The sequence below is a fragment of the Trachypithecus francoisi genome, unplaced genomic scaffold (assembly GCF_009764315.1).
Source record: "Trachypithecus francoisi isolate TF-2019V2 unplaced genomic scaffold, Tfra_2.0 Lachesis_group9, whole genome shotgun sequence".
NCBI lineage: Eukaryota > Metazoa > Chordata > Mammalia > Primates > Cercopithecidae > Trachypithecus > Trachypithecus francoisi.
The window spans coordinates 42,041,119-42,260,929 of NW_022681474.1; the positions used below are offsets into that span (position 1 = coordinate 42,041,119).

Genomic DNA, 219,811 nt, shown 5'->3' on the forward strand with positions numbered 1-219,811 from the left:
TATCATTTCTTTGTATTGGGAATATTCACTATCCTCCCTCTAGCTATTTGAAACTATATATTGTTATTAACTATAATCTTCCCACAGTGGTATAGAAGGCTGTAACTTTTTAAAAAATTACCTTTTGTGTATTTTTAATTGAGATAAAATATACATATATAATTTACCATCTGTACCATTTTTAAATGTACAGTTTAGTGGAAATGAAGACATTTATTTATTTATTCCCCCTCCTTCCTCCCCTTCCCAGCCTCTGGTAACCACCAATCTACTGTCTATGAGGTGAAGAGGAAAGGTGTAAGACAGTTTGCACGTTTTCTTCCATTCTACAGGTTGTCTCTTCACTTTGTTGATTGTTTTCCTTGCTGTGCAGAAGATTTTTAGTTTGATGTAATCCAAAGTATCATTTTGGAGGCCAGGCATGGTGGCTCACACCTGTAATCCCAGCAATTTGGGCGGCTGAGGCGGGCAGATCACATGAGGCCAGGAGTTCAAGACCAGCCTGGCCAATATGGCGAAACCCCATCTCTACTAAAAATACAAAAATTAGCCGGCTGTGGTGGTGCGCACTTGTAATCCCAGCTACTTGGAAGGCTGAGGCACGAGAATCACTTGAACTGGGGAGGCAGAGGTTGCAGTAACCTGAGATTGCACCACTACACTTGGGTCTGGGTGACACAGTGAGACTGTGTCTCCAAAACAAAAACAAAAACAAAAAAAGGCTGGGTACTGTGGTTCACACCTGTAATCCCAGCACTTTGAGAGGCTGAAGTAGGCAGATCACCTGAGATCAGGAGTTTGAGACCAGCCTGGCCAACATGGTGAAATCCCATCTCTACCAAAAATACAAAAATTAGCCAGGTGTAATGACAGATGCTTGTAATCCCAGCTACTTTGGAGACTGAGGCAGGAGAATCGTTTGAACTCAGGAGGTGAAGGTTGCAGTGAGCCGAGATCATGCCTTTGCACCCCAACCTGGGCAACAAGAGCGAAACTCCACTGAAAAAAAACAATAATTTTTGCTTTGGTTGCCTCTGCTTTTTATGCCTCACAGAAAAAAAATCTTTGCTCAGGCCAATGTCCTGGAGCATTTTCCCAATGTTTTCTTCTAGTAGCTTTGTAGTTTCAGGTCTTGGATTTAAGTCTCTAATCCATTTTGATTTGATTTTTGTGTATAGTGAGAGACAGGGGCCTAGTTTCATTCTTTCCAGGCCCATCCCCAGGAGATTTGGTAAGGACTGGGGCCTGGGACTCAGCATTTAAAACAAATATCCTAAATGATTCTGATTCAGGTGTCCTGTGACCACACTTTGGAAAACTTGCCCTGGGTGAAGTTTGGCATTAGATTTCTTCCCTGGATCAGAATCAGGCCATGTATGACCATCTGGTAGGGATCCTGAGATGCCCCCAAGCCTAGCATTTCCAATATAGGGCTGGAGGTGACATTAGAGCCATTGATGACCACAGAGTGTGATGTGGAAGATCACAAATGGATCAGAGAAAAGATACTTGGGTTTTAGTCTCAGCCTAGAAGACTCTGACCAAGCCTTGCCTTGCTTCTGTAAAATATAGTTAAACAGTCATCGCCCCGTCAACCTCAGCAAGCAGGTGAGCACCAACTGAAAGTTCCTGAATAACTGTCATGGGCAGTTGGGAGGCTCAGCCCCACCCATGTTGCCAGGGAAACCAGACCTCCTGAGCTGAGACCAGACTCTCAAACTCAGTGGCCAGTGTGACTGGATCCAGTGAAGAGAGGAAACCTGGAAAAGGATCTACCGAAGAAGCCTGCAAGGGTGCTGCTCCTGGCCCTGAGGCTGGAGAGAGGCTTGAAGATGAGGAGAAAAGGAGAAGGGTAGTCCCTTTAGGGCTTAGGGAAACAGGCCCTAACAGAAGTCCAGTAAATGCAGGTCTTTTTGAAGACCTGAAGCTGTCTTTCAGAAACTGGGTCTGAAGGAGCCTCACAGCTGTTGCCAGGCCTGGGAGAGCTGCCATCAGAGGCCGCTGCGAGGCAGAAAGGCCTTCTGCTCTGTCCTGAAGGAGAGAAGGCCATGTCACCATAGGTCTCCCGCTGAGAGGTGGGCCAGGATTCTCAGCAAGTGGGTAGAAATGACCAGGGCAATGACGAAATGGGGATTCACACTGACCTGTGTAAATATATCAAGATATAGTCGGACCAAAGCTTGTTAACACAGAATAAAACAGGGAAACCAAAAAGTAGCGGAGAGAGAATAGAGAAATACAATCCCAAAGAAACTGCCTCCAAACGCTGGAGTAACCGTACACAAAATGTAGCTCTGAGCTGGGCAGCCAAAACAGAGGCTTCAGCATTCATAGCAAAGGGACATCTTACCCCAGAGGGAGGCTAGTGAGGGACACCAAATCAAAGAAGACAAGAGTCTATTTAGGTCAGAAGGAAGAACAAGGCTGCAAAGCTAATGACGCTTGGCTTCAGGATTGCACAGTTGCAGGTCCTTCCCTCACATTCTCTCCCCTTTCTCCATCCACCAGGGCAAACTGGTTTTCGCTTTCGTTGACTTTACAAACTCAATTCATGGGTACAGATGGGGATTTAAAAACAAAACAAGGACCTGGAGCAGTGGCTCATATGCCTATGAGTACTTTGGGAGCTGAGGCAGGAGGATGACTGGAGGCCAGGAGTTCGAGACCAGCCTGGGCAACATAGTAAAATTTCATCTCTACAAAAATTTAAAAAATAATAATAACCAGGCATGGTGGCACATGCCTGTAGTCCCTACTCAGGAGGCTGAGGCAGGAGGAGGGTTTGAGCCAAAGAGGTTGATGTTGCAGTGTGCTATGATTGTGCCACTGCAGTCTAGTCTAAGGTGACAGAGCAAGACTTTGCTGTTAAAAAATGTTCAAACACACACAAAGTGAAAGCTGTAAGTGCTCTTCTAAAAGCATTGCATGTTGGAAAATTAGACTAGGAGGCACTTTGACACCTTTTTAGACCACAGATTTCTGAGGAAGCCAGAAAGGAGCTGGGGTGGCAAAACTAGGAGCACAAGGAATGCCTCATTAGCTGCGCTGGGGGGCCAAGGGTGTGGAGAATAAGCCAGGCACCAGGAAAAGGCAGCTGCCGTTCTCTCGCATAGCCGGCACACCTTGCTGGGATGTTGGGATACCATGGGTAAAATGCCAAACCTAGCATCATCTCTTCTTTAACCCCCTACAGTACTTTGTTTGTACTTTTCTTAGGGTACTCATGTTGCCTATCTCCCTTTATAAATGCTTGTATTTAATCCTTCCAAAAACATGTGCCCTGATGCCAAGGGCAAGATCTTTCCCGCCTCTGCATCCAGGAGCTCTGAAGTCTACACGAATGGAAATATATATTCAAAATACATATTTAACATACCCTTGGGGATTTGATCCAAATGGAAATCAAATAAATAGGAGACTCAGTGTGAGCTCTGAGCATGTTTCCAGGCTTACTCAATAAGACACTGCATGTAGCTCTAACCCTGCAGATCAGTTAAACTGCAGCTGAGAGTTGCAGATGATCAGAAGGGGGGGTACAAGTTTATGTGGGGCTGAAGTTCATAATATTGAAAGAACTTATTTAAAATATATATATAGTTACAAATATAAAACAAGGTCCAAGGCTTGGGGGTGTGAGGCCCTGAAGTTGAAACTTCAAGAACTTCAAGGATAAATAGGTTGTGGTCTTTGCAAGTGGCTGGTGAAGGTGTCAAAGAGAAGGGACTCGCCCTTGACTGAGCCTCGAAGACTGGGCAGAATTTGGAAAGACCACATAAAAAGGGCCATGTGGCAGGATAAACAAGGACATTTAATATTGCCAGAGGCCTGGTTGGGGAGCCCGTGAGCAAACCAGTCCAACTGGACAGAAACGTTGCAAAGTCCAGGTGGAAAGAGGAAGGCTGGAAAGTCAGCTGAAGTCAGTTGTGGGGTGGTGGCGGTGGCCTTGAGTGTAGGCTGACATCTGAATTATATTTCACTAGTTATAGGAGCCATGGATGTTTATTTTTTAAACGCAGTTCATTTACTTGAAGAAAACAATGTTTTAGGAAGATTAGCCTGGTTTTATTGTATTGTTCAAGGCAATGAAGAAGGATGCACTTACAAAAGTCCAGGCTTGGGTGATAAGGGCCTAAACTTAGGCTGTTGACGAAACCCAGGTTGTAGCTATGCGAACGAAAAGGAAATACCTAATTCAATGGATTTTGGTGATTTTTAGGGACCAAGAAGAGAAGGATTCCAAGATGATTGAGGTTTCTGCTGAGTATTAGAGAATAATAACTGTATCATTAAGAGATATGAGAAGGTTGAGAGGGTCAGATTTGAAGCAGAAAATAGTGGAGGATTTTAGATATTTCAGACTAGAGATGATAGGAGAACTATGAATTTTGAGATGGTCATAGGGAATTGAGGGCTGGAGACTGATTTGGTAATCAGAAGTACCCATTTATTCATTCATGCCATAAGAATTTGGCTGGTAACCTCTGGAAAAAACCAGCCCTGTGTTGCATGTCAAAAAGGATGTAAAAGATGAAGTGGTCCCTCCCTTCAGTGAATTAAATGTAGGATCTCAAGAGGGCAGAGATGGAGGTGAGATGAGTGAAGCAAGGCAGGGTCTGTTGTGTACAAGAATGAGCGACCTAAATGTGGGGAAAGAGTTGACTGTGGCATCCATCACCTACTGGTTTCCAAAGAGTATTAGACTCAGCTGACTCACCATGTGGTATCCCCCATCCACTGTGTCCCTCCCCAAATGGTAGGCTTGTCTGAAGAGAACAATGTCCATAGAGGTTACAACTGTCCTCTGCTCCCTGAGTAAAATGAGTTGTGCAGACAATAAATATGATGCCGTTCATGAAATGGAGAGACAGTTGGAGGAAAACTCCTAGATCCTGGAGGAGGGAGAACTGGATGTGACGCCGAGATGACTGAGCAGTTTGCATGAGTAAGTGGAGGGGGGTAGAGGAAGCTGCCTTCCAAAAATGGCAGCTACAGAAAAATAGGGAGGATGTTTCCTAGGAGGTGGAGGAGATGTAATCCCATGGGAAACCCAACTGACTTTTCTCATGCTGTTCCCTCTGTTGAGAATGACTGAAGCCAAGAAGCCAGTGTCAGAAACTAAAGGAAGGGAAACAACAAGAGGCGAGGTGGAGGATAAGGGTACAGGATTGAGAGAGGAATGGGTGACAACTCCACGATTTTCAAGTGAAGCTGAACCCCCAACTTCCAACTTCTTGTTTACGTAGCAGTGAACTGCCTAGAGCTGTTTTTTTGCAGAATCTTATAGAGTTGACCTCATGTATGTTTGTTTAACTTCAATCACTGAAGTGTGTTTCAATTTCTTTGTTTCATGATACTCTTTCTTAAGCTTACATGAATATGCGTAATACATTTTAAAATGTGACATATGTTAATTTTAGGCATATCAGAATAAAACAGTCACTATCAAGGGAAATCTGAAATCTGCAGGGTTTGATTTTCCTCTCAATGCTTTGACATCAAACAGTATGTCCCATACTTTTAAGAAAAAACTGTGGTATACCCGCAAACCATGGGAGATCATACGTGTTCCAAAGTTGCTGTTTCTGAAACTACATTACTCTCAAACTCCTTGGCTGCCTTTTTTTGTTTGCTTGTTTTGCCTTTAATAGGAGTTTTCTTTACTTACCTGAATAAAGTGAAGACAGGGAGGACCAGAATAAAGAAAGCAGTCACAGTCAAATTAATTTTGCTACTTATTCCTACTTGGCCACCAAGACACAAAAGATGTTGAGGCTGTGAGTAGGATGAGGGTTTGTAATCATTTCCATAAATGGTCACACCCCATATTAATGGACAGATGGCCCATGTGGCAAGAGAGCTGGTTGGTCAATGGAACAGGACTTGCTGTGCCCAGTGCTGAATAAGCTCACCAGCATCCAGCCCAAGATGTGTGGGGGAAGTCCGGGAGGCTTTGTCTGTCACTTGCAATTACCCAAGATCAACCAAGGTAAGCTTCTTGTCCTGACTGCTGAAGCCTCACCCCAAAGAATCCTACCTTCCCCGATGCAAGATGGAAACTTGCTCAAACACTTAAAGCTATTCTCAATGAGAAACAAAAACAAGGACCATAGATACAAAGTAGGATCCTTTTGTTTATTAGAAACTATTTCCACAAACTGAACAATCTGGAGACTGAGCACCCATACACTGTGTATGAAGCTCTAGCAAATCCTATTTTACTCTCCTAGCTCAGATTCCTTTGTAAAAAGTCAGATGCTGCTGATGTTCACGAGGCTTCTTCTCTGGCACCAGGGTAGACAAGACAACCTGAAGGGCTTATCTGCAACAAAATGCCTAGAAAATGTTGGGTACAATTTACAAAACATAATTTTAATATGTAGCTGAGCTTGCAGGAAGGTAATGGAAACCCCCAGGAGTCAGAACGCCAAGGGGACAGAACTCTGGAGAATGAAGCATAAGTGACTGCCGTAGCTGCCTTGAAGGTGGAAGGGTATGGATGGACGGGGCTGTTTTAGGAAACATGGCTTTGAATGCCCGCACAGGGAAAAGTGGCAGAAACCTTTGGCCTTGCCTACGAGTTGTTGGAACTAAGAAACCCCTCACACAGATACATAAATTGGGGATTATCTAGGAGCAACATAGTACCTTGGGAGATTGAGGTGGGAGGACTGCTTGAGGCCAGGAGCTTAAGACCAGCCTGGGCAACATAGCAAAACCCTATCTCTACAAAAGTTTTTTTAAAAAATTAGCCAGGCATGGTGTCACATGATACTTGAGTAGTTTCAGTTACTCAAGAGGTTGAGCTGGGAGGATTAACCAATGTCTAGGACTCACAGGGGTTTTGAAGTTTAAATATACACTACCCTTCTGTTTTGGAAACTCAGAAAATTGTCTCCAAGCCTATACTATCCCTACGGGACCTTGCATAAGCAAATCACAAATGTCTACAGGACCCATCCACAAGCCAGGCCTCACAGGAGTCCCACAGATACAGCCCTGCTAAAGCTTGAGCGCACAGTCCAAGAATTAATCCATTTAAACAATCTACCCCTTGGCCTACATTTTCTCCCCGCTCTTTCCAGTTACAAGTTACCCCGCCCTGTGATACAAACTGTTCCTCTCATGCAGCAGAATTAGACCTGAAGTACTGTTTTCCCTTCCTGTATCCTATTCCTTGCCTCCTTGACAGCAGTTCCTAAGTTCCTTATAGCTCCCCTGCATTGTTTATACTTAAAATACACTGTGTGCTCCCACAAATAATACGTGTTGGTTTGCAACCTCAGGCTCACAGGTGATGGGAATAATGCCCACGATGAAAGCCTGTGAGCCAGCTCACGTCAGAATCAAGATGAGGGTACAAGTCCTCGGGCTCCTGGCTCCTGCTCTTTCCACTTCACTATTTTGCTTCTCTCTATCTTGCAGCCAGTATTGGCAATAGTAAAGTGAGTCTCACTTCTCCAATAACTCACCAACCACGTTGGAGAGAAAGTATCTGAGAAGTCAGTTGAAACAACCACCACAACAAAAACTAATTCCCAAGACAGATGATCCTTGAATGGATAATTGCCACTTGATTGTTTATTAGAGCCATGGCTCTTGTACGGGACTGGTGAGGGCGGGTGTCGGGATTACCTTTCAAAGGGCCATTCAGAGAGGAAAAGCTCCCTGTGCTCAAAAACAACCAATGAGAGTCTCTTGAATCACCAGGAAGCTGAAAAGCCCAGAGAGGGTGGGCACGGTGAAAGGTTGGGGCAGTGGGGCCAATGACATAAATAAAGGACTCTGTGTTTTAGGACTCTAGGAGCTCATCACCTAACAAAGTGCATACTCCACATTCCCTGCAGAGGCTGTGTTGCCGTCTGCTGTGTGCATGAAGGTGACAGCCCATCCTGCTAGCATCAGCACCACCAGATTGCTGTCAGCATCTCGAGGGCAAGGCCCATGTCTGATTCAATAACCTGTATTCTGAGCACTCAGAAGAGAGCTCGGTACACTACACTGTCAGTGCTCCCTAAAGAAGTTAAATGGATGCTGCATAACCAGGGCAGCCCAGCAGCATCGGTCCAGAGACAAGGGAGTGACACCTGCTCCCCAACGCAGTATATCCCATACACCACAGCTCTGAATGTCCATGTTCAACTCACGCAGTGGTGAGGAGGAGACGAGAGACACCTGAGATGGGGCGCCTCTGAATGATCCCCCCACAGCCCCCTAGGAGACCCTGGAATGGACTCGCTAACAGCAGCCACCTATCTCATGGCTCACACATCCCTGCCCTTCAGCTTATGTTGCCTCCCTGCTCTTTCCTGCTAAAGTGGCCCCTGCTGAATGCCGCCAGCCACAGGGTCAGGGTCATGCAGCTTTCCTCCTGAGCCTGATCCACTGAGGTTTCCACATGCATACTCATGGGTTTTGCTATGATCGAGTTGCGGATGCCTTCTTCCCTTTGAGACCAGAAAGAGCCCACTGGAGCCAACGTGCAGATGGGCAGTGCTGGCTCTTCCCTGTCAATGTGCGGATGGCAGAGGCACAGTCCTGGCTGGTACCTGCTGGGCCTAGGGGGTCACCACAGACCCGTCTCTTCTGTGGTTATCGTGCTTTGCCTGCCGCTGAGTCTCTCTGAGGTGATGCACCTCCTGTCGTTGGCTTGGCCCTCCAACCCAGACCGAATACTGTGGCCTCTCAAAGCAATGTCTACTGATACTCAGGCCAGAAAGAGAAGGGAGGAGAGTGGGGAGGAGAGTGGGGAGGAGACGGGTGGAGGTGATAGCAGAGCTTCATTCCAGAATCTCTATATTCTTCTGTGTTGTTTGAACACAACAATCATATACCATCTCTGTGATTTAAATTCAAATTTCAATGAGAATTAAAAGTTGAAGCTCAGGCCACACTGCTGTGCGTTTTTTAGCGAGATATGTTTGACTCAAAGTATATCAAGGGGCAGGAAGAATTTTTTGCTGGGCAGTATAACCTAGGGAGAGAAAGGTTTTTGTTTCTTAAAAATACTTTCCATGTTATTAAAAAAAAAAAAAAAAAAAGGCCAGGAGTCGAAACTAGACCCTCCTTCAGCCCCATGGACCTAGCCAGTTGAGCAGGGGTCCCAGCCCCTCATGCCATGAGGTGCTGGGGAGAGGCAAGGGAGCACTGGTGCTGCTGCCATGCTCCCCAGCTGAATGCAGGACCCAGGAGGAAGGAAGGCCCAGTCCCAGTCGGGGTGAAGCAGCTGCAGACAGACCCTACTCTTCATGGTCAGACCACACTCTGAGACACAGCTCAACCTCTGGACAACTTTCCCTATGAGCCCAACTCAACCCATCCCAGTCCGGCCCAAGAGGTATCATCATCATCACACTGAGGGCCAGCTGCCCCATCACAGGACAAGCAGCCCCGACCCAGGAGGTAACCAGAAGCAGCTTTGCTCCTCTAGAAACAGACTCCACGTGAGGCTCATTGCCCTCCTAAGGGGTCTCCATGTGGTCCCTTCCCCCGTCCCAAGGGAAAGTCTCCAAGCCTTGTCTTTACAGAAGGGAATATTGAGACCCAAAGAACCGGGTTGACTCTGTCCAGGTCACAGAGGCACAGCCAGAACCCTTTCAACACCAACCCCTTTGAAAAGACATTTCTGGAACCTAGAAGGGATTTCTGTGCTCAGAGCCATAACTTCACTCTTCATACAAGAAAGAAATTTCAGTTTACTCAGTACGCACACCCGAAGTGAGGTCAGAATTCCCCGATTTCATACCAGTAGTTTATAAAGGAAGCCAGGCCACCAGCTGTCATTCTGAGGCTCTCAAGAAGGCAGCCTCAGGTAGAAATGCCCCAATCCTTTTCACTGATGTTTCTCCTGCTTTTCAGTAGCCTCATTAAGAAATGAAAATTAATTAGGACCTTATTAAGAAGTCCTTTTAGTTGTCGTGGTTAAGAAGAAGGTGCTCATCAGCTATCCTAGGTGGAGTCCTCAGCCTCCTCCCAGAAGAACTTGTCTTCATGGACCCAAACATACATTCCCAGCAGCCAATGAAGAGAACTTGAACTCTGCCTTCTCCTGGGTTCCCTTCCCAGGAAGGAGTCTTGCCCTGGGGTGGGGCAGGGGTGGGGGCAGCAGGACTGCAAGGCAAAAAAGAGTAGGGGAAGGATCTCACATCCAGGGTGAGGGGCTATCTACCTCGAAAGAGCCAGCAAGGAACATCTGGGGAAGGAGAACAGAGGCTCTTTGTGACTCTCCCAGATTATTTCTGTGTGTAGGTGGAGCTCTAACCTGAAAACCCAGTAAGGAATTGGACTGGGGTCAGGGAGGCAGTGGCAGGGAACTGTGGCCCAGCCAATTCATGGACCAGCCTTACCCAGCCTGGGGTCTGCTTGCACCACGGAATGTGTGCAGTGGCAGGGAAGCTGTTCTCCATACTGATCAGAAATCTGCCTCCTGGAATGTCTTTCCTTGGGCCTGCTTCTGAAGGCCGTCCAGATACGTAGGGTCCAGCCCTACAGGGCTTAGCGGATATTCTCCCCGTGTGCGGAGATGAGAGATTGTAATAAATAAAGGCACATGACAAAGAGATAAAGAGAAAGCAGCTGGGCCTGGGGGACCACTACCATCAAGACGCAGAGATCGTAGTGGCCCGGAACATCTGGGCTCACCGATATTTATTGCATACAAGACCAGGGGGCGGGGTAAGGAGGGTGAATCTGCTAAGTGATTGACAAGGTGATGCAAGTCACGTGATTACAGGATAGTGGGCCCTTCCCTTTTAAGTAGCCGAAGCAGAGAAGTCAGCATATGACAGTGTTTTCTTTTCTGCACTTACAAGAAAGATCAAAGACTTTAAGACTTTCACTATTTCTTCCACCGCTATCTACTACAAACTTCAAAGAGGAACCAGGAGTACGGGAGGAGCATGAAAGTGGACAAGGAATGTGACCACTGAAGCACAGCACCACAGGGAGGGGTTTAGGCCTCCGGATGACTGCGGGCAGGCCTGGATAATATCCAGTCTTCCACGAGAAGCTGGTGGAGCAGAGCGTTCCCTGACTCCTCCAAGGAAAGGAGACTGTCTTTCGCAGTCTGCTAAGTAACAGACACCGGCATTACCGCTTGACCAAGAAGCCCTCAAGCGGCCCTTATGCGGGTGTGACAGAAGGCTCACCCCTCTTGCCTTCTAGGTCACTTTTCACAATGTCCCTTCAGCACCTGACCCTATACCCACCGGTTATTCCTAGGTTATATTAGTAATGCAACAAAGAGTAATATTAAAAGCTAATTATTAATAATGTTTATAATAGTGATTGATAATTTTTTATGATCATCTCTATATCTAATTTGTATTATGACTATTCTTATTCTAACAATTTTCTTTATTATACTGAAACAGTTTGTGCCTTCAGTCTCTTGCCTCAGCACCTAGGTAATCCTCCACCCACACAGATATTTGAAGCCAGTGACACTGTCCCCCTAAAATATCTCTGGATTTGCCATCAGGGTTTGCCGTAGTCTGAGTTTTGTAACTTAACCTGTGATCTGTCCTCCAAAGACAGCCTCAGGAACATGGGGAATCTGATCGCCTGTATCCTACCTCTGTGAGCAGAGGAGCTGCTTTTTGTGGTCAGGGTGATAATGCATTTTCTATTTCATTTAAATTGACTCTCGGCCTTCTTTCCAGATTAGTAGCAGGCCCAGTGTCTCTCCTGGGAACACCCTAGTCCCCTTGGGTTGTCCCAAGAATCGCTAGAAGTGGCTCAGTCCTGTTTCCTCTGGGGAAAGTCCAAACCTCTCCATTCTCTTGGTGAGAGTTAAGAACCAGCCACAATTGTAAGCTGCCATTGCTTCTGCTGCTTCCATAGGGTGTTGCTGCCAACCCACTGATCCCAAACAAGAACAGACATTCTTGCCCACAAATAAGATGGTGTCTTGATGGTTCAGATCCCCACTAAGGTCATGGACACACACTGAGCTGCTCTAATCTCGTCTTTTAGGCTCATCTATGGGGCCAGCCAGAGCCCTCGCGGTCATGTCATCTCCCTGGATAACCTTTCTTTGCAGTGGCCCTCGGCTGCAAAAGCCTAAGAACAAATCCAGAGGAAGCTGGCCTCCCAGGAGGAATGCACATGGAACCACCCTGTATCCTGGGAGCTTGGAGTTTTAGTTTTGTCCAAGCTCACAGGGCAAGGCTGCCCACTCATCTTGCAGAGGGACACAGCTAAGAGGGGCTTCTCTGGAGGTTCTCCTCCAAGCAAAGATCCTGGTTTGGGCTCCGATCTACACACATAAGTAGCAGGACCCTGCAGCTTTGTTGATAAAACATTTGAAAAATGCACCCATGTCACTAGGCCACCTGTCTGTTTCTAGCAATCACTTCTGGTTGAATTCTTTAAAAAAAAAAATTCTTGAAAATAAGCCCTTAAAAGGATGTTTAAGAAGTCTACCTCTCTCACAGTCAACAGTACCCACTTAGGAAATGGATCATCTCCCCTTCCTAACTGCCCTGGGAGATGAGGGTAAGGGATGATAGGGCCCCTTGTGAGACGGTATTTGAAATATTTGTGTCGTTGTCCTAACAGAACAGATGCCTCTCTGTCTGCAGGACACTTACTGGGCCATAGTCACTCATGCATGCATTCACAGTATGGTACATGCACACACCCTGTCTGGCCCTTCCCTAATGGCTGCTGCAACCCTGCCAGCCTGCTGGAAGTGGCATTGGCCAGGCTGGCTATCTCAGGCCTCTAGCCATGGCATTAGCCAGTCAGCACAGACACAACTCCAAGGGTCCACATGTCCAGGCAGACACAAGGGGGCTGGAAAGGCAGCTGCCCCTGCCTTGAGAACTGTTAGTCCAAACTGCACCATTCTGTAAACACACCCACCATATCCCTGCATTTCACAGATCTTGGTTAAAGTAAAACATTCCATGGGGGTTTGGACCATGAGAAACAGCCTGATCAACCACCTGACCTTCTTACATTCTGCCGTAAAAAAGTATAAAGAACATCACATTCGGCCAGAACAAGGGCCAAACCACCTCAACGTGGGAACACGTTATCAACATTTTCCCAGGTAACATGCCCCCCAAGATCCCTCCCACCCAGGGCTATAATTGCCCCAGCCTGTAAGCAGCGGTGAACACTGGCATTAAGCTGGTCCCCCACCTCTGCAGGTCTTATGCTGAACGTAGAACCTGCATTTCTGTAGAGCCAACTCCCTCTCTTTCTTTAACCCTTGCCTTCCCTTGAAAAAACCTAATGAGGATGTCTCACAGCTAAACCTTAGAAACCACGACCTTCACTGAAACTGGCTGAGTTTAAGCAGAGGCTCTTAGTCATGGTCAGTCTCCCCTCTATTTTCTTTATTATACTGAAACATTTAATAAAACTGTTTCACCTTCCTTGGCCATGCTATGTCCTTTGGGGGATGAGCACACCTGGCTGCTTCTCCAGACACTAGTCCCCTCCCATTACCAGCTCTGGGGTGGGCTGACCACCTTCTTAACCCTCCTGGTCAGCATCCTAGGTTCTATCTCTTACAGCAAGCAACCACCCTATTTCCTTGAATGTCTCCTTCACTGTTTCTTTGAGGCTAGAGTAATATAATGCTTTTAACAGTAGAAAGACTACAAAAAATGAAGTTATCAATACTCAATAAGTGAGTACATTCTCCCAAATAAATACTATGTGTGTTGCCATAAAAAAGAATGTGGCAGATCCACACATTCTGATGTAGGAAAATTTCCATGGCATTGGGTAGGGAAAAAATCTAGTAAGTGGATTATAATTATGTTTAGGAAAAAATATGAAAGGGGAATATAAGACTATTTTTTGCTCATACAGACATTAAACTGCAACAGTAGTTAATAAGTAGAATTTAAGATAGAGCACAAAAGACTCCTCTCTAAACATGATTATAAAAAGTACAAACATAGACTAGTCTGTTTTTCTGTCATGAAAACCCATGTACTCACCACTTACATCTAAAACTACATTTTGCCATACTGTATTATAAATTTTTTTTTACTGAACCATTTCAGAGGAAATTACTTCAGATGCTGCATCTTTAAAATGTTGAGTTTGCATTGCCTCAACATATTCCCCTACAAGATGCCATTAACACCCTAACACAGTAAGTGATTCCCCAATACTATATAATTGAGTCCATATAAAAATCTCAATTGTTTCCCAAATGTTGTTGCTGATCACCAGGGGCTTGGTCTAGGTCCTGTTGCTCACCACACAGAAAGCCAATCACTGTGGCAACAAGTATTGCCAGGGAAGAAGATTTTATTTGAGTGATGTCAGCTGAAGAAAAGGGAGACCAGCCTCAAATATGTCCCTTCCCACCAACTAAAGTTAAGGGTTTATATAGTGGGGAGGGAAAACAAGAGGGGCAGGGACGAGGAGTTGGTCAATAAGGCAGCAGGTGGTAGTATAAGGGGGTCCAGCATCTCATTGTAACCACATGGAGGAAAACAGGAATGAGGCAGGGATAAGAAGTTGGTCAAGAAGCAGCAGGTGCACCTCATTGTCCAGTGGCAGTGATCTGGAAAATCAGTTCCTGGTATCATTCAGGAGGCCCAATGAAAGACAAATGTTAAGTTTTCCAAGCTTCAAGGTTTTTGTTTCTGTTTTTTTTAAATACGGAACCCTTCACCAATTTGCATGTCATCCTTACAGGGGCCATGCTAATCTTCTCCGTATCGCTCCAATTTTAGTATATGTGCTGCTGAAGCGAGCACTTTTCTTTTTCTTTTTTTTTTTTTTTTGTGAGACAAGAGTGTCACTCTTTAACCCAGGCTGGAGTGAAGTGGCGCCATCTTGGCTCACTGCACACTTCACCTCCTGGGTTCAAGCGATTCTCCTGCCTCAGCCTCCCAAGCAGCTGGGATTACAGGCGTATGCCACCATGCCTAGCTAATTTTTGTATTTTTAGTAGAGACGGGGTTTTGCCATGTGGGCCAGGCTGGTCTCAAACTCCTGACTTCAGGTGATCCACCCACCTTGGCCTGTAAGTGCTAGAATTACAGGCGTGAGCCACTGCTCCCAGCCCAAGCTTCAGTTTTATGAGAAAATTGGGCCAGTTTCAATGTTTATTTTATTGGGTTATTCAAGTCTCTTAACATTCTTTTAATCTAAAACAGTCCTCCCACCAGCCCTCGTTCCCCAGCCCTTTTTAAACTCATAGCACTGAAGAGACCAGGTCATTGTCTTACAGAATATCCTTCATTTTAGATTTGCCTGATTGTGGCTTCATTCCCTAAGCTTCCTATAAACCAGTAGTTGGATTTAAAGCCTTGATAAGACCCAGGTGGAGGATTTTTGGCAAGAACACATTCCAGTTGACACTATGTACTTACTTACTTCATGCTGTAACTCATATCTGGCAGTTTCATTATGGGATCTACTAGAATATACAGACAATGGGAAGATCATATACAAAAACAGAACTCTGACCCACAGTCTGCAGCAACCAGTCCAGGAAGCCAAACAACCCCGGTAGCTTTTGGTTCCAAATGGCCAGGACTTGATCAATACCTGCCAGCTTCCCTAATTCTTGCCTCTGCTTTGAAAATCCTTTAGTAGGACCAACCAGAGAAGGCCAAATATGCTTCCCTAACCAATCACATAGGATACCCTGCTTCTAGTTAGCTCACCCACAGCCTCCAGATGCCAACAGCCTTTGATCAGGGCTCACCCGAAGCCTCCCCTTTTCCTACCATAAAGCTTTCTCACTCCCCTGACTGCCTTTGAGTGTCTGCAATGGCAAATGACCATGGCTGACTCTCTGGGGATATATCAAGCTGAAAATAAGTAGCTGTTGCTCATTCCCGTTTGGGTGGTCTACAATTATTACAGAAGTGAAGCGTGATCACAGTTAAGGTAGTAATAGACCGTTTACACTGTCAATGAACTTCAAACTTTTTACTTCATGCCCCGCTTATACTGCTTGGATGTTTTCCATGTACCTATATTAATATTTACAATAAAAGCAGGATTTAGATTTTCATGTAGAATTTATCTTAAATAAAGGCATCAAATATGCAATTTTAAGTCAAGTTTTGCATATTTGGCTCAATATATCAAAATAATGTTCTGTGGTTTTAAAATAACAAGGTTTGTTGCTCTTTATATTAGACATGTAGTTAATTACATTGATCTCATAAAAATAAGTTTAATTTTAATTTAAATAAAAGAATGCCACAATGAAATACCATTAAAAAAAAAAAGAATAAAGGACCTTAACCCTGGGCAAACATATAAAAGCATATGAAAGTCACCCAGTATAATGTCTGACACACAGTAGGCATTTTGCAAATACTAGAGCCCTTTCCCATGGTGGTGCACACTGCACAAGACCACAGAGGTCCAGACCTTTTATCTTTCTGGTCCCATCCAGTCATCACCCATAGTGAATCCCGAAGGCAGCATCTCCACCCACAGTGCTGGAGGACCACCGACTCCTCCTAGTCCTCAGGGGAAACCTCCCTGCCATCTTCTTCTTGGTGGCAGCCAATATACATTTCTTTCTTCACTTCCCAGGACGTTTGAAGTACTTGGTGTCCCTTCCGCCAAGCTCCTCCCTTCCCTTCAGGTCTCATCCAACACTTCAAGCTCAAAATATTACATAAGCATCAAGGGGGTGAGCCCAGACAGGCACTCTTCCTTGTCCACTTTTGGGAGAAGATCTCTATTCCTTGTGACCCCAGGATATACAATGGCTGTTCTACACTCAGGAATCACTACATGTGATTCCCAGGGCAGGGGCTGCAACTCTTCTGCTAAGAGCCCACATAGCCCCAGGGCTCCCCCACCCCCACCCCATACACACACAGTCTTCTCTGTCTTTTTCGAGGGCTCGTTAGCGTTTTGGTAGTACCTTTGCCAGTGAAGCAGGCTCCCCGGGATGCACTTGGAACCTTACCCTACTGACATGGACTTGTGTTCTCCTATCTTTAGGCTCCTCGCCTGGCAGTTCTGCATTTTCAGACTCCCCTCCTCTGACGAGTCCATTTGCCACCACAGCAGTGACTGCAATAGGGTCACGACACCTGTTTTATGTGTTATGTGGAAAAAAATTATAAGATACTGAACATTTATGTATGCTACCTTCTGGGTGTGAAGGAGGGAGCATGAATTCACATTTGATTTAGCTGGTATCTGCAGAACGCAGCAGTAGGGATTAAGAAATGGATAAAAATAGTGTTACTGTTTGGGATGAAGAGTGGCATGAGACTGATAGCTATATATATATATCTATACATAGATATAGATATTTGGAGGCGTTGAAACCTACTTGATTTATTCTGATTATTTAATACACACTGATGCAACTGTGATCCCAAAGTGTACAAAGTTAAAGCCTTCAACTGCAGCTGAGGAGAGGGCAGGAATTGTACACTTGGGGACGGTGGTGAGTCAGGAATGACAGGCAGGTGGTCATGACCAGGGCAGCCTCCTCCCCAGGGCCAGTGACAGGGGAGTGGCCTGAGGAGCACGACCCAAGGGTAGCCCAGCGTACTTGGTCTAGGTCAGGAGCTCAGAAGTGCCACATGGCTGAGGGGGCAGCGGCCCTGGAAGGGCCAGAGGCAGGGCCAGGAGAGCACCATTTCCTGGGGGGCTAGGGGCACAGAGGTGTCCTATAGGAGAAGCCAGGAGGGGCTGCCTGCCCCTGGGGTGGGGGCCAGGCTGGAGGAGGCTGCAGCAGGCTGCAGCAAGAAAGACCTGGGGCAGGTGCAGGGCCTGAGAGTCCAGCTGGCCGGGCTGGGGGTGCTCCCAGGGCAGCCTGGCCCAGGGAGCAGTCCTGACTCTGCAGGGGATGCCGAGCAAGAGGCCGCAGATCCCTCAGGACCTCCGCTCCTCTCTCCCTAGAAAGGAGCTGGGGAACCTGTAGTGCAAATCTGTGGATCACTCAGTGATGGAGGGAGACTGTGCCCGAAGGTGGACACTGGGGTGCACCCCCTCCACTCCACCACTTCAGCTTCCACTGCTGTCCTCAGTATAGCTGCTTCTCGTAAGAGTGCAGGCCATGGACACCACCCTCAATCTGGAATGACATGGTCCGCTTCTCAAACTTGAGGTGTCCTGAGTACATCAGGCTGTGGGCCCCGATATCCTGGCAGCCATGCTGGATGCCCACTATGAGACAGGGCTCGAACTTCTGAATGGACCCTTTGTCCTTGATGGAGCCCAAGACACTCTGTGCGATCTTTACCTTATCCCCCTTGCTGAAGTATTGTTTCTGGCTGCTGCTGCTCTTCTCCATGGCATCCAGTGAGCCCATGCCCTGGTACTTCTTGAGCTGCACCCCGTCTGAGAAGTACTCGCCGGGTGCCTCCATGGTGGTGGCCAGCAGGGAGCCCATGATAACTGTGGAGGCTCCAAGGGCCAGGGCTTTGACCACATGCCCCATGGTCAAGATGCCACCATCGGCTATGATGGGCACACCAAAGCACTGGGCATACTCGGCCACCTTGTACACAGCAGTGCCCTGGGGCCAACTGCAGGCCATCACTTCCTGGGTGATGCAGATGGAGCTGTAGCCCATGCCCAGGCACAGCCCATCCATACCAGCATCAATCAGGTTCTTGGCCTGGGCTGCTGTCACCACGTTCCCCCTAATCACCTGGAAGTGGGGGTACTTCTGTTTGATGTAATGCACCATGGTGATCTGATACACTGAGTTCCCTTGGGACGAGTCCAAGACTATGACGTTGATGCCCGCTTGGGTGAGCAGGTCCAGGCAGTATTTGTCATCCTCACGGGTGTCCACAGCTGCCCCCCACAGCAGCAGCTTGTGGGAATCCTTGGAGGTCAGAGGGTAGTCTCGATTCTTCTTCAGGTCGGTGCGGGCAATGATGGCCACCAGCTCATCACGATCACTGACGATAGGCAGCTTCCCTTTCTTGCTACACTGCAGGATCTCATTTGCCTCTTTCAACATCATGCCTTCTGGAGCCACCACCAGTTTCATCCTTGGCGTCATTACCTCACTGAGGAAGGTGGTGTGGTCCCTCTCAGCAAGATGTCCCTCGACATCTTGGGAGGTGACGATGCCCACCAGCTTGCTGCCCATGGTGCCCGTCTCAGTGAGGAGGATACCAGAGAAGCCATGCTGCATCTTGGCCTCCAGCACATAACCCACGGTGTGCAAGGGGCTCAGCATCACGGGGTCTGCGATGAAGCCCTGTTCAAACTTCTTGACCTTCCGCACCTCATTGGCCTGGAACTCTGGGGTGCAGTTGTGGTGAATGATACCAATACCTTCCATCAGAGCCATCCTGATTGCCATGTCAGCCTCTGTCAGTGTCCACAGGGAAGGAGATCAGCGGCGTCTTCAGCCCTTGTGGGTCAGGGCTGAGGTCAGGTCCACCTCATCAGCTATGAAGTCTATGACTCCTAGGAGAATCAGGAAGTTGTTGTAGGTGAGGCCGTTGGCGCTGGTGAAGAGCTGCTGCACGGTGAGCCCGTCCTTGGCCATGCAGCCGGTGCCACTGCTGATCAGGCAGTCTGCCAGGCTGCCGCGAGACCGGCAACGGACATAAACACCCGAGTAGCCACTTGCACAGCCACGCTGCCACCACAGGCCAGGCAGGCCAGGCGGGCCGAGGGCAAGGGCTCTCATGTATATATTTTTTATATCCCTTCTATTTTTGGGAAAAAAAAAAAAATGCCCCAGGAAGGTCTGATCACCAAATCCTTCCAGAGAGCGGTCTTCCAAGCCAAGGAGGTTTTCAGTCCTACCCACTGAAATCATCCAGTCCTTCATTCACCTATGTCAACCCAGCTCGGAGGTGTGGCCTGCGAGATCCTTCATACAATCAAGAAGTCAGGCCTCCACCTGGTCCTGGGGGTCATCTGAGGCCTGCAGTTTTGGAAGAGGAACTGGCTCCCCACTGTGGGGACATGTACCATGCCCACTGTGGGCCTCTGTTTTTCATCCCTGAATTCACCCCCCACAGAATGGTTCTATCTAGTTGTCTATCTAGTTGTTGTCCTATCTAGCTATCTAATAGATAGTTGTCCTATCTAGCTATCTAATAAGCTTGAGGGCACTGTGTCCCCTACGGGATGTCCCCATGTCACAGCCCACATGCTTGAACCATGCAGGCTGATGCAGTGACAAGCACAAAGTATTGTGATTATAGTTCCTGCCCTCCTTTCCAGGGCTTTGAGCCCAGCACATGATGTTGTGTGTTTCTTGTTCCACCAACTGGCTGCTGTGGAATGACTAGGAAACCTCTTGGCTGAGGGTGGCATCTGGGCACAGGTCAAACTTTCTGTGAGTCTTTTTAACCTCTCACTGCAGCCAGGAATGGCTGGATCTCTGCTGCTGCTTGCAGGGACTGTCCCATCCATACATGGGTCTGTGTTGGCTTTTGTCACCTGGACATGTACGGCCACCATCTTGACTGCTCAGCTAGTTCCATCCCTGGGTTCTAGAATGATGTCATAATGATGCCCATGATGACAGATCAGCCCAAGGCCGCACACTGACCTAATCAATAAACAGGTGGGGCAGAGCTGTGATTAAGAAACTGAGTCAGTCAATTCCCACTTGTGAATAGACAGCATGAAGGCTTTAAACCTCTCTGAACCTGATCAGCATTGGCAATGACCTTCTGCAGATCCAACAACAGCACAGGAGAACGTATCATCAGGAACACATTTGGATATTGACACAATCTCATCCGCAGTCGGCTTGTCATCCTGAGCTCCCTTCCCAGGCAGCGTGGATATTGCACTGGATTTTGCTGACTAGGGAGTTGGGTTATAAGTGGTAACTCTAACCTCTTAATACTAGCAACATTGACAGTACCATATAATCCATCTATTACACCACACAGGAAAATCAAGCCCAGCGGTACAGGACAGAAGAACTGACTCCAGCCAGGATCAAGCATTGCTTTGGCATTGTTCTCCAATACCTGGGCCTTTCTTCTCCAATTGTTGGGGTAACTGGAGTGAGGAGGCTGAGGGGACTCAAAGATGTTCTCCTGGTAGGATTCCCCGCCATAGTCTTCCACATTTGTAGACATTTTGATTGGTTCCATTTCTAAAAGCCAATTATCTGTGCTTTAACGTGAAATAAGGAACCTGCCTTCTGATCTTCAGGAATATGTACATGGACACACAAGTTTCAGATTCAACTCTGAGATTTTTGGTTTTAAACAAACAATTGTGTTCATCACAAACGAAGATTCCCTCAAGCAGCAGCCTCCTGGAATCACCTGCTGAGTCCAAATCTTGTAGCCCTCAAAAATACATTTTTACTAAGTAATAAGTATTTAGGGTGTTATGAAAAATGCAATTTGAAAAAAGTACATTGGTTTTTAAGAACAAGAGGAACTATTTAGAAATTATACAATATATTAACAAAAGTAAATATTTAATATATCTCAAACACAAAAATGTAAAAACCGGTTACCAAACATCAAGAAAAACTTAAACTTGTAAAATGCAAAGGTTAAATGTATTTTATCTTCATTCTATTATTAGCAGATAATCTTAATAAAAATGAGCTGTTATTTACAGCAAAATATCATGTAATTTTAGATTTATCACTTTTTATTTCTATGGAAAAGCGACACCAGCATGCATTGTTGCTGAAAGTGAAGCAGTTTTTTGATTCTGTTCTGTTCCACTCTGTGTTCTGAGATGTGTATCAGACACTGGCTACACACCCTAGATGTGCTCGGGGCAGAGCCTGGCCCCACACAGCACTCTAGTCTGCAGGTGGGCACTTAAGGCCCTGCCATTCCCACTTCTTATTGTCATATTATTTATCAGCACCTCTATCCATCTTTAAATGACTTAAGTGAGAGTACATTAAAGTAGCTTAGATGTTCCTAAGCTTCCACAGAGCACGTTGTATCTGTGACAGCAATTCAGAAAAAGAACTTTCTTTTATTCTTAATGGTACACAGCATAAGAGAACAGCTTAGGCAGTTTACTGTAACTGATGGCCCTGATGTCCTTATCTATAAACTAAAAACTCCCCACAGAAGCTTCTGTAAGTATAATGTTAATTAAGTCTGTAAACACAAATAACAAGAATGTAATCCAAATGCTCAGTTATAAGAAACTGGTGAAGAAAGTTACTGGTAAACCCACTGTGATGATGATGATGTGTGTGTGTGTGTACGTGTCAACTTGACTCAGTGACAGTCCTTAGTTATTTAAGCTAGGTGCTGCTGTGAAGGTATTTTGCAGATGTGATGGATATTAAGAGAGTATCCTAGGCTGGGCGCGGTGGCTCACGCCTGTAATCCCAGCACTTTGGGGGACCAAGGCGGGTGGATCACGAGGTCAGGAGATCGAGACTATCCTGGCTAACATGGTGAAACCCTGTCTCTACTGAAAAATACAAAAAATTAGCCAGGCGTGGTGGCGGGCGCCTGTAGGCCCAGCTACTTGGGAGGCTGAGGCAGGAGAATGGCGTGAACCCAGGAGGCGGAGCTTGCAGTGAGCCAAGATTGCGCCTTTGCACTCCACCCTGGGTGACACAGTGAGACTAGGTCTCAAAAAAAAAAAGAGTATCCTGAAAGATCTGGCTGAGCCAGATGTAATCAGTTGAAAAGTTTTAAAAGCAGAAGCCTAAAAAGCCCTTAAAAGCTGAAGCTTCCAAAAGAAAAGAAATTCCACCCATGGGCAGTGGCGTCTGCCGTACTTGTGCCTGCGGTGTTCCATTCTGCTCATTCTCTTCCCTCCTGACTGCCCATAGACAATAGCTGTGGTCTGTGCCCATGACCTCCCTGATTCTGGACTTGCTTAGCCAGCACCCACAATCTTATAAGCCAAATCCTTTAACAAATTTGTGTATATATGAAAAATACTGGTTCTTCCTCTCTAATTAAAGCTTGGCCAACACACCCCAAAATTAGGATGCTGCTGTTAGAAGGAATAAGGTACACATTTTAGGCCTTTCAAGACTCAGACTCCAATAAATGATAGTAAAATAATAGCAAAGAAAAACCTTACTTTGGGGTTAAAAAATCACAGATTGATACATAAACTTAATTTTGCTCCCCTATTAAAATCCTATTATAAAACAGTAAAAAGAATTTCTTTTAAAAGGACACTAATTTAAGAAATACAGAGAAGCCGGGCGCGGTGGCTCAAACCTGTAATCCCAGCACTTTGGGAGGCCGAGACGGGAGGATCACAAGGTCAGGAGATCGAGACCATCCTGGCTAACACGGTGAAACCCCGTCTCTACTAAAAAATACAAAAAGCTAGCCGGGCGAGGTGGCAGCGCCTGTAGTCCCAGTTACTCGGGAGGCTGAGGCAGGAGAATGGTGGGAACCCGGGAGGCGGAGCTTGCAGTGAGCTGAGATGCGGCCACTGCACTCCAGCCCAGGGGACAGAGCGAGACTCCGTCTCAAAAAAAAAAAAAGAAATACAGAGAAAACAGAGGGGCAACAACCACAAAATCATTTTAGAAGTTGAAAAGCAGAGACCAGTGGCAAATTCCTTAACAGAACTGATACTACCACATCCAAAACCAGCAGAAGAAAATGCTAAGAATCTTTAAATACACAGAACTGTGGCATTGTTACCCCACAGAAGTTGGGGTGGAGAGGAGGCTTAAGTACGGAATGGGTAAAAGCTGGGTGAGAAACCGATTCCTAGTTTCCAAGCCACCGAGCTACAGCCTTTTCCTCGACATGGCTGAAGCTAGGAGGTTTATTCTCTAGAGAGTATAAGAGAGGTGGCCGGGCGCGGTGGCTCAAGCCTGTAATCCCAGCACCTTGGGAGGCCGAGACGGGTGGATCACGAGGTCAGGAGATCGAGACCATCCTGGCTAACATGGTGAAACCCCGCCTCTACTAAAAAAAAAATACAAAAACTAGCCAGGTGAGGCGGCAGGCGTCTGTAGTTCCAGCTACTCGGGAGGCTGAGGCAGAAGAATGGCGTAAAACCCGGGAGGCGGAGCTTGCAGTGAGCTGAGATAGTGCCACTGCACTCCAGCCTGGGCGACAGAGCGAGACTCCGTCTCAAAAAAAAAAAAAAAAAGAGTGTAAGAGAGGTTTGCAACTAGGGGATGCCAGCACGGATCCAGAGAATGGCCACCACACTGAAAACAAAAGGATGAAGTGACCACATGCTGTCATGCTGAATGCTGAGTGCGAGGAGTCCCAGCCTTCTTCCCCTACTGGGCTCAAAGATGCGGCCAGGCCGATCCTTCCTGTCACATAGGAAGGGGCCCCTTGGGGTAATCTGGCAAATCTCTGAAGACCTAAAGAGACCACTGCTGCGCTTCCCCAGTGAATAGCCCAGCTAGACCATCCGACAGTGGAACTAAAAAGACTCAAAAGACCGCACTCTCACCCATTTGATCTAGACTTTTACATTTCCCAGGCTTCATCATTAGTCAATACCCAGTGATTACCTGACACCTGAGGTTAAAGCCTCTCATGTGCAAAACCAAGACCAAGGCAAAAAACAAAACAAAACAAAACAAAAACTTAGAGGAATTGGAATTATGTGGGATGAAGAAAAAAATACTATCCTCAGATAAGATATTGTATCCATGAAACAAGTACAGGAAGATATAAAAGAGTTCTTGGAAATTAAAAACATGTCAGCAAAACTGAAAAACTCAATAGAAGGGACTGAAGGATGAAAGTTGAGTGCATCTCCACAAAATAAGAGTAAAATGACAAAATGACACTGGAGCAACCAAAAAATGAGGGAGCTGGCCAGACCCAGGGGCTCACACCTGTAATCCCAACACTTTGGGAGGCCAAGGTGGGAGAATCATGAGGCCAGGAGTTTGAGACCAGCCTGGACAACATAGTGAGACTCGTTTCTATAAAAAATTTAAAAACTGGCTGGGCGTGGTGGCGTGTACCTGTAGTCCTAGTTCCTTGGGAGGCTGAGGCGGGAGACTCGCTTGAGCCCAGGAGTTGCAGGCTACAGTGAGCTATGATCGCACCACTGCACTTCAGCCTGGGTGACAGAATAAGATCCTGTCTTAAAAAAAAAAAGAAAAGAAAACGAGGGAACTGTCCCGGATCCCCAGCACGTAAATAACTGAAGCTCCAGAAAGAAGAGGGAAGCGGTCCGCGGCAGATGCCCACAGCTCTTGCTGTTTTGGCTTTCAGGGTCTGCGTGGCCACCCCAGCCTCTGGCCTCCCAACCCAGACATACCAATCCACACACCAGGATGAACAGACTTTGCTAGTTTTTTGTTTGTTTGCTTTTTTGAGATGGAGTCTTGCTCTGTCACCCAGGCTGGAGTGCAGTAGCACCATCTCAGCTCACTGCAAGCTCTGCCTCCTGGGTTCACTCCATTCTCCTGCGTCAGCCTCCTGAGTAGCTGGAACTACAGGCGCCTGCCACCACACCCAGCTAATTTTTTGTATTTTTAGTAGAGACAGGCTTTCATCGTGTTAGCCAGGACAGTCTCGATCTCCTGACCTCGTGATCTGCCTGCCTCGGCCCCTCAAAGTGCTGGGATTACAGGCGTGAGCCACCGCGCCCAGCCACACTTCACTAGTTTTTGCTTCGTCCAGCCCTGTTCAAGAAGAAGATGCATAGGAGAAGATAAACCCAGGGACCCTCCTGTGGAGAAAGAATTCAGATCCGTGGCTAAGCCTTTCTCCTCAAGTGTTTCCTCACAGGAAACAGGTTCATCGAAGGAGAGGAGGACAGGAAAATCAAAAGAAGTAGTCAACATTCCCAGGAGATTCTCAGCAAAATAGAGAAGAGGTGTCAAGATGAGAGCTGGCACCAGACCCCGAGGCTAGTGATTCTGGTCTGGAGCAAGGATTCAGGACAGACACGTCAGGAGCCACCGGCACCAAGATCCCTGCGGGCTTCCCGCAGCTCAGCTGAAGACAGGTTGCCCAGGTGATCCCATCCACATTCTTTCTACTTGGCTTATCTTGACATGATGGAAAAGCTTCCCGCCCTCCAGATCAGCTGCAGTCCTCAATCCATCCCACAGCAGTGCTCGGCTTTGACTTCCTCCTGAAATCGAAAGGTCAGCTGTGGGGACTGCAAAAACAGAACTCAGCAGCCAGCACCCTCCATTCACGTTCTTGCCAGATGATCAGGATCTGGTCCATGGATAGGGCGGCCCTGACGGTGGCAGCCCTGCTACACCCAGGACTCATTCAAGCCTTGCTGCTCCCTGGCTTCCCCAGAAGGGCCCCTTGTAAATTCTTGGGGAAGCTGAGGTCCACTCTGACCTTGAGATCACATTACGTTCTCCAGCGGACTTCATTCAACTTTGGAAACGCTGTGCTTTCCCCACACAGCTAATCTGTGCTTCATGCTCAATGTTTTTAAAACTGAACAATATGTGAAGAGCAAGGAAATTATTAACTACAGGTCAGGCTAGCGCTTACTTTGGTGGAGAGCGTGGGGCATTCAACTGGGTGAAGGCATACGAGTGCTTCTAAGGTAGTGGTAGTGTTCTGCTCCTTAAAGATGGAAACACTATCCATTTTTCTCTTTAAACTATACATTTATGACCAGGCACAGTGGCTCATGCCTGTAATCCCAGCACTTGGGGAGGCTAAGGTGGGAGAATTGCTTGAGCCCAGGAGTTCAAGACCAGCCTGGGCAACATAGCAAGATCCCATCTCTACTTAAAAGCAAAACTATACACTTAAATATTGGATATGCTCTTCTCTAGGTATGACATCTTTCACAGTTGGGGGGGAAAAAGATAAAAACACATAGTAATAGGGAGAACTAAAGGGGAACCATCAGGACTCCAGAGACTATATTCTACAAAGGGAGAGCAAATGAAAGAGTATGGACAGACAAGAGAAGGCTGAGGGATCCCACAGGCCAGAAAAGTAGCAGAAGGGGGCAGGACAGAAGCCCCACCTGCCCTGGAGACCCCATCCGCTGAGAGGTTCACCATTCACACACCAGCATGTGCGCCCTTGTCTGCAGTTTATGTTCACTCTGCATCCCTTCCTGTACTTCAGGTTTCTCTTCATCCTTGACATCATGACTCTTGTGGCCCTGTGTCTCACCAACCCCACAGGAGGCGGCAGCTCAGCTTCCTGGAGCAAGGCTCTGGTTAGTCCACTGCTGTTGAGCCTGAAAGCTTTGTCTCTGCTGGGAAGAAAGGCCTGAGGCTTCTGGCTGGTGCTCGACTTCTCCTCCAGAGCCGCTCAGGGTCCACACCTAAGCATGAGGTCTCCTCCTGCCTTGAAGCTGGGGTTTCCCATAACCTCTGCTAGGCCAGGAGCAAAGTCAAACTCCATTTGATTCCTGTTGCCCACTCGTATCACAGAATCATAGCTGTTAGCATGGGAAGGGGCCGCAGAGGTCATCTCATATTCAATTTCTTGGCCTTATGGCTGGAGTTGAAAATCTGCTCTGCTTTTCCAGAACAATCTGAGCCAGTGTGAGACAGACACCACCTCCAGGAGGCCCATTTGGCTGTGCCCACAATCCTGCCCCCGAGCATGGTCTCCATGTGGTGTAAATAAGCCTCTAACCCATCAGGGTACAAATCCTCTCAGGGCTGCTTGACAGCATGTCTTGGGGCTGCCCTGCAAGGCCCGTGTGTCCAGAAAGAGCAATCTTAACTGTTGCTTAAGAGTTAAGAGTTAATCTTAAGAGTGACTTAACTGCCTTCCATTTGAAAAAGACAAAGGATTTTCCCCTCTTGTAATAATAAAAGAAAACCAATGTGCCTGTAGAAAATCTGGAAATTACAGAAAAATCTGAAGAAAATAAAACCACAGTGGCAGAAGTGCAACTGTGAAGGTTTGGCATCACATCTGAGCTAGAAACCAGCCCTAAAACCACTAGCCACTGCCCCAACCCCCACACCCCCATCTGCCCAGCCAGTGACTTAAAATCGACGGTGTTAGGCCAGGAGCGGTGGCTCACGCCTGTAATCCCAGCACTTTGGGAGGCCAAGGCGGGCAGATCACCTGAGGTCAGGAGTTCAAGACCAGCCTGACCAACATGGAGAAACCCTGTCTCTACTAAAAATACAAAATTAGCCGGGCGTGGTGGCACATGCCTGTATTCCCAGCTACTCGGGAGGCTAAGGCAGGAGAATCACTTGAACCCGGGAGGCAGAGGCTGCGGTGAGCCGAGAGCACGCCATTGCACTCCAGCCTGGGCAACAAGAGCGAAACTCCGTCTCAAAAAAAATAAAAAAAAGATCGATGGCGCTGCTGCCCACTCTGAGGATGGCGCTGGGTGTGGGCTGTCAAGGAGGCACAGGCAGGCCTTGTCCCTACAGACACAAGGGCCCACTCCAACTACCAGAGCCCTGCACAGCTCTGTGACACCCCTTACCCACAGGTGAGATCAAGACTGCAGGGCCATGGTGGAACTTTACCCAGCAGGAAATGATGAGGGAGGCATCCATACCAGTCTGCCCCCACCAGCCTGGCCACCAGTGCAGTGTGAGTGAGGCTTCTGGAGAACATTCTGCCCCCAAGTCCCTCCAAGAAAAAGGATCAGAGAAGGAGGGCTCTGCTCTGCCCCAGACCTCAGACCTGGCTTCCTGCAGCTAAAGGCCCAGGCTGCAACACGGAGTTCAGGCCCACGTGGCCTGTTCTGGGAGTCTGGCAATGCTGGGTGATCTCCCAATGTGATGCTGTCAGGTGCCACAAAGCAGCCCCCATGCAGGTGGGGCCGTTCCCAGCCAGGGGCCCCAGACAAGGCCCTGACTGAGAATGCTGCCCAGAGCACTCAGCTCACTCCCTTTTGCTTTTCCCAAGTCTGCAGAATTGAATGTGAGGGCCAGAGGGCAGGCTCTGGGTCTCACACAGATGGGCAGCCTGGCTGCAGTCACCAGCTCATGCCACACTGGACTGATGGGTGGCAGGGAAGGGGAGGAAGGAGTGTGAGAGAGGCTGACGCAGCAGGTAGCAGGGACCACGGATTGTCATGTGAGCCAAAAAGAAACTACATATCAGCCAACTCCAGCTACATGCTGCAGAGGAGAGCAGCTGTCTCAAGTTTAGAAATACAGGAAAGCTGACCGACTAGGAAGATTAAAAACTCGCATCTTCAAACACAACCTTACAGAAATTGACCTTTATTTGTTGTACTAAAGCTTGTTTAACTTTTGATACAAAGTAACATTTTAGTACAGAAAATCCCAGTCTGTCAGCTCAGTACCTGTCTGTGCACACTGTACCATCTCAGTCCCACTCTGTCTGCAACTTGGAAAACAGCCCCTACCCCCAGAGGGTCTGTGAGTTAATACCTTGAGAATAATCTACAGTTTTTCATAGTTTGTCTGAGCTAGAAAACTTGTACCTGTAAAACAAAGGACAGTATTGAGGACTGAAACTTGTCTCTTTTTTGAACAACTGTGCAAGAAAATATATCCCTTTTTAAAAAACATCAGTTATGGCTAAACTACAAGCTAGTGTCTAGAATTACAAAGAATAAAATGAAATCAAAGATTTCTCACTAGTAAAATGAAATGTTAGGAACAGTATTAAAATATAGGTCCTACCCCAATGACACTTACATAGAGCCCAGTACAGTACCTATTATTAACAGGACGCACAGCTTAAGGAGGAACCACATCAAATCTTCAGCCAGACATACCAGCCTCAGAAGTGCAAAAAAAAAAAAAAAAAAAGCCCAAACGAAGACACCCACATTGAGTAAGGTGCATGCCGTGAGTGCTGTAACCAAGATTAAAAAGACCTCAGTTTTTCTTTTAGACTGTTGATAGTGACAACAATAACCATTATGCTTCCCCTAAAAGCTCTCAATTCAATGTCTGAAACATGAATGCTTTCATATTAAAAGGAACTGATGTACCTGCCACCCTCTAAAAGGTTTAAGAATTACCCTGCAAACATTGCACTGATGAAGGCTGTCACGACTTACAGAGCCTAAGGAGGACCCAATGGCAGGCATCAGCACAGCTGAACACCACCTGGACCCCACCACGGCCCTGCCCACGCAGCTCTCACAGAGCAGACACAGTGCTCAAGTAATAAGCACAGATGGAGGAGAAACGAGAGGCTGTGGAAGGCAGGAGAGAAAGGCCGAGAGATGAGTTTGTAAGAACACCAAAGTCACCTTCCCCAGTGTGGGAGGAAAATGCCAAAGGCACTGGTTCTGCTGCCAGAGGCAGTCTGAGCACCTGCAGTTATGATGTCCTTCCAGGAGAGGTGCCACCAAGGAGCAGGAGCTTTGTCAAAGCTCTGGTCCCACCAAGAACCTCCCAAAGCAAAGCAGCCCCCATTGAGGTTCCAAGGTCGTTTTGCTGAAGACGGGAACGAAACCAACACCAAAGCGACAGGGGTTGACAGAGGGGGCGGGGCTGGGCACCAGCAACATGGAGCCGTTCAAGTAAACATAAACCACCAAATACTTAGAAAAGGTTTGTAAACGAGTGATCCAAAAGGTTCTCTTTGCAGCATCTCTGATCAGCTGGCTAAAGAAAGGTGGGTGCTGAACCCGTCTTTAGTGTTATCTGTTTTGTGTTAAAGAACACGTGTGACAGGGCAGAGGGCGCGGGCCTGGGCCTGGATCGCACGCAGCTGTGGCCCTCTGTCTACAAAGGAGGTGCTTCTGAGTCCTGGTTCCGGATCCTTCCCCTGCATGTTCATAGACAGACAGACTTCTACTTTCAGTCGCTAGAAAAGAGCTGAGCCTGGCGTCCCCTCAGGCGGCCAGCTGCAGTCATCCACAGCACAGCATTCTCCTAGAGCGGGCAGGCTGGAATCCACAGGACTTTATTTTGTTCTTGATTGACCATTGCCAAGATCTGAGTGCAAATGCTTGACAGGGCTCCTCCCTGGATGACCCCTGCAAAAGAGACCCCCAGACACATGTCACTCAGCTCAGAGTAAGACCCCAGGTTTGAGGCAAGGCAGTACAGTTTGCACTCTTTCTACTGTGTGGCTGTCTGCTTTGAGCTACTTGGCACTCTGCTCCATCCCCACCTGACTCTCCTTCACCAACAAGAAACTGGGAAAGAAAATTGCCCCTCATGAATTGATCACTCACATGTAAACTGCCCACCCCACTGCAGTAATACCCTGGGTTGGGTTTGTGATGGTTGGGGGAATCCCAGGACATCAGAAAGAAGTTTGGAGGACATGTAGCAGTGGTCTAATCGTTAGCAGGATTCTGCAGGAAACGACCAGTTTAAGGAGCCAGACAGCTCATGGCCAAGAGGAGAGTCACAGCACGATGATGACTCCAACTCGGGCCAGCTCTGTACTATAGGAGTTTGACGCCGGGGTCTATAGACAGCAGGCCAGGGGAACTCCAGTGTGCTCCACAGAACAGCACCTGGACACAAACCAAGCCCCGACTGCAACAAGCCACGCTCAGAAATTGACAGTGAGTGTTTAGAAATGGGACGTTTCTAACGGAGTGCTATGGACACGGGACGTCGTAATTTTGTCTGTTGAATCTAACAAGAAAAAAATGGAGCTTACCTTTTCCAAGTTTTAGAGTTGTAAAATTTTCATATCTCTAGGAATTGTCAGTGTATTTGGCTAAATACCAGTCTGTGAGGAATTGGAAATGAAAGTACACATATGCACACACACACACACACAGGCATGCACACCTGCACATGCACATACCTACACACACACGGGCACCAAGTCCAGGTCCCTGGACTAGATCATAACACTCTCCACAATGCAATTAGAATCCCTGTCCCATCCTCTGTGACTGCAAATGCTAATGCCCTGCAAATGACAGACTTTCCTCAAGAGGCTGAAGGCCGGAAGGTGAAATAGAACCACACTTCATTGAGTTTTTTTCACTCTGAAGACCAGAGATGGTAAGGGGGCAGCATTGTTTTTTGGTGGTTTTTCTTTTTTTTTTTTGCCAAATCCCACTGCAAAACTGGCCTGGCCTGGAGGGTGCTAGGGACAGATGGGCCCCCTAGCCACTGCTGGCACACCGGGGGCTGCTGCAGTCCCCGCCATGCCTGGGGACACTGTGGCTGCACTAAACGGCACCTGTGCTGCGAGACAGACCCACCACTGCACATGTGAAAACGAGTGGGCAAGCCAGGCAGGACCTGAGGCCAAGATCAGTGAGCTTGACATTCAACCCGTGAGAATCCTGACACTGGCCAGGGACTGCAATCTGAACACCTGACTTGTCAGCAACATGCTCATGACAGCACTTGGGAGCATGTAGGCAGCGTGGGCTTCTCCACCGCTAAGAAAACTGTCTTGAGAAGCCTCTGCTTCCTTCCCTGCTGCCTGCTCCCCGCTCCAGGCCCACGCACACCTACCTGTGAAGTACCTGCTGTACTCCTGCTCAACCTTCTGCGCCGCCTCAAACTGCTCTTTGGAATGCCTCTGAGTCACCTTGTCCCTCAGGTAGATGGGGTCTCTCTGCTCCCTGTGGGAACAGTCCGACACCAGGCTGAGCACTGAGCCTCCTCCAGGCCCTCTTTCCTTCCTCTGTCCAGGCTAACAGGGGCCCCATCGAGGCAGGGGTAGGCTGTGGGGGGAGGCCCCACGTGCTCCCCACATAAAGCACAGCAACAGTCTGCAGGCTGCGGGGGAGCTCTGGGCAGAGGGCGGAAGGAGGGCACCCCAGTGCATGCACTTGGAGCAGACGCACCAGCAGTCCCAGCACAGGTCCCAGAAGCTCAGCAGCACAGAAAGCCAAAATGGAGCAGGGTCTTGGTGAGCCCTTGGCCCAAGCAGCAAAGGAGCCGAAGCTCAGCGAAGGCAACAGCTCCTGAGTCATGAGCCAGCTCGGGGCTGAGTGGGACTCTGCCCAGGCCACCAGTTCCCCTGCTCCTAAGCAGCACGTAGAGAGGAAAGGGGGCTGGGGCAGGAGGGGAGCTGCACAGACCAAGCTGGCCATGCCCAAGGAACAGTGGCAGCACCCAAATGGCAGATGGGCATGGGGAAGCGGCTGCGCTTGGCTGACACCACCTCTGAGTGGGGGACAGGGCCAAGAGGGAAGGGTCATTTTCTACATGTGCTACCTATTTCAAGACCCATAGGCCCATCTCTCATTCCTCAACCCCCCCACCCCAACACACCCTGCTCCCCACTTGGGCTCCCAGCCATAGCTGTGACAAGGCCCCAGCAGAGCCCAGGGGCCAGTCACCTACTTGACGTGCTTGGCGCTCTTGTAGTGGATGAAGATGACAATGGGGTAGATGTGCATGTGGTGCAGCCGCTCGATGGCGTGGGGAGCGATGTCCAGGAGGCAGTGTCGGTTCTGGGGGTAGGGGGTGCAGAGTGAGCCCTGGGGGGCAGGGAGGGGCAGCCAGCCCCCTGTCCTGCCACCAGCAGGACCCACCTCACCTCACAGAGCTCTACCCACAAACAAGGCAGTAAAGCCACACGGTGCACTGTGGGGAAACCATACCCAGGAAACTCCCAACAAACCCCTCGCTGTGATGAAGGCCATCCTGGGCCCGGTGAGGGGTGGCCAGCCCAACTCCAAACTTCCTTTCCTGCCTTTGCCCAGATACAGGGACCTTCTGAAAGCCCTGCCCCACCCTGGCCTCTGAAGCATTATTTTTGCCAGACTGAGCAAATGAAGAGCCAGAGTCTGGTGAGCCTTTATGTGGCTGGGACTGAAGTACGTCTGTCGTCCCAGGCCTCCAGGTGGAGTGCAGGCCTGTGCATTCCCCACCCCCAGATGCTCCACCAGGGCGTTCCCCCAACTAGAGCTCGCCCACTTTCAGCAGTGAGAAGTCAACACTTTCATCTCAGAGAAGGAAAGCAAAGCCCAGTGAGCAAGCTGAGCAGCCTGGAGAAATGCAGCCCAAGGAGCGGCCATGCCCTCGGACTCCAAGTGTTTGCCCCGCCAGCACTCCCCACAGATGTCCCCGCCCTCATGCTGCCTAGGATGTTCGAAGGCACCAAGAGACATAGCCCTTTTAGGGGCAGGGACCCTGAGGGAAGGTACGTTCCTGTCCCCAGAAGGTGCATGTGAAATTGTTCGGCACATGCATTTGGGGACCCCATTCTGGAATGCCCTGCAAGAGGCCTTTCTGCAGAGCTCAATACTCTCATCAGAGATGAGACTCCCCACCACCCGCCAGAGAGGGAGACAGGCAGCACGCACACAGGGCAGCTCCTCCACCCCCGCCAAGGGATGTGCCTGCAGAAACACACAGCAGCCGTGAGGGCAAGCCCAGGTGCAGGTGAACTCAGACTAACACAACACGGTGGGCTTACTTAAGGTCTGAGAGCCGCTGGGGCAGAGGATCACGGACCAGGGGCCCAGACCTGTGCACAGGGGGTCTAATACTGGATACCCAACCCTCAGACTGAAGCCCTGGGTACCTTTTCTGTGATCTCCTTTATTGACGCCACAGTGGTCACATCGAAATGGCCGCTTCTCCGCTTATAGTCGACAAACAGGCAATCTTTGACACCCCGCTCAATGGCCTGCTGGGAGGCCTTCATCACCTCTGCAAAACACAGACAGGAATCAGGGAGCCCCAGGCCCTGCTGAGCCCCAGCAAAGGAAGCAGGGGAAGAATACTGCTCAGCAGCTGTCAGTATCCAGTCCTGCCGTGCATGAATCTGACCCACGTCAGGAGGCTTCTGAAATACTGCGAAATCCGCCACCCAGTGCTGCTGCCCGCTGTGCACAGCTGGGCAGGCAGGCGGACAGGGACGTAGAGACCAAGAACCCAGTAGGCATAGAGGGTGCCCCGTGTCCCTTACCAAGGGGACATCTGCAGAACTTGCCAGGCGCCTCATTCACCAGCATCTCCTTCACCACGTCCAGCAAAGGCCCCAGAATCAGGACGGGCCTCAGAGCGGCAGAGTCCACCTTCTGGACCCGCTGATAGGCCAGGCTCACCGAATCTGAGGGAGAGAGAACAGCAGCGTCACAGACCCAGTTTGGGGTGGAGGACGTGAGTGGGGCTGGGGTACCCCGCTCCCTGACCTTGCCCACTCTGGTTTGCCTGGGACTCCCCCAGCTTCAGCACTGAAAATCTCATGTCCCAGGTACACCTGGGCATCGTCACCTGTGGAGTCCAGCATGAGCACCCCCAGCGCCCTCTGTGAACACCAGAGGCAGCTGGTCTCAACCACTCATCCCAGAGCTTCCTTCTGCTCTGATTTTTCCTCGTGGGTCCACGCCTGCTTCCCCTGCCCCATCTCCATTCTCCTCTGCTCTCTGGCAAGGCAGCCTCTGGGGTTTGGCAGGAGAGCTCCCACTCCCCAGGAAGGTGTGGTCAGTGTAACCCAGACCTGCCCAGTGACAGAGGTGAGGCCTCCCCCATCTGCACGGCTAGAACGGGTGAGTGCTGTGAGCCAGCTCTGGCCATGCAGTTGAGGATAACCCTTAAGAAATGGAAAAGTCACAAGATGGGACCTGGGTCCTGGATGATTCTCAGAACACAACTGCCTCTCCCACATCACCCACAGCTCAGGCTTGTACATGACAGAGAAATAAAATGCCCATCATGCTTAAGCCACTGTTGTTTGGTTTCAGTTAAAGCAGTCAAACTAATATCCTAGTTGATACATGCAGTAAACCTCCCCTTGCACCAAATGAATAAAGTCCTTGCAGGGAGAACACGGTCTAAAACCCAGCAAGCATCTTCCTGGCATCTCCCTGGTATAAGTCACTGTGCTGGCATGTCAGAAACATAATAAAGAATAGAACACAGAGTTCCTGCCCTTAAAAAGGGCACGCTTTAACTAGAGTCACAACAGAGCAACACATGAACAGCAAGACAGCACGCAAGAGCTGCCTGGCAATTCCAGGAGTGACAGGCTTCAGTAGACACTGTGGCTGGATGACAGGGTGAAGAGACCACTTGGGCAGGCCCAGGAGGCAAGTGGGATGAGAGCGGTGTCTCCAGAAAGAGCAGGGCAAGAGGGTAAGTATGGAGGTGACGGGAAGGGCAGAGCACAAGATGGCAGCAGGCTTGGGAGGAAGGGTCCATGAGAGGCTCGGCCTGGAGGGATCTGTACGCATATACAGAGCAAGGAGCAACTGCAGAGCAGGCACAGGGACCAGGAGGCAGAAGTCTCAGGAGAACACAAGCACAGTGCCAGCTGCAGCAGCAGGCTCCATGAAGACCAACCTGTGGGCAAACTCAGGGGGAGTAAGTCAAGTCTCTCCTCTTCCCTTGCCCTGTCCCCGCATGTGTTTTTAGAAGTGATCTCTGCTGGGCGTGGTGGCTCACGTCGGTAATCCCAGCACTTTGGGAGGCTGAGGCATGTGGATCGCTTGAGGTCAGGAGTTTGAGACCAGCCTGGTCAATATGGCAAGACCCCATCTCTACTAAAAATACAAAAATTGGCAGGGCGCAGTGGCTCAAGCCTGTAATCCCAGCACTTTGGGAGGCTGAGGCATGTGGATCGCTTGAGGTCAGGAGTTTGAGACCAGCCTGGTCAATATGGCAAGACCCCATCTCTACTAAAAATACAAAAATTGGCAGGGCGCAGTGGCTCAAGCCTGTAATCCAGCACTTTGGGAGGCTGAGGCATGTGGATCGCTTGAGGTCAGGAGTTTGAGACCAGCTGGTCAATATGGCAAGACCCCATCTCTACTAAAAATACAAAAATGGCAGGGCGCAGTGGCTCAAGCCTGTAATCCCAGCACTTGGGAGGCTGAGGCATGTGGATCGCTTGAGGTCAGGAGTTTGAGACCAGCTGGTCAATATGGCAAGACCCCATCTCTACTAAAAATACAAAAATTGGCAGGGCGCAGTGGCTCAAGCCTGTAATCCCAGCACTTTGGGAGGCTGAGGCATGTGGATCGCTTGAGGTCAGGAGTTTGAGACCAGCCTGGTCAATATGGCAAGACCCCATCTCTACTAAAAATACAAAAATTGGCAGGGCGCAGTGGCTCAAGCCTGTAATCCCAGCACTTTGGGAGGCTGAGGCATGTGGATCGCTTGAGGTCAGGAGTTTGAGACCAGCCTGGTCAATATGGCAAGACCCCATCTCTACTAAAAATACAAAAATTGGCAGGGCGCAGTGGCTCAAGCCTGTAATCCCAGCACTTTGGGAGGCCGAGACGGGCGGATCACGAGGTCAGGAGATCGAGACCATCCTGGCTAACACGGTGAAACCCCGTCTCTACTAAAAATACAAAAAACTAGCCAGGCGAGGTGGCGGGTGCCTGTAGTCCCAGCTACTCCGGAGGCTGAGGCAGGAGAATGGTGTAAACCTGGGAGGCGGAGCTTGCAGTGAGCTGAGATCCGGACACTGCACTCCAGCCTGGGAGACAGAGCCAGACTCCGTCTCAAAAAAAAAAAAAAAAAAAAAATTAGCTAGGTATGGTGGCATGCGGCTGTAGTCCCAGCCACTTGGGAGGCTGAAGCACCACAATCACTTGAACCCAGGAGGCGGAGGTTGCAGTGAGCTGAGACTGTACCACTGTACTCCAGCCTGGGCAACAGAGCAAGACTAGAGCTCAATAAAAATAAATAATAAATTAAAAACCTGATCATTATCCACATACATCCATACAGTCTTTTACACAGCCTTGCCTAACCTGGTGACCAGCAGCTCTGTTGTTTAAAACTAGAGGGTTTGGTGGTCACATTCACCACCTTGGAACCCCATGTGGTTCTGAGTGAAGGCTCCGAGGAGGAGTCAGGGGACAAAGAACTTCCTCTGAGAGGAGTTTACATAAACAAATCCTTTCTGTAACTAATCCGAACCTCACGGACAAGGCCAGCAACTCCTCTCTGATACCCCTTCCCCAACCCCCGTCCCCCCCGGCCCCCTTGAAGGTAACCACTATTATAAGCTGGAAGTGTACCCTAGTTCTCATAAACTGACTTTTATATGCTAAAGGAAACCTGAAACATACATTGTTTAAGTGTGTCTGTGGATATTTTGTAACTCGCTCCTTGTCTGGGGCTGTGTTTCTGGGAGGCATCCCTGGTGATTCATGGTGGGCCTCTCTACTTCTTTTGGGCATGCCATGAACACTTCCTCTGCATCGACTTATCCACTTCCTTGCTGATGTACACTATATCACCGTTCCCTCCATTTACTGGTATAAGAATCATATTCTCAAATTATGGCACAGTCGCTGTAGGGCAGAATTCAATAGAGTGCTTAAAAGAATGGTTTGGAAGAACATTACTGATATGGGAAGATGCTAACAATATGATAGTGGAAATATCTGGATGAAAATGGTATAATGCAGTGTAATCTCAGTTTTGTGTATTAAGTAAAAAACTGGAAAGAAATACATTAAAATGTTAATGGTTAAAAAAATCATATTCTCCCTTAATGACTATTAACATTCCACATTGTGGGGTACCAATTTAGGAGATTCCTGTTCCTCCCTGACAATCTTCTTTGCCAGAGGTCCTCACAATTGCAGAATCATAAGACTAGACAGCATCTTATGAGTCACTGACTCCAACTGGAGAAGAAAACCAGCGTATCCAAGGTTACAGCTGATCAGGGCACAGCAAAGGCATGGTCTTGGGGGTTCCAACCTTAGACCATACTGCAATGGCTTTCTTCAAAAGGTGCTGTGGACTGAACTGTGTCCCCTCAACATTTATATGCTGAAGCCGTAAGTCCCAAAGTGACTACATTTGGAGGCGGAGTCTTCAGGAGGTAAGTTAAATGAGGTCAGAAGAGTAGGGCCCTAATCTGATGGAACTGTGGCTTTTTAAGAGGAAGAGACACCAGAGATCAATCTCTCTGTCTCCAACATGTGAGGACACAGCAAGGAGGCAGCCGCATACAAGGCGGGACGACAGCCCTCACCAGAACCAACCACACTGGCACCCAGGTCTCGGATTTCCAACCTCGAAAACTGGGAGAAAATGAATTCTTGTGATTTAAGTCACCTAGTCTGTGGTATTGGTTTTTTGGGTGTTTTTTTTGTTTTTGAGATATGATCTTGCTTTGTTGCCAGGCTGAAGTGGGTGGCACAATCACAGCTCATTGCAGCACTGAACTCCTGGGCTTAGGTCATCCTCCAGCCCCAGCCTCCTGAGCAGCTGGGACTACAGGCACACGCCACCACACTTGATTAGTTTTTTAAAGTTTTTGTAGAGATAGGAGTCTTGCCATGTTGCCCAGGCTGGTCTCGAACTACTGGCCTCAAACAATCCTCTTGCCTCAACCTCCCAAAGTGCTGGGATTACAGGTGTGAGCCATCATGCCCGGCCTGTGGTATTTGGTTATGGCAGCCCTAGCAGACTAAGATAAAAGGAAAACCAGTCCTCCATATATTCCTGAGACACTCCCGCACAAGCCCCTAAAGGGGCAAGCATAAAGACACGCAGTGTCCTCTGGGTGGCAGACAGTTGAGTCCACTCAGGAGACCATTGTGGGTGGGTGCACAATCAGCGGGGTGGGGGGTACCAGGGATGCTATGTGGCAGTTGGAAGCAATAAACTACAGCAGGAATTCAAAACCCACTGTGCATTAGAATTACCTGGGGTAACTTTTAAACTACTACATAGGTATTACTACTCCCGGGTATAATGGAACAGCTTGCATCATCCCTTGGAGAACAACTAGAAAATCTGGGTAAAAAATGAGAAATATCTTTCTGAAGGCATCGTAGAGTGGCAGAGACAGACAGGATTTGAGACGCCAAGATCCTGGAGAGAAGGAAATTGGAGTAGTAGAAGCTGACATTCTGCAGGCCTTTCCCCCTTCAGAGCAACTAGAGACTTCTGAAGTGAAAGTGAGGGGGAGAGAACACAGGCAGAGGGCCGCTGCTGAGGGCTGAGAACCCAGGCAGAGGGCCGCTGCTGAGGGCTGAGAACCCGGGCAGAGGGCCACTGCTGAGGGCTGAGAACCCGGGCAGTGGGCCGCTAAGGACTGAGAACCCACGAAAAGTTTCTGAATATCTCCAAAGCAGGTGAGATCGAAACGGAGTTCAGGGCCGCCAGGACCTGATGGGTCATGATTCCAGAGGAAGGGAAGGGCAAAGAACTAAGTCTGATATCAGAGGTTTTCCCTTAAAACCATTTGCCAAATTCTTAAGCTGTGAAAAGCAAGAAGCTAAGCATCTAAGAAAGTCACTAAGACACTGAGCAGAGTAAAGCGTTCCATGGCCTCCCAGTGCTGAAGAGCGAGAAACTGGAAGTCAAGGCTCCCTAGTGAGGAGTGGCACTAGGGAACACCCCAGGCTGGGACCACCAGTGGGCCGCCCCCTAGGGTCAGGGTGAACCACCAGCTACACAAAAGCTGCAACCCATCCTGAGGTCAGCTGAGCCTGTGGCTGGATTGAGGTGATCTGCGAGCAGCGGCTATCTCCAGAGCAGAGGGCAGACCCTCTCCGGAGGCCAGCAACATCACTCAGAGCCCCGAAAATCCCCTAAACATCACTTCTGACATCTCAATAAACAATAACCAGGCATATCATGGGGCAGGACCAAGAAAAACAAAGACCACAGAAAGAGACTCAGGGATGACCACACATGACAGTTACCAAACACGGTCTTTAAAAAAATATGACTAAAATATTTAAGAGGACAGATGACAAGAGGAAAAGTCTCAGCAGAGAATTAAAGCCTGGTAAAAAAGAACCAAGTAGAAACTCTAGAGTGAAAAATAAAATACAATTTCTGAAAGTAAGAGCATAATGGATGCAACAGAAGATTGGAATAATGAACATGAAAAAAGGTGACTAGAAAACAACCAGGCTGGCTGAATCATGGAGAGAAAGAAAGAAGTGGAAAATACAGGAGAAAAAGAGCCCAGAAGATAGGAGACAGACATGGTATGGTCGAAGACTGAAAACCCCGAGGAGAGGCGAGGTCAGCACAGAAGCAGTATGAAAGAAACTGCAGCCAGGAATCTCCAAAACCGACCACACCACCAAGCTATAGAGGTAAAAATCGCTAAGAACCTCCTGAGCAGGATAAACACAAAGAAAACCACACGGGGGAAGCATGGTATGGTAAGAGATTAAGAAATTTCTTTCTGAGAAAGAAAGGCAGAGAAAACCCTACCCACACATGGTGGTGGACGGGTGGTGGCACTGCCTTCAGCACTGAGCCTGCAAGGATGACTTCTCACCTGCAATGAGCATGGCAGGCTGACAAGTGTCCCCCAAAGACTGATTCATGTCCTACGCCCCAGATCCCATGAGCATTACCTTATGCAACAAAAGAAGCGATGATTCAGTTAAAGGCCTTGGGAGGAGGGGCTTTTCCTGGAGTATTTGGGTAGGTGGGTCCTAAATAAAACCCCATGGGTCCTCTGAGAGGCAGAGGGAGTTGAGAGAGAGACCCACGTGGAACAGGAGGTGACGTGAAGACGGAAGAGATGAAATTTGAAGGTGACAGTGATGTGGCCACAGCAAAGGCTTGGTGGCAGCCACCAGAAGCTGGCAGGGGCAAGGAACAGGCTCTCTCCTCAAGCCCCAAGGGAGCGAAGGCTGGCCAACAATTTGACTGACCCAGTGGTCCTGAGTGTGGACTTCTGGCCTCCGGAACTGGGAGGATAAACCCGTGTGTCTGAAGCCACATACAGTCTGCGGTAATTGGGTACAGCAGCCACGGGAAACTACTACACAAAGAGAGCCAGGGACCAGGAAGGGTATCTTTAAAGCACCCAAGTAAAACATCCACCAATCTAAAATTCTATATCCAGTGAAAATCTCCAAAAACAATATTAAAATTGACATTTTCAGATGCAAACACTGACAGGATGTGTCACTAACAAACCTGCATTATAAGAAAAACATTTCTGCAAGTTGTTTAGCACAAAGAAAACAAAATAAGAAAGAAGCACAAAACTGCAGGAAGGAATGAGGAGCAATGGAAATGTGAAAGGCAAAAACTGATGAATAACTGATGTGCAAATGGATAGACTGAGTCGGAGTTAAAGTAGCTGTAGAATTAAAATGAGAAAAGTATGGCCGGGCACAGTGCCTTGTGCCTATAATCCCAGCACTTTGGGAGGCTGAGGTGGGCGGCTCACTGAGGTCAGGAGTTTCAAGACCAGCCTGTCAACATGGTGAAACCCCATCTTTACTAAAAATACAAAAATTAACCACATGTGGTGACAGGTGCCTGTAATCCCAGCCACTTGGCAGGCTGAGGCAGGAAAATTGCTTGAGCCTGGGAGGCGGAGGTTGCAGTGAGCCGAGATCTCACCACTGCACTCCAGCCTGGGTGACAGAGCAAGATTCTGCCTCAAAAACTAAAATAATAATAAAATAAAATGAGAATAGTATCAAAGTTAGAAAAGAGACAAATGGAGTTAGTGGTTTGCTGTTTTACAGTTATCAGGGAAGTGGTCAAAGCAACGATTTCTCCTAGCAGTAAGTCAAAAGTACATGCTGTGACATCTAGTTTAACCCCCAAAAGAATAAAACAGAAACAACACTAGTAGATGTGAGAGGATAACAGTAGATGGTATAGGGGCAGAATGAAACAAACACATGATTCATTTTTAAAAAGCAAGAAGGAAGGGACAAACATAAATGAGGTAGAATGAATAGAAAACAAACAGTAAGATGGCAAATGTCTACTTTATGTAATAGGGTAAATACTCTTGATGAAACAAACAAGACTGTCACAAGGGTGTTCAGATTGTGGAAATTCCTCACGCTGCTCACTTTTCTGTAAATGAATGTGCGCATTGCTGTATGTATGTTACACTGGGATAAAATTTTTAAAAAGACAGATTGCCACAGTGGATTTAAAAAGTCCCACATGCTGCTTACAAGGGATATTTAAATATAAAGTGACAGAAAAGTTTGAAGTAAAAGAAAAAGATAAACTGTGCCAAAGATAACCACAAGAAAACTGGTAATGTCAATAAAAATGTCACATAAAATAGACTTTCAGCAAGAAACATTCCTGGAGATCAAGAAGGGCATTTTATAATGATAAAAAGGTCAATTTACCAAGAAGGTATAACAACGCAAAACGTGTATGTACCTCACGACAACTTCAAGATCTGTACTGAAAAAGACCTGAAGAGCTAAAAGGAAGAATAGACAAAGGCCTATTTTTCAAAGACGCTAACACCACTGGACAAATGCCAAATATACCGGAAATGGCGCCTGCAGAGAAAGGAGCAGAGAGCACAAGAGTGGAGACCAGAGAGTGAAGGAAAACCAAAAAGCAAAATAAGAGAGAAATCTTGCCTTGATTAGCAGGTTGGCAATTTTTATTTGTTTATTTATTATTTTTATTTATTTTATTTTATTTTTGAGACAGAGTCTCACTCTGTCACTGCAGCTTTGACCTCCCAGGCTGAAGCAATCTTCCTGCCTCAGCCTCTTCAGTAGCTGGAACTACAGGCATAAGCCACCACACCAGGCTAATTTTTGTATTTTTTTAGTAGAGATGGGGTTTCACCATGTTGGCCAGGCTGGTCTTGAACTCCCTGCCTCAAGTGATCCACCCACCTCGGCCTCCCAAAGTGCTGGGATAACAGGTGTGTGCCACCATGCCTGGCCTAAACTTTTTCTATAAGGGGCAAGATAGTAAATACTTTAGGCTTTGAAGGCAAAACAGCAAAATTAAGCAACTGTTATCAGCAAAGGGCTAACAGATTTTTTACATCTTACATTTTAAAAAGTGTAAAAACCCATGTTTAGCTCACAGACCACTTAAAAATAGGCAGTGTTCCAGACTCAGTCCATGGCCGATAGTTTGCCAACTCTTGTCCCAGCTGATAGTGACAGTGGGCCATGAACTACAGTGTGATCCACTCAACTCCCTAGGCCTCAGGTCTTCATTGTGAAAAGGGAAGGGAGGGAGGGAGGCAGCCAGCTGCCCTACACTCTGCTGCTCACTGCCACCCCCATACCTGATTGCCAGGGAGGGTATGTTCTAGGACAGTAGACACACAGCAGGGCCCTGGGTGCCACGTTCCTAAGGACCTCTTGCTTTAAAGGACAAATGCATCCTTTCCACAAGGACTGTTTACCAGGGGATGTCTGATATCTGTTACTCAACTCCAGCCTAGGACTAGCATCTTGCCCCAGAAGTATCATATAAGAGTTGTTAATGAACAGAGGTCTGAGGCCAGAAATGCGGACGTTCTGCAGAAACCGATGGCTCTTGGTCACTACCAAGCAGCCTGTAATAACCTAAAAACAAATGGCAAGCAAGGCACTCAGCAGATTGCTTTTTGCCTACCCAATAGCCATTCCTCCATTCTTCCTTAGTAACTGAACCTCGTACTGAGGCCAGCAATGCACCCAACTAAAACATGCCTTTTCTTTTTGTTTTAATTATTATTTTTTGAGACAGGATCTTGCTCTGTCACCCAGGCTGGAGTACAATGGAGCGATCTTGGCTCACTGCAACCTCTGCATCCTGGGTTCAGGTGATTTTCCTGCCTCAGCCTCCCAAGTAGCTGGGATTACAGGCACATGTCACCACACCTGGCTAATTTTTGTATTTTTAGTAGAGAAAGGGTTTCACCATGTTGGCCAGGCTGGTCTCGAACTCCTGACCTCAGGTGATCCACCCACCTCGGCCTCCCGAAGTGCTGGGATTAAAGGTGTGAGTTACTGCGCCTGGCTAAAACATGCCTTTTTGACCTCTCTTGCACATTCAAGTGGACAATGAGATGTAAGTCGAAGTCACAGGTTAGGGCTTCCAGATAGCTGCTGCAAGAGGCACACTCAGCTGAGGCACACTTCTGCCTTACCCCTTCCTTCCTCCTGCTGCCTGAAACAGGGATGTGCTGGTTGCACTAACAGGTGGTGACCGGGAGGATGGAAGCCACACCCCATAGATATGGCTCTGAAGATGGCAGCACCCCCCGACCAAGCCGGACACACACCTTCAGACTTGTGCACAAAGCAAAGTAAGCCTCTCTTTTCTTTAAGTCCCAGTCGTGGAGCTCGTGGATCCACAGCAAACCCCATCTGGAGAGCCCAATGGAAAAGAGCTCGGCCACTTGCCTTCAAAGAGTGGAATGGAGTCATTGGAAAAGGCATCCAAGGAGAGCAGGTCTTTCCCATCCTTGGATCCGCTGCGTTTGTGCTTGTGTTTCCTCCGAAAAAAGGACCGGCGTGCAGCTGCCGACAGTGTCTTTGTGGCGCTATTGTCATCTTTGACTTCAGACATGCTGAGCCTCCTGGAGAATTCTTGGTCCATCCTGTGGCACAGGGGACAATGCTGGGCAAGGCTATCGAGACCCTGCTGCCCCACCCTACCCGACCTTCCTGGTGAGAAAAGCAAGGGTAGGCCAGGCACCGGGCTGCCCCCACACTCCTTGGCAGGTCTCAAGGCTACAGCTCCTCCCACGCCCCTGGGACCCCTTGGTACATGCTGTGGGGCGACACGAACACCAGCATCAGGGCAAGCTCTCAGAGTAGGTGATTTTTTCTACTACAGCATATTCAGCTCAGTGTCAAAAGGAACTGCTAGGACAGCCTTCACTTGGTGACGAGTTACACTTCCTGCCATAGAAGGGAAATGACGCAGGAATACAGGCTGCCTTGAAAACATGCTCAGTGACAGGAGCCAGACGAAAGGCCACACTATGCAATCCCATCCACACAGGAGTCCAGACAGGGAGACCCGTGGGTATCAGGAAGTGAAGCAGTGGCTGCCTAGGGCTGAGGGCTGGGTGGGAGGACAGTAGGATAAGGGGCTGACAGCTAATGGGTCTGGGGTTTGTTTGAGGTGATGGAAATGCTCTAAAATTAACTGTGGTGGCGGCTGCACACACCTATGAATATGCTGAAAACCACTGAATGGTACACTTTGAGGGAGCGGCAAGGTGTTAAGTATCTCCATAAATCCATTTTTCTAAAACAAGTAACGCCTCCTGACCCACAACTGTGCTCTATGCAGCACTGACTCACACTAGGAGCAGCTTTTTAGACCAGCACTTTTGTCAAAATGTAGAGAGCAGAAGCTAAGATGAGAAGCAGAATCCCTCCTCCTGCAGCCCAGGCCCCAGCCCCCTCCCGTGGGACAGCTCCATGGCTGGTGGCCCTCGGTGACCCCTGCCCCACCCCGCCCCAGGCCCAGAGAACACTTACACATATTTGCTGGGAATCTGCCCACGCTGGATCTTCTGGGCATTCTCGTCCAGCTGCCAAGCCATCCAGGACCCGAACGTGCCCTGGGGCAAGGTGTCATCCACGTAGAGGATGTCGTCCTTCTTAAAGCTCAGCTCATGCTCCACATCTGCCAGCCGGTCGTATAGGGCCCTGGACCACAGCACAGAGGGAACATGATCAGGTGGCTCTGGCCACCGAGGACAAACAAGGTGCCTTCTGTGGCCAGGCCCCTAAGGCTGATATTCTGCTTTGAGCTATCTCCAAACTCGATCAGGAACCGCCGAGGGTGGTGATTCTCAAAGTGGGGAGCCCGGTGTTTTACATAAAGGGACAAAGACTGCCTTTGCTCCCCTAACACTGAGGGCGCATCCCCATCAGAGAAAGAACTCGCCAAGATCTGAGGCCATAACTTCCCTTTCCAGGTGGCCTTTTCCCAGTTGCCTCCCTCCTCGAAGCCCAGGCCCCTGGTTCCTACAGACTGGAATCTCTCTAGGATGAAAACATGCCATCTCCTACCCTAGAGACAGGGAGTTGTACCGCATCAGTGTTCTCACGCTTTCTGTGGTCTCGGATCTTAGGAAATGAGAAGAAAGCTCTGAGCTCCTCCTAGAAAGCCTGCTGCCATCCCTAAATGCCCACAGCATTTCATACAGTAGTAAGGGCACTGAAGATGCCTGGGAAGTCCACACACACTGCAGAGGGATCTGCAAACCTGGCTTGGGGGACACCAGAAAAAGAGGAGCACAGCACACAGGAAAATGGGGCTTGACTGCCTCCAAATTCTCCAGGCCTTAAGCCCTAAAGGAGCCCACCTGGTTCTTAAAGCCCTAAAGGCTGTTCTAAGTCACAATCATCTCACCATAAATAAGTGTGCAGATTTGAGTGTCAAGGAATGATGATCATGGCCCCAGCCTTGGGGGGTAAGAAACAGCCATTCACCAGGAAGAGAATCTCCAATGAAAGCCTCTCCTCTGGCCCCAAATCTCCCACTGATTCCCCAGCCACTGGTACCTGATGTAGAAGCTGTCACCAGGCAGGCCCTTGGCCTTCGTGAACTCCTCGGGGCGGTACTGCACCTTCAGGCGGACACCATCCTTGGGCTTCAGCATTTCCACATAGACCTCCTCCACTGTCTTATTCCGCACGTCCAGGCTGCCATACTGCCAGGGATGCGGGTGGATATGTCAGAAGGCAGAAGCCAGGGGACAGCATGGGCACTCGAAAGGGGCCAGTGCTGACCATATGGCAGAAATCCAACATCCCTCCTTAACTGAGACTCTGCCTGCTCCCCTCTGCAGGAGGGGCTGAGTCTTCACAGTCTCCCCAGCCTCCAGCTCCCGTGCCTGCTCCCTGGACACCAGGTCCTCTGACAAGTGGCTGCTCTGCCCTTGTCAGCTTATCCAGGAAAAACCCTGTTCTGGTGAGCAGCAAGTCTGGGCTTTTCAGAATAGGGCCCTTCCTCTTGCTGATGCTACCTGTGCTTTTATTTATTTATTTTTTGAAACAGGGTCTCCCCTCTGTCACATAGACTGAGTGCAGTAGTGCAATCACAGCTCGCTGTAGCCTAGACCTTCAAAGCTCAAGTGATCCTCCCACCTCAGCCTCCAGAGTAGCTGGGACTATAGGGATACTCCACCATGCCTGGCTAAATTTTGTTTTGTTTTCTGTGAAGATAGGGTCTCACTATGTTGCCCAGGCTGGTCTTGAACTCCTGGGCTCAAGCAATTCTCCCACCTTGGCCTCCTAAAGTTCTGGGATTACAGGTGTGAGTCACCAAGCCCAGCTCAACTTGTGCCTTTATATTCTCACAAACCATCTCCCCCATGAGGCAGGAGACCACAGAGAAAAACCATCCTCTCTCATCAGAACAGAGTCCTGCGGCTACACCACCTGAGAGCAAGCACCTCCTGGTGCCCAGGGCCTGAGCCAAGGCTCTGCCCTCAGGTTCCCTCGATGGCCTGCCTGGCTTCACAGGGACCTGCTCAAAGGGGCTTGGCAGGATTCTGGGTTTACAGGGGTTAAAAATCAACCCTGGCCAGGCACAGTGGCTCACGCCTGTAATCCCTGTACTTTGGGAGGCCGAGGCGGATGGATCACCTGAGGTCAGGAGTTTGAGACCAGCCTGTCCAATGTGATGAAACCCCATCTCTACTAAAAATACAAAACAAAATTAGCTGGGCGTGTTGGCGTGCACCTGTAATCTCAGCTACTCAGGTGGGTGAGGCAGGAGAATCGCTTGAACCTGGGAGGCAGAAGTTGCAGTGAACCGAGATTGTGCCACTGTACTCCAGCCTGGGCAACAAGAGCAAAACTCCATCTCAAAAAAATAAAAATCAACCCTGAGGCTGGGCACGGTAGCTCATGCTTGTCAACATAGCACCTTGGAAGGCCAAGGTGGGCAGATCACTTGAGGTCAGGAGTTTGAGATCAGCCTGGGCAACATGGTGAAATCTGGTCTCTACTAAAAATATAAAAATTAGCTTGGTATCATGGCACACGCCTGTAGTCCCAGCTACTCGGAAGGCTGAGGGAGAAGAATCACTTGAACCTGGGAAGCGAAGGTTGCAGTGAGCCGAGATTATGCCAGTGCACTCCAGCCTGAGCAACAGAGCAAGACTCTGCCTCAACAACAACAGAAGTCAGCCCTGACTGGCTCACCAGATGAGAGGCTGTACTCCTGTGTCTTTGGTGCCACCTGAGATGGCAGCAAGCCACCTGTGGTAGGTAGATGGAGGCCTGGCCTACTCAGCAGCTCAGAACTCACCTCCAGGATGAGGTCCCCTGGCACGAGGCCGTCAGGACCCTTGGCAGGACTGTCATCCTCCACTTCAGCCACAAACACCCCATGCAGGTTCCCACCACACAAGTGCACCCCAAGCTCCAGCTGGGACTTTTTGATGAAGACAACACGTGGCTCCAGGGTTTTCTTGTTGGTATCTCCCGCAATCCTTTCAGGAAACAAAACAAAGTTCCTCAACTGTGCACAAGGAGGGAGGAGGCACAAAAATACAAAGCAGTGACCAGTGTCTTAATCGCTTTATGCCTGCTTCCTGGGTTCTCAGAACCACAGGGAGCTGAGAGGTGGCCACCAGTTCTACTGGCTCGGCGTTCAGGGCAGGATACTGAGGTGCACTGGAGATGAAGGTAAGACCCCAGGTCCAAAGTCAATTGAGTGGGGAGTCAAAACCCAGGCTCCCGGGCCTGGCTATCAATCTCATGCCTTAGAGATCAGGATGGCCTCCCTCTCATGGGGATCACACCCATTTTCCTTAGTTCTTCCTAAGGAAAGGTCAAGTTGGCCTCACTGTCCAGAGCACAGCAACGCATTCAGCAAATGTCTACCAAGCAACTTCTATAGACCAGGAACTGCTAACTCATGAAGAGGGGCCCCTTGCCATCAAGGCCCTTACAATCAAGGGAGGGAAGCTCAAAGTAAGCTGCTGAACACATCGAGGGAGAGAGATGGGACAGCGATGGAAACAGATAAAGAGGGCTTCAGGGGAGACGCCAGCCTGGGAGGAAAACCTTGCAGCAGGTAAGTTCCAATGTGACAAACTCTGGTATAGAGAATGCAGAGCTGGCCTCATTCTGTGAGATGCTGCCCAGTGCTTAGTGAAGGCCTCTCAGTGCTGGAGACACAGCTACTCCAGGACTGCAGAGTGATCATGTTGCACCCTGGCCTGGATGGCCCTCCCCACAGCCCCAGGCCAGGCTGGACGCTGTGCAGCTCCCACGGGGCTCCTTCCTCCTCCTGAACTCTGCTGCTCCCTCGGCCTGGACTTCCCTTTATGCCCACCCCTGGCTCTTGCCTGTCCTGAACATTTTAATCCAGCTGCCGCCTCCCCTGCCACACTCCAGTGATCTTCCTGCCTGCTCTGTGGTGGCCAGCAGTTTTGACTGTGTTGCACACGCCTGGCACTGGTCTGCCACCTGGTTGAGGGAAGCACTGCTGTGGGTGGCCAGAGCCCAGGGCCTGGCTGGGTGACGACTGTGGGAATGTGTCCAAAGACAAACTCAGAAAGCGAGTGAATGAGAAAAGGAGAAGAGAAAGAGAAGATGCAGGGGAAAGAACAAGTCAACTAGAAAACAAGAGAAAAAGAGAAAGGAAAAGAGAGCAGGAAGGGAAAAAAGGAATGCTATGCTCCCAGCCCAAGTCCTGAAGACCTGGTGTGTGGCCTGCAGCATATGAGGCCAGCTGCCCAGTGCCCACGCCACTTGGAGAATGTGCTCAGCCCCACCCAGCCAAAGTGGACACAGGGAAGGCTCACAGCACACATCTGCTGACCTGGAGCTGCTCTGCTTGGCTGGGGGGGTGCTAGGCCCCTCGTCCTGCTCCATCAGTGGGTCAATGACAGAGGGATGCTCCGGGGTGGTGGTGCCGCTGCCCTGGAGAGTGGAGTGGGTACTGGCAGGGTCCAGGTGTGAGCTGGAGACGGAGGACAGGAGGGATAAGGAGCAGTATGAAGACACCCAGAGCCACCCCTGCTCCTGTGGCAACTAGGTCTGAGCTATAAATGGGGACTGGGTCACACAGCCCCGCACCCTGTGCCCTGAGCAGAGCAGACACATTAGAAGCCTGGACCCATGACATCCACCCCAAAGGATCCACCTGTCCTCTCCCCTCCACCTGTCCTCAGCTCAGGGGCCCTCTCCAAAGGCATCTGGCCTCGGGGAGCTGTGCGCGTCCTGTCCCTTTTCCTCTGCCTGTGCATCCCATCTCTCCTGCTGAGCTTGTGGCGCAGCACTGCCGGGTGTGCCTCCCCTTCTTTTCTGCCGTTCCACCCACAGATCAGGGGCAGATACAGGCAGGTGTACAGCATCTGCTCCTGGACAGGGAGCCAAACACTTTGAGTGAGAATCCACCCCCAGGGCCACAGCTGCTGGCTACCACAGGCCCCTGCTGTTCAGGCAACCATAGCCATCTGTTTTCACACCCCATTTCAGGAGAAAACAGCCTCTCTCTATATGCCCCTTTTCCAAAATCCAGGGCTGGTCAACTCTCTCTTTAGCAGCAGTAGGATTCTCAGAACTTGTGGCTGTCACCCTGAGTCTCCCTGCAATGAGAGGAGTGCTGCCGCACCCACCTCTCCACCCCCAGCCCAGACGGCCTGGGGAGGCCCGCGCTCACCTGGACCGGGAGTGGCTGCTGAGCTGGTGCACGTGGGGGTTGTACTGGGCCAGGATGGTGATGGTATCACACTGCTGCCCGATGATGAGCCGCGCCTGCTGCTCTGTGGCGCTCCGCAGGTTTATGCCATTGAACTGGGGAAACATTAGGAGGGGCTCAGTGATGGGGTCGGGGCTGTGGACAGGGAGGTGGCCCCAGGGACTCGGGAGCACTGCAGTTCTCTAGGAGGAGGAGGGGGGAAGAAGGGCAGGTTTCCATGGGCGCCATGCAGGAGGGCAGCTCCCTCTCACCTCCAGTAACTGATCCCCGTACTCCAGGCCAGCCTGGTGAGCGATGCTCCCCACGGTCACCTTGGAGACATAGATGCCACCCTTCTCTCCACTCACGATGGAGATGCCCAGTGGCTCCGAACCCTTCTGCACCTTCACGTGGCGTGGCTCCTCCACATAAGGCCTAAGGAAAAGTCAAAAGTTTCGGGGACTCAGGGTCAAACAAAAGGGTTGGGGAGAGCCTGAGTTCTCCAATCAGGCAGTGCAGAAAGGGCCCCAAGCCTGGATGCTCCCATTGTGACACAGCTACATGGGGACACAGTGGGTCCACTCCTGTGTGACAAAGGACCACATTCCCACAGCCTCACGCAACACGAGCCAGCACACCCAGACACGCAACCACCCAGACCAAAGACACAGAGAACGATCCGTGTCAACTATCAACACTGATACACACGGATTTTCATTACAGGAGAGGAGCTGCCCCACAATATGCAATTACAAACTCCGGGGGGCTCGAGATGCCCTCTGAGGAAAAGGGATGGCTCCTGGGATGACATTCCATCCTGAGGGGGCAACAGAAAATAGTCCATTTTTATGTGTACTGGCTACACAGAGTGATGCAAACTGGTCATGGAAATTAAGCCGCTGCAGACCCAAGCCTTTGTAAAAGGAGGAGGCAGCTAGAAGCAAGGCTGCAGTCATGCAATTGCTGTCCTGGGGCTGTCCAGTGTACCCAAGGGCACTGGGGCAGGGGCTCGGTGAGGAACCTCTGGGCAAGCCAACCGCATGGTGGAAGGCCTGGGCCTGGTGGCCACGGGCAACCTCAGAAGAGATCTGTGGTGGCAGAGACATCTGGAAGGTGACAAAGGTTAGAAAGAAGGGACGCTCAGAGGAGAAAGACAATCAGAGACACCTGGAATATAACAGAAAAGACAGTCGAGTGATGCAGAGCCTCCCGTCGGGACTTCACGCCGCCCAGGGCCTCATTCCTCCAGGGTGTGGACACCTGAGCTTTTCCTCACAGGATAAAACCATATAGCCAAAGGCTGAGGGGGCCAGTCCAGGTCCCCTCTACAGCACATGGTCGGGATAGATTCTAGCGGGGAGGCACCTAAACCACCCCATCCCAGCCACCTGGAGGCAGAGCAGCTTCCCGATTGGCACTCTCAGCCTGCGGCCCTGTGGCCCAGCCCTCTTGGGAAGAGGAGATTAAAATTATTCTTGAGTTGTCCCTGCTCTCTCCCACCCTCCAAAGTGTTCCCACTTCCCAAACTTGCCCACTCTAGAAGTCCTCCCTTGACCCTCCAGCTCAGACAGATCCACCCCAGCCTACACCCACAGTCCCTTTCGATGCAACACGGATTAGAGCCCTGTGCTGTGGACAGCTGCAGAGCCCTCAGCACACAGCCACCCCCAGATCACCCTCTTGCTCCAGCCTTAGATGATGAAACAGAGACCCAGAGCAGAAAGAGGTCCACCTCCATACAACAGGTGTATCACAATAAAGGAGCAAGTGACTAAGTCACAGCAATAGCCACACGACAGAACGACGATCTGAAGCGGGTTCTCAGGTTCCAGCGACATGCAAAGATGTAAGGGACGCACCACGGGGTGGGGAGGCCCGATCGGCATCATTTCACTCATATTTATCTGCATCTGCACACACAAGTATGCGTGGATTTATGCACAAGGAGGCTTCTTACGCAGGACATTACCAAGTGTTAACAATGGTGTCTCCAGGTGAGGGGATCCGAGATAATCTTTTTTTTCTTTCTTTTTTTTTTTTTTGGAGACGGATTCTTGCTCTGTCACCCAGGCTGGAGTGCAGTGGCATGATCTCAGCTCACTGCAACCTCCACCTCCCAGATTCCAACAATTCTCCTGCCTCAGCCTCCCAAGTAGCTGGGATTACAGGTGTGCACCATCATGCCCAGCTAATTTTTGTTTTCAGTAGAGACGGGGTTTCACCATGTTGGCCAGGCTGGTCTCACACTCCTGACCTCAGGTGATACGCCCATCTCAACCACCCAAAATGTTGGGATTACAGGCATAAGCTATCTCGCCCAGCCAGAGATAATCTTTACTTTTTAGTCTTCTGAATGATTTGAATTGTTTATAATATGCAAAGTTTTCTCTAAACAATAGCTGCTTCTCAAAAGAAGTTTATAAAGTATACTTAAACTATTATAAATAGCTAAAAACATAACATTAAGGGAGATGTAATTATGTACATAAATACATATACATATATATTTCCAAAGGGTAAAGGCAATTGAATCTCTTGTTGAAGAGATTATCTGTGACATTTTTCTTCTCTCTACTTGTCTGTTTTTTATTTTTTGAGACGGAGTCTTACTCTGTCACTCAGGCTGGAGTGCAGTGGCGCAATCTCAGCTCACTACAACCTCCGCCTCCCGGGTTCAAGCAATTCTCCTGCCTCAGCCTCCCGAGTAGCTGGGACTACAGGCGCCCGCCACCATACCTGGCTAATTTTTGTATTTTTAGTAGAGATGGGGTTTCACCATGTTGGCCAGGCTGGTCTCGAATTCCTGACCTCAGGTGATCCACCTGCCTCAGCCTCCCAAAGTGCTGGGATTACAGGCATGAACCACCGCACTCGGCCTTCTTCCTACTTTTCTATGTCCCCGATTTTCCATAACAAGCATAAAATACTATACTTCAGAATCTGGGAAACGGGGCTATTTTTAAAAGAAAGCTGTTGCTCAGTCAGGTCACACATGTCAAATTTCATCTCCAATTGGATCCTAACCACCATGAAGGCAGAAGTCACTCACATTTTTCTCCCTTCTGGAGCAGGTCCTGGCTCTCCATGCCCTGCAAGGAGCTAAGGGAATGCCTGACGGTGGGTGGCAAGGCCCTTTCCACAAATGAAGAACCCACTTCACTTGGGGAAAGTCCTGTCCTCTCCGTGGCCAGGGCCGGGGCTGAGTAAAACAGGCCAGCATGCTCCTGCACGTGCCACATGGTAAGAGTTCTGTCAGCACTTCCTATGAGCTGCACCCAATTCCCCTATTGGGGCCAGGCCTCTGTGTTTTGGTGTCCTTCCGTTACCCCTCAGGTTCTCTGGTTTGTTGCCTTTTAAGTTCAGATTTTCAAGTCAAATAAAAGATTTTCTCTGGCTGGGCGCGGCGGCTCACGTCTGTAATCCCAACATTTTGGGAGGCCAAGGCCCACGGATCACCTGAGGTCAGGAGTTCAAGACCAGCTTGACCAACACGGTGAAACCCCGTCTCCATCAAAAATACAAAAATTAGCCAGGCGTGGTGGTGGGCGCCTGTAATCCCAGCCACTCGGGAGGCTGAGGCAAGAGAATCACTTGAACTGGGGAGGCGGAGATTGCAGTGAGCCAAGATTGCACCACTGCACTCCAGCCTGGGGGACAAGAGCAAAACTGTCTCAACAACAACAACAACAAAAAAGATTTTCTTAATATAGGGCCCACCCATGCTGAGGCTCCTAGCTACAGAGGCCTCAGCTTTCTGGATTCAAATGAACGAGAGTAGCTGTGTTTCTTTTGGTGATTAAATAAAGTTTAATTTTAATCAGAGCTCTTTAAGATCTACAATCTGGACAGAAGCTGTTAAATATAAACACAATCTAGTAAGTTCCATCTAGGGGAACAATAGAGAGGGATGTGTGTGCATAGTACGCAGTGGGGACGGACTCCACAGAGGAGGTGCCTCTGGACAGACAGCAAGCCTACAGTCAACCTGAAACCTAAGATGGACCTGCATTCTAAAATGAACCAGTAAAAAGCTAGGCTGCACATTTATGCTTTATACACTTTCTTCCTGTGTATATTTTATTTCACAACAGAAAGCTTCGAGTGAGAGGGAAAAACAAAGGGTAAGAATGAGTCCCGGTGCCAGCTGCTAACCACGTGGCCACAGGTCTGTCACTCCAACGTCTGGATCCAGTTTCCTCAACTGTGAAACAGGATAACAATAATAACGACACTGACAGGGTCCCTGGAAGAATCTCGTGACTTAGCCACATGTAAAGTGCTTGAACAAGGGCCCAGGACGGTGTAAACGGTGCCACGATGGCACAATCACCGTTAGGTCGTTTCCAGCATCATCTACTATGAGCCCACTTGGCTCCCTGCCTTGCCATCCACACATGCCCCACCTCCCTGCATCCAGTGCCCCATGGCATTTACTGGTGATACCGGCAAATGCTGGGACACCCAAGCTACTCCTGCTGCTTCTACTAAGCCCCTTCCCTGCAGAGCCCGTGCCCGCCGCAAGGGTGCACACTGTCCACTGGTTTACCCACGTCACCGATGACTGGCCACACTCACCTGTCCTTTCTCCGCTCCCCGAGGGAGGCGGGGTTGACAGCGATTCTGGGCAATGTGGAGGCTGAGGTCTGGGACTGGCTACAAGAGGACAGGGTGTCGATGTTCAGGGGTGACTGCGGAGGAGTGCTGCATTCAGAATGTGACACTGAACCTGCAGAGAGGAGCAGGTAATGCCGTTGTGAACTCCCATCTCACTTCCCCAACAGCCAAGATCAAGGGGCAGCCTATCCCCACTGCATTGCATAGTCTGGAGTTCGATGCTGGGCTCTGCGTTGCCCCCTACCTCCCACATCACCAGGCCTACTGCTGGGTTCAGTGAATTTTTACTGACTGACTGAGATGACTATGAAGTTCTCAGCTAAGCCCAGAGACTCCATCAAGAGGAATCAGATCACAGGAAAAGAGGACAGATGGGAGTGTCCAGAAATCCTTACCTCTGTCAGAGCCCACGACAGACCGCGGATATCTTGGTGTCGATGGGATTTTAATGCGTTCCGCCTTGAATTGCAAGTTACTCGAAGAACCTATTGTTCCATATGGGAACAAAACTTCAGGCCTTGTGGTCAAACACCACCCTGTCCTCCCTCTCCACCAGCCTACCAGTCAGGATGATAAATGCAAAGCTGGGCCCTGCTGTTTACTCCCAAGGGAGCCTTGATGTGGAACAGTCAGGAAAAGCAGACATTTAACATTTATCTCAATAAACTATGCAGGCACAGACTGCTCCACAACAGAGGCACACAAGTCTCACTTTCAGCCACGGAACAGCAGCCTAAGTGACACAGCGGCGGCTCCATCTGCTCCCCCAAGATCGCCAAGGGCTACCTCTGTCTGACTCTCCTCTGGGGTTCACTTTCCATACAAAAATGTATGAAGAGCCATATAAAACAGTCCAGAATGAGGCCAACAACCTCAGGGACAGGGAGCAAGGCTCCTAGCTGAGCGGTCACCTAAATGACCATTAGGGCCCCACAGAAAGCAGAAGGCGAAAACAACGGCTCTGACAGCAGCATGGGCACCGCTGGCTCGTGAAGGAAGCAGCCCTTCCCAGTAGGGAAATAAGCTCAGTCCCAGGAGGTGACAGGAGCTCGTGTGGGGAGCCCACCCGCAGATCTGGACATTAGGATGCAGGCAGAGATGAAAAGCTTGACACTCGCAGCAGCACAAAGTCCAAGTGGTGCAGTTACCGAGGCGGGCGCTGGAGGGCAGTGAGTTGGACCCGTGGGTGGCTCTCATCTCGGAGTAGTCGCTGCAGGCCCTGTGGCTCAGGTCCAGGCTTAGGCGTCCCTGGTGCTGGACGCTGCGTAAAAACAAGAGGTGAGGAGTTCCGGAGGAGAAACAGCAACAGATGTGGCCACTGGGGAGAAACACACAGACCAGCCAAGGCTTCCCAAGCGGGCAGAAGGGAGGCCCAGGAGCCACTGATGATCGGCCGAGGATAGCCTTCAAGCAGTGGAAAAGGCCACACACATGGGGCGGCCAGTGTCATACCCACTCCAGCCATAGGGTCAGGATAAGGCTCACTAGGAGGAAGCGATAAAAAACAGAGGCTCTGGAACCTGGGTGGGCCCGGGGAGGGGGAACCTATTCTCCCAGGAAGTGGGTAAGGAGGGACAAGATGGGCACAGAGGACTTTGGGGAGGGGACCTGTGTGCCTCACTCGGGACAGTGTGCCTAGGAAACTGGAGGGCAGAGCAGGGATCGCCCACGTCCTGCCCTGAGGCCAGGCCTCAATGGCGTCTTTTTCGGGCTATGCAATGAGACGACATCTCTTTCCTGCTTAAACTCTCCAGTGGTCTCCACTGTCCTTAGAATAAAATCCAAACTTTTTATCATGGCTGCAGGTCCCTGTGACCTCAAACCTCTTCCTGACTCACTGTCCCTTTGCCAAGCTCCCACCACTGTGCCCGGGTACCCTGGCCTTGGCACTGACGGCCCATCTCCCTGGAGGCTCCAGTCCAGGTCTTGTGCAGCTGGCCTCTTTCCTCATTTGGGTCACAGCAGCATCCCCTCTGCCCATAGGGCCCTTTCTGACCACCCACTCTAACTTGCCACCCTCTTCCAAGTCACAGCCCAGCCCGTCACCCTGTTTGACCACCTTCATAGCCTCTCGGCACCATCTGATATCACTTTGTTCATTTTTTTTCTGTCTGCCTCCCACATTTGTAAAACCACACCACATGAGCTGGAAACTAATCTGTTTAGTTCAGCATTGTATTCTCTTATAATTAGGATAGACCAAGGCATGCAGTAGGTGCTCAAAAAAAGTCTGGCAAATGAATGAGTAACAGTGGCCTGGAGCCAGCCCACCCTCTTCTGAAGTATCAGTTTCCTCATCTTGAAGACAGAGACAGTAACAGGACTTAACCCATGAAGTTGCTGTTGATTTGGTGAAATGATATTCATAAAGGTCTGGGCACAGTGGCTGGGACATAAGCACTCAAATATCAGTTGCTATCACTATCGTGTTCTTCCGGTACCTTTTGAAACCTTGTGCTGATTAATTCAGAAAGCAGCCCTAAGGCTCCTTTCCCTGTGCTGCTCTAGCCAGCCCCTCCCAGCCAGGCAAGGACGTTTCTCCACCAGTGAGCCTCTTTATGCACCAGTGGTTCCATGTCCAGGCGGGCTTGGGCAGCTGGGGTACAGAGAAGCGTAGTGTGCCTTCACATACCTGGGATGCAAACCCTGGGGGCCAGCATCTCGGGCCGCAGGTGGAGAGCTGCAGGGGCCGACCCTGTGGCTACGCACAGTGTAGATGGGGTTCCGCAGGATGGAGCTCACGGTGGTGCTGGGGGTCAAACTCCGGGGAACAGTGCCTAGAAATGCGCTTGGTGAGAAGAGTCGCCCCAAAGGACCCAGCCAGCCCTGGACTTAAACAAGCCCTTTCCCTGTATCCCAGGACACAGCCACAGTCTTTTGGGAAAAGGACTTGGGAGATGAGTTTTAACCACCAATTCACAATGTGGCTGTGGCTCCTGGCCTGTCTCCATCTGTAAAAAGTGGGGAAGTCTCTTTCATGCTTCCTATTTCCCAGGGGAGAAAGCATTTTGACAAGCTTAGACATGTCATGGCTACAAGACAAACCATCCCAGACAGGGCAGCATTTCCCAGTTCTCTGGACCTCAGGGCTGAAAAGTCATGGTAGCTCTCTGAAATGCTGCCTCCCCTCTCCCCGGAGACTAGGCATCCCGAGTTTACACCGACCCTTAGCCCCAGCCCCTGGCTGGCTGACTCACCCATAGACTGCCTGCTAGGGTATAGCGGGGGGTTGCTATGCCGGCTGGAATGCCCAGGTGAGTAAGGTGCCCACTCCTGGAGCTCCGGGGAGAGTTCTCCACTGGCTGGGACACACTTCTGTTCCTGCAGATTCAAGGGCAAGAGTGTCTGCTAGAAAGAGTGGAGCGTGGCTGGGCACTGTGGCTCACACCTGTAATCCCAGCACTTTGGGAGGCCGAGGCAGGCGGATCACCTGAGGTCAGGAGTTTGAGACCACCCTGGCCAACATGGCGAAACCCCATCTTTACTAAAAATACAAAAATTACCTGGGCATGGTAGTGGGTGCCTGTAATCCCAGCTACTTGGGAGGCTGAGGCAGGAGAATCGCTTGAACTCAGGGGGCAGAAGTTGCAGTGAGCCAGGACTGCACCACTGCACTCAGGCCTGGGTGACAGAGCGAGACTCCATTTTGGGGAAAAACACGAAAACATTGGCCGGGCGCGGTGGCTCAAGCCTGTAATCCCAGCACTTTGGGAGGCCGAGGCGGGCGGATCACGAGGTCAGGAGATCGAGACCATCCTGGCTAACACGGTGAAACCCCGTCTCTACTAAAAAAATACAAAAAACTAGCCGGGCGAAGTGGCAGCGTCTGTAGTCCCAGCTACTCGGGAGGCTGAGGCAGGAGAATGGCGGGAACCCGGGAGGCGGAGCTTGCAGTGAGCTGAGATCCGGCCACTGCACTCCAGCCTGGGAGACACAGCGAGACTCCATCTCAAAAAAAAAAAAAAAAAAAAAAAACACGAAAACAGTGGAGCGCTTGGGCAGCTCTGCAAGCCAGTTTCTGTCCCCAGGAACCAGCTCCTCCCACTGGGGCCCAGGAGGGGACAGCTGGAGAGAAGTGTTGCCCATTCATGTTGCCTTACACATCTGCAAGGTAGCAGCTTTACTTCAGAAGAAAACCACAGAGAATGAATCTTTCACATAGAGATCATGTAAAAGGTGAGAATGCACACGTGTATCAGGCATGTACAACTCTGTCTGATGTGCAGGGCTGTGGGAAGAAGCTCTCTGTCCCCAGTGAGCAGTGTGGACTGGTGCCTGAGATGCTTTCCACAGTCCCCAGCAATCTCACCCTCTGGAAACTATGACAGCACACACAATCAGGCCGTCCTGCTGCCCACTCAGCCTCACACGTGCCACCTCATCTCCCTAGCCCTTCAAGACAAGTCCATGCCCTAGGTTTTATTGTTTAAGTTCAAAAGCTTCTTATTAAAAAAGCAAACCAAATGCTATGCCCAAGAAGGTGTTCCCCTCTTGTGTCACACTCCCACTACCACGCATTTCCACTCCACTTACCTACCTCCTAGCTGGGCCACTTCCCACTTGAGTCCAACAGCAAAGGCAAAGGTACCAGCCTAAACAGGCGCCTGGAACACTGGTGTAGGGCCACTCAGCAGCCCTCCTTTGGCCAATTGCCCCCCCAGGCCTCCCCTCCCTGCACCCTGGGACTCAGCACTACCTCCAGGAACTGAGCAGGAATCACTACTGGAGCAAGCTTAGGCCGAAAACTGGGAGCAGATTTTGGCCGGCGACGCTTCTGCCCCAGCTCGTCCACCTTCTGGGAGGTAAGGTCCTCATCACAGGATTTCTTGGCCGGCAGGTAGGAGGAGTCCCCATCTCCTTCAGGGTAGTAGCTGGAAGCGATGCGGACCCTGGCCTTGCGAGGGGGTGATGCATGCATGGGCTCCCCGGGGTCCACATCGGGGGGCAGGGCACTTGGGGGACTAGTGGATGGGGAGCTGCCCACCAGAGTGGCCTCTGACTCGGAGCTAGTCTCCAGCCTGTGCTGGAACTTAATGGAGTCGCTCCTTCTGGGAGGTTTTGGGGGTGTCAGAGGCCCCGCCCTCTTGGAGGGCTGGGGAGAGTGAGCAGGCCCAGGACCTGGCAGCAGGTAATCTATTTTGGGGGGTGTCTGGGGGCGTTTGAAAGTGTTAGGGTCAAAGATGGACTTTCTTTGCTTTGGCTTCTTATAAACGGAGAGCTTCTCAGGCGCTGCCGTGGAGCTGAGCACGGCCTTGGGCCAGGTCCCGCCGCTGTTGGAGCCTTCAGAGTCCACCTTGTCCAGGGGGGCCTCCCCAACCCCACAGGCGCCCACCTCCGTCTCAAAGGGCAGCAGTGGCCGCCGGCTACGCACGTCCACCAGCCCAAAGCCACGGTCCCCAGAGGCATCTGAGCGGAAGGAGCTCAGGCTACGCTCAGAGGCACTGGGACAGGCCTGGGGGCAGACCTGCAAGGGTCCCCCAGGGAATGGCTTGTGCAGAAAGGAGCTGCTGCCTCCTGGGGGGCCTGGCTCCTTCCTGTCTTCCAGCCTGTCCGTGTAGAAGATATCTGTCTGCGTGGAGTTATTGTGCTGTATCAAATTCCGTTTGTTATGAGCCTGGACCTCCGGGCCATGGGCTCGAAAACTCAGCATCTTATCAGAGTCTTTGATATTTTCAAAAATGTTCTGGCCACTCCACGAGGAGCTCTGAGGGAACACCTAGGCAGGGATTGCAGAGGAGTGAGAGAGAAAGTGAGATGGCAGGACTTGGAGCTGCCACTGAAAACCGTCCCCACAGGTAAAGCAATGGTCAGGAATGGGCCACCTGCCCCTTAAAAAAGAGACAGACAGACAGAGACGCACATACACACAAACACATATGCTTCTTCCTAATAGAGAAGTTTTCTCATGGCCCTGGTCACTCTGAACTCAAAGAAGAGTCAAAGTTTTATTAACTTTGAACACTTTCTCAAATCACCTGGGCCAGGCACGGTGGCTCATGCGGGTAATCTCAGCACTTTGGGAGGCCGAGGCAGGCAGGTCATGAGGTCAGGAGTTCAAGACCAGTCTGACCAATATGGTGAAACCCCGTCTCTACTAAAATTACAAAAATAAGCCAGGCACAGTGGCATGCACCAGTAGTCCCAGCTACTTGGGAGGCTGAGGCAGGAGAATCACTTGAACCCGGGAGATGGAGATTGCAGTGAAGTGAGATCACACCACTGTGCTCCAGCCTGGGTGACAGAGCAAGGCTCTGTCTCAAAAAAAAAAAAAAAAAAAAAGGAAATCACCTGCATAATGTCTTGAGTATTTTTTTTAATATTAAACATAAAAGTAAAAATTCATTGTTAAAAATGTATCTCTTGTGGTACACCCAGACAACAGAATATTAATTAGCACTAAAAAGAACTGAAATGACGTGGAGGAACCTTAAGTGTATATTAGCAAGTTAAGAAGCCATTCTATACACTCTGTGATTCCAACTCTATGGCATTCTGGAAAACACACAAGCATGGAGGCAGTAAAAGGATCAGTTGTTGCCAGGGGCTTGGATAAATATGGGGAGCATAGGGAATTTTTAGAGCAGTGAAACTACTGTGTATGATATTATAATGGTGGTACATGTCATTACCTGCATCAAAACTCACAGAAAATACACCACCAAGACTGAACCTTAATGTAAACTATGCATTATAGTTAATACTAATGCATCCACATTGGCTCGCTAATTGTAACACATGTACTAACTACACTAATGCAAAATGCCAAAATTGGGGAAACTTAGGGACAGGAGTGGGGATGGTCGTGGTGGGGTGGTTGAGAGAGTACTAAGAATTCTGTATCCGCCCAACTTTTCCGTAAACATAAAACTGTTTCCAAAAACAAGTCAATTAATTTGAAAATAGTTAATTTAGAAAACATCTCTTAATAGAAGTTAGAAAAAACAGGCCCAGCCATTTCATTAAGAGATGTTTTCTAAATTGGGCCTATTTTTTCTAACTTTCTATTATTAAACTTTTCAAATATGTAGAAAAGTATAATAAATGTCCATAAATGTACCATGTAGATTCAACAATATTTCACTAAATTGTCTTTTTGTCTATATCTATAATGATACTACAGAACATTGGAAAGCAAGTTACGAATATCATGACATGTCACTTCCCTTCGAACTTTTTCTCCCTTTTTTTTTTTTTGAGATGGAGTTCTGCTCTTGTTTCCCAGGCTGGAGTGCAAAGGCATGATCTCAGCTCACTGCAACCTCTACCTCCTGGGTTCAAGCGATTCTCTTGCCCCAGGCTCCTGAGTAGCTGAGATTACAGGAATGCGCCACCACGTCTGGCTATTTTTGTATTTTTAGTAGAGATGGGGTTTCTCCATGTTGGTCAGGCTGGTCTTGAACTCCCGACCTCAGGTGATCCACCCGCCTCCCAAAGTGTTGGGATTACAGGCATGAGCCATCACGCCCAGTCCCTTCCTTTCATTTTTGAGACAGGGTCTCACTTTGTCACCCAGGCTGGAGTGCAGTGGCACAATCACGGCTCACTGCCACCTCGACCTCCTGGGCTTTTTGTATCTTCTGTAGAGGCAAGGTCTTGCTGTGTTGCTGGGCTCAAGTGATTCGACTGTCTTGGCCTCCCAAAGTGTTGGGATTACAGGCATGAGCCACCACGCCCGGCCATGACATATCACTTCTAACAACTTTAGTTTGTACCTCCCCCACATAAGGCCATTCTCCTTGTATAACAACCCCAGTGTCATCATCATACCTAGGAAAATTGGCAGCAATTCCTTATGGTCATCTAATTATCAGGTCCAGATTCAAATGTACCCAACTGTGCCCAACATGGCCTTGACTGCAGTTTTTTTATTGCAGGCCAGTGTCCAGTCAGGGTTCCTGCCCCCACTGCACTTGGTAAATCCCCACCCTGTTCTCAAGGATTCTGTGAGCCTGAGGAGTAGCGTGGCTGTGTGGAGTCAGGGCTTTGCCCATACTCCTGACCATGAGAGCAGAGCCACGTCCAGCCCTTACCTTCAGGAGGGACAGGGTCAGGGAGTCCTGGCAGCTCCGCAGCAGAGATTCACATTCATTCAGAGACTTGTTGTCCAGTGCAATGCCATTGATCTAGAGCAGGACAGAGAGCACGTCAGGCCACAGGCAGAGCGGCCTCAGGCCCACCAAGTTGGGATCTCTGCCCACCTAACCTCCTGTGCTAGACAGTCACCAAATGCAAGGTGCCAAAGTCAGGAGTTGGCAAAGGATAGAGGTCCTCCTGATGAGGCTCAAGGAGTCCAGCTAAGGGGTTTCTGAGGTAGAGAAACACAAAAGCCTTCACAGCAGGCTGGGGGAGGAACGTGTCCTTCTGGGATCAGAACACCAAGGACCTGGAGGGAACATCTTGGCATGGCTGTGCCCTGCCACGTGGCACGGGACCTCGGCTCAGAACTTCCCAGCCTCTTGCCTCCACAGAGGAAATGGAAGATAAATGCATGCATGTGGCTCGGGAAAGCAGGGGGACTAAAAACAAGACCATGGATAGGAAAGGTCTTGTAGAGAAAGTACCACATGAAATGGGGCCCTGTGAGTGTTCACAAAGAACCTCTCAACCCTGCTCCCGGAATCTCTGCCCACATCCCTCACAGCTATGTGCAGACCTTCTTAAGAAGTGTATGTGCAACAGGTGAATGACTAAACTGTGATACACCCACATTGCAGAGCACTGCTCAGCAATGATAAGGAACAAGCGGCCAGCACACGTAGCCTCTTGGGTGGATCTTGCCAGCACGGTGCGGAATGCAAACAGCCCAGCTCCAAAGGTCACATACTATATGATTCCATGTCTGTAACATTCTCAAAAGGACATCACAGAGATGGAGAACAAATCAGCTGCCGGGGGCAGGGATGGGAGGGAGCAGGGGGTGTTACTACAAATGGGCAGTGGGAGGGAGACCTCAGTGCTGATGGAACAGCTATGCATCTTCATTACGGTGGTAGTTACACAGAACAACATGTGTTAAACCACACACAACCACACACACACACACAGTACCAATGTCAATATGCTAGCTCTGATATTATACTCATGCAATGTGCAACCATGAGGGGAAGCAGAGAGAAGAGTACATAGGACCCCCCTGTACTATCTCTGCAGCTTCCTATGAATCTATAATCATTTCAAAGTCAAGTTTTCTTTTTTTCTTTCTTTTTTATTTTGAGATGGAGTCTCGCTCTGTCCCTCAGGCTGAAGTGCAGAGGCATGATCTCAGCTCACTGCAACCTCTGCCTCCCAGGTTCAAGCAATTCTCCTATCTCAGCCTCCCGAGTAACTGGGATTGCAGACGCATGCCTCCATGCCCGGCTAATTTTTTTGTATTTTAGTAGAGACAGGGTTTCACTGTGTTGCCCAGGCTGGTCTTGAACTCCTGAACTCAGGCAATCCACCCACCTCGGCCTCCCAAAGTGCTAGGATTACAGGCGTGAGCCACCACGCCTGGCCAAAGTCAAGTTTTCTTTTTAAAATATCTGCAGAATGATTATCTTGAAGTAGTAAATTAATTTGTGGTTTTTTTCCTTATAACATATCCACATTTAAAAATTTTTCATAATGGCCATATAGCTTTTATACTCTGGCTCCCCCAAAAATCTGAAAAACATTGGCAAAGATGTGAGGCAATGAGTTCCCCCACACACTGCAGGGAGGACTGAAAAAGTCATGACCTTTTTGGGGCAAAGGGGAAAGATCTCACTGGATGTTAAACATTCATGCCCTCTGACCCAGCAAACCCTCACCCCAGGAATGTACCCCAGGGCACACTCCTGGGTCCCTATGAAGTGGCACGCCAGCGGCCATGCAGCACGATACAGATGTAAGTAAAGGCAGACCAGACTATCCCTTGGGAGGGACTGATCAACAGCTTAGGCTGCTGTCACTAAGGAATGACACGCAGTTATGGAAATAACCAAGGCAGATCTAAAGACGTGAATATGGGCTGGGCATGGTGGTTCACACCTGTAACCCCAGCACTTTGGGAGGCTAAGGGCAGATCATTTGAGGTCAGGAGTTCAAGACCAGCCTGGGCAACATGGTGAAACCCCCATCTCTACCAAAAATACAAAAAACTTAGCAGGGCTTGGTGGCACAGGTCTGTAATCCCAGCTGCTTAGGTGGCTGAGGCAGGAGAATCACTTGGACCTGGGAGGCAGAGGTTGCAGTGAGCCAAGATCATGCCACTGCACTCCAGTCTGGGCAATAGAGTGAGACTATCTCAAACAAAAATAAAAATAAAAAGATATGAATATGGAGGGACCTCCAAGGCATGCTGCTAAAATCTGGCTAGGTGTGGTGGCTCACATCTGTAATCCCAGCACTTGGAAAGGCCAAGGCAGGAGGATCACCTGAGGTCAAGAGTTCGAGACCAGCCTGGCCAACATGGCGAAACCCTGTCTTTACTAAAAATACAAAAATTAGCTGGGTGTGGTGGCATGTGCCTGTAACCCCAGTTACTTGGGAGGCTGAAGCAGGATAATCACTTGAACCTGGGAGGCGGAGGCTACAGTCAGCCCAGATCACACCATTGTACTCCAGCCTGGGCAACAGAGTGACACTCCATCTTAAAAAATAATAAAAATAATAAAAATAAAAACAAAAAGCAAGATGAGCAATTGAGTATATTATAATCCCATCCAGGTTACCCTAACCCCCCAAAAATGTGTGAGATGTACATATTTTGAAAGTTTCTGGGACATAATAAATTGTTAACAGTGATTGCCATCGGGGTGGGAAGTAGTACACAAGAGGTCTAGCCAGAGGAAGAGTTGTTGTCACTATTTGCCTTTTGTACTATTGGAATTTTGTATGTATGCCATGAAAAAGTGTATGGCATTTTCAGTTTTTATTTTTTATTTATTAGAGATAGGAGTCTTGCTCTGTCACCCAGGCTAGAGGGCAGAGGTGTGATCTCAGCTCACTGCAACCTCTGCCTCCCAGGTTCAAGTGATTCTCCTGCCTCAGCCTCCCTAGTAGCTGGGATGACAGGCACCCACCACCAAGCCCGGCTAATTTTTGTATTTTTAGTAAAGACAGGATTTCACCATGTTGCCCAGGCTGGTCCTGAACTCCCGACCTCAGGTGATCCACCCGCCTCAGCCTCCCAAAGTGCTGGGATTACAGGAGTGAGCCACTGCACACTGCTGGCATTTTCAATTTTAAAAGGTTAGTTAGAAGTAGTAAATTTGCATGTCCTATGACTCAGCAATCTCACGGCATTTGTAGCTCAGTCTCAGAGATACCATTAGGTGTCTCCAGAGGGTCTGTGCACACAGGTAAAGTTAAATGCAGGACTGTTTGCAATTGCAGACCCTGCAAACAACTTCTACGTCCATCAGGAGGGGGATAATTTATACTACATATAATCAAACAACAGAATACCATAAGGTGGGTAACATTAGCCAGGCTAGACTTGGAAAGATATCCAAGGTAGGATGCAAATTGCAGATCCCATTATTGTACATAAATAGCAAAACCAAACCAAGAAATCTATCTAGGTATATATAGATTTGTAGGGGCACTTATGTGGGCTGGGTACTTATCTTCCAAATGGTGGCAGGGACAATCTCTAGGAGCAGGATTAAAGGGGGAAGGGACTGCCACTTTTCATTTTACATATTTTTGTATTGCTTGGCTGTTTTACAACAAATAGGACTTACTTTGGTAACAAAAAAATTTAAAAATAGGTTTTACATTTAGTTTTTTTAAAAAAGGGTGGTGTTTAAAAGTCACAACACAATGATGTCAATTTTTTAAACTGTCCTTGATAAACATTCATGAGAATGTTAAATGTAGAGAACTACATTTAAAATGTTAATAAAGCTAGGCGCTGTGGCCCATACCTGTAATCCCAGCACTCTGGGAAGCCAAAGCGCGCAGATCACCTGAGGTCAGAAATTCAAGACCAGCCTGGCCATCATAGTGAAACCCCATCTCTATAAATGTACAAAAATTAGCCAGGCACGGTGGCACACGCCTGTAATCCCAGCTACTCAGGAGGCTGAGGGCAGGAGAATCACTTGAACACAAGAGTCGGAGGTTGCAGTGAGCCAGGATTGCGCCACTGCACTCCAACCTGGGCAACAGAGCAAGACTCCATATCAAAAAAAAAAAAAAAAGAAAAGAAAAAAAGTTAATAAAGGTTATCTACAGGTGGTACGAAAGCAAATGGTTCTTATTTCCCTCTTAGGCCTTTGGAGGTTGCAGTGAGCTGCGACTGTATCACTGCACTCCAGCCTGAGCAACAAAGAGAGATGGAGAAAGGTTATCTACACATGGTAGCAACGCAATTGATTCTTATTTCCCTCCTAGACCTTTTATTTCCTAATTTTCTACAGTAAATAGAAATATACCATCAAGAAACCTATGTTTAAATGTTCACATAGTACAATGCCCAGAACAAGGAAAATATAAAATCTTTGCTCATTACTTCTTGCTCAAACCTCCCAAATGTAACCTGTCTATGCACGGCAGATGACCCTGGCTCCAGCCTTGAGACTTACCGCAACAATCCTGTCTCCCACAGCAAGGGACCCTTCTTTGGCGGCAGGGCTTCCAGGCAGCACGGCGGCAGCATACACTCCATTCTCCAGACTGATGCCGCTGTCTGCAAGCCACAGGAGGTCACTGGGTAGCCCCTGGCCTCGCTGCCCAGCCCCAGTCACCCTACCTCATCTTTGTTACCATCTTCCTACAAAAGAGGATGTCAGCAGGCTGCACCCTCTCTACCCCTGCACCCTGCCCCAGTCCCACCAATTGGGGGCTCAGTTACATCTGCCCTTACATCTGCCCGGGTAAATCAAACGCTCAGAAAGCAAGACTCAGGGCCCAGACAACCTCCTGCCAGGAAAGCACATGGGCTACATTTAAATGGCATCGGCCCCTCATCCCTGTGAATGAGGTACTCTAAGGGGCACCCCTGGCACCTGTCCACAAAAAAGGGCCCCAGCCACCTGAGGCACTCTGCCATGTCCACAGGCCTGCTACCTTTCTGTCCACTGAGGTTGATGTGCAGCGGCGTAACCACCTTCCCACCCAGGGACTTCCTCCGCCGCACGACCATGTTGATGGCCCCCTCCCCATTGAGGAGCGCCTTGATGGCCTGCTTCTTGTCCTTATTGATGAGGTCCACATCGTTGATTCTCAGCAGCCAGTCGTTGACCCTGAGAAGGTGCACAGCCAGTTCAGCACCCACACAGGCTGTGGGACCAGCAGTTAGCCGCCCACCACTACCATTCAGGGGGCTGGCTGCCAAGGAGTGGGTGCCTCACATACACGTTCAGAAAATCTCCTCTTGCAGGAGTGCACATTGGTGAAATTTGCAGATGCTGAGGTTAGACAGCCTGGGTTTAAATCCTGGCCGTACCACTTACTAGTTGTATGACCCAGCCCCTCCAGGTCTCAGTGTCCTCATATGTAAAATGGGGGCAATAATCACGCCTACCTTGTAGGGTTGTAAAGACTAATCAATTAATTTCTATAAAGTATTTAAACCAGTACTCAGCAAACAGTCAGCACTGTAATAGTGTTAGCTATTTTATCATCATGACTATTTCCATGAATGAGCATGCCATGTATGTCCTGGGCTCTCACACATACCCCCTGAGCACTTTTCCACCCAAAGGAGCAAAAGACAGCACCTGGTAACTAAAGAATAATCAGATTCAGAGGCAACTGAGAAGCACTGTTTCTTTTTGGAGCAGTATCAGGCCTTGGACAGATCTCAGGCTGGGAAATGTTCACCTAAGTGCTACCTGGCTCTCTTCGGGTCCTCTGCACTGAGGAGAAGGGCCCCAACTTGCCTCCAGGTCCTGGGCCTCAACTCTTACCTTAAGCGCCCATCAGCAATGCTTCCTTTGTCCACCTTAGTGACAAATATGCCACAGTCCCCCGGGAAACAAGGCTCATTCACACCTTCTGCCATATCAAACCCCAGTGCCTTCAAGTCAATATCCTCCTGCAAAAACAGCAGCAACAGCAACGCATTTCACAAAGCAGTGACAGGAACATTTGGCTCTTAAGCCCCCAAGCTGCTCACTCCAATGTGGGGGACTGTCCCTTCACTTCATCTGATGAGACACTCCATGGAAACCTATGAGTACCTGCAACCTGCCCCTTCTGGCCACTGCAGACAGACATGCCTGTCAGCGTCCCCCCAGGACCCTGCCCTTCCCCAGCTGCAACCCAGCCTGCACAGCTGCTGGGAAAGGATGCTGTCACACTCCTGGGAGGAAAAGGAGAACCTCCAAACTTGGAGTGGTGAAACTGGGAGATACTACAAGAGGGTCACCTTCTCCTCCCTCATCCATCAGAGAAGGAGAGAAGAACCATCAGAAGCAGCTTACCGTCTCCCTCTCAAACTCTACAACTTCCGTTTCCCACTCCATGGAATCCGTGTCAATGGCCGAGTCGTGGGAGCTGTGGGCCATCAGCTGCCGGAACCGGGCCTCCTTTTCCAACTGGGATTCCATCTGTTCCCTATGAAGAGAGAGGGCCGTGGTGAAAGCCCCTTGGGAGGTAAAACATCCCACCGCATAACGGCTCTGAACCTCATGAGGCAGGCAGTTCATGAGAGCTAAAATGGGCTCCTTTCCCCCTTGTTTCCCATAACTCGGAGAGTCAGGTCAAGGCTTCTGGGGTATCTGTGAGTTTTCACAGTGGTTTTTTTAAAAAAGACAAATTCTCCCCAAATTTATCTAGAGGTTTAACACAATTAAAATCAAAATGCCAGCTGGGCACGGTGGTCCATACCTGTAATCCCAGCACTTTGGGAGGCCGAGATGGGCAGATCACCTGAAGTCAGGAGTTCAAGACCAGCCTGACTGACATGGTGAAACCTCGTCTCCACTAAAAACACAAAAGTTAGCCGGGCATGGTGGCATGTGCCTGTAATCTCAGCTACTCGGGAGGCAGGAGAATTACTTGAATCAGGGAGGTAGAGGCTGCAGGGAGTAGAGGTCACACCACTGCACTCCAGCCTGGCGACAGAGTGAGACTCCATCTCAAAAAAAATAAAATTTAATTTAAAAAATAAAATCAAAATGCCAACAAGATTTTTTGTAGATACAGACAGCTATTCTAAAATGTATACAACAAGGCATCAGAATTGCTAAAACTATTTTGAAAATGACTAAGTGGGAGGAAACTCTCTACCCAATTTAAGATTTAGTATACAGCTACAGCAATCAAGACTGTGCTGCTGTCAGGGAGACAGACACACAGGTCTGCAGAACAGAATAAGGAACCTAGGAATGCCCCAAGTTACCAAAGGTGCATACATTAACAGAGGAAGGACAGCCTCCAATTAATGATGCTGGAGTGACTACACATCCATGGCCAAAGAAATGAATCTCAACCTAAATCCCTTAACCTCAGATAAAAGTTAACACCAATATATCACAAATTGAAATGAAAACTGACAGAAGAAGCAACAGAAATACCACTTAAATAGTTATATTAGGATGAAGACGTAGTTCTTAACATTTCCTTTAATGCCATTGTTACACTTTTAAAAAATGTTCACTGATGGCCAGGCGTGGTGGCTCATGCCTGTAATCCCAACACTTCAGGAGGCCGAGGTGGGTGGATCACTTGAGGCCAGGAGTTCAAGACTAGCCTGGCCAACATGGTGAAATCCCGTCTCTACTAAAAACACAGAAGTTAGGCAGGTGTGGTGACGTGCACCTGTAATCCCAGCTACTCGGGAGGCTGAGGCACAAGAATCACTTGAATCCGGGAAGCAGAGGTTGCAGTGAGCAAAGACTATACCACTGCACTCCAGCCTGGGCAACAGAGTGAAACTGCATCTTAAAAAAAAAAAGATAGGTTTGACTTAATCAAAATTTAAAATATTAGTTCTGAGAAAGACCCAGTAACGAGGATGTGAAAGAGAGACTCAGAAGCCTCGTTATATCCTCAGGTGACTGGCCTGTGACGCCCTCCCTGAAATCTGGGTCCAGGCTGCCTTGCCAGCTCATGAAAGCTGCCCACTGGGCTCCTGACCTACTTGTGTTTCCCGCTCCAGCAGACAAGCTCCAGGGCCGCACCTCAGCCAGCTCTAGAATGCAACTCAGCCTCCAGGGCAGAGCTCCAATGCCTTCCAATGCTGCCCCAACCCCTCCCCAGGCCAATGCAGCCGAGCTCAGCATTCAATGCTCACCTATACCTGTCTCATCTAGAATTACCAGGGAGTGCCTGAGGCTTCCCAGGCAGCAACACAGACCCCCTCACCCACATCCTGCCAGTTAGAGAACTTAGCAGACAGGAAGCACAAACGCAAACATGCTGAATGAACACACAAGCTGAATGCACAAGCTTCAGGCAACTCTGGCCCAAAAGAGAGGCAAAACATCCCATGTTCATGCCCCAGAGGTTCTCGGCTTTCCCTTCAAAGAGAACTCCCTGATTCCATCACATTGCTAGACCCAAGATGGTCCCTGTGAAGAGTCCTGCCTTGCCTCTTAACTCCTAAAATATTCCTGAGAGCACCCAAGCTCCAGAGAGTCTGGGTTTTTACAGAATAAATGGAGCTCTTTGTTTCATTAGGAGTTTTACTGAATGGAAAAGAAGAGAAGCTGTCACTCCCTTCTGAAGGGCATCGCTTGAGTGTGCAAGGTTTGCACACTTGTACTCACACATGAGCTTCTCACTGCCCCCTCACCACACTAACAGCTAGGGAAATGTCACATAATGGATGGAGAGCCACTGCTTTCCAACTAGATTTGGGTTTTAGACCACGGCCTATTGGGCTCTGCCAATTTCTATGCTTAAACCCTGATCTTTGTATTTCAATGCACTACTAAAGGCCACTGAGTGTTTAAATGACACCCTAGGAGGCTGCTGTAACCAAGGGGAGGATGTCTGACACCCCAAACAGTCTTCCAAATGGGCATCCAAATAACACAGGCAGAACAGACTGCTGGATGGGGATTGCAATTGCCTTTAAAACTCTAAATCACAATCTGTCGTCATTTTACTCGTTGATGTACTTGTCTCTTAGATGGACCCGATCTTGATCTGTGTCTCTTCCTGTGCACTGTGAGCCCATGAGGAAAGGGACTTGATATGCTTGTCAGTGCCATTTCTCCAGTGCCTCTAATGGAGGCTGGCCCATACAGAGCAGGTACTTGAAAAATCTCAGCGAGTGAGTGAGTAGGGGAATGAATGAATGGATAACACATGCATGCCTGCCCCAAATGGACTGCTTGGGAACAGGGCCCTCCCTTCCTAGTGCCTCGGCACACGGTGCCTGCCCTGTGTCTAAGAATTTCTGGCCTAGGAATTTCTAATTAACCCAACATGGAGATAACATTCAAACCCATTCTACAGACTGACAGAGCAAGACAGAGTGAAGTGAAGGGACAAACAGCCAGGTCGACACAGAAGGATGAGGCCCTGGCCAATGCACTCAGCATTGCCTTGCCCGGAAGGAAGAGGGGCCCTGGGCTCCCAGATGTGAGCCCAGCCAGCCTACTTGAGCTCCTTCAGCTCACGGCTGACGTCATTCTTCTGCTTGCGGGTGTCATCCAGGCTGCGCAGGGCCTCGGCCAGCTCACTCACCGCACGGTCCCGCTCCCGCCTCAGGTTGTCACACAGTGTCCTGGTGGAAGGAACAGCAGACAAGGTCACCTGAAGGGGCACGGGGAAGGGGGCTCCCGGTCTGCAGCAGATGGCCTGGCTGCCTCACTCCAAATACCTGCCGGCACGTGCCCCATCCCCAGATGCACAGGAGTGCTTGGGAATGTGGGGGTAAGACCACCTAGGCCAGCCCCAGTGCCTGACAGAGGGAACGTGAAGGACCTGTGCAGGGAAGATATACCCACCCAGTCACCCCGCAACAAGTGTCAGGTTCCCAATGCCCCGTTTCACCTTCAATGTGCCTGGGGTTAAGGACCACCCTCTGCACACACTCACTGTTCTAAGGTCAACTTGGGGGGCCGGGAGGGGCTCTTCTCTATATGAAGCACCCCCACCTGCTTGGCAGGCCTGTGCTCCAGCACTACCCCATGTCTCATATCTACCCACAGGCAGAGCTTTCTAGAGCTATCCCTGTACCCTGCAACTGGGATGGGAGACCCTTCGGATAGCAGCCGGTCCTCATGTATCTCTGTCTCTCTTAGCTCTGTGCAGGTGCAAAGTACAAGCTTGGCGAGACTCTACGAAAGAGGGCCCTAAGGAGGTAGAGACAGATGACCTGGCTGTGGAGGGGCCTGGGCTCTGTGCAACCTCCATAAATGGATATACCCAGAGGACTGTGGTTCCTACCTCTCCACAGCCTCAAATCTCCCCAAACCTCAGTCAGAGCCTGGCTGAGGACTGCCCCCTAGAGACACCCGTGGAAGGGGTCCAGGCAGAAGCAGACAGGGAGCAGCCCCTGGGCCTCCCTCCCCTTGCACTGGGCACCTAGCTGTGCTCTCCACTGGCAGGGCCTCACCACCTAGCCATCCTCATCTCCTGACCAGCCCCTAGAGACACTGGTCTCTCCCCTGACCAACCACAAGGAATCTTTTGGAAACCTCCCAAATACCAAGACATTATCTCTCCCCACCCCAAACATCATCACGACCACAGCCTCTCCTGGATCCTCCCCAGCCAGGATCAAGTCCACACTGCTTGGCTTCCCTTTCAAGGCCTCTACACCTGCCCCTGGGAATCTCGCCAGCCTGCCCTCCCCATGACTCACCCATGTCCCTGCCCTGAGCACACTCCACAGGTCCCCTCCGTCTGCAATGCCCTTCCCCCTTTTCCACCTGGAAAAACCCCACTCATGCTTCCAGTTCTAGCTTGAATGCCATGCTCTCTGGGGAGACTTCCCCACACCCCAGGGAGCCCTGCATGCCCCCCACAGCCCTCAGTCACGCATCTTCCTCCCTCACTGCCCTGCCCAACCAAGCCTCTCCCAAAGTCTCTTTGCTCCAGGGATCTAAGACCCTGGCACATAGTAGGCGCCTGGGGAATACTGCTGAAAGGACACATTTCGGATGTGCTCTTCTCATCAGAAGCCCTCAAATAAAAGAGGTCGGCCTCATGCCCCTTCACAGGTGTCTCATGTGGACGTAGTACATACTCAGGACATATAGGGCTGAGTGACACGGGAGGGAGAAACAATGGAAAATTCTAAAACTAAGAGGCAAGGCTGGGGCATCAACTAAGGGTGAGAAAGGAGGAGCCCAGGTCCCTCCCACCTTACCTGGACACACAGCAAACGATTCGGACCCTCCCAACAGACCCTAGCAGGTCCCCGCATCCTGGGGAGATGTGAGCCCACACCAGCTCGAAGGCACCCCGTACCGGATGCTGTCACGCTCTGCTACGATCTTGTCTCGCTCCTGGAAGGCCCAGTCCCGCCGGCACTTGGCCACATCCGCCTCCTGAAGGGCTTCCTTCAGCTCCTGGCACAGAGCCTTGCACTGCTTTCGAAGGATTTCAACCTCCTTGTTGGCTCTCCCAGCGTCCATTGTCACCGTGTCTTTGATCTGGTGGGAGTAAGGGGCAGGGAGAGGGAGAGGTTGCTGAGCCTCATGGACCAGGAGCGCCTCCCACCAGTGCAGGGGTCAAGGCTGAGGCTCTAGGGAGCTGCATGAAAACACGGAGCCCATCGCAGCACACCCCCTCCACCCATACCCCCACTGACTACACCCCACAGCCACTGTCCTATTAACCAGCTCCCCCCAGCCCCCACCGTGTCTGTGATCCTGGTTTTTATAATCTGGCAAGCTGAGTTATTTTTAAAGACAAAAATACACCGGTATTCCTGCTGGTGAAGTGCTGTGTGTCTCAGTTCGTCTAAAAAGCTGAAATCCGAAGCATTTGTATCTTGGCACATCCCTAGAGAGTTATATGCTCCACTAAAATTTCAAGTCAAATTCTTAGAAGTACTCATATGAAAAGCCCCCTCCACACCTCTATAATCCTTAGAAAACACGGGGTAATGATGGATGACAAAGTGAGTGTTTACTGCAAGAATAACTCCTCCCCTGGCTCAAAGGCTTTCCAAACACGCAAAACAGAAGCATGACAACAGAGGCGGTGATGACACTGGTGTCCCCGCCCCGAGACTCTCCACCCTCAAGTGCTAGGACACAGGAAGACACACACGCACAGGAAGAAAGCTTCCGTTCCCTCTACAGATCATTCTCCAGAGAACAGGAGATGGCAGCCTCTGCAAAAACATGTTCAGAAAGATCTCAGATATAGAAAACAAGAGAAGAGAATGAAGTTGACAAGAAAACACCTAGAGTCAGTTGATAAATCCCCCCATCTCTCAAAACAGAGGCAGAGGAGCTGAAAAACAATTTGCACAAAAAGGACCATCAAAACTCGAGGGTGCCAGTGCAGTGGCTGGCTTTGCTCAGACCTCACAGTTCCTGGGAGTCATTCAAATCATTTCAGTTTTGATTATTTTTTCAGCTTTACATGGTATGCCGTGTTTGTTTAGTTTGCTATTTTCAAAAAAAAAATCCTCCTTAAATTTTCATTTTAAAAAGAATTATTTGGGGGCAGGGTACAGTGGCTCACACCTGTAATCCCAGCACTTTGGGAGGCCAAGGCAGGCAGATCACATGAGATCAGGAGTTCAAGACCAGCCTGGCCAACATGGTGAAACCCCATTTCTACTAAAACTACAAAAATTAGCCAGACATGGTGGCATGTGCCTGTGGTCCCAGCTCCACAGGAGACTGAGGCAGGAGAATTGCTTGAACTTGGGAGACAGAGGTCGCAGTGAGCCCAGATGGCGCCAACTCACTCCAGCCTGGACAACAGAGCGAGACTCGGTCTAAAAAAAAAAGAAAGAAAGAAAAAAAGTGTATTATTTTAGTCAAGAATTTACGATAAACAATACTTTTCAAAATTTACATTATACTCACTGTTTTACAATATATTTATGGATAGTTTTAGAGCTGACACGTTACCACGTGGATTCCCTGAAAGGTTTCTCCATGGTGCTCTGGATGAGCATCTAGGGAGGTCCCAGGTGCAGACAAGACGAGAGGCAGCGTAGGAGGTGGGCAGCATCCCCAGCCCACAGCTCCCTTCCTTCCCCTGGGCCCCACGCCATTGCTGGTCTCCAAAATGAATTCATCCCCAAATACTGCTTCCTTATAAGGAATACAAGAAGTACTATACTTAGTTTTAGTGAAGGGGGAAGAGGGGAAAGGGGTACCTTTAAAAAAATGGTTTGGAAGCCCAGCAGACCCCAGTGACCGACTGATTCTGATCACACTGGTGAGGAACCACAGGATCTAGAGGTGACTCGCCAGGGCTCCCCCATCCTGCAGAGCTGACTCATGATCAGTACCGGCTCCTCTACCCCAGGCACATTCGGCATCAGATGTCAGTCTGAGTCTGCTCTAAAAGCGCCACCTGCAGTCTCTTTCTTCCAGTGCTGGGTGAGCAAAGGCGTGGGAAGAGATGGGCCAGTCTTCACAAGACACTTGCCAGACCCAGGCACGAGGCTGGTGAGAAAGGCCCATGGGCTGCAACCCAGCACCAGAGAGCCAGAGCCCACTCGAGGGTCCCAGGGGAGGATGGGGCCCAAGTGTGGAATAGTGCCCCTGAACAGACAGCTCTCAGGTAAGGGCACCTCCCTCTGCTTCCTGGGCAGCTTCTCTTGCTACAATAGCCCTCTGCATCTAAGTTCCGGAAAGGCCAGTGCTGCCTCACCTTGTCCCCTGGCACTGTCCAGTCTGTCCACCACAGCTGAGCTCAGCTCCTCAAGCAGGACCTGTAGCTGGACATGAAAATGCATTCAGGGCAGCAGATGGCAGGAGCGTGGGGGGCTGCCCTTCTACAGACAGGGTTCGGTGAGCAGGGCCCGTCTGGGAAAGTGCGTTGGAACCTGGGAGATCTCTGCAATAGGCAGCAGTGACCTACGGCTTCCAGTGGTGCCAACCTCAACTCCCCAGGCAGTTCCTCCCACCTCCTGGGAGCAACGAGCCTTCGCTGGACAAGGTCAGCTACTGGCCTGAGGCAGGAGGGTGGCCTTGGGGGAGCTCCCGAGGATATCTCCCCTCTGGGAGCTGGTAAGGAGGTGAGGGCATAGCCAACCTGTCAAAGACCCTGACAGGCCCCTGGCCTCCCGGTGCTCTTTGCCTCAGCCCACTCAGAAGAACACAGAAGGGAGAGAGGGCATGGAGAAGGAAAAGGGAAAATGGAGCAAGAGGTGCAGATAGAAGACAGGGGCATGCAAGCACGACACCAGAAACTGAAGCCCAGCCCTCGGGCTGAGCAGGATGAAGACGGCTCTGCGGTGAGGGAGCTAGACCTGCCAGAAGGCCCCCCACAGCTGACCCCGACAGGCAGCAGCCAGTGGGGTGGCGGGGCCAATCCCCCGGGGGCCTCACTGCCCACCCCTCCTGGCCTGCTCTTGCCGGTGGAGAGTGCTCTTATTCATGAAGCCAGACCAACTTGAGAAGGAGCTCTTAGAGCTGACGGGGCAGCAGCGGGGGCTATCTCCTGCCTGCTGACTCGGAACGGGGCCTGGAAAAGATCCCTGTCTCAGCTGACAGCTGCACTTGATGCCCAGCCAATACCCCCTGTGGAGGCTGGAGGCAGGCTCCAGGCTGAAGGGCTCGCCTGAGTGCTGGGAAGGCGACGGCTGCCCCAAGGACATCAGGCCTGGTGGTCTCATTGCTGGATGCCAGCACCGCGGGGAACTCAGGTGTTCTCTGTACATCTCTGTGCTTTCTACATTTCTACAAAGAGTCTTCACCATTAACTTCGAAGATCTCAAAATTTGGCCAAGCTCAGTGGCTCAGGCCTGTAATCCTAGCATGCTGGGAGGCCAAGGCGGGTGGATCACCTGAGGTCAGGAGTTCGAGACCAGCCTGGCCAACATGGCGAAACCCCGTCTCTACTAAAAATACAAAAATTAGCTGGGCGTACTGGCAGGTGTCTATAATCCCAGCTACTCAGGAGGCTGAGACAGGAGGATCGCTGGAATCCAGCAGGTGGAGGTTATAGTGAGTTGAGATCATGCCACTTCACTCCAGCCTGGGCAAAAGAGGGAAACTACATCAGGAAGGAAGGAAGGAAGGAAGGAAGGAAGGAAGGAGGAAGGAGGGAAGGAGGGAAGGAGGGAGGGAGGAGGGAGGGAGGGAGGGAAGGAAGGAAGGAAGGAAGGAAGGAAGGAAGGAAGGAAGGAAGGGAGAAAGAAAGAAAGAAAGAAGGAAAGAAAGAAGAAAGAGAGAGAGAGAGAAAGAAAGAAAGAGAGAGAGAGAGAGAGAGAGAGAGAGAGAAAGAAAATCTCAAAACTCCATCCGCACGGGCTCACTGTCATTACCCAGGCATGTGTCTGACATTCTGTGACATTTCACACAGCAGTTACTGACTGGGTCATTTTCCAAGTTTCCATCTTCATCATTTTGTTTTCCTTATTTGATATTGATATTTTCCCCCAACAATTATGTGCTCAGATACCAGGATGTGAACATGAGTTCATGGTTTTTCTAGGATGATTACCAAGTTCTAATGCATTATCTTCACTTATTAAAAATGTATTCTAATAGACTTTTCAAAAATTTCATTGCAGTAAATATTCATCTTCACACTGGCTTTTGCCTCAAGGGTCAGCAGAAGTCTTGATGGTTCCTTGTACGAAATTCCCATTACTTGGTTGGCCCATTTTTACCCAAAGGAACAGTTTAATGAGGTTCACCCTAATCCTAACAGAGTAGTAAGATTCAGATGGGCATAATAATGAATGCCCATCTCAACTCACTATTGCTTTGTGCAGGCATGATGATGTATTTTCTATATTGAATCATTTGTTCATCACAACCACCATTCCATTGTGCAGATGAAGGAACTGAGGCTGGCTGGGTGCAGGGGCTCACGCCTGTAATCCCAGCACTTTGGAAGGCCAAGGCAGGAGGATCGCTTGAGCCCAGGAGTTTGAGACCAGCCTGGGCAACAAAGTGAGACCGCATCACTACAAAAAAATTAAGAATTAGCTGGGTGTGGTGGTGCTTGCCTATAGTCCCAGCTACTTGGGGGGCTGAGGTGGGAGGATCACTTGAGCCCAAGAGGTCGAGATTACAGTGAGCTATGATTGTGCCACCGCACTCCAGCCTGGGGAACAGACAGACTGTCTCAATAAAAAAGTAAATTAAAAATAGAAACTGAGGCCCAGAGGCCAGGCACAGTGGCTCACTGGGCGGTGAAATTACGCTTGTAATCCCAGTACTTTGGGAGGCTGGGGCGGAAGGATTGCTTGAGTCCAGGAGTTCAAGACCAGCCTGGCCAACATGGCAAAGCCACATCTCTACTAAAAATACAAAAAATTAGCCAGGCGTGGTGGCACACGCCTGTAACCCCAGCTACTTGGGAAGCTGAGGCATGAGAATTGCTTGAACCCGGGAGGTAGAGGTTGCAGTGAGCCAAGATTGTGCCACTGTACTTCAGCTTGGGCAACAGAACAAGACTCGGTCTCATAAAAAAAAAAGAAACAGAGGCCTAGAGAGGTTTGAGACCACATGACTGAGGAAGGCCATCTCTCAGCAAGGGGCCTGTGTCTCATGCATTCCCCACATCCCCTACCACTGCCCGGGCATGAAGAGGAGTTGTGTCAGTTGAAAGACATGCTGGTCACCCATCAGGCATCACCTGCCTCACACTTGGTATGGCAGGACCGGGTAGTAATGATCCAATGCAAACCACCCCTGCCAATCTGCCTGACCTTTAACACCTTGCTTTTTGCTTCTCATAAACCACCTTTGAAAGCTGCATTCTAACTGACCTGCACAGAAAGGCAGAAGAATAGAGGGACGTGAATATCTGAGAACTATTCTGATACGAAAAAAAATCTGCTGTGATCAAGTCTAGAAGCTCTAATCAGAGCCACACACAACACAGACTGAAGGGAATTTCCATGGGCCCATCCAAGCCCCAGCAGGGCTCAGCTAGACCTAGGGCAAGGAGCTCCGCAATGAGGAGAGGTTGACAGGTAGGAAGGAGGCAGAAAATCCACACTGGCCACCCAGGAGTTGAGCTAGGTGGCCCAATCCAATGCTATCAAACATCCCAGCCCCCCAACCCTGGAGGTGTGGCCCCCAGACAGCAAGGCTTCAGGAGAAGAACTAGTAGGCTCAGCCTACTAGCACATCTTCCCAGCAGGAGCCTGAAATACTTTTTCAAGAGCAGACTCGATCAGATGCACACTGCTGGTAGAGAAGGGCCCCTGAGGGTACTCTTCCAGATGCAAGAGGCCTATGGCTTTGGGAACTTGGCCTTGGTATCTTGCTTCATAATAAGCAAGTCCTTGAGATATCACTGACTTTCAGCATGAGACTGATCTGCAATTATGTAGCAATGGGTTTGGGTGTGAGAGTAGCGGTGCGCGTCATCTGACTCTTCCTGGTGTGTAAGCTCCAGGTATCCACGACTATGTCTGGGCCTCCCTCCCCACTTGTCCCCTGTAATCCAGACTAGAGCTGGGCATTGAGCATGAGCTCAGGAGTTACCTGGGTGATGTCTGATAACCCAGCTTGCACTTAGGCCTCCTATCAGAAGCCCTTTACTCCAATGGGAAGGAGGCTTCTAATCCAGACACCATGCACTCTGCAGCCCCTCTTCCCGGGACGCTGTAGGAGAGGCTGAAAGCCAGCCACCGGGCCACCCACCTACCTACCTGCCGCAGAGCCTCCATCTCCTCACTGGCCGCCTTCTTCTCAGATGTGCTGCTCTTGAGCTTGGACTCGGCCAGTTCCACCTCGGTCTGCAGCTTGTCCAGCTCAGAGATGACCTGGTCGCGCTCACTCATGATGAGCTTGTACTCGCTGTACACAGCATCCCGCTCCTCCCTGTATTTCTCCGACTCCTTCGCTGTCTTCACCTGCGTGGTTCTCAGCTCGGTCAGCTCTGACTGCAGCAGCTCCATCTCCCACTGCAGGTCCTTGTTCTGCGCTGTGGCCTTGTTCAGCTCATGGTGGATCGCCTCAAACCTGGGGAGAGAGGCGGCGAGACGTGGGAGGGGCGGGGGCCCTGCCCGGTCAGTGGCCGGCTGCGCTGCTGCCTCCCGCCAGCTCTGCTGTGCTGGACAGTCAAGCGTGAAGTTTCAAGTGAAATCACTCTCTCCACCCCCAAGAGAGAAAAGTCACGGAGTACCAGTGCCCCCAGACCTGGAATTTTTCTCAGCCCTTTACAAATGCCAGGAGTTGAACTGAGGACATCATGCCCTCCGCTCCACTAGAAACAACAGCGTATTTCTCCCACAGTCAAGCCACATTAATTTTAAAAAACAATAAAAACAAAACAATGCCAGGATAACAGCACAAAGAGGCCTTAACGATCATTTAGTCAAACCGCCTCATTTCACAGATACGAACAGTACAGCCCTGTGACAAGGTCATCAAGTTCACTCGAAGAGCACAGCTCGGTCCTTCCAGGCCGGGGGGCATCTTCCACACAGGCAGCCTGCAAATCAGAGCCCATGGCTCCAGACCAGCAATTCTCAGTATGGTCCATAGACGCCGGGTCTGCATGGAGCTCCATTACCCAAAAAAAAGTATATTATCTGATGATTTATGTTTGGGAAACTCTGCATCTTGGCTGCCTCTTGGAGAGTCTATCTACTGCACACCACCACACTGAAGGCTCTGAGAAGTCCTGCCGCAGAGACATCTGTCTGGGTTCAACCTGGCAATGCTCAAACCTATTTATCGCCAGAGAGCACTTTTCATGTGAAACTGATAAATGCTCCAGAGAACTGGTGATTCACAGGCACATACTCTACAAAACACTGTTTGAGGGCATATATCACATCTCTAAAGATAACAGAAGACACACGCCCCAGATAATTAACTTTCCTATTTGCTAGGTGGGTGACTGCCACAGAGGGGAGAGGCACATGGCAGGGACCAAAGAAACAGGATGCTCAGAACACACCAGTATTTATTAAGCATTGTGTAGCGCAGTTAATACAGCAGACCTGAAATTTCTACATCCTCAGAAAGGCCCGCTTGCAAGGCTAACCACTGAATGGTGTCTGTGAACCTGAAGGTAAACAGGGATGTTCAGATGGGAGGAGGGAGCCATGATTCCCACGACAGATTCGATGTCAAAAAAAAAAAAAGTTTCCTGGTCAGAAGCATTTTTTGATTGAAAAAGCACAGTAACTCATGCTGTTCTCATCACCTGGAGGTGGCTGGGAATCTTACAGGACCCATTTGCCCCCAGCCCCCCGTGGCCCTAGCCCTACCTCCTCAGGGAGAGGGCACACTGGTGCTGTAGCTGGATGGCCGTGTCCCTCTGCTGGGTCAGCATCTCCGTCTGCTTCAGCAGCCGCTGGTTCTCCTCCCCAAGCTGCTCCAGGCGGCTCAGGTCTGCATTGTGGATGGCGACTTTCTCACTGTACCTCTTCCGCAGGGCGTCATAGTCCTTCTTGACCACCTCCAACTTATCCATGGCCGTGTCATACAGCTTGTTGAGAATCTCAGATGACCCGTTGTGCTTCAACACCTGGAGACCAGAGAGTCCCACTTACCAAAGGTCTGGGGGAGGTGGTGGAGGAGACCTCCCACTCTCACTTTTGTCTGTCTGAGGGTGGGACTGATGACAAGGGGGGGTCACCCTAGGGCTTTTGAGAGTCTTGAGGTCCAATTCTCCAGGCCTTGCAGTCACACTGGGCGGATTCATTTAGATTCACTCAGTCACAAGTATTTACTAAGTATTGTGCAGAACAGTTAACACAGCTAACCTGAGATTTCTATATCCTTAGAAAGACCTGCTTGCAAGGTTGACCCTACTGAATGGCGTCTAGGAATCCAAACAGTAAACAGTTCTCTAGGCTGATGTAAAACTTTCTTCCAGTGATATAAGCAGCTCTGGTACTGAGCCTGTACAAACAAAGTGGCTTATGCTGAACACCTGCTTTCTTCTGGGAGTACAGAATCTGGGTACATGCTAGGCAGAGGTACCCACATGACCAGCCCCCAGTAAGACACTTGGGCACTGAGTGTCTAACAGGCCTCTGTGGAGGCCAGCACTTCTCGTGTGTTGTTGGGATTCCATTCTGGAGGAATTCAGTGCATCTGGTGAAACTCCACCAGGAAAGCACTCCTGGAAACTCAGGCCCAGTTTCCTCTGGACTTTGCCTCACACGCCTTTCCCCTTTGCCGACTTTGCTCTGTGTATGTTTGTTGTAATAAATGTCAGCCATTGAGTATAATTACATACTGAATCTTGTGAGTCCTCCCAGAAAGTCACATAGCCCAGAATCAGGTTTTGTAAATCGGACCTAAAGACTCTCAAAAGCCCTAGGGTGACCCTCCATGGTGTGGGTGACCCTCCATGGTGTAGGGTACCCTCGCATCCCATGCAAATACCTAATATGTCTAGCACTGTTCTAGGTGCTGGTGATGCCAGACAGGACAGAAAGAGGCTGTGACCTGTGGGCCTTTTATCCTAATTTGGAGGGTGTGGACACACAGATAGGCCAAATAAAGTAACTTCAGAGCAAGGTAAGAACTATCAAGAAAATAAAAATAAAACAGTATAATGGGCTGGAGAGAGCCATCTGAGTAGCAGAGCGGAGGACTGTGAGGGAGGCTAAGGCTGAAGAGGCTTCTTGAAGAAGGTGACTTCAGAATTTAGAGGCAAATGAAGAAGAGCACACCGGGCAGAGGGGAGGGCAGGGGCAAAGGCCCAGAGGCAGGGCCTGCAGGCGTGTTCCAGAGATAAAGAGAGGGGAGGGGCAAGGCGGAGTAGCAAGAGCCCAGTGCACAGCAGCAGGTGGATTCAAAGGGGACCTGGAGAAGTGGGCATGGGCATGGGGGTGGCCATGGCTGCAGGGCTCACAGTGAAGACGGTCTCCTGAGTGAGACAGGAAGCTGTGGAGGGTTTTAAGCTAGACAGCATTCTACTCTGAATGACAGGCACTAAAGTTCATTTGGGGTGCTGTTATAGAGAAAAAACCAAACCAAGAAGATGAGTTCTAAGCACCTAATGGGATCTGAGCCCTGGGGTGAGTCACTCCACCTCTCTGGGTTTCAACTTCCAGATTCCTCAAATGCCAAGGCTAGACCAGGTGAGTTTGTCTGGCCCTTCCAGCTCCAACAGCTGAGGAATTCCCTGGTTCATTCAGTGGGGACCTGGGTTATCAAGTGTTTGCAGCCTAGAGAACCAGAACCTGGGATGATGGAATATCCCCTTTGGAGTTAGGGTCAGCCCTCAAAAAACATGAAAAACACAAAAAGCAAAAGAGGGCTCAATTTAAAAGTCAGAACCATAGCAACAAGAAAGTAAGCTCCTTCCTCTAAGGCCTAAGCATTAGATCCTAGGACTGTTGACTCTTAAAGAGGAAGTCAAGGAAGAGGGAGAAATGGAGGGATGGAGGGAGGGATGGAGGGAGGGAGGGAGGGATGGATGGAGGGAGGGAGGGAGGGAGGGAAGAGGGGAAGGAAGGAAGGGGAGGAGAAAGAGAGAAACAGAGGGAAGGAAAGAAGGAAGGGAAGAAGGGAGGAAGGAAGGAAGGGAGGGAGGGAGGAGGGAGGGAGGGAGGGAGGATTGGTTCATTTCAGGTTCATTCTTTTTCCTTTATTTATTTTTAAAGCGGAACATTTTCTTTCAAGGTAAATCTCACTAGGACACCAAAATATAGAATTTATTTTAAAAAGCAGTACACAGGTGTTTCAGGTGGTCAAAATCTTCACTGTTTTGTAAAATGGCATCACTGTTGCAAAACAGGAATGCACACTGAGAACCAGAACCTCACTGACAGTGCCCGCTCTACATCTAAAATCTTTAAAAAAAAAAAAAAAAAAGCCGGGCCAGGCACAGTGGCTCATGCCTATAATCCCAGAACTTTGAGAGGCCGAGGTGGGCGGATCACCTGAGATCAGGAGGTTCAGAACAGCCCGACCAACATGGTGAAACCTTGTCTCTACTAAACATACAAAAATTAGCTGGATGTGGTGGCAGGCACCTGCAATCCTAGCTACTCGGGAGGCTGAGGCAGGAGAATCGCTTGAACCCAGGAGGCAGGGATTGCAGTGAGTCCAGATCACACCACTGCACTCCAGCCTGGGTGACGAGTGCGAGACTTCATCTCAAAAAAAAAAAAAAAGGAATGGGCTCAACCCATGACCATAATCCGGTCAATAAACTCCTGAAATCTGGTCAACCAACGCCTTCCACCCACGTCTGGAAAGGTCCAGCATCTAAACTGGATTGCCCTGATTGGTGAGCATTACCTCAAAAATGCCAATTAAAAATTACTTCAGGCCGGGCGCGGTGGCTCACGCCTGTAATCCTAGCACTTTGGGAGGCCAAGGTGGGCAGATCACAAGGTTGGGAGTTCGAGACCAGCCTGGCTAACATGGTGACACCCTCTCTACGAAAAATACAAAAATTAGCTGGGCGTGGTGGCGGGCACCTGGAATCCCTGCTACTCAGGAGGCTGAGGCAGGAAAATTGCTTGAACCCAGGAGGCGTAGGTTGCACTGAGCCAAGACTGTGCCACTGTACCCCAGCCTGGGTGACAGAGCAATACTGTCTCAAAAAAAAAAAAAAAAATTACCTCAAATGTTTTACTCTCTAAATATCCCCTAAGCCAAGTGAGAACCCCATTGGCTCCAAATAAGTCTGGTTTGCTGGGGAACAAAGGCGGCTGCCATTGCCTGAGTTCCCCCACAAGGTGGCAGCCGCGCGGAGACGAGCCAATGCTCTCCTGCAGCGGCTTCCCGCCTTCCCAGCTCAGAAACAAACTCGTTCCAAAGGCAGCCTTGAAATGATACAAAGCCGGGTTCTGGGCAATAGCCCAGCAGAGCCCACCTCCACCAGTGCATGGCAGAATCAGGAGTCTATACCATGGTTCGCCCTCTTTGCAGTCCCCTGAACGGCTAACCTCGAGGGGCCTGGATCCAGGCCTGTGTGACAATCCAAGGACGATTCAGGACCGTGGGAATCAGGCTGCCAGAAAGGGCCATGAGAGTGGGCCACGAATTCCCAGTGCGACAGGGTGGGTCAGGGAAATCCCAGTGCAGACCTCGAGGTCCTTTCTGCTGCTCCCCCCAGCCTTCATAACATGATAGGATAATCGGGTCAGAAGACCGAGACAGAGCACGATCAGGCTCCATACTGCTTCCACCACGATAACCGCCACCCTTAGCCTGTTCCACAGGTGAAAGCTCCTTGGGAAAAGGGTGGTGCTCAACACAAGCTACTCCGCCTCCCTGCAACTCCTAACCTCCGGTTCTCACTCTAGCCTTGGAGTCAAACAGAATAAACTGTTCCCACAGGGCAGCAACCAGATACTCAAAGAGGCTCGCAGGCCTCCAAACACTTCTCACCCTTTCTCTACAAGCAGGACTCAGTGCCAGGCCTGTGCTACGTAACCAACAGGCTCTGAACAAAGCTGGGGAACCAGGTCACGGTTAACTCAGGAGAATCCGAAAAACTAAATCTATTGGTCTAGAATATTTCCCTCTCAACATTAGAGGATTATGTGCTTGGTAGGTATTTCCACATGTACATGCACACACACGCGCACACACACACACCTCTAACTACAGTCAAATGTTTAGCTTCCCAGCAAAGGCTAATGAAAGAGAAAACATTTAAATTTGGCCCAGAATTCTAAAATTAAAGTGATCACAGTTCACTGCAACCTCAACCTCCCAGGCTCAAGTGAGCCTCCTGCCTCAGCCTCCCAAGTAGCTGGGATCACAGGCACGCCCCACCACACCTGGCTAATTTTTTATTTTTTGTAGAGATGGGGGGGGTCTCACCATGTTGCCCAGGCTGGTCTTGAGCTCCTAGACTCAAGTGATGCACCGGCTTCGGCCTCCCAAAGTGCTAAGATTACAGGTGTGAGCCCCTGAGCCTGGCCTGAGAGTCAACTTCTCCCCTCAGGCAGGCAGCAGTCTTTAGAGATGATGCCCCACGGGCCTGAGCACAGGATAGTTGGCCTGTGAGTTTAAGGAGAAGGGGGTGGAAGTTACACTGGGGAGGCACAAAGACGGCCATAGTCTGGGCTGCTCCCTGCAGGGAGGCCAGGAAGAGACCAACCCTCCTACCTGTACCCCACACCGGTCAGAACACTCCTCTGCGGGCTTCTCTGTAAGGGATGCCCTTCAGCAACCAGGAAACCCCTCTCCTCCCTTCTTTCAGGCCCATCAAAGGGCATTCATTCAGGATACCTGGGACAAGAAAATCGACTTTCATGAATTACAAGAGAAAGTGTATTTTAAAGACAGGGGAAAGGGCAAGGAGGAGGAGACAGAAGACTCTTGGGGACTGAGAGGTTTCCCAAATAGATTGGCAGGACCTAGGAGAACATGTGCACTGCCCTGGTCTCAGGAATTCTACCTGTAAGGCTCAAACTTCACAACGTGTGTCCACTGAGACACGGTTTGTAACATGGGAAGATGCTGACCACCAAGACGCTCCACACAGAATTTGATTAACACCTGACAGACAACAAAACAAGCAAGGACCTTTTTGGATGTGCAAATTCACAGAAAATGTAAGGAAATCCATGATACATTGTAGGATATTTGTTTTGAAAGCAGGTTTCAGGGAACAAAAAACAAAACTATATGAGTATTAAATGTGACATTAAAAAAAAAAATCTACAAGGATCCACATCCATCCCAATGGTTTACACAGAGGATGGTCATTTCCACAAAGCTAGGCTGGGTCTGAGGAGGTGGGTGGCTGACTTCCACATTGGTTGAAGACTTTTTTCTATTTTAACCAAAGAATATGCACTATTTTAGTAAAGAAAAAAGATGCAAAAACACCCTCTACTTCGATTCCCCAACCAAGCCTTGTCAGGATCTCCTGGGCATTCTTGACACAGCCTAGAAGAATGCCCAAACCCAGAGATGGGGACGCCAGGCAGAGGCCCTCCCCAGCAAAACACACATACGGACAAAACACCTGTCTGCTGCTCTCAACCACGGCACCCCCTCCCCCAGGGCTGCCTCATTTCCTCTGAGATAAATCATGCAGAGGGCCGGGAAGCCCCACAAATCCCTCAAGCAAACACGCAAGTCAAACAGCACCATTTACCCTGCAAGGGCCTCTTCAAGTTTACAAGGCGTGGGAGGAACCCAGCAACAAAACTGCCCTTGTCCAGCGAGGTTGACCTTTGCCCTCGGGCCCAGCAGGGAGCAAGCCTGTGGCCATCCCCGTGTCCTCACTTCCTCTGCTGCTGGCCTACTGCCACCTGGGCATCCACCCCGCGCCTGACGAAGGCAAGAGGGCCCGGGATGCCGGGATAGAGGGCTGGCCGCCCAGCAGCTCTCAGATGCTCCCAGCCCTGCTCCCTGTGGCAGCCAGGCCTCTTCTCCTGGTGGGGTCTGGAGGTGGTGTTTGCTGAGAGGCACTGGTCCAGCTGAACTGACCTGCGGGACCCCAATGACCAGGATGCATCCCCACCCCCACCCCTACTGCCAAGGACCACAGCGGTAGGAAAAGGAGAGCAGGGAATGGGCTGCGGGGTTGGGAAGGAAGACCCTCCCCTGTTAGGCAGATAGGAAAGGGAGAGGGGGATGGGGGTGGGAGGGATGTCTCAGTCTGAATGTCTGTAAAGCTGAGCAGGTGCTCAAGAAAGTCAGAGAACAGGAGACAAGGAAACTTTATTGTTCTTGAGGGCAGAGTGCTCTTTCTAAAAAATAATTTTTTTAATTAAACAATGTTTTGTACAGATAGAGTCTCTCTCTGTTGCCCAGGCTGATCTCGGACTCCTTGACCCAAGGGATCCTCCTGCTCCTTCCAAAGTGCTGGGATTACAGGCGTGAGCCACTGTAGCCAGCCTGGATTTCTCTACTTATGACAAGGTGAAATTCTGAGTCTTTTTTTTTCCTCTCTGAGTTATAATTTACATACCACACAAAGTGTGCAATTCAGTGTTTAATATATTCACGAGGTTATGAATCCACAAAGTTGTGAAGCCACTACCACTATCTAATTCCACAACATTTTTATCACCCCCAAAATAAACCAGTACCCATCAGCAGTCACTTCCCAAACCCCAAGCCCAAGACAACCACAAGTCTGCTTTGTGTCCACAGATTTCCCTGTTGTGGACATTTCATGTACGTGGAATCATAGTTTGTGGTCTTTTGTGGCTGGTTTCTTTCATCGGCTGTCATGTTTTTAAAGTTCATCCACATTATAGCATGGATCAGTACTGCATTCCTTGTTATGCTGAATAATATTCCATTGTACGGATAGATCACATTTTATTTATCTATTCATCAGTCAGTGGACCTTTGGGTTGTTACCAGTTTTGGGCTGCTATGAATATTCACACCTCAAGTTTCTGTGCGGACATATATTTTCAGTTCTCCTGGGTGCACACCTAGGCGTGTCGCTGGGAGGTCACCTGTTAGCTCTGTTTAGTTTTTTGAGGAATCACTAGGCTGCCTTTCACAGTGGCTGTATCATTTCTTCCCACCCACAATGTATGCAGGTTCCAATTTCTACACATCCTGGATGAGGCAGATTTAAACCCAGACTTGACAGGATTAGAATAATATCATTAATGACCACAACACTGACTGAGCGCCTCATACACATGGGCACACGGCACCAGTGCCTTTCACGCAGTGTCTTCGTGACAGCCATATAGGACAATTCTGCTACACTGAGATGCTCCAACCTCACACTTTCTAGCAAGGCTGTGGGGCTTCCCGTGGACCGACGTGGAGTCACATACACTTCTGAAATGATGACTCTCTCAAGGAAGAACAGAATCCAAACTAAACCCCAAGGCAAAAGGTTACCTCAGCCAAGTGTAGACCAAGAAGAACAAACTGCTGGCAAAAGAGCAAGAAAACAAAGCACACAGCAGGGTGCAGGTGAAGGCTGGGAGGGGCCGCCTGCCCTCAGGTGGGGGAAGTTACCACACACCCCAGGGCAGAGAAGGGGCTCAAACCCTTAGAGGGCCATCCCCTCAGGCAGCTTCCATCCCCTCGGGCAGCTTCCCGGGAGCTTTGTTTCGACACAGCACCGCCATCCTTACCTGCTTCGCACGCAAGTTTTCTCTAAAGGATTTCTTTTGAGGTTAAAAATATTTTTGCCTTTTTAGAAACTGAAAACCTACAGTCTTTAAATCTGTTTGCTCTAGGAAGCTCCACTGACATGCACAAGGAAGGGTCCCTGCAGGGGGAATGGGTTGTGGGCAGTACTAACCAGAGCTAGCAAGGCACCTTCTACTCTCATTTCATCCTTAGAGAAATGCTCCAAGAGCACCACCCCCAACTCCTGATCCTATAAAGGGTGGAAAGGGTGTTGTCGCAGCCTCTCTGTGCGAGAAGGACCATCTTCCTGTTGCCGGCTTTCCATTACCAAGGCTCAGTCAAGACCTATGGGCTAAACACCAACCTCTGCCCCAGCCACTGGGCCTGACCTCACACAACCAATTCCCCTAATCAGACGGCACACAAAAAATACTCTAATAGCTCCAAGTATATCCATCTTAGGGTCCCTTGCTGAGCCTGCCCTGGTTACTCCACATAAAACCTCAATCAATACCGGAGAAAAGAAAATAAACAGCAAGTTTTTCAATGGAATACAGTTTCATTGGAATATGGAATATTCCTTTTTTCTAAACAATTAAACCTTAAAGCCATTAGGCAAAGTAGAGCAAGACAGGGATCTACCCTGGGGCAGGTGGCCCCAGAGGGGATATCACAGCTGGCACGGAATGAGGAGGGGGTCCTGGCATCGCATGAGGAGACCAGGCCTAGCAGAGAGAAGGCATGGGGTGGGAGAGCCCACAAAGGGTCCAGAGGGGATGGGAACGGGATGGGGGACTGCAGAGGGCATGGGAGGCAGCTACACATGGGGGATTGACCAAGTAAACAAATTAAGAATAACAGGAATCGGCAGGGCGCGGTGGCTCACACCTGCAATCCCAGCACTTTGGGAGGCCAAGGTGGGTGGATCATGAGGTCAGGAGATCAAGACCATCCTGGCCAACATGGTGAACCCCGTCTCTACTAAAAACACAAAAATTAGCCAGGTGTGGTGGCAGGCGCCTATAGTCCCAGCTACTCAGGAGATTGAGGCAGAAGAATTGCTTGAACCCGGGAGGCAGAGGTTGCAGTGAGCCAAAATCATACCACTGCACTCCAGCCTGGGCGACAGAGCAAGACTCCGTCTCAAAAACAAAAAAACAAAAACAAAAACACAGGAATTACGTTTGTCACTGTTTGTTTTTTGTTTGATTGGATTTTTTTTTTTTGAGGCGGAGTCTCGCTCTGTCACCCAGACTGGAATGCAGTGGTGCAATCTTGGCTCACTGCACGCTCTGTCTCCCAGGTTCACGCCATTCTCCTGCCTCAGCCTCCCGAGTAGCTGGGACTACAGGCGCCCACCACCACGCCCGGCTAATTTTTTGTATTTTTACTAGAGAAGGGGTTTCACCATGTTAGTCAGGATGGTCTCGATCTCCTGACCTCATGATCTGCCCACCTCAGCCTCCCAAAGTGCTGGGATTACAGGTGTGAGCCACTGCACCCAGCCTTGTCACTGATGTTTTTAAAGGAAGTTACACAAACAAAAAAGGTAGAAACCACAATGAACCTGTGGTCTTGGATTAGAATTGAAAGTGTCAATGTGAACTCATGGCTTTCAATCTACATGTCTGATACAGAAATACAGATATACATATGTGTATGTATGTATGTGTATGGCCTTTGTGTATGTGTACACTTAGCTACTTCCTACTTCCACTGAGAGGGCCGGGAAACAGTGCTAACCCAAGCTACAAGCACATCCAGCACTTGGTTGGCTATGTTTTTTTTTTAGAGACAAGGTCTCACTCCATCGCCCAGACTGGGGTGCAGTGGCATGATCATAGCTCACTAGAACCTCAGACTCCTAGGTTCCAACAATCCTCCTGCCTCAACCTCCTGAGTAGCTAGGACTACAGGTGCGCCACCATGTCCAGCTAATTTTTCTTTTTTTGTAGCGATGGGGTCTTGCCATGTTGCCCAGGCTCATCTCAAGCAATCTCTCACTTTGGTCTCCCAAAGCGCTGCGATCACAGATGTGGGCCAATGTGCCTGACCTGGCATTTACTTCTCAATATTATTCTCCATTAAAAGGAATGAGGACTACTTGGGAGAAATAGCCAGTCTGCAGGGGCTGGACCTACCTGCTGCTGCTGGGCACGGAGGTCACCGATCTCCTTCTGGTCCTCCTCGTGGAGCCGCTTCATGTCCTCCCACGACTGCTGCAACAGGTTTCGCTCCCGCAGCAGCTGCCCATTCTCCCGCCTCAGCATGTCCACATCATCCTTCAGCCGAGTCTGGTCACTCAGGAGCCGGCTGTGGAGTGTGCTGAAACACCCAGTACATGCTCAGTGAGCCCCAGCCAGCCCCTCACACCCTGCCCCACCCCAGGCCATCACCAGCCTCAGGTCCCAACACTTCCCATAGATACAGCGGACAGGAGCCAATGGCAGCTAGGTCTGCAGCACTCAGAGGCAAGCCAAAACCTGCTAACAGCCCAATTCCAGAAACATCCAAATCACCACTTACAAACCTGACACCAAAAAGGGCTCATGTATCTCCAGGGAAGGGAGACAGGCCCCTCTAGTACAGACCTAGTGCCTCCAAATACTGGGGCCTGGGCAGATATCAGCAGGTGGGCAGGCAAAGACTCTCAGAGGGGTACTGGGAGACCAAAGGGAAACACCCCTTGGGCCTATCCTACAGGAAGAAGCTGCAGTACGGCCCCTGGACAGAGACCCAGAGACCTGCCTGACTCCTGCTGCATGTTCTGAATCACTTTCCTGCCCGCCAGGTCTCTGAAGCTGGCAATAAGATGTGAGGGATTAACAGCCTTGTTTTACACTTAGGAAAACTGGGGGCCAAAGGCACAAATACAACTGCTGTAGGCAGACTGCTTGCTGCTTGCACAGGGACAGGACTAGAACCAGAACCCCTGGCTACCAAGTCCACAGAAAAGAAGGGCAAAAGCAGCTATCTGTGGATGTTGGGGGCCCTGGCCAAGCAGGCCTCACTCACTGGTAGAAGTCAGTCTCCTTGGCCACCTCCTCACACCTCTTCAAGGCGTTGGTGTGCTGGTTCTGCAGGCTCTGCAGGTCCGACATGGCTCGCACGCACTGGATCTTTAGCCTCTCGTAGTCAGGATTCAGCCTGTGGTAGGGCCTGGCCCAGAGAGCAAACGGCCCCATGAACACAGGCCCCAGGATTCACACGGACAGGGGAGCCAGGTCCTGGATTAGGCCAGCCCAGTGGTTCCCAAATACTGGTCCCCTATGCACCACACACACCTAAGTGTTTGTTAAACTCAGGTATCCTGGCCTCACTCAGATCCACAGAATCAGAATCCCCAGGATGGAGGGAGCCGTGGTTGCCTGAGCTCCCTGCATGGGCCTGGAGAGCTGAGACGGTGCCAACTTGTTCTGTAGGAGGTCCCAAGAGTCTGTGCAACAGTTCTGAGTCCAAAAGAAACCTGTGATGAAATGTCTCTTCTCTGTAGGCCGGGTGTGGTGGCTCACGCCTGTAATCCCAGCACTTTGGGAGGCCGAGGCGGGTGGATCACTTGAAGCCAGGGGTTTGAGACCAGCCTGAGCAACATGGTGAAACCCCGCCTCTACAAAAAAAATTTAAAAAATTAGCCTGGTGTGGTGGCATGTGCCGGTAGTCCCAGCTATTCAGGAGGCTAAGGTGGGAGGATCACTTGAGCCTAGAAGGTTGAGGATGCAGTGAGTCAAGATCACACCACTGCATTCCAGCCTGGGCAACAGAGAGGATCCTGTCTCAAAAATAATTTAAAAATAAAATAAAATAAAATATTAAATAAAAGAAATCTCTCCTCTCTTTAGAACAGTGACTGTCAATCTTGGGTACACATTAAAATACCAATGCCCAGATCAATTACATTAGCATCTCTGAGGATAAGACCCAAACATGAGAATTTTTAAAAACTCCCCAGGGATTCCAATGTGCAACCAAGGTTAAGAACACTGGCCACCAGCAATGATCTCAGAGTAGGGTTCCCAGACTTGCAGCACAGTATCACCTGGGAACTTGTCACAAATAGACATTCTCAGGCCTAGCCCCAGCCCCAGTCCTCCTGAGTCAGGTGTTCTGAAGGGAGGGAAAGAGAGGCAATGATCTGTGCATTAACAAGCTCTGTGGGTGATTCTGGTGCATGCTCAAGTTTGAGGACCCTTTTTCTAGAGCAGAGGTCAGCAAACTTTTTTTGCGAAAGGCCACATAGTAAATACTTAAGGCTTTGCACACTACATGGTTTCTGTTGCAACCACTCAACTCTGTCTTTGTAGCAGGAAAGCAGTCATAGACACTTTGTAACCAATGAGCATGGCTGTGTTCCAATAAAACTTCATTTATAAAACAGGCAGTGGGCTGGTGGGCCACAGTGAGCCAACTCTCATGTGCTAGCACATCCACGTATTCACTCATCCTGCCTTTGAGCCAAATGACTGAGGGGCAGATCCTCACGAATATAAGCTCAAGGATCAGGCTCTGCAGCCCTGGCATAATCCCAGAGGCACAGAGTGCAGAGGCATAGACCCTTGCTCCTGAAGGAAAGAGGTGAAATTGAAGTGTTTACACCAAGCCCTCTTCCCTCCAGACCTCTACCAGCATGGGAGCTAAAGGATAAACCACTCTCTGGCCCTCCTCCTTCCCAGAAAGTCCTCTTAGATCATACAGGTAGATAAAGCCTCTCTCTCTGCCCCACCCTATGGGCCACCCTTCCCTGGTATCTACCTCTAAATCACAATAAAAGAAGCAAAAATTTTCTTCAAAGCAACAAAGACACCAGGTAGAATGTGGTCTGTTTAAAACACATCATGTGGGGCCAGACGCTGTGGTTCACGCCTGTAATTCCAGCACTCTGGGAGGCCAAGGCAGGAGGATCACTGGAGCCTAGAAGCTCAAAACCAGCCTGGGCAACAACAAAAGACCCTGCTGTAGCAAAAAAATTAAATTAAAAAAAAAATAGTTGGGCGTAGTGGCACACACCTATAGTCCCAGCTACTCGGAAGGCTAAGGTGGGAGGTTCACTTGAGCTGGGGAGGTTAAAACAGCATTGAACCATGATTGTGCCACTGCATTCTAGCCCAGGCAACAAAGCAAGACTCCGTCTCAAAAAACAAAACACGTATGTGGCAGGGAACAATTAATATGTTTACCAAGCACATAAAGCTTCACTCAACTTAGGCAGGTCTAGGAGACATTGGTAGGAACACACACACACACACACACACACACACACACACACACAGGAGCCGACTTTGCACACAAGCACGCCACTACTAAGGGGCCTCGCCACATGTGGGATGGAGACCTGCCCCAGAAGCCTGCGGGTCCTGCCCCTGGGAAGCATTTCTGGACGTGAAGTGGGGAAAAGGGGACACTCAGGCAGTGCAGCCTGGACCCTCAGGTGCTAGGGGTGTCTGGGGGTGACAGCACCAGCATCGGGGTAGTAACCCCAACCATGGGGCCTGGGCAAGGGGAGACAGCATGATTACTACCTCTTGTCGAAGGCCGTGCCATGAGTGGCAAAGGCCAGGCGCTTGCGGAGCTCGTTCCTCTCCCTGGTCATCAGCCGCAGCTGGATGGAGAGGTTCTCCACCTTCTCGTTCACTTGCCGGTCAGTGAGGAGGGGTGGTGGGGACGGCGCCTTCCCGGTAGTGCCTGTGGAAGGGGAATAATAAAGTGAACTTGCATTCATCTGGCATTCATAAGGCGTCCGGTGCTGTTTGGAGCTGTTGTCTTGTGTCAGCTGTTCATGACACCCCAACAAGTGGGTCCTCTTACCATTGCCCTTTCACAGATGAGAACACTGAGCCAGAGAGGGTAGCAGGTAGAACTGAAAGTGAGTGCAGGGCATCTGGCTCCAGCATCCAAGCACTCAACAACCCCAGTAACCACCCCAGCAAGGCACATGGAACAGGACAGACCAAACTGTGCCCTGAGGAGAGTGAAAGGCACAGCTCGAGGAGGAAAGCACACCTGAAATCCAGTGACGCTACTAAGGACCAGGGCAGCTGGGGCCCAAGGGCCATGTCCCCGCCCTCTTCGACCAGGGCTGGACACTGCACGGCTCCCTTTTTGCAAGCCGTCCACCCACCTGACAGACCTGCCCAACCAGCCCAGGCGTGCAGGCTAAGAGGAGGGCTGCTGGCTCCCAGCTTAGGTCAGTGTGACGCCATTCAAGTTGGTCCTGATGCCTCCAGGCTACTTAACCCTCACCAGCCCTCATCACCCACCCTAGGACTGAGTGTCCTGCAGGGAGCCCCACACCTTATGCTCCTAGCAGGCAACAGCCACCGCTGCCACCACCACCTCTGACAAGATCCAAATCCATTTCTAGGAAGAAAGCACCTCATCCCAGGAGAAGAGACTAATCCATGGTGCTTTTATATTGAACCCTGTCAATATGTCTACCTGATATCTCAACCAACCCTAGAGACCCTTGGTGAGGTCAGAGGAGCTCACAGCAAACATCCAATTTGTGGATGGGATCTGGCAGGCTGACTCGTGTCAGGGGACACAGTGTTCTGCAGTGGACCCACAATGCACAAAGGGCATAGGACATGACAGGCCTTCTGACTCTCTGTGCCGTCCTGACCACCCATGTCCCACTGATCCTTGTTGGCCAAATGTTCATGCAAACCAAGAGTCCCCCAAGACAAAAGCAGTAGCTTGGGGCCTTCCAGAAGGGCCAGGGAGGACAGGGAGCTCAGCGCCAGGCATGACAAGCCAGACCACAGTGGGAGGGGGAGCCTCAACTCCCAGCGCTGCACTTGTCAGTGTTTTTCGGTTGTGGAACCCCAATCACCTGACTCCAGCATCCCCTGAAATGCAGGACAGTCATGTGCCAAATAACGACGTTTCAGTCAATGATGGACCACATATAGGACAGTGGTCCCATAAGATTATAATAGAGTTAGAAACAAAAGAAATAAGTATTTTTTTAAAAAAAAAAAAAGATTAAACCACATCTCTACAAAAAATACAAAAATCTTAGCCAAGAGTGGTGGCTCACGCCTGTAATCCAAGCACTTTGAGAGGCCAAGGCAGGTGGATCCCTTGAGCTCAGGAGTTTGAGACTAGCCTGGGCAACATGGCGAAACCCCGTCTCTAACAAAAAATACAAAAAAATTAGCTGGGTGTGGTGGCACGTGCCTAGAGTCACAGCTACTTGGGAAGCTGAGGTGGGAGAATCGCCTGAGCCCAGGAGGTCAAGGCTGCAGTGAGCCGAGATCACTCTACTGCATTCCAGCCTGGGTGACAGAGCAAGAACTTGTCTCTAAAAAAATAAATTAAAAGATTACGATAGAGGTGAAAAATTCCTGTCACCTAATGACGTCTTGCTGATTCTGATCCTCTGTAGCCCTAGGCTAATATATTAATGTATTTGTGTCTTAGTTTTTAACAAAAAAAGTTTTAAAAGTACAAAAATAATTAAAAATTTTTAAAATAGAAAAAGCCTATAAAATAAGGATATAAAGAAAGAAAATATTCAGCTGTACAATGTGTTTGTGTGTATTCTTTTTTTTTTGAGACAGGGTCTTGTCGTCACCCAGGCTGGAATACAGTGGCACAATCTCGGCTTACTGCAACCTCTGCCTCCTGGGCTCAAGCAATCCTCCCACTTCAGCCTCCCAAGTAGCCGGGACTACAGGCATGTGCCACCATGCCCAGCTAATTTTTTTGTACAGACAGGGTTTTGCCATGTTGCCCAGGCTGGTCTCAAACTTCTGAGCTCAAGGGATCCGCCTGCCTCAGGCTCCCAAAGTGCTTGGATTATAGGCGTGAGCCACCACATCTGGCCCAATGTGTTTGTGTTTTAAGCTAAGTGTTATTACAAAACAGTCAAAAAGTTAAAAATATATATAAAGTTTATAAAGTAAAAAAGTTACAGTAGGTTATAATTTACTATTGAAGAAGGAAAAATATTTTCTGTAAGTCGAATATAGCCTAAGTGTACAGTGTTTACAAAGCTTATAGCAGTGTACAGTCATGTCCTATGCCCTCACATTCTCTCCCCACTCACTCACTGACTCACCCAGAACAACTTCAGGTCCTGCAAGCTCCATTCATGTAAGTGCCCTGTACAGCTGGACCATTTTTTATCTTTTATTCTGTACTTTTGCTGCACCTTTTCTTTTCTATGTATAGACACACAAATACTTACCATTGTGTTACAACTGCCTACCGTAGCCAATACAGTACCATGCTGCACAGGTTTGCAGCCTAGGAACAACAGGCCATATCATGTAACCTAGGTATGGGGTAGATACCATCTAAGTTTGTGTAAGCACACTCATGTTTACACAATGACTAAATTACCAAATGACAACACATTTCTCAGAATGTGTCCCTGTCATTAAGCAACACAGACTGTGTTTAAAAGCCACCAGTACCATGACAACCAGGATTTCTGTGCCCCAGGCCACACCTTTGTGGTCAAAATATTCTTTGGAGGTGAGGCCAGGGGTCAGCATCTCCTCTCCCCAAAGGGGTCTCCTCTACAGCTTCAGAAGCCTTCCCACACCTTTCTGCCAAGAGACCCTCAGCTTCACTGCTGCCCCCAGCAGTTTTGAGGGTCAGGTGGGTGATGGTGCTGAGTCACCTGACTGACCATAACTTACCTGACTCTCCAACAAGTGGCGCTTCCTTTCAACGTGCCTGCTACTCAACCTCTAATCAAGCCCAGGGGGAGGTTATGTTCCAAGCATTGATTTCACCGTCGCAACAACCTCACAGGTGTGTACTGATAACATCATCCCCATTTCACAGGTGAGAAACTGAGGCCCAGCAAGGTTAGGTCGTTGACTCAAGTGCCCAGGCAGTCTGGATTCGAAGCACATGTGCTTCACCCACATGCCTTTCTGCCTCCCAAATAACAACCGTCAGTAACATGCACTTCAAGCCTGGCAGGTTTTGTTTTTTTGTTGTTGTTGTTTTGTTTTTGTTTTTTTGAGACAGAGTTTCACTCCTGTTGCCCAGGCTAGAGTGCAGTGGTACAATCTTGGCTCACTGCAACCTCCACCTCCTGGGTTCAAGCGATTCTCCTGCCTCAGCCTCCAGAGTAGCTGGGATTACAGGCGTGTGCCACCATGCCCGGCTGATTTTTTGTATTTAGTAGAGATGGAGTTTCACCATGTTGGCCAGGCTGGTCTCAAACTCCTGACTTCAGGTGATCCACCCACCTCAGCCTCCCAAAGTGCTGGGATTACAGTGAGGCACCGCACCTGGCCATGCCTGGCAGTTTTTGAAATGCTTTTCATACATTATCCCGTTCAATTCTCATAAGGTAGATATCACTGTCATCCTCATTTTGCACATCGGGAAACACAGCCTTACCAAGGTTAAATAGTGTGTCCAGGTCACAGAGGTATGGAATATGGACCTCCAAATGATCCTAGAAACCAAGGTATTAACCTCAAAGCTTGCACATTTTTGGATCTTAGGACCGCTATACTTATCTGACACTCCAAAGAGCTTTTGTTCATAGACGTTATGTCTAATAAAATTTACAAGATTAGAAATTAAAACCAAGAAGAATTTTTAAATATTTACTTATTTTTTAAAAAGTCAAAACTCCATTGTATATTCACATAAGATTTTTTATGGGACATTAACCACCCTTTCCATTACAAAACAAAACAATGCGGCAGGAAGAGTGTCATTGCTTTGCATTTTGTTACACAGGCTGTTTAACATCCAGCTTCACAGAGACAGCTGGAGTCTCATCTCTGTGTAATGTCATACACTCAGGATGGAACCTTTTGAAAACTGGACTCTACATTCACGTGAGGATGAGAACATAAAAGACCAGTGACATCCTAGTATCATTATGAAAACAGTCTCACCTCACGAGCCCTCTGAAAGGACCTCAGGGACATTAGGCCACACTTTCAGAATGGCTATTATATGCTATAATCAAGTTCAAGAAATAGTAGAGAAACATCAAATGTCCAGTTTCACAACAGAAAAGCACCATCAGGCCCAGTAACCTGCCTTTGGGATGATAAGAAATGTTGAATTTCATCCCCATTTTGTAAATGAGGCAACAGAAAGACACAGCCCTGACTTTCGAGGAAGCTGGAGAGAGGAGAGGAGGCGGCAGGACAGAAGGAAGGGCTCAGAATCATCCCAGTGCTTCCCGTCTCTGTCTCCAGACATCTCAGTCTACAGCCATGATGACCTGGGGGTGGCTGGCCACAGAGATAAAGTAGCAATGACATGTGCCAAGCACTGCCCAAGAACTGGGTTCTGTGCTAAAGACACTCCACTTTCCACTCATTAATCTCCGCAGCTCCCTACTGGTGTTGTGCTAGGATCGCTCCTTGAGAATCACGTCCAGAAAGACTACATGGCTAGGAAAATGGGATTCCCATGCAGACTCAGATCTGACATCAGAGCCAACACCTCAACCACCCCCACAATACTGCCTCCTAATAGGAAAGGATTCCTGTTCCATTTCTCTTGGCCCAAAGGCTTGAGCATACAGGACATATACAGAAAGTAAGGTCAACCAGACCCGAGATCCATTACACAGCAGGCTCTCTGACCCAGCAGAAAGTGTAGCCCATGCCTCTGGCCTTTTGTAGTTGGGAGCTGGGGAGGGCCAAGGAGGGCCACAGGGGACCTCATGACCAATCTCAAGATGTGCTATACCCAGAAGTTCCAAAAGAACAGCAAGGGTTGCAGAAAATCCTCTCAATCTCCATTCAACTGAAGTTTTTGTCTTTTTACTTGCATCTAGGGGTTGACAGATATTCTGAAAATGATGCAGCCCTACCATACAAATGGTTGTCAGGATCCCTCAAATGGCCACTAAGACCAAATTCCACAGTGAAGGAGCTCACTACTTCCCAGCAGCACCCATCTTATCTCTCCCCCTAAAATTATGCCCTCTACTGAGTTAATCTGTCTCTGGATATCCCCTCCACTGACCCTTGATCTAACCCCTAAGGGCCACAGGGAACAACTGGATTTCTTGTAGGCAATAGACCTGTAAGCATTTGAAGACAACCATGAAGTTCCTTTACCACCATATGCCTATCAGAATGGCTAAAATAAAAAGCAATGCCACCAAATGCTGGCAAGGATACAGCTGGATTCTCAAAACTGGAATTCTCAAACACTGCTGATGGGAATACAAAGTCATGCACCCACTTCAGAAAACAGTTTGACAGTTTCTTATACAGCTAAACATGCAATTGCCATACCACCCAGCAATCCCATGCTTAGATATTTTACCCAGGAGAAAGGAGAATTTGTGTGCATACAAAAACCAGCACACAGCTGTTTAGAGCAGCTAGGGAATGAATAAACAACTGTGTTATGTCCTTATGATGGAGTATTACTCAGCAATGAAAAGGGATGAATGATACAACTGCGGATGCACACAGGGTGTCGGGGAAGCTGGAGTGCCCTGCGTTAAGCAAAAGAAGCCCAACTCTAAAAGGTACAGACTACACGACCACCGATATGACATTCTGGGAAGGGCAACACTCCAGGGACAAAAAAGAGATGAGTGGCGGCCAGGGACTGAGGGTGGGGAAAAGGGCAGACTGCAAAGGTGCAGAGGGAATTTTTAAGATACAGAAGGAAGTGTTCTGCATCTTAGAAGTAGCAATGGTTGCATGACTACTTGTCAAAACTTGAACTGTATACTTTTAAAAAATACACTTTAGTGTATGTAAATTGTATCTCAATGAACATAACTTTAGCAAAAAAAAATTTTTTTTGAGACAGGGTCTTGCTCTGTCACCCAGGTTGGAGTGCAGTGGCACAATCATGACTCACTGCAACCTTGACCTCCTGGGCTCAAGCAATCCTCCCACCTCAGCCTCCCAAGCAGCTGGAACTACAGGGGTGTGCTACCATGCCTGGCTAATTTTTTTTTTTTTTTTTTTTTTTTTTACTTTTTGTAGCAACAGGGCCCCACTATGTTGCCCAGGCTGGTCCCAAACTCCTGGGCTCAAGCCATCCTCCTACCTTGGCCTCCTGAAGTGCTGGGATTATAGCTGTGAGCAACCACACCTAGCCTCACAACATTTTTTTTTTTTTAAGAAAACCAAACTGTGATGCCCTGAATGAAGCCATCATCCCACGAGTGATGTTGACAGGTAAAGAGATGAGGACCAATCTCCTCTGCTGTCACTATGGTTATTTACAGTAAACTTTTTTAAAATAGGCAAAACAAAAACTAACATCAAGCCGGGTTGTCAATAAAAGCCTCCAAAGTAGCTGTCAACAAAAGCTTCCAATGCAGTTCTAACCTTGTGCAGTTGTTCTTCTGGACTCAAAAGCAAAGCTGTCAACTCTCCCATGACCTCAGGCTTTCCTTACCCAAGTCTGGCAACCACTGGAGAAGGAGGCAGATTTTCCTTTTCCTCTTGTGTTCAGGATCAGATTTCAGAGGTAAAGGATTTGGTTTGGACTAAAATGGCCCAAAACAGGAAGACACCAGACCAGGAGCAGGCTCTGGATGGTGGACAAAGAGCAGCCACCCCTGGGCTACTCTTTTCACCCCCATTTTATAAAGGAGGCAACAGCAAGACGCAGCCCTGGCTTAGGAGGAAGCTGGAGAGAGGAGAGAAGGAAACAGGACAGAAGGAAGGGGCTCAGAGCCATGCCAACACAACCCATCACAGTCTCCAGCTATGAAGACCTCGGGACAGCCAGCCTCCTTCTGACCTGGGTGTAAGAAGGAGGACAGAAGGGAGTGTTCCCATCACAGGAATCCTCAGCTCCTTGTGTCAGTTGCCCTGGCTGCTACTGTCACTACCACCGAGGCTCAGCAAATGGACTGGCGGCTAGGTGGATTTCTCAGCCACCACCATTTGTCCTGGGCTCCCTCACTGTCATGCTCCCACTGACCCTGGAGGCACCTCCTTGGTCTTACAGCTGGGCAGGTCTCATCTTTGCTTCTAGGCCCTGTAGGCCTGTGCTTCCAGGAGCCAGAGAGATGTCCAAGTAAACTTCCTAGCCACTTCCAGGCCCTGGCTACCAGGGAGAGGCAAAGCAGTGGCAGAGCACAGTCATCAGAGCACCAAGTTATCCTCACCTACAACTCAGGACACCCACAGCCGTCCAGGAAGAGGCCCTGTCTGGGGTGAACGAGTGCTTCTTAAAGCACCTAAGCTTCACTAGAGAACCTGCTAGGCAAAATTTCAGGTCCCACCTGGACCCACTGAATCAGAAACCCTGGCAGTAAGTCCCTGCAGTACTCCGTGTTGTAAAAGCCCTCCGGGAGATTCTGATGCCTGGTACAGTTTGACAACCTCTGTTCCCAACGAAAGTTGCATTTGCTGGCCAGAATGGACTTATTTCTCCCTTGTTTTACTGGGTATCCAGCAGCCACTGCCTTTAAAGGAATCCCCCGTTGATGTCATCAACAATGAAGGCCAAAGGGGGACACCCCGCCTTAGTCAATGAGTATGTGACTCCAGATCAGTGTTTCCCCAGCCTGGAGGGAAAGGAGGTTAGATTCCAATGCTGCAAGTCCAGGCCCCAGATCTCCAGCCAGATCAAAGACTTGCTTTCGAACCCTTGACTCAGGGTCTGCTTTTCAGAACCCAAACCACCATAAGCAGCCATGGCCAACTACCTCCCAGCTGCGTCTGAGTCCAGAGCACCTTTCCTAGAAGGCCCAATTCAAGGGCCACTTCCTCCAGGAAACTTTCTCTGATTCACCTCATCAGAACTAACTGCTTCTTACCCTGAGTTACTTCTTTCTTTCTGCTCTACACAGAGCAGAACAGCCAGTTGTGCCAGACAGTACCTGTCTCCCTGGCAGTGTGATAACATTAGGGGCCATGCTCACTGCGATCCCTATGAGTATCAAACACCTGCCCCACGAGGAGGAGGCATTCCCATCTCTGATAAATTGGCTTTGCAAACGGTTATCCCTGATCCAAAAGTCTGGGTCAGGAATGAAGGATCAGAGGTCATAGGGTGTCAGTGGGCAGCCCCCACTTCCCTGATGGCTCACCCCACCTTCCCCTGTCAACCAGAAGAAGCACTTTCAAGGAATCTTCCCTGGGATACGAGGGAAGCCCTCCAGCTCTTTGTCCTGCCAATAAGCCTGGAGACCTCTCCACTTAATAAGAAATCTCCTGCTATTTCAATCTTCATGGAATTTAAGGCTCGCTTTACAAGAGATGCCCAAGAATGTCTCTTCTCCTCCTTAAAACCTCCCCAGTTTTCCAAGATGAGAAATAAAAGGCTACTGAGAAATTAGGTCAGGATGAATGGGGAGGAAAAAAGTATTGATTGCCTGAAACTAGTGCGCAGTCCCCGGCAGATCCACAGGATAGGGTCGGGGGTAGGTCACAACAGGCGCAGGAGGCGGGGGAGGAGGGCCTCAGGGAAGCTGTGTGTGCTTAGCTGATGAAAACCCATGAAAACTGCCCGAGGAGGCCTTGGCACAAAGACCTGCCGCCCTTAAGGCTGTTGGCAAAGGTGAGTCGTGAGTAGGGCCAGGATGGAGATCTGAGACCAGACAGACTGCCTGAGAGAATGCTGTCTACACGCCCAAGGCTTCAGCCTCCGATTTCCTCTCATGCTGAATACAACCTGCCATTCTTTTCCCAGCCATTTCCATTTAGGGAGATGTAAATGGGAAAGTGGAGGTGATTTTTTTAATAAAGATCTTGCTCTTGCCTTTCCTCAGGTTCCTAAGATCACCATGTGACCTTACCAGTGGCCCCTCCTGCCAGGGCAATGTGTGCTTGTAGACTTCTGCGTCTCATCAGGTGTGGCTGAGCCAGCAGGAACTCCCTGGCAGGTGCTGGAGTGCTCCCAGGGCCAGCCCCACCAGGCATTCCACCCCGAGGGACTGGTGCAAGCCTGGTACAGACATTCTGGTTCCCTTCCCAGGGATGAGGTTGGGCCAGTCCATCTCAAACTGGAGGGTTAGTAAGCTGTAGAAACCCTCAGAGTTTCTGATGCAGCAGGGATGGGAGGAAGCTCAGACCTGCATCTCTAATGCGTGTCCCCGTGGTCCAGGGACCAGGCTTTGTGAGCCACTGGTTTCGGCACAAACAAGCAGCCAACTGTGGTCCCTGAGAGGAGGCCATACTGAGGGACTCTGGAACAGGTTCCTTTGCTCATAAAAACCCCACCTTCTTCTGCCACTCACCGCAGATGGCTACAGAGCACTTGGAATGTGGTGGATTTGCCTGAGAAACTAGAAATTTAAATTTCATTTTAATTCATTTAAATTTAAGTAGCCACTTGTGGTTAGTGGAGCCCATACTGGACACTGCAGACCTGGACACTGTCAGGTCTGGATGTGATGGCTGGAGTTGCTGCTACAGACACCCCGCCATGTCTGTGGGAAGACAATGCACAGAGGAGGACAGAGTTGCATCCCCCGGTACTGGCTGACCTCAGCACAGCCTCATATGGGAGCTCATACATTTCCTGATTGGTTAAGGTGGTATGAGTGGGTGTTCCCTGATGCCTGCACCCAAAGGACAACAGCAACCTCAAGCAGAAAAGCAAGAGAAGCAAAACTCGATTCCCTGTGAACTCAAGAGGCTCTGCCCAGAAGGGATGCAACCACTTATTTCAGCATTAAATATCCAGACACAGACAATACAGACCCAGCCTGCTCCAAGAAACACATCAGAGCACTGCCCTCTGCCTGCCTGTGATGGCCAGAAAGAGCATGGGCATACTGTTGACTGCTCCATCGCAAGGACTGAGCCAGCTTGGGGTGAGTGCAGAACCAACTGGTGGGTCACGGCCATGACGCTTCTTCCAGAGTATGCTGGGGTCCAGCTGCCCAAGAAATATCTTCCTACTCAGGCTGGGAATTCCGCCATCAGCAGGAATTGCTATGGGTTAGGCAATACCCCTCTCTAGAATTCCCTTTTAGAATGCACATGTGCCTAGGAAAGGTAACGATTTAACCCTTGAAATACCGATGGGAATGAGTTTGCTGATCGCAATCTGTCAGACAGATACTGGTGAAGGGTGAAAAACTAGACAGGTCAGAGGAGTATGCTCAGGGCTTACCCAGTCCACCTTAAAAAGCCTCACCTTCCCCATCTACTGATCCTGACTGTCCCACTCCATGCACTTCCTGAAGGGTGAGTCCTACCTTCCAAATTCCAACAATCTCATCATTCCGTTGATGTGTCTCCAGGCACCAAAAGCAGGCAGAACAAAGTAATAGGATACCGTTAGGAGCTTTGAATTGCAGTCCCAGAAGGGCCCGCGCTGAGTCCTAAACAGGATGAGGGTTATGGGGGGAACTGTGTTTTTATGGGTGGAATTGTGGCCCCCCAAAAGATGCTAAAGTCCCAATCCAGTAAATGTGAATGTGAACCTTATTTGGAAAGGTCAAAGCATTACCTTTCCGAGGCACATCTGCATTCTAAAAGGGGAGTCCTGAGAGGCGTGCTGCTCAGCCCATGGCAGTTATTGCTGATGGTGAAACAGTCTTTACAGATTATCAATTTAAGATGAGGTCTTGCTGCCGGTAAGGCAGGCTCCTAGGCCAATCTGACCAGTATCCTTATTAAAAGGGGAAATTTGGAGACAGACACACACGGAGGGAGAATATCATGTGAACACAAAGGCAGAGATCAGTGTGATGTTGGCAAACCAAGGAGCACCAAGGATTACCAGCAAGCCACACAAAGCGAGGAGAGAGGCCCAGGACAGATCCCTCCCTAGCACCTTCAGCCCGCGTGGCCTCACTAACACTTTAATCTTGGGCTTCTGTCCTCCAAAACTGTGAGACAATCAATTTCTGCTGTGTAAGCCACCTGGTCTGTGGCACTTTATTACAGCAGTCCTAGAAAACTAAGATGGAACTCCCCCGCTGGTCACTGTCTTCCCTCTCTTCACACTGCCTTCCCTTACTGTGGCTACTTATTTAACAGTTTCCCACCAAAAGACCCTAACATCCAGGAGTGTGGGGCCCACATCTGCCTAATTTGCCACTACAGCCCAAGCCCACCTCTGGCACACTGGAGGTGTTCAGGATGTGAACTGACATATGAAAGAACCGTCCTGACTAGTCCTAGAATCTCAGGCATGTGACTTCCCCTCCCAGAATGTCAGTTTCCCCATCTCTCTGCAGGGGGAAAAGAAAATAGTCGGAGTAGATGACTTCTGTGAGTCCTTCAGGCTCAAAAGACGCTGGAACTCCCCACTGAAGGTGTCTGCATCCATCATGGTCAGATCAGGCCATGAGAAACCCCACTACAGGTGCCAAAACAGAGGGAATGGGTCACAGAGGTGTGGGAAGGCTGAGACTACTGCGGCCTTCCTGCTGGACTTCAGTGAACTCAGAAAAGGACTGGCCTCATTTTATGGGCTTTCTGAAACCCATTTTCAGAGAAACATACCCAATTCAGCGTGGACTGGCAATGCCTATCCCCAAGGAAACTCCAAAACGGGTGAGTCTCCTGGGCAGTGGTCACTGAGTTACTACGAGGCCTTTAGGGTGGAGGTGGAGATAGTGGGACAACAGGCTCCCCTAGAAGCTCTGTGCCCAAAGTGAACAATGGCAAAACATGTGCCTCCCAGCACTCACCTCCCCACCTCCCTTCTAACATCAGAAATGGGTTTTTGCTGATGGAGAAAATGTAAATGAAATCAACAGAAGATGATCCTGTGAGTAATCTGACAAGGGAGAACCAGCTTCCTCTCCCATGAACCCCGGCTGTCCCGGCTTCCACCCAGACCCCTGGCCTACCCGGTGTCCTCCCCAGAAGGCAGTACTCACCCACACTGCTGAGGGAGCTGCTGCTTTCTGAGTCTGAAGGCATGGTGGACAGGACGCTGTAGGTAGAACCTGGGGAAAGAGGGGAGACCGTGTTACTAATCCCAAGGGGTCACTCGTCTTCACCCCAAGCCACTGTCAGACCAGTTGATCATCAGTCAATGCCAGGCCATGAGAGTCACATGCACCAGGCACTAGAAATACACATCCAGGGGCCAAGCAGAGGAGGCACGCTCAGCAGATCTGGACTTCGGTGTTTCTGCCAGGCCTCCCACCTCACTTTATACGCCCCTCCTGCTCTGGGCAGGTGGGCAGAGAGGAACTTGGAGTCAGTCAGCTGGCTTCTTGTTGGGACATCTGGGGAAAGGTTTAGCAAGGCAGTGACATGCCCCAGGTAAACATGGGGTGTGAGGGTTTCCTACAGATCTCTATCAATATGATTCTGGCTTCATGCAGGGGGTAACAGAGCAGAAATTACACAACTGAACTATCTGTTCTTTCTCTGACTGCTCTGCTCTTAGGTTCTAACTGTATTCAAGCTCAGTTCTTAAGAAGTCAGTTAGCATCTGCCCCCTTATTAAAAGTTACTCCTAAAATGATAAGCAATTATACCATCACCAAAGTCAGAGGGTAGCACTTTTTTTTGTCCACACTTAATGTTAATTCCTGGTTGTGGACACACAACCACTGTGGTTTGGTTTGAATTCAAATATTTTCAAAACCAGATGTTACCCTCCCAGCACCAGGAAGCCCAGTTTCTGAACCTATCTCTATGTAGGTGCCCATAGCTGGGTCGTGCTGAGCAAGTAGCTTTTGTTTTCTGGAACTCTGTTTCCTGGTCTGCAAAATGAAGGAGTTCAACCAGATGGCTTATAAGGTCCCTCTCCCATCCCATTTCAGCAATTACATTTCCATGATTAACAGAAACAGAAGGTACGCTTTGCTCATCAAGACTATGGATGACATAAAATTAAAAGGGAGGGCAAACTGACTCAGAGACTAAATTGGGAGTGGACAAAGCATAACACACAGAGATGGCAGGTCAAATAAAACAAGGACGAATCCAGTGTTTTGTTCTTGGAGCCAAAAGAACTATACAATGAAGAGCAGTATGTACCAGGCCAAGTGGGTGAGTTGGAGACGGAATTTTTGCAATAAGGGCTTTGAACAAGCCTTAGGGCACTAGCGTCAGAAAGCTGCCAAGAACTAATGAGATCCTGGGCTCCACAACCAGAAATGTGGGGACCAAATTTAAGGGCTCCCAGTCGGGCGCAGTGGCTCACGCCTATAATCCCAGTGCTTTGGGAGGCCAAGGTAGGCAGATTGCTTCAGCTCAGGAGTTTGAGACCAGCCTGGGCAACATGGTGAAACTCCATCTCTACAAAAAATACAAAAAATTAGCTGGGCGTGGCAGCACTCACCTCTAGTCCCAGCTACCTGGGAGTCTGAGGTGGGAGGATCACCTGAGCCCAGGGAGGTCAAGGCTGCAGTGGGCCATGATCATGCCACTCACTTCAGCCTGGGCAACGAAGTGAGATCCCATCTCAAAAAAAAAAAAAAAAAAAACACTCTTCCACTGCAATTCTTGACTACCCACCCTACACGCTTCTTTGAATGGGAAAGAGGAGAAATGAAGAAATGGGGGTAAACAGGAGCAGGGGGAGGGAGATGCACGGTAGGTGGGAGGCCCCTGGGGACAGGAGAGACCTTGAGGGGAAAGCAGGGAGACTTTGCTGGGGAGGTGAGGACCATGCAGGAGGGCAGAGAGACAGACTGCAGGCAGGTGAGCTAGCAGGTATGTCCATCAGAAAAGGAGATGAAGTGGGAGAGAAAAAAAGAGACAACCAAGCAAAAAGCAACTTTGGTAATGGCAAGCACTAGGACAGGCGTGACTCGCAATGACCAGTAGCCTCATTATCACATTTTCAGAGACTCTCTGAAGAATCTGAAGGCGCTGAACATGGGCTGAAGAGGATGACTGGGGAGTGGGTAGATGTCTTGTCCCTCAATACAACTGTCAGAAGGGATTAAATTTGTTCTTGATGGCCTCCTGCAGCCAAACCAGGAGCAGCAGGTGGATGCTGGAGAAAGCTGCATCTCCACACAGGTCTGGATGGCCACAGTCAGCACTGCCAGGTATGAAAAGCCTGGGGGTGAAGGGGTAAGGGAGTGAGGGAGGCCCAGCACTCAAGTGGCATGGATGTCATGGGGAAGTCTGCACATCTGAAGGGAGATGAAACCAGAAAACCCAGTTCAGTCTTGAAATTCTATCATCCTGCTAAAAAATGAATAACCCGTGCTCCACCTCCCATATTTGAAGTCCAACCCACACTATTAGTTTTGCTGTACAATCAATATCTCTGCATTTTTGTCTCAACAAAACAATAAGCATCACACCCTTTTTTTTTTTTTTTGAGACGGAGTCTTGCACTGTCGCCCGGGCTGGAGTACAATGGCGTGATCTCGGCTCACTGTAACCTCCACCTCCTGGGTTCAAGCAATTCTCCTGCCCCAGCCTCCTGAGTAGCTGGGATTACAGGCGTCCACCACCACGCCCGCCCAATTTCTTCTATTTTTAGTAGAGTGGGGTTTTGCTATGTTGGCCAGGCTGATCTCGAACTCCTGATCTCAGGATCCACCAGGCCTCAGCCTCCCAAAGTGCTAGGATTTACAGGCATGAGCCACCACATCTGGCCTGCATCACACGTTTGTTTAACCCATCTCTCTTTCTGTATCATACACTTTACACATTGCTTCAATATCTGTGAAATAAAGTCAAATGCAATTTGGGCAATCCATTGATATCTTCAAAGAACAAGAACCCAACACAATGTCTATTTTCTAAACTCAACTGCCATTTTTTAAATAGTATTTTTTCTTTATGGGGGCAAGGAAGGCTAACCACTGGCAGGTTGGTAGATTGTTTCTGGAAGACGTCTACTCAGGAAAGCAGGCACAAATAAATTCCCCCACTCTCACCTCCAGAAATCTCTATGCTAAACCCATCCCGGCTTATGACACTGGCAGCCTGCACTCCGGATGCCGCTGCTGGAATGCTCCCCTTTCTTACTGTTGGCATCGGCAGCGCCCCATCTTCCAGTAAACTGCCCCTCCTCTTCAAATCGTCTCTCTCCTCCCCCGTGGCGAGTTTCCACTGTTAATTAAGCTTGGCAGACACCCTTCCCTCTCTCCGCCCACCTACCTCCCTGGCTGGGGGAGTCCGCGGGCCAAGCAACACGTTCTGTTCCTCTTCCCTGTCCCTGCAGCCCTGACTGGCCTCTGGGGCCTAACCAGGGCAGCGTGACATCTTTATGTGCATCTCTGGGCATCACTCCCACCCCCATCCCAGGGAGCTGGCAGGGCTCCTAGGAGCTGGTGGGGGGAGTGGTTAAAATTGGACAGGACCCAGTTTTTACAATGTTCCCAGAGCCTTGGACGTCATTAAGGGGGAAAAAAGGCCCAAAGACGACATTGTCTCAGTCATGCTTTGTCTCTGCGGTTATTGTTGTCCTAAAGGCCTGCGTGGTCAGAACTGTCAGGAAAAGGCAAAAGAAGCCACTATCCCCCAAAGTCACACAGTGTCCTTTCAAGGCCAGTTGCTTCCACGGGGCTGAGGGGCAAGTGTCGGCGTCATCTACCTCTGGGGTTTCGCCATCAAATTTGGAGTCAACAGGAGTCCCATCTAGGCCAAGCACACTTTGGTGTTCCTCATCTTCTGCCACAGCCCAATCCAGGAGGTGACAATTTCCCCAGGTTCTCCTGAAGGCACCTCCACCCAACCTGCTCTGAAAGCTAGGATGGGCTGCTGTGGCAGGAGAAACTGTGGAGGGACATTCTCTACCTCGCAGAGTGCCCAGAGCTAAGGGGAACTGTAGGATCAGCCTCCTGTTGTGTGTGTGTGTGTGTGTGTACACGCGCACGTACGCACACACACACGAGAGGAGGGCACCGACCACAAACTCATGCAAGCTACCAAGTACCGTGCAGAGGTGCTGATGAGACCCAGGGAGAGTTGGATGATATGGAAACATTTCCAGAAAAGCGGAGCTTGAGGCCAAGTTTAGATGTGGACATGTGGACCAGAGCATGATATAAGGAGATTCTTTACTATCAAAGGAACTATCTGGGCAATGTAAGCACTTATTCAGCAGACGAGGGTGGGTTTCAGAATGCATTTCTCAGAAGCCCCTAGGGCACATGCTCTACACACTGGCCCAGAGCTGGAGTCCACAGGTGGGATGCACATGGAAGCTGCAGCCAAAACCCTGGGAGAGGTGGAAGAAAGCCACTGGGAGGAAGCCAGCCCGGTGACCCTCTGGGATTGGCCCACAGGCACTGTCTGTGTCCTTTCCAAGAGCCCGGCCCCTGCTAATTCTGTTTACCCTGTGACTCAGCACCACTGGGTCACAAAGACCACTTCAAAAGAACTTCCAGTAAAAATCACCCGAACAATAATGGAATGCACCAGCCCTCCCAGGCCCCCTCCCACAGCCCATGGGGCCCAAGAGAGATGGAAGCGCACCCCCAACACACCCCTTCCATTCACCTGGAGCTTGTAAAGGCCCTGGTGACTCACGCTTCCTCTTCGTGAAGCTCACAGTGGCTGAAGGAACTTGTTCCAGCCTTGAACCAGCACACAGAGTTCTCCCTGTCCTCCAGAAGGGCCCAGGCAGGAAGGCAGAGAGCTGACAGCTTGCGGTCACGGGGAGGCCAGCACCCCCTACCTCAATCCCCAGGGAAAGGGGAGGGAGAAAGCAAGCTGCTACTCTCTGGACTCTGGGGTCCCTGAAGACAGAGCAGGAAGTGCTGACTGGGCCCCAGGAGGACAGTCACTTTCAGGGCACCTGCCACATCCTGCCACCCTCCTCCAGTTCACACTGAGGAACCACAGCCTACAGCAGAATGACCGAAGGTGCCCAATCGCTCCCGGACTCGCATGTGTCAGCCAGGTTTCTAACACGTGCCCCCAGCCTAGCATGGCACTGGGCCAGGTTCGGGAGAAAGAATGGCAAGCCAGAGGCTCAAGAGCGTGGAGGCTACTCATCTGCTGTAAGTAACCTTCAGAAGAAGGCCCTTCTCTCTGAGCCAAACAGTAATGACTGCAACACAGCTGGGGCCAACCTGCCTGGAGTCAGCTCCCAGCCCAGCCCCTTATTAGCTGTGTGCCATTAGGGAAGTCACTCTGCCTCTCTGTGCTTCCACATACTTATCAGTAAAATGGGATGATAGAAGTGCTTATCTCTTAGAGCTGTTTGAGGATAAACTGATTTAATGCAGGCTGAGTATCCCTAATCCAAAAATCTGAAATCCAAAAATCTCCAAAATCTGAAACTTTTGGAGTACTAACATGACACCACTGCAGAAAATTCCACACCTGACCTCATGTGATGGGCCAGTCAAAATGCAGGCACAGGATACAGTTTATTCTGCTTCCTCAAAGGAAAAACAAAATTACCTTCACACTGTGTGTATATAAGGTGTATATGAAACGCGAATACATTTCCCATCTCGACTTGGGTCCCACTCCCAAGATATCTCATTATGTATATGCAAATATTCCAAAATCTGGAGAAATCCAAGACCCAAAAACACTTCTGGTTCCAAGGATTTCAGATAAGGGATATTCTACCTGTTTGTGAAAAGTGATTGAAACAGCACCTCAAATAGCTGGTACTCTTAAGTGTTAGCTGCTGTTATTATGGTCAGTCCAGACCTGCAGAGGGCCCTTCCAATTCTGCTGTTCAATTCCTCAATTACCTACATAGAAAGCTGTACTAGAGTGATAAGTCACACAATCCACAAGCAAACCACTGCACTGTATATGGCACTCTCAAGAAAAATAATAGCAGCTAATAGGTACTAAGCACTACTAAATGCTGGGACTGTGCTAAGCACTTTGCATGTATTGCCTCCACTAATTTCCATAACAACCCAGAGGTTGTCATTAGTCCCATTTCACAGAGGAAGAAACTAAGAGTTAGAAAAATTAATTTGCTTAAGGTCGTGCTAGGACTACTAAGAACGCAAACAGGATACAAACCCAGGCAGTCTACTCCAGCGCCTGTGCTCTCAAATCCTACACACAATACTGCTGCCTGGCTCCACAGGGAAGAGCAGTCAGAGAGGACTTCATGGAGGCAGGGGCCTGGAGCTGGCCCTGGAAGGTGGTGGCCTTGGATAAGCACATGAGAAGCCGGATTGGCTTGCAGGAGACAAAAGACAGAACCCATTTCTCTGGAAGGGTAAGAAGTCTCAGAGCAGGGCTGGCTTGGGCCAAGGCTTCCCAGCCTCTATTCCCTGGGAATGGGCTCATCTCCTCCCTGCCTACCTCCCCACACCAAGACAGCACTCAACAGGCATTCTGAGCTGAGCCACCTCCACCCAAGTGGGAAGAAAGAGAAGGAGCTGTGGCTTCATAGACCCCATTCCATACCCATGCCTGTGCTGGCTGCAGAGGGAAGTCGCAGGGTGTGGGCAAGCCTGCACTCGAGAGCCACTCAATTCTGTGAACTGCAGAGATGAGGAAGGAGGTGACAGCGTGAAAGTTGCAGAGTGCTATCACCTTTGGCAGAGCCCACCTTCTCTGTTTTAAAGACCTCCTGGGATGCTGGGGGAACAGAGGGCTCAGATCCTACTAGTGGGCTACTAGGAAGCCCGCTTACAGAACCATGCTCACTTCTCAGGTGGGAAGAAAGGTGGCAGAAAACAAAAAACAAAAAACTACATTCAGGGCAGCCCTAGCCCTCCCTAGGGGCTCAGCCTCCTACGCTTTAAAAGCATGGCCCAAGGCTGCAGACACTGAAACCCAAACTTGGAAGCAGACAAGGCCCAGTATTTTAGGGAGCTATAGGGTGACCATGGTCCTGGAATGGAGCAGCCACAGACACTGGCATGTCATCAAGGAAGTCCTGCTCATGTGTCTTATATGCCACCCGAGGGTGGGAAAACCCCACTCTCGGTTTGGAAGTTAAGATTTAATATTTGTTTTCCTCAACTGAGATAACGCTACAGTATTCTCCACCAAGTTTTAGAACAAGCAGCATCACTGTGCTAAAAAAAAAAAAAAAATTATAGTAATGATGTGGATTCCTCCTATTTCTGTTCATTATAAGAACTGCTCATCCATCTTTAAAACGTAAAGATGGCCAGGTGAGGTGGCTCTTTGCCTGTAATCCCAGCACTTTGGGAGGCTGAAGTGGAAGGATCACTTAGGTCAGGAGTTCAAGACCACCCTGGGCAATATAGCAAGACCCCCATCTTTTTTTTTTTTTTTTTTTTTTAAACAGAGTCTTGCTCTGTCGCCCAGGCTGGAGTGGAGTGGCGCAATCTCAGCTCACTGTAACCTCTACCTCCCAGGTTCATGCTATTATCGAGCCTCAGCCTCCTGAGTAGCTGGGACTACAGGCACGCACCACCTTGCCTGGCTATTTTGTATTTTTTAGCAGAGACGAGGCTTCACCATGTTGGCCAGGCTGGTCTCGAACTCCTGACCTCAACTGATCCACCTGAAAATGTTGGAATTATAGGCATGAGCCACCACACCAGCCGACCCCATATTTTTTTCAGAAAGAGGGAGGGAGGGAGGGAGGGAGGGAGGGAGGGAGGGAGGGAGGAAGGAAGGAAGGAAGGAAGGAAGGAAGGAAGGAAGGAAAATAGAGAAAAAAAAAAGGTAAAGGGGAGGGGGCATTGCCCAGACAATTGGAGATTTAACCTCAGGTATGCAGTGAGATCTGTGTGGAGTGGCAGGAAGGAAGATGATGCTTGCCGAGCTCTCTGTCCATTCTTTTTTTTTTTTTTTCCAACTTTATATTTTAAAATAAATAGAGAGAGGGTCTCTCTTTGTTGCCCAGGCTGGTCTTGAACTTCTGGGCTCAAGCACTCCGCTCGCCTCAGCCTCCCAAAGTGCTGGGATGAAGGTTTGCGCCACTGCACCTGGCTTTTGTGTCTATTCCTTAACACATTCCCTAACCCCTTCCCACTGGACTTTTGAGGCCATTTATAAAATAATGAACTAAATTGCCTGAACCTGAGAAAACTCGCACATCAGTTTTGCCATCTGTGACTCCCCTCCCTTCCCCACCCAAAATGCCCCAAGGCAAAAATATGAAAAGAGGAAAAACAAAACATGTGCACCCAGAATTAATCATTCAGTATCATGCAAGACCCCTCGCTCGCTAACTACTGGACTGGTTTTGGTCTTTTTCTGTACTTTTTTTTTTTTTTCCTCTTTTAAGTGGCAAGTGACAGGGATTTAAAAAAAAAAAAAAAAAAAAAACTGGCACATGAAGGAAAGTTTGTTAAATTTCGAGGGATGAAAAGAGTCCACAGTCGGATAGCCTGCTTGTCCTCATCAGCAAAGCAAAGGCTCCTAGAGGCTTTGGGATGAGCACAAAGCCTGTGTCTGATGAAAGCCACCCTCTTTGTTCTGCCTCCCTTCAGAGCTGCTGGGCTGCAGGCTGGGGATGGGAGCAGGTAGGGAGGGAAAGCAGTGGGGAGACCTAAGACCATCAAACCTGACACCAGGTGGGAACACCTCTCGGTTCTTCCTTTCCATCACCAAAACCAAGCCCTGCTCCCTGCTGTCACTCCTGGCCAGGCTGAGACAGTTCTGCACCAAAAAGGCACAGGATGAGGCCCAAAGAGGGTCTGATGAACTCGGCAGGAGGAGGACGGGGCCATCGTGCTATGCCCTGGAAGGTGTGGGTGGAGGGGAGACAATGAACATAGCCAAGCCTGACAGCACCCGCAAGGCGAGGAGCACAGCTGAAGGAGTGGAGCAGGGCCGGTCACAGTGCCTCTGCCCCACCACCCTGACAGCACATGCCACACCAAACCCAGACACGAAATCTGAGCAGCACGGGCACCCAAGGGGCAGCCAAGCCTCCATTATGCTCCAGCCGGACATCCCCCGGGGGCCATGTCTGCCCTGGAATAAACTTCCAATAAGCCCCAGAAGTCACGACAGGCAGGAAGCAGCTCTCTGAAAGGCACCAGGCACCCCCGGCTCCCTCCTGCTCTGGCCCGGCACTCAGTTTCCAGTAGTCAGTAAATGGAGAAGAGGCTGCCTGCCTCCCACACTGGATGGAGCGCATACCTTGCAGAATACACTGCCCTCCACCCTCTCAGGGCAACTGTACCAAGGCAGGCTCTGCGTCGGACCGGCTGGCTCAGGCCTGCCACTCACCAGTTATGTGACCTCAAATAAGTTGCTTCTACTTTCTGTGCATCTCCTCATTTATAAACACAGGAAGAATAATAGGTGATGAGAACAGAATGAGCAAAGAGAGGGAAAGCCCTTAGAACAGAGCCAGGCACACAGCAAGCGATCCACAAACACCAGCTCTCATTACTGTTATTCTCTCGCAGGCTCCTAAGGAAGGCAGGGCATAGGGTGGCCTCTGCAGTGTACACAGACGGCAGATGCTATGGATGGGACCTGGAGGATAGTCACCCAGCCTTCCCTTGACAGAGCCAGGTGCGCAGCAAGCAATCCACAAACACAAGCTCTCGTTACTGTTATCCTCTCGCAGGCTCCTAAGGAAGGCAGGGCATAGGGTGGCCTCTGCAGTGTACACAGACGACAGATGCTATGGACGGGTCCTGGAGGACAGTCACCCAGCCTTCCCTTGACTTCTGGAATGTTTTGCTCGTAGAAGCTCTGCACTGAGTACTCTGTGTACCTCCCATAACCATCTCCCTCAAGAGCTAATACCTCCCCCTCTCGCCAGCCATGAGTGTCACCTCTCAATACCTGAATACAGCCCTATCTATGCCTGTGGATAAGGAGGCTTCCTCTCCCCTCCCACCATTCCACGTGGCCATGGCAATTTCAAGCCACCCCCAGTATGCCTTGTGATTTCCGGTTCTCGGGTTCACAAAGAAGAAACCAGAATGCTCACAGTGTGCCTGGAATCACACCAGGCTTGTACCTCCACTCATCCAGTCCTGGCTCCCACCACCCACACACAGACATCAGTCAGTGCCCTGTAAAAGATGCTACTCATTGGTGGGCATGTCTGTCCCCGGAAACACAAGGCCCATTCATTCACCAAACGCTGGGTGAATGCTGGGCGAAGTACTGGGATGCAGCAGGAAGCAAGATGGACAAATCCCTGCCCTCATGGAGCTCACATGAACAGGGTGACAGGGGTGGGGGAGAAATAAACAAATATAAACTGTATTGGGTAGTAAGCGCTATGAAGAAAACTGTGGCAGAGTTAAATGGTAGGTGGTGGGGGTGGAGAGGAGATGTGGCTATTGTACAGTGATGGCAGGGGTCTCTCTGGGCAGGTCATCTTTCCCCAGAGACCTAGAGGAAGTGTAGAGTGCTAGAGGAAGGAATAGCAAGTGCAAAGGCCCTGGGGCCACCCATGTGGGGAGACCTGTCTGCTGCAGGTGGAGGGACCTGCAGGAAGATGCAGATGAGGTCAGAGGGGCAACGGGACAGCTCCAGGCAGGACCTTATGGGCCACAGAGAGGAAGCAGGGCTTTACTCAGAGTAAGATGGGAAACCTCTGGAAGATTCTGAGTAGAGGAAAGCCATGATCTGACTTACATCTACCTAGGCTCATTAGATGCTTTGTTGAATGTTGTCCATAAGCAGGGAAGCATAGAAACAACTCAGACAGCAACTCACACGTCCAGGGGAGCAATGCTGGGGGCTTGGACCAGGGTGACAAGAATGGTGTTGGTGACAAGTAGCTGGATTTGAGGGATATTGTGGAGCTTTTCTTTCTTTCCTACTCCACATTTGGCTTGGAGCAGAGCTGAAAGGATCTGCTCACAGGCCCAATGTGGAATCGGAAAGAAAGAAAAGTCAAGGATGACTCCAGGATTCTTGGCCTGGAAACTGGAAGAATGAAGTTGGTCCTTGCTGAAAGGGGGAAGCCTGCAAGAGGAACTGATGGGGAGGGAGTTGGGGAATCACGAGTTCCCGCCGGGCCTGGTCACGCATGAGGTGCCTACAGACACACAAGGGAGGCGTCAGGAAGGCAGATGGATGTACAGGCCTCAAGTTCAGTGACAAGGTCATGACTAGAGATATAATCTGAGAATTGTCAGCATATGCTTAGTATTTCAAGTGATGGGCCTTGATAAAATCACCCAAGGAAGAAGTACGGACAGGAAGGGCAGTGGAGAGGTCCAAGGAATGAACCTGAGCATCCAGGGGCTAAGTGATGAGAAGAGAAATCAACCAAGAAGACAGAGGAGAAGTGGGTAGTAGTGAGGTGGGAGAGTCGACCACACAAGTAAAGAAACTCAACACAGCCGTGTGCAGTGGCTCACGCCTGTAATCCCAGCACTTTGGGAGGCCAAGGTGGGCGGATCACCTGCGGTCAGGGTTTCAGGACCAGCCTGGTCAACATGGTAAAACTCCGCCTCTACTAAAAATACAAAAATTAGCCGGGCATGGTGGTGCATGCCTGTAATCCCAGCTACTCGGGAGGCTGGAGCAGGAGAACTGCTTGAACCCAGGAGGCGGAGGTTGCAGTAAGCCGAGATTGCACCACTGCACTCCAACGTGGGCGACAGAACGAGACTCCATCTCAAAAAACAAATAAAAATAAATAAACAAACAAACTGAACACAACTGCATGTGGTCAGGGCTCAGAGAGGTGCTCAGATATGCCCATGTTGCTTAATGGTGAAGGTAAGAGAGAGACACAATCCTCCCGACTCCTGATCAAGCTGAATCTGCACTCCACCTACCCCCTGAACTTCCCCAGTTATCAAGAAGGCTGATGGAAATGAGGCAGAGCATTATGGAGAGCCTTCAGTGTGTACCAGGCATCCTACATGTCACAGCCCATGTTTTTGTTGAATGTACCAGTACACTCTACTCAAATCAGGTAACGTTCATTGAGCACTTGTTGCAGGAAAGGCACTATTTGTATGGATTATTTCATTTAATTCTCCTAGCAATCCTACAAGATGGGCCACTATCAACTCACCTTCTAGATGAAATGTAGGCTCAGAGAAGCCAAGTAACTTGCCCAAGGCCACAAAGCTAGTAAGCAGAGGGTCCCAACTCAAGCAGGACTCTCATCCACTAACCCTAGACCTCCTTTTTTGTTGTTGTTTTTTGTTTTTTGAGACAGGGTCTCGCTCTGTCACCCAGGCTGGAGTGCATGATTTCGGCTCACTGCAACCTTCATCTCCCGGGTTCAAGTGATTCTCCTGCCTCAGCCTCCTGAGTAGCTGGGGTTACAGGCATGTGCCTCTGTGACTGGCTAATTTTTGTATTTTAGTAGAGATGGGATTTCACCATGTTGGTCAGGCTAGTCTTGAACTCCTGACCAGACCTCGTCCTTTCTGACAAGATCAGAAAAAATGATACTCACTAGTTCCTTGTCCCACTGGATAGAAAAAGATGCAAGCAGGCATCCCTCGCCCAGTGTCAACACTCAGGGAACAGGAGGTACCTAGTAATCGCTACTGGCAGGTCAGTAACTCTTCTCCAAGCAGGCGTGCTATCTCGTGGCCAGCATTCAGCACTGTGGCCAAGGCCATCTTTCCAACAAAAGGAAAAAAGGGAAGCATGAGAAAGAAGGGTTCCAGTCGCCTCTGTCACAGCTCAGCTGCCAGCCTTGTCCTCTGGTCCTGGCTTCAACCTCTCTGGTCTTGTCACTCCTCTGGCTATGGACTTCTCTGATCCCCTCAGAAGAGACCAGTACTGCCTCTGAAACAAGCTAGGTAAGTATCTCCATCCTGGGTCTTTAGAAGGCAGCAGGAAATGGAGTGGGCCAATGGAGTTTCAGGAAGCTGTTTATGATTCTGATGCTTAGACTAAATGCAAAAGAACTGTAAAGGTGTCCCTCCCCCACTGTCCCTTAGTGCCACACCATCCCACAATGGCATGTTCCATTAATCTCAGTTCAAGGTAAGCTGAGTCATCAGCCAGAGAAAATGATGGCTCTGGGAACTGCCCAAGTCTCATGGCACGAACTGGGCATTAGGCAAGGACATGGCATCCCAGGCTTCACAGGTCAGGGACACTCTGTCCACAAAGGCCAAAGAGGGCAACTACAAAGGAAAGGTCTTACCTAAGACATCAACAAACGGGTGCTGTTTCTGCCCCCTCTTTCTTCAATGCCATCTACACTGCCCTCCTCATCTACTTTGTGGGCTGCTTTGAGAATCACTGACCACCAAGGCAACTCAGCCTGGGTCTGTAGTAGCAGCATCTAGGGCTCTGAGGTCATGGAGAACCCCTTGCCCACCACAATATTCCTGCTGAGTTTGAACTCGTCAAGACCCCTGGCATAGCGTGGGAGGCACAAAGCGACCCCATACTGTGGAAAGGACACAGGATCAGGAGCTGGATGGACATAGGCTCCCTCTGCTTTGGCCACCTCCTAATCAGTGACCAGGAGCAAATACTTTTTCTGAGCCTCAGTGTCATTTGTACACTGAGGCTAAAAGTCTTTATATAGTCAGCATTTCACAGGCTGTTTTGCAGAGCAAATGAAGTACTGGATGCTGAAAGCGCTTTGTAACTATAAAGGAAATGCTAATAAATGATCCGTTTTTCGCCGCCTCAGGAGGCTCAGGTCCATCTCTGTCCCCAACTCCACTGCAAATCTTTCCCAGTCTTCCTTCATGCTTCTCTCTACTCTCTGCTGTCAACCTCTTCTCTTCCAGAAACTCCTTCTTCCTTCTACTCTTATTCAAAACACAAACAACAAAAACAACAAACATGCATACAAAAGGAAAAGGAATTAAAAAGCAAGAAGGCCAGGTGCAGTGGCTCACGCCTGTAATCCCAGCACTCTGGGAGGCTGAGGCAGGTGGATCACTTGAGGCCAGGAGTTGGAGACCAGCCTGGCCAACATGGTGAAACCTCCTCTCTATTTAAAAAAAAAAAAAAAAAAAAAATCAGCCAGGTGTGGTGGTACACACCTGTAATCCCAGCTACTTGGGAGGGTGATGAGAACCTGGGATGCAGAGATTGCAGTGAGCCAAGATCAGGAGATCACGCCACTACACTCCAGCCTGGGTGCATTCCAGTGAAACAATGCGTTAAAAAAAAAAAAAAAAAAAAAAAAAAAACACACACACACACCCAAGAGCTTCACCTCCATTTCTCTCCATTAGAGGTGTCCAAAATCTCTGGGCCCTCACTAGTTTCACACAATTGCTACTCTGACTTTCATTACTATGGGTGAAAGCTCCAGCTTCTGGGCCTTGGAGTATAAGAATGCTCAGGGTTTTTGAACACAGGAATCAGCAAGCAGGTATGAGCTTCAGGAACCTATCTCCAGCAACTGTGAACCGGAAGAATGGAAGCAGGGAGAGCCTGAAAGCAGAGAGAACAATTACAATGTTCCCACAAGAGCTGCCCTTAACTACTGGTCATGGGGTATGGGTGGGGAGAGGGCCCAAGATCACGGGTAGGGAAGAATGGAGGATGGTGCTGAGGTTTGTGGTTGGGGCATCCTAGAAGGTAACACAGTTAACAGAGGCAGAGGATTGAAGAAAGAGGAATGAGATCGTTGAAATCCATCAGGTGGAATGCACGAAAGAAAATACCTGTGAAGACAGCCTGCTGACACTCAGAAACTGGAATGTGGCACCACGGAGAAAGTTTCAGGCTAACACAGTCCACTCCAGAGTCACACCATTGAGCCTGCAGGATGTGAGTGACAAGCCCAGAGTCACTAATTGGTAATGGGAAGCCTTTGGGTTAGAAAAAACATAAGACTCAATTTGAACAATGTCACTGGGAAAGAAAAAGAAAAAACAGAGGAGAGGCCTAGATCTATGGACCTCCTAAACAGTGACTATGAAGTAACATTGTTCTTTTTTTTTTCTTTGAGAAGGAGTCTCCCTCTGTTGCCCAGGCTTGAGTGCAGTGGTGCAATCGCAGCTCACTGCAACCTCCGCCTTCTGGGTTCAAGCGATTCTCCTGACTCAGCCTCTCAAGTAACTGAGATTACAGGTGCCTGCCACCAGGAGCAGCTAATTTTTTGTATTTTTAGGAGAGACAGTGTTTTGCCATGTAGGCCAGGCTGGTCTCAAACTCCTGACCTCAGGGGATCCACCCACCTCAGCCTCCCAAAGTTCAGGGATTACAGGCATAAGCCACCACGCCTGGCCTGAAGTTACATTGTTCTAAGTGTATACAGTTCAGAATCTGGGGAAATACTTCCTGTGAAGACAGGAGAAAAAAATGAGTTTCTGGAAAAGACACAGAAAGATCACTCGGAGTAGGGGTAGGAGGAGCAAGAGAATGATGCATCCTAGAAGGCAATGGGGTGGAGGGAGCCTGGAGGGGCTGGTCTGCCACACCAAATGCTAGGGAGGACTCGGAAGCAAAGAAACATCTGATCTGGTCATTTGGAGGTCAAAGATGCTATGCATGGAGTCAGCTAAGTAGGCAACTGATTGGCCCTGTTTCTCCATCTGAGAATTGAAGGGCTTGGATAAGACCAGAAAAGGCATAAGGTGCATCTTGAAAGAGCAGCCATGCATCGCACCCTCTGCCTGAGTACTATGCCTAAAGCCATACCTCAGCTCATTGGGAAAGGAGCCACAATGGATTAGCAACTTCTGCCTTGGGCAAGTCAGGCAAGAGTACCTCATCCCTGGAGCGCAAGGTTTCTACAGGCCGGTCCACCACCAGAGACATGGTTCACAGTGGTCGGCGCTTAGCAGGCTTCCTGTAATTAATTACTGATTGGAATTAAACTCTGCAATCTAATCTGTATCTCTGACATCCTTTAAATGACTGTGATTCAAAGAGCACTCGGGGAAAAATAAAAGGGCAATTATCTTTTTTCCATCGACTTCTTTTGAGGCCCCGAGAAACAGAAAGTCTTAGAGTTTGGCTATCAGAGGCTCTCTGGGAGGCCCTGCCTGAAGCAGATGATCCTCCAATCCAAGATGGGCCCTCAGATGTTCCAAACATGCTTCCTCTCCGATAAAGAAACACCGTCCAGGAGGGTTCACCCTCATTTTCACAGTACTTGGTGTGGATTTTGGAAATGGTGGCCTTCAGAAGTCCATTGCTGAAACTGCTAGGACTCTTTATAATGTTTTACAGAAAGGACGCTGCACACACTCACGTGCAGACATCCACTGAGGTATCCAAGGTTCACCTTTGTCACACCCAGAGCAGGAATGAGGAGCTTTTAAATAAGACTTTGGGTACTAATACACTCAGGCTGTCACCTCCTATCCCCCCGCAAATAAAGATAAAACAGCACAAGCATTCTTCACCCTAAAACCCCACAGCAAAGCTTTCATCACGACCCATTCCACACCTGTCATCTCAGTACATTCAAGTGCTCACATGGGCCTTCAGCTTGAGCACGAACCCATTCTTAGCTACCTGTGCTCAGAAAACAGGCCCATGCTACTCTTTGTTTAAATGCAGAAACAAGAGCTCCCCCTAAAACACTCCAAGCAAAATCTGGACACACAACGCCTTCAAATTGCCCCAAGTCAACCACAGAAAATGGAAGAGGAGATCACAGAAGCATTTCAAATGCACAAAAGGATGTAGATTATCTTTCACACATGGGTAGCCCTCAGAAAAGTTGATCTTGAGTCACAAGGGAAAATATTTCATTCACTATCTTGTGCAAAGAGAAAAAAACCAAAATCCACATCCATGACTCCGGAACGGAGTACAGCAAATGGAATCAAAGTGTGCCAGCCCCCAAAGATTTCAGCCTCCTGCAGCTCCTGACCCTCTGGCCATTTGCAGGGAGCTCTGCAGGCAGTCTCATCTCAATGGACTGGGACCCTCCAGCCTGCACCACTATGCCTGCTCTGCTCTACCTACCCGCTGAGCAAGGCAAATGCTTACTGAAAGTGTGAAGAGTAAGAGTGGAATCTGCATTTTCTAGTCAGACTTCAGCCCTCTCATAGTTTAAGAGGTATCCCCTCTACTGTCCAGCGCTGACATCCTACAGGTGTTCAGAGGGGGCCTGACTGAGTCAGGTCACACAGCAAGCTGATGCCAGTGCCAGGAGTGAAACAAGCTGACAACTCTGATGAGCAGGATGAGAGGAGGAAGCAAATGAAGGAAGTGCCCTCCAGCGAAGGCAAGAGCGCTGGAATCCCCAGGTAAAGAAAGGTTCCCCCAAAACAAGCACCTGGACACCCTGTGCGGGCTGTGAGAGCCACAGGGAGGGACAGTCAGTCAATGGAGCTTCTGGCCAATGGCTCCCAGTCTGGCTGTTCATCAGAATGATCCAAGCTGCTCTTTAAAAATGCTGGAAAAAATAAAAATAAAAACTAAAAATGTCTCAGGACCCCTTCCTACCCCCAAGAATCAGCACCTCCAGCATTCCAGGCTTTTAAGACGCTGCTCAGAGTCTCTGATGAGTGGCTCAGTTGGGGAATACCACCAGGGTCTGCACACGCACCCTGGGCATCCTGCCCTCTGAGCTTCCTGAACCCTGCCACTGACCCTCAGCCAGAAATAGGCACCGTCGTCACTAGAGAACAGTGTAAGAGTAGTAATGTTGCCTTTTTTTTTTTTTGAGATGGAGTCTCGCTCTGTCACCCAGGCTAGATCTCAGCTCACTGCATCCTCCACCTCCCAGGTTCACCTCAACCTCCCGAGTAGCTGGGATTACAGGTGCATGCCACCAGGCCTGGATAATTTTTTGTAATTTTAGTAGAGACGGGGTTTCACTATGTTGGTCAGTCTGGTCTTGAACTCCCTCAAGTGACCTCAAGTGATCTGCTTGCTTCGGCCTCTCAAAGTGCTGGGATTACAGGCATGAGCCACCGCACCCTGACAGTAATGTTGCTCTTATGGGCTGAAGTGTATTCCCCCAAGATCCATATGTTGAAGCCCTAACCCCTTCTGCAGTTCCTCAACATATGACTGTATTGGAAGATAAAGTCTTTAAAGATGTAATGAAGTCAAAATGAGGCCATGAGGGTGGGTTAATCCAAAATGATTGGCATCCTTATAACAAGAGATCAGGACACAGACATGCACAGAAGGAGAACTGCATGAAGAACTGCATGGAGAACATGGCCATCTGCAAGCTAAGGAAAGAAGCTTCAGAAGAAACCTGCCCATCTGACACCTTGACCTTGGACTTCCAGTCTCTAGAACTGTGAGATAATCCATGTCTGTTGTTTAAGCCACCTGGTCTATGATACTCTGTATGGCAGCCTTAGCAAACTAAGACAGTTGCAACCATTTACCCATGCTCTGTGCAGCCCCTTCCAGTACAGACATCACCCACATACACTATCTCACTTAAAACTTCAGCACCCCGGACAAATGTATTGCTGTTAGCCCCATTTTACAGACAAGAACCCTGAGGATCTCCAAGATCAAGGAACTAACCTAAGATCATTCAGCTAGAAAGTAAATGACCAGATGCACCCACCTCCCAGCCCGGTGCCTGTAACTGCTCCTGAGCTGCCTGAGTCCTCAGTCCTCTCTGCCATCCGTCCTGGGTCCACTCAACAGCTGCAGGCCTACCCCACCTGGATGAACACTGTCTGAGCCCACTGTGCCTTCTTTCCCAGCCTCAAGCCCCCAGCAGACACTTCAGGGGAACACTGGCTTGCTATCATCTGTAGTTTTTGAAACTTTTTCTTTCTTTTATTTTTTAAATAAGCACTGTTGCTCCGGTAGTCAGAAAATAAAATTAATATTAAGGAGAAGAAAGCTAACATGGTTAAGAGATTCTATTGAATCTGTAGCCTCTGTGGAAAGAAAGAAGTGATCAAAAGGAATATATTTGGAAAGACTACTAAGAATAAAAAGGAAAAATAATACAAGCTGCCCTTGCCAATGTCCCATCAGTTGAGATGAGATAAGAGACTCATGGGGCAGAAGTAAGGCTGCTGAGGCCAGAGATCCCAGCCAGGCCATCTCCAGAAAATATCTATTTTTAAAGTCACGTTCCATTTCATCACATTTCAGAAAAACAAAGAGGAGACCTTGAGGGACAGACAAACAGGCTCCAGAGCCACACGCCGTTGAGTGTGCTCATGGCAGCAGCAGTCATGCCTACAGCCAGCCGGCGACTTTCAGCTGAAAAACTCAGATCTCTCATGGCAGACAGAGTTCCACCCCAAGCTGCCATCATCATGCAGCCCAACAAAGCGGCAATTTTCATATTTCCTAGGGCCTGCTGGGCTCCCAACTTCTTAGTTTAAATGGAAACTGTCAGATAGGATTTTGTGCAAACATGCGTTTTCCTCGGGGGCAAACATTCTGAGCCTACAACTTGTTCTTTCATTTTGATAGCTTTTTGTCCATGGTGACTACATCAAAGATGAGAGAGGCGGGTGGGAAGGGCTGTCAGGGAGCACCAGAGAACAGAGCAAATGCAAAGTGCAGGGAGAGCAGAATGAGTAAGGAGGCAAAGTACAGCAGGAACCTATGTGCCTCGCCTCCTCCTTGGGCAGCAACCTCAGAAGAAAGACCTTGGCAGGTTCCACTCCGCACCTCTCCTGCAGCCCCTGCATAGACAGCCCAGTCTGTGTCAGCACCTCTTCCCTTGGGTGACCTGCAAGGTCCTGGGAAGGAAAATGGTAGCAAAGAATGTGCAAAAAACCATGACGACAGAGGACAGCAGAATTCTCATATGAATATGATTAGGTAAGAAGGGGTTAAATGTATTAGTATTCATCAGGGGGAGCTTTGCGACATAATTTTAGGTAATGGTACTGACTCTTCTGGAATCATTTTAAAGGGCCACTCGCTTTTTCATTCTAAGTCCATTCACTGGAGCCTCTTAAGATAGTCTCAAAAGACAGATAGGAATGCGCCCAAATCCACCTGCACACCAACACCGTGTGCCAAGCAAATGGAATTCTCAGGCAAGGACACCCGTAAGGACCATCCCAGCCCCCATTAATAAGTACATGTTCCTCTCAAGCTTTATACATTAAACCTCATTAAACCAAGTCAACTAACATTTTCCAAGCTCTTTTAAGACATGTGGTCTTTTATATGTGGGGTGTGTGTGTGTTTGAGGGGGAGTGACGAAGATACCCCCATCAAGATAACTGAAGAAGAACTGCCCAAACTGAAACATTCAAATCTCCAAATATCTCCATTCCCCTTAGGTGTTTGCATTTCAATGGATAAGATGAACACCTGGCCGTGAAGCCCACAGGTAACCTCCCAGGCCTGTGCCAAGCAGAACCAGCGGAGTCTGTCGACACAAGTCACTAAAAAAAAAGTCTCTGCAACTCTGTGCTCCCCATTATCAGAGAAAATGAGGTCTGTTCCAGGCCTCCCAGCTCTGAGCTGGCTGCCCTGGGTGCAGCCTACCCCAGAAACTCTGGGTATCCAGCCCTCACCCATGCTGACAGCGCACTCTGTCCACCAGCTCACCACAAAGGCCACTTGTTTCCCATGAGTGTCCAGAACAGTGGCTGAACCAGTCAGCCCAGTCGGGGACTGTGGTCCTGCTGGATGGGCAGTGACAAGAGCTTACTGTGACCTCAGCAGACAATTACCAAGGCGGTGTTGAGTTACTGAGTTCCAGCAGGTCACTTGCTAGGCTGGGAGAATGGGCAGAATGTGGGTTCTAGACCCAAAAAGGGGTTAAGCAGGGATCGCGGGCTACTTCATCTGCCTCTGTATCTTTATGCTAAGCACTGCACCCTCTGCCAATGGAGGACAAGAAAAGAAAAGGAGTTACAAGGAGGAGGCTAGAACCTGTCCCAGGAGTAACCTGAGGATTCAGCCAGTGGTTGACAACCATCCTAGGGAGTTTTTGGAAATGTGTGGAGACATGGTGCGGTGCACACAATGATAGGCAGGGGCACTATGGGTGGGAGCCAGAGATGGTGAGCATCCCCAAAGTGCAGAAGATCCCAAAGCCAAGAGCATCCACTGACATATACTGAAGTCAGTTGCATCTATCCCAGCTGCTCTGACCATACCTGAACCACTGTACTCAGCACAAAGCCACAACAAATGTGGAAGGCAGGGAAGACACCCCCATCAAGATAACTGAAGAAGAACTGCCCAAACTGAAACATTCAAATCTCCAAATATCTCCATTCCCCTTAGGTGTTTGCATTTCAGTGGATAAGATGAACACCTGGCCGTGAAGCCCACAGGTAACCTCCCAGGCCTGTGCCAAGCAGAACCAATGGAGTCTGTTGACACAAGTCAACTGACTGGTTCAGCCACTGTTCTGGACACTCATGGGAAACAAGTGGCCTTCGTGGTGAGCTGGTGGACAGAGTGAGCTGTCAGCATGGGTGAGGGCTGGATACTCAGAGTTGCAAGAAGAAAAAAAATACAACATGCCCAAAGGGTGGTGATGAGAAAAAGGAGGAACTTAGGGGCAGATTGGGGCAAAAACCTATAGACAACAGCTAGCAGGATTTACCAATGAGAACGGCAAGCAGCTTCTCAAAGAGGGATATCCCTGCCAGCACTAATGCTGAGCTGCAGCAGGAGTCTTCAGCTGGAGGGAGCTCTTGAGCCCATCAGCAGGCAAGGTCTACCTGTCCTACTGCCAAGCCTCTTGTGCTGGTCACTTCCTCTCCACTGCCACGATGTGGCCACACCTCTCACAGCTCAACTATCTCATCCACCCCACGATTCACCTTGGGTTTCTAGGGTCTCAGCTTTGCCATTTAGCACCACGGGCAAGGTACATAATACCTCTCTGCACCTCTGCTTCCTCCTCTATAATGGCACACAGAGGATGAGGTCAATAATTACACTTTATGGCCAGGCGTGATAGTTCACGCCTGTAATCCCAACACTCTGGAAGGCCGAGGCATGTGGACCACCTGAGGTCGGGAGTTCGAGACCAGCCTGACCAACATGGAGAAACCCTGTCTCTACTAAAAAGACAAAATTAGCCAGACATAGTGGCACATACCTGTAAATAATTATGCTTTACACTTGGGCGTCTCAAGGTAGCTCTGGAGTAGTTATTCTGAGCTACTGGAATATCAGCAGGTACCACCTCCAAAGAGAGCTTCCCAGAGCCCGTCCTGCACAATCTCTGAGCTTCTAGGAGTCCTCAGCTCTTCTCTGTAGCCTCAGAATAAAACCTGCCCAGAAGCTGGCACTGGAGGGTCTCCATGGGCCCAGCCTAACCTGTCCATGCCCTCCCAGGGCTCCCCCTTCTACCACCCATACCTCTGGCCAGACTATAGTGCCATGTGCTCATCACACCCAGCCCATTCCCCGGTATTCCCATTCGGTTTTCTGATTCCACCATCACTACTGCCTCTACCAACATCCCAGCCGACCCTTCAAGCCTAGCTCAAATGAGACCTCTCCAAGGAGTTTCCCAGATCCCCCTACTCAGGAATGACCTGCTCCTCTATCTCCCTATGCATGCCTCTCTATGGTTCTAGCTGATGTCTACTAGACCTGGCTTCACCTATGAGGCTGGGACCAGGGTGGTTTCATGGATGTGTGACCTTGTGCAGTCTCACAAGGCCCACAATTGGCTTCACACTCTGCTGCTGCCATCGTGAAATCCTCAATGATTTATGTGGAGAAAGGAGCTCCCAATTTTCATTTTGCGCTGGGCCTGCAAACTGCAGATGCGGTCCTGCTGAGGACTTCTCAAGGATGAGGCTTTGGTTTATCTCTGCATCTCACAGCCTGCAACAGTGATTGGGGCACAGTAAGGACTTAACAAAGGAGGGAAGGTGGTGAGTCTCCATGTCTCTTTGTTCTGTGAGCAGCTGTCACCTCACACAGCTCATTATTCATAGGCTAGTGAGCTCACCTCTGTCCAACACACACACACACACACACACACACACACACACACACACACACGAGAAGAAAGCAACAATTCAGCTCAGCTCATTCCCAAAAGCCACATTCCCTCCCACCCCGCTACACATCATTCCCACAGGACATCACAAAAAAGGTCCCTGGATCCTACTGAAAATGCAGCCCCTCGGCATTTCATCTCAAACACTTTCTCCCAGGGCAGGTGGCTGAGGGCTGGTGTGCTGAAAAGCTCACGTTCTGCACGCGGGAACACTAACTCTGGAGTCATCCGGCTCTGCTGCTTGCTGGCTGTATAATCTTGAATGAGTCCCCTAGCACGAGGCCCAGAAAGGGGGAACCCTCAGTGATCTGGCTGTCCCCAGCCCTGCCCCCTCTCAGACTCAACCCTGCCTCTTTCTGCAGGTTGGCTCGGAGACATCTGCCCTCATCATCTGCATTTATGGTCCCCAAAAGTCCCACACTCGGGAGGATGGACACACCTACAGGCCAAACGAGGCATTAGGAACCAGGGATAGCACAGCTTCCTGGGATACCCCAGCTAACAGAATCGCAGCCAGTCTGGCTCTGATTGCAGTAGCACATCTGACACGTGCCCTCAATCCCTCCCTACCTCGTGAGCCATAAGCAGCCCGCTGGCATGGGCACACGGCCATTAGCCAAGCAACCTGTGAGAAAAACACTGCCTGGTCGTGCAAAACAAATGTAGGTGGCCCATCAGAAAGTGAGGACTTGTTTGTGAAAAGGGAAATGTATGGAATGCAACAGGCTCCTCCCTCTGCATCTGACTTGGGAGCACTTTCATCATAAAATTTTGGTTGACACTAGATGTGTTCTTACTTGTAAGAGAGCACTGTTATCAGGTAGAGTCACAAAATGTCAACAGAAGGGACCCCAAAGATAAAGTAGTCCAGTACACCATTTGACAGATGGGTAAACTGAGGCCTCTGTGTTCCCAGAGCCCCAGCCTGCTCCCCTTGGACACTGCACCTGTACACATATTGCCACTGACTGTTGACAAGCCACCTCGCACACCAGACGGTGAGTTCCTGGAGGCCATGGTGGTACCTTCATCTCTGCTGCCCTAGCCTCTCTCACAGAGCCAGGCAGCCAGGAGGCACCCAATAAAGGATTGCTGAATTTCAAAACAATACGTGCACATGATAAATATATACAGTATTTGTCCATTTTAAAGGGTAATCAAGTTTTTAAAATGAAAAGAAAGGATTGCTGAATAAATGAACAACCAGAGAGGCGGCCACGCAGCCAAGGACAAACAAAACTGAACCTGGAACACTGGCTTCCTGCTGTCCTCTCAGACTAAATGCAGTAGGTACTGGGTCACTGGGAGAACGGCAAGGCCAGTATGCTGTGTGCGCAGGGACAGGGCACCCCCAGGCTGGGGTCCAAGCCTGGTCCCAGTCCTGCCTCTGGCACTGGCGTTGGTGTACTAGCCATGTGACCACCAGAGCAGCCCCTCTCTGAAACTCAGTTTCCTCTATTCTTGATTGCAGGATAAATAAACCTCGCCTTGCCTACCTGCCAGTGTCTCAGCAAGGAAGGAGAGAGAGGAAGAGGTGAAAGTGCACTGAAGACCTAACACACAACACATACTTAAGGGGGACTGTCAGAGGACAAAGGTATTCACTGGGGAACCCGAAGTAATGCCGCTGCATTTTCCTTATCCACTAGCTCATTTATTCCTCCATAACCCTGTTAGTTAATGAGAACAGACATCTCAGTCCCACTTTACTGAAGAGAAAACAAGGTTGAAGGAGGCCATTGGCAGTGTCTGTCCTCCAGTGGCCCTGCCAGGCCAAGGGGTTGGGGACATGGCAAAGGGCTCCAGGAGTCCCTGCCCCCCAACAGACAGACTCGCCAATCTTGTGTCTCAATGGGCAGCAATGCTGGGCTGTGACTTGCCAAGTCCACAGTCAGTCCCTGAATGCCACAGGGAAGCATCTGCTGTGGACTGTCCCGTGCTTGGGGGCAGAATGACAGAAGCTCAAAGAGTTCACGCTCAAGTAGTTCAAAGAGACCAGCAAAAAGTAACCAAAACATAGCCACAGCCTGTGGACTAGAAGTCATTGCAGACACCATTACCTGGTTTTCTAATTCTCCCTGGAAGAAACTGCATCAATGGGAGATGGGGGAAGGGACAGCAGTTTTTGACCCCCTGCTCCCTGCACCTGAACCCTTCCCAGAGCTGAGACCTCTTCTCCACTCCCTACTGTCTCCCTGCCCTGCGTGCAACCCGTGCGGGGCCGTCCCACCGATGGCCTGATCTTTCTGTCCCTCAGGCAACCAGAGCCAGTGGACAAAACCTCCGTTCCCAAACTCTAAGCCACCAATGGAAGGCCTCGTGTAGGAAGCTGTGGGCAGAAATGGTGCGTGTCTACTGCCTGGTGGTTTTGGATCTCTATCGCCTACTCAGAATCTGAATCCTAGCCTGTGTGTGTGAAAGGCTGCGTGTGCACATACAAAAACAGCAAGGTATCTACAAGGGGGGTCAGGATTGCAGAGGGGCTACCTGTGTAAGCTCTGGAGCCCAACTGCCTGCCTGGGAATCTCAGCTCACCCACTGACTAGCTGTGTGACTCAGGGCAAGTTCCTTAACCACTCTGTGCCTCTGTCTGCGCCTCACTTTCCTTGCCCCTAAAACAGGGATAAGCAAGGTACCCATCTCCCAGGATTTTTGTGAGGCTAAAATGAGATAACACCTAGCACACTTGCCAGACAAGAGAAGTTCTACTGTTCCCCAGCACAATGTTAACAGGGTTGCCTCTGGGATTTTGTGTGCTTTTCTTTTTCTTCTTAATTAAATTTTCTACATGAATGTGCACGCTTTATTGTCAGCAAAGAATAAAGCTTTTTTTTTTTTTATGGGGTAGGAAGAACAGCTCAGAATCCCAAGTAACCCTTTCCTTTAAACACAGAGGACGGAAGCAGCCCTCTTTCTGCTGGTCTATTTTAGGATCTTCTGGATGGGCAAGGAGTTCTACTGCCCAAAGCAGCCCAACCTTTTCTACTCCCTGATTGCCAACGTACCCCCTTCTCCACCTCTGCCCATCCAGAAAAAGTCAAATCTCACCTCCTCCAAGAAGCCCTCGCTGCTAGCTCAGCACCTCTCTTCCTCCTGGGGAACAAGGCCTTTCCTCACCCTGCCCTCCCCTCGCTGGCACTTTCCACTCCAGAGGTCTTGCACCAGCCTCTGACTGTTCCAGGGGCAAGGGGTTTGCCAAGACCCCAGCACAGCGGGCCACCTTCCTTCCTATGTCCTTTCAAAGCACTTGCTCTGCTTTTCTTCTTGGAACTTCGATACAACCTTTGAGAGCTGGACATGGGTTCAAGGAAGAAAAGTGATGAGCAGGTCACACCACTGGACTTCACCCTAGTCTGACCAAGTCCATCAGTGCTCACTCTGCAGCCCCAGGCTGCTTCCCATGGGAGGTCCACAGCAGGCACTCAGCTGACAGACCCTCACCCGCAGGGCAGCACTGCCCTGGCCCGTCAACCATCTCTTCTTCCACCCTGTCCCCACCAACGCCGTTTCACTACTCACGCCTTTTCCTTCCTCCCCACGATTTCCCTTTTCCCCTGGCTGTGCTTTGGTCTGCAGTGGCCCTGGCTGCTGTTCTGAAGGTGTCCAGAGCTAAGGAGGCCAGTGACCCCACACCAAAAGGGGAAAGGAGAGAAAAAGTTTCTGAGCTTTGTAAAAGATGCTACTGGGTTTTCTTTGTTTTAATGCAAATAACCTGTAACACTCCTGGCAATGGTACATTTGAGCCCTGGGTATAGAAAAGAATTTGGCAGGACAGTTTAAAATGTCCAGACTTGAAGGTGTCAGATTTCATAAGTGAAGAAATTCAGAACACAGAAGCAAACCTCAACTCAGAGACGCTGGAAAAGTCCCTCAGCTGTTCAGACCACGGATTCTGTAAAAAGAGGATAGCAGATCTCCCCAGATCTCCCAGTCCCCTCTCAAGTTTCAAGAATTCTAAGGCTATCCTGGGGATATCAGTAGTCAGTGTAGGCCGGGCGCAGTGGCTCAAGCCTGTAATCCCAACACTTTGGGAGGCTGAAGCAGGAGGATCACCTGAGGTCAGGAGTTCAAGACCAGCCTGGCCAACACAGTGAAACTCCATCTCTACTAAAAATTCAAAAATTAGCCAGGCGTGGTGATGCACGCCTGTAATCCCAGCTACTAAGGAGGCTGAGGCACAAGAATCGTTCGAACCTGAGAGGCGAAATTTGCAGTGAGCCAAGATCCCACCACAGCACTCCAGCCTGGGCGAAGGAGACTCTGTCTCAAAAAAAGAAAAAAAAAAAAGGGTAGTAAGTGTAAATGTCTATATCATAACAATATGTTCTAACAAACATCTGTCAACCATGGATAATCCAGATTATATCTGGCTAGTATAACATTAGCCTAACAACCAGCTGCAACATGTTTCTTCAGAGCCTAGATTTTTAAAATATCTATAAAAGGCAGGTATAGGACAATTAGAGAGATTTATGAAGAAATATAGACTAGAGGATATAATTGCATCAGTGTTGAGGTTCTTCGTTCTAATAATGGTGGTATGTCATGTATGAATATGTCCTGGTTTGTGCATGCTTCCAGGTTTAGGGGTAAACTGTCCTGATGTCCACAACTTTTTTCCAAATGGATCCGGAAAACAAGTTTTATGTGGATACATCTGCAGAGTGAGAAAGTAAAAAAGCAAATATGGGAGGGCATGGTAGCTCACGCCTGTAATCCCAGCACTTTGGGAGGCCGAGGCAGGTGGATCACTGAGGTCAGGAGTTAGAGACCAGCCTGGCTAATATGGTGAAACCCCATTTCTACTAAAAACACAAAAAAATTAGCCGGGCATGGTGGCACACGCCTGTAATCCCAGCTACTCGGGAGGCTGAGGCAGGAGAATTGCTTGAACCTGGGAGGCAGAGGTTGCAGTGAGCCCAGATCACGCCATTGCACTCCAGTTTGGGCAACAAGAGTGAAATTCCCTCTCAAAAAAAAAAAAATATGGTAAGCTGTTAACCACTGGTGAGTCTAGGTGAACACTAAACAAGTGTTTATTGTACTTTCCCTTCCATTCTTTGGTGGATCTGAACATTTTCAAAACAAAATGTCAGAGAAGAAAAGAGAGTATCATTAAAATGTTCAAAACAAAATTTGAAGAAAAATAATCCCACTGCCCAAATAATTCTATAAAATATTTGTTGCTTACTGCAGGGGAAAAAAAAAAAAAAAATAGGCATCAAAAACTTAAAAAGCCAGGCATGGTGGCTTACACCTGTAATCCCAACACTTTGGGAGGCCAAGGCAGGTAGATCACCTGAGGTCAGGAGTTCAAGACAAGCCTGGCCAACATGGCGAAACCCCATCTCTACTAAAAATACAAAAATCAGCTGAATGCGGTGGTGCATGCCTGTAATCCCAGCTACTTGGGAGGCTGAGGCGGGAGAATAACTTGAACCTGGGAGGCGAAGGTCGCGGTGAGTGGAGACTGCGCCACTGCACTCCAGCCTGGGCAACAGAGAGAGACCCCATCTCCAAAAAAAAAAAAAAAATTAAAACATTTTTGCAATTTAACAATTGATTTAAAAACAAGTGAGTAGTGTTGTGCTACTGCTGCCATGTTTTATATACCCCAAAAGGGAAAATATCCTAAGAGAAACTTTTCTCTTAATAAACTAATATTTAGGCAAACAGATAAAAATAGTACTTAAAGGCCGGGCGCAGTGGCTCAAGCCTGTAATCCCAGCACTTTGGGAGGCCGAGACGGGCGGATCACGAGGTCAGGAGATCGAGACCATCCTGGCTAACACGGTGAAACCCCGTCTCTAATAAAAAATACAAAAAACTAGCCGGGCGAGGTGGCGGGCGCCTGTAGTCCCAGCTACTCGGGAGGCTGAGGTGGGAGAATGGCGTAAACCCGGGAGGCGGAGCTTGCAGTGAGCTGAGATTCGGCCACTGTACTCCAGCCTGGGCAACAGAGCGAGACTCCGTCTCAAAAAAAAAACAAACAAACAAACAAACAAAAAAATAGTACTTAAAGAAAAAATCTGATTGGCTCATGCCTGTAATACCAGCACTTTGGGAGCCTGAGGTGGGTCAATTACCTAAGCCCAGGTGCTCGAGACCAGCCTGGGCAACATAGTGAGACCCTGTTTCTACAAAGAGAGAAAGACAGGGAGATGGGGAGAGGGGGAAAGGCAGAGAAGGGAAGAGGGGGAGAGAGGAAAGAGACAAAAGAAAGAGAGGAAAAAGGAAAAAAATCTATTGTATCATTTCTTAGTGGTAGAATTAAAGAAAAAAAAAAAAAAAGGATGAGATTCCCAAAATGGGGGCCTATGCAAACATAGGAGACATGGTGAAGACGTTTAAAAATATTCTATCCAAATATTCTGGTCCCTTTGCCTCTGTGTCACTGGAGAGTGGTGGAATTTCCAGGCAGGGTCTATCTCCTTTCCCATAGACAGTACAGTCCCTGAGGCTCCCCAGAGACCCTCCGAAGTCCTGTGATTGCCCATTCAGGAGTGTAGGACCACCAAAGACTACTCAAGATGAACATGGCTTCAAGGAAGCTTTGGCCTCAGGGTAGCTCCTGCTACCACAAGCACCTTCCTCCCAGGAGCCAGAACAGCCTTCTCCATCAGCGCAGGTGACCAAGTGGCACATGGCTCACCCGACCACCATGCTTAGGCCAAAGCAGCCCTGCATGTCCCCCATCAACCTGGCCTCCCCAAAGACCTGGATCCTGTTTCCACATCTCCACCCTCTACCACACGGACTCTGCAGTTCCCTGGGACTTTGCTTGTCTTGGAGAAGAGAGAAAAAGGGAAGCAAATCCTGAATTGCTCGTTAGGATTTAAAAACCTCTCCACAGAGGGGAGCTGGGGACAAGGTAGGGGAGACAGTGGTGGCAGCGCAAGCTGAGGATGGGTCCCCTGCCAGCCTCCCAGGCACACGGGGAGCAAAAGGAGAGGCCCATGGGAGCAGGGGCTGGGAGATGCTGCCTGGCGCAGGCTGTGGGCTTGGCTATTAAAGCCAGAAAAGGCCTGCCTCCTCCTGCCAATAGAGTTATCTTTTAATCCGAACCCCGGATGACACCACCTGGCACCAGTGCAGGAGCAGCTCCTGAGGGCACACGAGTCACGCGGCTGGGCCCCACGTCTATCCCTTCAGGTCAGGGCTTGCCCTGAGTGCTCCTGAGGAAGTGGGCCCCTGCCCCCTCCACGGCCTGGCTCCTGACAGGCCTGTGCATGCCTGAGAGGGGCAGGCAGGCGGTGAGGAAGTGGAGGAAGCTCCGTGCTGTGCAAGGTCATCAAATGTTAGATGCAAAGACCAGAAAGGGAGGGCACTCACCCCAAGTCAGCCACGCCGGGATGGGGCAGCAATCCCAGGATTTTCCTCCTAACCAGATGTAGCAAAGAGATTTGCAGCCCAGGACAGCTGTCTTCAACTAGCCAGTGCTGGAAAACAGCAGGTAGCACCCCAGGCCTGCCACTCTCCACGTACTTGGACAACTCACAGCCCAGTCTGAAGATAGCTTTCCTCTGAATTCTCCCAGATCTGTGCCCTCCTGCAGGGCTTGGTTTCTGAGGTCCCATCAGCCTTGAGGTTGGCAAGGGTTAGGATAGCATGTAACCTGTCTCCCTAGCAAGGATGGCACTGACTCTGCTATGGCAGCACCCAGGCCAGGCAGCCATCCAGGCCCTCCCAGACTGGGGGAGCTCAGCACCTCCAGAGGTAGCCACCTCACCACAGACCAACACTCCTTGCTGTAGCTTTCTTCCTTGTGGGCAATGGAAATCTGCCAGCAGGAACTGGTAGCAGAAAACTCCCCAAAGCCTGCTCCAATTCCCCACCCCAGCACAGTGGGCGTGCCCTCAGGATTCCAACAGCCAAGGGCAAAATCCCGACTCACTGGCTTGGGACTCTGGGCAAGTGACTTACTCTCTCTGTGCCTCATTTCCCTCATCTGTAAAATGGGGAGAGTAGTGGCCTTCATCTTAGAGTTGCTGGGATGAGGGTGGGATGAGATGATCCTTGCAACCTCCCGGGCACACACAAGTGGTCAACAAATGCTTTCTATGGCTACACTATAACACACAGTTCCGCAGGCTCAGGCCCAGCTTTCTGCCCCTCTGCTAACACTCATCCCACTTTCTCATGACCAGACTTGTGCTCATCAAGTGTCCAATCCCATAGTTTTGCTCAGGGGTAGCTGGCTCACTGGGGACACATTTTAAACCCTGGTCTCTTCCTCCAAAACTTCATCTCAGAGCCCTGGCAAGCCATCCCCGCAGCCCACCGGAGATGACTGACGAGAAATCCAGCAAGAGACCATGAAAGAGGAAGTCTCTTCTCACTCCTTACTCATCCTCGTCTTGGCCCAGTATCCTCCACACAACACCAGCACCCAAGCATAACAGCAAATAGATATAATCTTACCAATTCATGCTCCACAACCTTCTCTGGCTCCCTCTGGCCTAAAGTCAGAAAGCCTTACCCCAGCCTTTAAAGGGAGGAGATAAACACTTCGTGAACATCTGACTATGTGTCGAGTTCTCTGCCCTACACTGTATATGTATTATATCATTTAATAACTCCCTCTTAAGTTCGTCTTATTACTTGCATCTTACAGGTGAGGAAGCTGAGGCTCCAAGAGACTAGGCAACTTACCTAAGCCTCACAGCTCAAAAGAAGAAGCAGATTTGGAGGCCAGATCCGGGAGGCCACAAGGCTGGGTCCTCGGCACAGCCTCCGCCTCCTCTCCAGCTCATCTCCTGCAACTCCTCCCTGACCCAGTCACTGTCCAGTCACCATGGTGCCCATGGTCACCTGGCACACCTGGCTGTGTCCTACATTACTGCATATCCTCACGCTTCTGCTCCTCCTGCCTGGAATGCACCTACCCATCACCTAACGGACTTCTACTAAGCCCAGAAAGCTCCATTCTCAAGTTATCTCCTTCAGGAGATGGACCTTCACCCCAGGGCCCCCTTCCACAAGAGAAAAACAATCCCCTTCACTGGGCATGGTGGCTCACGCCTGTAATCCTAACAGTTTGGGAGGCCAAGGCGGGCAGATGACTTGAGGTCAGGAGTTCAAGACCAGCCTGGCCAACACGGTGAAACCCCGTCTCTACTAAAAATACAAGAATAAAGCCCAGGCGCAGTGGCTCACACCTGTAATCCTAGCACTTCGGGATGCCAAGGCGGGCAGATCACGAGGTCAGGAGTTTGAGACCAGCCTGACCAACATGGTGAAAACCCATCTCTACTAAAAATATAAAAATTAGCCAGGCGTGGTGGCATGTGCCTGTAATCCCAGCTACTCAGGAGGCTGAGGCAGGGGGATTGCTTGAACCCGAGAGGCAGAGGTTGCAGTGAGCCAAGATCGTGCCACTACACTCCAGCCTGGGTGACAGAGCAAGACTCCATCTCAAAAAAAAAAAAAAAAAGAAAAAGAAAAACAATCCCCTTCCTTGGATGTGTTTCCAAAGCGCCCATAGCAGGGCACAACTTACCAGTCCCCAAGTCAGCTGTGCTGCCATCTGCTCCCTAATGTGGATCATTCATCCTGACTCCACCACAGCACCGTACGTTTACTTGAAGAAGTGAATGAATGATGTTCCTTCTGACTTACAGACCAAGAAGCAGGGCCATCAGAGCAGACATGACCTTCACAGGGACAACTAGTAAACAGCCCATCTACAGTAGCATCCTGGAGGTTACACCTGGCAAAGAGTTACCCCTTGGCTGGGTGCACCTGAGCAATCCCATCTGGACTAACTCCGGCATCAGGAAGTAGCACATCCACACAGTGCAGCTATGGCCCTCCGAGGAAAGACTGATGCATTGCATCAGAAAGGCAGCATGTGCGACTTCTGTGGCCCACGCTTATGGGTGGGGAGGCACCTTGGGGCCTCCCCTCCGCACTGCGGACGCTGGCTGGGAAGCCCACACCCCAGCTTCCTGGCACTCTCACTTCTAGGCACAGGATGCAGCAACCAAGGACAGAAGCAGCTCCTCTTTGCTGACCTGGACATAAGGACACCAGGGCCCACCGTGGGCCTGAGCCAACAGCACCCCGCTCCAAAGGTGGAGCAACCCAAGGTCCCCCTGGGGAAGGGCTAGAAAGACGAGCTCTCTGTCCTGACCCACTTCTCCCTGCACACTCTTCCCAGATCTGGCCTGGCCCAGCCAGAAAGCCAACCATGAGATCCTTCTCCTTTTATGACATTAGTAAGAGAAATACTCACTTGTATGCTGGTATTAGCACATTAGACTCCCCAAGGCCACTCTCACTCTACAGAGGAGCAAAGTGGCACCCAGAGCCAAGTCCCTAAACTGAGCTCCTCTCACTCGCTGCCGCCGAGTTGCACTCACACCACAGCTCTCCCTTAGAGGGAACAGACAGGTGTGGTCTCTCTGTCTCCCTTCCAGGGCAGGCTTGGACACTGAGGAGATGCCATGCCTATTTCCCAAACACCACTGAGTAAAAGGACCCCCTGGGGACCAGCCCACACCCAGGTTCTGATTCACAGACCTAGGGTGAGGCTGAGAGGTTTAATCCTTCAGAAGTTTCCCCAGTGACTCTGAAAAAGCTAATCCGAAGACTGCACCTGGGGAACCCCAAGCGTGAACCCAGGACTGCTGTTTCAGCCTAGCACTTTGTATCGATAGCCATTCGAAGTTCATACCCTTTGACCCAACAGCACCACTTCCAGGAATTCATCCTGAGAAAATAAAGAAGCACACAGAGATCTACGGCATGAGGAGATGCACCGCAGCACTGCGAGTACGGAAAAAAACGGGAAATCTCTGCATCTCCAATCAAGGGGAACTGGTGACATAAATCCCATAGGGCAAGACTGTGCTCCCATTAAAAATGAGCCATTGAGCATCCCTCATTCAAAAATCCAAAATGCTCCAGAATCCAAAACTTTTACAGCATCAACATGGGATAGTAATACCTTTGCATTCTGATGGCTCAATGTACATACACTTTGTTTCATACACACAGTTCTTTAAAATATTGTATAAAATCACCATTAAGCAGCAAGGCGCAGTGGCTCACGCCTGTAATCCCAGCACTCTGGGAGGCCGAGGCAGGCGGATCACTTGAGGTCAGGAGTTTGAGGCCAGGCTGGCCAACATGGAGAAACCCCGTCTCCACTAAAAATACAAAAATTAGCCGGGCGTTGTGGCATGCGCCTGTAGTCCCAGCTACTCGGGAGGCTGAGGCAGGAGGAGTGCTTGAACCCAGGAGGTGGAGGTTGCAGTGAACTGAGATTGTGCCACTGTACTCCAGCCTGGGTGATAGAGTGAGACTCTCTCTCAAAAAAATAAATAAATAATAAATAAAATTAAAAATACAAATATTAGCAGGGCATGGTGCTGGGCACCTGCAATCCCAACTACTCAGGAAGCGGAGGCAGGAGAACTGCTTGAACCTCGGAGGCAGAGACTGCAGTGAGACAAGATCATGGCACTGCACTTTAGCCCAGGCAAAAGAGTGAGACTCTGTTTTGAAACTCCATCTCAAAAAAATAAATAAATAATAACTTTTAAGCTATGTGTAAAAGGTATATATGAAACATAAATGAATTTCATGTTTAGACTTCAGTCCCATCCCCAAGGTATCTCATTATGTATATGGGAATATTCCAAAATCCAAAATCTGAAATATTTCTGGTCCTAAGCATTTTGGATAAGGGATATCCTGCCAGTTATAGCACCAGACCTAAAACTTGAAGCCCACTTCAATTAGTGCAGGAAGGACTGCAGATGGCATCTACCTCAACCATGAAGATGACAGAACTCCTTCCCTGACATGGCTGAGGTTCTACTTGAATATTCCCAGAAAACAAGAGCTCTCGCAATTCCTTAACAGTGGTTTCTGGCAATTAAAAGGTTGCCCTAAGTCAAGTGTGGTGGTGTGTATCCCAGCTACTCAGGAGGCTGCAGCGGGAGGATAACTTGAGTTCAGGAGTTTGAGGCTGTAGTGCACAATGATCACGCCTATGAATGGCCACTGCCCTTCAGCCTGGGCAATATGGCAAAACCCCCATCTCAACAAAAAGAAAAAGAACATGTTGCTCCTGATCCTCAGCAGAGTTTTCCTTTCCTGAAGGTAAAATCTCCTGGCTGCGGCCGGGCACAGTGGCTCACGCCTGTAATCCCAGCACTTTGGGAGGCTGAGGCGGGTAGATTGCCTAAGGTCAGAGTTCGAGACCAGCCTGACCAACATGGTGAAACCCCATCTCTACTAAAAACACAAAAATTAGCTGGGTGTGGTGGCAGATGCCTGTAATCCCAGCTACTCAGGAGGCTGAGGAAGGAGAATCGCTTGAACCCGGGAGGCACAGGTTGCAGTGAGCCGAGATCGCACCACAGCACTCCAGCAGCCTGGGCGACAAGAGCCAAGACTTTGTCTCAAAAAAAAAAAAAAAATCTGCTGGCTCCTTGTCATTTTTTAAAATATTTTCATAGAGATGAGTTCTCACTGTATTGCCCAGGCTGGTCTCAAACTCCTGGGATCAATCGATCCTCCCACCTCAGCCTCCCAAACTGCTAGGATTACAGACATGAGCCATCTCACTCAGCCCATCTTCCTGTCTTACGTGGTATGTGGTATCATAAGCTCAATAAACACAAGGAATGGAGTGGTTGTTTTTCTAGACCATTCATACTTTTTTCACTATGGACAAGATGAGAACATGGGTTTTTGCAAGCACTGCTGATGCATATTCCCAATGCCATCTTTAAATCAAGTGTTTGCGCACCTCTTCCTTCCACAATCACCTAATCATCCTTGTCCCTACATTAAAAACACCCTTGTCCCTACTGTGTCAACTGTCACATGACCCGAAGTTGTCCCTCCCCACCTGGTGACTTTAACAGCTACATAACAGAATGGTTAACTCTTTACCAAGACCATTTCTGGGTGAACGACCTGCCTGAGGGTGCCAGCTCAGCCAAGGCACAAGGTGCCACAGAACTGAGTGATGGAGCACAGCCGAGGCCCTCCCCTCAAAGACAGCTCCAGGATGGGAAAGAGATGCATTTCTTTCCTCTTCCCTCTCTCATCTTATTTATTTCCTTTTATTCCCATTTCCCTTCCCTCACCCACAGTCAACCATTCTCTTGTGTTTATCTTTTCGTGTTCTTGCAAGATGGGTATTGTTCTATACCAGCAATCTACATAATAGCACTGCACCATCTATGCTCTATTTCTTACGTTTTCACTGAGCACTGTGCATTTAAATCCATCACACTGCCTGCCACGTGTGCTTCTCACTATCACTGGGAATTGCTGCGAGGAGCTATGGACTCATACCCACCCATTTGCTCTGCAGGAATGGACATCCAGCTCTACCTCACCACCACAAGCAACACTGCAGTGAACACCCTGGACCTTCCCCTTAGGACCTGCATGAGAACCTGGGGAATTGACACCCACAAGAGGGGCTTCTGGGTCGGGGCTTTGCTAGTAACCTGCCAGAGGCTCCAGGACAGCTGCATCTGCAAAGGCAAGAGTTCCTGCATCCCCACACCCACTGCTGATAGACAGCATCCAGCTTTCTAGTTCTCACCAGTCTAAGAGGTGAAAAAGGATGAGCTCAAGGTTGTGTTCCAGTATGGATTCTTACCAAACCTGGCTGAACCATACCTGCTAAGGGAATGGTAGGAAAAGCATTTACACAGTAAGCATCACTGGTGTGAAATGGAAACAACTGCTCATTGATAAGTCTCCACTGTGAGGCCTCGCTTTCTTGAATCATCAGGGACTGCTGGAACACAAATGTCATGCACTGGCCTGCAAAATGCCATCAATCCCACCTTCTCCCACTGGCTGAGGTTCCTCCCAAGGAAGTCGACTGTTCGGGGTGGGCCGCAACAGCGCTCACTCCACTTTGTTTTTGTTTTTTGTCTGAGATGGAGTCTCCCTTGGTTGCCCAGGCTGGAGTGCAGTGGCGCAATCTTGGCTCACTCCAACATCCACAGTCCCAGCTCAAGCGACTCTCCTGTCTCAGCCTCCCGAGTAGCTGGGAGTACAGGCACATACCACCACGCCCAGCTAATTTTTATATTTTTTAGTAGATATGGGGTTTCACTACGTTGGCCTGGTTGGCCTTGAACTCCTGACCTCAGGTGATCCACCCGACTCGGGCTCCTAGAGTGCTGGGATTACAGGCATGAGCCACCGCACCTGACCCAGAGCTCCACTTTTTTATTTGCAATCACATCATCCTTCGATTGATGACTTACCTGCAGCTCACACTACACACCACTCACCAAGTGATCTGACAACACTGAAGCAGTCTATACCTGTTCAATGAGTACCAACAAGGTCAAGCTGCTCTAAAGGTTGCTAAACAGTCAATCTCTGTGCATACTTCATCACAGACCAGGAACCAGGAGATTGCAAACCAGCACTGGTCTGCAGACCACACCCTGAGTTGGGGGTAGAGTAGGGAGAAACAAACCAACCAACCCGCCCTGGATGTCATGGCTGGGCTCCTGCCTCCCATGCCACTTAAACAGCCATGGGACTGGGACAGTCATAAGAATAAAAATAACCGGGCCCGTGCGGTGACTCATGCCTGTAATCTCAGCACTCTGGGAGGCCAAGGCAGGCAGATCACTTGAGCCCAGAAGTTCAAGACCAGCCTGGGCAACATGGTGAAACCTCATCTGTATAAAAAATATAAACAGTAGCCAGGCATAGTGGCATGGACCTATAGTTGCAACTGCTCAGGAGGCTAAGGTAGGATAATCAATTGAGCCTGTGAGGTGGAGGTGGCAATGAGCTGAGATCATGCCACTGCACTCCAGCCTGGGCAACAGAGTGATACCCTGTCTCAAATACACACACAAATATAGGAGCTTATGCTTACACAGTACTTACCATGAGCCACGCACTGCTCTCAACACTTAGTAACTTCTTTAATCCTCACAATACAAGGTCCTATTATTATCCCCATTCGATAGATGAGGAAACTAAGGCACAGAGAGAGAAAGCAATTTGGCCAGGGTCACAGTAAGTGGCAGATTCAGGATTCAAATCCAGTATCTTGGCTCAGGTACAGGTTCTTAATTACTCTCCTAAACTGACTCCTGAGTAACCCAGGCTTCCCCACCTGCTTCCTCACTTGTAAGGTCAAGTAAGGACCCCTAAAGGGTTGCTGGTGAGATCAAATGAGAAAATAAATATAAAAATAATAAACAAAGTATCCTATGCAACACAACGCCTACCACCTACACAGCATACAACCACCCCTGTGTGGCCATGAACCTGCAGCAGCCACCTACCTTTCACACCAGCCACGTGAGGGCAGTGTAGTCACGGACCCCATCGGAGAGTAAGGACACGAGGCCTGGAAAGCAGCGGTACCCTCAGCCCCCTCTCTCCTTAGCCATGCTCTTCTCCTCCCCAAAGAGACAGCCACAACACAGGAGCATGTCCCACACTCCCCAGAGGACACATGAACTCGATTTCCAAACATCCCCACTGTAACTCTCAGACTTGAAACTGGGAAGAACGTTGGCTTTCCAATCCTCCTAGCGACTCATAGAAAGCCAGTCAGACACCTCAGGGGATCCTGGGAAGGCCAGCCGGTCTACACCCTCACCTACCCACCTGCGGCCACCGGGTCCTCCTTCACACATCACAGACCACCCATCAGCCTCCCACCCCATGCCAACCCAACCCATGCCTGTCTCCAGCCCCAGCAGCCTCACAAGAGAACCAGCCCAGAGAGAATGACTGAAAGGACAGCAGAGGCTGGTTGGCCTGGCCTCATTGTTCCAGCACCTGCTGAGCGAAGGCTCCAATCAGAAGCCCGGAATTACCGACAGACCCGCCAGTTATAGAATGGATTCTCTCCCAAGTCCTGCTCTGTGCTCTCCCCTCGCAAGGCCTGCCTCCCTCCTTCCAGCCGCCTGCTTATGCCCAGCTCACCGTACACCCTCCTTCCTTAGGCACTGAAACTTCAAGCAGCCTCATCTGTCTAGCACAATCTGCACCGCTAGACGTAAGTTTTCCAAAGAGACAATAAACTCCTGGGGGGAAGGGGGGCAGAGGCCATCTTCTTTGTTGCCCTTCTGAGAATCTGACTGATTTTTAGACACAAAAACACTAGCCATGCTATAAAGCACAAAATGGAAGGTGAGAAGGAGGAAGTCAGTAAGCTAGACTGATATTTTCTAAAAGCTCCACGATAGAGCAATTAAAAAGGAAAACTTCTGAAACACAACAGCAGGATATATATGTTCCAGCTAAAAGAACAAATCCAGGTTGGGATATTGTTCATGGTAGGTATCTTTTCATCTTTGCATGCTTGGCGCTTAGCCAAGCCTGGTAAAGAGCAGTGACCGGGTACTTGCTAGAGAGATGAACAGATAAACTCTTGTCGGAATCTGGGCTCCACCCTAAAGCTTGTGTTATCTCATGCAAGGAGATGACACTGTGACCAGTTCCACTGAGTTCTCATGAGAAGACTTAAGATGAGGGAGGTCACACAAAACCAAACACCGCATGTTCTCACTCCTAAGTGGGAGTTGAACAATGAGAGCACATGGACACAGGGAGGGGAACATCACACACCAGGGCCGGTCAGGGGTGGGGGTCTAGGAGAGGAATAGCAATAGGAAAAATACCTAATGTAGATGACAGGTTGATGGGTGCAGCAAACCACCATGGCACGTGTATACCTATATAACAAGCCTGCGTGTTCTGCATATGTACCCCAGAACTTAAAGTATTAAAAAAAAAAATGAGGGAGGCTGAGGACAAAAGATCAAGATTACATGAAATTTCACAACTTCCCACAGAAACAAGGACAGCTGGTCACTGTTTTGTTCTCTCTCCCTGGGCTCACAAAATCGGGGGGAATACGACAAGATACAGAAAGGTGGTTTGCCATTTTCTAGCAAAAATGAGTGGGGGAATACATAGGCATATATATATTCACACCCACAGCCCCTAAACTCTAAACCGCCTCGGGTTTAGCTCTGTTTTATTCAGGAGAAGGACTCAAAACGAGCACATTTTGGTTTTGTTTACTTTCCTGTTTTTTCTTGGATCCAGCTCCCACTGAGGTTGGCTATCAGGGTGGGTCCCAACTCAGTGTCCATGGGGCTTTATTGTCTTATCTTTATAAAAGGCTTTTCTCCCTGGGACAAGAGGCCCGGTGGCCTCATTTTCCTGCTTGAACTCTGCCCTGTGACTAAGCAAGAAGAAGCCACAGCAGTCAGCACCCAGAGTTTCCACTGTGTCATAAAAAGGAGACATGGGTCTCCTGCCAGCATCAGACCCATTCCCTGACTCAGCACTCAATTTAGATATCACTTCCTACGTCTGCATCCAGAAAGCCCCCAGTGTGACAGATGCTCAGAACACATCTGCTGAATGAATGGACGAATGCTGTGATGATGAGAGGAGAGGTAGGCAAGGCTCAGACCACAGAAATGATCACAGGGTGGCCTGCAGTACTGAGTAAATGCAGTCATTATCAAGAAACTGACAAGGACTCCAGGGCTTGCCTAGCCTCTCAGCAGCCGATGGCCCTGAGCAGGCTGCCAAACTCTACTGGCCAAGTGTGCCCATCTGTAAAAGATAAATATCAATTGCAGAGGCTGAAAAAGACTTTTTTCATTGTTAGGAATGAAAGGCTGTAGCCCAAGTCCAGAAATTGGGATGCTGTGTCACTTGCTCACCCTCACTGTAAAGGCTGGTGCCCACAAAGCCAGGAAAAGGTCAGGAAAAACCAGCCACAGATCTGAGACTTCCTACCCAGCCTGCTCCTGGCAAAGAAGTCTTGGAAGGAACCCCAGCCTGGGAAGAGACCTGGATCCTGGATCCAACTCTGCCAGTGGCATGCCATGAAATCATGGTCAAGTCACTGTGTCTCAGGACTGCTGTTTCTCATTCGTAAAATAAGGAGTTTGGGCAAAGTGCTTTCTAAGATCCCTTCCAGCCATGGCACCCAACAATAGTAGGCTGCTTAAGAAATGTAGGCCGGGCGTGGTGCCTCAGGCCTGTAATCCCAGCACTTTGGGGGGGCCAAGGTGGGCGGATCACCTGAAGTCAGGAGTTTGAGATCAGCCTGATCAACATGATGAAACCCCGTCTCTACTAAAAATACCAAAAATGACCTGGGTGTGATGGCGCACGCCTGTAATCCCAGCTCCTGAGGAGGCTGAGACACAAGAATCTCTTGAACCCAGAAGGCAGAGGTTGAAGTGAGCCAAGACTGCGCCGCTGCACTCCAGCCTGGAGTGCAGCCTGGGTGACAGAGCGAGATTCTGTCTGAAGGAAAAAAAAAAACATAAACAGGAAAAGAAGTTCTCGCCAGATGAGAAGAAAGGTTACTTGGAGTGAGAATAGAGGTTACCATGAATACTGAAAAGGCCACTATATATATATTTTTAAAGAATTAAAGTATTTTATTGAGTGATCGATTGATTGATAGAGACAGGGTCTTACTGTCCACCCAGGTTGGAGGGCAGTGGCCTGATCTCAGCTCATGCAACCTATACCTCCCAGGTTCAAGGGATCCTCCCACCTCAGCCTCCCAAGTAACTGGGATCACAGGCATGCATCACCACGCCCAGCTAATTTTTGAATTTTTTGTAGAGATGGGGTCTCCCTATGTGGCTCAGGCAGGTCTCGAACTCCTGGGCTCAAGCAATTCACCTGCCTCCCAAAGTGCTGGGATTATAGGTGTGAGCTACCATGCCCAGCCAGAATTAAAGTATTTTAAATTATTACTTCTTACGTTAAAATATGTAAATAGAACTAGATTTTGTTTCCTTTGTTTTGCTCTCACCTTCCTCAATATTGGCTGGAAAGATCTTTACTACATTTCGATAGCAGATTGGCAATGGTCAAATGATGTGCGGATTTAATCTGGGGACTCAGGGGCCATCTTAGAGCCCAGGAGGTACCATTCAGACAAGCAAACTGGCGTGGACTCTGAGGAAGAGGTCTGAGAACTGTCTGAGAGGCATGCCACATCTATAAAAATCATGTGGGCGGGGAAAACACACCCTGGCTTGAGGCAGCCACCAGGGCAGCAGCTCTGAGTCAGAGGGGGCCATCTCTAATGGCACCACTTTCCACCCGGGCAGCCTTGCAGCTCCCACGGTAGGTTGCATGTTAGCAGGAGCTTGTTTACACATAAAAACGAATAGTTCTCTTATGCAATAGAGGGGTAAGGCAAACTAGTGATAACATTTTCTTTAAAAAAATAAATAAACAGGTTGGGTGTGGCAGCTCATGCCTGTGAGCCCAACACTTTAGGAGGCTGAGGAGGGAGGATCACTTAAGGCCAGGAGTTCAAGACCAGCCTGGGCAACACAGCAAGACCCCATCTCCATGAAAAAAATTTTTTAATTAGCTAATCATGATGGTAGGTACCTGTTGTCCTAGCTACTCAGAGAGGCTAAGGCAGGAGGATCACCTGAGCCCAGGAGTTTGAGATTACAATGAGCTAGGATCATGCCATCGATCATGACAGCATAGGCAACAGAGTAAGACCCTGTCTCTTTAAAAAAAAAAAGATACTTTTTCTATCTATTTATATCTATCTACCTACTAATTTATTTATAGAGATGGGGTGGGGTCTCACTATGTTGCCCAGGCTGGAGTACAGTAGCTATTCAAAGGCATGACCCCACCACTGATCAGCATGAGAGTTTTGACCTGCTCCATTTCTGACCTGCTCCATTTCTGACTTCCTTAGGCAACCTGGTGGTCCCCTGCTCCCAGGAGGTCACCATACTGATGCCGAACCGGCCACCTGATTAGCATAGCAGCATAGCACACTACAGCCCAGAACTCCTGGGCTCAAGCAATCCTCCCACCTCAGCCTCCCAAGTAGCTAGGACTACAGGAACATGCCAGCACGCCCACAAGAATAATTTTTCAAAAAAAAAAAGTAACCACTTCTCACTGCAATTGACTTTCTGATGGGATTTTCACTCTGCTCCTCCCCACATCACTGTCCAGAGTAACAGAGAGTGGTTTTTGCTCGCCACAAAGTGGCTATTTGTCTTTTTTAAAAGCACAGTTCATCCCAAGAGGAAACCTACAAAGGAAGCAGATGAAGACAAGAGTACCCAGTGAAAACACCATTGGCAGCCTCTGGCTCCAGCGGTGGCTCACCACCTCAGCTCAGCTCACACAAAGCAAGGTGAGGCTTTCAGGTGGTGCTTCCCTCTCCCACGTGGGGAGTATCTTAAATCAAAAGCAAGCAGACCAGTGGTTTTCAAACTGTGTTCTGTGGAACTGTGAAGAATCTGAGGGAACCCTGTGGAGGAGCCTCAAGAAGGCCACAAGCTCAAGAGACAAGCTCCAAGCCTATACTCCCTCCCCATCAGTGCCTCTCTCATCTATTTTACGGATCTGGCTTTCTAAGAGTCCAGTTAACAAAAAAGATCTCATGGCTAAAAAAATAAAATAAAAAACTTAGGTCATAAAGGACATTTACACTTTATATGTGCTATTTCATTTAATTGTTTGCAACAGCCCTGTGAGGAAACCATGGCTAAACAGTTTTAGGATTGCAAGTGGCCACCTAGAACAGTCCATTCCAGAGCTGGATAGCACCAATCATTTTTCAAAGTTCTTCCTGAAACAACCGGCCTGGGCAAGGGGAGCAGCCAGGGATTTTAAAACAGACTTCAAAGACAACATCAACTATATGCAGTGGGAGGCCCTTGCTAAAATCCTGATTTTAACAAGCCACCAATAAAATGAATATTTGAGACAAGCAAAACTGAGCATCACTCAGGCAACTTGATAACATTAAGAAATTATTATTAATGCCTCATCTCTTAGAGACACATTTTTAAGTATTTATAAGAAAAATGACATGCTGCCTGGGATTTTGTTGGAAGAGATGGGTGATCATTACATTATCCTCTCTGTTCTTCCACATGTGTGAAAGCCTTTTTCATTTTTTACTTTTTTAGAGCTGGGGTCTGGTTCTGTCTCCCAGGCTGGAATGCAGTGGTACACTCACAGCTCACTGCAACCTCAAACTCTTGGGCTCAACCAACCCTCCCGCCTCAGCCTCCCGAATAGCTGGGGCTACAGGTAGTGTCCCCTTGCCCAACTAATTTTTTTTAAAATTTTTGTAGACACGTGGTTTTGCCGTGTTGCCCAGGCTGGTCTCGAACTCCTGGGCTCCAGGGGTCCTCCTGCCTCAGCCTCCTAAAGAGCTGGGATTACAGGTATAAGCCACCACGCCTAGCTCTTGAAAGTCTTTAATAGAATTTTAAAAGGAAGAAAGACAGGGAGGCAAAATGGTTCTTCCTTAAAATGAACTCAATTCTACCCCCGAGTAACTTCTGGCAATCAGCCCATGTTCAGCTTTCTGGGATCAAAAAGAATCAGGTCTTATCACATGCCCTGCACCATCTGAAAATGGGCAACATCTAAGTCCCTCTAAGTCTCCTTTCCTCAAAAACAAACTCTTCAAGGTCCTTTTGGAACTGAACTCCTCACAGGTCACAGCAATGCCCTCCTTAAAAAGGTGGGCTCCAGGACAAAAGGATTGTGAAGGTGCGTTTTGAGCAGCCCATAGAAGCATGGGCCTCCTCGTCCACTGCAGGCCTCTGCCTTGGGCATCTCTCACTTGAACTCCAAGTATGGCCTATGCCCTGGGATGCCTCCTGATTCCATGCACAGGCTGGGAGTTTGTTCTCTACTCAGGGACAAGCTACCCCCAATTGCTCCAGAGGCGGCAGCAGCGGCTTGCTCCTGTCTCACCTAAATCATCTCCATCCTCACCAAAGCCCTGGGAGAATACTATTAGCCACTCTTCTACAGATGGGGAAGAGAAATCAGGCCCAGGAGGTTAAGCGACTTAAAGTCACACAGCTTAGGAGTAAAGAGCAAAGATTTAAATCCCAGTCTGTGGGGGTCCCCAAGAATAGACTCATGACATTCAGATGTCTCTAGTCCTGCAGCCTTGCTCCCTGGCTCCAAACCCACCAATGCCCCCTGGGTCACTCATCCATGTCCTTCTCCTCCCAGGAGTAACATAACACTCTGAAAGCAGAGATCACCTTCCCCACCTCCCAGCCCAGCACCTTCCAGGGGCTCAGCAAAGACTTGCCCAAAACTTAACCAGTCCCAGACCTGCAGCCGCCAAACCACCAGGATGGCTCTCCACACATCCTTCCAAGGCTCTCCCAGAAACCCCAACTGTGGCCCAAAGCCCAGTTCTCTTCACTCATTTCTAGTCTCTAGAGCAACTCAAAGAACAATAATCACAAAACCAGACTTCGTTATTGGCGAACCCCATAGGGGAAACAGGACCAGAGAAGACACACATCTATAAAACAATGACTACTGGCCCCAGAATCACATGTGACTATTTCAGCTGGTATCAGAATTCAAAAGGCTAGGGGCTGGGCACAGTGGCTCACATCTGTAAACGCAGCACTTTGGGAGGCTGAAGCAGGTGGATCCCGAGGTCAGGAGTTCAAGACCAGCCTGGCCAAGATAGTGAAACCCCATCTCTACTAAAAATACAAAAATTAGCCGGGTGCAGTGGCAGGCACCTGTAATCCCAGCTACTCGGGAGGCTGAGGCAGGAGAATTGCTTGAACCCGGGGAACAAAGGTTGCAGTGAACCGAGATTACACCACCACGCTCCAGCCTGAGCAACAGAGTAAGATGCTGTCTCAAAAAAAAAAAGGACAGTTTAGGGTTTTGGTGCTCTGAATGAGAGGGCTAGGGGAAACGTAAAAAAAAAAAAAGATGGGATATGTTGATGTTCCAGTTTCATACATTAATGTTTTAATTTCCCAAAAATGCATTCCTCAGAACACTGATGTCACAAGATGCTCCATGATAAAGGACTCTGTGGTTAAATCAGTTTGGGAAACACTGCCTAATAAAGCCACTCTAGTAGAGCCCCAAAGCACACTGGCTTAGCCCTCTCAAGGGGCCTGCAGAAAAGAACCTAGCACCACCTGGATGCATTTGACCACAGAACCCTTTTAGGGCATAGCAGCACCAACATCCCAGCAAACTAGCAGTTAGAAGATGTTTCTTTGGGAAATGCTGATCTAGGCCTTTTGAAAGAAAGTCTCAATAGCCTTGTTATCCCGGATTTGAGACTGAAAAACCAAACCAATTCTGAATGGGATAAGGAGGAAGTATCCACAGAACAGAAATAATGAACATACTTCAAGGCCTTTAGGGATGAAGATGTAAGTACTGAAAACACAAAGAAAATGTGTGAACATTCCTTGGCTGCCAGATATGAATACCACTAGGATTGTTTGGTTAACGTCTGGCCTTCAAAGAGTCACATGTAGGACGGGCGCGGTAGCTCATGTCAATAATGGATTGTTTGAGGCCAGGAGTTCAAGACCAGCCTGGGCAATATAGTGAGACCTTGTCTCTACTAAAAATAAAAAAAAAATTAGCTGGGCATGGTGGCACATGCCTGTAGTACCAACTACTCAGGAGGCTGAGGCAGGAGGATTGCTTGAGCCCAGGAGGTTGAAGCTGCAGTAAGCCATGATCACGCCACTGCACTCAGCCCAAACAACAAAGCAAGACCCTGTCTCAAAAAGTCAGAGAGTCACAGATAACTACTGAACTGTCCTAAGACTTCCCAAACCATATCTGAAGGAAGAAAAAAAAATTTTTTTTTTTTTTTGTGAGACAGAGTTTCGCTCTTGCTGCCCAGGCTAGAGTGCAATGGCGCAATCTCAGCTAACTGCAGCCTCTGCCTCATGGATTCAAGCAATTCTCCTGCCTCAGCCTCCCAAGTAGCTGGGATTACAGGCACACACCACCACACCCAGCTATTTTTTGTATTTTTAGTGGAGATAGGGTTTCGTCATGTTGGCCAGGCTGGTCTCAAACTCCTGGCCCCAGGTGATCCACCCGCCTCAGCCTCCCAAAGTGCTGGGATTACAGGCATGAGCCACCGCACCTGGTCAAAAACAATTTTCAGAAGAAAAAAAGGAAAGAAAATGCTATCCACCCCCATGTCAGGGTGCTGTGAACAATGTGGATTTCCTTAATTAAAACTCAAAGTAAGCAGTACCGTACCTTCTCAAAAAATTGAACATAGAATTACCATATGACCCAGCAAGTTCACTTCTGGGTATAAACCCAAAAGAGAAAGCAGGAACTCAAAGAGATATTTGTACACCCATGGTGTCATAGCAGCATTATTCACAACGGCCAAAAGGTGAAGACAACTCAAGTATGTCCATCAACAGGTAAAGAAAGAAATAAAATATAGAATATATATATATAGGAATATTATTTGGCCTAAAAAAGGAATTTTGACACACACTACAACATGGATGAACCTTGAGGACTTTATGCTTAGAGAAGTAAGCCAGTCACAAAAAGACAAATCTGTATTGACGTCACTCATAAAAGATATCTAAAGTAGTCAAATTCTTAGAAACAGACAACTTGTGAGGCCAAGGCGGCCAGATCGCTTGAACCCAGGAGTTCAAGACTAGCCTGGGAAAGCCCCATCTCTGAAAAGAAAAATACAAAAAATACAAAAACAAAAAATTAGCCGGGCATGGTGGCGGGCGCCTGTAGTCCCAGCTACTCAGAAGGCTGAGGCTGGAGAATGGCGTGAACCCGGGAGGCGGAGCTTGCAGTGAGCCGAGATCGCCCCACTGCACTGCAGCCTGGATAACAGAGCGAGACTCCATCTCAAAAAATAAAAAATAAATACAAAAAGGAGCTGGGTGTGGTGGCATGTGCCTGTAGTCCCTGCTACTCAGGAGGCTGAGGTGGGAAGACTGATTGAGCATGGGAGGTTGAGGCTACAGTGAACCATGACTCCACACACTCCAGCCTGAGCAACAGAGACCCCGTCTCCAAAAAAAAAAAAAAAAGGAGAGAGAGAGAGACAGAAAGAAAGAGAGAGAGAGAGAGAGGGGGAGGGAGGGAGGGAGGGAGGGAGGAAGGAAGGAAGGAAGGAAGGGAGAGAAAGAAAGAAAGAATGAATATAATGGTGACTGTCAAGGCCTAGAAGGCCATGTAGAGTTATTATTCAAAAGGTAGAGTTTTGATTTTTTTTTTTTTTCTTTTTTTTTGAGACGGACTCTTGCTCTGTCACCCGGGCTGGAGTGCAGTGGCTGGATCTCAGCTCACTGCAAGCTCTGCCTCCCGGGTTTACACCATTCTCCTGCTTCAGCCTCCGGAGTAGCTGGGACTACAGGCGCCTAACCACCTCGCCCGGCTAGTTTTTTGTATTCTTTAGTAGAGACGGGGTTTCACTGTGTTAGCCAGGATGGTCTCGATCTCCTGACTTTGTGATCCGCCCGTCTCGGCCTCCCAAAGTGCTGGGATTACAGGCTTGAGCCACCAAGTCCGGCCGAGTTTCGATTTTGCAAGATGGAAAACTTCTAGAGGTGGATGGTGTTGATGTTTGCACAACAGTGTAAAAATACTTAATGCTGGCTGGGCGCAGTGGCTCACACCTGTAATCCCAGCACTTTGGGAGGCCAAGGCAGGCAGATCATTTGAGGTGAGGAGTTCAAGATCAGCCTGGCCAACATGGGGAAACCTTGTCTCTACTAAAAATACAAAAAAATTAGCCAGGCGTGGTGGCGCATGCCTGTAGTCCCAGCCACTCGGGAGGCTGAGGCAGAAGAATTGCTGAAACTGGGGAGGCAGAGGTTGCAGTGAGCCGAGATCACGTCACTGTACTCCAGCCTGGGCGACAGAGCAAGACTCCGTATCAAAAAAAAAAAAAAAAAAAAGGCTTAAATGGTAAATTTCATGTTATGTAAATTATTATCACAATTTTGTTTAAATCCTCAAAGCAAATGGGTTATGAGTCTTAGTGTGAAATGAACGTCAAGATCAACAGTCAACTAGGAATTGTCCACCAAGGGTTTAGAGGGATAGACTGCCAACATGGGACACTCCAACCATCTCTGTTTGGTTTAAAATGCTTCTGTAGCACTTTTGTGGAATGCAGTCTCAAAAAGATCAATAGAGATATACAGTTCAGAGGTATGCAATCTATCCCAGGTAAAAGGCGAAAAAAAATCCAATTTCCCCCCAGCACAATCCCATTTAAGATTCTTCCCTGCTGAACACACATAGCATCCCTACTGCCCAGGCCAACACGCAGCTCAGCCCTCTTTCTCTACGTCTGCTACTTCTGTGGCTCACATCTTCCCAGGGTTTCAGGAAATAACTGTAGAGCCCCCTCGCACAAGGCAGAACATACAGGTGGTTGGAATGAAGTGGGACAAAAAAAACTGAGACAATGGCCAGGAGCGGTGGCTCATGCCTATAATCCCAGCATTCTGGGAGGCTGAGGCAGGTGGATCACCTGAGGTCAGGAGTTCCAGACCAGCCTGGCCAAGATGGCAAAACCCCGTCTCTACTAAAAATACAAAAATTAGCTGGGGGTGGTGGTGCGCACCTGTAATCCCAGCTACTCAGGAAGCTGAGACAAGAGAATCACTTGAACCTGGGAGGCAGAGGTTTCAGTGAGCTGAGATTGCACCACTGCACTCCCAGCCTGGGTGACAGAGTAAGGCTCCATCTCAAAAAAAAAAAACTGAGACAAAATATTTATCCTACTCTGCTTACTTTTCCAGGAAATGGAAAGCCAGAGTATCAAAAACCACTCAACACTAACATTAAATCAGAGTAACAGCAATCCTTACGTAGAGCTGGAAGGGCCCCCAAAATCGAGTCCAACCCAATCACCCAACCTCCTTGGACCAAATGGCACCTGAGAAGTGCTCAAAACTCCACAGGAGTAAGCAAGTCCCCCGTCAATGCTCAATCTCTTCTGTTTTGACTGTTGAACTGGGAAAAAAAAAAAAAACAAGCACCAGGAAGCTAAAAAGGCTCTGCCAAGGTCAAGATTTTGCAGTTACGAACAGATCTCCAGTTCAGGGCTTTTTTTTTTTTTAAAGAAAAGTTCCTCAGTATTCTTTTGAGGACATCAAGTTGACATTCAAATTCTATGTGTAGAAAGGGAATGACTCTCTACTCTTACAACAGCCAGGGTGGGTGCTCCACATGGCTCCTGGAAGCCAGCCCCACACCGCCAGTACCTGATGGGCAACCTTGGGGACTTCAGACATCAATGTCACACCACCTGCTTCCATCACAGATATACCGTGGGCGGTGACATCCATGTGTACATCTGGGGCTTGCTCAAGCCTTCCTCCTCTCCCACAGCCTCTGCCACCATGAGGTCACCACTTAGGAATCTGCATGTATATTTGAAGAGGATCTGGACAAGGATACATCATTCACTTTACACACAGCTGACTATTCATTCGTTCAACAAAAAGTTATTGCACACCCATCTGGTACCAGGCTCTATTCTGGGAATGAGGACTATAATAGCAAATTTGGTTCAGGGAGGACAGCTCTGACATCTGCTTGGCATAGTATATAAGGAGCTCCCACAGAACCGAACCCTCAGAAACACCAGGAGATTCCCAGTTTTCTGGCTCTAAGGCTAGTTGCTGTCTACTATTGTCACTGTTGTGCTATATTGCTCAGGGTAACAAAATGCTCTTCCATTTTTCTTACCATGGATTGTCAAACAGCACAGTGAAGTAGTTAGTGTTTTAATTACTTTGTAGAGGAGATAAGCTCAGAAGGATTAAAAACCTTGCTCAAGGTCTAAAACCTTGTAAAGTCTGATCATCACTACCTAGACCCGCCATCCCACTCCAGCAATGACCGCGTGTGCTAACTGTATTATCGCACAAAGGTGGCATGCTTGGAGTGGACATTCATCTGCTCTTTTACCTGCGTAACATCGCTCCTGCCTGTCTTCCTTTAGACAACTGCTCTGCCTCACTAAAAAACCCACATAGTATTGGAATGGGCTGCCAATCACAATAGCCCATCATCTTACCCTGTGGTTCCACTGCTGGGCACAGGGCCAAAGCTGAGCCAGTCTTAGTCCTCTAGCCCTGGCCACAGTCACCGGGCCTCACGCAGACACATAACGCTGGCCAGACCAATCAGAATCCTCCCATGAGGTTTTCCTGGGCTGATTGGATACAGCTCCCTTTCTTCCCTGGTCAGCTGATTGGATACAGCTCCCTTTCTTCCCTGGTCAGGTGCTGTGAACATGAACAGAGAGGCCTGAAGTCATGTTCAGACCCGTGGGAAAAGCCCACAGCATCGATCCAAGAGGTCAAATGTACCAAAGGCCAGTTTCCACCATCCATCCAAAGGTTGTGGAATATTCTAAGTCAATACATTTCTCTTTTTCTACCTAAGATGGTCTGAGCTAAGTTTCTGTCATTTTTCAATAAAGGTACCCTGAAATGATACAGATAAAATCTGCCCCTCACTTAGAAACCTCTTCTCAACCATTAATTTCAAATGCCTCTGCCACTTCCTCTCAAATAACACAATTAAAACAACCTAAATTAGCCATGCAGGGTGGCATGCACCTGTAATCTCAGCTACTAAGGAGGCTGAGGCAGGAGGATGGCTTGAGCCCAGGAGTTTGAGGCTGCAGTGAGCTATGATTGCACCACTGCACTCCACTGTGTCTAAAAAAATAAGTAAATAAACAAACAAAAGAACCAAAAGAAAAACTACAACAGCTGGAGCTTTTACTTATGTCCCTTGCCCTGCTGACCCTCCAGGGCAGAGGGGATGAAGAAAAGGTGGCTGGTACCCGAAGGAAGTAGAGCGAGAACAAAAGCCCCAAGCAACCTCTACTGAATAATAAATAACCCCCACCTGACAATCAGCACCCAACTGCACAAGTCCCACTGGAAAAGCCTGGCAGGGTTATTTCCTTGGGGGGGAAAAAAAACTTCCAGTTCTAACTTCTGACAGTGTACAATGCCTAAATTCAAACCCCTCACTCAGCCTAGCCATCAAGGTCCTCCAGATTACCTCTGCATCCTCATCTCCCTTCCACCCAGAGCCAAGGCCAATCCCCTGCTGTGCTCAGGCTGGGTAAACACACAGCTCCTCTCTACAGCTCAGCCTCTGCTGCCCAAACGTCCTCCCTCCATCCCTCCAGGCATTCAGAGCTTCGCTTCAATACCAAGTTCCAGCACATTCGCGAAGCTCTCCTTGGCTTCTCCAGCAGATGCTGCGGGCTCCATTCTCTTAAGTTTGATGAAGCAAGTGAGCCAGTTCACTAAGAAAGTAAAGAGGAGGCACGGGAGGTGTGGGGAGTGGGAACGAGAAGGAAACATTAGGCACTGAGCACGCAAGAGGTCCAGCGGGCACTCACCGAGTTCTGCCATTTCTGCCTCCCAAGAGAGGCCGGGTGGGAATGATTTGAGGAGCCCCACATTTAGACAGTAATGAAAGCCACTAGAGGTGAATGAGAGTATCTGGGGAAAGTATGTAGCATACTGAGTTTTTAATACAAGAAAAAGCCTGTTTGTGCATCTGTATCAGTTGATCCATCTCATAATGTCACTCTCATGAGTGTCCCATTCCCCCAACAAGGTGGCAAGCTACGGGCTATAATTACATCCTGTGTACCCCCGCCCCTATCTACACCCCAGCCCCACCTGGTGACAGAGGCAGGCAGTGTAGCACCATTAGCCCATCTTACAGATGAAGATACTGAGGCTCACTCCAGGGACATGGAGTTGAGAATCCTCAAGGGAAAAAACCGAGGTGTTTCCCTGAATCACAGAGAAAAAACAAAGGACTGCATGGGGCTCCAAGTGACCACGCTAGACTCGGTTACTGGGAAAAACAAGAGACCCAACTGGGCCACTCAGAAGTAAACAACAATTCTGTCCTCTCCCTACCACCAGCTGGGGCGAAGGTGTTCGCTTGTTCCCTACAGATCTATGTATCAAATCCAGGACAAGAGAAAGCTACGTAATTTCAGAGTCCCCCAGTGACTGGAAATGTCCTGAAGTTGTAGTGGGAAGGCCTAACCAGGGAACAGGAAAAACCACCCCGAGACAAGGAATCAGGAGCACCGGGCTTGGCCTTGACTCCGGCACCTTTCTGCACTGTGACTTCTTCCTTACAGACAGGGCCCTGGAACCAAATGACATGAAGATCATAAGACACCACTCATCTCCCTGGGGCTGCCACGAGTCAATGAGATATGAAAATAGGACACAAAATCCTGACCACAACACTGTGTGTCTCCTAGTCACTCCATACCCCCAGGCCTGAGCATGGCGGGTTATAAATGTTTGGGGATCTAACTCAGCAAGAGTTGCCCCGATGGGTTGGGTTTGCTCATCTGCCCACCAGCACCCAGGCATGTGTCCTCCCCAGTTTCCTGCCAGTTCTAGGCCCCACGTGGTAGGCTGCTGCCAATGCTGACTCCCTCAGCACCCAAGTGCCAGTGGGGGATGGGCACTCTGGACCAGGAGCCCACACAAGGTGTCCATCAAGGAAGCTCCTAGGTGGGTGATGGCATCACCTCCAACAGAGAGACGGTGCCAAAGCAGCACCCCTTGATGCTAAGGATCCTAGGGAGCCAGCTGGTTCCTCTCTCAGGCTCCGCAATGGCCTCGAACTGAGGCCAATTTACACCCAGAGCTGCCGCACAGAGCACAGAGTGGAAATCACTCAGGAGTGGAAGGAGGCAGGACCAAGTGCTGGGTTTTCCTGACTATGACTTCTCAAGGAAGAAGACTTCCATTCCTTCAGCCAGAGCCACTCTCATGCACTGAGCTTTGACCATAAGAAACACTTCCTGGCTAAAAGAAAAAAAGCAAAAAACTGGAGACCTATAACATAGCAATTCACCCTTCACAAAGGAGCCCCCCCAACCCCCACCCCAGGGGCAGTGGCTCACTCCTGTAATCCCAACACTTTTGGGAGGCAGAGGCAAGCAGATCGCTTGAACTCAGGAGTTCGAGACCATCCTGGACAACATGGAGAAACCCCATCTCTACAAAATATACAAAAATTAGCCAGTATGGTGGCATGTTTCTGTGGTCCCAGCTACTTGGGGGGGCTGAGGCAGGAGGATGGCTTGAGACTGGGAGGCGGAGGCTGCAGTGAGCCGAGACTGTCCCACTGCACTCCAGCCCAGGTGACACAGTGAGACCCTGTTTCAAAAAAAAAAAGCCCCCAACACACCACTATTTGCTGACACACCATGTCACCCTCTCCCCCAGGGGCTTCAGGTGGCATCTTTGCCATATCAAATGCTGTCCTAACTTTTTTCTTTCTTTTTCTTGATACAGAGTCTTGCTCTGTTGCCCAGGCTGGAATGCAGTGGCACCATGTCAGCTCACTGCAACCTCCACTTTCCAGAGTCAAGCGATTCTCCTGCTTCAGCCTCCCAAGTAGCTGGGACTACAGGCGCCTGCCACCACGCCCAGCTAATTTTTGTATTTTTAGTAGAAATGGGGTTTCACCATGTTGGCCAGGCTGGTCTCGAACACCTGGCCTTAAGTGATCTGCCCGCCTCAGCCTCCCAAAGTGCTGGGATTACAGGCATGAGCCACCATATCCAGCCAACTTTTTTCTAATGTATTAAATAAAATGAACTTAACTTCTCCTTGAAAATTATATTTCTAAGGATTTCATGACCCTCTCTGAAGTCACAGAACTCTGCATTGTGGTAAAACTGGAGTCTCAAATCAATGCCTGAGGGGATAAACTCCAAACCCTAATCTCTGCCTTCCTTAGAGGTCACAACTAGCTCCTAGAACTTCAGCCCCATGAGGCCCCACGTTCTCCACCAGGCACGGAAAGGATGAGACCTAATTAATGGCAATTGATCCATCAATCAATCAATTCTCAGAGATTAAGGTGAGCATTGATTCACATGCTTCCCAACGCAGACTTCTCCTCTGCACTCTTAACTTCTGTGCTTCCTAGGAAAGACTTCCAGAAACAGATCTTAACTTCTTCCTTCAGAGATAGATTAGATACATAGATACAATTAAAAAGGAAAAAAATTACTTTGTTGAGATCCCCTCTGTCCTTGTCCTCATGGCCACACCTGACAGTCCCTTCCTAGCATCTCCCAAAACACTATCCCAGGAAAGGATTAGGTTTGCCCAGCAACTCTGACATGACCACAACTGTGGAGAAAGAATGCAGGTTTGACGGACAGAGATGCAAGTCAGAAGCTCAAAGTGGAGACAGGAGGGCCACCAATGAAATGACCTGCTGTGTGGCCAGCAGTTTAGTCTCTCTGCCAGTTTCCTGCAGCTATAAAAAGTGAGGTTAAGATGGCCAATATAAGAGAGCTGTTACCAGGAACGGCTTATAAAATCATTCCCTTAATAAGTGGAGCTTTTAACAGCCAAATAAATGGGTCCCATCAGCCTTTGACCTTCAAGTTGCTAAGGGCAGTTTCTCAGCCCTCTCGGTTCACTTGTTTTTCTTTTACACATATATCTTTATTTATTTTTACTGTATCTATCGATTCACTGTTAAAACAAGGACAAGACCTAGAAAGACGGCACTTTGTTTCCTGGCTCTGAACAAGTTCAAACAATAGGAATTCAAAATTCCTGGTGCCCAATACTTTCTGGGCATTTTAACCACTCCAAGTCAGAGTTTTCTCTCTGGCAAAGAATAACAGAAAGCTCACATAGTGGCAACGACAATTGAACGTGACAAGGCAGAGTGCCTGCCACAATAGTAGATGCCCAATAAATGCTTGTTCTCTTCCTCCCTCAGTGCCATGTCTTCTTCCTCCAGCTGCCTTGTCTGAAAGACTGGTTTCCACACTCCGCGGCCAGACCAGGACAAGCCTACCACTTGTCAGAAACTCCCGCCAGTATCCGTTCTTGCCTCCAAACACACACTTACAAATCAGTCATTCCCAAGACCAGGACACAGGGGTTCCAAAAGGCACCCCCAAGGGAACCAGTCACCAGCCTTCCTCCTTAAGCAGCTCGGTGCTCTCAGGGAGCAAACTTAGCCCCAGCAACCACTACTAGGATTTTCCCATGGTGCAATGCAACTTCCCCAACTTTTCAGGGCCCACAGTTTCCAAAGAAACCCAGGCAGGCATTGTGCACAATCAGCCACAAGTCCGGGCGAGACTGGGCTCTGAGCAGAGGAAAGGGAGCTGGGACAGCCAGAAAATGAAAAGGCAGCGGTGGCCCCGGCACAGGATGACAGGGACCAAAATTTAAGAGTATGGCTCCTGGCCCAAGTCCCATTCTTCTAGACGGTATCCTTGGTTAAAGGCTAGCACAGGGTCCCAAAAGACTAGCGGATGGTTAGGAGCCTCAGAAAAGGGACTGATGAACATCCTTCGAGGTACCCCCTACCCGCTACTGGACCTGGTGGCCCCCGGGGACCCTGCCGCCGAGGCACCTGAGGGTGAAGGCCTTCAGCGGGGGGCATTGTTCACAGCGAACGGCGGGACTGGGGGAGGCGGCGGGACTTTGGGGTCCGCGCACCGCCGCCTCCCCAGCTGGGCTAGAGGAACTAGTCCACCAAGGCCATTGCCAGGTGGAGCGGCGGCCCCGGCGAGGTCCTCCTCGGCCAGCAGGAGGGAGAATCGGAGGGCGCGTTCCAGAGGCGGGGGCCGAGGGTCTGCCACTCACCCGCGCCTTCCGCGGGCTGCGGCGGCCCGACGACGCCGTTCAGGTAGAGAATGGGCAGCAGGTGAGGCTGCGTCTTCTCCAGCGCCGCCCGCAGGTCCTGGAAGTGGTCCCGCTCCTTGGCCAGGAGCAGCTTGAGCAGCAGCTCCGCCTTGGCGCCTCCCGCCTCCTCGTCCAGCTGCCGCCGCTCGCCGGGACTGAGCGCTCCCGCGGCCTCGAGCAGCCCGAGCACGGCTTCCACCTCCGTCATGGCCTGGGCCAGGCTCTGCTGACACTGGGCGAGCAGCTCCCGGCGCTGGGGCTCCATGGTGGCGGGCCGCGCCGCCCCGCCCCGCCGGACGCCTCCCGGGCCCCCCGAGGCCGGCGGGCGGGCGGGCGAGCGCCTCGGCAGCAGCCCTAGCGCGCCGGGAGCCGCGAGGCGGCGGGAGCCATGGGCCGGGGCCGGGGCCTGGGCGGGCTGGGGGCCCGGGGCGGCGGGCGGCGCTCAGCAGCGGCCGCCTCCCGGGCTCCGGAGCGCAGCCATGTTGGCTGCCGCGGCGGCGGGACTGGAAGAGGAGGAGGAGGAGACGCAGGAGGAGAAGGAGGAGGCGGAGGTGGGGACGGCGGCCGGGGCGCGCCCCGAGGCCGGGCTCCAGCCGGGCATGCTCCCCCTCCCCCTCAGCCTCCGCGCGCGCTGCCCGCCCCGCGAGAAAACTCGCCCCGAAAGCCGGGCCGCGCGCCGCCCCCCGAGCGAGACTACAACTCCCGGGAGAAAGTCGCCTGGGCCGTGTTCCCCGGGACCCCGACGGCTCCGACCCGGCTCGGAGGCTGCCTCGGCCCCCGTGCACCCCGGTCCGGCTCACCGGGGCCCCGCAGCCGCCGTCCGCTCCGCCATAGCCCCAGCCCCGCCGCCTCCGGCCGGTCCCTCCTCTCTCCCCTCCCCAGGCCGTCCCTCCGGGAGGTGGCAGCAGCGGAGGAGGGGACGGGCGGTGGGGGGGACGGGGGGAGGGGGGGACGGGCGGAGGGGAGGGGTCCCCGCCCCCGGCCCGCCCGCTAGGCGGGGACGCGGCGCCGGCTGGTTCCCGGTCCCCCGAGGCCCAGGCGCAGCCAGAGGTGGGGGACGCGGAGTCTGGCCAGGCACGTGGCCAGCCCACCAGCTGCTAGAGACCCCCTCATACAAATCTTGCCCCCGATCCAGTGGGTCTTAATCTGAGAACTCCAAAATAAAGCCTGGAGACAAATGGTGGGGAAGGTTTCACCTAAATTTGGACATCTCCAGATTTACGACCTCCGCCGAATCCATGAGGCTTTTCCTCTTCAAGGAGCTCCTAAGTGGAGAATTTCCCAATAAAATCGCCTAAACTGCGGTAAATAGGCTGTTCCCCGCGCCAGCATTTGAGAAGAGCTGCTCCCAGAATCTAAAGGAGTTGGGATGTTGGCAGGAGGGTGTGTCGCTGGATGAGGAAGAGAAAGGTGGGCATCTGCGGTGCAGTCCTTGGTCTTTCTGGCAAGTGAGGCGCTCTCCCCCTAAATATCTCAGAGGGAGACAAATCAGCGGACTACCTTGCTTCCTTTGATGACCTGGAAAGGGTCTGCAGTCCCCCTTAAAGTCCAAGAATGTCTCCTCTTCCACGACAGCCCAGCCGTTTGTGGACACATACTGCTTACCTACCTGACTGCAGGACAAGGTCCTTCAAAGCTAGAACCCTGACTGCGCTCAGTGACCCCGCAGTGCTCCTCTGTCCATTTCAAACATCTGCGATGGAATGAGTGGATCTCACTGGGGGTGGGGGCCACTTTGTCTACCCATACTGCCAGTCCCAGCCACATGCCTCCTCTCTTCCCTCAAAAAGCAACGTCTTCTTAGTCTGCTTCTTCAAGGGGAGAAGTCGTTTTTATTTATGGAAACGAACTCACTATATGGTAGAAAGAACAAGAGTATCAGAATTTGCACTTTGGATTTAGACTTCCCTCTGAGCAGCTGCACAAGGTGGAACAAAGCAATAACCCTTGCCGATCTGTTTTGTCCTCAGGAGAAATAGTGGAGGGAGAATGTATTAGATGAGGGGTTCTTAGCCTTGGCTTCATGAATAAGCTTAAGGATGTCAATGAAGCTTTTGACATGATCTCAACTTTTTTGTGAACATTTATGTATTTTACTGGGATGGGGTCCATAGAGTTATCAAGTTCTTTAAGGCCTCCAGATGGACCCCAATATGGCAGAACTGAACTATTTAAAGATACCTTCCTGCTCCAGTAGTCTAACCCTCTATGGCTAAGCAAGGTTTTAAGGGAGTGGAAGGCTGGCCATTGCACAGTATCAGGGTTCCAGACAGGCTCCCTGACTCTTCCCTCCCACTCCTGCTCCTGAGATACAGTTCTTCTTTCTGGCTGCCAGTTCCCTTTGGGCAACCCCAGAGCTTAAATCATCTGCAAGGCAGTCACCTTTCAGGCACCTTTCACCTGGCACTTGTATTCTTAGCTGGATGAACCAGAAAGCTAGGCGAAGGAAGGAAGGCGAAAGTGGAGGAAGGGGAAAAGAGGAAAAGTTGGGGACTAATTTGGCTTATGATTAGAAGCATATTTTTTAGCCAGGTGAAGTGGCTCACACCTGTAATCCCAGCACTTTGGGAGGCTGAGGTGGGTGGATTGCCTGCACTCAGGAGTTGGAGACCAGCCTGGCCAACATGGTAAAACCCCGTCTCTACCAAAAATATAAAAATTTAGCCAGGCATGATGGTGCATGCCTGTAATCCCAGCTATTTGGGAGGCTGAGGCATGAGAATTGCTTGAACTCGGGACGTGGAGGTTGCAGTGAGCTGAGACTGCACCACTGCACTCCAGCCTGGGTGACAGAGCAAGACTCCGTCTCAAAAAAAACAAAAACAAAACAACAACAACAACAACAAAAACCATATTTTTTAAGACAGAGTCTCTCTCTTTTGCCCAGGCTGGATTGCAATGAGGCAAACACAGCTCACTGCAGCCTCAATTTCTTGGGCTCAGGCAACTATCCTGCCTCAGCCTCCCAAGTAGCTGGGACCATAGGTGCTTGACACCACACCTGGCTAATTTTTCTAATATTTTGTAGACACAGGGTCTTGCCACATTGTCCAGGCTGGTCTTGAACTCCTGGGCTCAAGTTATCCTCCCACCTTGGTCCCCCAAAGTTCTGGGATTACAGATGTTAGTCGCCACCTGGACCAATTTTAGGATTCCTTAGCCAATGACCTTGGTGTGACCTTGTACTTCTGTAGCATTTTATACCTTCTGGGGCACACCCTTGTAGTGGGTTGAATTGTGTTCCCTCAAAAGATACATTCAAGTCCTAACTCCCAGTACCTGTGAATGTGACTTATTTAGAAATAGGGTCTATGCAGATGTAATCAAGTTCGCATAAGGTCATACTGGATTAGGGCAGGTCCTCATCCAGTGACTTGTGTTCTTATTAGAATAGGGAAATTTGGATGCAGAGACACAGAGAAAATGCCATGTGAAGATAGATCAGAGACTGAAATGATGCGGCCGCAAGCCGAGGAATGTGAAGAATGGCCGGCCGCCACCAGAAGCTAGGGGAGACGCCAGTACAGATTCTCCCTGAGAGCCTCCAGAAGAAACCAACCTTCCAACACCTGGATTTCAGACTTCTGACCTTCAGAAGTGTGAGCCAATAAAACAACTGCAGTGGAGTCAGTGGTTCTTGTTTTAAGCCACCCAGTTTGTGGTCATTGGTTATGGCAGTCCTAAGAAACTCAAACTCGAATCAGCACAGTGGGGAGGTGAGAAGGACAAAGACTGGGGTCTTTATTTTACAAATCACCCTATCACTTCACTCTTCTGCTGCCTAAAGACATCTCTGTAGATTTACCCACCTTTCCTACTTTCTTCCAGTCTTAGAAAAAGAGAGCTGCTCGTCTTTGAGGAGAGCCCTTCCATGCTCTGGATATAATCTGTGTATCCCTCTCCTCCCCGCAACACATGCGCTCACACACAGTCGGCTTCTGCTTTGGTTTGGGCCCCTTCTCATTTGTCAAAAACAAGTTTGAGTCTCCTCATTCTCAAGGGTCCTCCCTTTCCTCTCATGTCTCCTGCAGAAACAATCATTGCTTGACATTGGGACCTCCACATCTCATAGACTGCTCACTGCTTGGTTGGTGCTTTACAATCAGCTTCTTTTTATTTTATTTTATTTTTAATTCTTGCATTTGTTTGCTTTTTTTTTTTAATTTATTTCATTTGTTTTTCTGGAGACAGAGTCTCACTTTGTCACCCAGGCTGGAGTGCAGTGGCGTGATTTCAGCTCACTGCAACCTCCACCTCCCAGGTTCAAATGATTCTCCTGCCTCAGCCTCCTGAGTAGCTGGTACTACAGATGCACGCCACCATGCCCGGCTAATTTTTGTATTTTTAGTAGAGATGGGGTTTCGCCATGTTGGCCAGGCTGGTCTCGAACTCCTGACCTCAGGTGATCCACCCACCTTGGCCTCCCAAAGTGCTGGGATTACAGGCATGAGCCACCGTACCCAGCCTATTTATTTATTTTATTTATTTATTGGAGACAGGGTCTTGCTCTGTCACCCAGGCTGGAGTGCAGTGGGCTCACTACAACCTCTGCCTCCCAGGCTCAAGTGATTCTCCTGCCTCAGCCTCCTGAGTAGCTGGGATTACAGGTGGGTACGACCACACCTGGCTACTTTTTTTTTTTTTTTGAGATGGAATTTCACTCTTGTTGCCTAGGTTGGAGTGCAACGGCATGATCTTGGCTCACTACAACTTCCACCTCCCAGGTTCAAGCAGTTCTGCTTCAGCCTCCTGAGTAGCTGGGATTACAGGCATGAGCCACCACACCCAGCTAATTTTGTAATTTTAGTAGAGACGAGGTTTCTCCATGTTGGTCAGGCTGGTCTTGAACTCCCGACCTCAGGTGATCTGCCCTCCTTAGTCTCCCAAAGTGCTGCGATTATAGGTGTGAGCCACCACTCCCAGCCTTAATTTTTGTATTTTTAGTAGAAACGTGGTTTCACCATGTTGGCCAAGCTGGTCTTGAACTCCTAGCCCCAAGAGATCCACCTCTTGGGCCTCGCACAGTGCTGGATTACAGGCATAAACCACTGTGCCCCGCCCTATTTATTTATTTTTAGAGATAGATTCTTACTATGTCTCCCAGGCTGGAATGCAGTGGCACCATCATACCTCTCACTACAGCCTCCAACTCCTCAAGTGATCGTCCCACCTCAGCCTCCCAAGTAGCTGAGACTGCAGACACCATCATCATACCTAGGTATGTATGTATGTATGTATGTATGTATGTATTTATTTATTTATTTATTTATTTATTTTGAGATGGAGTCTCGCTCTGTCACCCAGGCTGGAGTGCAGTGGCACAATCTCAGCTCACTGCAAGTTCCATCTCCTGGGTTCACACCATTCTCCTGCCTCAGCCTCCCAAGTAGCTAGGACAACAGGCACCTGCCACCACGCCCGGCTAATTTTTTGTATTTTTAGTAGAGACGGGGTTTCACCGTGTTAGCCAGGATGGTCTCGATCTCCTGACCTCGTGATCCACCTGCCTCGGCCTCCCAAAGTGCTGGGATTACAGGCGTGAGCCACTGCGCTCGGCCTATTTTATTTTTGTAGAGACAGAGTCTTGTTATGTTGCCCAGGCTAGGCTCAAACTCCTGGCCTCAAGCTACCCTCCTGCGTTGGCCTCCCAAAGTGCTGGGATTACAGACATGAACCACCATGTCCCACCTATAATCAGACTTCTGAGCACAACTCCCCATGGAAAACTGTTGTCTCCCATCTTGATGCCACCTCCAGGCCTTTCCTTCACACCTCCTCTACTGTCAACTCTGCTGGGCTTCATCCACTGGGGACATCTTGTTCCCCCACCTTCCTCTCCCTCCCCGCTGGCTTCTTTCTTTCTAAGGTTGACTCTTCAATCCTCTTCTGTCCCCATGCTCCTTCCCTCCTGCAGGGGAGCTGGACAGAAATGAGCTCAGTGCCCAGCTCTGACACTCACTGGCTATGTGTCCTGGGGCTAGGTACTATACTTCCTGGAGCCTCAATTTCTGCATCTCTAAAGTGGCAATAAATATCACCCTTTGGTAGGGTTATTAGGAGAATTAAATGATAGGACTTATACAAAGCCCTCCACAATGCCTCGTGTCGGGCAGGCATATAAACTCCCTAATGTTAGAGCAGACAACTCCTATAGGTCAGAATGACGATTGAAATGCCAGCTTGGCAACTTACGAGCTGAGTAATGATGGGTAAACCTCCAATTGCCTCGCTTTCCTCCTGTGTGAAATAGGGATGTCAATAATAGTATCAAAGGAACTAGTGCTCAATCCATGGTAAGTACCACTGTTCTTTTGGCTTCCCTCTGAGAAGAAAGGCTCCACAGCATGTAGCAACAGGTTTTGAACAGATGTTTTTAGTTTCATGAATGAATGGTTGTGGACTCTAGCTGAAAGATTTCCATTTAGCATGTCTTCAGATATCGAGGGCAGGGGCCCCCAGGACCTTGTTCTCTGCCGTGTCTCCATAGCACTGTACCAGGCATGTGGTAGGTGCTCAATAGATAGTCTTTTTAATTAACAGGTGAACGCATGAATGAATGAACAAACTAAAGAGCTTTACATTGAGGCCCTACTTCAAAATAATATCAACTAAAAATGGGAAAATGGGGAAGGAAAGTGCCTCAAAAAGGAGAAGTGGCTGGGCGCCATGGCTCACACCTGTAATCCCAGCACTTTGGAAGGCTGAGGCGGGATTGCTTGAGCCCAGAAGTTTGACACCAGCCTGAGCAACATAGTGAGACCAGTGTCTACAAAAAAAATTTAAAAAGAGAAGCATCAGAAGCCAAATGAGAGAAGGTCACAAATTCTCCCTGGTGCCATAGGAAAGGGGTGGCAGGTTGAGAACTTCATGCATGGACCATGAACTCTGCCCACTGCAGAGTGGCCACTGCTGGGATGCTAAGCACCAGGAGCTCCACCCTGTCCTGCTTTGACCTGCTGACAAACTTGGCCTACCAGGCCCCACTGCTCTTCCCAGCTGCTCAGGTGACTGAGGAGGATTACTTGAACCCAAGTTCGAGGCCAAATGGGGTAACACAGTGAGACTCTGCCTCTAAAATACTTTCTTTGGGTAATGAAAAAGAAAAAAGATACCCCTGCTCAGAAATTCAGACCTAAACTGATGGCACCAAGGCAAATATAGCCCTGAGGTCACAGCCCCTCAACCTTCTGCAAGCACAGTGCTGTCTGGGAGCATTAACTCTTTGAGCCCATTCTTCACATTTCAGCTTAGATGTTAACCTGCTTTAGGAAGCCATACGTGCCTTACCAATCTCCTTGAAAAGGGTTCGGTATCTCTGCCACATGCTTTCATTGCAACTTTTTACTCTCTTTATTATTATTATTTTTTTTTTTTTTTTTTTTTTTTTTTTTTTTGAGATGGAGTCTTGCTCTGTCGCCCAGGCTGGAGTGCAGTGGCCGGATCTCAGCTCACTGCAAGCTCCGCCTCCCGGGTTCACGCCATTCTCCTGTCTCAGCCTCCCAAGTAGCTGGGACTACAGGCACCTGCCACCTCGCCCGGCTAGTTTTTTTTGTATTTTTTTTTTAGTAGAGACGGGGTTTCACTGTGTTAGCTAGGATGGTCTCGATCTCCTGACCTCGTGATCCGCCCGTCTCGGCCTCCCAAAGTGCTGGGATTACAGGCTTGAGCCACCGCGCCCAGCCCTACTCTCTTTATTAAGGTTTATCAGTGTGTATTTTTTTTTTTTAATTTTTGGTTTTTTTTTTTTTTTGAAATGGAGTCTCACTCTTGTTCTGCAGGCTAGAGTGCAATGGCACCATCTCGGCTCACTGCAACCTCCGCCTCCTGGGTTCAAGCGATTCTCCTGCTTCCTGCCTCAGCCTTCCAAGTACCTGGGATTACAGGTGCCCGCCACCACACTCAGCTAATTTTTGTTTTTTTTAGTACAGATGGGGTTTCACCCTGTTAGCCAGGCTAGTCTCAAACTCCTGACCTCAGGTGATCCAGCCACCTCAGCCTCCCAAAAGTGCTGGGATTACAGGGATTACAGGTGTGAGCCACTGCGCCCGGCTTATCAGCGTAATCCCAGCTACTCGGGAGGCTGAGGCAGGAGAATCGCTTGAACCTGAGAGGAGGAGGTTGCAGTGAGGAGAGATCATATCACTGCACTCCAGCCCAGGCGAGAGTGAGACTCTGTCTTAAAAGAAAAAAAAAATTATGTTTGTTTTCTATATTCCTGTGATAAACAGAATATCTCCCCTTCCAAGCTCCCAAAAGACAACCATGCTCCAGTCCCTGGAACCTGTGAAGATGTTTTGTTATATGGCTACAGGGACTTAACAGATGTTATTAAAGTTCTGGACTTTAAAATAGGGAGAGTAGGTCGGGCTCGGTGGCTCACGCCTGTAATCCCAGGCATGAGCCTGGGAGGCTGAAGTAGGTGGATCACCTGAGGTCAGGAGTTTAAGACCAGCTTGGCCAACGTGGTGAAACCCCATCTCTACTAAAAATACAAAAATTAGCTGGGCATGGTGGCATGTGCCTGTAATCCCAGCTACTTGGGAGGCTGAGGCAGGAGAATTGCTTGAACCTGGGAGGCAGAGGTTGCAGTGAGCTGAGATCGTACCACTGCACTCCAGCCTGGGTGACAGAGCAAGACTCTTGTCTCCAAGGAAAATAAAAATAAAAATAAAATAAAAAAGGGCAAATAGGCTGGGCATGGTGGCTCACACCTGTAATCCTAGCACTTTGGGAGGCTGAGGTGGGTGGATCTCCTGAGGTCAGGAGTTTGACACCAGCCTGGCCAACATGGAGAAACCTCCGTCTCTACTAAAAATACAAAATTATCCGAGTATGGTGGTGCATGCCTGTAATCCCAGCTACTTGGGAGGCTGAGACAGGAGAATCGCTTGAACCTGGGAGGCGGAGGTTGCAGTGAGCCAAGATCACGCCATTGTTCTCCAGCCTGGGCAATAAAAGTGAAACTCCATCTCAAAAAAAAAAAAAAAAAGAAAGAAAGAAAAAAAGGAAAAAATAAAATAAAGTAAAATAGGGAGGGTATCCTCGAGTATCCAGGAAGTCACAATCTAATCTGATCATATGAGCTCTTAAAAGCAGAGAATTTCCTCTACCTGGAGGCAGTAGAAAGGGAAGTGAGAGAGATTCCAAGCATGAGAAGGATCTGACTGGTCACTCCTGGCTCTGAGACGGAGGGGCCCACGTGCAAGGAGCTAAGAGTGGTCCCCAGCTGACAGCCAGCAAGGAGCCAGGAACCTCACTCTTAAAATCACAAGAAACTGGGCCGGGCGCGGTGGCTCAAGCCTGTAATCCCAGCACTTTGGGAGGCCGAGACGGGCGGATCACGAGGTCAGGAGATCGAGACCATCCTGGCTAACACGGTGAAACCCCGTCTCTACTAAAAAATACAAAAAACTAGCCGGGCGAGGTGGCAGGCGCCTGTAGTCCCAGCTGCTCGGGAGGCTGAGGCAGGAGAATGGCGTAAACCCGGGAAGCGGAGCTTGCAGTGAGCTGAGATCCGGCCACTGCACTCCAGCCTGGGCGACAGAGCGAGACTCCGTCTCAAAAAAAAAAAAAAAGAAACTGGACTCTGGCAACAACTGAATGAGCTTGGAAGTGGATTCTTCCCAGAGCCCTGGGTAAGATCCCAGTGGCTACTACCTTGATATCAGCCCTATGAAAGCCTGAGCAGAGAAACCTGCCAAGCTGACCTGGACCTGTGATCTACAGAGCTGTGAAATACTAAATGTTCTGTTTTTTTGTTTGTTTTTTGAGACGGAGTCTCCCTCTGTCACCCAGGCTGGAGTGCAGTGGCCTGATCTAGGCTCACTGCAAGCTCTGCCTCCCGGGTTCATGCCATTCTCCTGCCTCAGGCTTCCAAGTAGCTAGGAGTATAGGCGCCCACTACCATGCCTGGCTAATTTTTTTGTATTTTTTAGTAGAGACAAGGTTTCACCGTGTTAGCCAGGATGGTCCTGATCTCCTGACCTCATGATCCACCGGCCTCGGCCTCCCAAAGTGCTGGGATTACAGGCATGAGCCACCACACCTGGCCTTAAATGGGTGCTGTTCTAAGGCTCTAAGTTGGTGGGATTTTGTTATGGCATTAGAAGACCAACAATCCCCAATGAGCTAAGCTCTGTGGGAGCAGAAGGGACATCGACTTGTTTATTATGGTACCCTCTGTACCTACCTGCCTAGATACTGCCTAGGACACTGCCCTAGGCACTCAAAAACACCCTGTGATAGGAAGAATGGAAATCTACCCTTCCACCAGGCTTTGCTTTTGGAGAAGTTATCTATGTCAGAATCCATTATTCCACTAGTGATTGGAGGGAACATTTTCAAATAAAGACACTGGATACAGGGCTTTCTCTGCAGGCTAAGTGAGCAGAGGCCCCAGGGGCCTCTGGCCTTGGATTTTATGTTCTAATGGATAAGCGACAGCTGTTCCCTGGAGAAACAGATCCTGGTGCTCTGCTCTGAGTGTGCAGCTACTTTGGAAGTACACAAGGGTGCCAACAAGCACATGTGTACATGTGTGTGCATGTTGGTGCATGCGTGTGCACACCTGAGTGTCCATGCACTCACATTGACAAGAGTGTGCGGGCACTGTGAGCAGGAGAGGAACCATTTCCAGGTGCCTGTGAGTGTCTGTGAGTGCAAACTGCACAAGTATGAGTCTAAACACATGGATGTGTGTGAGCAGAGGAGCAGTACTTTCTAGGACGGTTTCCTGTCCCACATGGGAAATTGCACGTGGCCCAACATCCGAGATGCAACATTTAAAAGGATTTCCTTGCAGAGTTTCTTAAAAGAACGAACTCCCCCAGGTTGCTGAAAATGGAATTCTATTTAGGAAAATGCCATATTGTACACACCTTTTTAGGAATGCTGTGTCTATGAAATGAACTATGCCTGTTTGTTAAAAATTACCTTCAACTTGGCTCTTGGTAGCTTCTCAAATCAGGAAGACATTTTTCTTCCAGACTGCTTCTGTTCTTAATTCAGTAATGGCCCAGAGGCAAATATCCTAGGATTTTAAAACAGGGAATCTGACCGGGCATGGTGGCTCACGCCTGTAATCCTAGCACTTTGGGAGTCCGAGGCGGTCGGATCACGAGGTCAGGAGATCGAGACCACCCTGGCCAACATAGTGAAACCCCATCTCTACTAAAAATACAAAAATTAGCCGGGCGTGGTGGCGCATGCCTATAATCCCAGCTACTCGGGAGGCTGAGGCGGGAGAATCATTTGAATCAGGAAGTTGGAGGTTGCAGTGAGCCAAGATCGTGCCACAGCACTCTAGCCTGGGGACAGAGCAAGACTCCGTCTCAAAAAAACAGAACAAAACAGGGAATCTGAGTGAGGCCCAGACCTAGTCATGAATCTTGCCCAGATACTGAGGACAAGGCAAGATTCTGAGATGAGAGATTCAAAGCATTTGAGAACCGCAGATTAATCCTTAGAAAGGACTAATGAATTATTAATGATGAAATAAATAAAAATACTATTTATTAATTGCTTACTGTGTGCCAAGTTCTTGGCTAAGCCCTAGGGCTACCTAATCTCACTTTGCAAATGAAGAGCTAAGAAGTTGCTTGCCCAAAACCACACATCATTTATTGTCAAAACTGGAGTGGGAATTCAAGTTTATCACCTAAATTCTTTGCAGCAACCCTGCGAGGCCTATGCCCTAGCTCCTCAGCCGTCATCCTCCTTCCCTGTTAAAACACTCCTACGGTGTGTCTCTTTTACAGGAACCAGTTTGAAGTCACAGCTGGAAAGGATCTGACACTCTGTGATAACATCATCCTGGTTACTTCTCCCAAAGGATTGACAATTTAACCTGAGGCCTGAACAGCCTTCTCGGTGAACCTCAGCGGGCCAAGCAGATTATCTCCTGGTCAGCCTAGTCTTCCAATGCACAATGCCTCATGCGTTGTGGGAGTCACCTCTTCAGAACAACATACCATTCCCTCAACTCCTCAAAAGCCTTCACTAGCTCCCCATTGCCTGCAGGGCATCCAAAACTTGCTGTCTTCTAACTCATCTCCTATTACTTCGCTCAATACTCCAGCTACTGACCCTTTCTGTCCTCCACCAATACAATGTGCACCTTCTCCCCCAGGGCCCACTTCTGCCTCCTCTTTGCCTGTCCAAACTCCTCGCATTCTCTAGGGCCAGGAATCTCCTGCTGACCTTGCCTTTCCCTCCCAGAAGTCCTGATGCCTCTTCCTCTTTTGCCATTATCTATTGCCTTGCATCATTCATAAGTTTGGCCTGGGATGTCTTTGCCTCCCAAACATACTAGGGCCAGGGACCTTATGCTGTTATTTTTCTCATATCCCTCACAGTGCATATGACAGAGGAAGGCCTGGAGTAGATGCTTCAGAAATACCTGAAAATTGAAAAAACCAAGGCAAGGGAAAGTGTGCCAAGGGGAGCTCACATCTTTCTGTCCTTTAGGTCTCAGTTTAAAGGTTGTTTCTGCATATCCCCACTTTGTTCCCACCTCCCCCACAAATGACCAAAATTGGATTCTATGAGCAGTCATTTTCCTTCCTGGCATTCATCACATTTTATACCTTTTTTTTTTTTTTCAAGACGGACTTTCGCTCTTGTTGCCCAGGCTGGAGTGCCATGGCATGATCTTGGCTCACTGCAACCTCTGCCTCCTGGGTTCAGGCGATTCTCCTGCCTCAGCCTCCTGAGTAGCTGGGATTACAGGTGCACCCAGCTAATTTTTTTGTATTTTTTTTTAGTAGAGATGGGGTTTCACCATGTTGGCCAGGCTGGTCTCAAACTCCTGACCTCAGGTGATCTGCCTGCCTCAGCCTCCTGAAGTCCTGGGATTATAGGTGTGAGCCACAGTACCTGGCCACATTTTATACTACTTTTATGTGACTCTGTGTTTGCTGACTGCTTCCTACTAGACTCTAAGCTCCATAGAACACCTGTTCAGTTCACCTCTATATCCCCAGTATCTAGCTTGATACACAATAGGGGCTCAAAACTATTGGTAGAGGCAGGGCATGGTGGCTCACGCCTGTAATCGCAACACTTTGGGAGGCCAAGGAGTGACGATCACTTGATCCCAGGAGTTTGAGACCAGCCTGGGCAACATAGGGAGACCCTGTCTCTACAAAAAGTAAAAAGAAATTTTGCTGGGCGTGGTCCCAGCTACTTGGGAGGCTGAGATCGGAGAATCACTTGAGCCTGGGAGGTCGAGGTTGCAGTGAGCTATGATTGTCCCACTGCACTCCAGCCTGGGTGACAGAGCAAGACCCTGTCTCAAAAAATAAAAACAAACAAACAAAAACCTCACCTACTTGTTGAAAGAATGAATTAGGGAGAGAGAAGAGATTACTTGTTTTGGGTACTTGTAATTGTCCTCAGGAACTCTCCATAAGAACACTTCCATTTTTCAGTCTAGACCAGGGACTCAGGTCTGAGAGGACCAGTATCTCTAGAGTAAATAGAACCCCAGCCACAAAGCAAATTGAAGCAGCCCCCTTTCCTGAGCACTAAGTATGTTCCAGGCACCGTACTGAGTGCTTTGCCCACAGGCCCCAGTTAATCTTCACCACATCCATAGGCAGTAAGCATCAGCTCCATCATACAGGTGAGGGATCTGAAGCTGTGCATTGCCACCCCTCCCAGCCCTTCTAGTTGTATGTGGTTCCCATCTTGCAAGGGAAGAAAATCTCAGGAGTGGCTGAGAAGTCCCAGAACTTTTTGTACATGCATCAAAACTGCTCCTGCCAGGTCGGGTGCAGTGGCTCACACCTGTAATCCCAGCACTTTGGGAGGGGGGCAGATCACCTGAGGTCAGGAGTTCCAGACCAGCCTGACCAACATGGTAAAACCCCGTCCCTACTAAAAATACAAAATTAGCCAGGCGTAGTGGTGCATGCCTGTAATCCCAGCTACTCGGGAGGCTGAGACAGGGTAATCACTTGAACACGGGAGGCGGAGGTTGCAGTGAGCCGAGATCGTGCCATTGTACTCCAGCCTGGGCAACAAGAGTGAAACTCCGTCTCAAAACAAAACAAAAAAACAACAACTGCCCCTGCCTTCCAAGAAAGGAAAACCAGCACCTGGGGAATAAGCCAGAAATCAACAGTGGCCCTGCCTGCCCTGCCGGTGGGTGCAGGCACGTGGAAACCAGATGCAAAGGGGGCCCATGGGCCCAATCGGACTCTTGGAGGTGACGAGAATGCCCCAAAGCATTCCACGGCATTCAGAGTCCCTTTCACCCACACCTTCTTTATTGTTCCTCCTCTTCTCTGTGTAGCCATAGCAGTACCATCATTCCACAGTGAGGCTCAGAGAAGCAAGTCAGCCTGCTCAGGATCATGAAGCTGGAAAGTGATGAAATCAACCACCTTAAAACAACTCCCCACAGGTGTGGGCAAGGCTGACCCCCTTTAAGCAAACCTCCTTTGTGTCGAAGCAGCAGCTGGAGAAACAACTGCCAGATGGAACACTGGCCTTCAGTTTCCAGCTGGGAGCCATCCAGCTCTATGCAGCTTTACTGGAGGAGTTACTTGGAGGAAAAGTTCCTCCATGGGAGGCCTCGTTTAAGCAAACATGGTCACACGAGGTGTTGCAGCAGCAGCAGCAGGCCACCGCAGAGATAGCTGCTTGGGTGCAGGGCCATGAAGACCTCTGAGACTGAACATACAAATAGGCAATGGCCAGACTATATTTAAAAATAGAACTCCAACCCACAACCTGTAGCAACCAGTTCAGAAAGCCAACCCACCACTGGCAACCAAGTCTAGGAAGCCAAACAACCCCTGCAGTAATCAGCCCAAAAAGGCCAGAACCTGACCAACAACATCCTAATTTTTGCCCCAGTGTGCAACTTAGGACCAACTGAAGGAAGCCAGATATGCTCCCCTAACCAGTCACATAGGATGTCCTGCTTCCAATAAGCCCACTGACAGCTCCCCGATGTCAACAGCCTCCAATCAGGGCACACCCAAAGCCTCCCCTTTTCCCACCATAAAGCTTCCCCACTCCCTTGCCCGCCTTTGAGTCCTCTGACAAAGGCAAGTGATGATAGCTGACTCCCTTGCTATTTATTATAGCAAGCTCTGAATAAATAGCCTTTGCTCATTTTCATTTGAGTGGGCTTCGTTTATTTCCATACCTCCCAGTTGCCTGTTTTATGACTTGATTTTCTTATCTGTGAAATGGGATGATAATTTTGGACATAAGTCTTTTGGGAGGCAAATGCCTTGAATTGCAGGGAAGCCCCCAATACATCCCCACTCCCTGGGTCACTTCTGATCTCAGTTCAGCTGCCACATAACCCACCTCCCTCTTGTTCTGAGCATAACTGGGCACATCTACATGTCCAGTTCCTTCATTTTTTCAGGGGAGGGCCCTGAATCCAAGCAGGAAAATGCTGACTTACCCGAGGTCTTCTCCTCCAGAGGTTTTTAATGACCCAGTCTTGCTCTCTGGTTTCCTCCCTCCTGACTGCCCAGGAAAGCAAGCACATGAGCCTTTTCAGCAACTCCGCAGGGTCTGACTTCAATCTATGGTAAAACTGAAGAGGCTAAAGGAGGAAAAATGCACACAGGAGTGAGTTACTAGGCACCACAGAAGCTTCCCAACCAGGAAAGGCCAGTTGTGGCCTGCATACGGAGCTCTGCCCTCCATAGGGAGCTTTTTCTTCCTTGGTTTCAGGGAGCATAAGCCCCACCCAGGTTTTCTGAGCCTCTTTTATTCAGGGAGGCTGACTGGCTCTAGAAGAGTCCCTTCTCCCTTCCTGGGGTTGTCTCCACCCAAGCCTGGCTCCACCTTCTCGCTGCAAGACAAAAGCAAAGGGGATCACAAATCACAGTACTCTCCATTCTAGTAGTAGTGTGCCATACACGATATTAACTACTTTTCATATATAGACTCTTTCAGTCCTCAGAACAGCCCTCTGATACATATAGGTACCATTATTAGCATGTCTATTTAACAATGGGGAAACTGAGTCAAGGGGGCATCAGATGATGTGCCCAAAGTCACACAAATAGCAAGTCGAAGAACAGGGATTAAAACCCACGTCCAGAGATGAACTCTCAAACACCTTACAGTACCACTTCAGAATGTTTTCAAATGAACACAAATATGAATAATAGGACATGGTCAAGCGTAGTGGCTCATGCTTATAATCCCAGCACTTTGGGAGGCCAAGGCAGGAGGATCACTTGAAGCCAGGAGTTGGAGACAAGGCTGGGCAACATAGTGAGACCCTGTCTCTTGAAAAAAATAAAAGAAAAGAAAATTAGCTAGGCATGGCGGCACACACCTGTAATCCTAGAGAGAGGCTGAGGCGCAAGGATCACTTGAGCCTGGGAGTTTGAGGCTGCAGTGTGCTATGATTGTGCCACTGCACTCCAGCCTGGGTGACACGGCCAGGTCCTGTCTCTAAACAATATCAAAAAATCAAATACTAATAGAACAGTATTTTGCATGTTCCAGAGTTGGCAGCAGGATTCATTTACATTTCAGAGAAATGTTAGGTTCTTTCTCATTTATTCTTAGTTCATTTGACTTCCACAAACATTCACTGACCCCCAAGAGAGATATTGAGAGATATGAATAAGGCCTTCTCCACCTCAGACCTAGCACTTTCCTGGCAATAAGGAGACCACTCTGCTAACCCCCAACCCAGTCGCTCCAGGGCTTCCCAGATGATGAAATACAGTTTACACTCAGAAAACAGCAGGACATACATATCACCAGACAACACACATAACACTGTAAGGGCTAGTTTCACATCCAGATTCCTGGGCTTCAACCTAGGACAAGAATCTGAGACACTTTTTTTTTCTTTCTGTCACTCAGGCTGGAGTGCAGTGGTGCAGTAATGGCTCACTGCAGCCTCAAATGCCTGGGTTCAAGGGATCCTCCCACCTTACCCTCCTGAGTAGCTAGGACTACAGGCACGCACCACCAAATAGGGCTCATTTTTAAAAAATGTTTGTAGAGGCAGGATCTCGCTTTGTTTTCCAGGTTGGTCTCAAACCCCTGGGCTCAAGTGATCCTCTTGTCTCAGCCTCCCAAAATGCCGGGATTACACATGTGAGCCACTGCACCAGGTCAAACCTAATTTTTTTTTTTTTTTTGAAACAGAGTTTCGCTCTTGTCCAGACTGGAGTGCAATGGCAAGATCTCGACTCACTGTGACCTCTGCCCCGCCCATCCCCACCCCAGGTTCAAGCAATTCTCCTGTCTCAGCCTCCTGAGTAGCTGGGATTACAGGCAGCTGCCACCACGCCCAGCTAATTTTTGTATTTTTTAAATTTATTTTTAGTTTTTTGAGATGGAGTCTCGCTATGTTGCCCAGGCTGGAGTGCAGTGGTGCAAACTCAGCTCACTGCAACCTCTGTCTCCCAAGTTCAAGCAATTCTCCTGCTTTGGCCTTCCAAGTAGCTGGGATTACAGGCGCACGCCACCACACTGGCTAATTTTTATATTTTTAGTAGAGATGGGGTTTCGCCATGTTGGCCAGACTGGTCTGGAACTCCTAACCTCGTGATCCGCTTGCCTTGGCCTCCCAAAGTGCTGGGATTATAGGCATGAAGCCAAACTCTGTCTCCAAAAAAAAAAAATTAGGTTTAGGTTTGGCCTGGTGCAGTGGCTCACACCATGCCCGGCCATAATTTTTGTGTTTTCAGTAGAGATGAGGTTTCACCATGTTGGCCAGGCTGGTCTTGAACTCCTGACCTCAGGTGATCCACCCACCTCGGCCTCCCAAAGTGCTGGGATTACAGGCGTGAGCCACCGTGCTTGGCAAAACCTGAATTTTTAACTAGCACCCTAGGTGAATTTTATCAGGACAGTGAACCAGGACTCTCTGAAATCCCTTTCCGGGATAGTCAACTAGGCTTTCGATTTAAACTTGCATTTGAAGCTTGAAGAGACTCACACTGACTTACCCAGGCCCTAACACCCACCAGCTGTCTCCATGGTTGTGCCAGGTGGTGAAGGATACAGGGCAGCAGGAAACCAGGCCCGGTTCTCAGGTGGATCCCGCACTTGCACCTCTGGTAGAGCCCAGGCCCTGAGGGCACAGGGCCAAATTGCCACAGAGCTCCAGAGGAATCTGTCTCTCCCATCCCCCACCCCAAGACTGAGCTGCTGGAGGAGAGAGGCCAGGTTTTTTCACTTTTATTGGTTAACTCTCTTCAGTCGCCCCTTTTTCCTGCAGACACCTTGGGGACTTTCAGTAATTGTCAGCTGAATGAATAAATTAATGACAGGGAGACAGACGTGTTAACAGCTAACAGTAATTCAAGCAGAATGGAGTAAGTGCTAAATAGTGGTGGAATGAGTCATGAATGCTGACAGGGAAGGAAGAGGGAAAAAGGCATTCATTCTCTCCCCCTCCACTGTTAAAACAGTGTCTTCACTCTTCCTCCCTCCTTCTCTCTTACAGGCACAAGAGAGCAGAAAATGTATGTGTATAGTTTCAAGAACAGTTTCAAAGCAAACACCCATATAGTCACCCCCATGTGCTGGCCCCCAGTATAAGAAATAGAACCTTACCAGAACCTCAGAAGCCTTTCCTCCTTTCCTGGCCCCTTCCATGACATTATTATTCCCTGCCTCTTGCCTTCATCTAACTTCTAATCTGATTCTGAGGGGAATCATTTTCTTACTTTTTTTTTTTTTTTTTTTTTTTGAGACAGAGTCTCTCACTCTGTTGCCCAGGCTGAAGTACAATAGCACGATCTCGGCTCCCCACAACCTCTGCCTCCCGAGTTCAAGGGATTCTCCTGCCTCAGCCTCCCGAGTAGCTGGGATTACAGGCATGCGCCACTACGCTTGGCTAATTTTTGTATTTTTTTTTTTTTTTTTTTTTTTTGAGACGGAGTCTCACTCTGTCGCCCAGGCTGGAGTACAGTGGCCAGTTCTCAGCTCACTGCAAGCTCCGCCTCCCGGGTTTACACCATTCTCCTGCCTCAGCCTCCTAAGTAGCTGGGACTACAGGCGCCAGCCACCTCGCCCGGCTAGCTTTTTGTATTTTTTAGTAGAGACGGGGTTTCACCATGTTAGCCAGGATGGTCTTGAACTCCTGACCCCGTGATCCGCCCATCTTGGCCTCCCAAAGTGCTGGGATTACAGGCTTGAGCCACCGCACCCGGCCTAATTTTGTATTTTTAGTAGAGATGGGGTTTCTCCATGTTGGTCAGGCTGGTCTTGAACTCTTGACCTCAGGTGATCTGCCCGCCTCGGCCTCCCAAAGTGCTGGGATTACAGGAGTGAGCCACCGTGCCTGGTTCATTTTTTCACTTTTCTTAATTTTTTTTTTTTTGAGACAGAGGCTCACTCTGTTGCCCAGGCTGGAGTGCAGTGGCATAATCTCAGCTCACTGCAACCTCCACCGCCTGGGCTCAAGCGATCCTCCTGCTTCAGCCTCTCGAGTAGCTGGGATTACAGGCACCCACCACCACACCCAGCTAATTTTTGTCTTTTTTGTAGAGATGGAGTTTCACCATGTTGGCCAGACTGCCTCTGGTCTCGAACTTCTGACCTCAAGTGATCTGCCTACCTTGGCCTCCCAAAGTGTTGGGATTACAGGCGTTACCACTGCATCTGGCCATTTTCTTACCTTTCTTTATAGTTTGACTGTGAATGTCTATGTTACAAGACAAGACGTTGCCTTGTTTTGAATTTATGACCACACGTTTTCTTCTGTGGCTTGCTTCTTTTTGCAACATTTTTTGGACTTTTGCCTGTGTCGATGCTTGTGGCTATAGCTATACATTCTCACTGCTGCATAGCCGATTCTATTGTATAAACATACCACAATTTACTTAGCCATTATTCTGTTGATGGTCATTTGGATTGTGTCCAGTCTTTGGCAATTACTAACAATGCTGCTGTATGTGACTCCTAATGCACACATCTATTTAATACATTTAAGAGGAAGTGCTGGGTCATGGGGTATGTGATTTTCAACTTTCCCAGGTAATGCCTGTTTTCTGAAATGCGTCTGCTTCTAGACTGTCTCATCTGCAGTTCAACTTACTCAGTAGTACTAGGGTAGTCTCTCCTCACAGGTAACACCAATTGAGCTCTCTTGGTTTCATCAGGGTAAGAGTTTGGGGAAAGGGGAGGAAAAAAACGGTCAGGTGTGGCTGGGTGCGGTAGCTCATGCCTGTAATCCCAGCACTTTGGGAGGCCAAGGCGGGTGGATCACAAGGTCAGGAGATTGAGACCATCCTGGCTAACATGGTGAAACCCCGTCTGTACTAAAACTACGAAAAAATTAGCCAGATGTGGTGGCGGGCACCTGTAGTCCCAGCTACTCAGGAGGTTGAGGCAGGAGAATGGCGTGAACCCAGGAGGCAGAGCTTACAGTGAGCCGAGATCACGCCATTGCACTGCACTCCAGCCTGGGTGACAGAGCGAGACTCCATCTCAAAAAAAAAAAAGAAAAAAAAAAAGTCAGGTGTGGTGGTTCACACACTAGCACTTTGGGAGGCTAAGGAAGGAGGATCACTTGAGTCCAGGAATTAGAGGCTGTAGTGAGCTATGATCATACCCCTGTACGCCAGCCTGTGGGTAACAGAGTGAGTCCCTATCTCAAAAAAAAAAAAAAAGAAAAGAAAAGGAAAGAAAAATGGCGCATAGACCCCCGGTGGGAGTAAGCCCAAGGTTTATTGGCTACTGTGAAAGTCAGTTAAAATTATTTTTTTCTGGCTGGCTACAGTGGCTCATGCCTGTAATCCTGCCTGTAATCCCAAGGTGGGCAGATCACCTGAGGTCAGGAGTTTGAGACAAGCCTGACCAACATTGCAAAATCCTGTCTCTACAAAAATACAAAAATTAGCTAGGCGTGGTGGCAGGCACCTGTAATCCCAAGTACTAGGGAGACTGAGGCAGGAGAATCACTTGAACCCAGGATGCGGAGGTTGCAGTGAGCCAAGGTCACACCACTGCACTTTAGCCTGGGTGACAGAGCAAGACTCCATCTCAAAAAAACAAAAACAAGCAAACAAAACAAAACCCCAAAACAAAAAAAAATTATTTTTTTCTGTGAGTAACAGAAATCCTCAAATAACAGCAGATTAAACAAAACAGAAATACATTTCTGTCCCACATAAATGAAGGTCTGAAGTCAGCTATCCAGACTGATATAGTGCTCCATAAGGTAGGTTCCTTTGCTCTTGTCCACTGTCTCTGCAAATGGCTTGAGCTGCTTGAGCTCCAGCCATCACGTCTATATCCTAGCCAACAAGAAGGAGGAAAGACAAAAAGAATTTTTTGTCCCTTTCCTTTGAATACACTTTCAGAAAGTCATACAGGCACTGCATATATTCCAGTGGCCAGACCTTAATATCTCAGAAAGAAAGAACTGCAAGTGATACTGGGAAATGTAGTCCTTGTTCTTGGTGGCTGTGTGCCCAGCTAAAAGCTGGGAATTTCATGATTAAGGAAGGAGGGAGAATGGATTTGCAGGACAATGAACAATCTCTGCTATGGATATCCTTGCTCAGGAAAGTACTTCTGGGTAGGTCTGCCTAATGCCCTTACTACACACACTTACAGATACACATCTCACAAGTCAAAATGGAGAGTAAAATAGGTATTTAGCAATGTCACGTCTTTATTTTATTTTATTTTTTGAACAGAGTTTTGCTCTTGTTGCCCAGGCTGGGGTGTAATGGCGCGATCTCGGCTCACTGCAACCTCTGCTTCTCAGTTCAAGCAATTCTCCTGCTTCAGCCTCCCAAGTAGCTGGAATTACAGGCATGTGTCACCATGCCCAGATAATTTTGTATTACTGGTAGAGACAGGGTTTCACCAGGTTGGCCAGGCTGGTCTCAAACTTCTGACCTCAGGTGATCCGCCCGCCTCAGCCTCCCAAAGTGCTAGAATTACAGGCGTGAGCCACCACACCTGGCAATGCCTTGTCTTTAAATATTACAAGATATACTCTCTGTTCATCTAGGAAACTATGGTGCCCAAATGGTGAGTATTAAAGTAAGTTTCAGCTGGGCGCAGTGGCTCATGCCTGTAATCCTAGCACTTTGGGAGGCGGAGGCAGGTGGATCATGAGGTCAGGAGATTGAGACCACCCTGGCCAACATGGTGAAACCCCGTCTTTTAAAATACAAAAAATTAGCTGGGCGAGGTGGCGGGCGCCTGTAGTCCCAGCTCTTTGGGAGGCTGAGGCAGGGGAATTGCTTGAACCCAGGAGGCAGAGGTTGAAGTGAGCTGAGATCACGCCACTGCACTTCAGCCTGGCAACAGAGCAAGACTCCGTCTCAAAAAAAAAAAAAAAAGATAAAAAAACCCACCATCACCAACAAAACAGTAAGTTTCTTCCCCTCTTGTTGTAGGCTTGTCATCTTCTTCTCTGAGTCCCCTACTTCTCATTTGTTAAGGCTACAGCCTTTCTCCTGGGCCTTTCCTAAGGAACTGGTACTTACATCCCCTTTGATACATAAACACTGCCCTGAAACCCAGGCGAGATGACCTGGGAACCACATGTCAAGCCCAGTATATATGTAAACTGAACTGAGAGGAAACCCATTTACTTTATTTTAGTTTTTTAATTTTATTTATTTATTTATTTTTTTGAGATGGAGTCTCTCTCTGTCATCCAGGCTAGAGTGCAATGGCACGATCTTGGCTCACTGCAAACTCCGCCTCCTGGGTTCAAGCTATTCTGCCTCAGCCTCCTGAGTAACTGAGATTACAGGTGCCCACCACTACACCCGGCTAATGTTTGTATTTTTAGTAGAGATGGGGTTTCACCATGTGGGCCAGGCTGGTCTTGAACTCCTGACCTCAAGCGACCCACCTGCGTAGGTCTCCCAAAGTGCTGAGATTACAGACGTGAGCCACTGTGTTCATGTGGCACATGTGTCTAATTCCAGCTACTCAGGAGGCTGAGGCAGGAGAATCACCTGAAGCCTGGAGGTGGAGGTTGCAGTGAGCCTAGATGGTGCCATTGCACTCCAGCCTGGGTGACAAGAGCAAAACTCTGTCTCAAAAAAAAAAAAAAAGAACTAAAAGCAGGGTATCATAGAGTTATTTGGACACCCACCTTCACAGCAGGATTGTTCACAAAAGTCAAAAAGTGGAAGCAACCCAAATGTCCATTGACAGATGAATGGAGCAACAAAATGTGATATGTACATGCAGTAAGATACTCATTTCAGCCTTAACAAGAAAGGAAATTCTTACATTCTACAATGGATAAACCTTGAGGACATCATGCTAAGTGGAATATGCCAGTCACAAAAAGACAGATACTATGTGATTCCATTTACTTGTGGTACCTAGAATAGTCCAAATCCCAGAGAGAGAAAATAGAAGAGGGGTTGCCAGGGGCTGGGAGAAGGGAGAACGGGGAATTGTTGCTTAACAGGTAGGGTACAGAGTTTCAGTTTTGCAACATGAAGAGTTCTGGAAATTGGTTGCACAGCAATGTGAATGTAATTAATACTAGTGAACTGTGCCCTTGAAATGATTAAGATGGTTAATTTTATGTTATGTCTATTTTACCATAATTAAAATAATAACACTTTTTAAACTTTTTTTTTTTTGTTTGAGATGGAGTCTTGCTCTGTCACCCAGGCTAGAGTGCAATGGTGGCATGATCTCAGCTCACTGCAACCTCCGTCTCCTGGGTTCAAGCACTTTTCCTGCCTCAGCCTCCCAAGTAGCTGGGATTATAGGCACCCGTCACTGCGAGTGCCTAATTTTTTTGTATTTTTAGTAGAGACGAGGATTCATCATCTTGGCCACACTGGTCTCGAGCTCCTAACCTCGTGATCCACCCGTCTCAGCCTCCCAAAGTGCTGGGATTACAGGCGTGAGCCACCACGCCCGGCCTCAATTTCTTTTAAAAAGACACCAGGCCGGGCGTGGTGGCTCACGTTTGTAATCCCAGTACTTTGAGAGGCTGAGGCTGGTGGATATTATTATCAAAATAATTAGTTATTTTAAGCAAATACTCTGCTGAATCATATGGCAATTTTTTTTTTTTTTTGAGATAGAGTCTCACTCTGTCACCCAGGGTGGAGTGAAGTGGTGCCATCTCAGTTCACTGCAACCTCCGCCTCCTGGGTTCAAGCAATTCTGCATCAGCCTCCCGAGTAGCTGGGACTACAGGCACGCACCACCACACTTGGCTAATTTTTGTATTTTTAGTAGAGACAGGCTTTCACCATGTTGGCCAGACTGGTCTTGAACTCCTGACCTCAGGTGATCCACCTGAGTGGTGTGAGCCACTGTGCCCGACCTGGATTATGTGGTAATTCTATGTTTTATTTATTTATGAGACAAGGTCTCACTCTGTCACCCAGACTGTAGTGCAGTGATGTGATCATAGTTCACTGCAAACTTGAACTCCTGGGCTCAAGGTATCCTTCTACCTCTGCCTCCCAAAGCACTGAGATTACAGGCATGAGCCACCACACTCAGCCCATGTTTATTTATTTAGTATTATTATTATTATTATTATTTTTTGAGACAGGGTCTCGCTCTGTTACTCAGGCTGGAGTGCAGTGGTGTGATCACAGCTCACTGCAGCCTTCACTTAGTTCAAGTGATCCTCCCGCCTCAGTTTCCCAAGTAGCTGGCCCCACAGGTGCACACCACCATGCCCAGCTAATTAAAATTTTTTTTGTAGAGATGGGGGCCTCTCTGTGTTGCCCAAGCTGGTGTTAAACTCCTGATCTCAAGTGATCCTCTTGCTTTGGCCTCCCAAAGGGCTGAGACTATAAGTGTGAGCCACCACACCTGGTCTATGTTTAATTTTTTATGGGACTGCCATACTCTTTTCCACAGCAGCTGCATGATTGTACATTTCCACCCATAGCGCACAAGAATTTCAGTTTCTCCATATCCTTGCTAAGGCTTGTTATTTTCTGGTTTTTATTTATGTTTAAAATATTTATTTATTTATTTACTTACTTACTTACTTACAGAGACAGAGTCTTGTTCTGTTGCCCAGGCTGGAGTGCAGTGCAGTGGCATGATCATAGCTTACTATAGGATTGAACTCCTGGGCTCAAGGATCCTACTATCTCAGCCTCCCCAGTAGCTGGGACTATAGGCATGTGTGACCATGCCTGACTAATTTTTTAATTTTGTGTAGAGACAGGGTCTGGCTATGTTGACCAGGCTGGTCTCCAACTCCTGGCCTCAGATGATCCTCCCAGTTTGGTCTCCCAAAGTGCTGAGATTACAGGTGCGAGCCACTGTGCCCAGCCTATTTTTAAATATATTTTTAAATTTTTCATTGTAACCATCCTTTTTTTTTTTTTTTTTTGAGACGGGGTCTCATTTTGTCCCATAGGTTGGAGTGCAATGGCACAATCTTGGCTCACTACAGCCTCTACCTCCTAAGTTCAAGCAACCCTCTTGCCTCAGCACCCCCAAGTAGCTGGGACTATAGGTGCATGGCACCACCTGCCTAATTTTAAATATTTTTTTGTAGAAGCAGGGTTTAGCTGTGTTGCCCAGGCTGGTCTTGAACCCCTGAGCTCAAGCGATCCTCCTGCCTTGGCCTCCCAAAGTGCTGGGATTACAGAAGTGAGCCACCGCACCCAGCCAGATAGTAGCCATCTTAATGGAGTGAGATGGCTTACTTTTTTTTTTTTAATTTTTATTTTTTGAGACGGAGTCTCGCTCTGTCTCCCAGGCTGGAGTGCAGTGGCCGGATCTCAGCTCACTGCAAGCTCCGCTTCCTGGGTTTACGCCATTCTCCTGCCTCAGCCTCCCGAGTAGCTGGGACTACAGGCGCCCGCCACCTTGCCCGGCTAGTTTTTTGTATTTTTTTAGTAGAGACGGGGTTTCACTGTGTTAGCCAGGATGCTCTCGATCTCCTGATCTCGTGATAAGCCCATCTCGGCCTCCCAAAGTGCTGGGATTACAGGCTTGAGCCACCGCGGCCGGCCTGAGATGGCTTACTTTTAAAAATTATTTCTAAACTGAACCCAGACCCTGGCATATCAGAGGTGGTTACAGAGTGAATGCATCTGACAAACAATCGAGGTGATTTTGTTTTCCAGGGTTTGTTCCATGAATAAACAGTCTCTGAGAGGCTGGTATCTTGTCCAAGTGTCAAGAGCCTGAAGTTGAATTGTCTAACTGAAAGGCAGCATATTCTGTATGAAGCAGTGGCCCCCAAAGCCCACCGCCCTCTGTCCTCAAGGGGAGCGGCTTCTTTCACAGTAGAGGCCGCTCCTGCCGTAGTCACCTCTCTACCTGGTTCCACCCTATGCAAGGCAAAAAAAACCGAGAAGAAAGAAACCCATTGCCATGCAAAATCCAGTGACCCCAAACCCAACCAGACCACCAGGGATGTTCTGGGAGTCTGGGCTGGGGACAGGAGCACAGCCAGCCCTCCCCTGCAACACCCAGTGCCTGGTGGGGCAGAGCGAGTCACATTTCAGCCTCACTCACAGGCCAGCTGGAAATGTGGCCCAGCCGCCACTGCCTCCTGAGAACTCCTCCGGATGCCTGCAGGCTTATGCGGGGCTGAGTCACTTCCTCACCTTAATTCTCCCCTAATACCTTCCCTTTCTCTGCCGCTTTACTCCTGGCACCACTGTCTGGGTGTGGAATGTCTGGGGAAGCTGTGCAGGTGGGTTGGCTGAGCTGTCTGCCCAGATACCACAAACATGGCTGGGGAGAGAGGATGCAGGGTTAAAAGTAAAGCCAGATTTGTCTGCTGGCTCTTAAGCGCGTCCTAATCCCCTCAGTCAGTTTGATCTTCGCAAACATGAGCACAGGTCAATATCTCTAACAGGGATCCTGAGGGGCTGGTGGAGGATGGAGGAGAGGATGGATGAAGAGGAACAGGAAGTGGGGGGACTGTGATGGCTGCTTTGGCTTTTAGAAACTTCCATCCCACGTTACTTTCCCTAGGGAAGCTCCCACCTCCCATCCCTGGGAGAACAGACTGCATCCGAAAGGTCAAGTTCCAGGTCATGATAAATATGATGGTTTCCTGGATGAGTCTAAGGAGGCATCATTAATATTTTCAGCCTATTTCCGGAAGTCCTGCTGTTCCTCTTACCTAGGCGTATGCTGTCCTTCCCTGTGTACAACTTAACTTTCCTTTTCAGGTTTTGGATGCTTTGTCTTTACATTGCTTTGTGTGTTTGCCTGCCTCAGGCTGTACGTTCAGAGATAGAAATTGGGTCAAAGTTTTAATTTTTATTTAAGTTATTCATTTACATAGTTTAAAAAGTCAAAGGATGGTGCAAGACTTATGAAAAAGAGCCCTCTCCCTTCCCCTTAGCAGAGATAATCACCTTCTTTTTTTTTTTTTTGAGACAGGGTGTCACTCTGTCACCCAGGCTGGAGTGCAGTGACGTGATCTCAGCTCACTGCAACCTCCACCTCCCAGATTCAAGCGATTCTCCTCTTGCCTCAGCCTCCCGAGTAGCTGGGACTATAGGTGTATGCCACTATACCTGGCTAATTTTTGTATTTTTAGTAGAGACGGGGTTTCACCATGTTGGCCAGGCTGGTCTTGAGCTCCTGACTTCAAGTGATCCTCCCGCCTCGGCCTCCCAAAGTGCTGGGAATACAGGCATGAGCTAGTACACCTGGCCATCTTCAATTTTTTTTTTTTTTTTTTTTTTTTTTTTTTTTTGAGACGGAGTCTCGCTCTGCCGCCCAGGCTGGAGTGCTGTGGCTAGATCTCAGCTCACTGCAAGCTCCGCCTCCCGGTTCACGCCATTCTCCTGCCTCAGCCTCCCTAGTAGCTAGGACTACAGGCGCCCGCCACCTCGCCGGCTAATTTTTTTTGTGTTTTTTAGTAGAGACGGGGTTTCACCGTGTTAGCCAGGATGGTCTCGATCTCCTGACCTCGTGATCCGCCCGTCTCGGCCTCCCAAAGTGCTGGGATTACAGGCTTGAGCCACCGCGCCCGGCCATCTTCAATTTTTATAGCTCATTCTTTTGGCATTTATCTCCATTTCCCTCAATAATATTATTTTATTACTACGTCATACTTTTTCAGTTTTAGGCACTATTTATTGTCTTCCATACTCGAACAACTCATGCACCCTTCCTGGCCTCCATCTTTCCACTATAGTCATACAATAATTTGGTTAGAGCAATAGCCAGTGTTTACATTATTACCATTATGTAAACACTATTACCATGTGATGGACTATGCACAATTTTTTATTTTCCCTGGAGCTAATAATTATCTCCACCCCCACTTCATTTACTTAGTTTCCTATGTATTTAATGCTAAGCTCTTTCAGTTGTTGAAATCTTCCCTCAATACTTTCAGATGATAGTCTACCAATTTTATTTTCTTGAAGACACCTCTCTTAGACATGGCTGGGCACAGTGGCTCACACCTGTAATCCCAGCACTTTGGGAGGACAACATGGGTGGATCGCCTGAGGTCAGGAGTTTGAGACCAGCCTGGCCAGCGTGGTAAAACCCTGTTTCTACTAAAAATACAAAAAATTAGCCGGGCATGGTGGCAGGTGCTTGTAATCCTGGCTACTCGGGAGGCTGTGGCAGGAGAATTGCTTTAACCCGGGAGGCAGAGGTTGCAGTGAGCCGAGTTCACACCATTGTATTCCAGCCTGGGTGACAAGAGCAAAACTCTGTCTCAAAAAAAAAGAAAAGAAGAAATCTCTCTTAGACATTTCTGACCTTATCTGGTCTAGGCTGGTTGTCCTACAGGACTGTTGCATTGTTGTCATCTTGCAGTCTCTTTTCACCAACATCCTGGGGGATTCTCTTTATCTATCACATGTCAGATTCCTATTTCCCCTTGTCTTTTTCTTGGTTTACTACCTTATTTTGGTGAAACACATCCTTCAGGAGCCTCCTGAGTATATAAACATTTTTTACTGAACCTTAAATGACTCTAATGTCTTTTTCTATCTTCAACCTTGATTGATAGTTTGGTTGGGTATAAAATTTTAAGTTGTATGGCTGATTACCATGGCTCACACCTGGAATCCCAGCACTATGGGAATACGAGGTAGGCAGATCACTTGAGGTCAGGAGTTTGAGACCAGCCTGGCCAACTTGGTGAAACCCTGTCTCTACTAAAAATACAAAAAATTAGCCAGGTCTGGTGGCTAATGCCTATAATCCCAGCTATATGGGAGACTGAGGCAGGAGAATCGCTTGCAGTCAGAAGACGGAAGTTGCAGCAAGCTGAGATTGCACCACTACACTCCAGCCTGGGTGACAGAGTGAGACTTTGTCTCAAAAAAAAAAAAAAATTACATTGGAGATGATTTTCCTTTGGAAATTAGAAAGCATTGCTTGTCTTCTAACTTCCAGTGCATCTATTGAGACATTCAAGCCACTCTTAATCCCTGACCTGCTCCCCTTTCCCTTCGGAAACTTGCAGGATCTTCTCTTTGTCTTCAGTGTTCTAAATTACAATGATTTGTCTTGATGTTGATCTCTTTTCATCCACTGGGCCAAGAACATCTTGGGCCCTTTTAAACTGGAAATATATGTCTCCGTTTTTGAAAATTTTCTTTGGGTATTTTATTTTATTTTATTTTATTTGAGATGGAGTCTTGCTCTGTCACCTGGGCTAGAGTGCAGTGGCACAATCTCGGCTTACTGGAACCTCCACCTCCCGAGTTCAAGTGATTCTTCTGCCTCAGCCTCCTGAGTAGCTGGGATTACAGGTGCCCGTCACCACGCCTGGCTAATTTTTTGTATTTTTAGTACAGATGAGTTTTCATATGTTGGCCAGGCTGGTCTCAAACTCCTGACCTCATGATCCACCCGCCTTGGCCTCCCAAAGTGCTGGAATTACAGGTGTGAGCCATCGTGCCCAGCCCAGGTGTTTCTTTGAGCATTTCCTCCACTCCTTCTTCTCTGTTGTTTGTTTGTTTGTTTGTTTATTTATTTATTTATTTATTTTTCTGGAATTCCTATTATTCAGAAAGTGGAATTCCTGTATTAGGCCTCTCATTTTCTTCTCTCTTCTCTCCTATTTTCTGTGACTATGTTTTTGTAAGCTTTCCTCAATTTTATATTCCAATCCTTCTACTGAGTTTTTGATTTCTCACATTATATTTTTAAGTTTAAAGAGCTCCTTTTTGTCCTTTGAATGTTCCCCTAAAAAAAAAAAAAAATAGTGGCCAGGCATGGTGGCCCATACCTGTAATCCCAGCACTTTGGGAGGCTAAGGTAGAGGACTGAGATCAGGAGTTCAAAACCAGCCTGGGCAGCAAAGTGAGACCCCATCTCTACAAAAAAATAAAAAGATTAGTTGAGTGTGATGGCATGTGCCAGTAGTCCCAGCTACATGGGAGGCTGAAGCAGGAGGGCTGCTTGATTCCAGGAGGTCAAGGCTGCAGTAAGTCATGTTCGCACCACTGTACTCCAGTCTAGGTGACAGAGTGAGACACGGTCTCAAAAACAACCAAAACCTCAACAGTATTGTGTTTTTGTCTCAGGTTTATATATTTGCAAATTGAATGTCTATATACATTATACTCTTGCTGGGCATAGTGGTTTGCACCTTTAGTGCTAGTTCCTGGGGAGGCAGGGGCAGGAAGGTCGCTTGAGCCCAGGAGTTTTGGGCTGTAGCATGCTATGCCGATCGGGTATCGTACTAAGTTTAGCATTAATATGATGACCTCCTGGGAGCGGAGGACCATCAGGTTGCCTAAGGAGGGGTGAACTGGCCCAGATCAGAAAAGGAGCAGGTTGGTAGTTTAAATTGCATTGCATTGAAGAAATAGGTGGTGGGATCTTGCTGGGTGTTTGATTAGCCCTTTCTCTGTTTTGCTTGTTTGAGCTTCAGCAGAATTCGAAACAACTGGCAATAAGGCTGGGAAGGACTCTGGAAAAACCAAAACAAAGGCAGTTTCCAACTTGCAGAGAGCCGACCTGCAGTTCCCAGTGGGACATATTCATCGACACCTGAGATCTAGGACAACCAGTCACGGGCATGTGGGTGCAACTGCTGCAGTGCATAGCATAGCCATCCTGGAGTAACTCACCACAGAGCTACCTGAACTGGCAGCAAAGGCATCAAAAGACTTCAAGGTAAAGCGTATTACCCCTTGTCACTTGCAACTGGCTGTTTGTGAAGATGAAGAATTGGATTCTCTCATCAAGTCTACAATTGCTGGTGGTGGTGTCATTCCACACACTCACAGATCTCTGATGGGCAAGAAAGGACAACAGCACACTTTCTAAAGGCTGTCTGGATTCCTTATTATCTCGGGACTCTAAGTACTCTACCAACTGTCCATCATGGTGATTCCAGTGGACTGTATCTCTGTGAAAAACACAATTTCATCTTTTTTTTTTTTTTTTTTTTGTAGATGGAGTTTTGCTCTTGTTGCCCAGGCTAGAGTGCAATGGCATGATCTCAGCTCACTGCAACCTCTGCCTCCCAGGTTCAAGCGATTCTCCTGGCTCAGCCTCCTAAGTAGCTGGGATTACAGGCATGCGCCACCACGCCCGGCTAACTTTTGTATTTTTAGTAGAGATAGGGTTTCATCATGTTGGCCAGGCTGGCCTTGAACTCCTGACATCAGGTGATCCGCCTGCCTTGGCCTCCCAAAGTGCTGGGATTACAGGCGTGAACCACCGCTCCCAGCCCAAGTTTGTCTTTTTGTAATTGTATCTGAGCAAGCTGGAAGTTTAATTAGCTTTCCAACCGACCAATTTCTGCATTCTAGTCTTAACCATATTTAAGTGTTACTATGGCTTCAAAGAAGCTATTGATTCCAAAGTAGTGGGTTTTGACTGAGTTTTTCAAAAACTGGATTTTAACAGTGATGCAGAAGTTATAGTAACAAACATTTGGTTTTGTACAGGCATTATTTCCACTCTTGTGCGTAAGCTTAATAAAGGTCATATCCCAAACTAAAAAAAAAAAAAAGAGAGAGAGATGGAGCAGGTCAAAACTCCCATGCTGATCAGTTGATCAGTAGTGGGATTATGCCTATGAATAACCACTGCACTCTAGTCTGGGCAACACAGCAAGACTCTATCTCAGAAAGGGGGAAAAATATCCATATAAGTATTATGTCTATTTGTGATAGTATTGTGTTCTTGTTTCAGAAATGTATGCTTTGTTTTTGGGTTTTTTTTTTTTTTTTGAGATGGAGTCTTGCTCTGTCACCCAGGCTGGAGTGCAGTGGTACAATCTCTGCTCATTGCAACCTCTGCCTCCTGGGTTCGAGAGATTCTCCTGCCTCAGCCTCCCATGTGCTGGGACTACAGGCGCCCGCCACCACGCCCAGCTAATTTTTGGGCGTAGAGGTGGGGTTTCACCATGTTGGCCAGGCTGGTCTCGAACTCCTGACCTCGAAGGACCCACCCACCTCGCCCTTCCAAAGTGCTGAGATCATAGGTGTGAGCCACCGTGCTCAGCCTGACGCATGTTTTTAAGATCTCGCTAAGAAATAATAATGATAGGTTTTTTTTTTTTCTTTTTCTTTTTTGAGACAGAGTCTCGCTCTGTCGCCCAGGCTGGAGTGCAGTGGTGCGATCTCGGCTTACTGCAAACTCTGCCTTCTGGGTTTATGCCATTCTCCTGCCTCAGCCTCCCGAGTAGCTGGGACTACAGGCACCCGCCACCTTGCCCGGTTAGTTTTTTGTATTTTTTTTAGTAGAGACGGGGTTTCACTGGGTTAGCCAGGATGGTCTCGATCTCCTGACCTCGTGATCCACCCGTCTCGGCCTCCCAAAGTGCTGGGATTACAGGCTTGAGCCACCGCGCCCAGCCTGTTGTATTTTTAAAAGTTCTCTTTTTCCCTGCATAAAATACTTTTCTCCAAGTAGGTTTTTCCATTTATTTTCATCTCTGCCTTTCACGTTAGAGACTTTGGTCAGATGTCTGATGACCGTTGGTTATCTGAGTAGGGCACTAAAAAGCTGATTGAAAAGTCTGAGCACATGGAGATAACTTTTTGACTATGAACTTCATTGCAGGGTGATCTGGCTGAGCCATTCATTGTTATGAGTATCTTTAAATCTTTTTTTTTTTTTTTTTTTTTAGGTAGTCAGATTCTCCAAAATACATTCTTCAACTGATCACCTGGAGTTATGAAGCCCCAGGAGCTCAGTGAATGAAGAAGGCCGGGGTTTCACACTACAGCTGTAAATGTTCGCTTAATCCCCTGCTGTCAGTACAGATCCCCCTTACTAGCTGAGTCCAGAGGCCTCTAATCTAGAGACCATGAAATTTACTTTCTTCTGGGAATAAACTTTATTTATTTATTTATTTATTTAGAGATGGTGTCTCACTCTATCACCCAGGCTGGAGTATAGGGGAATGATCTTGGCTCACTGCAACTTCCGTCTCCCAGGTTTAAGAGATTCTTGTGCTTCAGCTCACTGAGTAGCTGGGACTACAGGCACATGCCACCATACCATGCTAATTCTTGTATTTTTTTTAGAGGTGGAGTTTCTCCATGTTGGCCAGGCTGGTCTCGAACTCCTGGCCTCCCAAAGTGCTGGGATTACAGGTGTGAGCCACCGTGCCCAGCCATCTCTTGGGAATAAACTTTAGTCTCCCACCAATTTTCTGGATGGCAGGATATGAGGAGGGCATTTGGGGTATATAATTTTTTTCTTAAATTTTCAAGCAGTTCTCTTGTTCTCAAGCCCCACTTTCACATCTAATTCTGGTGCCAATTCCTGAGTCTTTTGGAAATTCCACGGAGTAAATCTGGTTGCTTTTAGCTTCTTCTCCTATTCAGTTTAGGACTCAGCTCTCTTGGATCGGCTAAATTAGCTGCCACTCATTCATTTGTTTTCCAGCTTCCAAGAGGGCATAGTCGTCTCCATTCCCATTGCTAACTCATGGCCCACTCTGCGTGTGTATGATCTTTCTAGGATCTCAAGTGAAAACCTCAGGTCTTCGCCAAAGTCTCTCTACTCTGGCTGGGGCCAAACTCCAACTCTCCTAGCCCTGAAAAGCCTCTGAAACTTCAACTCAGCTGTGTAGCTGCAGAGGCTATTCTCTACTCCATCTGCCGGAGTCTTGCCCTGTGTGTGGGAGTTTAAGAGTCAGTGAAGCCTCAAGAAGGAGAATTTTTAAATAATCAACTTCTGGCTGGGCACGGTGGCCCACGCCTGTAATCCCAGCACTTTGGAAGACTGAAGCGGGTGGATCACTTGAGGCCAGTAGTTTGAGACCAGACTGACCAACATGGTGAAAACTCTGTCTCTACAAAAATACAAAAATTAGCTGGGCATATTGGTCTGCTCCTGTAATCCCAGTTACTTGGGAGGTTGAGGCAGGAGAATCACTTGAACCCGGGAGGCAGAGGTTGCAATGAGTCAATAGCATGCCACTGCACTCCAGCCTGGGCGACAGAGCGAGAGTCTGACTCAAAAAAAATAAAATAATCAACTTTGGCTAGGGGTGGGAGCTCATGTTTGTAATCCCAGCACTTTGGGAGGCCGAGGAGGGAGGATCACTTGAGCCCAGGGGTTTGAAACCAGCCTGGGCAACATAGTGAGACTGCATTTCTGTTAAAAAAATTAACAAATTAGGCCGGGCGCGGTGGCTCAAGCTTGTAATCCCAGCACTTTGGGAGGCCGAGACGGGCAGATCACGAAGTCAGGAGATCGAGACCATCCTGGCTAACACGGTGAAACCCCGTCTCTACTAAAAAATACAAAAAACTAGCTGGGCGAGGTGGCTGGCACCTGTAGTCCCAGCTACTCGGGAGGGAGGCTGAGGTAGGAGAATGGTTTAAACCCGGGAGGCGGAGCTTGCAGTGAACTGAGATCCGGCCACTGCACTCCAGCCTGGGCGACAGAGCGAGACTCCGTTTCAAAAAAAAAAAAAAAATTAACAAATTAGCAGGGCTTGGTGATGCATACCTGTAGTCCCAGCTACTTGGGATGCAGAGGTGGGAGGATTGCATGAGTCTAGGAGGTCGAGGTTGCAGTGAGATGTGATCGCACCACTATTTTCCAGCCTGGGCAATAGAGGGAGACCCCAACTCAATACAATAAACAAAATAAAATACAATAACTTTATTGATTTAAAATATAGTACGTTGGGATTTAGGATGGGCGATGCTAATCTCATCGTATTTTAGCCTATTATAACTATCACTGCCTTAGTAAAATTATTAGGAAATAGTCTAGGGCAATTTTTTTTTTAATGTTCATTCTGAGTGTTAGTGAGGATAGGTGAGCTTGATAAAGGCATTCTTCAAAAATAAAAACTGGCCAGTTGTGGTGGCTCACACCTATAATCCCAGCACTTTGGGAGGCTGAGGTGGGAGGATCACTTGAGTCCAGGAATTTGAGGCCAGTCTGGGCAACATTGGGAGGCCCCATAGCCGGGCATGGGGGTGTGCACCTGTAGTCCCAGCTCCTTGGAAGGTTGAGGTGGGAGGATCACTTGAGCCCCAGGGGATAAGGCTGCAGTGAGCTGTGATCACTCCACTGTGCTCCAGCCTGAGTGACAGAGCGAGACCCTGTTTCAAAATACATAAATACAAAATGCAATTAATATATTGATATACTTACAATAAAACTCACTCATTTTAAGAGCACAGTTTAATGGCTTTTGATGAATGTAAACACATGTGTAACCATCACCACAATCAAAATATAGAATATTTTTATCCCCCCAAAACTTCCTTGTGTCCTCAAGAAGAATTTTTAAGCAGAATTTTTAGGTTTCTGCTCTGTGTCTCCTTCCTCTCCCTGAAATCCCCGTTGCCTCAGCAGCCTTGCACTCCCATCTGTTTTCCCCAGCTAGTAACACTGCTAGTCTCTCCTTGGACACTGTTTCCCGTAGTCAAGAAAATGACTTCAGCGTGAAAGTGGGGGTGAACTCTCTTAGTGACCATAGCACTGTATTGGTTGATGTAGCATATCTGCAAAGAGTTGTTTACTATATTTTGTCCGGGCTTTATATTCATTCACAGCAGAGGCTAGGGAAAGATAAGTATGATACCCATTACTCCATCAGACACCTCCATCAGACCTAGAACCAGAGGCTTTAAAATACTTCTTTTTTTTTTTTTTATTGAGACAGAGTCTCGCTCTGTTGCCCAGGCTGGAGTGCAGTGGCTCGATCTCGGCTCACTGCAAGCTCTGCCTCCTGTGTTCACGCCATTCTCCTGCCTCAGCCTCCCAAGTAGCTGGGACTACAGGTGCCTGCCACCACGCCCAGCTAATTCTTTTGTATTTTTAGTAGAGACAGGGTTCCACCATGTTAGCCAGGATGGTCTCAATCTCCTGACCTCGTGATCCGCCTACCTTGGCCTCCCAAAGTGCTGGAATTACAGGTGTGAGCCACCGCGCCCAGTCTTTTTTTTTTTTTTGAAAGGGAGTTTTGTTCTGTCGATCACACTGGAATGCAGTGGTGCAATCTTGACTCACTGAAACTGCCACCTCCCAGATTCAAGCTATCCTCCTGCCTCAGCCTCCTGAGTAGCTAGGACTACAGGTGTATGCCACCACGCCCAGCTAATTTTTGTATTTTTTCAGTAGAGACGGGGTTTCACCATGTTGACCAGACTGGTTTCAAACTCCTGACCTCAAGTGATCTACCCAAAGTGCTGGGATTACAGGCATCAGCCACCTCGCCTGGTCTAAAATATATTTTTAAATACACATTTTACACATTTTCTTGACATGCTGGCTAAAACGGGGAACATGCAGAAAACACATCACCGAAGTCTCTTCCTTATGGCCATCAGGAGAGCCCTTATATTTGGAGCTCTCCTGGCATCTTGAAGATAATCCAAAGAGAATGAATCTAGCGGGGCTGTGTTGTGCCACTCACTCACTGGGAAGCCTCTGGCCACTCCTGGGGGGTGGGTGGTGGTGGGGTATTGTGATTGTCAAACCAACCACCTAGGAGGCCCTGTGGGATATGATTTTATTTTATTTATTTATGTTTTTTGATACGAAGTCTTGCTCTGTCACCCCGGCTAGAGTGCACTGGCACGATCTCAGCTCACTGCAACCTCCACTTCCCAAGTTCAAGCGATTCTCCTGCCTCAGTCTCCCAAGTAGCTGGGATTGCAGGCGCCCGCCACCGCGCCTGGCTAATTTTTGTATTTTTAGTAGAGACGGGGTTCACCATGTTGGCCAGGCTGGTCTCAAACTCCTTGTGATCCACCTGCTTGGCCTCCCAAAGTGCTGGGATTACAGGCGTGAGCCACTGCGCCTGGCTGTGGTGTGATTTTAGAGTCAGATGGAGCAGGGTTTGCATTTTGGCTCTGACATTTACTGTGTGCCTGTGGAAAGTGATAGAATCACTCCAAGCTTGGTTTTCTTACTTACAAAACAGAGAGAGTAATACCAACCTTGGAGGATCATTAGAAGAGCTAATGATGTAGGCCAGGCGTGGTGGCTCATATGCCTGTAATCCCAGCCCTTTGGGAGGCCGAGGCGGGCAGATCACGAGGTCAGGAGATTGAGACCATCCTGGCTAACACGGTGAAACCCTGTCTCTACTAAAAAAAAAAACAAACAAAAAAAATTAGCCGGGCGTGGTGGCGGCTGCCTGTAGTCCCAGCTACTCGGGAGGCTGAGGCAGGAGAATGGCGTGAACCCGGGAGGCGAAGCTTGCAGTGAGCGGAGATCATCACGGCACTGCACTCCAGCCTGGGCGACAGAGAGAGACTCTGTCTCAAAAAAAAAAAAAAAAAGAAGAGCTAATGATGTAGCATGTCATATGCTCAGCTTAGTGCCTTCTACGTAGCAACACCAGCATGTGGTGGCCACTGATAGCTCTATTTATGGACAGGAAGATGCTTTGTACCCTGTTAAGTAGTTCATAAACTTGGTGATCAGCATCTTTTGGACACCCCAGCATCTATATCCCCCTTACTCCAATATGTGAAGGCCTCCTCTTGCTTCTTGTTCCCCAGGACAGGAATGATAGATATTCACTTTCCCCATTCCCTCTCTGTGGTGGCCAGTGTGGCTCACTGAATGCTCCTGCTAAGGAAAACGGGAGAATGTTCTTTGGGCAGTGGGGGCAGAGGCAGCACTGGGTCCCTTGGCATGGAACCCAGTGTTCTAACCAGACCAAGGCTTGGGTGGGATCCAGCTGGACTCTGCTGCCAGTAACCCTTGGTTTTTGTTCATTTTCTCATCCTGGGTTTCCAGCCTTCACAAAGATTCTGTGAGCTGCCTGATATGTTTCCAAAAACATGACAAAACAAAGCTTTTCCACTTCATTAACCAGATTGGGTTTCTATTTCTTGTTACCAGGAACTCTGATTAATACACTTGGTGCCAAAAACAATGCAAGTCATTAAAAACAGGGCAATGAGGTCTGACACACCTGTGGGACTGAGAACGCCAAGTGAACACACTTGTTCTCCTGCTTGCTCTCTTAGCCTTAAAGACAGGTAGCTCATGAAAAAAGAAAAATAGCCAACAAAATTTGAAACCTCAGATGTAAACAAAGAAGTAAAAATTAAAATAGATAGGGCCAGACACAGTGGCTCAAGTCTGTAATCCCAGCACTTTGGGAGGTTGAGGTGGGCAGATCACTTGAGCCCAAGAATTCAACGCCAGCCTGGGCAACATGGCAAAACCCGTCTCTGCTAAAAATTCGAAAATTAGCCAGGCATGGTGGCATGTGCCTGTAGTCCCAGCTACTTGGGAGGCTGAAGTGGGAGGATGGCTTGAGCTCCAGATGTGGAGGATGGCAGTGAGTTGAGATTGCATCACTGCACTTCAGCCTGGGTGACAGAGTAAGGCCCTCTCTCAAAGTAAATTAATAAATAAAGAAAATAAAATAGATAACATTTTCTCTTGTCAAATCGATAAATGCCCATACATAGATATATATGCATGCATATAACGAAGTTATAATAGCTGGTGTTGGCAAGGGAACGAGTATCCCACAAGGCAACAGAGAGAGTGCACAGCCTGGGCCAGTCCCAAGGAAGTCCAGCGGAGTGATGGAAACTTACTAATTGAGAGACACTTTAAAGATGGCTTACTGTTGTCTGAGCCGTTTTTCTTTTTTGGAGATGGAGTCTCTCTATGTTGCCCAGGCTGGCGTGCAATGGCACAATCTCAACTGACTGCAACCTCTGCCTCCTGGGTTCAACTGATTTTCCTGCCTCAGGCTCTGGAGTAGCTGGGATTATAGGCACCTGCCACCACACCTGCTAATTTTTGTATTTTTAGTAGAGACAGGGTTTCACCATGTTGGCCAGGCTGGTCTTGAACTCCTGACCTCAAGTGATCCACCAGCCTCAGCCTCCCAGCCTCCCGGATTATAGGAGTGAGCCACTGTGCTCAGTCTCTGAGCCGTTTCTCTATAGGACAAGAGCAGGGACAGTAATTACTCCCCTATGGGTGGTTTTTCTGGGAAGTATGACTTGGCTGTGCCTTTACAAAAAAGCGTGGTAAAATATATGTAAAATAAAATATACTATCTTCACTGTTTTTAAGTGTATATTTCAGTGAAATTAAGTACATTCACATTGTTGTACAACCAATCTCCAGAACTGTTTTCTTTTTTTTTGAGACGGAGTCTTGCTCTGTCACCCAGGCTGGAGTGCGGTGGCCGGATCTCAGCTCACTGCAAGCTCCGCCTCCCGGGTTCCCGCCATTCTCCTGCCTCAGCCTCCCGAGTAGCTGGGACTATAGGCGGCCACCACCTCTCCTGGCTAGTTTTTTGTATTTTTTAGTAGAGACGGGGTTTCACCGTGTTAGCCAGGATGGTCTTGATCTCCTGACCTCGTGATTCACCCGTCTCGGCCTCCCAAAGTGCTGGGATTACAGGCTTGAGCCACTGCGCCCGGCCAGAACTGTTTTCATCTTACGAAACTGAAACTGTGCACCTTTAAACAATAACTCCCCTCTTCCCCCACCTGCTACCCATGGCAACCACCATTCTATTTTGTTTTTACAAATACGACTGCCCTAGGTATGTCATATAAGTGGAATCACACAGTAGGTGTCCTTTTGTGATTGGCTTATTTCACTTAGCATAATGTCTTCAAGGCCCATCCATGCTGTAGCATGTGTCAGAATTTCCTTCCTTTTCAGGGCTGAATCATATTCCACTATATATAGGCTACATTTCGTTTCAGTGGACACTTGCGCTGCTTCTGCTTTTTGGCTATTGTGAATAATGTGGCTATGGACATGGGTGTGCAACCATCTATTCATTTATAGCCTGGGTACCAGCTCGGGTCACCTTCTTTTGAGACTTCAATAAAATTGACTTGAAATATACATACAGCCGCCCACTACCCCAAAGAAAAGAGAATGGAAGCCTTCCTAGAAGTTGTTGCAGTATCTCAAGGTGCTGCCTGCTCCCATGGAGACCCTGATAACACCATTTCTGGAGTGCCAAGTGCTGCACCAGGACTCTACTGCTTTTGTCCTGACAGCAGCCTCACAAGGTGGGCAAGGCCACTGCTGGCCCATTTGGGCCTCTTTACAAATGAGGAAAAGACGCCTGTTCTCCCTGGCAAAACTCCAGCTTGGAGAGCAGAGCAGGGAGCACATTGGAGGCTCCACTCAGCTCCTTGGCATGGCTCCCTTACACAAGGTACAGCCTACGCTATTATACATGACAGCCCTGAGGCAGGCATGGCTGGCAACCTAGGCTTACTGGTGAGAAAAGCGAAGCACAGAGGTGAGGAGTTTGCATTTTTTTTTTTTTTCGAGACAGGGTCTTCTTGCCTGTTGCTCAGGCTGGAGTACGGTGGCACCATCGTGACTCGCTGCAGCCTCGGCCTCCCAGACTCAAGACATCCTCCCACCTCAGCCTTCTAAGTAGCTGGGACCATAGGCATGCACCACCACATCCTGTTAATTTTTTTTTCTTTTTTTTGAGGCAGAGTCTCACTCTGTTGTTCAGGCTGGAGTGCAGTGGTATGATCTTGGCTCACTGCAGCCTCTGTTTCCCAGGTTCAAGCAATTCTCCTGCCTCAGCCTCCTGAGTAGCTGGGATTACAGGCATGTGCCACCACGCCCAGCTAATTTTTTTGTATTTTTAGTAGAGACAGGGTTTCACCATATTGGCCAGGCTGGTCTCGAACTCCCAACCTCAGATGATCCATCTGCCTCAGCCTTCCAAAGTGCTGGGATTACAGGTGTGAGCTATCACGCCTGGTCTCACACCCTGTTAATTTAAAAAAATTTTTTTTGTAGAGATGAGGTCCCCTTGGGTTGCCCAGGCTGGTCTCAAACTCCTAGGCTCAAGTTATCCTCCCATCTGGGCCTGCCAAACTGCCAGGATTACAGGCGTGAGCTGCTGCTCTAGGCCTAGAGTTTGCAAGTTTGATGCCCAGGGAACATGAAGCCAGCTTTCAAAAGTAGATCTTATTTATTTATTTATTTATTTATTTATTTTTTGAGACGGAGTCTCGCTCTGCCGCCCAGGCTGGAGTGCTGTGGCCGGATCTCAGCTCACTGCAAGCTCCGCCTCCCGGGTTCACGCCATTCTCCTGCCTCAGCCTCCCGAGTAGCTGGGACTACAGGCGCCCGCCACCTCGCCCGGCTAATTTTTTTGTATTTTTTTTAGTAGAGACGGGGTTTCACCGTGTTAGCCAGGATGGTCTCGATCTCCTGACCTCGTGATCCGCCCGTCTCGGCCTCCCAAAGTGCTGGGATTACAGGCTTGAGCCACTGCGCCCGGCCTGTAGATCTTATTTATATTCACATGTGGTGAGGCCAAGAGTTCAGGATCTGATTGCTATTGAAAGAATAGTTGTTACTCACAGTTCCCAAGCAGGGAGGGCAGACCATATCAGGCAGGTCCAGGAGCAGAGGCCCCAAGGTGGTCAGAATGCGGAGTCAGGGAGGGGGAAATGTAGGCAGGAGCATTCGCTGTGTTTCTGAGGGAGAGTAGGAGGCAGGCCTAGAATTGGCTACTGTGAATAATTTCAGCAGGCTTGTCAGTGGGGTGTAGGGGCTGGGGAATAGTGGCCTGGAGTGTGAGAACCCTGGAAGGGCCCTGTAAAGGGAATAGTTGGGAAATGGACTCTGGATTTGTTGGTTTGTATACAAAAGGCACGCTCACAAGTGAGTCCCTTACCATCTTTAGTCATGGGAGGGGCAGTTTCTCTAGGGTCAGCAAAACCACAAGATGTCAAAGCATCAGAATAAAGACATGCTTAATACAAAGACAAAGCCCAGGTTCTGAATCCCTTTGCCATCATTTTTTAACCCTTTCTCTGTCAGTGGCTTTCAAACCTTTGCTTTTCTTTTCCTCTGGCAGGGCAACCCTTTCCCTAAGTGAAATCTTGAGGCAGCCCTGTCTGTTAAAGAACTCTGCTCTGGCAGAGCGGAGTCATGGGAGGGCCCCTACCACCTGGCACCTGTTCATTTTTATTTTTAATTTTTTTTTGGAGAGACAGGGTCTCACTCTGTTGCCCAGGCTAAAGTGCAGTGGTGTGATCATGGCTCTCTGCGGCCTTGAACTCCTGGGCTTGAACAATGCTCCCACCCCAGCCTCTCGAGTAGCTAGGACTACATGTGCACACCACCATGCCTGACTACCCGTTCATTTTATTTTATTTATTTATTTATTTTATTTTATTTTTATTTTTTGAGGTGGAGTCTCACTGTGTCACCCAGGCTGGAGTGCAGTGGTGCAATCTTAGCTCACTGCAACCTCCGTCTCCCGGGTTCAAGTGATTCTCCTGCCTCAGCCTCCCGAGTAGCTCGGACTACAGGTGTGTGCCACCATACCTGGCTAATTTTTGTGTATTTTTAGTAGAGATGCAGTTTCAACCATATTGGCTAGACTGATCTTGAGCTCCTGACCCATGATCTGCCTGCCTCAGCTTCCCAAAGTGTTGGGATTACAGGTGTGAGCCACACTATGCCCAGCCCTCATTCATTTTAGAATCAGTCTTCAAGGCTGCCCCATGGAGAGTCTTCTGGTCCTCCTTAACAAGAGCAGAAAAGTAAAAGGATAGGCAGGGCAGGGCACTTGGGGTGGCCACTCAGTGATTATGTGACCTTGGGTCAGTGCTGTCCCTCTCTCCTTTTTAAACATCTTTATTGAGACATAATTCACATAGTATACAATTCACCCATTTAAATTGTGCAATTCACTGGCTTTTAGTATATTTGCATAATTGTATCCCTATCACCACAGTCAATTTAGAACATTTTAATCACCCTAAAAAGAAACTCCTTAGCTCAGGGGTCCCCAGCCCCTGGGCCACAGACTGGTAAGAGTAATGGTCCACAGCCCATCCTGTTAGGAACCTGCCACACAGCAGAAGGTGAGCAGTGGGCAAGCGAGTGAAGCTTCATCTGTGTTTATAGCCACTCCCCACTGCTCACATTACCACCTGAGCTCCACCTTCTGTCAGGTCAGTAGCGGCATTCGAGTCTCACAGAGGCGTGAATCCTATTGTGAACTGCACATGTGAGGGATCTAGGTTGTGCCCCTTATGAAAATCTAATGCCTGATGATCTGAGGTGAAGCTGAGGTGGTGATGCTTGCCCTGGGGAGTGGCTGCAAATACAGATGAATGTTAGCAGAGAGGTTTGCCTGCACAGAGACCATCATAAATCAATTGCTTGCAGACTCATATCAAAACCCCATCAGTAATACAAAAACTAGCCGGGCGAGGTGGCGGGTGCCTGTAGTCCCAGCTACTCGGGAGGCTGAGGCAGGAGAATGGCATAAACCCGGGAGGCGGAGCTTGCAGTGAGCTGAGATCTGGCCACTGCACTCCAGTCCAGGCGACAGAGCGAGACTCCGCCTCAAAAACAAAAAAAAACAAAAAAAAACAAAAAAAACCCCAAAACCCCATCAGTGAGTGGCAAGGGAAAATTAAGCTGCATCTGGTGGCAGGCTTTATGGTGGCAAGTGAGTCGATATACTTCAGTTGCACAGCTGCCTTGAAAGTATGTTTGAGCTAACTTCAAGTCTCTGTATGTTCTGATTAAAGTCAAGGCAGAATGTCCTGAGATTGCCAGAAAAGCAATGGAAAGCCTGCTTCTGTTTCCAACATCCTATCCTTGTGAAGCAGGGTTTTCCACAGTGAACCAAAACGAGATTATGGAGTAGACTGGGCATAAGCAACACACTTAGGGTATCCCTGTCTCCCAGACCCCCTAGATGGGACCGTCTAGTTGCAGGAAAACAAGCTCAGGGCTCCCACTGATTCTACATTATGGTGAGTTGTATAATTATTTCATTATATATTACAATGTAATAATAATAGAAATAAAGTGCACAATAAAATGTTATGCACTTGAATCATCCCGAAACTATCTCCCACCCTCTAGCAGTCTGTGGAAAAATTGTCTTCCATGAAACCAGTCCCTGGTGCCAAAAAGCTTGGAGACCACTGCCTTAGCTGTTCTCTCACCCCCATTTCTCCTCTCCCCCAGCCCTAGGCAACCAATAATCTACTCTCTGTTGCTTTCGATTTCCCTATTCTGGACATTCCATATAAATGGAATCATTTACTATGTGATCCTGTGTGGTCTTCTGTGACTGGCTTCTTTCACATAGCATGTGTTCAGGGTTCATCCATGTGGTAATGTGTATCAGAACTTCATTCCTTTCTATGATTGAATAATATTTCATTGTATGGACATATCACATTTTGTTTATCTGTTCATCCGTTGATAGACTTTTGGGGAGATTCTGCTTTTGGGTACCACGGATAATGCTGCTCTGGACATTTCATGCCAGTTTTCATGTGGAGATGTATTTTCACTTGTCTTGGGTGTCTACTACCCAAGAGAGGAATGGCCGGGTCATGTGGTGTCCATATGTTTAATTTTTTGAGGAACTGCCAAACTGTGTCTCAAAGTGGCTGCCCCATTTGACATTCCCACCAGCAGCGTAGCAGAGTCCTGATTTCTCCACATCCTTGCAAATACTTGTAATTGTTCATATGTTTTATTCCAGCCATCCCGGTGGCCGTGAGGAGGTGTCTCATTGTGTGTGGGTGGTTTTTTTTTTTTTTTTGGTTGTTGTTGTTGAGACGGAGTTTCACTCTTGTCACCCAGGATGGAGTGCAATGATGCAATCTCGACTCACTGCAACCTCCGCTTCCCAGGTTCAAGTGATTCTCCCAGCTCAGCCTCCTGAATAGCTGGGATTACAGGTGTCCACCATCACACCCAGCTAACTTCTATATTTTTAGTAGAGACAGGGTTTCTCCATGTTGGCCAGGCTGGTCTAGAACTCCTGATATCAGGTGATACACCCGTGTCAGCATCCCAGACTGCTGGGATTACAGGCGTGCCTCCAAGACCGGCCTTTTTTTTTTTTTTTTTTTTCCTGAGACAAGGTCTCACTCTGTCACACAAGCTGGTCTCAAACTCCTGGGTTTAAGTGATCTGCCCACTTCAGCCTCCTGAAGTGCTGGAATTACAGGTGTGAGAGCCACTGCACCCAGCTGTGTTTTTTTTGTTTTGTTTTTTATTTTGAGATAAAGTCTCACTTTGTCACCCAGGCTGATGTACAGTGATGAGATCTCAGCTCACTGCGACCTCTGTCTCCTGGACTCAAGCAAGCATGTCCGGCTAGTTTTTGTATTTTTAGTAGAGACAGGGTTTCATCATGTTGGCCAGGTTGATCTCGAACTCCTGACCTCAACTGATCCACCCGCTTCAGCCTCCCAAACTGCTGGGATTACAGATGTGAGTCACCACTCCCGGAATCAGCCGTGTGTTTTTCAAAAACTTTTTTTTTTTCTATTCTGTTTTTTGACACTGGCTCTCTGTTGACCAGGCTGGAGCGCAGTGGCACAATCTTAGCCCACTGTAACCTCAAACTCCTGGGCTCAAGTGATCCCCCTGCCTCAGCCTCCCAAAGTGCTGGGATAACAGGCAGGAGCCACCTCGCCTGGCTCCATTGCGGTTTTGGTGCACGCTTTCCTGGTGGCTCACCTTCCCTGCTTCTCTTACACTCTCTGCAAAGGGAGAATCCAGAGGTTTCTCAAGGTCCCTGAGGGTTGTTGTCACACCCCTTTCTTCCCTGTCACCACACTCCCTACTCCCCACCCCCCACCCACAGCTGTGATTCTCCATGGTGCTGAGGGGAACTCTTCGTGAACTTAGGATGTCAAGCTAGAGAGACCTTCATCTTTATCCAGTCCCAACTGCTAAACTATCTGACAGGTAAGGAAACTGAGGCCCAGAGGGATGCGGGTTACCTAAAGGTGCCTGACATGTTAGTGGCAGAGCTAGGTTGAGATCAGAGAATCCAGGCTTGCATAGGGGACAAGGAGCTCTGGGTTTGATTCTCAACTGTCGTCATGACTGTGCCCGCCCTCCCTCTCTTCCCTTTCTTTCCTTTCCTCCCTTTCTTCTTTTGAGACAGGGTCACACTCTGTCACCCAGGCTGAAGTGCAGTGTTGAGATTATGGTTCACTGCAGCCTTGACCTCCTGGGCTCAAGCAATCTTCCCAGCTCAGCTTCCTGAGTAGCCGGGATTATAGGTGTGCACCACCTCCAGATAATTTTAAAATATTTTGTAGAGACAGGGTCTCACTCTGTTGCTCACACTCATCTTGAACTCTTGGGTTCAAGTGATCCTTCCACCTTGGCCTTCCAAAGTGCTGGCATTACAGGCATGAGCTGCCACTCCTGGCCTTGTGGGCCACTTTCTGAACCTTTCTGAACAGCAGTTTCCTTATCCGTATAATGCAGATGATACCTACCCTATGGGGTTGTTTTCAGCATATAAAATATTTAACATAGTAAATAACTAATTTTGGAATAATTACTATCTACATGCCTATGATAAAAGAAAGTCAAATAGTACAAAGGAGTATAAAGTGAAAAAGAAACCTCTTTCCTCCAACCCCGTCCTGGGGGCCACCATTACCACCAGATTCTTGTCTTTTCTGTCAGATCTCTCCTATGGACATAATGGAAGTTATTTATCACATGGGACCCTAGAGTTGGAGATCATTAACTTGCCTGCTTTTCTAGGCTGGTCTTTCCCACTTTGCTCCTTCAACCCCCCTTCTTGTGGCAGCACACAAACCGTGGGGCTCCCTTATTTGTCCAGCTCCCCCTTCCCAAGCCCCCTCCACCTGGTAATGATTTCCTAGAGCGTCTCCCAGGGGTCTCCATGGGGACGTTTCCTGCTCCAGTCTCCATGGCAACTCTTCAGGTTGCCATGGTGACACTTAAGCGATTATTCGGAGACCCTTAAATAAATCACCCGTGGTGGTATATGCTAGAAGCATTTGGCTCTGGCTCTTGTGTTTGGGGCCAGGGTTGGGGCCCAGGCCTGAAGGCAGAAAATGTGGGGAGGTGGGAGATGGTGGTCAGAGCCTGATGCCCTTGGTCTGGCCCTGTGAGGGGCCCTCTTTGGGCAAAATCGGAATTGAGCCTTTTGTGAAGTGGTGAGAGGACAAGAGGCAGTTACGCTTGTGCAGTCCTTAAATAGGGAGACCCTGCAGCCAGGAGGACATCTTAACCCTGATCAGGATGGGGGCAACTTGGAGCTATGCAGTAACCAAGCAGGGATTCCACTCCAGGCCTGCTGGGCTCCAAGGCCCTCACTCCTCCTTGACGTCAAATTCTAAAAGTGAATTTAAGATAGAATCCACTCCTTCATATATTCATTTGACTGATGTGTTTAAAGTGGCTACTACGTGCCAGGCACTGTGTGCTAAGCATTGGGGATACAGCAGTGAATTAAAAAACAAAACCCCTGTCCTCATGGAGCTTACATTTGACCAGGGAAAGGCAGACAATTAGCAAAACAAAACATCCATGGCTGGGCGCAGTGGCTCACACCTGTAATTCCGGCACTTTGGGATGCCAAGGCGGGTGGATCATCTGAAGTCAGGAGTTCGAGACCAGCCTGGCCAACATGGTGAAACCCCATTTCTACTAAAAATACAAAAACTAGCCGGGCATGGTCGTGCATGCCTGTAATCTCAGCTACTTGGGAGGCTGAGGCAGGAGAATCATTTGAATCCAGGAGGCAGAGGTTGCAGTGAGCTGAGATCATGCCATTACACTCCAGCCTGGGCAACAAGAGCAAAACTGTCCCCCCTCTCCCCACCCCCCCAAAAAAGAAAGAAAAAACCCACCCAGGTTAGAGAGTAGTTTCAGTGTTAGGGAAGGGGCCTAGAGAACATCAGGGTAAGCTGTGGCGCACAATGACACCAGGGCCGGGGGTGGTCCCAGGCACCCTCTCAGGGCTCAACTTCAGGTCTCAGGACAATTCCTGAAAGGCAAGAGGGTGAGGTATGGAAGGAGCTAGCCAAGACTTGAGACTCCATCAGCAGTGACCAGCTCCCTCCACATGTCCTGCCTAAGCGATGTACAAAGCTTTCTGGCTTCTAGATGCCTCACGGATGCTTGGAAGCAGACATGCATGGCTGAGAGTTTAATTTCCATTACACAGACTGGGAAACAGACACAGAAGGGAGGCAGGCTGCCGAAGGCAATGCTGCTAATGGCAGGCAGAAAGGTGGCTAGAACTGGAGTCATGGCTATCCCAGTCCAGGTCCATTTCTGCCAGACCAGTGGATTTATCACGAGGTCTGAAAATTCATACTTCCCTGAGTGCTGTCTTACCGAATAAGTAGCTTATCTTATGCATGAGGAAGATCATGTTGTCTATGGGGAGAGATTATGATTTACCTGAAACACCAGCATTAGGTGATTTTACCATGCTCCCTGACTCGGAGCTTTACTGCAGGCCACTCAGGTCAGGCCCGCTCCTCGGTGGTGGAACAGACTGCAAGGTGCAAGAACATGCTTCTTCTAGCCTCTGACTTCCCCAGCACACTGGCACTCCTCCAGCAAATGAAATTTGGAAGCACAGGCCTACTTAAGTCCTGGGCAACCCAAAAAGCTTCCTGAGAAGGTGATGAGACTCGGGTCTGTCTACACTGGGCTCTCTTCATCATTTTTCCCTTCCTTTTTTTTCCCCCCGAGACGGGGTCTTGCTCTGTCGCTCAGGCTGGAGTGCAGTGGCGCGGTTTTGGCTCACTGCAGCCTCTGCCTCCCGGGTTCAAGCGATTCTCATGCCTCCTGAGTAGGCTGGGACTATAGGCACGCGCCACCATGCCTGGCTAATTTTTGTATCTTTAGTAGAGATGGGATTTCACCATGTTGGCCAGGCTGATCTCGAACTCCTGACCTCAAGTGATCCACCCGCCTTGGCTTCCCAAAGTGCTGGGATGCTGGGATTACAGATGTGAGCCACCGCACTTGGCCTTTAGGACGAGTTCATTTGGCTGGTGAGTTGTTCCATACTCCTTGGCAGATTCCAACTTCCATGACTACCATACTGCTTCTCTTTTCTGAGTGTGGACTATCCACCTTCATACAGGTCTCAGGTTTGGGGCCAGGCTAGCAGGCAACAGAAAATCATTTCTGGTTAATGTAAGCCCTAGGAAGCATTTACTGGAAAGTTCTTGGAGAGTGAGCAGAGGAGCTGAATGGCCAACCCTTGGGCTATGTGGCTACTGAGCATGTGAAACTTGCTAGGTTCTAAGCGTAAAATAGACACTGGATTTGGAAAACTTAGTATGAAAATAAGAGTGTAAAATATCTCAGTCATTTTTATGTTGATTACACGTTGAAATGACATTTTGGGCACGTTGGGCTAAATAAAATGTATTGTTAAAATTAATTTCTCGTTTCTTCTCCCTAGGCTCAGGTGATCCTCCCACCTCGGCCTCCCAAGTAGCTGGGATTACAAGTGCATGCCACCATGCCTGGATAATGTTTTGTATTCTTTGTAGAGATAGGGTTTTGACATGTTGCTCAGGATGGTCTCAAATGCCTGGATTCAAGCAGTACTCCTGCCTCAGCCTCCCAAAGTGCTGGGATTACAGACATGAGCTACCATGCCTGGCCAATACTAGATTTAAAATTACATATGGGCTGGGAATGGTGGCTCACACCTGTAATCCCAGCACTTTGGGAGGCTGAGGTGGGTGGATTACGTGAGGTCAGGAGTTCAAGACCAGCCTGACCAATATGGTGAAACCCCATCTCCACTAAAAATACAAAAAACTTAGCTGGGTGTAGTGGTGTGTGCCTATACTGCCAGCTACTCAGGAGGCTGAGACAGGAAAATTGCTTGAACCCAGGAGGTAGAGATTGCAGTGAGCCGAGATAGTGCCACTGCATTCCAGCATGGGCAACAGAGCAAGACTCCATCTCAAAAAAAAAAAAAAAATTACATATGACTTACATAATTACTGTCATCTATATTACTATATACTACAGTACTGCTGGACAGTACTGTGACTAGATTAATTCCACAAGGAAAAGAGCCATAGCAATACTGTTCATCACTCTAAACCCAGGACCTGGTATTGGGGCCAGGATATAGTAGGGGGTCAAAAAAGTGTTATTTGTTGGATGAATGTTTGACAGTCACATTTTCCATCAGCCCTGAAACATTTTAAACAGCCTGTGAAGGGAATGTGATCTAATTTAAATGTCAGTTTATATATTTAAAAAACAAACAAACAAACAAAAAACCCAAAAACCCCACCGTAACTCAGGCATGAAATTTGCAAGAAGGGGAAAGTAAAAGGGAGAATGAAGGGATCAGGGTCTCAGTCCCTTTTTTCTGAGGGATTAGGGGGATATTCTGACCTTTGTCAAGCCAAAAAAGGAAAAAGGAAAGGTCCTGCCCATCAGAGGCAGAGATACGATCATTCTCCACTTCCTGTGACCCTCCCCCTCTTTCTTTGCTAACAGACGGATCTATTTTTAGCTAGGCACATGGCCACCCAGAGTCCAAACATTTTCCAGCCTCTCTGGAGCTGGCTTTGGCTATGTAAGTTCTGGCTCATGGGATGTAAACAGAAGTGTCAAGTAACTTTTGGGAACTTTCCTTAAAGGGAAGTGCTATGTCTCTTTCCCCTTCTCCTGGCTGGAATGCTTGGAACCTCAGCAGCCACATTGAACCATGAGGAATGGTGGAGGGGTGGTGTAGTGGTAGGCTGGGAGGGGCCTGGGTCCCTCCCCAACAACTTGGTGAACTGTTCTATCAGCCTTGGAATGCCTACTGTGGACTTTTTATGTCAGAAAAGAAAATCCTATGTATTTAAGGCTTGTTGACTTGCATTTTTTGGTCACCTTGTCCTAACTAGTGACTGGTGCCTACCAGCTTTACATCGCTATCACTGGAAGGGACCACTCAGCTACCTTCAGAACACTCAAGTACTTTCCGGGACAGGGTTTGCTCCAAGATGACTGGATTTCTTTACCATCAGCTGTTGATTTATTTTTTTGAGACAGGGTCTCGCTCTGTTGCCCAGGCTGGAATGCAGTGGTGTGATCTTGGTTCACTGCAGCCTCCACCTCCTGGGCTCAATTGATCCTCCCCCATCAGCCTCCTGAGTAGCTGGGACCACAGATGTGTGCCATGACGCCCAGCTAATTTTTTAAATTTTTTGTAGAGATGGTGTTTTGCCATGTTGCCCAGGTATTGATTAAAAAAAAAAAATTGGCAAGACCTTTAGAAGGTACAAAATTAGAAAGGTACAACAGAACAGAGTGAAGCCTGGACAACATGGTGAAATCCCATCACTACAAAAAAAAAAAAAAGAAAAATTAGCTGGGCAATGTGCCTGTAGTCCTACCTGCTCTGGAGGCTGAGGTGGGAAGGACTGCTTGAACCTGGGAGGTGAAGAGGTCGCAGCGACCCGAGGTCATCATGCCACTCTACTCCAGCCTGGGCGACAAAGCATGAACCTGTCTGGAAAAACAAACAAACGACAAAACAAAACAAAACAAAACAAACAAACAAACAAAAACTAGAGTCACTTCCTACCTCTGTCCTTGTCACCCAGCTTCTGTTCCATTTTTTTTTTTTTTTTTAAACAGGGTCTCACTCTGTCACCCAGACTGAAGCACACTGGCGTGATCTTGGCTTACCACAACCTCTGCCTCCCAGGATCAAGTGATTCTCCTGCCTCAGCCTCCTGAATAGTTGGGATTACAGGTGTGCACCACTACTACCTGGCTAATTTTTGTATTTTTAGTAGAGATGGGGTTTCACCATGTTGGCCAGGCTAGTCTTAAACTCCTGACCTCAAATGATCCACCAGCCTCGGCCTCCCAAAGTGCTGGGATTACAGGCACGAGCCACTGCACCCGGCCCTAACATATTCTTTTAAAGAGAGAGAAAAATGTTAAGTTCCCCCTTACGGGATACCTTCTTACATAATCTAAATACATAGGTGTTATCAACATCCGTACCTCTACAAAAAACCTGCCTGTCTGAATTATTCTGGTCTTACTACCTGTGACTCTAAAATGAGATCACACTTACTTTATGGCCTGCATTAAAGTGTTCAAGCCCTCAACCACGCAGTGGCCAACATCCATCCCCTTCCCTAACCCTTCTCCTCCCCCATGTAAAATACTTCCCACAACCTACTGATGGAGCTGACAGCTGGGTAGTTGCTATGTCTAGGGAGGCTGGATCCCAAGTCCACCAAGCTCTACTTGGGGTCAAATAAAAAGAGCCAGAGGATTGGTTTTTAGTTGTGAATTCACAGACCATGTTTTCCAGTAAAAAATAATGTATTAATAACTGCAAACATTTAATGTGTATTATGTGCCAGACACTGTACTAAGACCTTTTTATGTGTAATCACCTTTAAAACTCACAATGACCCAATGAGTCAAACACTACTAAACAGTATTCCTATCTTATAAATGAGTCAAGTGAGGCAAGGAGAGGTTAAGTAATTTGTTCATATTCACCAGATGGAAAGGGGGAATTGGGACTTGGCATGGTGGCTCACACCTGTAATCCCAGCATTTTGAGAGGATTGTTTGAGCCCAGGTGTTCGAGACCAGCTGGGCTGGGAACATATAGCAAGACCCGTCTCTATTTAAAATGAAAAAATAAATAAATAAAAATTAAAAAAAGAAAGGGGGAGTTGAGATTTAAATCCTGACACTCTGATTGTAGAACTCAGGCTCATAACAAGATGACCCTGACCAGATGGTAAGCTCCATTCATGCAGGGACCTTCCTCAAGGGCATAGTGCACTGCCTGGCACAGAGCAGAAGTGTAGCAAGTATTAATGGATTCAAATGTTCACATGCTAACACTGCCAGTAGGTTGGGGAAAGGACGGTGGCAACCTTTCCCAGTGACTGCAGGCTTGTGTCCTTACTCAGGGCACACTCCCCAAAATCCAAGCCTAAGGCAAGGAGGACAAATTAGTGTCATGAGAGGCCCTGGGGGAAGAGTTGGAACCGGAGGGCTGCAGCCACAGAGGGACCTTTCTGTACCCTGGTGGGGCCTGATGTGCCCACAGGAGCATAATCCCTTGATCTGCAGCTTTCACCCCGGAGTGTGCTGGACACACTTCTGCACATTGAACCTGAGCCTCTTTGCTTCACCTGCTTCTGCGGAATTCCTTTTAGATGTATTAACATTTTTTGTTTTGTTTTGTTTTGTTTTTGAGATGGAGTCTTGCTCTGTTTCCCAGGCTGGAGTGCAATTGTGTGATCTCGGCTCACTGCAACCTCCGCCTCCCTGGTTCAAGCGATTCTCCTACCTCAGCCTCCCCAGTAGCTGGGATTACAGGTGCACGCCACCACACCTGGCTAATTTTTCTATTTTGAGTAGAGACAGGGTTTCACCACGTTGGCCAGGCTGGTCTCCAACTCCTGACCACAGGTGATCCACTTGCCTTGGCCTCCCAAAGTGCTGGAATTACAGGCATGAGCCACTGCGCCTGGCCAGATGTATTAACTTCTAATTCACCTGTTGTGTTTACTGCTGCACCCCTAATACCTAGAACAATGCCTTGGAAGTAGCAGGCCTTAAATCTTTGTTGAATGAATAAAAGAAAAGTTAAGCTATGCACCTGATCCTGGCCAGGTGGCACTTCCAGACTCTGGACTTGAGTCCTTTCAGCGCCTCCTACTGGGGATGGATTAGCTCAGGGGGCACTTTATTTCCTACATTTCTAAGTCACAGGGGTGGGGGTAACAGGGGCATTCACTGTTGACCGCCAGCACCCGGAGAGGTGAGCTCCTGGTTCTTATTCTAGGAATTAGAGCCCATACAAGACCAACATCCTTTTTCACAACCCACAAGGATGATTCTGCTATAGTTTTAGGTAACGCAAATATTTCCTCTCTTGGGTTTTGGTTGAAAAATAAAGAGGTCTGTGAACAGACAGCAAAAATCAAGAAAAATAAACATACAATGCCAGGTTCAATCAGACAAGAATCAATGTGAATACACATGGATAAACCCTGAAATAGAAACATGGCACCATAGTTTAACTGACAAACATACTGAAAGAGTCTGGAATGTTGCTCCCACTCTTAAAGTGCTGAACACAGCAGGGGGCTGTAACTGAGTCAGGAGCTATTTTAATCTCCCTTGTAAAAAAGACATAAAAATGGCAAAGAACTGGACAGACTGCTAGTCAAGAATATGTAACTGTTCATGGATGAGATGGAATTCACGCGTATTTTTATTTCTTCCAAGCAGGTACAGAGACTCAAGTGTAACCCTTTGATTGAGCTCTCACGCTTGAAGATGTGCTGCTACCTGGCCTTTGAGCTCTGTGCTGGCATAAAGCCCAATGCCTGGGCAGGGCAGATGATCATAGTAGGGAGAATTTTAATACCAGTCATGGGACACAGTGGGGAGCACAGACAGTAGGGTTTACCAGGCAATGCTGTTGATGTTGACAGTCCTAGCAAGGCTGGCAGTTCCAGGAGGAGGACCAGCACCTCCAGGACGTATGACTTCCCATGGGTGATGTGACCCTTCACATAACCATTCTGCTCCGAGGTCTGCCTTGTTCCCAAGTGCTATATGCTGATCCGTACCCATCACAATCACACACATCTCACACAGACTCAAGACTCTGCAGCACCCAACTGAGTACTCGCTCAAGCAAGATGAAGCTCCTTGGCGGTGCCATCTTTATTATTCCCAGCCACAAGTTATAGCCACAACCTCTCTTCCATTTTTTTTTTTTTTTTTTTTTTTTTTTTTCTTTTTGAGACGGAGTCTCGCTCTGCCGCCCAGGCTGGAGTGCAGTGGCCGGGTCTCAGCTCACTGCAAGCTCCGCCTCCTGGGTTTACGCCATTCTCCTGCCTCAGCCTCCCAAGCAGCTGGGACTACAGGCGCCCGCCATGTCGCCCGGCTAGTTTTTTGTATTTTTTAGTAGAGACGGGGTTTCACCATGTTAGCCAGGATGGTCTCGATCTCCTGACCTCGTGATCCGCCCGTCTCGGCCTCCCAAAGTGCTGGGA

The 219,811-nt window shown here is 49.0% G+C and overlaps 3 protein-coding genes, 1 non-coding gene and 1 pseudogene across 7 annotated transcripts; 2 read left to right on the plus strand and 3 right to left on the minus strand.

Annotated features, from left to right (window-relative positions):
• Positions 1–14,618: 14,618 nt before the first annotated feature.
• On the minus strand, positions 14,619–14,723 carry LOC117082957. The gene has a single exon (XR_004436870.1). It is a non-coding gene; the product is annotated as a U6 spliceosomal RNA (small nuclear RNA).
• A 2,080-nt stretch (positions 14,724–16,803) lies between these two features.
• LOC117081979 (inosine-5'-monophosphate dehydrogenase 1-like) lies at positions 16,804–19,945 on the minus strand. The gene is given in 3 exon segments (XM_033208353.1): positions 16,804–19,286; positions 19,288–19,324; positions 19,327–19,945. Coding segments are annotated over 3 exon segments (1,770 nt in total). The 5' UTR covers positions 19,751–19,945; the 3' UTR covers positions 16,804–17,977.
• A 9,047-nt stretch (positions 19,946–28,992) lies between these two features.
• DLG5 (discs large MAGUK scaffold protein 5) lies at positions 28,993–165,163 on the minus strand. 4 transcript variants are annotated; one of them, XM_033208354.1, is made up of 32 exons: positions 164,619–165,163; positions 108,392–108,460; positions 96,159–96,321; positions 93,658–93,801; positions 92,784–92,967; positions 82,875–83,134; positions 81,306–81,618; positions 74,969–75,153; positions 73,152–73,277; positions 70,024–70,156; positions 69,508–69,635; positions 68,666–68,841; positions 68,182–68,285; positions 63,664–63,756; positions 60,330–61,349; positions 58,831–58,954; positions 58,266–58,410; positions 56,782–56,894; positions 56,029–56,118; positions 55,595–55,745; positions 51,292–51,454; positions 51,002–51,135; positions 50,159–50,299; positions 48,638–48,821; positions 46,885–47,033; positions 45,853–46,023; positions 44,764–44,960; positions 34,608–34,751; positions 34,221–34,348; positions 33,035–33,144; positions 32,198–32,307; positions 28,993–30,744 (listed from the first exon to the last, which is right to left on the minus strand). In XM_033208354.1, the coding sequence occupies exons 1-32, from the start codon at positions 164,920–164,922 to the stop codon at positions 30,641–30,643; spliced, it is 5,760 nt and encodes a 1,919-aa protein (XP_033064245.1). In that variant the 5' UTR covers positions 164,923–165,163; the 3' UTR covers positions 28,993–30,640. The 4 variants fall into 4 exon arrangements, with proteins under 4 accessions (XP_033064245.1, XP_033064246.1, XP_033064248.1 ...); XM_033208355.1 differs by having other exon boundaries at positions 93,658–93,789; positions 164,619–165,118; XM_033208357.1 differs by lacking the exon at positions 60,330–61,349 and having other exon boundaries at positions 164,619–165,118.
• On the plus strand, positions 106,142–108,880 carry LOC117081981. The gene is made up of 2 exons (XM_033208358.1): positions 106,142–106,369; positions 107,184–108,880. Exons 1-2 carry the CDS (start codon positions 106,207–106,209, stop codon positions 107,396–107,398), a joined length of 378 nt encoding a protein of 125 aa, XP_033064249.1. The 5' UTR covers positions 106,142–106,206; the 3' UTR covers positions 107,399–108,880.
• Positions 165,164–191,409: 26,246 nt separating the features above from the next.
• Positions 191,410–195,877, plus strand: LOC117082241 (annotated as a pseudogene).
• Positions 195,878–219,811: the final 23,934 nt, after the last annotated feature.

What these genes read in the sequence shown, in the direction of transcription:
- LOC117081981 (XM_033208358.1), top strand. Translation starts at nt 106,207, where the DNA reads ATGCAACCACTTATTTCAGCATTAAATATCCAGACACAGACAATACAG. An exon ending in AAGGACTGAGCCAGCTTGGG is followed by an intron (nt 106,370 to 107,183) that starts GTGAGTGCAGAA and finishes CCTTATTAAAAG; the next exon opens with GGGAAATTTGGAGACAGACA.
- DLG5 (XM_033208354.1), bottom strand. Translation starts at nt 164,922, where the DNA reads ATGGAGCCCCAGCGCCGGGAGCTGCTCGCCCAGTGTCAGCAGAGCCTG. An exon ending in AAGGAGACTGACTTCTACCA is followed by an intron (nt 92,968 to 93,657) that starts GTGAGTGAGGCC and finishes TGGGTGTTTCAG; the next exon opens with CACACTCCACAGCCGGCTCC. An exon ending in CAGATTCCCAGCAAATATGT is followed by an intron (nt 44,961 to 45,852) that starts GTAAGTGTTCTC and finishes CCTGTGCCACAG; the next exon opens with GATGGACCAAGAATTCTCCA.